Raw genomic sequence first — 288,358 nt, forward strand, 5'->3', positions numbered from 1 at the left:
GATCCGCACGCACATCAACCTGTACCACTTCATTCTGCAAAAGTGGCGGGGTCGTGCGGGATGACGGAATCGTTTATCGTAGCACCGTAATTTTTCAGGGAGATGCGTCCTGCGGGTCCTGTTACCTGTATCGCAACTGGCAAACTCTGTGAGGGTCTTGTGAGAATCTTTCGGGCACCAACGTCGCTGCAAACCTTCGACAGCGTGTAGGTGAGAGTATGATGATTTTCATGCTGAATCGCACGGCCAGTGAAGCGGATGCTTCAGAGGCATTTCGGAAATACTAGGATTACCAGCCGTCATTTCCCTACAGCCTGGCCGTCCACATCACTTCATCTTAATCCAGCTGTGGGGTTATGTGGAAGAATTTGCGTTCATTCGTGTAGTTACGAGAGTAGCTCAACTGAAGGCACCCACCCATTGCACAACGCTTTCTGCATGTGACTCCCCAAAGCACTGTGACCTGTTGTGGACTACGCTGTTTCTCGGCTTCAACTTGTGGCGGAAAATGGTGGACAGTATACTAAGCACGTTTTGCGCCAGTCTCACGACCATTAGAAATCGAAGTCGTTTCGCTTTTTATATGGTGTTTGTCCCTAGAACGATTAAAAAACGATGACTTTTTGTTTTCTATGCGTCTGTGGGCTCAGGCAATCAGAAAGCGATATTTCCCATCCGATGTGGTACAGACGTACCGTGGTAGCTGGGCTTAACTAACTAATTGTGCCACAAGTGTTGACTGCCGAACTTGTGGAGCCGTGTACACTGAACAGTACGGATGAGCAAGTCGAACCGTAGCCGCCGTATTGCGATTCATGTGACATTTGGCGACAGCGCCAGTTACGTTAAGACGCTTGGAGTGCCATCTATTAGTAAGACTTTCGTTAAGTTTTTATTTGTTCGATGACGGTTCCCTACGCGCCAATACATGCTGTTCAAATTTGACGTCATTCTGAGTAGTCGTTCTCTTTGTACAGCGTCCTGAAATTGGACTTGTAATTATGGCCAATCTGTATATAACGATGACTTGTATACACTTTCTTCAAAGTATCTTTGTTGTGGCTCTTAAGTAACACAAATAGGACTCTCACAAATTTTTTGTCTTTTTTGCTTGACACATCTGCTCATAGAGGGTTAATAAATGCTGTCAGATGGTGCCCTTGCGGGATGTCAAAACCAGAAGTTGTAACGTACCCTCTCTGTTATGTTATTGTTGTTTTGTGTTATTGTAGTTGTAGAGATATGAAATTATTGTAGCGGTTTGCTTAGTCAGCCGTACTTCGGAATTTTTTTGACATTAAATGGAGCCTGAAACTTGCGTAATAAATACTTCCCGTGAAGTGCGATTTGCGGCATAAACAAAAATTAATTGCGGAGATGTAATCCACTGAATATTAACAGAAAAACTGTAGAACAATGCGCACGTCTGGCTAGAGACAGTCAGAGGGTACGTACATTCGCGTGCGAGTGGTTGCGATCTGATGAGAAAGATCTATCTTAATTTATTTTTTTCGTAAAATAATTACGTCGTAACACACTCGGAGATTGCGAACACACAATCAGGGTAGAGGCACTTACCTTCTATCATTCCCCGTGGCCTGGGTAAAAGAATTGCAATTATTTAAATTTAAGAATATTTCTTTTTCTATCGGACTCCGATTTTTATACGAAAAGGAAGATTGCTGGTTCTGAATGGTTCAAATGGCTCTGAGCACTATGGGACTTAAGTGCTGTGGTCACCATATAAAATAAATAAAATAAATAAATAAAAATATTGTTATTTTAAATATGTTAATTATTCTATCTGTATGATGGTGATTGTGATTGCAATTGTATTTGCTTATCTGGAACGTGGACGTTTAATTATTCGGTATCAGACGCTTGACAATGGCTTTTTCGTAAAGGCAATGTTACTCGTAGTTGACCGTGAAATAAAACTGAATAATCGGACTTCGTAATTAAATCGTTTCCAAAGACTGCTGCGGTAGGTGCGGACTCATAATCTAAATCTCAATATTACAATAATTTGCCAGCCATGCCAATACGTCGTACAGAGGTGATTGTCTACTAAACATAAAAAAGTTACACAGTTAGTTAAATCAGATATATTCAATGAATAAGCCTACAGTTCATAATCCTACTTACTTTTATAAATATAAATTCCTTACAGAATCGAGTGCCTAGTGTGGTTGCAACTCGCAGTATTCTTCTATAACATGAAATATGGCGGTGTGCCAGACAATAAAATAAAATACGTGCTTCTCGCACCACTTCAACCAGAGCTCTCTTTTCTTAAACAAACATAAGAGTAACGTAATTGTGCTTTTGTTTTATCAGCGACACAGCGCTGCAGTTGTGTGCCATAGGCTTTATTTATTTGTCACTGATTATTTATTTAATTAATATTTCGCGTTTCCGAGGAAACTCATGCTCGGCATGCAAATGTGCCTTTATATTGCCCCCTGAATTGCGAGGCGAAAGGACACACCTGCAGGCGAGCAATTCACCTAAAGGCACAAGAAAATCTAAGTTATCTACAACTATTTACATGACTTACATTACACATTATATACAAAATTTGAATGACGCGGGTGCGCCGTAAAAGTTCTTATGTTGGCAGATAGAGTGCGCGCATGCGCAGAAGCGTCTGTGTAACTTCGGGACTGCCGTTATATCGTACAGTTAGATCACGCGGCACAGTATTGCAGTTCATATTGTTCGTGTGCGCGCGTTTTTCAGTCGTTGCACAAAGAAAATATTCAACCAAGATTACATATGAAGACTACATTCTATGACAGGTAACTTAGTTTTAAATTTACAATATTTGTTATAACACAATACAACTTAGATTGTTGAATGTTCTTAGTTACATAGTATTGTTTTGAAATACTTCAAAGAAAAATGTCCGTATTTTTCAGGTGCGTTGACCTATACACATCGTGTCGTTATTACAGTTCATATTCATCCGCTGCACAATAATTTTTTACAGGTTAGTATCGTCGTGGTAAAGTTTTTTGATCACAGTAACATCGTTGTATAACAACGTGATTAATACATAAGCGTGTCCATTTCTCATTTCCATTATAGTCGTAGTGATGCAGTTCGTTGTGACTAAAAGCATTGCTTATTACAGATCAGACGTGACCCGTCGAGTAATTGGTCCACGTGCAGTTCGTTTTTTACATTCCGTGGAAGCTTGTTTGCAGAACCTCGGACGGCACATAGCTGGCGTCGATCCTTGGACAGTCCAGGTAAGAGTGTCCGTCACATTTCGAGAACATTTCATTCCCTGAAGTTCCAACCAAAATTCTTCCACCCGTCGTGTTGTTTTCTGGACAGGCACTTTGTGTCCATTTAATCCAGTTAACATCTTGAAGTTGGGTACTGTAGTAATGTCACTAGACGATGCACGAATTATGCACTTCACATTTTCAGTTTTTTGCTGAATATAGCTCACCTAAATGTTCGTAGTTATTAATCAAGGAAATCGTTCATCGCGTTTACATTGATACGCTGCATAATGAATGGCATTAACAGTTTCTTTCACATAGGTTTCCGCGTAGTTGCAGAGTTAGTAATGTTCGTTAATGTCCGTGAACAGTGGTTCACTATGCAATGTCTTTTTGGCACTCGTTTTGTTCAAATTTTTACATAGTAACAGTTACACTATACATCAGTTAAAAAAATAAGTAATTATACATACACACGTCACATATTTTCTTAGCATAAACATAATATAGTTGCACATAAACATGTTTACATCATCATTACATCGCTATAGGTTATTACATTGTGTCACATTTGATTTCATGAATTGCAGATATTTACATCCTCTTTAGCGGTTTTGCTGGGATATTATCGATGTTTTTTGTGATGTCATCTGAAATTAAGATAGGTTAGACACAACATTCATTACATCAGTAGGCAAGACCAGGCGTTTTCACTACTCAATAAATATTCAAAATAGTAAGAGAGAGAAAATGTTCGATTCCTCGCGTTTTGTGCGTGTGTGTAGAGTGTCTGTGTGGCCTTGACTACTGATAGATGCTTTTCGTGTTGAGAGATGTGCGTCTAATCTATTTCTCAAAGTAAAAGATCGCTTCACAGATGACGTCTGTCAGTTCGTCAGGTGTCACACCAAGTCAGTGGTACCTTCAGTAACAAATGTTCCGTGAAAAATTAATATGTCATCCACTGCTACGTAATCATAAATTTTACTTTAATATTCCGTCTTTCAGGTGGAGGCGCGCGCTGAAAGAAGAGTTCTTCTGTCTTCAACTGCGTCACTGGAACCGCTGAAATGAAAATTTCTATACTACTTATTATCTGTGTTGTAACAACAGAGTTTTTCGAGTTGCTTAGCAATATTTTGATGGGTATGACTTTGACATTATTCAGCATGAAATGCTCTAAGATCTCGGTGTGCGTATAGCCCAATAATTTTGTTAGTTCTAGGATGTTGTAACAGATACTCACCAGGATGCGGTATGTTAACAATTATATAAGGTCCTTCATATAGCAGACGCCACTTAGTGTTGCGTCGTTTGAGTGCTACAGATTTATGATGAGTACGAAGTAGTACAAGCATTCCTACCTCGAATTTTTGTTTTCTTTTTATTATGTTTCTGTGATGTTTGTTTCGTATTTGTGCGTGATGTGTCAATGTAGTCAATACTTCTTTTATTTTCTGTTCAGGTGTGATTTCCTTGTCTGACAACTTAGGTAATGGTTCTATCCACTGATCGTTCTGTTTGCAATTGAACATGATCTCGTTAGGCGTGTAATTCGTATCGTAAATATTTAAGTTATTGTGTACGTCTTCGAAAAGACTTAGGTAGGACACCCAATTAGTATGTTTTGATGAAATATAGGTCCTCATGAATCGATTTAATTCTCGGAAAAGTCTCTCAGTCGCGTTACATTGTGGACTAAACCTCGAAATAAATATACTTTTGATGTTATTGTCCTTCAAGAAATTTCTCCATTTGTACCCAGAGTAGTATGCTGCATTATCTGATAGAATTGCTTTAGGTTTTCCCACGTGCGTCAGGTAATCACTTGAGAATCTTCGTATTATAGCATTTGCAGTGGCGGATTTTAAAGCATAAAGTTTTACATGTTTAGAAAATATATCGTAAAAAGCTAAGATATATTTGACGCCTCCAGAGCTTGCTGGATGCGGTCCACTGATGTCAGTACACAGAATTTCCAGGGGTTTACTGGGTAAAATAGAATGTAAATCTGTTTTTTGTGGATAAATTCTGAGGTTTTGATTTTTGACATATGACACATGTTTTTAGTTCCCTGTAAATTTTTCTTCTCATGTTGCTAAAATAACAGTATGTACTGAGCTTTGCCAAACACTTTTTCGTCCCATAATGACCCCAAACTAAGTGTGTGTGCCAAATTAGATTACGTTCAGACTCTTTGGGAATGCATACACACCAGTTAGTAGCATTTGGATGTCGGCGGTAAAATAACACATCATTGTGTAACTTGTAATACCTAGTCAAAGGATGATTGTGTTTTTCTACCAGTAATGTTATTATCTTATACCAGTGAGGATCAGATTTTTGTAATTCAGCCATGTTTCTGCACATATCAATATAATATTGGTGATACTGCTTGTCTTGAATTAAGAGAATCCTGTAGTCATTTATATTTTCTAAGTCACTGTTGGTATCATTCATACCTTGTGGAAGTCTAGACAAAGTGTCTGCAATGGTGTTGTCCTTACCTCTTATGTACTTAATTTCAAAAGAGTAGTTCTGAAGTGTAACTGCCCATCGTGATAGTCTAGGATGTACAAGTTTACAAGTTAACAAAAATGTCAGGGCCTGGTGATCGGTGTAAATTACCGTATGTTTTCCAAATAAATAATAATTGAATTTCTTGAATGCCCATACTATGGAAAGTGTTTCTAACTCAGTAGTGGAGTATGTACGCTCACATTCAGTTAGAGTGCGACTCGCAAACCCAATAATTCTTATCTGTTCCTCCTCTTTATTCCTTACAACTTGAAATAAGCAACAGCCCAAGCCAGTACGTGAAGCGTCACAAGTCATACAAAAATCTAAATTGAAATCTGGATGGCTCAATATGTTAGCATTCACTAAAGCATGTTTAATTGTATTAAAGTCATTCTGGCACTGTTCCGACCAGATCCAAACTTGATTCTTTCTGAGTAGATTTAGCAGATGTTTACTGTTCAAAAGTGGTTGTGGCAAAAAACGTCTGAAAAATGAACATAGCCCAAGGAATGATTTTAACTGCTTTTTAGTTCGAGGGCTAGGAAAGTTTCTGATAGCATCTAATTTACTGGGATCCGGACGTATGCCCTGTGAATTAATGATATGTCCTAAATACTTTATCTCACTGCAACCAAATTTTGATTTTCTTAGGTTGGCTGTGACTCCAGCTTGTGCAAATTTTTCTAAAATTCTTTGAAGAGTGTCAACGTGTTCATTCCAAGATTGTGTAGCTATCAGTATATCATCTACATAGTGTGTGACTGTCTCAACTAAATCGTCGCCAAGCACGGTATCCAGGGCTGTAATGAATACCCCAGAGCTGACATTCAGTCCGAAGGGTAGAACACAAAACTGATAGGTTCGCCCCCCGAAGATAAATGCAGTATATTTCCGAGAATCAGGAGTGATACCCACCTGCCAAAACGAATTAGCGAGATCTATTGTGGAAAAATATTTTGCATCTAGAAATTTCTGTAATTGCTCTTCTAAATTTTCAGGTTTTGTGTGAACCGGTAAAATTATTTCATTAATAGCTCGTGCGTCTAACACTAACCTAATGCTTCCATTTGATTTTTTGACAACAAGTAGAGGACTACAATAAGGTGAGGTGGATGGTTCAATGACCTTCCAGTCTAACATTTGTTTTAATTCTTGCCACACAGCAGGTCGTTGAGATAACGGTACGTTATATGTCTTATGGTAGAAGATCTTGTGAGGCTTAACTTCAATCTTGTACACATACGTGTTGATAACACCTAATCGTTTGGTAAAAACTTGTAAATATTTGGATAACACTTCCTGTAGTTTTATACGTTCATGTACACTGAGAGCTGTAGCTTCACTTATCTTATGATCAAGCAATGTTTTCAAGTCCATTAGCTCTGTGTCAGATGAGTGTGTTTGCATGTCTTGAATGTCATTGTCAAGTACTAACTGAACCTTGTACCCTGTACAGTGTTTGTCATGCTTTAGAGTTCTCCTGTCCAAATCAATAATAATTACACTGCCTTTATCATTTAAAATACATTTACCTTTGGAGAAGTCTATAATGCAGTCCTTCTCGCTCATAATATCTATTCCTAATATGCAATTTGTCACAAGGTTTTGTACAACCAGGAATGGCCATTGTACGGTTCCATTACCTATTTTAACGTTTACAAAAACTTGCTTCGTAACCCTACATGACTTATTACCTAGTGCAGTAGTTATTTTACAGTTTTGGGCAGGAAACTCAGGCACAGGTTCCAATTCACACATCTTTTTATAGAAATTAAAAGACAAAACGCTTACAGCTGCACCTGTATCTAGGATAATAGTAGTTGGAATCCCACCTACTACACCAGTAGTAGATGCTAAAACAATTTCATTTGTGTTTAAACGACATTGTGTACTGTCTTGTAAAAGTTCATCTGATATATTGTTATTGTGGTTGTATCTTATAAATAAAACAGGTAGTTTTTGTTTAGAATTACTCGGCATATCATTATTCTGTTGTTCAAGTGTGGTGTCAAATAACTGATTAACATTGAAGTCGCCCCCCAAGAATTCTTCAGCCACGACCTGGGGCAAAGTAGTGACTGTTTCTAGTTTGTTGGATTATCATTTGTACTAGGTACTGACACAGATTGAGGTTGTGCATCAGGTGTCATTTCTATTATATTCACATTCGGATATTGCCTATTATGATCTCCAAACTTTTGCGGTTGTTGTTGCTGTTGCGCATTATAACTTACCTGTCGGTCGTAAGGTATGCTCCAATTTTGTCCTGGTGGCTGCTGTGGTAAACCAGAGTTTGAATGAAAGTACTGATCGTTACGAGTCCAACCTTGATGCTGTCTTGGCTCGTAGTTATTATTATTTCTATTTCTGTTTGTGTTTTTGTTATTACCTTTGTATCCGTTGTTACCGTTGTACTTATTACCGCGGTGCCTTTTGTATGGATTGCCGCATGAAATGTTATTACTGTTGTAACTATTGTTTGTATTGGAATACGCGTGTTGATTTTGATTTCCGTACTGAGACGGCATGTGAGTTTGCTGTTTTTGTTGTACCGCGTATCCAACTGTGGGCGCGCCAGAATTGTGTTGGCAAGCCTGCATGTTTTGCATACCACTAGTGTAAACATTGTGGCTGCTGTTTTGCCGCGCGAAGCGCTGATCTTCAAGTAACATGTCAACCGAATCTAAAGCTGTTAAAAAATAATCTGAATCGTCATCCGGGATATGTAGAAGTTTTTCCTTAATGTTGAAAGGCAATTTGGCCTTCAACGCTCGGAGTATATCACGCGTTGCGACTGGTTCGTCTAAAAAATGTCCCATGTTCAAGTATTTTTCAAAATATCTGCGTAAGTTACCATTTTTACTGTTAAAAGTTTCAGGTTCTAAAATTTGTCTTCTGAGTCGCTCCTGGACGGATTGCGACCAGAATTTGTTCAGAAAAGCACGCTCAAACTCACTGTACGTGGTACATACGTCAGCTTGACTGTATGCCCAGACAGCTGCATCGCCTTGGATGTAACCGACAATATATGAAATCCTTTTCCGGTCACTCCAAGTGCGTGGAAATGCGTTACTAAAAGATTTAAGAAAAATCACCGGATGAATGGTTCGTTTTTCTGGGATAAAAATCTGAAATTGCCTGTGTTTCATTAAGCTTTCATCTTCCTTCGCATTGTGATATGGATTTATTCCACTGTAATTACTGGTATGTTCAGCTGGCGAGTAATTACGATAATGTTGCTGTGGTTTACCATGATAATAGCTTGTGTTTGTGTTTCCACATCGTGGTATGTGTTGTAGTCGTGGTATGTTTTGTTCTTGTGTATTTGTCGTGTGCGGAATGTGTGTATCATACTCGAATGTATATTGGTTTCTGAACTGTACATTTTGACTGATATTTTCGTTACATTCAGACTGTAGTTGATCGGTGAATTGTCTCATGGGTGCAGTGACGGATTGTACTGCGTCACTGATCAGCTGTTTGTTATTAGTAATGTATTGCGCTACGGAGTCGTGCACAATTGTTGGTAAATTTTCACGTAAGCATCTATCAAAATGTTTGTCTTTGTTCTCAACCCAATCATGAAATTCTTTATTAATATTTTGAAAATGAGCTGTGGCATCTGATTGTAAGATGTCAGTCAGGTGTTGTTCAACATTGTCAAATTTATTCTGTACGTCAGTAATTCGTTTTCCAAGGTTGTCATGTACTGAAGGATATGTTTGAATTTGTTCAGTAAGAACTTCACACGTGACATTAAGGTTTTTTACTTGTGTCTGTAAAAGTGCTACGTCAGTTGTAGTCTTTTCTTGTCTCGTATTGAGCTGGGAAAATTTAGTACTGAGTTCGGTCATCTGTTTGGTCAGTGTGGCGTCTATAAGTTCCACACGCTTACATAAAGTGTCATTACCTATCTTGATTGCTATGAGATCAGATTTGATTTCGTCATTTTGTGTTTTTAACTGTTCATTTTGTGTCTCTAATTGTGCCTTTAAGGTTGCCATGTTTTCGGGGTTTTGTTTCATTAGCATTTGTAACATGTCGGCAATGTTTACCGTTTGCAAGGTCTCTGCCCCCGCCGCGTCATTAGACGTGACGTCATGCATTAACATGGGCTCTGATTGAGATTTTGAAATTTTTGTAGTGGACGGCCTATCGTCAAAATTTTCGTCAACACTTGCGTCAATGTTTGATGAATCGTCACTACCGGTTGCTGTCGTAAAGTCATTTTCTAACACTTGTCTCACGTCCGAGTCGGATTGCGTCTGAATAGTACGTCCTTGCTGTTCCATTTTTGCGTATTGTTTTCTAGTTATTACCATGCCACACGTGATATATGTTTCAAGAAAATTTTTGACACTGATTTTAAAATAAAATGTAGTTGAGCATGAATCGCTCGTAGCAACAATGGCTGTCTGTTAATTTAAAAATATAAACTGAATTTGAGATTATTGGTAATGGCTGCTGGCCATGTTACATGATATCGTACAGAAGTCGGCCATATTGTACACTCGTGTATTGGTATTGTTGCATACGTTATTGTTTAGGGAAAAGTACTGAGAATGAAATTTATCACTGAAACTGTTATGCGGAAAAGAAACACTACAGAATTTACTGAAAAGCTAATACACTGAATTATACGTCTGGTCAAGCCTGCTAATGCAAAGATGCTGCGTCTTACCTTATTTTGCTGGAAGTTTCATTGCGTCTTCCCGCAAAATTTCAGAATTGGAAAATATCTTCAGATTTTGTTATCTCTCATACATTGACGTCCAGGTCCAGAAAGTTGATTTTTTACATGAAACAAAGAGAACAATGTAACAAATGACAAAATAACAAGTCCGACACGCAGTCGCCAATATAAAATAAATAAAAAAAATAAAAAAAAATATTGTTATTTTAAATATGTTAATTATTCTATCTGTGTGATGGTGATTGTGATTGCAATTGTATTTGCTTATCTGGAACGTGGACGTTTAATTATTCGGTATCAGACGCTTGACAATAGCTTTTTCGTAAAGGCAATGTTACTCGTAGTTGACCGTGAAATAAAACTGAATAATCGGACTTCGTAATTAAATAGTTTCCAAAGACTGCTGCGGTAGGTGCGGACTCATAATCTAAATCTCAATATTACAATAATTTGCCAGCCATGCCAATACGTCGTACAGAGGTGATTGTCTACTAAACATAAAAAAGTTACACAGTTAGTTAAATCAGATATATTCAACGAATAAGCCTACAGTTCATAATCCTACTTACTTTTATAAATATAAATTCTTTACAGAATCGAGTGCCTAGTGTGGTTGCAACTCGCAGTATTCTTCTATAACATGAAATATGGCGGTGTGCCAGACAATAAAATAAAATACGTGCTTCTCGCACCACTTCAACCAGAGCTCTCCTTTTCTTAAACAGACATAAGAGTAACGTAATTGTGCTTTTGTTTTATCAGCGACACAGCGCTGCAGTTGTGTGCCATAGGCTTTATTTATTTGTCACTGATTATTTATTTAATTAATATTTCGCGTTTCCGAGGAAACTCACGCTCGGCATGCAAATGTGCCTTTATAACCAGTCCCCTACAATTTAGGACTACTTAAACCTAACTAACCTAACGACATCACACACATCCATGCCCGAGGCAGGATTCGAACCTGCGACCGTAGCGGTCGCGCGGCTGCAGACTGAAGTGCCGAGAACCGCTCGGCCACATCGGCCGGCGCATCTCGGCAAAAACAAATCTGAATTAATCTTAGCGGCCACCAAAGGAAAGCAGTGAGCACAGTCACGTACCTCTATTGTGGAGCAGCGCCGTCGTAAAGATCGTCGTCTCCATCTAAAATTCGCCTTCTCGAATTAACAGAATAATTTGTACTCCATTGGTATGGGATTTAGGCTTGATCTTGACAGAAATTATAAAACACATTTTACAACATTTAACACACACATAGACATGAAATTATACAGTACTTCTTTACGCCAGCACATCAGAACAAAAAGGTAGTTAATACTAGAAGTAATAAAAGAATCTCGAAATTAGTCCTTTGTCTATCAAGGATAAATCAGTTTTTCAGAGTATTCCTCTGGTATGACAGTCGAACAAATTTTCTTCTTGTATCTTTGAGATTAAATTACAACATTTTTTTAGTTCCTTTTCAAAGTCCATGTCTCGGCGGAAGGGCATCTACCCTCCCTTTTCCGCTGCCTGGTGGCACCATACAAGCAATGGGCTTATGGTGTGAATATTGTCGCCCCCGTCCTAGCACTGGTGCGTCGAACAGAAATTCGTTTCAGTCGGACCGCCACAGCGGCAGCCGCAGCTGCATCTGCAGTCGCCGCCTGCGGTCCTCCCCCCCCCCCCCCCCCCCTTTTAAGCCTCGCCCTGACAGACGGACGAGCACGGCAGCCTCGTTACCCCTAACGCACTGTCCAAACTTGACAGCTGCAGAATTACCGTGACAGCCAGACCCAACAATTCGCAGTAGTTATCGAGTCCTGTCATTTGGAAATTTTTGATACATCATTTTCAAACGTAGCATTTTTGTGTAGCCTTTCAATATTTCGTATCATAATTATACCGTACGGTTTAGACTCAAAGCTTCAATCGGAGATACAATGATGTCACCGCCTCGTCTATCAGAAGGATTAAGTCGGCAGTGGCAACAGGACACAGCTAAACATATGGACGTGTGGTACAAAGATGTCCACGGACTTTTAACACGGCTGGGATCTTAGGTGGTACGTGTCAGAGGCAGACAGAACTTCGAAAGATTTTAAAGGTTATAGCGGCATTTCTTTCGAAGAACTACAGTTTTATTTAATTTCAGTCTATTATTACTTTTGCCTTCGTAATCATTACCTCTTTATTTCAAGTTCTGCACATCTTCAGATCTTTTCAAATGAATAAAAGACACGCAAAGCATTATATCACTTTTTTTCTCAAATTTTTGTACATGGCTGCACGTTCAGAGACCGTGAATAGTTACAATTGAAAGGAAAACAGCCCTCGGTGACCGAGGGCTGTTTTTCTTTCAATTGTCACTTTTTTCTCTAAGCCATCAGTCTTCTCAATGGTTTGACGCAGTCCGCCACGAATTCCTCTCCTGTGCCAACCTTTTCATCTCGAGCAGCATCTGCAACCTACGTCCTCGATTATTTTATGGATATACACAGGGTGACAATTAAACTGTCGCTACATGAGAGAGTTCCCATGACAAACAAATGGTCGTAGGACAACGAGACTTTGTGGAAACATTTCTAAGGACGTGCGGAAGTGACATACCGAATAAGCCATTGAAACAAACGCATTTAAGACTTCGATGAGAGGGTAGCACCTGTTAACTGCGAACCATATTTACGTTCCAGGTTACAGATATTGCCCAATGTGACGACCATCTCCATTAGCGGCTGCCTGGAAGTTTGTACAGATACCATTTCACAGCCGTTCGCAGCACTTTTCTAACGGTGGATCGCGGAATGTTGAGCTGTCCCGACGCATCTCGTGGACTGCTTGAAGATCGTCCATTCTGTCCGGCAGTCTGAACCACGGCAACAGAAATTTCATGATCGATTTTTGGTGCAAATGGCCGTCGGTATCTCCTTGGAGCAATTTCAAAATCGCCAGTTAATTCGAGCTTCCGAATCACGTCGTTCAGCCCCGGAATGGAAAGAGGACCCCTCCGCATTCCTTTAATGCGTTGATACTAGCGACGAGCAACAGAATTACTGCTGTTGTTTTGGTTAAACAGCTTTACGAGTGCAGCCGTGCTTGCATTGTCCAGATCCATGTTAACCGCCTGCAAATGCAGTGCACGCTGACGCTTGTGGTTCAGTCCTACGTCGTCGTACCAGTACTGGAGACTAACGCTACGTCACGAGACCAACACCACTAACAACTCAGGGCCTGCAGCGCAATATCTCAACACCATTCCTACAAAGCTGCCTACCCATTCAGTAAATAGTTTTCCATCTGTACTGGCTCAAGTAGCTCAAGTTTAATTATAACCGCCCAGTACTCCAATATCTGTCTTCCCCTACAGTTTTTATCCTCTCTATAGTACCATGAAAGTTATTCTCTTATACCTGAACACACCTCCTGCCATCGTGTCCCTTCTTCTTGTCAGTGTTTCCCGTATCTTCCTTTCTTCGCCGATTCGACGGAGAACCTCCTCGTTCCTTACCTCATCACTCCACGTAATTTTCAACATCATTCTGTAGCACTACGTCTGAAACACTTCGATTCTCTACTGTTCCGGCTATCCCATGGCCGCGAATTACTACCGTAAAATTCTGTACTACAAACGTACATCCTCAGAAATTACTTTCTCAAACTGATCGCTATGTTTGATACTGACAGATTTCTTCTGTCGAGTAATGCCCTCTTTGCCTGCGCTAATCTGCTTTTTATGTCCACCTTCTTCCTCCGTCATGTGTTATTTAGCTTCCACAACTTCGTCTACTTTCTACTGACCAATTCTGACGTAACTCTTCTCATTTCTGCTACTTCTAATTACCTTTGTCTTTCTTCAATTTACTCTCAATCCAATTTCTGCACTCATTCGACTCTTCACTCCATTCAGACGATCCTCTGATTTTCACTTTCACTCAGGATAGCAGTGTCGTCAGCCAATACTATCCTTTTGCCCTGAGTTGTAATCCCACTCTTGTAACTTTATTTTATTTCCATGATTTTGATATACAGATTCAACAATAGGGCTGAAACACTGCATCCCTCTCTTACAGCATTTTTGATCATACAGCTTTGTTCTTCCTCGTCCAATTTTATTGTTCCCTCTTTGATCTTGTACGCATTGTATATTACTCGTCCCTCCCTAAAGCTTTTTCCTATTTTTCACAGAATTTCGACAATCATGGACAATTTCGCAACGTCGAACGCATTTTCTAGCTCGACAAATCCTATGAGCATGTGTTGATTCTTCTTTACCCTTGCTTACATTATCAAGCGCAACGTCAGAAGTGCCTCTCTGCTAAGGCTTTCCTAAAGCCAAACTGATCGGCACATGACATTGCTCAATTTTCTTTTCCCTTCTTACTTGCATTATTCTTGTCAGCAACTAGGAGACGCGAAAATTCTAAAGCTGACTGTATGACAGTTCTTGCTATGTTCGGAATTGTGTGGATGACTCTTTTTTTTTTTTAACTCTGGCGATATATCGCCAATCTCATACTTTGTATGGACCAGTTTGCATAGTCGTTTCGCTTCCACTTTCTCTAATGATTTTAAAATTCCGTTTTAATGTCATTATCCCTTCTGCCTTGTTTAATCTCGTCTCCCAAAACTCATTTAAATTTTGATTCTGGGTTTCCCATTTTCACATATCGACTCCAGTTTCTACTTCTATCACGTCATGAGAGAATTAGTCTCCCCCATAGAGAGGCCTCCAGTGCACTCTTTCCACCTATTCGTTCTGTCCCCTGCGATCACCACTGGAATTTCCACTGCACTTCTTATGTTGCCGGTCGTGCATTTAATTTCACCGAAGGTTGTTTCGGCTTTTCTATATGGTGTGTCGGCCCGACGACCGTCATTTCTTTTTCGCTTTCTTCACATTTTTACTGCAGCCATTCGCCTTGGCTTCCCTCCATTTCCTATGCATACTGGTATCTAAAATTAAAGCAACAAATTGAGTGATATGAAAAAACGAATGAAACATGAAGTACTTTCTGAAGTTAACAGTAACATTACGGAGTTAGAACAGAAGGTAGATTCTTTTAACGACCATCATGGTCTAGTAGAGCAACAGATAAAGAAAGTCACAGACACGATCACAAACACTGAAGCCACACAACCAGCTGTGTTTGACAGTAAAAAAGGTAACCACTGTCGTTAGCAAGCTAAACAAAGACTATGAAGAAGTAGCTCTAGCTGCAGAAGAGCTTACTTCAAGGGTAGCAACATTAGAAGCTGACACAGCATGTGCTAAGTAGAGAGAGAGAAGATCAATGAAAATAAGTGATATCATTAGTCAAGCTGAAGCAGGTATGTTAGATAAGAGTAATGCCATTGCAGAGAAGTTAGTAACCGATTGTAAGTTATACGCAGATGTAATAGAAAAAGCTATTCATAGAAAAGAAAATGAAATAGTGACCAAGGTAAACATTAACCTACAAGCCGCGGATGGTTGGAACCGCAATTTTTTAGCAGAAAATATTACCCGATCTCCAAATATGCACGTAAATAATACACAGGCAACAGTGAACAAACCACAACCTGTCGGTATTTATCCACAAATTGTCGCGAGTCCTACAGCAGGTACCAGTGACTGTTGTAGAGCGCAAAATGTAAACACACCCACAACTCCAATACCTGAACAATTACCAATCGGAGTTACAGGTAACTACAATAACAAATAAATACGACAGAAAAAGACGCCATACGCAATTTTCCAGCTACAAGGAATAAAAAATAACTTAAAACTTATGTAGGACTAGCGTCCTTTTTTCGTAAATTCGTATCACAGCAACTGATGAACAGTGATGCATTACTCAACTTGCTACGAAAAAATAGACCTTGGTTATGGTATGATAAGTGTCAGGAGGACTTTAATAATATTTAGGAGGCATTAGTCAATGCAAACATTCTTAGCCACCCTGACATGTTCAAGGACTTCTGACTATGCATAGGGGCTGGAGGCATGCTTGTTCCAGCTGCGAGAAGAAGAAGAAGAAGGTAAAGAAGTAACCAAGGTCATCAGTTTTGCTAGTCGAATATTAACAGAAGCAGAAAGATCTTACTCCGTGTCAGAATTGGAAAGTTTAGCTGTAATACTGGCGTTTAAAAAGTTTGAATATTTTTTGTGGGGTATGAATACTGTCATTTCTTTTAACATGTAAACTATTGCACTGTAGATTAGATAGATGGTCTCTATATTTACAAGAATTCTATTTCGAGATCATTTGTACTAAAGGGAGTCAAAATGTTATTGCAGGATGCCTTGTCTAGATTATCACAAGGTTTAGATGAATTTAGTGAATTAACAGGGCAAGATACAGAAATCAAAACGCTATTGATGCAAGACACAACAGTCCGATTACCATACGTTTTGTAAGCAAATGCAAATAATACAGCAGCAAGACCGCAGATGAAGTAAAATCATGCAAAACATTAAGCGAGATGGAGGTGGAAAGGTAAGTAAATGGTATCAGGAGTACAAGGGCGATTTGTTTCATAGTAAACATGAAAAATCTGATCAATGGTGTTTATGTATTCCTGAGGATTATATCGATGAATTTATAAGACACACACATGAAATATGGGGACATTATGGAATAAGCAAATGTACCAAAACAATTGCAAAATTTTGTTATTTTCCAATTTTCAGAAGGCGAGTCCTACAGGTATTAAGAAAGTGTGCAATACGTTAAACATCAAGACAGTCCAATGTGTAAAAAAAAAAAACTGAGATGCACCCAACACCCACAAAAACTCTAAATGTAGTATCCCTGGACATAGCTGGTCCATATCCAAGAAGGAAAGGAGGAGTATGATACGTAGTAGCACTATACGATATTTTCTCGAAACATGTCAAAACGTATGCCATTAAAAATGCAACAGCCGCAAATATAAGGAAAAGATTTGAGGAAGACTATTTGAGAAGAATAGGTAAACCAAAGGTACTACTAACTGATAATGCTTCATATTTCGATGGGCAAAAGTGGAATCAATTTATGACCTCACAGGGCATAAAACATGTATCTGTAAGCTTTTTCACCCAGAAGCAAGTCCCTTAGAAAGCGTCTTTAAAGAATTTAACTGGGTTATTAGGACATACACCCCTCACAAACACAACCGATGAGTAGGATACGTAACTCCTTTCATGCAAGTCGTCAATAACCTCCCACATTCTTCGACAGGTTTCACACCTAATGAATTCATGTCCAGGACAAAACGAACGAATTAGTGGTAGTTGCCCATACCAAAAGTACCCACTATAAAAATGACACAAGACAAAATCATACTAGCTATGACTGCACTCGAACACAGAGCCCAGATGGAAAGAAAATTTATAGTAAGAAACTGAAACGTGACACAATTTTTTGAAGGGCAACGAGTCCTGTTACGGACGCACCCTAAACCGACAAAAATTGGTAAACTAAATAAGAAGTGGCAATTACTCTATTCAGGACCATATATAATTTCTAAAATACCTTACACTGGAACGTACAGATTAGTCTATGAGATATAGGGAGAGACAAGGGTCTCCACCCTCACAAACATATAAAAGTTTTTACACAATGATGAAGCATGGTAGCATTTTTCTTTATATCAAAATATACAATTTTCTTCTGGAGTGTATTTTAGAATAAATTAATGTGTATAGGTATAAGTAATTCTTTTGATTTGTACTCGTAAGGATGAAATCAACAGAAATGAGAAGTAAAGCGAAAGTACAAACACAATTGGCTCAGCTGTGCGCGCTCAACAATACACGCTGACGTTAGTAGTAGGAGAGGAGGCATTGATATGTGCGCATGCGCGACAGACTGGCAGAAGGCGCAACCAAATACGATATGTATAAGTACCTAACTTAAATACAAAGTAAACGGAAATAGTAAGGAGTTATATATACTGTCTAAGAACTTAGGAACCTGTTGATATATGTACACAGAGATTTAATAAATTGTTAAGCTATATTCAACATATTTACAAGCAAAAGGAAGCATTATGAAGAAATATGAGACGTGTAAGCTAAGAAGAAACGATAAAATACCGTAGGAAATGTCAAATAATTCTCTTTGCAGGATAAATGATCATAAAAGGTAACAGAGTAAACGAATGTCTATGAATTTAAACGAAGTATGGAAACATCTGCGGACGGATGTAAGGACCAAATGTATCAGTGGCCACGGAGCTACGTAATGCAATTACTTTTAAGTTAGTTTTAAGTTTTTTTATTTTAGCGATCAGTGCATCGTCATGGCGCAGAAGAAGAGAATTACGTCGAGAGTACCAGGTACCAAATGAAGAAACGGGCCGCACCACGAATAGACAATTTAGTTATAAGGATATTTATATAAAGGTCATAAGGCAAATGAAAAATGAAAATATGCATCGTCGCAGTATAGCTCCGTGACATTTAACAGTATCTATTAATTGCAAGGTACACTTCAACATTCAAGCGTGTGATTCTACAAAAACCAATTAATTTTTATCATGTCACATGAAAGCATGAATAATGACATTTCCTTGTATTCGCGAAAGATAAGTCTACGATGGTTGAAACTCCTTCATAATTAACTCTTAGCTACACGTGAACGGATGTAAACAGCACTAGCGCACGAAGAAACAACAAGATAGTACATGAATGATTGACCAGTACACATCACTTCCACGAAATAAGAGTTCCTTGGCAACTAGTCCATGATTGTACGAGTAACAGTTCCTCATAAATCCTTGAACCAGTAGATGAGTATATCCCTTCTTTCCTCCCAAACAAAGGAGGCGGCGCCAAGCGTAGTTAAGCCAGCAATGCGTAATATTGTAGTCCTATTTTGAATGTTTTTCTCCTTCCTCTACCTAAGGAAGTATGAGCTTCCATAAGTGATAAAAAGCATGTCTATAAAATGAAGTATAAGTGTATCACATGCGTGTATTTTACCATAATAATGTGTTATGTAATTAATTTTTAAATGTGATGTGAACGAGGATAAGTTAAAACTAACAAACAAACTATAGTAACAGAAACAAGTTAATTAAAAATTTATGACGTTTTAAAAGTTAAGAAATTTATGTTCGCAGTATAAGCGATGGATGGAATGTCAGCCATAGGTATAAGCTATCATGTTATATATTGTTGTAACTCAATACTTTTATGAATTTTCATTGAAAACCAAACTCTGAATTTATACAATGTTTTGGACGGCAATATGAGTCTTTCAACAAAGTGGATGGTAAGTGTCGTGACATTAACATACGTGTACAACGCAGTAATTTCTGAGTACTTTGTCTCACAACGCCTGATACATTAATAAGAGAACTGTAGTTGTTTGAGCCAGAACTTGCCTCGTCGATGGATGCTATTGGCCAGGGTTCTCTCCGATGGAAGTGCGAGTACGACAGGTAATAATGACCCCCGGGCCGTAAGAATGGAGATCTTCTGCCACAGCGTCGGATTTTGAACAACAAGCACACACACACTGCACCCAGAATGAAGACAACCGCCACGGCAATCCTTTAATATGTAATACTCAGGAGGTGAAAGTGTGGCACTCAGTGTCAAATTAACACTAAGAAACGACGGTATCAACAAGCGTGTTGACCGTTAACGGCCGGTGCTTAGCCGTCAAACATTCTAGTGCGCAGGCGCAAAACGCGGCAACGAAGCCGAAGCAAACTAATGATTATTGTCAGCGCGCTAAATTCAAATACGTAATGAACCATCATATTATGTATCTAAACTTTTAATTTCTTCTAGAACCCTAACATAGGATAAGCTGACATATCCATTCCATTAATTAAAAGAGAAGCCGACAAACAAAGGGCATCGACCCCTATCTGCAAAGGTAAATGTAAGTTATGTACATGTGAGAGCACTGTACGTCTCCATACCATGTCAACGTTCAGTGTGGGGGCAATTGTGTAGGTACATGGTGAAAGACTTCCCCCCCCCCCCCCCCCCCAATAGGGTAAAGTTAAAATTTATTTTAAAATGAAACAGCGATAACAATAGAATCAAAGCGACTACAAGCGTCGGCAAAGACATTAGTTATGAACGCGCAGTAAAGCGCAGACAAATGACCATACAACATCATTCAATTTTTGTATATGTTTTTTTTCACACTCTCGCATTTAGGAGTTTGGTTAAGATGTACAGCTCGGAGTATGACAAGCTACGTGTGTTTTGTATCACATGTGTGTCTGAATAAGAGAAGACATAATAACAGTATTAAGTACAGAACCAAGTTAAGAATTCCTTCACATTTCATATCATCTTGAGACGCACTTGTGTTCTCTGGAGTTGGCTGCCTGGATCTACAATTCAAATGGAGGAAAAGAAGTCCACGGTCATATTTTCGCAAAATTAACAGAAGCCTTCAGAAGATGGCAAATATAATAAAAATATATAGTGATTGACACAGAAAAAGAAACGACACGAGGTAAAGTGAATGAACAATAGCACAATAGCACAATTTCGTAATAATACGCTGTATTAATATTCTTTTTTCATTGCAAGCGAAAGGACAAATACCAATAGCCACGCGGGGTAGCCGCTCCCCTTCCCCCCCCCCCCCCCCTCCTAGGAGGTTCGAGTCCTTCCTCGGGCATCGGTGTGTGTGTGTGTGTGTGTGTGTGTGTGTGTGTGTGTGTGTGTGTGTGTTGTCCATAGTTAGTTTAAGTTAGATTAAGTAGTACGTAAGCTTAGGGACAGATGACCTAAGCAGTTTGGCCCCGTAAGATCTTAGCACACATTTGCAATTACCAATAAAATTTACTTTAATTCTTTCCTCTTAACTATTTTTATTATTATAATACATATGGTTACAGCAAATCATCAGCATCGGTGCAGCCCGAATGTGGGGAGCAGGATAACTGGCGACGGTTTTTGGGACCAGTCTTTTTTCCAGATCGCCCAACAGGCCGAAACTACTGGCGTTTCTTGCGGGTGACTTTGCTTCCTCTGCTGGAAGAAGTGCCGTTGATGATTCAAAGTTTATGTGGCTGCCACATGATGGTGCTCCAGCCCCCTTCGCCGTCAACATCCGGCCGCTTCTCAGTCGTGGCTTCCCTGGTCAATGGATCGGACGAAGGGGTCCAGCTACACGGTCTGCTCATTCACCAGATGTCAACCGTGTGATTTCTGGTTGTGGGGCCATCTCAAAAGTATCGAGTTTGCAGACCCCATTCCAGATGTGGAGACGCTGGAGCAGCGTATTCGTGCTGCCTTTGACACTGTTCAGCTGACTGATGTGAACGTGTGAGACAGAACATGCTACGGTGCCGTACACGCGTACATTGAGCACATGGAAACCATTTTCAGCACATAATGTATCTGTGGCTGAATGATGCAGCGTGTATTAGAGTGCAGTCTCTGTAATAATGTATTACTAAATAAATGGTTTCTAGCATGGAAACCATGCATTTCTGGACGTAAGTTCATTACACCTTTTTTGTTCTGTATCCTCTCATCGATCAGTTCCTAGAGTTTGAACATTGCGGAAAAATCACACACACACAGATATATAAACAGGGTGGTCCATTGATAGAGACAGGGCCAAACATCTCACGAAATAAGCATCAAACGAAAAAACTACAAAGAACGAAACTCGTCTAGCTTGAAGGGGGAAACCAGATGGCGCTACGGTTCGCCCGCTAGAGGGCGCTGCCATAGCTCAAACGGATATCAACTGCATTTTTTTAAAAAAGGAACCCCCATTTTTTATTACATGTTCTTGTAGTACGTAAAGAAATATGAATGTCTTAATTGGAACACTTTTTCCGCTTTGTGTCAGATGGCGCTGTAATAGTCACAAACGTATAAGTACGTAGTATCACGTAACATTCCGCCAGTGCGGACGGTATTTGGTTCGTGATACATTACACGTGTTAAAATGGACCGTTTACCAATTGTGGGAAAGGTCGATATCGTGTTGATGTATGCTGCTCGGTATCCTGGACGACATCATCCAAGTGTCCTGACCGTTCGCCGGATAGTTACGTTATTTAAGGAAACAGGAAGTGTTCAGCCACATGTGAAACGCCAACCACGACCTGCAAAAAATGATGATGCCCAAGTAGGTGTTTTACCTGGTGTCGAGGCTAATCCGCACATCAGTGGCAGACAAATTGCGCGAGGATCAGGAATCTCAGAAACGTCGGTGTTCAGAATGCTACATTAACATCGATTGCACCCGTACCATATTTCTATGCACCAGGAATTGCATGGCGACGACTTTGAACGTCGTGTACAGTTCTACCACTGGGCACAAGAGAAATCACAGGACGATGACAGACTTTTTGCACGCGTTCTATTTAGCGACGAAGCGTCATTCACCAACAGCGGTAACGTAATCCGGCAAAATATACACTATTGGGCAACGGAAAATCCACGATGGCTGCGACGAGTGGAACATCAGCGACCTTGGCGGGTTAATGTATGGTGCGGCGTTATGGGAGGAAGGATAATTGGACCCCATTTTATCGATGGCAATCTAACTGGTCCAATGTATGCTGATTTCCTACGTAATGTTCTACCGATGTTACTACAAGATGTTTCACTCCATGACAGAATGGCGATGAACTTCCAACATGATGGATGTCCGGCACATAGCTCGCGTGGGTTTGAAGCGGTATTGATTAGCATATTTCATGAAAGGTGGATTGGCGTCGAAGCACCATACCATGGCCCGCACGTTCACCGGATCTGACGTCCCCGGATTTCTTTCTGTGGGGAAAGTTGAAGGATATTTGCTATCGTGATCCATCGACAACGCCTGACAACACGCGTCAGCGCATTGTCAGTGCATGTGCGAACATTACCGAAGGCGAACTACTCGCTGTTGAGTGGAATGTCGTTACAAGTATTGCCAAATGCACTGAGGTTGACGGACATCATTTTGAGCATTTATTGCATTAATGTGGTATTTACAGGTAATCACGCTGTAACAGCATGCGTTCTCAGAAATGATAAGTTCACAAAGGTACGTGTATCACAATGGAACAACCGAGATAAAATGTTCAAACGTATGTACGTTCTGTATTTCAGTTTAAAAAACCTACCTGTTACCGACTGTTCGTCTAAAATTGTGAAGCATGTGTTTGTGACTATTACAGCGCCATCCATCACAAAGCGAAAAATGTGGTCCAACTAAAACATTCATATTTCTTTACGTACTACACGAATATTTAATAAAACATGGGGGTTCCTATTTTAAAAATCGCAGTTGATATCCGTTTGACCTATGGCAGCGCCATCTAGCGGGCCAACCATAGCGCCATCTGGTTTACCCCTTCTAGCTAGACAAGTTTCGTTCTTTGCAGTTTTTTCGTTTGACGCTTATTTCGTGAGATATTTGGCCCGGTCACGATCAATTGAGCACCCTGTACACAAGACATTCAGTTTACAACAACGTCATATAGGAGCACAGTCAATATGATGTGTTCATAATTTGTTCATGTGCGGTTGTGTAATACGACGATGTTATAGATGGTATGTCTTATACTGTTTCTACAATTGACGTTGTTGTACATCAGGGCAAATTCAGCTTTCATTATTTTATATTAACATTTCCATTTCGCACGTCATCAGAAGAGCTGCCGCCTAGCTTACGCTGTGGCTCCGCTAGTGGTATTTGACACTGTGGATGTAGTCAGCTATCGGTTGTGTCAATTTTTCGTAAACGACAGCAAGTGTTCTGCTAGACATCTGTACGGACATTATTCAAGGTTGTTCTCAATGCATGTAACGATCTCGGGTGATATGTACTTATTTCATTCAAAATTGTACACAAGTAATTTGGTTTAAGATTATGTAACCTTTTTCGATTGGTAAAGCTGTATTGTATGACATTATTATTTGCCCTTCTCTTTATTATACGCACATCACAAGAAGTTTTGCATCACCTCGGTTTCGAGAGTTCCGGAACCTGTACAGACAATTGGAATACGGATCAAAATAAACATCATTTCCGCCCTTTTTATTGCTCATGAAAACCACACATTGCATGTTGTGCCACCATACAGCGACACCTTCAGAGGTGGTGGTCCAGATTGCTGTACACACCGGTACCTCTAATACCCAGTAGCACGTCCTCTTACATTGATGCACGCCTTTATTCGTCGTGCCATGCCATCCACAAGTTCATCAAGGCACTGTTGGTCAAGATTGTCCCACTCCTCAACGGCGATTCGGCGTAGATCCCTCAGAGTGGTTTGTGGGTCACGTCGTCCATAAACAGCCCTTTTCAGTCTATCCCAAGCGTGTCCCATAGGGTTTATGTCTCGAGAACATGCTGGCTACCGTAGTCGAGCGATGTCGTTACCCTGAAGGAAGTCATTCACAAGATGTGCACGATGGGGTTCGCGAATTGTCGTCCATGAAGACGAATGCCTCTCCAATATGCTGCCGATATGCTTGCAGTATCGGTCGGAGGATGGCATTCACGTATCGTACAGCTGTGTACGTCAGCCCCACATAATGCCGTCCTAAAACAGCAGGAAAGCTCCACCTTGCTGCACTCGCTGGACAGTGTGTCTAAGGCGTTCAGCCTAACTGGGTTGCCTCCAAACATGTCTGCGACGATTGTTTGGTTGAAGGCATAAGCGACACTCATCGGAGAAGAGAACGTGACGAAAATCATGAGCGGTCCATTCGGCATGTTGTTGGGCCCATCTGTACCGCACTGCATGGTGTCGTTGTTGCAAAAGTGGATCTCGCCACGGATGTCGGTAATGAAGTTGCGCATCATGCAGCCAGTTTGTGTCGTAACACGACGTCCTGTGGCTGGAAGAAAAGCATTTTTGAACATGGTGGCGTTGCTGTCAGGGTTCCTCCGAGCCATAATCCGTAGGTAGCGGTCATCCACTGCAGTAGTAGCGCTTGAGCGGTCTGAGCGAGGCACGTCATCGACAGTTCACGGCCAGCCGGAGTGACCGTGCGGTTCTAGGCGCTACAGTCTGGAGCCGAGCGACCGCTACGGTCACAGGTTCGAATCCTGCCCCGAGCATGGATGTGTGTGACATCCTTAAGTTAGTTAGGTTTAATTAGTTCTAAGTTCTAGGCGACTGACGACCTCAAAAGTTCAGTCGCATAGTGCTCAGAGCGATTTGAACCATTTGACATTTCATGTCTCTCTGTATCTCCTCCATGTCCGAACAACATCTCTTTGGTTCACTCCGAGACGCCTGGACTCTTCCCTTGTTGAGAGGCCTTCCAGGTACAAAGTAACAATGCGGACGCAATCGGACCGAAGTATTGACCGTCTAGACGTGGTTGAACTACAGACGACACGAGCCGTGTACCTCCTTCCTGGTGGGTTGACTGGAACTGATCGGCTGTCGGACTCTCTCCGTCTAATAGACGTTGTCCATGTATGGTTATTTACATCTTTATCCGGGTTTAGTGACATTCCTAAAGAGTTAAAAGGACTGTGTTTTTTGAAACGTTATCCAAAGTTAACGTCTATCTTCAGGAGTTCTGGGAACAGGAGTGATGCAAAAATTTTTTTGTGTATATGTTAGCAGGTCATCTGACGATGGGCTATGTCCGAAACGCGTCACGAGCACAATGAAGGATTCAGTAGCATGTGTATCTGTATTACTTACGCGACTTAACCAGCATTTTAAATTCACTTTCGTAGTTACTGTTATTTCGATTGCACACCACTGCCAGGACTTGACGTACGATGTAGAATTTCTCGTAACGTCCGAAAAAACGTTGTAGTGGAAAAGTCGCTAGTTCCGGAGAGCCGTGGTAAAAATTGCTGTTTTGAAGAGCGCGCCGCGGCGTGTAGTGTGAAGCAGTCGCTCTCCGTTTCTGGCGGTGGCGACGGTGTGGCAATCGCAGCTTTGGTGCCTCCCTCTGGTGGGAAATGGGAATGGTTGGCTGTTCACGTGCACTTAAGGGGCGCTATGAGCTCGCCAAGGGGTCAGTCTGGGTCAGTCTCTCGTCCCCAGCTTGCTGGTCTGTCTCTCGTTCGCATTTGTTAGGCAGTTAGTGTCTGTCTGTCGTTCGGAGTGCTAGTATGTCTGTCGTTTGGATCAACCTTTAAAGCCGACCAAATGAGAGTCTTTCGACTCCGCCAGTAAGAGAACTCAGCGAGTGGTCGCTCGGTCGGGGCTTAGTTCCTGCATCTGAGTCTGCACGTTAGGCCGCCAGTCTGCTGCAGTTTGTTCAGGCAATGGTCATTGGTGGTTGGATCGATCGGTTGGTCGGTCGCGCACTGAGACACAAGATGACGTGTCCGTCTTGAGCGTCGGCGCATGTGAGGTCGCCACGTGAGTCCAGTGGGACGCGCCGTATAGGGAGGGGTAGTGACTTCGCGGTCGACACGAGAGCAACAGGAGTCAACCCACGACATCGGGCTGGCCGGTGCGAGCTGCGACGCCGTGAGACGGGAGATCGCCGCGCCTTCCTGCGTCCGTTGAAGCGGCTGGCAGCGGACGGTTCGGGAGAGCGTTGGGGGTGCTGCGCCAGGTCTTCGCCACAAATCGCAGTTTATTAGAAGTTAAGTGATTGGAGATATGTTGTTTCATTTACTTGTTAAATTCTACTTGTTTTCTTGGTGAGGTCACCAGCCGTTTTGTTTTGGTGTCTTCCCACCATTCTTCTCCGTTTGCCCATACGCAGTAAGATGGTTGTTTATAAATTGCGTGGTCCGTTTTTCCCTTGTGAAGTAGGGGCGGGTTAGAGCAACCTGCGATTCGGGTTGTTCGGTAATCTCCCTATCAATCTACTGTACGTTAGTGGCTGCCTCTGTCATGTTGGTCGGATTTGGTGTGTTAACGAATATATTGCTTGGAGTGTAACGGCCTAATACCTGAAATATGTTTTGATTTTGGGTAACTTTGATATTATTGCCTATGATCTTGAGAGGCGGTATCTGTGTACTGTAGAGCATCTTAACTATTATTTGGCCAACCTTGTAGAATTTTATATAAGATTGCATTTCATGGGCTTTTATTTAAACGATCATTTTAGTATATAAAGTTGCCACCCTTTCAAAAAATGTTCAGATGTGTGTGAAATCTTATGGGACTTAACTGCTAAGGTCATCAGTCCCTAAGCTTACACACTACTTAACCTAAATTATCCTAAGGACAAACACACACACACCCATTCCCGAAGGAAGACTCGAACCTCTGCCGGGACCAGCCGCACTGTCCATGACTGCAGCGCCCTGGACCGCTCGGCTAATCCCGCGCGGCGCCACCCTTTCACCATAAGACTTTTCTTAGAAGTTAAAATCAAGCTGCACCTTCGGTGGCAGGGTTAATATTTCAATTGTTAGTGTTTTGTCCTATTTCCATCCCTCCTACGGGGGGTGCATAGTTTGTGTGCTTGTGTAAGTTCTTAAAACTCTTAAAGTTATCTGGTGTGTTGGAGATTTGCATCAGTGTAGTCTTTCAGATGCTGTTGTGAGCGGTCGCAACTACGGCCATGTCAAAAGGGAGCGGCAAGGTTCTCTGCCCGAAAGCTCACACAGTCAAAACTTGTTTCTTTCTGCCGCTGAATAAGTTGTAGCTTTGATATTTAGAGGGTGCTTTCTGATTATAATTTTAAATCTGTTTCTTTTGAAAAATGCTTTTAGGCACTATTAAGATGAATAAAATTCCCATTTGTTGAAAGGAATTTGGTTGTGATTTCGTCAGTTACTCCCTGGCAACTACTTGCATGCTTACATAGTGTGATTAAATGTGTTAATGTTGCTGATGAATCGCTAGTAAATAAAATAAATTCTTCAGAATATTCTTTGAAAATAAATTACGGTTCATCCGGGATCTAGTGCGAGCTATACTCGAGGAACGGCCGGTGTAGGTGGCAAAATTTGAGCTGCCGTTGGCAGAGACAGGCGAGTGGGCGGCGGCGGGAATCGATAGGCGGACCGGGGCGGCAGTGCCTGCGTTTCGCTGGCGGTCCGGCAGGCGTGCGCCGCCACCCACACACACAGTCCCACGCACACGCGTGTCCTGCTCCTGGCGACGCAGCGCCAGCCCGACGCATTCTGTGTTCCAGGGTCCCGCAGCGCGGCCGGAAGTCGGGAGGCGGCGGCGCCCCGCTGACCCCTGACCTTAGCGCGCCGCCGACATTTGGCGGGGCGTCGGGCAGCGCCGCGGCGCCGCGGGACCCTGCGCGCGCCCTTTAGGGCTCCCCCTGCCCTCCCTGCCCTCCCACCGAGGGCGCGCCCTCCTCTTCCTGCCGGCGTCTTCTGCTGCGTCCGCGTCCGATAGACGACCTTGGCTTCTCTCTACACGCTTTCAGCTTTTCGAGGAGGCAGTGTGCAGAAAAGAAGTTCCCATGTCCTGTCCGGAGCTCGTGGTCGTGCGGTAGCGTTCTCGCTTCCCGCGCCCGGGTTCCCGGGTTCGATTCCCGGCGGGGTCAGGGATTTTCACTGCCTCGTGATGACTGGGTGCTGTGTGATGTCCTTAGGTTCGTTACGTTTAAGTAGTTCTAAGTTCTAGGGGGCTGATGACCATAGATGTTAAGTCCCATAGTGCTCACAGCCATTTCTGATGATCCCATGTCCCCCTGCTTCTGTTGTCTCCTTCTGTACCCCACTGTGTTAACGTGTCGCGCACTTGTACAGCTACACGTTCTCTGAAATAACACTCTTAAGTACAGCAACACGTTCTGTGAAATAGCACTCTTAAGTAGAGTCCGTAGCGACTTCCATTTTGCAGCGGAGTGCGCACTATTTAGAGACTTCCTGGCGCATTAAAACTCTATGTACAACGGCGAGTCCAGACTCAAACAAGAGTTTCCACCAAGTTCGGTTAAGTAGGGTCATCTAAATCTACATCTACATTTATACTCCGCAAGCCACCCAACGGTGCGTGGCGGAGGGCACTTTACGCGCCACTGTCATTACCTCCCTTTCCTGTTCCAGTCGCGTACAGTTCGTGGGAAGAACGACTGTCTGAAAGCCTCCGTGCGCGCTCGAATCTCTCTAATTTTACATTCGTGATCCCCTCGGGAGGTATAAGTAGGGGGAAGCAATACATTCGATACCTTATCCAGAAACGCACCCTCTCGAAACCTGGACAGCAACCTACACAGCGATGCAGACCGCCTCTCTTGCAGAATCTGCCACTTGAGTTTATTAAGCATCTCCGTAACGCTATCACGGTTACCAAATAACCCTGTGACGAAACGCGCCGCTCTTCTTTGGATCTTCTCTATCTCCTCTGTCAACCCGACCTGGTACGGATCCCACACTGATGAGCAATACTCAAGTATAGGTCGAACGAGTGTTTTGTAAGCCACCTCCTTTGTTGATGGACTACATTTTCTAAGGACTCTCCCAATGAATCTTAGCCTGGCACCCGCCTTACCAACAATTAATTTTACATCATCATTCCACTTCAAATCGTTCCGGACGCATACTCCCACGATAAATAGTTTGGACAAGAAGAGAATAGAAGCTTTCGAAATGTGGTGCTACAGAAGAATGCTGAAGATTAGATGGGTAGATCACGTAACTAATGAGGAAGTATTGAATACAATTGGGGACGGGTTTGTGGCACAACTTGACTAGAAGAAGGGATCGGTTGGTAGGACATGTTCTGAGGCATCAAGGGATCACGAATTTAGTATTGTAAGGCAGCGTGGAGGGTAAAAATCGTAGAGGGAGACCAAGAGATGAATACACTAAGCAGATTCAGAAGGATGTAGGCTGCAGTACGTATTGGGAGATGAAGAAGCTTGCACAGGATAGAGTAGCATGGAGAGCTGCATCAAACCAGTCTCAGGACTGAAGACCACAACAACAACAACTGCTACCAGTGTTTGTTCCGCTATCATATAATCATACAATAAACGATCCTTCTTTCTATGTATTCGCAATACATTACATTTGTCTATGTTAATGGTCAGTTGCCACTCCATGCACCAAGTGCCTATCCACTGCATATCTTCCTCGATTTCGCTGCGATTTTCTAATGCTGCAACATCTCTCTATACTCCAGCATCATCCGCGAAAAGCCGCATGGGACTTCCGACACTATCTACTAGGTCATTTATATATATTGCGAAAAGCAATGGTCCCATAACACTCCTCTGTGGCACGCCAGAGGTTACTTTAACGTCTGTAGACGTCTCTCCATTGTGAACAACATGCTGTGTTCTGTTTGCTAAAACATGAGTCCTGTGTGGGTAGCTCATGGAACGAGACATTGCGATAATCCTCTCGTAAAACCATGTACAAAATGCACTTAAAAGAAGACTGTTTCGAGGCTACAAAAGAGAATGCAATAGAGAAATATGTAATCTTTTGTGTAGCCCTGGATTATGAGGGCGAATAAGCTAGTCACAAGCGTTTCACGGATTAGCGTTATTTTCTTTAGAGTGAAGTTATCGAAAATTTGTACAAATCTCTTTCATGTGAAGCAAATTTAAACAAGTCACTCATGTTATCAACATAAATATCATACGTTTACTTTCTTCTATTTTACAAAATTTCTTGAACCTAAAAAAAAACTTGTATAAACTGCATATCTGACCGTCAGCTGCTTTTATTTTAAACCCAAATATCGACCGGTTCCAGTCACGAACCGTATTCACGGATTAGGGTTAAAATCGTTTGAGCCACAACATTACATTCGTCATTACGTTACTGCTCTGTGTACTCTTGTTATTAGCATGTTTGCTTCTGACAGTCCTGTGCCGTATATCGATGTCCATCACATGCTCTACACATTATTAAAGTAATGACAGATGTAATGTCGTCGGTTAAACCATCTCAATCCTATCCGTGAACATGGTTCATGGCTCGAAACGTTCGATATTTGTGGTTACAATAAAAGCATCTGATGGTTAAACATGCATTTTGTACATTACTTGACGGCTCTTGATAGCCGCCTTCCAAAAATGTTTGTATCACACATGTCTGACAAAAAAGCGAACCACCGAGAAGACACGGCTGGATGATGACGTCACTTCTTCCTTCACGTACACACCAACAGCGGCTATGTAAATGACCAGGGCTGCAGTTCTCTATAACAGGTCGCAAGGTCACCGGGACGCGTTAGCGATATTCATGTTGTAGGGAAGCAGCCTACTCACTCCTTACAAAATTCACATCAGTCTTTCCATTGTGTGCCAGCCAGTCCGCTGTAACTAGCTCTGACGTCATAAATGTTGCGCAATACTTTAAAAACCAAGTAAATAACCTGAAACGTTTCTAGCATGTCAGGAGCAATACTTAATCAATATGTGTTGAATATCAGTTCAATAACTTTAACCATTTTCGAAATTTGGATGTTTTGCTGTAAAAATCATTGGCATAACAGAAAAGAGCTAGAAACTTAAAAATTTATATTTAGATTCCTTTTGCGTAATAAATTAGTAGAAACAGTATTCTGGATCTCACAAATTAAAATTTTAGTCGAAATTCATGATTTTCTGGTTTTTATCTTAAAAATTAAGGAAGCAAGGTAGATTAAGTAGGCGAATAAATAAAGCTAGGATGTTTAAATTTAAGTAGAAGGGAGATCTGCTATAATCATAAAGATGTGAGAAGTTTCAACTGAATAATTATAAAACTATAGCGATAGCGTATCTCCAAAGGGCAAATTCAGAGCTCATCTACTGCGTGTAGTGTAATTAAATTAGTTATCTCGCCCAAAATTTTGACTTAGCCACGTCAGACTTTTATTATGTTTACTTACTTGTGTGCTGATTGCACAATTAAATTGAAAGCTTCATCGGCCATCAGCAAAGGAAGCAATGATTTATTCGATAACTTAAAGTGGTGCATTACTAGTCCAGCGGATAGTTGGGAGAGCAGATTTGATCAGGCGTTCCCTTAGCCGTCTGCACCGCGCCTTTATATGTGAGAACGATGCGCGAGAAAGAAGGCCACAGTTCTCTCCAGACGCTGATTAGCGCACCACCTGTGCCGGGAGTCGGGTCGCATCGGTATTGTTGATATAAACAGCCTCGGATGCAGTAATAAGTTACTCGGGATACGCGTAACCATGAAATCGTTTTCGAGTGAAGTGTTAATTTTGGGATGATGTTAATGATCTATCTTTAGTTTGCGTATGTCGTATTTTCACGTGCCGCCGCAGGACAGACATTCTACCATTATTTAGCGTGGCGTTTGATGAACATTATCATCAAATTATGGCGAGCATTCACTTAAACATTAAATTTGAACAGTTATAGTGGCATCAGCGCATTAGACTCTGAACTTCTCTGGTAGTTGGTTGTGTGGATTCTTTTTGGTCTGTGACTTTAAGAATATAGTGAACATTTTAGAGAGAATGGTTTTTGATTATGAATCACAGACAATCTCCTAATTCCTCAGAGCTATAAGCTGTATCTATAAATGTATTTCTCAGATGAAGTGGGCACTAGGAATTCTAATCACAGGCTTCACATTTTGCTAATCACTTTCTGGTTGCCAATATTGTAGTTAGAGAGCCAGTATTGAGAACGGCAAACAACAGCATTAAATAAATAATAGTAACATTAACAATTATTCCATCCGCCGCCCCACAGTGTTTACTGTTGTTACCACACCTGACAGGGTATATTACCCAGCAAAGCGAAGTGGTAAGACGGCCGTTACAGCAACTAACTTGATCGTGTGACTAGATACAGTCTCATTCCTATTAAAATAATGCAAGAACGAAAGATGAGAGCGAAAAGTGCCCTTGTGGACAGGTACACATCAAATTTGTTGACAATCAGAAGGAGAACGGATTTATCGTGCCGCCGGAGAAGCCGACGGAACGTGCAGCCAAAATTTTAATGTTGACCAACAGAATTGTTTGTACATTACGCAAGGAGGGACACGAAACCCAAGAGAATGAAATTCAAAATCCTACGCCAAAGAATGAGAAGCGAAATGCTCGCAATAAGTATTCCACCAACGATATAGGTAAATTTATTACCAAACAGCAAATTCTACGTTATAACGAACAGTATAAACAAATACCAACTTCGTGAAAACTACGCAGCTTTTGTCGATTTGGACTGAAGTTCAAGTCTAGCTAGGAAAAATTATCAGGCTATGGGACTTCATAAATTTAGACGACATTGTCCATAGAAAACAGCGACTGATGCTATATTTAGGTTAACATCAACAGCTGAGATCGCAATAATGTTCGTTTATTTACCGGTTTCGGCATGTGTTAAACCCATCTTCAGAGTTTTTGGCCCTGCACGGATAGGAACAGCAAAGTTATAAACAGTACTATTACATATGATGTTAAAATAAGATTTAGAAAAGCTGTAATAAAATTACAAAGAATGCTATCACATTGAGGATTGTTGTCGAATGAAGGTGCCGGTTGGAGTCTAATTATTGTCGATGCAGGCGGTCACATGGGTTTCCTCAAGCATTCACTTCTCATACATGACTCGAAATCCAAAACGTAGGAGTACTGCTTACAAATCGGTAACGAAGTCTTTCTTTATTTGAGGACAATCACAGAGTACCTTTTTGATGGAACAAGATAAGCAGTTGCTGAAATACTTTCTCATTAATTGGTGGAAACCGTACTACCCTTCCTAGAAGGCTAGTTTATAAACTGTTACACCCAGTTTTCTTACTGCTAAACGCTCTCGCCAGTAACGATTTTGCGAGTGGAAAAACATTCAGTAACTCACAGCTGGAGTCTGGTATCGACTTTTTGCGACCGTCTATAAGTACATGGGTATTTAAGAGAGTTAATACGACGATTAAAATGACGTGGCAACGGATTAGAAATAAAATAAGTACAATTAATTCAACAAAAATAATGAATAATGTCACTTTGACGAAGAATTAAAAATTAAAATTTCAAGGTACTTGCACTGATTCTCGCTTGCCACAAATAAGTCTTTATAACCTATACTATCCAAGACGCTACTGCAGGCGGGTGTAAAATATATGTGCTCAATGGAAAATCATGAACGCTAAAATGATGATTTGGCCCTGTATGACTATGCTCCTGAAGCAGATCTTACGATCTCTTAATGCTCTTTAACATATAAATTACAACCTAAAGATAAGGCAAATAATACTACTAAATGATAAACGTTGTTTCTTATTATACATTTATTGTAGATTAAAAACAACCGTTTGCTACAAATGTCCATATTTCCTAACTAAAATTCCTGATCAATTGTCCAACTCTGCCCCTTTTTATGGCAACGCGATCTAACATAAATAACGCGGAAAATGACAGACATCTCCTACGTACCAAACACTAGAAGACACTGCTTTCAAAGATGATCTACAGTGCTGTGGAACCTCAGTGGAAATAAACTAACGTCATCACAGCTGCTTAGCTTTATAGTCCTAATAGTAAAGTAAAGCACTCCGTCGACAGGCCACGAGTGGCCTACCGGGACCATCCGACCGCCGTGTCATCCTCACAGGAGGATGCGGATAGGAGGGGCGTGTGGTCAGCACACCGCTCTCCCGGTCGTTATGATGGTATTATTGATCGAAGCCGCTACTATTCGGTCGAGTAGCTCCTCAATTGGCATCAAGAGGCTGAGTGCACCCCGAAAATTGGCAACAGCGCATGGCGGCCAGGATGGTCACCCATCCAAGTGCCGACCACGCCCGTGATCTCACGGGAACCGGTGCATACACTGAGTCAAGGCCGTTGCCTTATAGCCCCAATAAGCCGAAGCAATTATCAATATCACCGTATGTACTGCGTCCAGTGCATCGGAGTGATGGTTCTCGTACTTGCCTGTGACGACAGAGAACAACCAGCCACAATATAAACTCTTTCAAACACTAGGATGGAAGAAGGCGGTCCTGTGACTAATATACTCTGATACTGTCTTCTCCTCCCCGTGTTCTACAGACGAGAAACGCGAACTCCTAGCCACAAGGACAGAGTCCAAATAACGTCCCAATGTAAGTATAGGCAGAAGAAGTGCTCTCAATCACTGAACGCTGCATACTCAACAACGACTTCCAACCTGAAGGCGAAGTCCAGACTCGTATAGGTTGGCAACAGTACAGTGCCTAACCGTTCTAACTATAAACTCTACGAAGGCCGGTGTGGCCGAGCGGTTCTAGGCGCTTCAGTCTGGAACCGCGCGACCGCCACACACGACCGTCACACAAGGGCGCTCAAGAACGGAAGACCACTTCTCTACACCTCTGGCCTCCCAGCTCAGCTCGGCTCCCCCTCCCTCGTAACTCAGGAAACGAATCATCTTCTCGAAACCAGGGAATACTGTCCCTCTCTATAGACTCTTCCTAACGCCGGCCAACCATAGTTTAGTCTGCTGTCGTCCAGCGCAGAAAGTTTGCGAGGAAATACCTATACTCATACATTGGTACGCTTCTGAGTAAAACTCCGAGGTAACAACTTAGACTGCGTTATTTCTGAGGTGACGCTTCCCGTTCCTCTCAACTGCATCCAAGATTTTCGTAGTTTCCGAAGTGTAATCCTTCTGGCCTAGCTACAACACCGGCCAGCCGCCACTGTATTGTGTTTCCGCATGCAGGTGTCCAGACTGTCCGTCTTGACACTTCCTGTGTCAAGCATGACCAAAACATCTGTGCGGGCTTTTTATCCACCCGGGACTTGAGTCCCGCCTGTCGTTTCATCTCCACTGGCGCTCCAACATCTACTAGTATAGGCAACCATGAAACGCCCCGCTTATCCGCAGGACAGGACAAGCAAATTGTGGAACGGGGCCAAAAGAAGGGGCTGTCAGTTACACTCGAACATAGAAATTTATTATTTGATCCAACATTACAAGAACCCAATAATTTTTTTTTTTTTTTTGAACACACAGCTTTAATCTTTGGGACTTGATTACCGGCTGAAAGACACTTTAATTTAAAAACGGTTGAAGGCCAATAACTTAAAACGCAAGCATAATCAGAAATTTAAAAGGGAATCCTTATCTTAAAATAGTTCTTTAGTTAGGCTGAAGTAAACAAATTAAATTCAAATCTGCTGAAGGCCTAACACTTAAAACTGCATAACATTAAATTTTTTAATACCATGAAACAGTACCTTAAACAAGGCTGAAGGCCTTAAGAGCAAAACAACTGTAATCGGCTAGAAGCCATACAAGCACAAACAACAAGAACAAATTACAAAAATAGGGCAGTACACCGAGGGGCGCTCAGAAGTTCCGAGGGTCGGCCTGGAATTCAAACACTAACGCTCGCTTAGGTGAGACAGGCAGTCGACCCAACCATTTTCAATGCGCCAGGAACTCAACCGACAGACAACCAACAGACCAATCACCAAGATCAGTTCCGGTCCACACTTGCACCAATTCAAATGATGCTAACAGCGGAGACTGTAGCAACAACCAGAACGGATCACAGACAACCCATAAGCGGTGGACGACCCAAATACACGTCATCTAATCAGACGACCGACCAAACGGTCGAGCAAGGTCGTTGCCACTCAAACGTGTGTGTCGACAATCGTCGGGCGAGTGGTGGCTATCCTGTCCTTCCACGCCACTCCACGCCAACCGACCAATTCAGAGCCAGTACGCCGACGACTTTTAAGTAACGTGTCAGTCAAAGCACATAAACTACACACAGTTTCACAAACACTTGCACGGAGAACTAGACAATGCTAACGGCAGTGACTGAGCAAAACAAGGACGAATCACGAGTTGGCAGACCCAGCCAGCCCTTAAGCGATCGCCGGCCAAATACACGTCGTCCGACAAGACGACCCATCGACGATCAACCAAAGTCGTCCCCACTCACACCGTGTGTGTCGGCGATCACCGGCGAGTGGTGGCTATCCGCGCCTCCCTGGCGCTGCATGCCCCACTGGAGCTGCGACGCCACTGCGCCAACCGACCAACAGCTACACATCAGCACGGAGACAGCACTAGAATAACTGGACAGTGAACATCGCAGGCTACGCACAGTTTCACAAACACTTGGGCGAGGAGCGCGACCAATGCTAACACCAATGTCTGTGCAATCACTCGGACGAACCACGAGTTGAGACCACACCGCCAACCCATAAGCAATCGGCGAGCAAATACACGTCGTCCGGTAAGAGACCAACTGACGATCAACCGAGACCGTCCCCAACCAAGTGTGCCGGCAACGGTCGGGCGAGTCATGGCTATCAGAACCTCACTGCCGCTCCAACCCGACCCAACTTCTGCCGCGTCCCATCTGTCCTGTCCGACTGCCAGGTACGAACTGTACTGCTGGCGCGTTCCAACTAACTGGACGACACACGACGACCAGGAAGTAATAGCAGTCCAAATGGTTCAAATGGCTCTGAACACTGTGGGACTTAACATCTGAGGTCATCAGTCCCCTAGAACTTAGAACTACGTAAACCTAACTAACCTAAGGACATCACATACATCCATGCCCGAGGCAGGATGCGAACCTGCGACCGTAGCGAACAGCAGTCCAGCAAAGATAATACAGCAGGGCCTATATCGATAGGCGCTGCTGCTGCCGCTCACGGGCAGGCAAGGCAGCAACTCAGTGACACCAGTAACTGAAAATTAACATAACGGTAAAAACACGGTGTTAAATAAGAGATGGCACAAATACGAGCCACGCATGGCTCATACCGTTTTTATAATAAAGACACTCCATCACTTTTCATGCACAAGCGTTAACAATTATTTATGAGGCGTACGTGACAATGACAGTATTCCTTAAATATTCATATATAAGATGTACGACCTACCAAATGATACTTAGTTGTGGTTGTTCAAATGGTTCAAATGGCTCTGGGCACTATGGGACTTAACTACTGTGGTCATCAGTTCCCTAGAACTTAGAACTACTTAAACCTAACTAACCTAAGGACATCACACACATCCATGCCCGAGGCAGGATTCGAACCTGCGACCGTAGCAGTCGCGCGGTTCCGGATTGCGCGCCTAGAACCGCTAGACCACCGCGGCCGGCAGTTGTGGTTGTAACTCACGGCCAAGCATGTGGATGAGTGCTTGTAAGATGCGAAATTATAGCCACCTTACAATACCCCCACCTAATGAAGTATTTTGCACTAGGATTGGGTAAGTCTTATAGTATTATATGCAGTACAAAATCATATAACTATCAATTGTCTGTACAAGCGAACTAGTAATGATATGAGGGCAGAGGAACACTTGCATCATATGTTCTTTTACAGTCATTCTGCGTTCCTTCATTGTCTTACTGCAATGCATTTACTTATTACGTGTTTATTATAATCTGTCTGCCCCTTATGTTTGGAACATTTTTTCTGAGACATGAAAATTACAACTACATCACTGCTTGGAAGAACACTAATAATGTTAATGCTCTAGAGCATCACGAAAATACTTTTTGTTGATTACTCGCAGTGTCTTTAAGCATTCTACGTATTTCTACCCATTGTAAGTGTCCAAAATCTTTGATTACAATAACGTTCAACCAGTGATCTCTTCTCAGTTATTTCGAATAACGCCCGTGATTTGGCGGCTGTAATGTCAAAACAGTCTCGCACCGATAAGAATTTTCAGCATCTCATTTTGAACAGCCTTCTCTCTCTCTCTCTCTCTCTCTCTCTCTCTCTCTCAGGGTTAGCTAAATTGAAACGGCAGATTCACATAATCCATTCGTGTAAGTGACACTCTTGTTGCACGAACTGTGTCTCTTGTAAACGTGGTGAGTGACAGGTGGTGTGTGACGGCGCTCTAATTGTAAGAACACTGTAGCGCACGTCAGTTTTGTTACGCCGACACTATATCGTGCCAGTTTTAAGTGGCGAGTGTTTTGAACTATGATTGCATAAGATACCGGTAGAGGTCGGGTCTGAACGACCAATGCCAACCTCAGCAAACAACTGCGCTGTAGCCGCTACCAAATGCTTTGTGTCTTCCAATTTACTTTGTGTTGTGGACTGCTTGTTTTGTTTTGTTTTTTATTGTTTTGAAATGAGTGGAGAGCCTAATTCTGGTGCATAAAGGGACTGGAATGAGACTCTCACAAGGAAACGATCAGCGATCCCCATTGATCGTTACGTCAGTTCTGGTTTCGTGGAGGAACAGAATGAGGACGTCGGATGGCAGCCCTGCGAGTGGGGGGCGGGGCTTACTCCACAGCACCGCCCCTCTCCCCTCGGACAGCCACAGTCCTCGTTTTTTTACGGTCGCGGCCGACTACCTCGATATATTGTTCAGAAAGTAACTGTGCAGTGCCATGCTATGATGTGCTAAGCAACGCCTCATATGAATGTCCATTATTACTACAACATTTTCCATTGTTCAGTATATTTGAACCATATTTAACAAGGTATTGCTATTTGTTCGCAGGTCCAGTTTCATTGAAGACGAACGTATTGTGTTACATCATTGTAACCCAGGTCATCATGTTGACGATTGAACAAAGACTGTTTCTTGCGGAGCACGTGTTCCGCAATGGAGACAAGTTTACCTCAGCAGTAGAGGCTGCATTTGCAGAAAAGTTCCCAGGAATGAAGATGCCTAACTGCAATGTCGTATGGAATCTCATCACCACGTTTCGAAAGACCAGAAACATTCATGATGCTCCAAATCAGGCAGGCCATCCACATCCGAAGACAAGGTGGCTGAGGTGCAAGACGTGATTCTGCAAAGTCCAAAGAAATCGGTTAAACGACCAACTCAGCAGGCCCACGTGCCCATAGGTTCCGCTCACAACATTCTCCGGATATCACTGTCCATGTATCCGTACAAAATGTCGGTCGTGCATGAACTGAGAGACACCGATCGCCTGGCGCGTGTGAACTTTTGCAACTGGTTTCTTTCCTTCCTGCAGGACAATGGTGAGGGGATTCTTGACGCAACGTTTTTCACGGATGAGGCAGTTTCTGCTCTCCAGTTACGTGAATAGCTAGAATAGTCGTAAGTGGACTACGGAAAATCCGCATGACTTTAAGGTGTCCCCACTGTATGACCAGAAGGTTGGTGTTTGGTGCGCCGTGACTCGTCAAATCATCACTGAGCCGATCTTCTTCCAGGACACCATAAGTGGAGAACGGTACTGCACCTGAGTTCCAGAGCCCTCCCTATGTGAACTGAATGAGGACGAAACTGAGAACGCCTGGTTCCAACAGGATGAGGAGACTACATATACCGCTCTCAAGGCGATGAACTTTTTAAAGGACATCTTCGGTGACCGCATCATCTCTCGAGGCCTCTGGTCTCCTCCTTGTCCCGGCTTGGTTTCACCAATTACTTTCTATGAAGGGGAAGGCCTGTAAAGGCAATCCGCACACCATACAAGAACTCGAAGCTGGACTGACACGTCACATTCGGAAAATCACTCCTGATGTTCCGCAAAACGTATTCGAGAACATTCAGAAACGTATGCAACTGTGTCTTGAAGTTCAAGGGGATTATTCCAGCATCTCGTAAAACCTCGATGACTTTAATACGACAAGTTATGAACTGCATAGTTACTATGTGATCGGAGGCTTTCCTGGCGTATGTGCCGTTTCCAGGGCTCTCGGGTGTCCAGCCGAATGCGATCGTTGAAGTCCCACATTATTTCGGCGAATAACCTTTCCGCCGACACCAGGTGGTTCTGATGGAATGGTCTGTCTCTTCTCTCCTTGCTCTGTCTGCCTCTCTCTCTCTCTCGCCTTTAACTTTACCCTCCTTGGGGAAATGTATGGAGGAGTTCGTAGCCTGTTGGCTTTTACTCCACAATGTGCGTTGTGTGTGTGTGATTATCTTTGATTGTTTTGGCTGTTTGTGTATTGTGGTGGTGTTCTGGCGATTTCTTGTACTTGCCTAAGGTTGGCGAGATGTTGGTTATTTTAAGGATTGAGGATTGGTATTAGTCGTCGAAGATCGTCATGGGGCATTTGTGCTTATCACGGGACTTGTCATACCGACCTAGGGAGTGGATGAGGTAATTTCCGGATCTGGAAGAGCAGTCGTACAAAGCCCTTGCCAGATCTTTGAATCTTTGTTGGAGGACTGGGATTTCGGCAGCGGCGTGCAGATCGTCTGTGGGGAATCCCATGGGTTGGTGCAGTGGCCTCCTGAGGGCGCGGTTCTGCAGCCTCTGGAGTTTTTCCAGCTGCTGCTTTGCCGCGTATCCCCCAGACAGGGCACGCATACTCGATTACTGGCCGTATCAGGGCCTGATAACATTCACTCCTACTGAGCAGGGAAGGGAGCTTGTTGAGGATTGGATATAAGATGGACATTCTGGCACAGACCTTCCTGTGGATCTCGTCTATGTGGGGTTTCCACGTTAGTCACGAGTCCAAGGTTACGCCGAGATACTTGGCGGATCTGCGCCAGGGGTCGGGATCCCTGTAGGTGCAGGTTAAGGGGGGAGGTGGCGTTGAGGGTATCCACGTCTCCCAAGTCTCCAGGTGATCAGCATAGTCCGTGTCTTTTCAGGATTGATGGTGATGCGCCAGTGATGGGCCCAGATTTCTGTGTATTCTAAAACCCTTTGTGGCCTACGAATGACCAGGTCCTCATTCGCATTAAAAGTGTAAAAGGTGGTGTCGTCAACATACCGTGCACCAGGGGAAGGGGGGGGGGGAGGGGGGAGTGGGAGTGTCCGCAGTGTACAGACTGTACAAAACGGGCCTCAGGACCGATCCTGTGGCACCCCAGAACGAATACGCCTTTTGGTGGAGGTGGCTGTTTCTGCCTTGACAGAGAAGGTTCTGTTCGTGAGATAGTCTCGAGTCGTGAGATGGCTTTGGATTAACCTATGCTCCTGAGGAACCCCTGTGTGTATAATAGACCCTTATGCCATACTGAGTCGAAGGTTTTGGCTACATCAAGTAGCACTATCCTGCAGTAGCCTCTGTGGTTGAAGCCCTCTGTGGCTACTTCCACCAGTCTCATGATCTGTTGTGGGGCGGAGCGCTTCTGTCGGAATCCGAATTGGAAATCGCTCGTTGGTGTTGTGGTCTCGTATGGGTATTAGCAGGAGGCGCTCATAGATCTTGCTGAGACTTGGCAAGAGGCTAATCGGCCTGTAGTCTGCTGGAATAAAGGATCTTTCCCTGACTTGTGTATCGCGACCACTTCCGTCTGTTTCCAGTATGCTGGGAACTCGTGGTTACGAATAATCTCGTTGAGAACGTTCGCGAGATGTTCGATAGCCGAGGGCGGGAGGTTTTTAACTAGCTGGTTGCTAACACTATCGTGTCCTGGTGCCTTTATTGTAGGGAGGGACCTAATTACTTTTGTCACGGCTTCGGAGACGAAAAGTGGGGGTTCGTCCTCTCAGCATTGAGGAAGACAGCCAGTTGACGACGGACAACCTCTTCATGCTCTTCAGGTTACCCTCCATTCAGAGGCTGCTGCACGCAGCGACAGTCATATTGACTTGTAAATAACAGATTTCAGCTATCAGTCGTCCTTTCGAAATTTTATTGGCAGATCTAGATTTCAGCTAGAAACTAGCCATTTTCAATGCACTATCATTTTTGATGAATGCATGTAATGCCTGTTGGTCGGGCTTCATCCACAGTTCCAATGAACATTATAGCTGAAATCTATTATTTACAAGTCTTCATGTTCTTCATCCTGGGGTTCTGCCGCTTGAAACTGCTTCTCAAAGGTGTCGACGAGGGCGTTGCCATTTTCAGCATGGCTGTAGGCCGTACCGTACCGTGGCGGCAACCTAGCTCGTCTTTTGGTAAATTGTCTGGTTGCTTGCCATAGTGTGTGATCGTCTGCTTTGAGGGCTGCGAGGCGGTTTTGCCATTGCTGGTTTCTGTGCTCATTGAGCGCCACCTTCAGCTGTGTCCGCAGGCGATTGAGCAGCCTCCTGGTGGCATGATTTTTGGTGATCTTGCACTCTTTGTCCACTCTGTCTGCTCATTGTCCGTCAGTCGGGCTTCGATTCCCTGCGCCGACGGTCCGACTGTGGCCGCCGACACAGGTCCGCGCCGTCCCCGGCGACACGCCTGGTGGTGGAAGATGCAGAATCCCGAAGAGTGTCCCCGGCGCCCGTCGTGCAAGGACCGTGAGTCCCCTTGAGGAGTGACTCCATGATGGAGCTAAGTAATGGTTTCCACGCCTTGCTAAAATCTATGTCTACGTTTATGAGATTGTCCGTTACTCGAATTTCAATGGCCTCCTTGAAGGTGCTGTCCCAGGAGAAGCTGGAAGGGGCAGAATCTTGGTGTCTTCGTATTTGGCGTTGTGTCCAGTTTCCAAGCAGTGTTCTGCCGGTGCCGATTTGTTGGGCTGGCCTAGGCGCGTGTGGCTTTGCCAAATGGCTCCTCAGGCAGGTGGAGGCCGAACGTCTACTTCCCGATGAGCAGTACGGTTTTCGCAAGGGTCACTCCACAGTGCATCAAAACTCATGCTATTTGTGGAGGACGCTATGCGAGTCCTGGAGACCGGGAATACCTGGATGTTTCTAGGGCATTTGACGCTGTGTGGCATGACGGCCTCGTGTATAAACTTTTTATGCACGGGGTCCCGACGTCACACGGGGTGCTATTTAAGTCCTACCTGGAAAACAGAAATTTCCACGTGCACCTGGACGACGGTCTGTGGACGCAACGACTGTTTCAAGCTGGGGTGCCACAGGGGTCCGTTCTAGGACCCCTGCTGTACTCCCTTTACACTGTGGATGCTCCGACGGTGGGGCGGGTGTTGTTGGCTCTTAGCATTACGGACGTGCGCCACGAAATGGCGGCTTAAATTTAATGCTGCCAAGAGCCAAGCAGTAATCTTTCACGATACGACTGCTACCACCAGATTTAGAGCCGGTCACGATCGCAGGAGGCCCCATCCCGAGGAGGACAACCGCTAAATACCTCGGGGTCACCGCGACCAGAGGCTAACGTGGTGTCCCCACATTCAGGAGGTAAAGGCTAAAGCTGCAGGGCGTCTTTGTGTCCTGAACCCTCTACTCAACGCTTCCCCCTCCCCATGACATCACCATGTACCTAGCACTGGTTCCTCCAGTGCTGGAGTATGCTGCCGTGGTGTTGGGGAATGCTGCCGACACACAAGTTGCTGAGCTCTAGAGGGTGCGGAACCGAGCACTTCGGCTCGCCATACGACTGCCACCGCGTTAACCGACTGTCCAGTTACACCAACAGACGGGTATCCCTCTTCTCAGGGACCGATCTCGTCAATCAGCGCGAAATTTGAATCAAGAGACGGAACGGTCGCAGAATAGACTCATTCAGGCACTGGGCCCTTCAGTCCACGGCTGATCAACGACGCGTTGCCCTGACCTGTTGCGAGCCTAAGAACTCGTAACGGTCAATGGATACAAAGCATCCGACAGGCCAGTCCAACCCAGTCAATTCTTTCTCACTCCCAAAACCACGATTCGCAGGAATAGCGCTTGCCGCTCACCCTGCCCACTCACGAGCTGTGGTTTGCTCGCAAGGAAACGTGTAGTGCAGTGTAGTGTAGCGTGTGGCGTTGGTGTTCCTTGCAGCGGTCTTCGGCTGTTCGGATTGTCTGACCGATGTGGGATTTTCCGCAACCACATGGGATATTATATACGCCCGATTTCTTGAGGCCACATCAGTTTTCCACTGTCCCCGGTAAGGCGCGTATCTTGGATGGTAGTCGGAAGACAGTGCCAATTTTGTGTTGATTTCGCAGTCTACCAATTTTTGACGCCTCGTTGCCTGTGTACGGTAGAAAGTCAAGACCTGGTTCTTCATCTTTAGAGTGTTCTTCATCTGGGTTTCTGCTGTGTTTTCCTCGTCTGAGGGCTGTCTAGATCTGTGGATTGCTGCACCCCTTCTTGCGGAACGCATTTTCTAGGTGTGTGAGTTCTTTGTGCAGATTTTGCTCGTCCGATATCGAGTATGCCCTGTGAACAAATGTGTAGAGCAGGGCTTAACAAGTGGCCGGTTTTGAGCGCGAGTACTCGCGTCTGCTCAGGCACGTGCTCGCGAGCATGTGCAAGGTCGCGAAGTAGGGACGGAGGGGAGGGAGGGGAAATGCGCGCGCACGTTTGAATGTGATCTCGCGTTCTTAGCAGATTTAACTAGCCATCTGAATGCTTTGAACATTTTACTCCAAGGTAAAGATCTGCTAATTACTCATTTCATAGATCGAATACGAGCTTTTAAAATGAAATTGACACTTTGGGTGAGTCAGCTGGAAACAGGAAACCTAGCTCATTTTCCTAAATTATCATCCATGCAAGATGTTCACAAAGACTGTGACCGTTATTCACATAGTTTAGTTGATCAGCGCTTTCGAGATCTGACAGCACTAGACAGTGATTTTGATCTATTCTCTCCGTATTCAGCGAATATTTAAGAGATTCGTCCTGAGCTGCAGCAAGATATTATTGACCTACAGTGTGACAGAATACAGAGACAAATTTCAGAACAAGAAAAACATTTTGGGATTCTACAGACACTTCCCTCAGGATAGAGTCCCTCGTTTGCACAAACTGGCGGCTACAATAATATCAATGTTCGGTTCCATGTATGTTTGTGAACAACTGTTCTCTGCAATGAAATGTAACAAGACGTGCCTGAGAAACGCATTGTCTGATCGAAATTTAAACTGCACGCTGCGCCTAAAATGCGGAAGAACAATTACTCCGAACATAAACGAAATTGTAAAGGGCAAAAAGTACAAGATAACAGAGAATCCCACACTTCAGTGACACCTTTTATTGTGTAACAGTTCACAAATTAATACGAATGTAGAGGCATACACTAAGCTAATAAAATTATGTGGCACGTGTACATTCTCCTTTATTTGTTTCATTTGTCACAGTAATAATTCGTGAGTGATATCCCTGCAGGTGGCCGCGGATTTACATTGACTGGCGGCAGCTGTTGTGTGCCCCACGTGACTCTCCCCACTCTCCGCTCTGGTCCAGTAGTGGGGGTAGCGTGCTCGCGCTGCTCCGTGCTCGCGCCTTGCTGCTCACAGCTCGCTCCGCGAGCACGTATGTTGTGAAGCCCTGGTGTAGAGCATCCCGTTGAGTTGTGCAGGATGGTGGCAACTCGAGGCGTGTAAATATGAGTCCGTATGTGTAGGCTTGCGGTACACGCTATGAACCAGTGTGCCATTTGGTCTCTGCTCTACAAGTACATCAAGGAAGGGTAATTTCCCTTCCGTCTCCATTTCTGTGGTGAACCGTAAGTTGTCGTGGACGGAATTTTGATGTTCTAAAAGTGTCTGTAGATGATCAGGTCCATGGGGCCAGATGACAAATGTGTCGTCCACGTATCGGAAAAAGCACACAGGTTTGGTTTCGGCCGCTTGTAGTGCCTCCTCTTCGAAACTCTCCGTAAATAAGCTGGCTACCACACGGGTCCCGCTACAAGATTCGATCCTCCTTATCAGCGAGAAATTTGGTCCCGAGTTGACAGAACTTTTCAGGCACGTACTTACACCCACATACTTCGTCTTCGACGGTCAACACTACGAACAGACCCACGGTGTGGCTACGGGGAGCCCTCTCTCGCCGATTTGCGGAGTGAAAGAAGGGACGTGAACGGCTTCACATGTTGAGTGACTACTGCGAAGTACACGGAAATGCTGCGCGGCCTTGCGAGACACCATTATCAGCAGCTGACAGAGTTCGAAAGGGATTTCCATGTCGAAAGCAGATCGAATCGTGGAGTATCTGAATTTGTGGAGCAGTCGGATGTAACAGTGCCCGATGTTGAAGTACGCAGAAGAATGAAGGCAGGCGTAATCGTTATCGAGGCTTCAGTCGGCCACGTATGATCAGCACAACAGAGGGTCGCCCGGACTGTGCACCGGCCACGTCCTCACCCCCTCGCGTCTGCGCACCCCAACCCAGAAGAAGTAACGACACCGTGTGTCATCCGGCAGCACGTCTCGAAGAGCAGCAGCAGCCGTTGTAGGGAACTGCGCTCCCAGGCGAAGGGTATCACTAACTTTACTTTACAGGACCGTCTTGATCACACAAACTCTTACACTTCACTGTTACCGGTTTCTGGTACTGCCGTCTTCAGACCATAAAATATTCTAATGTAGTATCAGTGTCAAAGTAAACATGTAGGTACATAGTAAGTGCTCTTAGTATGTACCTACGTGTTCAGTTTGACGTTGATGCTGCATTAGAATATTTTATAGTCTGAAGATGGCAGTATCCGAAACCGGTAATAGTGAAGTGTAAAGTTTTGTGTGATCAAGACGGTCCTGTGAAACAAGTGGAAAAATATGATCACGGACTCATTTTCAGATTTTATGCCTTCAGTTGGTAAGCAGTCGTTGACACCACAACACAAACGGCCGCGTCTCGAGTGGCACCGTGCCCAGGGAACGGGGACTGCTGACGAATGGACTGCTCAGGAATCTGAAAGCACAGTGGGACATCGCTGGTGAGCTACGTACTCACGTGGTACCTCTCATGCGCAGTACCCTGGTACCACTTTTCAACAGGGAACGCTCATCCACACGTGGCGTCTATGAGCAGTCTGCTCGGTACTGAGTTACAACCGCAGCGAGAAGGATACCCAGATCGGTACCCAGCAGAACACGAGTGGGGTCAGCCCGTGCACCAGCTCGCCTCACGAGAGGCAACGGCGGCTTCGCGACACTCTCCGCAACCGAATCAGTGCATCCAGCTAGGCCAGAGGGGTCCAATGTTATACTGATAACAGTCCCATACTGCCAAGACCTCTACAGTTTTAACTCGATTTCGTAAACAAAAAAAATAATCACATACCCTCTCAACCCATGAGATCCATTTTGTTTCCTCCTTGTCGTCTCAGCTCCCTCTACTACCAAGGAAGTTAGTTCCTGATGTGTTAACAGATGTCCTATCATCCGGTCCCTTCTCCTTCTCAGTGTTTCCCACATACTGCTTTCCTCTCCGATTCTGCGCAGAACCTCCTCATTCATTACCTTATCAGCCCACCTAATATTCAACATTCATCTGTAATGCCACATCTCAAATGCTTCGATTCTCTTCTGTTCCGGTTTTACACGCAGTCCATGTTTCACTACCATAAAACGCCGTGCTCATTGTTTACGTGATTCAGTATCAGTGTGTAATAAAATTCAGTAATATTCTGGCTTGTAAAGGGAGCGATCCAGTGGTTCTAGTCACGAATACATGACGTCACACAGTCCACGAGATAGTATCTGTTCCACTAGCCTCACAGTCCGTCTTCGTCGCTTGTGCGGGCCGCTTCTACCATTCCCAACACTGGGCTGTCCTGCCGTCACACCGCGTAAGAAAGTGCCACCTTACACGACTCCTCACAGTAATTGGCACTATACGCCAATTAATCGTATTAGTAGAGGCCACTTTTTCAATCATAGGATTTTTTCAGGCAATTTTCAGCAGTCGATGTATGTTTCAATAAACTCGTGACACTGAATTACATTAACTGGATTTTAGTGGCACTACCGGCTTTTGCCCTAGCCATCATCTTGTACCTAACAACACAATATTCCAACTTGTAGAAAAACATTGAGGCAACATAAATTGGCATCTAGCAATCGCATAATAATATACTTACGAAAATCGCTTAAAACATTTCATTTGTCATGAATATTGAAACACAAAGCATTGAATACTTTAGTCCACATGCATCCCGTAGTAAAAAACTCATTCGTAGCATTTACAAGTGCAATAATCGTGAGAGATGACAAAGACAAATACAATGTGACTTGGCATCACAGCCCAAAGATCGCGTTATGCTGAAGATATGCCTTTGGAGATATATCGATATGTACATGACTGAGTTACAGAATGTTACAAATAACTTAAAGAAAGCTAAATCTTATCTCCAGTACCATCGAGTAGCATTTTTTATTCCCAATCAGATTTTTCTTTAATTTTTAGCGACGACTCACCATAAAAGTTGATTTTTCTTTTAGATGAATATAAAGCAACAACATTCACTGAATGATATATATTGACTAGGGGCGATGGGTACATCTATAATTTTTTAACGTTGTGAGTGTATTTTAGATATCACCTTTATGAATTTAGTTATCCTTAGTGTTGAGACACTGTATATTACTACTTGTCACGAAGATTACAGCTGATGATGCGGCTTTAGGCCGCGAAACCAGTTATACATCTATAAAACAATAGTTCTTCTTTAGATCATGCTTTTCGACAGCACCGGGTGCCCAGAATATAAAATAGTTTGCAATATTACATGGATTTGGCTAGATGACTTTCGTCTTCTGGTGTGGAAATTTTCCCCCAATGCAGAAGATGTAAATCACGTGATCAAACGCAGGTAATAGGTTACTAGATCTTATTTCTGTCATTTCACTTACTGTATCTCATTAATCCCGCCTGAAGCATAGTTTCTCACGTTAAATCTCACAACTGTGTCGTTCTGTCACTATTAGGTAAGAAACTGAAGCAGATGTAAGGACCAGTATATGCAGGCAGTCCTCGAAAATAGTGGTGTAGCTCCGAAACGTGTTGGATCAGAAAATAAAAATTTTGTGACTAACGACGCAATATTATTAATTAGTAAACCCTAACCTAAAAGTTACTGGCACGGGCAATCCACGATGCAATATCTGTTAATAGCATTACCGCACAAAAAACCAAATTATGAGAACAAGGTTACAAACTACGCTGCAGCATGGGATCCCTGCATCTGACATATTACGACCAGTATTCTGAATCCTCTGCTTTTCAGTCTGTGTTTAATATTAATACCTTCACCCATTGTGTTACTTTTATTTCAAAAGCAACTTGCCCACTCGACGCAGGATAAATGTGGTAGAAAGAAAAAATGCCATATGGAGGAGAAGAATCTTATTACGTTAGCTAATGTTTTCCTCCCTCGGGACGAAACAGGAACGTCAGTTTCTATAAATATCGAAGTGATTGTATTTCTGCAGAATATCAGAATTCGTGCATTTACGAAGATTGATAAATTTCAGTTTCCGAGCCAAGGGGGACATGAGAGAAACAGAAGAAGGGAAATCGCACTTTAAAGATGAAGAAATGTAAGAAATGTATAGACGTCGAAATGAACGTTACTATGTTATTACTTATTCCGTTCTAAGAAATCTTAAATTTTCCTTATGATTTAATTTGCTGTTCAGAAGAAATTTAATTTAAATCAAAAAATTTAAAGAAGTTGTTCTCATCAAACGAAATAACTACGTCAGATAATTTCCTTATAGCCTAGGAGAATTATTATATTTTAAGGAACTAGATAAAAGGCATAGAGACCAGGCCGAGAAGGCAACTAAGGTGAGCGAATCGAAGGACTATAGTCGGAGGTAAGGAGGCCCAAACGAAAGAAGGAAAAAGAAGGGCCGGCCGCGGTGGTCTCGCGGTTCTAGGCGCTCAGTCCGGAACCGCGCGACTGCTACTATCGCAGGTTCGAATCCTGCCTCGGGCATGGATGTGTGTGATGTCCTTAGGTTAGTTAGGTTTAAGTAGTTCTAAGTTCTAGGGGTCTGATGACCTAAGATGTTAAGTCCCATAGTGCTCAGAGTCATTTGAACCATTTTTTTGAAAAAGAAGGTGTTGTGGCGTAGCAAGACAGCCAAGCCACGGAAGTAGCCGAAAGGCACCCGTTTAGTTCACGCAGGCAAGAGATAGGTCTGTAACAGGATACGTAATGAATGCTATAAAGAAAAGTACGTAGCTTCTGGAATACTTAACTTTAATCCATCCTTGTTGTATACATCGCTCTTGACGATACAAGTGAGACTCTTTAGATACAAGCTATGTAAGGCTAATGGCGCCTTGCTAGGTCGTAGCCATGGACTTAGCTGAAGGCTATTCTAACTATCTGCTCGGCAAAGGAGCGAGGCTTCGTCAGTGTAGTCGCTAGCTACGTCGTCCGTACAACTGGGGCGAGTGCTAGTCAGTCTCTCGAGACCTGCCTTGTGGTGGCACTCGGTCTGCGATCCCTGACAGTGGCGACACGCGGGTCCGACATGTACTAATGGACCGCGGCCGATTTAAAGCTACCACCTAGCAAGTGTGGTGTCTGGCGGTGACACCACATTCCTCCCCCGCAAATCGGCGTACGGTTGTGTTATAAAGCTTCCGCCCGCCGTGGGGAGGACCCCATGTTGACGTATGCGATGAGGTGGGGAGCCTAACAACAGGCGAGGCTATGCCACCCGCACCCGGCCATTCGGTCCGAGGGGAGCTAGGAAACGCCTGAAAACCTAGTCCAGGGTGCACGTCAACATGCGGTGTATGCGCCCGTAAAGAGACAGGAGGGGCTGAAGGGTCGACCTCCATTGCGTCGGGGTACCCGACGCGCGAAGACGCCATGTGGTCCGGAGCGGGCAAGAGTTCCATGGCGGAGGACAGCTGGTCACGGGAAGCGATCGGCGGCGCGTGACCCAGGGAGGCGCTTGGCGGCTGCAGAGAAGCGTCCACTGCGGGCGGCGCCGGCGGGAGAACAGGCGGCGGCGGCGCGTCGCCATGGGGCAAAATGGAAGGCATCGTCGGTAACACCTGGGGATGAGGCGAGCCAGTAGATGGGTCCCCAGGGCGCTGACCGACGGCACCATCGCTGAAAGCAGACGGGGAGCGGCAGAACCCGTGCGACGATAGAGGCGCAGCTGATTGAGATGCCGACGCACCTCACCAGAGGCCCCCAAAACCAAATACATCGCGCGGCCGAGGCTGCGAAGAATGCGCCCTGCGAGCCAACGCCGTGAACCTCGATAGTTGCGATAGAATACAACGTCGCCTGGAGCAAAAGCAGAAGTCTGCCGCTGCACAGGAACCTGATGCGGTGGGTGCAGCAAAGACATCAAGGTTCGATGAGGATGACCGTGGAGCAACTCAGCCGGCGAGCGACCATCTCGGGGCTGAGAGCGATACGATGACAAAAAGAGCAACAACGCGTCCTCCCGAGAATGCGACTCTTTCAACTTCAACATCTGTGACTTGAAAGCCCGGACCAATCGTTCAGCGGCCCCGTTTGACTGAGGCGAAAACGGCGCGGATGTCAGATGTTGAATACCATTGGCCTGACAGAATGACTGAAATTCTGCATACATGAATTGTGGGCCATTGTCGGAAACAATAGTCTGAGGAAGACCTTCAATGCAAAAGATAGCAGACGACGCTTGGATGGTGGCAGAGGACTTCGTGGAAGACATCCGGACAACAAAAGGAAAATTACTGAAGGCATCTACCAGAACCAACCATCGAGCATTCCAGAATGGACCAGCAAAATCGATGTGTAAGTGTTGCCAAGGGGAAGTGGCTTTTGGCCATGCAAAGACTTTCCGCGGCGGTGCGGATTGTTGTTCGGCACAGTCAGATTCACTGATAGGACCTGATTTACAATAGACAAGTTAAACAATTGAAATAAATCTAAACCAAACAAGTTCACTGCAGTAGAAGAACGAAGAACGTAAAATGACACAAGTTTTGTTTGTCCCTTATATGTTGCAAGAAGGCTGCACTGTCCTAACACAGGGATATTCTGTCCTGAATAACTATTTAACTTAACATTTGCGGCATGCAACAGAGGTTTGCCCAGTTGTTTGTACGTGTCGTGATTGATCAATGAAACAGCAGCTCCGGTATCGAGCTGGAATGCTATCACGTGGCCATGAATGTCCAAATCGACAAAAAGTTTATTGTCCGGCTGACGACAAGAGCGACTGTCTTGTGCAATTTGAACTGACACTGGTACAGAAGCACTTGCGACTTGACGCGATTTTCGGCGACGTCGACACACAGTATTTGTGGGACGAACACAGTCACTGTTAGAGACAGTGGCACTGGACGAAGTTTAATTAACTACATGAATGTCCATGGGCGAAGGTTCACGAGCCTGAGTATTCTTGGTTCGATTCTGGCGCAAAGCAAAGGGCCTGGAATGGTTGTCATTGTCTGATCTGAGCTTTTTCTGGCAAACATTTTGAGCATGTCCTTTCTTATTACAGAAAAAGCAAATAGCTTGTCGTGACGGGCAATTTTCACGCGAATGTCTAGTAGCACACCACGGGCATGATTTCACTGCATTTGTATGCTGGCGCAGCACACCTGGTTTAGAGCATGGCGGCAGCTGCATGGACGTGCGCAAGGGCAGTTTACCGGTCCATGCAGCATGCCCGGCGGGCCGGTTAATGTTACACACGGCTGGCGAAGTTGCAAATGATTCCTGAGCATAGCCAAGAGTGTCTTGTCTATCCAATATGTCTATCACTTGTTGAAGGGAGGGATTGACGAGTTTCAAAATCTGTTCCCGTATGCGAACGTCAGAAACGTTCTGTGCTATTGCATCACGTACCATAGTATCTGAACAAGGGAGTCCACATTCACACTCAAAAGCACAATCCCGAGTAAGGCCTTGCAAAGTTGCAACCCACTCCCTATTAGTCTGACAGGCCGTACGTTTTGTACGAAAGAACGTATACCTTTTTGCAACGACATTGACTGCTTCTTTGAAATAGGCGTCCAATGCCGACAAAATTTCTTCGTAGGACAGAGTTGCTACGTCGCGTCGGGGAAATAATTTCACTATCACACGGTACGTTTGCACCCCTACACACGCCAATAAATGAGGCTGCCGCTCGTTACCTTGAATTCTGTAGGCGGCGAGATGAAATCCAAACTGGCGTGACCACTCCGTCCATGTTTCCACGTCTGCTTGAAAATTACGGAAAGTGGGTGCAACTGCATGTTGTGGCTGCGGTAGCGATGAAGCGGCGGCGGCCGCATCGTTGTGCAGTGCACGTTGACCCTGGACGAGCTGTCCAAGGGCATCCAATAACGCCTGCGTCTGCTGATTCTGCAAGCGATAAAATTCGGACAGTACATCCGGCGAAGCCATGACACAAGTAAAAGTAAGCAATTAGAAAGAACAAGACCCTTTTTTGACTCGTCACCAACTGTTGTGGCGTAGCAAGACAGCCACGCCACGGAAGTAGCCGAAAGGCACCCGTTTAGTTCACGCAGGCAAGAGATAGGTCTGTAACAGGATACGTAATGAATGCTATAAAGAAAAGTACGTAGCTTCTGGAATACTTAACTTTAATCCATCCTTGTTGTATACATCGCTCTTGACGATACAAGTGAGACTCTTTAGATACAAGCTATGTAAGGCTAATGGCGCCTTGCTAGGTCGTAGCCATGGACTTAGCTGAAGGCTATTCTAACTATCTGCTCGGCAAAGGAGCGAGGCTTCGTCAGTGTAGTCGCTAGCTACGTCGTCCGTACAACTGGGGCGAGTGCTAGTCAGTCTCTCGAGACCTGCCTTGTGGTGGCGCTCGGTCTGCGATCCCTGACAGTGGCGACACGCGGGTCCGACATGTACTAATGGACCGCGGCCGATTTAAAGCTACCACCTAGCAAGTGTGGTGTCTGGCGGTGACACCACAGAAGGCAAACAACTGAAAGTGTTGCACCCGTCCGTTGGGTCACACGAAGTTATCGTCCTCGTGATTCCTGCATGAAACATAGACCAAGTGGAGGCAGCTGACAGGGCTTCGCGAGGTGAAGGCCGTCGTCTCCGAAAACCCCATTGAACGTGGATGAGCGTCTCTGTCTTGCGGGCTGTACCGAGCCTCTAAGTACGCCGCTAGCGGCACCTGTGTGCGCTTCTTCACCTTCACTGTCAAGCCTGTCTGTTAAAGACAACAGTGTTGTACTGCAGAATGTACTTCCTTAAAACAGCTGAGCTCGTCACGGCCCTCTCCCGGTATCCTCCTTAACGAGCGGGTGACGCAGCGTTAACACACTACTGGACTCGTGCCCGGGAGGTTAGCAGTAACAGTCTCCGTCCAGAAATTCCTAAGTAGGTTACAATTTTACCCAAATTATTTCTAAAAATTATTCAAGGCTGTCGCCGGGATGGTTCATTTGAAGCGATACGGCTGATTTCGTCCCCCATCCTTCTGCAGTGCGAGCTTGTGCTCGGTCCTTAATGATCTTGTCGTCGACGGTTCGCTATACGCTCACCTCCCAGCTTTCCATTCGCCCGCTCTACCACTGTGTTCACGAGTTCGATCCTTTTCGCACCACTTTGTAGTATTACCATTTGAAATAAACACTTATCATACGCTTAAGAAATTTCCACTAATCTTGTGTCATATGCTGTTGGGACCTTTCTGTTTATGGTCGTTATCAAAATTTAGACGGAGCTTTTTTAAAGGACGCCATAGTCGCAGTCGACTGTAGAAATTATTTATTTCGTAACTGCAATTTCTGCCCTTGGGCCTTTTTCGAGTGGCATTGCAAAAGATTTTGCTTCAGTACATGAGAGATTTTTAACGTCCTCTGTCATGCAAATACACAAAACAAACACCATCCCAAAAACCCTCGAGGCTCAAACGGCACCGACCGGCTGCCGTGTCATCCTCAGCCCTTATGCGTCACCAGACCCGGGTACAGAGGGGCATATGGTCACCACACCGCTCTCTCGGCCGTTGTGAGTTCTCGTGACCGCGACATGTATATATGTCATCCTCAAAAATACTTGTATACGTGTATATACGTCGGAGGATTTCAAGGTCTGATATGTGATGAAGCATAATCTTTTGCAATACCATCTGAAAATGGCCCAAATGCCGAAATTGCAATTCTGAAATAAATAATTTCTACAGTCAACAGCGAATATGATGTCCTTCAAAAACTTCTGTGTGACTATGAAACCTGGTCATAAGAAGCTGAAAAGAGCTGTTTCTCATAGCACCAAAGAACAATTCCCAAACTTGTGCGTTTCCTTAATGTCGTAAAATTACTGTACTTCATCTTGAAAATATTGTCAGTGAACAAGGTACTCTCTCATATTTTTTCTTTATGTAGATTGCTCTGTCAGTCAAAAGCTTTTTGAGTCTTTTTTTACAGTATTCATTTGACTACCACAATCATTTCAAAGTTTTCACCTGTTTCGACCAATCATTGTCCATCCTTCCATAACGAAATTTTCACTCTGCAGCTGAGTGTGCGCTGATATGGAACTTCCTGGCAGATACTGGAAGAAGTAAAGCTGTGAGGGCGGGCCGTGAGTCGTGCTTGCGTAGCTCAGATGGGCCGGCACGGTAGCTCAGCGTGCTCGGTCAGAGGGTTAACAGCCTTCTGTAATAAAAAAACTGAGTTTATCCATCAACAACGAACTTAAACGATTGTCTTACGACGTCCGCCCCGAGCAGATGCAACGAACGAAAGCGAACAAAAGAAATAAAAAAATAAATAAATAAAAAATAAAAAAAGATGGTAGGGCACTTGCCCGCGAAACGCAAAGGTCCCCAGTTCGAGTCTCGGACCGGCACACAGTTTTAATGTGCCACGAAGGTTCATTGTCTATCCTTATTTTATTTAGCTAGTCACTTATCTGAGAAGACACACCGTACGGGCACATTTAAAGAGCTAACATCGGTGATCAGCTTAACTGTATGGCACGTTGTCGAAATAACGTTGCTAATGTTTTTCTACGATGATGACCACTTACGTTTTAGGTGCTTGCTTTCATTCGACCCAAGTTCTGAAGCCACACTGGAAGAATGGAGGTACTTGCGTGTTAGACAGACATTATATCTCATGTTTAATTACTCGTGCTACATGATCTTTACAACTCGTTAAATGTTCTTTTCAAATTTTTAGTTTTATTACTTGACTGTCGCTTAATTTGTGACAGCACACTAGACATCAATTTTGATTGAATGCAATAAAGCAAGTTCGTGTAATGCACCTCACGGAGTTGTTGTTGTGGTCTTCAGTCCTGGGACTGGTTTGATGCAGCTCTCCATGCTACTCTATCCTGTGCAAGCTTCTTCATCTCCCAGTACCTACTGCAGCCTACATCCTTCTGAATCTGCTTAGTGTATTCATCTCTTGGTCTCCCTCTACGATTATTACCCTCCACGCTGCCCTCCAATACTAAATTGGTGATCCCCCGATGTCTCAGAACATGTCCTACCAACCGATCGCTTCTTCTAGTCAAGTTGTGCCACAAACTCCTCTTCTCCCCAATTCTATTCAATACCTCCTCATTAGTTATGTGATCAACCCATCTAATCTTCAGCATTCTTCTGTAGCACCACATTTCGAAAGCTTCTATTCTCTTCTTGTCTAAGCTATTTATCGTCCACGTTTCACTTCCATACATGGCTACACTCCATACAAATACTTTCAGAAACGACTTCCTGACACTTAAATCTATACTCGATGTTAATAAATTTCTCTTCTTCAGAAACGCTTTCCTTGCCATTGCCAGTCTACATTTTATATCTTCTCTACTTCGACCATCAGCAGTTATTTTGCTCCCCAAATAGCAAAACTCGTTTACTACTTTAAGTGTCTCATTTCCTAACCTAATTCTCTCAGCATCACCCGACTTAATTTGACTACATTCCCTTATCCTCGTTTTGCTTTTGTTGATGTTCATCTTATATCTTTCTTTCAAGACACTGTCCATTCCGTTCAACTGCTCTTCCAAATCCTTTGCTGTCTCTGACAGAATTACAATGTCATCGGCAAACCTCAAAGTTTTTATTTCTTCTCCATGGATTTTAATACCTAATACCTAATTTTTCTCTTGTTTCCTTTAATGCTTGCTCAGTATACAGATTGAATAACATCGTGGAGACGCTACAACCCTGTCTCACTCTCTTCCCAACCACAGCTTCCCTTTCATGTCCCTCGACTCTTATAACTGCCATCTGGTTTCACTACAAAGTGTAAATAGCCTTTCGCTTCCTGTATTTTACCCCTGCCACCTTTAGTATTTGAAAGAGAGTCAAAAGCTTTCTCTGAGTCTACAAATGCTAGGAACGTAGGTTTGCCTTTCCTTAATCTTGCTTCTAAGATACGTCGTAAGGTCAGTGTTCCAATATTTCTTCAGAATGCAAATTGATCTTCCCCAAGGTCGGCTTCTACCAGTTTTTCCATTCGTGTGTAAAGAATTCGAGTTGGTATTTTGCATCTGTGACTTATTAAATTGATAGTTCGGTAATTTTCACATCTGTCAACACCTCCATTCTTTGGGATTGGAATTATTATATTCTTCTTGAAGTCTGAGGGTATTTCGCCTGTCTCATACATCTTGCTCACCAGATGGTAGAGTTTTGTCAGGACTGGCTCTCCCAAGGCTGTCAGTAGTTCTAATGGAATGTTATCTACTCCCGGGGCCTTGCTTCGACTCAGGTCTTTCAGTGCTCTGTCAAACTCTTCACGCAGTATCGTATCTCCCATTCCATCTTCATCTACATCCTCTTCCATTTCCATAATATTGTCCTCAAGTACATCGCCCTTGTATAGACCCTCCATATACTCCTTCCACCTTTCTGCTTTCCCCTCTTTGCTTAGAACTGGGTTTCCATCTGAGCTCTTGATATTCATACAAGTGGTTCTCTTTTCTCCAAAGGTCTCTTTAATTTTCCTGTAGCCAGTATCTATCTTACTCCTAGTGAGATAAGCCTCTACATCTTTACATTTGTCCTCTAGCCATCCCTGCTTAGCCATTTTGCACTTCCTGTCGATCTCATTTTTGAGACGTTTGTATTGCTTTTTGCCTGCTTCATTTTCTGCATTTTTATATTTTCTCCTTTCATCAATTAAATTCAATATTTCTTCTGTTACCCAAGGATTTCTACTAGCCCTCGTCTTTCCTCTGCTGCCTTCACTACCTCACGAAGTATGAAAGTTTTAATCTTACTGCTGAAGAGCGAAATGCCCGTTAATAGCTAGGTAAGGCTGTAAATGCATCTCGACATTGCACTTACTCGTTCTGTAATAAGGTATAAAAAGTGACTTTCATTCAACAAGATTTTTCTATTTTATTAAATGTCATGAGTCGTAGATTGTGCTGCAAATTTCATGTTCAGTTGTGAAAATATTTCCTGCCGAAGTGAATGCTGCAGGGCAGTGACTTCTTCGGTGAATGTCACAGCTCGGTGTGGCACTGGAATTCTGCAGGTGCCACTCCAGGAATGCGTCCTGCGGAGCGGCGTTAATTACCGGGCCCGCACTAGGGCGGTCGTTAGAGCGTTAATTGGCTGATCGTGGTCCGAACTGCGGCGCGTCCCGCCCTCTGTGATAACGATCTTATTAACTGCGTAGGCGCGTGACTGCGGTCTACCGCTGAAGTTCACCTGCGGACGCCGACGGAAATACGTGACGTCTCCGCTCCTGAATACTAACTCGCAACAAAGACAAGACCCCGCTGACAGTTTTCCTGCTAACCACTGTGAATAATTTTTCTTTTATCGTCTGGTACTTTGTCATGTGGAGACTCAAGTACCACGTCTACCTTCACCGAAGAACGTTAACCGTATCTTTCAACAGCTTTACAATACTGCTGTTAATCCAATGAACCTATATGGTTCCAGAGACCTTTTCGAGTATTAAACATCTATTACGTGTATATGAAGACTGAACCAACCATTGAAAACTTGTACAATGGCCAGGATTCGGATCCGGGCAGATGCGCTAACCACCACGCCACCTTGCTCACTGGCCTTCCACACCTGCACAGACTACCGCAGTACGACTCGCTCCCTCCTCAATCTAAGTGGCCAATCACGCACGCCTCAGCACTCTTGATATTCCCTCTAGATTCGGAGAGCATTTCTGAGGCTCTCCAACTGTGTTGGAATAGCACCTGAGCATCGAACGAAATGTGGGATCCATCCCGGAGCCCAGACGTAGGTGCTTTAGTCAAATGAAACTATATGGTTCCAGGTACCTTTTCAGGTCTCAAACATCTATGATGTATATATGCAGACTGAAGCGACAAATGAAAATTTGAACCGAGCCCACGATTCTAACCGGTGTCTTCTGCTCATTAGGCAGATGCACTATTCTTATTCGCATCTCAGCCCACTTGGTTTTCCCATAAACTCCAACAGTAGTCGCCGCTTCAGTCATAATATTACTGTTGTTGTTGTTGTTGTGGTCTCCCTTTTACAGACATATGCAGCTCTCCACCTTAGTCTATCGTGTCCAAGTCTCTTCATATCTTCTTAACTACTACAGCTTCCGTGCATCTAAAACTGGTTACTGCAGACAAGCCTTGGTCTCCCTTCACAAATTTTATTGCCCACAGTTCCCTCCATTAAAATTTCACTGCCCACATAATAGAGTTTTTAAATAGTAAAATGTCACCAATAGCAATTTTCTGTGACTTATCCAAAACATTCGATTGTGTGAAACACGACACTATGTTACAGAAATTACAATTCTACGGTATAAATGGAACAGCACACGAGTGGTTCAAGTCATATCTATAGAACAGAAAGTAAAAGGTTTCTTTATATGGTTTAGCTGATTTAAGGAAGTTTCCCACTTCTCTAACTCGGATGCAGTTACATCAGGTGGTCCACAGTGTTCGATCATGGGTGCCCTTCTATTCTTGATATATGTTGATGACCTCCCTTCTTAACTGAAACAAGAAATTAAACTGACACTGTCTGCTGATGATACAAGCATCATTATTAATCCAGTAAAAGAAACTCCAATAGAAAATAATGCAAATAATGTCTTTGAAAAAGTTATTGATTGGTTTTCTGCTAATGGACTTGCTCTGAACTTTGAAAAAACACATTACATCAATTTTTCTTCCGCGTGGAGTACAGTTCCTTCAATAAATATAACACATCAAAAGAAGTCAGTAGCCAAGGTAGAGCATACTAAGTTTTTGGGTGTACATATAGACGAGAATCTTAATTGGAAAACATATATTTTGAATCTCCTAAATCAACTACGTTCAGCAACATTAGCAATCAGAATAATTGATGATTTTGAGGATACAGAAATTAGTAAGCTAACATACTTTGTATACTTTCACTCTCTGTCATACGGAATAATATTTTGGGGTAACTCAACACTTAGGGAAAGAATATTCACTGCTCAAAAGAAAGTGGCTAGGATAATGTGTGGGGTTCATAGTCACACATTCTGTAGGCATCTGTTTAAAAGGTTAGGAATTCTTACAAGAGCCTCACAGTACAATTACTCAGTAATGAAATTTGTTCTCAACAACATGTACCAGTTTAAAAACAACAGCGGCATTCATGATTATAATACCAGAAGAGGCAAAGACTTTGACTATCCTATACTTAACCTATCTTTGGCCCAGAAAGCGGTAAGATATACTGCTGTAAGACTTTTCGATAGATTAATACATGAAATAAAATGCCTGACAGACAGCAGTAATAGTTTCAAAAATAATTTGAAATCATATCTCCTTGACAACTCCTTCCATGCCATAGAAGATTTCTTGAATAGGAATAAATAAATCTGTAGGTATAATATATACATTTTCTGCCATTAAGGGAATGGGGTAGGTAATACAAATTTTGTTGCACGTCAGAACGGTTACCGTGAGATTCATCAATGGAACACGTAACTAACTTACTGAACTGGTGATTCCCGGATGCCTCAGGATGCAGTCTATCAATCCATCCCTTCCTTCGGTCAAATCGTTCCGTAAATTCCTTTTCACCCCAATTCATTTCATTATCTCTGAATTAGTCTTCCCATAATCTAATCTAAAGCATTATCCTGTAGTAGGATATTTCGAAAGATTCTGTTCTCTTCTTATCTGAGCTACAAGGGGCGTTCAGTAAGTAATGTGAAATATTTTTTTCTCGGCCAATTTTGGTTAAAAAGTTGCGGAATTTCTTCTGGGACATCGTGAGACATTGCCGCTTCAGTCCCAACAGTCCCATGAAGTTCCGATAGGTGGTGACGCTACACGCAGCCTTCAAAATGGCGCCTGTAACGGAGATGCCTTCCAAGTAGAGAGCTGATACTGAGTTTCCTATGGTGGAAAATCAGAGCATCCTAGAAACTCATGGGCGCTTGAAGAGTGTCTGCAGAGAGCTGGTAGTGAACAAAAGCAAGGTGAGTCGTCGGGCGAGGCTTCTCTCATCTTAGCAGCAAGGATGCACAAACCTTGAGAGGTGGCCCGCCACTCTCTCACTTTAACAACTTTGTAAGTCAGATTAACTTTCATATTTTAGGACATGATCTCAGTGTTCCCCACTACTACATTTGCTACGTGTGGTTAATGACTTTTTCTACATGAGGAAATTGTGGGCAGAATGTTCTTGCAAGTTTAGCCTGTTGAGAAGCTGTAATCGGAGGGGGTGGGGGGGGGGTTGGCGGAAGCATAGCGAAGGTGACCGAGAATAGTGGAAGAGACGAAATGGGGGCCATAAATGCTGAGCGCAGCAGCCTGGCTGTGCGAATGATTCTGGAAAACAGTGTTCAATGGTTCCTGCCTGCAAAGGGACTTCTGGCCAAAGCTCTCTCCTTCTGTCGTTAGGCTCTGGTAAAGGGCGCCAATTTGCAAAACATTTTACATGGAACAGGCAACAGTCCACGATGGAAGACGGCCAAATGGCTGAAAGTGGGAGGACAAAGCAATTTAAGAGTGACTGCTGTAAAGTGAGCTTTTGTGCAAACAGTGGGAAAGTCACAAAACTCTGTGTACTCTCATCTTAGAAGCCGTGACGATACGGACAGAGTGGCTGGTGTGTGCGTCTCTAGTGGAAGTAGGACTGTGTCGCCCTCCTCCGACGCCAGGAAGTCGCCATATCTCCTTAGAAGCCGTGACGATACGGACAGAGTGGCTGGTGTGTGCGTCTCTAGTGGAAGTAGGACTGTGTCGCCCTCCTCAACGCCAGGAAGTCGCCAGGTTCTTTTAGTGAGAGCAAAAACATATATTTATGGCCCCAACTGTCTGGGAAGCTTAACAGCCTTCTTTCAGAAATTGGAAATGGTCCGACTGGAAAGATTAAATCACTTCATAGATGGGGGACTGCAGACCCATCTCGGTAGATGTTTTTTTGCCAAAACGTGGCCATGCACACCGTGAGAACGACGCCTATCTAATGTAAAACCTTCTTTTTCAGACAAGAGAAATTCTGAGTCGCTAACTGGCTCTTCTCAGGATTTTGACACATTGAATGCATCACCTCCTCCCCTTCCTGTGTCCACCAGTTCCTCCCTCTGTCTGTGCATCACAGCCTTCCGTCTCTATCTGCCTCCTACTACCCATACTGTCTGTCTCCATATCTCCTCCTCCCTTTACCCATTTCCTCCATTTGTCAAATGGCTCTGAGCACTATCGGTCTTAACATCTGTGGTCAACAGTCCCCTAGAACTTACAACTACTTAAACCTAACGAACCTAAGGAGATCACACACATCCATGCCCGAGGAAGGATTCGAACCTGCGACCGTAGTGGTCAGGCAGTTCCAGACTGAAGCACCTAGAACCACTCGGCCCTCCATTTGTCCTTTATATCCCTATCCATATCTTTCTCTCCCTTCCACCTGGCCATATCCTCTCCCCCTCTCTCTTTCCATTTCCACCTCCCACTCTTCCTTCTGAACTTGCCCTCTACCTGTCTATACCTTCTGCCCTTCCTCCCCTGTGGCTGTCCATTTCCTCCTCCCTCTTACTCAATCCATCCCTTCCTCAATTCATCTCAACCTGTCCCCAGCTGTGTTCATCAGCACATGTAGCCACTGCAACACAGTTCAATAAAGAAGGCAGATACGACACCCTGCGCGCGCCTGTCACGAATGCCAGGCTACATGTTGGGGACTGGAAAACCTTTTTATGCCCCTGAAATGTAGGCTGCCCTGCAGACCAGGTTGATACGACAGGACGGTACTGTTCCCACATAACATGCCTATCGTGCAGAGGAGACTACACACAAGGGAGTAGAAAAAACACGTTTCTGCTCGTGTCTCCACTCCTGTAGGAGTTAGGAGGTTATGAACCCCACAGTGCTGATACTTGTGAGGCCCGCCTTTCTTCTGCCAAATTTTGCTGAAGTCGGGCCAGAGGTTTGGGAGGAGATCCCACAAGACCACACATACACTCTGCTTTATATATACAAAACAGACAGACGCATATATACTGTATAACAAAATGACATTGCACCGATTTTGGCCTGGATGCTAGTACTGTAATAAAGCGATTGTATCCTGGCCCACGAATAGTCCTCGACATCCTGGGCACTGGCACTTCGATGGATTTGACATCTGAGATAGTCCCACATGTGTACTTTTTTGAAAGAATACACCGCCATTTGTGTGTATATTACTGTATTTTTCTTTGGTACAACCTAGATTTCGGCTTTTACGCCATTATCAAATACAATGCTAAAAGTTCTTAGCCAATGACACATTATATCTGGTAAAGTCAGGTAGGTAAACAAGATTAGCACATGTGTCTAAGATGTAACTGTTGAAGTGACATTCCAAAAAAGCTGGCACAGTACACGTATGACATGTAATGTACGGGAATCGCGTGATCTCTGTGAATCCATGCCACGCAGAATCGCCGCTGTATTCCATTCCAAAGGTCGAACAACACACTGTAACGCAACAGATCTATCAGTACTCTCATATTGTTCGCCGCTGCAGAGGAATAGGTAACGAGAAATTACGGCCACCTCATCCCCCCCCCCCCAGAGTTATGACATCGTATAAGGGGCGTGCAGTGAGTAGTGTAACACTTTTTCTCGTCCGATTTCGGTTGAAAAAAATGCGGAATTTGTTGTGGCACATCGTGGAATATTCCCGCTTCAGCCCCTACAGGTCATGAAGATCCGAATGTGGCGGTGGTCTACATAGCCATCTAAATGGCGTCTGTAATGGAGACGCGTTCGAGGTAGTGAACTGCCACTGAGCTTCTTTTGGGAGAAAATCAGATCATCGCAGATGGCCATAAGCGCTTGGACGACGTCCACGGAGACACGACAGTGCAGAAGAGCACAGTGGGTAGTGGGTAGAGGCGCCTGTCTTCATCGCAACACTCATCCGATGAGCCGCGTGCTGGCCAGCTGCGCACAGTTGGCACTCCTGCAGTGCTGGACGTGCGGACACTCTCATTAGAGGTAGTCGTCGGATGGCAAACACCTCGCTGCATGACTAGGCGACTACGTCGGTGGTGCTGGCACATTCGTCCGCCAGTCACGGTATTCGGAGGTGTGTGGCCGCTCGGTTCCTCGCCGCCTAGTAGAAGACCGTAAAGACCAATGAAGGACCATCTGTGCGTTACCAGACTGGCGGTGGTAACGGGTCATGGAAGTCCGTGCACCAGAGAGGAGCTCATAAAAGTGCACTCGACTGTCCTTCCTCATTCACGCTGCAGCCCAAATCTCGCACCTTCCGACTTGCATCTGTTTGGCCCACTGAAGGATGCACTCCGCGGGAAGCGTGACGTGGATGGTGGGGGGTTACTGATGCAGGGAGACTCTGGCTCCGACGTCGACCTGTGAAGTGGTACCATGCGGGCGCACGAGCTCTCCCAGTAAGGGGGCGTAATGCCGTCGCATTGAACGGACATTATGTTGAAAAACTGGATTTTTTAGCAAAACGAATGAGGAATAATATGATTTTTTTTTTTTATTTACACGTCAAGTTCCGTAGGACCAAATTGAGGAGCAAATCTCCAAGGTCATGGAACTTGTCAGGGCATCAAATTACAACATAAAAGTAATAACAGATAAAAATAAATGTTCATGAACCTGAAAAAGTCAGTCTATAAATTTAAGTAAACGCTATCAGCAATACAATAACAATCAGCTTAGTTTTCCAAGGAACTCCTCGACAGAATAGAACGAGTGACCCATGAAGAAACTCTTCAGTTTCGATTTGAAAGCACGTGGATTACTGCTATGATTTTTTAATTCGAATGGTAGCTTATTGAAAATGAATGCAGCAGTATACTGCACACCTTTTTGAACAAGAGTTAAGGAAGTCCGATCCAAATGCAGGTTTGATTTCTGCCGGGTATTAACTGAGTGAAGGCTGCTTATTCTTGGGAATAAACTAATATTGGTAACAAGAAACGATAATAAGGAATATCCATACTGAGAGATCATAGATTAAGGGTCGACCTGCGACAGCGATCGCACAAGTTGCGTACGGCCCGCGAGGTGCCGCCGCGAGCGCAACCGTATGTGAGTGCCGACGGAGTTCGGCCAGCTCTCATCTTGTTGGCATCTCATTTTTGCCTATTCTCTTATTTGCTCAGTTGCTTAGCTCTTATTCGTTTATGGCTCATGTTATTGTGCTCTCTTTCAACCATTCTGATTGTTTTGATTTACTCCCAACTGAGAAGTGCTCATTTTGGTATTTCACTTTTACATATTTCTCATTTTGCTATTAATATGCTCCTTAGCTTTTTACAGTTACATTGATTAACATAGTCTCATGTACTGTTTGTTCATTTCAGCCTGTTCATCTTTTGACGTTCTTTAAATACTGTAATAATTATCGGAAGCATTTCTTCCCTTAAACTATTCTCGATGTAGGATTTGTTCTGTAACGCAGGTGTAAGGTTTTGAATATAAATTATATACGAAACTGTGCTTTAAAACGAATTTATTTTTTCAGTTTGCACTACATCAGACGACAATTTTGTGATATGAGGGAAAAATTTGAGGGGAGAACCCATGGAAATAGTCTTAAGTGGTCCCCTTCAAAAATAAAAAGTTGTGTGACACTGAAACACGTGACACTGTAGGCACCGAAAAATTATATACATAAAACTATACGTCACAGAGGCCAATGACAAAATACCCAGACTCGTGAACAGGTGTCGACAAGAGGTTCGTGAATTCAAACCACTTATCGCCCGAAGCGCCAGTTTCTGAGGTAAAAATATCCTTTTAGAAAGGGAAGAGTTACCCCAAAATATAATACCATACGACATAAGCGAATGAAAATAAACAAATTAGACTAATTTTCGTGTCGAACGATCACTCACCTCTAACACCGTTCGAATAGTAATAATGGCAGTATTAAGTCTTTGAACGAGGTCCTGAACGTGGGCTTTTCACGACAGCTTATTATCTATGGGAACACCTAGAAATTTGAGCTGTTCAGTTTCACTAATCATATGCCCGTTCTGTGAAATTAGGACGTCAGGTTTTGTTGAATTGTGTGTTAGAAACTGTAAAAACTGAGTCTCACTGTGATTTAGCATTAGTTTATTTTCTACAAGCCATGAATTTAAGTCATGTACTGCACTATTTGAAACCGAGTCAGTGTTGCACACAACATCCTTTACTACCAAGCTAGTGTCATCAGCAAACAGAAATGTTTTAGAGTTACCCCTAATACTAGAGGGCACATCATTTATATAAATAAGGAACAGGAGTGGCGCCAACACTGATCCCTGAGGCACCCCCCACTTGACAGTACCCCACTCAGACCCCACATCACAGCCGTTATCAACATTGTGAATAATGACCTTTTGCTGCCTGTTGCTAAAGTAAGAGATGAACCAATTGTGAACTACTCCCCGTATTCCGTCGTGGTCCAACATCTAGAGCAATATTTTGTGATCAACACAATCAAATGCCTTTTTTTTTTTTGGTCACCAGTCTACTGACTGGTTTGATACGGCCCGCCACAAATTCCTTTCCTGTGCTAACCTCTTCATCTCAGAGTAGCACTTGCAACCTACGTCCTCAATCATTTGCTTGACGTATTCCAATCTCTGTCTTCCTCTACAGTTTTTGCCCTCTACAGCTCCCTCTAGCACCGTGGAAGTCATTCCCTCGTGTCTTAGCAGATGTCCTATCATCCTGTCCCTTCTCCTTATCAGTGTTTTCCACATATTCCTTTCCTCTCTGATTCTGCGTAGAACCTCCTCATTCCTTACCTTATCAGTCCACCTAATTTTCAACATTCGTCTATAGCACCACATCTCAAATGCTTCGATTCTCTTCTGTTCCGGTTTTCCCACAGTCCATGTTTCACTACCATACAATGCTGTACTCCAGACGTACATCCTCAGAAATTTCTTCCTCAAATTAAGGCCAGTATTTGATATTAGTAGACTTCTCTTGGCCAGAAATGCCTTTTTTGCCATAGCGAGTCTGCTTTTGATGTCCTTCTAGCTCCGTCCGTCATTGGTTATTTTACTGCCTAGGTAGCAGAATTCCTTAACTTCATTTACTTCGTGACCATCAATCCTGATGTTAAGTTTCTCGCTGTTCTCATTTCTACTACTTCTCATTACCTTCGTCTTTCTCCGATTTACTCTCAAACCATACTGTGTACTCATTAGACTGTTCATTCCGTTCAGCAGATCATTTAATTCTTCATCACTTTCACTCAGGATAGCAATGTCATCAGCGAATCGTATCATTGATATCCTTTCACCTTGTATTTTAATTCCACTCGTGAACTTTTCTTTTATTTCCATCATTGCTTCCTCGATGTACAGATTGAAGAGTAGGGGCGAAAGGCTACAGCCTTGTCTTACACCCTTCTTAATACGAGCACTTCGTTCTTGATCGTCCACTCTTATTATTCCCTCTTGGTTGTTGTACATATTGTATATGATCCGTCTCTCCCTATAGCTTACCCCTACTTTTTTCAGAATCTCGAACAGCTTGCACCATTTTATATTGTCGAACGCTTTTTCCAGGTCAACAAATCCTATGAAAGTGTTCTGATTTTTCTTTAGCCTTGCTTCCATTCTTAGCCGTAACGTCAGAATTGCCTCTCTCGTCCCTTTACTTTTTCTAAAGCCAAACTGATCGTCACCTAGCGCATTCTCAATTTTCTTTTCCATTCTTCTGTATATTATTCTTGCAAACAGCTTCGATGCATGAGCTGTTAAGCTGATTGTCCGATTATTCTCGCACTTGTTCAGCTCTTGCCGTTTTCGGAATTGTGTGGATGATGCTTTTGCGAAAGTCAGATGGTATGTCACCAGACTCATATATTCTACATACCAACGTGAATAGTCGTTTTGTTGCCACTTCCCCCAATGATTTTAGAAATTCTGATGGAATGTTATCTATCCCTTCTGCCTTATTTGACCGTAAGTCCTCCAAAGCTCTTTTAAATTCCGATTCTAATACTGGATCCCCTATCTCTTCTAAATCGACTCCTATTTCTTCTTCTATCACATCAGACAAATCTTCACCCTCATAGAGGTTTTCAATGTATTGTTTCCACCTATCCGCTCTCTCCTCTGCATTTAACAGTGGAATTCCCGTTGCACTCTTAATGTTACCACCGTTGCTTTTAATGTCACCAAAGGTTGTTTTGACTTTCCTGTATGCTGAGTCTGTCCTTTCGACAATCATATCTTTTTGGATGTCTTCACATTTTTCCTGCAGCCATTTCGTCTTAGCTTCCCTGCACTTCCTATTTATTTCATTTCTCAGCGACTTGTATTTCTGTATTCCTGATTTTCCCGGAACATGTTTGTACTTCCTCCATTCATCAATCAACTGAAGTATTTCTTCTATTACCCATGGTTTCTTCGCAGCTACCTTCTTTGTACCTATGTTTTCCTTCCCAACTTCTGTGATGGCCCTTTTTAGAGATGTCCATTCCTCTTCAACCGTACTGCCTACTGCGCTATTCCTTATTGCTGTATCTATAGCGTTAGAGAACTTCAAACGTATCTCGTCATTCCTTAGTACTTCCGTAACCCACCTCTTTGCGTATTGATTCTTCCTGACTAATGTCTTGAACTTCAGTCTACTCTTCATCACTACTATATTGTGATCTGAGTCTATATCTGCTCCTGGGTACGCCTTACAATCCAGTATCTGATTTCGGAATCTCTGTCTGACCATGATGTAATCTAATTGAAATCTTCCCGTATCTCCCGGCCTTTTCCAAGTATACTTCCTCCTCTTGTGATCCTTGCACAGGGTATTCGCTATTACTAGCTGAAACTTGTTACAGAACTCAATTAGTCTTTCTCCTCTTTCATTCCTTGTCCCAGCCCATATTCTCCTGTAACCTTTTCTTCTACTCCTTCCCCTACAACTGCATTCCAGTCGCCCATGACTATTAGATTTTCGTCCCCCTTTACATGCTGCATTACCCTTTCAATATCCTCATACAGTTTCTCTATCTGTTCATCTTCAGCTTGCGACGTCGGCATGTATACATGAACTATCGTTGTCGGTGTTAGTCTGCTGTCGATTCTGATTAGAACAACCCGGTCACTGAACTGTTCACAGTAACACACCCTCTGCCCTACCTCCCTATTCATAACGAATCCTACACCTGTTATACCATTTTCTGTTCCTGTTGATATTACCCGATACTCATCTGACCAGAAATCCTTGTCTTCCTTCCACTTCACTTCACTGACCCCTACTGTTATCTAGATTGAGCCTTTGCATTTCCCTTTTCAGATTTTCTAGTTTCCCTACCACGTTCAAGCTTCTGACATTCCACACCCCGACTCGTAGAACGTTATCGTTTCGTAGATTATTCAATCTTTTTCTCATGGTAACCTCCCCCTTGGCAGTCCCCTCCCCTTCAATTACAGGCCACATGTCCTGCGGATACACGTTACGTGTCTTTAATGCAGTGGTTTCCATTGCCTTCTGCATCCTCATGTCGTTGATCATTGCTGATTCTTCAGCCTTTAGGGGCAATTTCCCACCCCTAGGACAAGAGAGTGACCTGAACCTCTATCCGCTCCTCCGCCCTCTTTGACAAGGCCGTTGGCAGAATGAGGCTGACTTCTTATGCCGGAAGTCTTCGGTCGCCAATGCTGATTATTTATCAAAATTTAGGCAGTGGCGGGGATCGAACTTGGGACCGAAGACGTTATGATTATGAATCGTGTGATATAAAATGATCAATTATCCTTACATACACAGCCTTTTCAATAACTTTTGCAAACACTGATGACATAGAAATAGGTCTAAAATTATGTGTATTGGAATTCTGAATAAAACCTACCTGCTATCAAAAACGTCTTGGATTACTTATAGATCGCCCATCGTATTTGAAAACAGACTGCCAGAGCGGAAGAAAGAGAAACGTCCCGGGACAGACAGTAGCAGGCCCCTGTGTCGCACACAAGATGTTGCGATATTCTTTATAACGCAGAGCATTAGATGAGAAATGAAACCAGAACAAAGTGCTAAAGCAAACGAGCTGATACTGTCGCAGGAATCATTACACCGCTACAGAATAAGCTGCACCATATGAAATGTGCGTCGAAATTCAGTTTCGAGACGTTCTACGACTGTATCTTAAAACTGTCCAAGATTGTCCGGTCTTCGGCAGTACAGTCAAAACGCGACGTAAGGATTTCCGGACTGTCTGGAACTTTCGTGCGGCATTTCAGTTGCTGAAACGCTGCGAATAGCGTCGTTCTCTAAATAGAAAATAAATGTACCCCAAAAGCCATCAGAGACCTCGTTTCAAAGCGACGGCCGTTTTAATTCCGAATAAGCACGCTTCAAACAACAAAGCCCCGAGAGAAATTCTCAACAAAAGCTTCGCGTTTCGCTTCGGCAAATTTATTTAGCTGTGATGAATGTGGCGCTCTCTCTGCGAGAAGACTCTGACTGCAAAAAGATACCCCCCTCTCTCCGAAGCGGGCATATGCCTTACGGATTTCGTCGTTACAGAGCGGAAAATCTATATCTACGCGAAGTGCATTAATGAAAAACAAACCCGAGGTGCTTACTTAGACTGATTCCCGCTGTTTAAAAACCATCTGTCCACAACAAACGTTCCTTACTTGGCGTCCTGTTCGTCTATAACATTTTCTTCAAAATTAGTAACTTTTTCTCAGCAACTGGCCCATTGCTGCTCCATTTAGGCGAAACAAAACATGCTCACTTCCGTACTGCACAGGGTTTCACCATACTGTTAAAAAAATGCATGAATGTAAATCTATAGATTGTTAGGGAGGTACTGATAAGAACCTGAACTGATAGTCACATGTTGCAGGTGTTCTCAAACTTTTAAAATCTGCTGCCAAGCCACCGTTTATCTTAAGTTACTGTCTCGACATTCACACGCAATCGCAGTCACTCGTAAGAGCCACCTACACTCCTGGAAATGGAAAAAAGAACACATTGACACCCGTGTGTCAGACCCACCATACTTGCTCCGGACACCGCGAGAGGGCTGTACAAGCAATGATCACACGCACGGCACAGCGGACACACCAGGAACCGCGGTGTTGGCCGTCGAATGGCGCTAGCTGCGCAGCATTTGTGCACCGCCGCCGTCAGTGTCAGCCAGTTTACCGTGGCATACGGAGCTCCATCGCAGTCTTTAACACTGGTAGCATGCCGCGACAGCGTGGACGTGAACCGTATGTGCAGTTGACGGACTTTGAGCGAGGGCGTATAGTGGGCATGCGGGAGGCCGGGTGGACGTACCGCCGAATTGCTCAACACGTGGGGCGTGAGGTCTCCACAGTACATCGATGTTGTCGCCAGTGGTCGGCGGAAGATGCACGTGCCCGTCGACCTGGGACCGGACCGCAGCGACGCACGGATGCACGCCAAGACCGTAGGATCCTAAGCAGTGCCGTAGGGGACCGCACCGCCACTTCCCAGCAAATTAGGGACACTGTTGCTCCTGGGGTATCGGCGAGGACCATTCGCAACCGTCTGCATGAAGCTGGGCTACGGTCCCGCACACCGTTAGGCCGTCTTCCGCTCACGCCCCAACATCGTGCAGCCCGCCTCCAGTGGTGTCGCGACAGGCGTGAATGGAGGGACGAATGGAGACGTGTTGTCTTCAGCGATGAGAGTCGCTTCTGCCTTGGTGCCAATGATGGTCAGGACTGCATACGACCGAGGCACACAGGGCCAACACCCGGCATCATGGTGTGGGGAGCGATCTCCTACACTGGCCGTACACCACTGGTGATCGTCGAGGGGACACTGAATAGTGCACGGTACATCCAAACCGTCATCGAACCCATCATTCTACCATTCCTAGACCGGCAAGGGAACTTGCTGTTCCAACAGGACAATGCACGTCCGCATGTATCCCGTGCCACCCAACGTGCTCTAGAAGGTGTAAGTCAACTACCCTGGCCAGCAAGATCTCCGGATCTGTCCCCCATTGAGCATGTTTGGGGCTGGATGAAGCGTCGTCTCACGCGGTCTGCACGTCCAGCACGAACGCTGGTCCAACTGAGGCGCCAGGTGGAAATGGCATGGCAAGCCGTTCCACAGGACTACATCCAGCATCTCTACGATCGTCTCCATGGGAGAACAGCAGCCTGCATTGCTGCGAAAGGTGGATATACACTGTACTAGTGCCGACATTGTGCATGCTCTGTTGCCTGTGTCTATGTGCCTGTGGTTCTGTCAGTGTGATCATGTGATGTATCTGACCCCAGGAATGTGTCAATAAAGTTTCCCCTTCCTGGGACAATGAATTCACGGTGTTCTTATTTCAATTTCCAGGAGTGTATTAGACGTAACCGAATCACTTACAAAACGGATTGCCTCGCTCGGATGTTACACAGACTGACTACTACGAGTGTTTAGTTCGCGGTCACGGCTTGTACAACACGCTATGCGGATTTTGGTTAACTCAAAAGTCACTCTTTACACGCAGAAATCAGACTTCCGCGCGCCTGTCTTTCTCGCTGCTTTGCGTTCACTTTGCGGCACTCCACAGTCAAGTTTAATTTATAATTCCACAAATTTATCACAGCTGTCCAGAGCTCCTTATAGACTCTGACTTTAGAAAGCAATTCTCTTACTTCAGAGAACACGTACGAGCATGCTTTCCTCTGTTTAGCTGCTATACATCATAGCCAATCCGATATCAGTATTAATCTGCGCAATCCCGCCTCTTTTACATTTGACCAATCACAAGTTAATAGCTTTTATGAACAATTTATTAAACGAACAAATTTAGAAAATGTACAAGTATTAAAACAAATCTGTCTTTAAGTAACAAAGTTATGATAAAATGCATCTTGGTTGCCTCTCCCATCAACTGGCTAGCTGCACTGTACGAATTTTCCCTGAGACTATGCATCATTTTCTGTACAGAGACGTTCTCACGGTAACGTATACTCAATTAATATACGTAACAGTATTCATTTATCACATTACTTTCCATTCACGCTAATAATTAAACTTATTAAATTAACAGTAATTAATAGAAGAAGTTGAACCGTGGTAAAAAATTGCAGTTTTGAAGAGCGCGCCGCAGCGCGTAGTGTGAAGCAGTTGCCCTCCGTTTCTAGCGGTGGCGCCGCTGTGGAAATCGCAGCTTTGGTGTCTCCCTCTGGTTGGAAAGGGGAAAGGTTGGCTGTTCACGTGCATATAAGGGGCGCTATGAGCTCGCCTGTGGGCCAGTCGGAGTGTGGCTAGGTCAGTCTCGCGTCACCAGTTGCTGGTCTGTCTCTCGTTTGCATTTGTGCGGCAGTTAGTGTCTGTCTGTCGTTGGGGTGTTAGTATGTCTGTCGTTTGGATCAGACCTTAAAGCCAGAAAATGAGAGTCTTGCCACTCCACCAGTAACAGAACTCAGCTAGTGGTCGCCCGGTCGGGGCTGAGTTCCTGCATCTGAGTCTGCACGTTAGGCCGCCAGTCTGCTCGAGTTGCTCAGGTAACGGCCATTGGCGGTTGAATCGATCGGTTGGTCGGTCGCGCACTGAGACTCGAGATGACTTGTCCGCCTTGAGCGTCGGCGCATGTGAGGTCCCCACGTGAGTCCACTGGGCAGCGCCCTACAGAAAGGGGTAGTGGCTTCGCGGTTCACAAGAGAGCAACAGGAGTCAACCCACGACGGCGGGCTGGCCGGCGCGAGCTGCGACGCCATGAGACGGGAGGTCAGCGCGCCTTCTTGTGTCCGTTGAAGCGGCTGGCAGCGGACGGTTTGGGAGAGCGTTGGGGGTGCTGCGCCAGGTCTTCGCCAGAAATCGCAGTTTATTAGAAGTTAAGCGATTGGAGATATGTTGTTTCATTTACTTGTTAAATGCTGCTTGTTTTCTTGGTGAGGTCACCAGCCGTTTTGTTTTGGGATTGTCCCACCATTCTTCTCCGTTTGCCTACCCGCGGGAATGTGGTTATTTCCCTTGTAGAATTGGGGAGGTTCGGGTTGTGTAGTAACCCCCCCCCCTGTCAATCTGCCATAAGTTAATAGCTGCCTCTGTCATGGTTGTCGGATTCGGTGTTGACGGATTTATTGCTTAAAGGCCGAATTCTTGAAATATGTTTCTATCTTGCTTATCATCTTGCGAGGTGGTATATGTGCAATGTACAGCATGTTGTACATTTTATGTAAGTCTGCATTTTATGGGTTTTACTTAAATAGTTATTTTAGGTTATAAGCTGGCCACCCTTCCACCATAAGAGTCCTTTAAAAAAAAATGCACTTTCGGTGGCAAATAATTTGAGGGTTGTACCATTTCCATTCCTCTTACGGGGTGCATAGTTTACGTGTTTGTGCGAGTTGTTATAAATTTTTTGTTTAAAGTAATCTGGTGTGTTGCAGATTTGCACTAGTGTACTCTATCAGAGGTTGTTGTGAGCGGTCATGACTACGGCTGTGTTGAAAGGGAGCAGGCAAGCTTCTCAGCCCGAAGGCTCCTACTGTTAATATTGTTCTTTGCCTCTAAATAAAACTGTAACTTGATATTTCGAGGGTACTTTTCTGCTTATAATTTTAAATCTGTTTTGAAAAAGCTTTTAGGAATAAATTCACATTTGTTAAATTTGCCATCAGTTACTTCCTGGCAACTTCTTCCACGCTCACCTAGTGTGATTAAATGTGTCAATGTTCTTGATGTAAATCCTAAAAAAAAAAAAAAAAAAAAAAAAAAAAACACCTCACAAGTACAGACGAAAAAAATTGCAGCATATAGCATAGCTTCCGGTAGAAAAGGAGTATAAATAGATTATCGATACGCAACAATAAAGAAACGTGATCTGCGCTCTCCGAATCGAAATAATTATGATCTTTGTCTATTTCTATAAAAAGAATGAGCGTTTTTTGTTTCACTGTCATTTCGATTCTGATGTTCTAGCTGACAGACGCTTATAGTTCACGGTCTGTAATTCATACAATTACCTGTAACAATATTTGAATTTGTTTGAATATATATGAAACTACTGGTTATAAAATGTGTGTTTGTCACTAGCGAGTGTCTTTCCTGAATATAAGTTAGTTACGTAATAATTAAATGTTCCCCTGGCCATTTTTGCATAGGCTGATTGTTGTAGCGACGCCATTAATGATAAAAATGATGTAAGCTCTTTTAATAGTCATTCCACGCTAAAAGTATTAAAAAGACTAATCTCAATAAATGGAAAACGGCGTCTGGTAATATTTTCCAATTCATATTAGGCCAGAGGTACAGTTTTTGTATTAACGGGAATTTCTATAAATGCTTACGCTGCCATTGCACATAGGCAGCTATCCTGGAGCATCAAGCCTCACAGAAAAAAAGTTAAGCATTGTGTTTAATGTATTATCGCGTAATATTAAACAAAGATATTTAATCCATCGTGAATAAGACGGATATCTTCACTTTGTGTTACGTACGATGTTTCTGGCGACAGCGCGCTGAGAATTCTACATCCGTGGCTTTTAACAAACATAAAAGAGTGTTTTCAAAACCATTTCATACAATAAGAATCACAGCACAGCTATCGTTGTATGAATTAACAGCATTTTCAAAAAGCTGTGCGATAAGCACCAAACTACAATTAATGTAAAATAATGATATTTTGGGACTGCATTTATCTACTAACATTTTATAGATCACAGGTTAATGTAAGCGCGAGATAAACCGTTACAAATGTGAAATTCTGGTACATTAATAACCGGTGTAACCGCCAGAATGTTGCAAACAAATACGCAAACGTGAATGCATTGTATGGTACAAGTGCCGGATGCAGGTTTGTAGGATCGAATTGCATGTTTGGTCATTCGTTACAGGGACGGTGTTCGTTGCTGTCTGTGGATGACGCTGGTGTTGTAGTCTGATGATGTCTCACACGAACTCAACTGGAGACAGGTCAGGTGTTTGAGCAGGCCGAGGCAACATGTCGACAATCTGCAGAGCATCGTGGGTTACAACAGTGATATGTGGACGAGCGTTATCCTGTTGGAAAACACCCGCTGGAGTGCTGTTCATGAATGTCAGCACAAGAGATCGAATCAGCAGATTGCAGTAAAAATTTGCAGCAAGGGTGTGTGGGATAACCATGAGAGCGCTCTTTCTGTCATACTAAATCACACCCCAGATCATAACTCAAGGTGTAGGTCCAATGTGTGTAGCACGCAGACAACCTGGGTGCAGGCCATCTACTGGCAGGCCTTCTAACCAACGCACGGCGTTCACTGGCATCGAAGGAGAACTGGCGTTTGCCGGCCGGGGTGGCCGAGCAGTTCTAGACGCTACAGTCTGGAACCGCGCGACCGCTACGGTCGCAGGTTGGAATCCTGCCTCGGGCATGGATGTGTGTGATGTCCTTAGGTTAGTTAGGTTTAAGTAGTTCTAAGTTCTAGGGGACTGATGACCTCAGAAGTCCCGCAGTGCTCAGAGCCACTTGAACCAGAACTGGCGTTTCAGAAAACAGAACAGACCTGCACCCTGTCCTCCAGTGAGCTGTCGCTTGACACCACTGAAATCGCAAATGGCGGTGGCTTGGGTACAGTGGAACGCGCGTTACACCGCTTGTGGCTCGGAGCTGTCCTTGAAGCAAACGATTTGTAGCAGTTTGTTGTGCCACTGTGGTGCCAGCTGCCACTCAGACTGCTGCTGCCGGTGCAGTGCGATGTGCCAGAGCCGCAACCAAACGCGACGACGTTCCCTGTCGGTAGAGCCATGTGGCCGTCCGGACCCCCCGGTTTTCTTCCTGCTGTAATTCTAGTGACCACCGCTGCCAGCAGCGATATACAGTGGCTACATCCAGCTCTATTACACGACCCCGTTCAAAGTACGCTACTAGCGCCTATTGAGAGTGACTGCGATTGAGTGTGAATGTCGAGACAGTGAAGTTTCCACCTACAAACTACCCATCGTTCAGTAGATCTGTTAACCCGAGACCAGAAAACTTTTTAATGCAGCCTGCCGCTGTGTGTTGAATAGACTTCTTTCTGATGCAGAAACACGCCTACCGACTTTCCTAAATGTCGCACAAATGCACAACTCCTTCCTGCTGTTTCAAATTGTCTGCTCGTTACTGTCCGTTTTACTTAGGAGCAATATAACGTACTACATCTCACGTGGACAGTTTACGAGGTGCCGGGGCTAGCAGTGTATTTAACAATAAATTCTAGAATCTACATATGTAAATGATGCTCTAAGCCCCCCCCCCCTATTCTAACTCCAACTTTTGCTGTTGCACAAGGATTAAAAAATATACGCGAACTGACTGTAATCAACCCTGCAAGTGGAGTAGAAAAGAGTTTGGCACCTGCAATAATTTAATTTGATAAATAAGTTAAATAAAGGAAGGTTTCATTAACGTAGTGAGAAACGATGGGTTGCTCTACTGATTAACAGAATGAAAGTTCTGTCCAAAATAACAATATGATTTATTAAGACTAAACACAAAATAATAAACAAAAACACATGAAACATTTATAATACATCAAATTGGCTCCAATTGGGTACACAAACAAACGCTGTGAAGGTGAAGTTGTCCCTAAACTAGATTGTGAGGTTTATGACGAGGTGGTATGTGGAGCCAATTCCTTGCCACTCAAATCTTAAGAGAGACACACAGCTAACCCAACATTAATTGCTGCTACTCAAGACAGAACAAAGTTAGAAAAAGACGAACAGGCGCACTCTGCTGAGCTCTGATTATCACCTAGGAAAATCCCTATCTGCCGGTGCTGTGGACATACATTACCAAACTGTCTTCTTAACTGCCAGAACACGATCTGGCGTACCGGAGGCGATGGCTGGTTGCTTCGACGTCCTCGACCGAAAGGCGAGAGCCGACTACCAGAGCACCTGTACAGGCCGAACACCGAACATTCCCGCCCCCACCACAGTGGCCGTGGTTAAACGTTCCAATCAGCAACTCGAAAACCGGCGGAAAATTCCACTCCATTGCCGGAGCACTACCATTCCACCAATGGAGATTCTTGGCGCCAATTTCTGTGCTGATTTTACTACGTCACGGAGCTATGCCCTGAGCAAGCCAATCACAGTTACTATTTTGCAGAAAGCGCGGTAATTTTCTCGCCACAACTGCCTGGGTACACAAGTCATTCCCACGCCTCGCTGGTAGCCCGCCAGAAAGTGTTTTCGCTAAGTTTCTGCGAAGTAACGGAACCTCTAGCCCAGCCGCTACTTCAGACCCCTCCGGGCGTGTCTTTTGACAATGTCGGCGTCTGCAAAGCATTCACTCTTCTTCCTCACACCCGTCGGCTTAACCCTTTCCAGATCAGGAGAGCCCGCCTGTCACCGGACCACCCGGGTGATGAGAGACGCTGCGTGGGAAGTCCGCGTGTGAAGGAATAGCAACTTTTCACCGCATGCAATTAGAGACGAAAATCGTAAGATAGAAATAGGAGAGGGGCTCATGCCACCTCTCATAGCCCCTACGCCATTTTTGATTGTAATTGGTGAGCGGTTGGCTCACTTAGGAGCAAGGTAGTGAGTCAATCGCTCAAGAACAATCTTACAAACTGACTCCACATGCCGCACTCTATAAAAAAAAATCACTGCAACTGAAAAATGCAGCTCATAGAGGGAGGATTATTTATGGTGTAGCCAACTTCACCTTCTTAATATGGAACACTAACACTCACATCACACATCCATACCCAGGGAGCCCCTTCCAAACACCGATTCACACAGACATTCACGCTCAAAATATGGCCCGGGCATGTGAGCCAAATATGGAGCAGTTTATTCTTTACAATCAGAGTTGGAGTCCTCCGCAATTAAATGCCCAAGATGTTACAACAATTTGAATCATTAAACTAACCTGAACTCACTCACACATGATACTATTTAAGTTAACAATCTCTTTTTGTGAGCTTTCAGAATCTAATTACAACCTCCGATTCATTCTGTCTCCCTGCACCAAGAATAACCTTTACAAAATGTTCCCTGAACTGATGGTCCATTCACAATGACAGTGGTGGTATCTGCTTCAGTTTATGGGGACTTCAGGCACACTGTTTGAATACACACAACAATAAATACAAAATACAAAAAAAACATGGTGTGGAGAACAATACAGTAATTTGTAATAAGAATTACAGTGTAAAACACAAACACATACAAGGTATAACATACATTACAAAAACAACACTAGAGAAAGAAATTTAAGAAAAAGAAACAAGGTTCATTGGGCATCAAGTTGTGTGTGCACATTGCACAAAGTTCACGACTGTGCTGAGAATGAGGCACTAAATCACATTGTTAGAAATATTCGAAGCACTTCACAAATTCCACAGTACTGACATCACATAGGGCTAAACGTCGGGTGTTGTTGCTACATTGTTGCAACGGCAATAGGGTGTGCTGGAGTATCTGCAGTACTCTGTTGAGATTGCACCAAGACCTACGCATATGATCACGGCAGTACGGTAGGAAGACACAGTGATAGGCTCTCCTCACGTCGATTAATTGTCTCTGAGGTCTACTTGTTGGGATACATCACTAGTGTAGGTCTCTGCTCTCGCTGGACAGTACTTTACGTTTCCCAATATTGCAGTTCGACGAGGGATGATGGCATGTGGAGTGACTCCACAAGTGTGTGAGATCATCCATACAGGATCGAACTAGGAGCGACGATTGCTACACCTGCTCTCTAATAGAGAGGAGAAATTAGAAATGAGACCATTCATTTGTTAGAGTGTGTGGCACGATACAGCTTTGTGTATGCAGATCGGCCAATGCTAGTGAGTTGTAAAAACCCGAACAGGGTAGTATATAGCGTCCCTTTCTGTCCTGAGGCACAGGTTCTGACACGATATGTGATCTTCTTCGTGTACTCACGACAACGTGGTCTGCTGCAGGGAATCCCTCCAAATGGCTGCCACGTCCGGAGAGCTAGCAGGCTGTCACGTATGGGTCGCATGTCAGTGTCAACGGCCAGCCCCACTTTCGCTTGTGGCCCGGCGAGGATTGTCTGCCGCCTAATCCCTCAGGTATACGGCCCGGTGACTGTCAGCTTGTAGGACCGGATGCTCTCGCGCCCTTCTCGTTAGGTGGCGCGCTGACGCTCCCCTTCTTGCAGGTAGCCGATGACCTCTTGTTTTTGCTCCGGCTGGCCTCTGCATTGCCACGATCCCCGTCATCTGCACAATTCTTACAAAAATCTTATACTTAACTTTTCCCCATGACCTTCTATGTTATAATAAATTTACATAATGATACATTGATGGTCTGTCATTTCAGACACTCTAATTTTAGTTTTATAGTTATTTATCTGTAGCTATCATAACAAAATCATGGAAATAATTTATCTTGATATTTGTGTAGAGACCGATCTCACTATTGTACATGGTGTGTGACGCTATATTGGATGAAGAAATAAATGTGCGGGCCCGCACTAATATTACCATTAATTATATAGATCGACAGTAGACATGCTCAAGAATTAACTACGATATGCCAACGATCTACATTCTATGTCTTCTGAATAAATTATGTTATTATGTAGGCTGAAGTTTTACTGAGCTATAAAGAACATGCACTATTCTACGTTCGCTCGCCGGTCGTCCCTCCATCTCGGATCTGTGATTTGATGACCTGAAAAATAACATCCCAACAGGCGCGCGCCAAACACTTGTGGTAGAAAACCCCCACAATATTAATCTAGTTATTGTTAAATCCTACAGTTTAACTTATCCTAGTATATCGTACCTTTTTCATTTTCTTTTTTTTTACGTTATACAATACTCTTACATAATTTCTGTTACGTTGAGATGTCTCGCTGCTCGCCACTATTGACGACGACAAAGATGTGCGCGTCGTACGACATGGCCTCCGAGTTCTCACCACGCCTCACTGAAACTCCAGAGACTGGGTTAGCCATGGCTATACAAGACAATAAATTTATAGTTGCAACTTCCTTCTCTATTTGATGCGGTTTTCGCGATGAAAGCACACCTTTCCAGAGGCAATGTAATATGACCAAGCCAGGACTGGTTCCTGTTGACGATTCAGTCGCCCACCACACGCCAGCTACACATTATGTCACGAATATCCAAGTATAAGTCCCTGGTTATTCATCTGTGACAGTCACGAGCAGCACGCTAAATCCCCAACCAGCGCATTGGCATGGTAGGCTTTATGCCCGCATTTCTATCGTCTAGGGCACCATTGGAGTCAAACGCTCACAGGTTCACCCCGACTTGCAAGACAACGATGCTGGCGCAGCTCTGCAAAAAACTATACTGCCCATATTCATCCTCGAAATCACGCAATATACCACAATCTTGCAGTGCACTGACGCGTGCCTGCAAGCATTGGTATGAACGTCTCACGAACTGGTTGTGGCTGCTATGGAGCGTATCACGACTTCTCAGAACGCTTCTAATAGCACGTTCTTGTATGCGCCCGTTTGTGCGACATCTCGTCACTCATCTTTATCCCGTAACATGGACACCAGATAGGAAAGGACAAAAACATTGCTCATGGAAAGGTAGTGCCTCTTATCGCAACGACAGACGAGATCACGAACATAGACAAAAAAAGTTAACAGCAGTAAATTCTTATGCGAGAAAACGCAGCGTGCTAGTACTTTAACAATCTTAATCTATTAATGCAACGATTATTGTTCCCCAAAGAAAGTTTCATATATTTGCCTATTCTACTATTTACATTACTTAAAGTACTATTATTCCATGAACTTCTTTGTGTGAGAGATGTGGTGGAGTCCTATGGACTAGCGCCAATCCCTTGTTGACTCCCCCTCCTCTGACGTGCATTAGGATTTGCAGGTCTAATTTCAGTCTCCTGGTTCTCCTGTTGTCCTTGATTTCGCTCCCTCCAATTACGGTCGCTTTGCCGTTCGTTATTCCTCCTGTCCCAGATTCCTTGTCTAGATTGACCCTGCTCCCTGACGTTCTGGTTTCCGTGTCTTTGGTTTCCATAACCTTGAATAGCGTAACCTTGGCTTCCGTGACCCTGGTTTCGTAACTGACCAGTGCGATTATGCGATCTGTAGTCGTCTTTCCTTCCTGGCCCGTGGTATTTGTTACTTTGCCCCTTCTTCCTGTTCTTTGCGTCTTGTTTATCAAAGACAACTTCAAGTTCGCGCAATAGACTCTTGAATGCTTCTATGTCAGATCGACACTTCCCGACAAGTGTCTGTTGGTACTTAACTGGCAATTTGGAAAAGCAAAATTTAATGATTTCTCCGTTGCTATATGGACTATCTAAAAACTGATTCTTCTTGAGTAAATCATAAAGAAATTTGGTTGCGCTCCTATGCCCGGACACTTCCAGTTCAGGACAAAATATTATTTCCTCTTTAATCCTGTCTTGCGTTTCCTTTGACCAGTATGTCCGCAGGAATGCACCAACAAATTCCTGGTAAGTCCGACACGTCGCTGCCACACCTCGCATCTTTTCCGCGGCTTGGCCTTCGATGTGTCCACACATGAATTCTAATTTTGCCTGGGTTGGCCATGATGCCGGTAATGAGTTTGTAAACTGCATCACCCAGCTCTTCGGATGCATCGACCCTCCATTTTCTTTGAACTTTTGGAATTTCAGTATCGACAGGAAGTGATTGTGATCAAAATCCTGTCTGATCCTCGCACTGGTGTTGTCACTCGTTTCCGATAGAATAGGCAAATATATGAAACTTTCTTTGGGGAACAATAATCGTTGCATTAATAGATTAAGATTGTTAAAGTACTAGCACGCTGCGTTTTCTCGCATAAGAATTTACTGCTGTTAACTTTTTTTGTCTATGTTCGTTATTGGAGCTATTACTCGCTGTTTCTGCGTGTGCATTGTTAGTACCACACTCTGTCACTGGGCTAGAGCACAGCGGGCTTTTCCTCGGAGACACAATTCTGTGTACTCCATCATTGGTATCCGAACGCGCAGTGCTCGTGTGCCCGTTTCGCTCTAGTTTTGCTATCCGACTCTCTACTTCTTTCATTCGTTTCGTGATGTTCGTAACCGCAATATTACCTTGAGTCTTTAAGAATGATAGGGATTCTGAGTGGGATTGTGTCGCACGTGGCAAGCGAACTGCGAGTTGAGAAGTTACTCTTGCGACTTTCATTGCCCCTGTTGCTGCCGCTTTGGCTAGGCCTGCTACTTTTTGTGCTACCAGTGACATTTGTTTTGCTTCTCCACATTCTTTCTTTATTGTTAATAGTTCCCCACGAATTTTCCCTATATGCGAAATTATTGCCTGAGTGTCCTTCTTACGCTGTTCGTCAGCTTCTTCCTTCTCCTTCTTACGTTGTTTCACATCTTCTTCCTTCTCCTTCTTATGTTGTTCATCAGTTTCTTCTTTCACTGATCGTAGGAAGCTCAGTATTGGGTTTACGTCATCTTTTTGATCCTGTTCAAACCTGGGAGATGTAACTCTGGACACCTGGGCGCTAGAGCTCTGACGTGGCCGAGCTAGCCCCTGTCTGCTCTCGTTCGTTTGATTATAAACTTCTGCTACCGTCTCGACCTGTGTCCCTGTCTCTGTTTCATCCTCTACTTCACTATCATAATCATGGCCACAACACTGCTCTGAGAATGCGTCCAAATCACCTTCCTCATCAATGACCCTGTCGTCCTGTCCTGCTAAAAATGTGCCCATCTCATCTCCGAACCTATTCCCATCAGTAAACTGCCCCTTCTCCATTATGCTATCCTCCTTTGTTTTAGCTTCGCTCGATAATAGTCGTGCCTTACTTCTCGTTATCATTCATGAAAAACAAATTTATCTAAAATGCACAATAAAACTAATCTACTCCACATATTTTTACACATAGACATAAAATTTCAACAACACCTCTCCAACGCTGTAATTATACGCACGATTTGTTGTGGTACAGAAACCACACACAAACCTGACAAAGTGTGATGTGATACGGACACACCATCAAAGGAACACAAAAACAATGAACAGAAGAATATATACACTGAAAACAAAAACTGTAATCATGTGCCGCTACTTAAAACTAAATGTGGAACTACTAGAAAAAAAACTTGGGTATTAATCAATAAAAAATTAAGCAAAAAAAATTCTGAGTGTCCGTACTACTAATAATACTTGCTTATCAGCGATTCACAGGAAAGATCCTGGCTGGGTCGCCATTTTATGCGAGGTGCAGGGGCTAGCAGTGTATTTAACACTAAATTCTAGAATCTACATATGTAAATGATGCTCTAAGCCCCCCCTATTCTAACTCCAACTTTTGCTGTTGCACAAGGATTAAAAAATATATGGGAACTGACTGTAATCAACCCTGCAAGTGGAGTAGAAAAGAGTTTGGCACCTGCAATAATTTAATTTGATAAATAAGTTAAATAAATGAAGGTTTCATTAACGTAGTGAGAAACGATGGGTTGCTCTACCGATTAACAGAATGAAAGTTCTGTCCAAAATAACAATATGATTTATTAAGACTAAACACAAAATAATAAACAAAAACACATGAAACATTTATAATACATCAAATTGGCTCCAATTGGATACACAAACAAACGCTGTGAAGGTGAAGTTGTCCCTAAACTAGATTGTGAGGTTTATGACGAAGTGGTATGTGGAGCCAATTACTTGCCACTCAAATCTTAAGATAGACACACAGCTAACCCAACATTAATTGCTGCTACTCAAGACAGAACAAAGTTAGAAAAAGACGAACAGGGGCGCTCTGCTGAGCTCTGATTATCACCTAGGAAAATCCCTATCTGCCGGTGCTGCGGACATACATTACCAAACTGTCTTCTTAACTGCCAGAACACGATCTGGCGTACCGGAGGCGATGGCTGGTTGCTTCGACGTCCTCGACCGAAAGACGAGAGCCGACTACCAGAGCACCCATACAGGCCGAACACCGAACATTCCCGCCCCCACCACAGTGGCCGTGGTTAAACGTTACAATCAGCAACTCGAAAACCGGCGGAAAATTCCACTCCATTGCCGGAGCACTACCATTCCACCAATGGAGATTCTTGGCGCCAATTTCTGCGCCGATCTTGCTACGTCACGGAGCTATGCCCTGAGCAAGCCAATCACAGTTACTATTTTGCAGAAAGCGCGGTAATTTTCCCGCCACAACTGCCTGGGTACACAAGTCATTCCCACGCCTCGCTGGTAGCCCGCCAGAAAGTGTTTTCGCTAAGATTCTGCGAAGTAACGGAACCTCTAGCCCAGCCGCTACTTCAGACCCCTCCGGGTGTGTCTTTTGACAATGTCGGCGTCTGCAAAGCATTCACTCTTCTTCCTCACACCCGTCGGCTTAACCCTCTCCAGATCAGCAGAGCCCGCCTGTCACCGGACCACCCGGGTGACGAGAGACGCTGCGTGGGAAGTCCGCGTGTGAAGGAATAGCAACTTTTCACCGCATGCAATTAGAGACGAAAATCGTAAGATAGAAATAGGAGAGGGGGCTCATGTCACCTCTCAAGTTCCTTAAACAGTTGGCATATAACATCATTACAATACACTTAATCTATTATTAGGTTTGTTGCCAAGTACGAATGACAGTTTCAGGATAACAGTGACGTTCACGAATAGGAAGCTGGAAAGGGAAATATTTTTACTCCATCTACCAAGCTGCAAACGGGCCTTCGCAACCGTCGAATAATCCGCACAGAAGCCACAGTCGCCATTCTGAAGCTGGAGAGTGTAATAACGCTGGCAGAAGCTGCAGTCATGCCGGGGGAAAACCAGTAATGCTGAGTTGTACCACTGGTAGTACGCGATACTGCTAAACCGTGCAGCATTTCCACAGCCGACTTTATGACGGGAGCTAGCCTCCTGGAATCCATACCCAGCCACAGCGAGTATACAAGGTGTTCAACAATCCATGTTACACGTTTCTAGAGGTTGTAGAGGGAACTTTGTAGATCAAGTTGTACATAGGAACTCATATCCGGAAACGGTTCGTTTCCATGTTACAGGGAAAACAAGATGCGGAGATCTCATTTCCATTTACTGTGATATTACAATACCTGTTCCAGATGACGACCACCATGTTCGTGGCACACAGTGTATATGCACAGTAAGTTTGCATAAACGCTGTCCAACAAGCACGGTCTATTGTTAATCACTTCTGCCGGTTAGGGGTCTCGTAAACAAGACTCTTCATTTGGCCCCACAAGGAAGAGTCCGAATGGTTTAAATCTGACCGACAGACTACATTCAGATGGTTTGGGGCCCGAACTCGAAATGTAGTGCCGCTTCATCACGCTGGAACCACGATTCGTGCCGAAGGTCCAGTGGCACGTCTTGCAAAAACTCGGCCAGCACCTGTTGCAGGAATATGGAGTACCCGGCAACCTTTACGGGGGTAGGAACGACGTACGGCCCATTCACGCTACCACCGTCCATACCTGCCCAGACACTGATGTCGAGGGTGTGCTGAAATCTTCGTGTACGAGTGGCCTTGTCTTGAGCCCAAATGTGGCTATTTCGAGCGTTCAGAACACCACCTATGTTGAAATGCGCTTCGTCGGTGAACAAAATTTTCCTTGGAGCTGAAGAAAATCCACACAGCGGTATAAAAAGCAGGTATAGAAATTGAGGTGTGGCACAAAGCGCGGCATGCGCCTCTCTGACGGTGGTGTGGGTGGAGTTTCTGCTCGTGCAGAACACGCCAGAAAGAAGAGTGAGACACGTCCAAGTCACGTGCAGTGCCTCGAGTACTCGTTGACCGGTTCTCTTCAGCAAGACGGAGAACTCCTTCTTCCAGCTCCACAGTTTTTGGAGCACCACAGTTTGCTGAATCAGTTGTGAATTTCCCACTTTCTCGGAGCCGTTGTTATACTCTGGCAAACGTGGGATGAGACGTAGTCACACGATTTGGAAAGCACTCGTGATACAGACGTTGAGCTTCTCTTCCATTACACAGAGCTTCAACCTAAATTAACAACGTATCGGGGTATTCTGTGAACGTGTACTAGTCACCGTAATGTCAACTGACGCAACGCCAGGAAGCATGAAAACGAGGCGTATGGAAACAGGAGACACATTGTGACATCGCGTCAACGTACCGTTCATGAATGTAGGTAGCCTACAGTAACAGGCGGACTGCGTAGGAAACATCTAGGGCGCTCTTTTCAGTCCGGAACCGCGAGGCTGCTACGGTCGCAGGTTCGAATCCTGCCTCGGGCATGGGTGTGTGTGATGTCCTTAGGTTAGTTAGGTTTAAGTAGTTCTAAGTCTAGGGGACTGATGACCTCAGATGTTAAGTCCCGTAGTGCTTAGAGCCATTTGAATGGCTCTTGTTTTCCTTGTAAGATGGAAACGAACTATTTCCGGGCACGGTTTCCTATGTAAAACTTGATCTACTTATTCCCCTCCACAACGTCTAGGAGTGTGTAACATGACTTGTTAAACACATTGTAAATACCGTGTGTAAGGACTGCGGACACAAGTAAACGAGAAATAAATACGGTTTTCCAGCCAGCCTTCAGTTGTCTGTACAGCTTCTCAACTCCAGGCCCCGCCAAGCAGCGGCGTCTCGCAGTAGTTCCTCTACACTCAGATGCTGACGGTTCCGGGATTAGAATAGGAGACGCCTGAGCGAGCAAGCTCTTTCAAACCATCGCCTGATACACTCCACCGCAGTGGTTCACAACCTTTCTGACGCTGTTAATCCTGAGTGCAGTCATAGAATAGCTAGTAGCCTCCCTCCCACCCCCCACCCCCCTCGCCCCCCACCAACATTAACGACATTTAGTTTTTGTGGGTGTTTCGTTAAACTAAGAACTGATTACTCAATTGGTACTGACTGTATCTACCAACTGGTGAAGCAATTCTCAGAGCATCGCTGGTTCTGCCGACAGTTCTTTCGCAGAATAGAAAGCTTTGTATCTACATTGAGGGTAGACCCTGTTACAATGCATGCTTTTTCTGAAACGCTCCTGTCTCTCGCGACTCTTACTTCTCCCGTGCCGCGCACTCCCATTTATAACCAACCCGGTTAAAGCGTGCGCATGTACTTGCAGTCCCACACACTTCGTGACATATTTTCACTTTCAGCTAGCAACGTTCGTGCTTCTCTGCATAATCGATGTATACGGATCAATGACTCATTACGACTGCGAGAGACAGATTACCTCTACGACTGCGAGAGAAAGATTATCTCTGGCTCGTGACATAAGAACTCTGTGGATATAATGTGGAACATTGCGTGTGCTATGGACTTACTTACGTCAGATTTAGCAATTGTGGAGAGTATGGTCACATCAGAACTGTAATTAGCAGCACTCTTGTAAGCTACCATTTTGAATACGTAATGTAATTTGATTAGTTATGATAGCATTTGATCTTATGCAAGAGGATGATGTATCCTGAAATATAGCTATGAAGATCATTTACTGAAAAATATAATTTTTTCAATGGAAAAGGTACGTTTAATTCTTTGGTTATTTTAACTTCTTCCTTATCTGTGGTTCAGAACATTATGTGGTGCATCGTAACTCGTAGGGAACTTTGTAACCTGGAAAATTAGTAAAGCCTGCACCACGACCGTTTATGCTATATTTTGAAAGACTAATCTCTGGGCTTTTATTGAAATTAATACACAACTTAGGCACTGATTCCCACGTTGCAGATTGAGTGTGTCATAGCACCCAAGACGGCTTCCCCACTGCGTACAGTTGTGCCTCTGACTGTTTTAAGAATTTTCAAAGTCAACGATGGCCGTAATTCTGCAGAGCCACAGAAGTTTTGTTCCATGCGTTGACTCCGACATCGAGAGGTAGACAGAATATAATTATGAACTGTAACTGTTTAATCATGTTGTTTTATAGACTTGAGAATTCAAAATCAGAACTAAATTTATATCCGGGAGTGTGGGAGATATTTCTGTTAAAATGTTGGGGAAGCGACTTCCCTCGTCCGAAAGCTTCCGTTCAAGTAACTAGACATTATTCAATCACAATAACACTTACTAGTGCTGTTTGCAAATCACTTCATTGCCGTACTCCTTCATCTCGACTGGGAGAAATGGATTACTTGTCTGTGAATGCTTTGTGTCTGATGAGTGCAATTAATAATAATAATATTGTGTGGAAGAGCTTGTAACCTCCCCCCAGTTTCGCACCAAACTATATTATTCGCATATGCTGTAGGTGAAGTTATATTTTAATATTTTAGCATAATATATATCTTTCCTCCATGACACTCTTTGTTGTCTACTTCCGTTATTGTGAAAACTACTAAATGATAACATCTCCTCTCTTAAATGCTAGACTTTACTAATTAAATCACTCAATTTATAAACATTTATGAACATCAAACACTGTGTGCCATTCTGCCACTCATCTCCGTCCTCGCTACCGAGCAGCCTCTCTCTCTAGCCTCTCACACCCAACTTCAACCCACGGACTCCAACACTCGACTACTGCTTACCCACCCGCACATTGTTGACTGCATTGCAGTCTTTGCTTAAACCATGTATGATCTCTGCACAGTGCATAATCGATACTACATAAGGGTACTGTACCCTTACAAGCTCTATACTAAGATGAGAGAATCTTGCACCTGATCAATAAAAGAAGGAGCTTGTTCTTCGGACACAACCTGCGAATGGATCAGGGGAGGTTAACAATAGAAAATTTGCAGTTTTTGCTGAACAAGAGAACCAAAGTACGCTGTATCCAAGAGGTAGAAAAGGGATCTGGAAGAAATGGAAATACAGGAACCAGACGTATACAATAGGTTGATTTTTAATTAAAAAGTTCAAGGTTTCACCGGTTTAGAGGGCAGAACTAAACTCAGAAAAGAATAACAGAATTGAAGCAGATAGTTCCTGTGAGTTAGTATGGGTAGAAGTTGTATTTGGCAACAGAATAAACTACTAATTGGTTCGATCTACAGACCCCCTGACTTAGATGATGTTGCTGATCAATTAAAAAAAGCTTGAGTCTTGTTTCAGTTTGATACCCCACTCACACAATCATAATTGGTGGTGACTTCAGTCCATCCTCGCCATGATGCCAAAATACGCGTTTACAGACGGCGGTAGGCATAAAACGTCTATTCTGATTGTTTTCTCAGAAAACTGTTTTGAACAGTTAGTCAAGAGGCCCCTCGAAGCGTAAATGGATGCAAAAACATACCTGACTACTTAGTAACAAATAATCCTGAGCAAATAGAAAGCTTGATGACGAATACAGGAATTAGTGTCCCTACATTTCAGTAGGATAATGCACGACCGCATCTTGCAGGTCCTGTACGGGCCTTTTTGGACACAGAAAATGTTCGAGTGCTGCCCTGGCCAGCACATTCTCCAGATCTGTCAACAACTGAAAACGTCTGGTCAATGGTGGCCGAGCAACTGGCTCGTCACAATACGCCAGTCACTACTCGTGATGGACTGTGGTATCTTGTTGAAGCTGCACGGGCAGCTGTACCTGCACACGCCATCCAAGCTCTGTTGGACACAATGCCCAGGCCTATCAAGGCCGTTATTACGGCCAGAGGTGGTTGTTCTTGGTACTGATTTCTCAGGATCTAACCACCCAAATTGCGTGAAAATGTAATCACATGTCCGTTTTAGTATAGTACATTTGTCCAATGAATACCCGTTTATCATCTGCATTTCATCTTGGTGTAGCATTTTTAATGGCCAGTAGTGTGTATTGGAAAAATTATTTTATAACAGTTCACATATTTTTGAGAGGAATCGGTATAGAAATTTCAGTACCTTTACCTACATACTTCAGCTTAAACAAAATATTTGAAAATTTCGTTCTGTGTGTTTGCTTCTTGCTTGTGAGAAATGTATGGGGCAAATATCAATACATTATATGTCAAATGGCTTGAGAAGAAGTACATGAGTGTCACTAAATGTGAATTTCGGCCCAATGCATCCAAAGGTTGAAACACATATGTATTCATTACCAGCGATGGCGAGGCATGACAGAATCTCTGACCAGAGAGTTATTTATCGCTGCTTGTCTGCGCTTGACCGCGCGAGACGACAGCAGTAGCATGTAGCGAGTCGGCAGGAACAGTTGTTGTGTGTAGCGAGTCGGCTGAGGGAGTAGTCACTCGACAGTAGTAGCGAGTGGACGGTTGTACTGAGCAGGCGTTGGCATGCGTCGACGGCGTGCTCTTCTTGCGACTCTGGTCAGGATTGTGGTAGACGATGAGTATTGTTGTAGAAGGTAATCAAGCAGCATTGCGCACAACTAGTAATGTATGTTAATTGTAATCAATTTGTTCAAAAAATGCCCCGATAATAATTTTTTATAAAGTAACTCTTTTAAAGAAAAACATTCATTTCAATTTAAACAATATTTCCTATGCATTTCCTCCAAGAATCAAAATTAAATATACACCAGCATTGCACGAAGCTGTGTCGATAAATAAGAGCAGATATAGATGCAGTTTTTTTATTGAGGTAAGAATTTTTGCTTTTTTTTATTCAGAATACAGGGCCGAAGGTCAGCGCTGCTGTCCTTATAAAATTTATCAGGTTTAATTATTTCACAGGGCCGAAGGTCAGCGCTGCTGCCCTTATAAAATTTACCAGATATTATTATTTCTGCTGAGAGGTTCCATTTCGGTCATGGTTCACTATTTAATTAATATTGTTGTTGGTTTATGGTCAATTTTCATTCCTTAATTTTTGTGAGGAGTTTACGCATGGCACCATTTTCTTATTTTTCGTTCATTATTTTTCGTGTGGGGAGGTTACACTTGGCGACATCCGGACCAGGATCGTATTTCTTTGTGAATCTTGTGATAAGTAGTTGCATATCTGCTCTTATTTATTTAAACGTAGTTTGCATCTGGCGCAACCCATTTACTAATTTGTCACTCTTTCTTCCACAGATCATCGGCAATTAGTTACTCTTTGTTGTATTTGTGTTTGTTGGATTTTGCATTGAATTTGTTTCATTTGTGAATAATTGTGATTTGTGTAAAAATGCCGCGAAAAACTGTTAATAGTACATCGCGAGGTATAATGAGTGAAATAACCGACTTAAATAACTTCACCGATAGTACTTGCGACACTCAGTGTCTTAATGACAGTCCTCTATTTACAGGCAATCAGTGTGTACCGACCACCAATATTGATTTTGATTCTAGTGATGAACAAATAAATTCGATTGTGTGCTCTGTTAATTTAACGACCATTGATGACGCGGGGCGTTCTGTTGCAATGAGTGCTGCCCAGCTTAATACAACCGGTTTGCAAAATTCACGTGACGAAGAGACAAATTTTTCTAATGAAAATGAACTGTGTACTAAAAGTACGACGGATTAGTGACTAACAGTGCTCATCCGATTGGCAAACATTTTCAAGAATTACAGAATAACCAAATGGTTACACAAAACGTGACAATTGCAGGTACGTCATCAAACAGCACAGAGAATAGAGTAGGTGATGTTACTGTGGATCAAGTTATCGCATTTTTACTACAATTCAGTGAAGAACTAAACAACAGATTCAAACAACTTAATGAAAGTTTAGACAACAATTTCAAACAGGCGAATGATATGCTAGATAACCATTTCAAACAACTTAATGAATCGTGCAAACAACTCAGTGAAAAATATGACAGGTCGATCGAAATAATTAATGAAAGTTGCAAACTGACGAACGAAAAACACGACAACCTTAACGAACAGAACAAACAAGTTAGTGAACAGATTACAGCTGTTTCCGTGCAACGTCACGACACGAAAGAACAATCATGTGAAGAAAGTAAGGCTCATGCCAGGAACATTAGTGAAGAAAATAGATCTGTTGCACAAGAATTAATTAATACACATGTAGCCACAACAGAATCACATAGCGATGAAATTAGTGCGGTCACTGAACAATGTTCAGAAAACGCAACACAGATACTCAACGTGTTTAATTTAAAGTCACCAGAACTTTCACACATTGTGGATACGGAAGTCGACAAGAAATGTGAACAACAGATCAGCCAAATTGACGAACGTATTAAAGTAACAGAAATGAAAATTGTTTCACTCACTAACACGTCACAGCACACGCCACGTTGCGAACATTTGTTTCAGTCACACAGCCAGTGTAACTTAGGTAATTTACAGAGACTGCGGGAGTTAAAATTCGAAAAGATACCGACAAACAGATTCTTATGCAATCGTGAATCTGTTCACACATTCAGTGGCGAGAACGTTGATTATAAGCAATTTGTATGTGTAAAAAAATTTAAGATATTTGAAAATGACAGAGCACAGGTATACGCTCTGAACTGGTTACGTCGATTTTGTTTTGTATTTTCACCGCCATTTCGTGTAATGCAGAAACTACAATTAGCATGGATACAGCAATTCATTTTTGAATTTTTACCGACATTGCGTGTAACGCAAAAACTGAAGTTTATCTGCAGCGCGTAATAGACCTCAGGGGATTCATTACGCTTTAATGAGTATGTGCCGTGGCGTGCACAGGGCCTCGAGCCGCAGTAGTGCTGTTTCATCTTTAGTTTTCTGCACTGCTGCCTTCTCTTCTACCATCCTTTATATCTATCAAAACCGCTCTTGAACTATTGCTCTATCTAGGATTAAGAATGAGTCAAGAAAACCCGATATGACAAATTTTACCGAAAGTGACAGTTCTCTTTAGACACTCCCGAAATGACAACTACCAGCGTAATTTTAATAACAGATAAAATTATAATCATCAGTATGTGTAAAATTATCAGCAACAGGAACCACATTTTTGGTAACGATAGAGGTTTTTCTCCGCAATAGCAACAAAACCAGCCGGTTAGCATACCTAACCAACAATGTAGTCTACAAGGTCAACCAAGCTTTAATGTTTCGCCGCGTGCACGTATAGTCTCAGCTCCAACAAATAGTAACGCACAGCAACGAGGGAATAAGTACGCACAGGCAACACACTACTTCAATTCCTATCGCAATGCGCCGTATAGAAATGACTATCACGACAGGCGTAAAAAAATAATGAGCACAATTTTCAGCGTACATTTAATAACAGTCGGTCTTATCAGCAGCAAGAACATCCGCCACAACAAATAATCATGAATGAACCAGACAGTAGGTATCATCCAGAACGTAATACGTCAGGAAGAAATAATAGAACAGTACAAATAGTTGAAATGCCACAGCATCCTCCTGAAAATAATAACACGCCAGATAGAATTTGATTAAATACAGTACAGGTTGTATATTCCAGTAACGCAAACAATACTTTTGACACGCAGAATTTTCTTCACGAGAATGTTATTTGAAACATGCTTTGTTGAATGCACCACTTTTATCGCACCCAGATCTTACCAGAAATTATTCCATTGCCACCGACAGTTCTAACACCGCTTTAGGCATACATATTTTTCAGGAAATCGAATAAGATGGTTGTACAGTAATTAAAAACATCGTTTTTGCAAGTCGCATTCTGTCAGCTGCTGAGCGCAATTATTCTGTTACTGAACTGGAAACATTATGTGTTGTATGGGCTTTTATGAGATTTCGGCATTTTCTTTATGGAAGACATACCACCGTTTACACAGACCATAGGGCTATACAGTTTTTACTTTCCGCTAAATTTACACACGACAGGTTAAGTAGATGGAAACTTTATCTACAGGATTTTAATTTTACAATTGTTCACATTCCCGGCACACAAAATGTTGTAGCAGACGCACTATCTCGTTCTCTTAGCAACAATCAGCAAGACATCGCCACCAACTTCTGCAAAGCAAATTTCAGCGTCATGTACATTCAACAAGTTGCATTTGAAAATTTCATTTCGTCGTCATTACAGTACATAGCACAAGAGCAGAATAAAGACAATGTGTGGAAAGAGATTAAACACCTTTGGCAAGATAGGAATAATGTTACGATTAGAAACCATTACACTGTACGCAATGACATTCTGTTTCGCCGCTCTCATCCTGACAGCAACAATTGGTTATTATGCATTCCTGACGAACTGGTTAACAAATTAATATGGTATACTCATTTAAGCTATGCACATTATGGAGCCAGAAAATGTTTTCTTATACTGAGACAGAACTGTTATTTTGCCAACATGGAAAAACGTATACGACGAGTTTTAGCGTCATGTAAAATTTGCCAGAAAGCTAAGTCAGACACAACTTCACATATTCCTCCATTATATCCCATTATACCTGTTAAATTAAGTCATATGGCCGCAGTAGACATTTTTGGTCCGATTCCCAGAACTAATAGAGGTTTTTGCTACATCTTTGTCGCTGTTGAACTCACTTCAAAATTTGTTACTTTCACTCCGTTACGCAAAGCTACTGCTAAAACTGTTTCGAAAGCATTTGTAAAACATTTTCTATTTCATGTAGGGCATGTGATGAGAGTAATTTCTGATAATGGATCACAATTTCGTTCTGCTATATGGACACGCATGTTACAAGCTAGAAACATTTCTCCGATCTATATATCCAAGTACCACGCTTCTTCGAACACTTGTGAACGATTAATGAAAGAAATTGGTAAACTGTGTAGAATATACTGCCACAAAAGACACATTAATTGGGATACACACATATTCTCATTCCAAGATGTAATTAATTCCATTCCAAATGAATCCACTATGCTATCTCCGTCTGTTATACTGAAAAACGTTGAACCACCAAACAACATTAAAGAATTAGTAAACTTCCCTACCTGTCGTCGACTAAGACACCGCGAAATAATTGACATTGCGCTGAACAACATCAAACGTGCCGCAGAGCGCCGGAGAAGACAGCAAAAACAGGTTTGTACACGCCGAGACTTTCACATTGGACAGAAGATATTAGTACGAACACACTATTTATCCAGCAAATTAAAAGGTAAGTGCAGTAAATTTGAACTTCTATACGCAGGTCCATATCGGATTCGCAGTATTTCTCACCCCAATGTAGTACACGTCGAAACTCTGAGAACCAGAAAATCGAAAGGAAACCACCACTTATCCAACGTAAAACCCTTTATTGAGTGAACATACTTTACGATTTATCACGCTGTAAGTTATTTGCTAATTTTTATGAACATTTATGCAATTATATTCACATGACTAATTATTGATGATTATCGTATTTTTTCTTGGCAAGTGCCCGGCCAGGTAAGGTTAGCAGGTCGCTTTTCTTGTCGTTACACATTAGACTGTGCATATTTTCCAGATGAACTTACGCATTTTATGAATAATTATGCAATTCTATGTAGTGACGTATTAATTTTATCAAATTCTCTCTTCATTAAAGTCTTTAATTGTCGCCTCTATTAACTACACTACATACAAGCTGAACACAACGAACGTCACATTTTGTCTTTTTTATGTATGTACGATTGTTTTCATAATTTGTTTGTATGCACTGTGAAATAGTTAAGGTATAACACACCAGTTGACTTTGACATTTTTTGCCCTGTGATATCTCAACATCGTGACTATTTTACATTTTTCTTTTTTTTCTGCTGCATTGTGATATTCTCTGCACATTTTTGCCTTTGAACACTGTCTATGCTTTTGATATATTACGTTTTCTGTCATGTTATGCTGTATGCTTAATTGTGTCACCATTAACCAGTCATTATTGAGTGGGTATATGATATAAATGCAAGGCATTAATCTTTGTTCATCAATTTCAGAAAGAAATGATACGTAAAGGAAATAAATTAAACAGAAATGGGAATTTCACGTACGGAATAAACGAAAGAAGATGCAAAAAACCTTATGAGGAAGAGTAAATGGATCAGAATTAACAAGCATTAACAAGAATATACTATGCACATCGTAGAATAGCAGTCTTAACTAATGTTTTCTTTCAGAGTACAAGGCGATTGATGCAGGCTGTCAGACAGAACTACACATCTTAGTTTTAGTGATGAAATATGCTAGAGATAAGGAATAGTTGTGTAATGAGTAATGAAGTGATTTTTTTGCAGATGATAATGAATGCTGATGAAGAGTAATGATGAAGAATATGCTACTATAGATAATGAAGTTTTTCTTTACAGGTGATGATAATAGTAAAGTTATGATAATGTGGATAATGAGGTTTTTTCTTTACAGATGAGGATGATGTTGAAGTTTATGTATTTATGCTATGTAGTTATTTAAGTATTTGTTGCAGTTTGTTTTGACAGTATGTTTTATATCGTATGGTATGATGACTGAAGGCTTTGGAAAGGACAGCTATGGAACACATTTTTATACACATTTCACTACCTGTTAATTCGAAGTTCACTACTTTTCAGCGTAGTCTGCGTTTCTTCTTTCAGCTCAATAATCCATTTTGTATTTTTTTTTTCTTTTCAGGAGAAGCTTTTCACGATACTTACTAAACCTGTTACTTATTATACCTGTTCTAGTACTTGCATTTTTATTTTTTACGCATTTGTGTCTATCATTTATAAATGTGATTACATATACTGCCTTGTTTCATAACCTTGCTACAGATGACTCATGACGAATGACGTTACACATTTTTCATTTACAGGAACAACCCAGAACCAAATTTTTTGTTTTTTTTTTCTTTTTCTCTTCTTGCTTTCCCTTATAATTACTCAAAGCAATGCATTGCTAGCACAAAAAAAAATGTATTACCAGTCCCAAATAATGCTACTAGTCTAAGAGAATTCTGAATAATACTGATCAGCTCTGAATAGTATGTCACTTCAGTAATGACTTCTTAATGATACAAAAAAAAATATATAAAATAATGCTTTGTAACTGGCTAATAACTGCCACTGTTTAGTGTAATGAGACTACTTACAATGCCCATGATTATTAATGCTATGACTGTAATTAACTGATTTTTAATCATGACTTCTTATGGTGTGTATCACCAGTTTCAAATAATGCTACTCATTTAAGAGAGTTCTGAATAATATTGAATGATGAACAATGTTTTATACTATACGATACTTGCTGGCACTGAGTGCCAATAATTAATATAACTAAATGAATCATGACTTTTCATGTTTTGGTAACTGGCCACTGAGTGCCAATAATTAATGTAACTAAATGAATTATGTTATTAATTATGCCATTAATTAGCTCCTGCTTTCAATGATGACTTTTCATGTTTTGGTAACTGGCCACTGAGTGCCAATAATTAATGTAACTAAACGAATTATGTTATTAATTATGCCATTAATTAGCTCCTGTTTTCAATGATGACTTTTGATGTTTTGGTAACTGGCCAATGAGTGTCAACAATTTGTATAACTCAATGAATTATGTTAATGCTATGCCATTAATTGACTCTCCTTTTCAATGATGACTTTTGATGAACATTATTCTGTCATACTAAATATGCTTAGTGACTGGCCAAGGACTGCCACTGTTTATTGTAATACGATTACCCATGATACCAATAATTTAATTTTATGAACATTATTCTGTAACACTAAATACATGGTACAGAAATGTTCAATAACTGGGCTATGAATGCCGCAAACTACTAACGTAATTCTCAATCAAGACTACTATGTGACTTAATGTCTTTCACCTTCTGAGCTGACTATCTGGAATTACTGTAATATCCATTTGTCCTGTGCATCCTCATGATCATGGAGCACTATATTTGGTTTTTGCACTAATTCTACGTTGGTGTGCCTTGTAAGAGCGTGGTGTTGACACGACATGCTGTCCACCACCGTGAGCGATGAAGACGTTATTATGGTCCCACTGTTTGGTGTACCTGATGCACTGCCAAAATGATAACAGGGAATATTACTACGACATTCAGTGTCTTGGCTACGCTGATAAATACTTCTGGGAAAAGAACTGCAAATTGTCTCACTTGGTGTTGTACTTATGTGGATGGATATGGACTTTCAGTGCAGCTGCGTGCAACCTAAGTGCTACAACCATGATGCAATCCTTCCTATTCCTTCCCTAATTCTTGTAAAATGAGAAAGTCATATACAGTGCGTGTGCACTTCCTTTCTTTTGTTAATAAGATCAGGTATCCTGAAATTACTAAAGACTTCTATAGTGCATGTGCACTTTATTACACTCCTTGATTTGTTTGTTTGTTGTAGAAAAATACTAGAGAGTACTACAGTCCATGTGCACTTTCGTCATTTGTCAATATGATTTGTACTCATTAGGTTTATTTGTCGTAAAAATATTAGAGAGTTTTTCAGTGTACGTGCACTTTATGCCATTTGTACTCATTACATATATATTTTGTGACTTTCAGATATGCTCTGTACTACAGTGCGTGTGTACTTTTGCCGTTTATTAATGTATTTTCTGATTTGCTGATATGTTCTGAACTGCAGTGCATGTGCACTCATGTCACTTGTCAACATGATTTTTTGCCATTCTGTTTATTTGTTCTGAAAATGCTAAAGAATTTTTTCAGTGTGTGTGCACTTTGTTATCTATCAAATAATTTGTATATACATTTTTCTGATTTGCTAATATGTTTTGTACTCATATTTTGTCTTTGTCTGAAATGTTTTGTACTCGGTGCATGTGCACCATATTTCCTTCACATTCTATATCTGTATATATGCTGTAATTGTAAAGTTAATTAGTTAAAAAAAATTTCTTGCGATGGCAAGTCCAAATGACTCACCATCGCTGCCAAATTTTTGCCCCCCCAGTGGAGGGTTATGAAACACGTATGTTATGTAGCAGCGATGGTGAGGCATGATAAAATCTTTGACCAGAGAGTTTCTAGTCTGCGCTTCACCGCGCGAGTGTTGAGTAGCGAGGCAATAGCGCGACAGTGCAGTGGCGGTCGAGTTGCAGTAGAGTTCAGTTGCATGTAGGGAGTTAGCTGTTGTGTGTGAGGAGTCGGCGGGGGTCGACATGGCACTCTGGTCAAGATTCAGGACGAGGTATATTTTTAATTAAGGTAATGAAGCAGCATTGCGCACATTTGATAATGTAATGTAAATTAACTGTAACTAATTTGTTCAAGAATTGCGCCAATAATATTTTTGTTTTCAAACCAAGCATTTTAACAAAACAAATATTTTATTGAAAGAAATATCTCCCTTGGCATTCCTTAAAGAAAAGTTTCCCTTAAATTCAAAATTTTTGCGATGCATTTCCTCCAAGCTATGGTGAAAAATAAGAGCAGATGCAGTTTTACTGAGGTAAGAATTTGAGTTTAATTATTGCACAGGGCCTAAGATCGACATTTCGGACTATTTGCGTTTCCATTGTCACTGAGATTTTCTTATCACTGAATTGACTTCCATTTTGTGGGGAGCTTACACTAGGGTCAGATTGCTATTATTTTTCATTTAATTGTCATTGTCTTTTTCGAAATTTTGTGGGGACGTTACACTTAACTCTATGTCTATTTTCATTTAAAATAAATTATATTATAAATTTCTGTGGCAAGCTTACAAGTGATGAAGTATGCTAGAAATAAGGAATAGTTGTGTAATGAATAATGAAGTGACTTTTTTTTGCAGATGATAATGAATGGTGATGAATAATGATGAAGAATATGCTACTATGGATAATGAAGTTTTTCTTTACAGGTGATGATAATAATGGAGTTATGGTGATATGAATAATGAAGTTTTTCTTTGTAGATGAAAATAATGATGAAGTTTATATATTTGCTGTTGGTTAAGAGATGCTATGTAGTTATTTAAGTATTTGTTGCAGTTCATTTTGACAGTATGTTTTATATCGTATGGTATGATGACTGAAGGTTTTGGAAAGGACAGCTAGGGAACACACTTTTTTTATACACATTTCACTACCTGTTAATTCGAAGTTCACTACTTTTCAGCATAAAATGCGTTTCTTCTTTCAGTTTAATAATCCATTTTTGTATTTTGCAGGAGAAATTATTTATGAAATTAATGTGCTATAAGCAGTTGTTCATTAAACCTATGTCATTTATGAATGTGATTACATATACTCTACTTGTTTCATAATCTTGCTAGAGCTGACTCATGACGAATGACATTACACATCTTCATTTGCAGCAGCAACTCAAAAGCAAATATTTTCATTCTTCAGCAATTACCCAACACAATGCATTGCTTAATATATATATATATATATATATATATATATATATATATATATATATATATATATATGTGTGTGTGTGTGTGTGTGTATGCAATGCTTTGTAACTGGCCAATGAATGCCGATGATTACTATAATCAGATTAATTATGTGCATTATTCTGTAATACTATGTCATTTATTACCTCCTGTTTTCAATGATGACTTCTGATGGTTTGTAATTAGGCAATGAGTGCCAATGTTCTCTGTAAAACGACTCATGAACATTATTCTGTAATACTATGCCACTTATTAGCTCCTGTTTTCAATGATGACCTCTGATGGTTTATAATTAGCCAATGAGTGCCAATGTTCTCTGTAAAACGATTTATGTACATTATTCTTAATACTATGTCATTTATTAGTTCTTGTTTTCAATGATGACCTCTGATGGTTTATAATTAGGCAATGAGTGCCAATTTTCTCTGTAAAACGACTCATGAACATTATTCTGTGATACTATGTCATTTATTAGCTCCTGTTTTCAATGATGACTTCTGATGGTTTATAATTAGGCCATGAGTGCAAATGTTCTCTGTAAAACAACTCATGAACATTATTCTGCAATACTACATACATGGTACAGAAATGTTCAATAACTGGGCAATGAGTGCCACCAACTATTAGTGTAATTCTCAATGAAGACTAGTATGTGACTTAATGTCCTTCACCTTCTGACCTAATTACCTGGAATTACTGCAATATCCGTTTGTCCTGTATATCCTCATGATCATGGAGCACCATATTTGGTTTTTGCACTAATTCTACGTTGGTGTTGACACAACCTGCTGTCCACCACCGTGAGCGATGGAGATGCTATTATGGTCCCACTGTTTGGTGTACCTAATGTACTACCAAAAAGATAACGTGGAATATTACTACGACATTTCAGTGTCTTGGCTACGCTGATTAATACTTCTGGGAAAAGAACTTCAGATTGTCTCACTTGATGTTGTGCTTCTGTAGAAAGATATGGACTTTCAGTGCAGCTGCGTGCAACCTAAAGTGCTACAACCATGATGCAATCCTTCCCTTTCCTATCCTAATTCTTGTAACATAGTGAAAATCATTTTTGCTAACATGATTTGTATTCATGACCTATACATTTTTGTGATTTGCTGATATGTTCTGAACTACAGTGCATGTGCACTTATGTCATTTGTTAATATGTTTTGTACTCATTATATATATACTTTGTCATTTTCTGATATGTTCTGTACTCGGTGCGTGTGCACTATATTTATTTCATGTTCTACACCTATATATATATCTGTATATTCTGTGATTGTAAAGTTAATTAATTATGAAAAATTTGTTGCTCATGGCAAGTCCAAATGACTCACCATCGCTGCCAAATTTTTGCCCCCCCAGTGGAGGGTTATGAAACACGTATGTATTCATTACCAGCGATGGCGAGGCATGACAGAATCTCTGACCAGAGAGTTATTTATCGTTGCTTGTCTGCGCTTGACCGCTGTGTCGATAAATAAGAGCAGATAGTGTAACCTCTCCGCACGAAAAATAATGAATGAAAAATAAGAACATGGTGCCATGCGTAAACTCCCCACAAATATTAAGGAATGAAAATTGACCATAAACCAACAACAATATTAATTAATTAGTGAACCATGACCCAAATGGAACCTCTCAGCAGAAATAATAATATCTGGTAAATTTTATAAGGGCAGCAGCGCTGACCTTCGGCCCTGTGAAATAATTAAACCTGATAAATTTTATAAGGACAGCAGCGCTGACCTTCGGCCCTGTATTCTGAATAAGAAAAAGCAAAAATTCTTACCTCAATAAAAAAACTGCATCTATATCTGCTCTTATTTATCGACACAGCTTCGTGCAATGCTGGTGTATATTTAATTTTGATTCTTGGAGGAAATGCATAGGAAATATTGTTTAAATTGAAATGAATGTTTTTCTTTAAAAGAGTTACTTTATAAAAAATTATTATTGGGGCATTTTTTGAACAAATTAATTACAATTAACATACATTACTAGTTGTGCGCAATGCTGCTTGATTACCTTCTACAACAATACTCATCGTCTACCACAATCCTGACCAGAGTCGCAAGAAGAGCACGCCGTCGACGCATGCCGACGCCTGCTGAGTACAACCGTCCACTCGCTACTACTGCCGACTGGCTACTCCCTCAGCCGACTCGCTACACACAACAACTGTTCCTGCCGACTCGCTACATGCTACTGCTGTCGTCTCGCGCGGTCAAGCGCAGACAAGCAACGATAAATAACTCTCTGGTCAGAGATTCTGTCATGCCTCGCCATCGCTGGTAATGGCGTGTTTCAAGATTAAACATATTTTCTTCAACTATAACTTCTAGAATGGTCCAGAATTCTATGCAGTATCTTCTTTGTCCTCAATACCAGTAATTTGTTCTCTTTTGCTCTGTAGACTTCCCTACTTCTGCTCCAACACTGCCATTCTCCGTATTTTTGGGTAATTAAAAACGATTACAGCAGCTTATGTTCCCAGTTTTACAAGTGTGTTGGAGCAAATTTTCCACATAACAGCATTCACAGACTGATTTGGATTTTTAATTTTGCGTTTCGCCCTGAGAACAATTCCTTAGTAGATCATGTCGTTCTCAGATGCCCAGAACACAAAGAAGTAGAAAAAATAATTTGTGTATCTTACAGTTTTGTAATAACCATCAGACAGTTGATGTTGTATTGCGCTGTCTATTTGTCTGCTTATTGTTGCGAAGTGAATAACGAAGTAATTTCTGCTCTATTTCGGAAACTACCTACAAGTAGCAGAAGGCATTTTCCTGAGATATTTAAGCATATGTGAGGTATATGTGTCAATTTTATCGTCGTACCCGGTGAAGAAGTATGAAACTGGAACTTGACTGCATTAACCCATTTACCCACTGTTCCGAGAGTTCCTGTTGATTTCGAGTATCATCTTCATCGAATAAGGACTGCAACTTTTTCGGTGGTTTCCCGCGTTCGTCGTTTCTCACGTCAAAATCGCCACTTTTGAATGTTTTGAACCACTATGTTTTCCTAAAAGCATGTTCGCCGAAACCTTCGCCAAGTATTCGATGCAATTTGGAGCAGTTTTCTTCAGATGATAAGAGAAAACGAATGCTGTCCGAAAATCGTAGTTCGTAGGCGCAAAACTCGACATGTTTACTGGTTGAAACAGACACCCGATGTATGGAACCTGGTTCACTGTGTGTTGACATTCGTCGTCAGCCGTTACAGGAAGCGGTTGGCGCTGCAGAAGCGGTCTCACGGGCCCTACACTGACGGCCAGCACCATCTATAGGCAAATTCCGGTTTCATACTTATACACCTGGTAGATGCAAAGCACGAAGTACAAAGTAAGTGTATAGTGCGTTGACTGTGTGAGTAGCATGCTCGTAGATTCGTAATACGCGCCATATAGTGTTAAGCGTTAGTATTTGAAAACTATGACAAGAAATACTCTTATCGATAATTTTTGTAATCGGTACTATAGACTAAACAGTGATAAAATAAATACACTCCTGGAAATGGAAAAAAGAACACATTGACACCGGTGTGTCAGACCCACCATACTTGCTCCGGACACTGCGAGAGGGCTGTACAAGCAATGATCACACGCACGGCACAGCGGACACACCAGGAACCGCGGTGTTGGCCGTCGAATGGCGCTAGCTGCGCAGCATTTGTGCACCGCCGCCGTCAGTGTCAGCCAGTTTGCCGTGGCATACGGAGCTCCATCGCAGTCTTTAACACTGGTAGCATGCCGCGACAGCGTGGACGTGAACCGTATGTGCAGTTGACGGACTTTGAGCGAGGGCGTATAGTGGGCATGCGGGAGGCCGGGTGGACGTACCGCCGAATTGCTCAACACGTGGGGCGTGAGATCTCCACAGTACATCGATGTTGTCGCCAGTGGTCGGCGGAAGATGCACGTGCCCGTCGACCTGGGACCGGACCGCAGCGACGCACGGATGCACGCCAAGACCGTAGGATCCTACGCAGTGCCACTTCCCAGCAAATTAGGGACACTGTTGCTCCTGGGGTATCGGCGAGGACCATTCGCAACCGTCTCCATGAAGCTGGGCTACGGTCCCGCACACCGTTAGGCCGTCTTCCTCTCACGCCCCAACATCGTGCAGCCCGCCTCCAGTGGTGTCGCGACAGGCGTGAATGGAGGGACGAATGGAGACGTGTCGTCTTCAGCGATGAGAGTCGCTTCTGCCTTGGTGCCAATGATGGTCGTATGCGTGTTTGGCGCCGTGCAGGTGAGCGCCACAATCAGGACTGCATACGACCGAGGCACGCAGGGCCAACACCCGGCATCATGGTGTGGGGAGCGATCTCCTACACTGGCCGTACACCACTGGTGATCGTCGAGGGGACACTGAATAGTGCACGGTACATCCAAACCGTCATCGAACCCATCGTTCTACCATTCCTAGACTGGCAAGGGAACTTGCTGTTCCAACAGGACAATGCACGTCCGCATGTATCCCGTGCCACCCAACGTGCTCTAGAAGGTGTAAGTCAACTACCCTGGCCAGCAAGATCTCCGGATCTGTTCTCCATTGAGCATGTTTGGGACTGGATGAAGCGTCGTCTCACGCGGTCTGCACGTCCAGCACGAACGCTGGTCCAACTGAGGCGCCAGGTGGAAATGGCATGGCAAGCCCTTCCACAGGACTACATCCAGCATCTCTACGATCGTCTCCATGGGAGAATAGCAGCCTGCATTGCTGCGAAAGGTGGATATACACTGTACTAGTGCCGACATTGTGCATGCTCTGTTCCCTGTGTCTATGTGCCTGTGGTTCTGTCAGTGTGATCATGTGATGTATCTGACCCCAGGAATGTGTCAATAAAGTTTTCCCTTCCTGGGACAATGAATTCACGGTGTTCTTATTTCAATTTCCAGGAGTGTATATTTTAACAATAATTTAGCTTTATGACGGTTGAACCCTATGGGTTTTATCCTCCAGAAAATTTTATTCCATTCCTCGATGGGTAATCACTCCCGGCTTGGTAACCACTGCGCTAGCCGGCCGCCGAGGGTCGGGAGACCCGCGTTCGGTTCCCGGCCGAGTCGAAAATATTCTCCGCTAGGGGACTGGGTGTTGCGTTGTCCTCATCAACATTTCGTCATCATCGACACGCAAATCGCCCAGTGCGGCGTCATCTGAAAAGACTTGCAACTCGGTGGCAGAACTTTACCCGGTGGCTATTAATGCAATACGAGCATCTGCACTCACCTGCTCAGCTGAGCTACCTCCGCACTTCGCCGCCGTATGTACTGCCCGAGAGATGCCGTCGCATCACGCCAGGGAGCAGTCTCTCCACGCGTCGTCTCATCGGTCAGTAAATAAGCACTCCGTCTGCAGGCCACGAGTGGCCTACCGGGACCATCCGACCGCCGTGTCATCCTCAAGGAGGATGCGGATAGGAGGGGCATGGGGTCAGTACACCGCTGTCCCGGCCGTTATGATGGTATTCTTGACCGAAGCCGCTACTATTCGGTCGAGTAGCTCCTCAATTGGCATCACGAGGCTGAGTGCACTCCGAAAAATGGCAACAGCGCATGGCGGCTGGATGGTCACCCATCCAAGTGCCGGCCACGCCCAACAGCGCTTAACTTCGGTGGCCTCACGGGAACCGGTGTATCCACTGCGGCAAGGCCGTTGCCGCATCGGTCAATAAATAAAGTACAAATGGCTCTTTCATTCCTGGCTCTACACCTTCTTAAGAGATGAAAAAAAAGCATCCTAGACGCAGCTCTTAAAGTCTGAAGTGGCCAATCCACAATACTTACAGTTACAGCGGAAGTGGAATGAAGAGCGCGCAAACTTTTTGCACACTTTCTGATCTGATCCACTTATTAGTGGACACGTGCCGTGCCTCTCTTCGCCTTCATGGCGCCTTGTGCTCAGCTGGTGACACTATCAATAAGGAGCCTCAATGTCTCCTGAGGAAAGGCACCCCATTCATCTGCATATACATCTACATGGATACTCTACAGATCACACTTGTCTAGCAGAGCGTTCATCGAACCATCTCCACAATAATTATGTGTTATTCCAATCTCCAATAACACTCAGAAAAAGCGAACTCTGATTTCCTTCATTTTATTATGATCGTCTTTTCTCCCTATGTTTCTTGGTGTCAACAAAATATTTTCGCATTAGGAGGAGAAATTTTGTGATTGAAATTTCGTGAGAAGAAGACTGTGCCGCAACGAAAAACGCCTTTGTTTTAATTATGTCTGGGCAGGCGAGTCCGTTTCGTCCTCAGACCACTGTCTCACAGGCATTGTCCGGCGGCAGTGCACGCTGTCAGAGCGATAATACAAACAGTCCCCATCTCCGAACTGTTCCTCTGTTGCACACAGTACGAAATGCTGTAATCTCGATCTTGGCCTGCCATGTACTCTAGATTCCATTTCAGCGGATGACCCACGAGCAGCTGCTCGCGTTCTTCGTTTTATCAACTTGACAAACCTCTCTAAGGACATTTGATTATGCTGTTTTTTTTAATCCTATGCCTGTCAGTCTTTTAACGTGTTTTCCCTTTTAGTTGCTGTTTTAAACTTGTGCCTCGCGGTGCATTCTTAACGTAGTCTGGGCGCTAATGACCATTGAAGTTGTGCACCCTAAAACCACAAAAAAAAAAAAAAAAAAAAAAAAAAAAATGCTGTAAGGTGTGTTCATATTCTCCTGCATTCAGCGTTTTCTTAAGCTCAGTTAGGGGGTCCCACAAAACCACGAAAAACTGTCCCATACCGTAAGATTTGAAGATAGGAAAGCTTATTCTTTGGATGTTAAGACGTTCATTGAATTTAAAACCAGCCTTGAGCACTTATTCACAGTATACAAAAAAACTTAGTGTTGTCATTTATGCCCATATTTCATTTTTTTTTTACCTTTCTCTTAGAATTTTTAATTGATCATGGTATTTCCGAAGTATACTTCGATTTGCAACTAACAGAGAACTCACTGGTCCTCACGAGTGTCTCTGTGTAGATACAGTAATTTGGAGCTACAGCATAGCGGCGCGCAAGACATTGAAGTACCTCAACGAGTTATCCAGGTTTGCCCACGATAGAGGTAACGACTAGATATTTTGATGTTTTTTTTTTATTCAGTCAGGGCCAACAGAGACAGATTATCTGTGTTTAATATCACTTTTACTTCTGGGATCGCCGGCCGCGGTGGTCTAGCGGTTCTAGGCGCGCAGTCCGGAACCACGTGACGGCTACGGTCGCAGGTTCGAATCCTATCTCGGGCATGGATGTGTGTGATGTCCTTAGGTTAGTTAAGTTTCAGTAGTTCTAAATTCTAGGGGACTGATGACCACAGATGTTAAGTCCCATAGTGCTCAGAGCCATTTGAACCATTTGAACTTCTGGGATCTGGGATCAGTTTTGCAAAACTAATTATCGCAGGTTTATGTCAAAGTTCGTTATTCAGGCACTTTATACTGTTCAAAATACTTCCAGTGAGATTGCTAACTGTTACAGTATGAAAAACTTCCCTTTATATTACGACAATTAATTATAATTACTGTGCAGCTTTTCCTTCACATTACGACGGTACAAGTTTCATTACGACAGTTCATTTACTATTTCACCTCAGATCTTATAATTAGAAACAGTACTTCAGTCATATTTTTATTCATTTAGGTAACTTTCAACCATCGTTGCGCGTTCTCTTGAACTCCACTGGCAGAGTCGCTGTGCTATCCGGATTTGTGATAGCACACTGAAGCTAAGAACTGATTCCTTCTGCTGATTTCAAACCGTTTTTATTATTATTATTATTTTCGATTATTCCCATTTAAGAGAGCGTTTGAACTTGAATTCCTTTATGATGATTGTTTGTGTTTTTTCTGAGCCCAAATTTTCTTCATGTGTTCACTGTGTTGTTTCTTTCGCTCCGCTGTCCATTTGCATCCTGGTCTCTTCTGTGTTGTGGTGTCAAATTTATGGTTTTTGATGATGTTCCTGAATTCAGCTCTGTTTTCTGCATCGTTTACTGTTATTTGTGCTTGTCTGAGGTCCTCTTCAACTTCTTTTATCCATTTTGTTTTTCCCCTGCCTGAGTTGATGACTTTAAGAATTCGCTTTGAAATTCTGTTTTCATTCATCCTGTGGATATGTCCGTAGAACTGCATTCTTCTTTTCCTTACTGTATCTGTAATCTTGTCTGTGTATTTATATAATTCTGATGTTGGTCTCTTCTTCCAGATTCCTTGCTCTTGTATCGGGCCAAAAATTTTCCTGAGAATTTTCCTTTCTTGTTTCTCTATTTCTTTGATTTTAGTTTGCCCACCTATTTGTGTTGTTTCAGATGCATACAGTGCCTCCGGAAGTACGACAGTGTTGTAGTGCCTCAATTTTGCGTTAGTGGATATGGACTTTTTGTTATAATAGTTCCACGTGAGTTTATATGCTTTCTGTAATTTTTTTATTCTTTCGTCATTGGCCTTTAGGTTGATCCCTGATGGCTGAATGATTTCTCCCAGGTATTTAAAATGTGGTACTTGTATGATTTTCCCATGGGTTGTCACAATAGGCAATTTGTCTTGTGGCACTCTTTCTATGTACTGGGTTTTCTCATATGAGATTTGCAGGCCAGTTCTTTGTGCAATTTCGTGTAACTTCTCTATGGCGTTAGTGGCTTCTTTTCTATTATTTGTGAGGATTGCAAGGTCATCTGCAAAAGCTAAACACTTCACATTGAATCTATTATCTTTTCTAATGCCAATTTGGATTCCTTTGACTTCTTTTTCCCATGTCCTGATGATTTTTTCAAGAATGATATTAAAGAGTAATGGTGAAAGTCCGTCACCCTGTCGCACTCCAGTTTGGATTACAAATGGTTCCTAGATAAATTTAACCTTGGAGACTGTGTCAGTTAATGTTTCCTGAATGATTGCTCTTGTCTTTCTGTCAATGCTGAATTCTTCCAGCGTCTTGCAGAGCACTACTCTGTCTATTGAGTCGTAGGCCTTTTTAAAATCTACAAAAGTAACCACTGTGTTTCGGGTGTTTCTCATCTGGAGAATCATTTTCAGATTCCAGATCTGCTCTATGCATGATCGTCCCTTGCGAAAACCAGCCTGGTATTCTCCTATTTGTGGGTCAGCTTGTTCTTCTAATCTATTCATGAGAACTTTTGATAGGATTTTATATGTGACCGGTACGAGTGAGATACCCTTGTAATTATTTGGTTCAGTTTTGTCCCCTTTTTTGTGGAGTGGATGGATGAGTGCGCATTTCCATTCAGAAGGGATCTGTTCTGTTTCCCAAATGTTTAATATGATTTTGTGAATTTTTCCTGTTAATCTTTCATCATTTAGTTTCCATAGTTCTGCAATAATTCCATCTTCTCCTGGGGCTCTATTGTTTTTCAGTGTCTTGATAATTTCTACAATTTCGTTGATGGTTGGCAGTTTAGCGTCAGGATTTGGTGTAGACGTCTCGTAGTGAATGTCCTCTGTAGGTCTTTCACAGTTGAGAAGTTTGTTGAAATAGTCTGCGAGGATTTGGCAGTTATTCTTCGTGTTAGTTTCTAGTGAACCATCCAGTTTCTTGAAGCAAAGATTGGGTGGCTGGTATCCTGCAATATGTTCTTTAAACGTCTTATAAAAATTCCTGGTGTTGTTCTTCTTAAAGTCTTGTTCTATCTCATCTAGTCGCCGTTTGTCATAATTTCTTTTTTCCCTCCGAATAGTTTTTATTTTTTATTTTTTTATTTTTACAATCATCCTACAAATCATAAACGTAGACAACATTGTCTAAGGAGTTCAGCGATCTGGTGGTATATTTAGGTTGAAATCAACAGCCGAGATCCCAATAATATTTGTTTCGGCTTATGTTAAAGCCATCTTCAGAATTTTTGCCCTCTATGGCTGGCGCCGGCGGCTCGACGACCGTGGTACCACGAGAAAACCGAGGAGCCACCAGCACCAATCATAGTGGGACAAAAATTCTGAAGATGGCTTCAACATAAGCCGAAACGGTTTCGTAAACAAAAATTATTGCGATCACGACTGTTGATTTTAACCTAAATCCTTCCAATTGTCTCGGAAAAAAACGCAGCGCTCATTCCAGTTTTCGAGACGGATCATAGGACAGATACACATAATTATAGCCCTACATCGTTGACGTCAACCTATTATACAATTACGCAACACGTTTTATGTACAAGAATCACTTCATTTCTGCAAAACGGAAATCTTTTCCATGAAGTCAAGATGGATTCTCCAAACAGACCTTGCGAAACTCAGTTCGCTCTGTTCCTCCATGACATCCATAGGGCTGCAGATAACGGTGCTCAGGTTGATCCCGTGCTCCTTGACTTTAGGAAGGGATTTGGCACCGTCCAGCAGTGCAGATTAGTAAAAAATATACAAATGACTGGATTCAAGACTTAACTACAGTTAGAACTCAACGCATGGCTCTCATCGGAACACAGTCGACACATATAAAGTTAATTTTAGAATTATCCTAAGAAGGTGTGACAGGACTGTTACTGTTTGCAATGTATGTAAATGATTTTGTTCGTAGCTATGGTTCAGCAGCTGCAAAATATTTCCACGAAGATAAGAAGTCAGTTGGCAGCTGCACAGAAAAGCCCTCATTTGGTTCACTTCACCGGTTTCGACAGTTTAAACTGTCATCTTCAGAAGTGAAACAGGCTCATATCATTGTTAAGCCACATGGCATGTGCAATAATAACAATTAACTGTCAAATCTCACTACGTACATATGTGGGACGAAAATCAATACTGCTCAATAACATTAACCTCTCTTGATTATTGTATGAAGTTTCAACTCATAGAAAAAGCGATGAAATAAAAGTTGTATATAATACAAAACTATTCTACAGAGAAGACATTTGAGGAATTCAAAAAAAATTCCGGACACAATTGTAAGCTAGGAGCCGGCCGGTGTGGTCGAGCGGTTCTAGGCGCTTCAGTGTGGAACCGCGCGACCGCTGCGGTCGCAGGTTCGAATCCTGCCTAAGTTCTAGGTGACTGATGACCTCAGAAGTTAAGTAACACAGTGCTCAGAGCCATCTTGTAAGCTAGGACTTCTGAACGCTGGAGTGCTGTAGGACAGTACAGTAGAAGAGCCGTCACTGTGGAAGACCTTACTCAGGAGAAAGACTGTACGTGATGTGCGGTACAATTATGGTGAAAGGCAGCTTGCTTGTTCAGAATGCATAAAATGTTAGGCCATGGATGAGACATTTCTATCCATTAACTCCGAGGTCACTTATCTGTGACCCATACGAGATGTGGTCTCAGTGCGCGACGTTGGCCTCCATGCTTACTTCACAGCCCGTTGAGACCGTACTCCAGTGCGTAACTTCCAACAGAGCAGCATAAGAATTAACATATAGCATAGTTTTTCGAAAATACGTATCTTGTTAACAATGGTGCCTGCAATTTTAGATATCTATGATGCTGAATAGCAACTGCATATCCCACGCGATAGTTCTTATTGATACAAGGGATCATGGAAAATCTGGGATCTGTTTTAGCCCCATCACTATTCAGTTTATACATTAATGATTTATCAACCGCAATATCAACTAAATTCATCTATGCTGATGACATCGCACTGGTAGCACAGAGCAGTAATTTCGAAGATGGTGAACGAATTCTTACGGAGGATCTGGAGAAGATGTCAACTTTCTTTAAGACCTGGAGATTGATTCCAAGCACATCAAAAACTGAAATCTCTTGTTTCCATCTAGCGAATCGTGCTGCGAACTACAAACCAAGAGTTCTGCTCAATGGACAAACGTTGAGGTACAATCCTTTCCCAAAATATCTCGGAATCACTCTAGGTAGAACCCTGAGCTACAAAGAGCACATCACCAAGCTTTCTCATAAAGTTGCTGCAAGGAACAACATAGTACGTAAGCTCAGTGGTACCATCTGGGGAACCTCTGCTGACTGCGTTTAGCTGGCATCAGCCTTGTGTACTCTGCTGCCGAGTAATGTGCACCTGTCTGGTTGGAAAGTGTACATGTGAAGAAGGTAGACACAGAACTTAACGACACAGTGCACTGCATTACTGGTTCCATCAAATCAACCCCATGCCACTGGTAACCTGTACTGAGTCACATCTCTCCACCTCACGTAAGGTGGAAACAAGCTCTACTGAGGGAGACCAAGAAAATCTCTGCATCACCCTCTCTACCACTGCACCAGGAATTCTGTCATCCGCCACAGCAACGATTGCGATCAAGAGGTCCATTAAGTGTTACTGCAGGGCAACTCATCACGGATGGTTTTGATCTAAATGAGAGGTGGAGGCATGAATGGACAACAAAAACATTGGGAACAAGAGCCCATCAACTTGATCCCACAAAGAAGCAAAAAGGTTTTGACCTACCGAGGAGCCCGCATCTCGTGGTCGTGCGGTAGCGTTCTCGCTTCCTACGCCCGGGTTCCCGGGTTCGATTCCCGGCGGGGTCAGGGATTTTCTCTGCCTCGTGATGGCTGGGTATTGTGTGATGTCCTTAGGTTAGTTAGGTTTAAGTAGTTCTAAGTTCTAGGGGACTGATGACCATAGATGTTAAGTCCCATAGTGCTCAGAGCCATTTGAACCATTTGAACCTACCGAGGAACCTCTGGTGCCGCCTCGACAGGTTAAGGACTGGACATGGTTGTTGTAGCCAGTTCAGGTACAAATAGGGCTGGATCAGTTCACCAATGTGTGAATGTAATCAAGAAGAGCAGACAACTGAACATTTAGTCCAACGCTGTCCTCTTCATTCATACCCTGGAATTCCCGACGACTTGTTCACTCTCACACCTAGCTTAATTAACTGGTTGAAAAACACGGACTTTAAGGTCTAATCTTGTCTTACATCATATGTATATTGTATAAAATCACTTGCCTTGTATCAACTGTTCAAATGGTTCAAATGGCTCTGAGCACTATGAGACTTAACATCTGAGGTCATCAGTCCCCTAGAACTTAGAACTACTCAAACTAACCTAAGGACATCACACACATCCATGCCCGAAGCAAGATTCGAACCTGCGACCGTAGCGGTCGCGCGGTTCCAGACTGACGCACCTAGAACCGCTCGGCCACACCGGCCGACTGTATCAACTGTATATTGTATAAAATCACAATACGATTAAGCGGGGTAGGACGTCAAACGGGCCGACTTGGAGCAGGAGAGGCATCACAGGACATTTTAATTTCCACTGTCTATACTTTTATAAATAATCTCATAAAACTTTGTCAGCATCACGAGGAAGGATTCAAGATTTACACTTATTGCAGTGGAAGATCGAAAACATAACAAAATAATTTTTTTACGTGTGAAATTACGTCATTCTTTCACTTACTAATGGCTGCATTTGTTGCTATAGGTACACTTTTCTTCATAAGCTAGGAAGATTCTTCGATGAATTTTGCACAGCAATCAAACCATACTTCCAGGTGTATAAAACTCTAGAATTTATTTAATTTATGAAAAAACGAATGAGCTGTTATATTTTAAACACAAATTTTCTAGTTAATTACCTCAATTTTTACACAAGTTTTTAATAGATTTGTAAAATTCTAGAGTTTCATACACCTTTGAGTATGGTTTGTATGCTGTGCAAAATTCATTGAAGAATCTCTCTTACTTACGAAGAATAGTGTACCTATAGCAACAAATGCTGCCGTTAGTAAGTGAAAAAAATGATGAAATTTCGCACTTAAAAAAGTTTATTTTGTTATGTTTTCGAACTTCGACTGCTGTGAGTGTAAATTCTGAATCCTTCCTGGCCATGCTGACAAAGTTTTACGAATTTATTTGTAAAAGTATAGACAGTGGAAATTAAAATGTCCTGTGATGCCTCTCCTGCTCCAAGTCGGCCGGTTTGACGTCCTACCCCCCTTAAATAAGCACATGGAAAATGGCAGCATTTACTAGAGATAATACTAAAATTTTAATAGTCGCTAAGAAAAAATAAACTTAGGTAATGATTTTGTTTGTTTGCACGCCTGGTTCACGCCCCACAGTACCGCAGAAGGCCGCTACAGCAGACAAAACAGCACGGCGCAGCTCAGTGATACGCTGGAGTATTGTGTGGCGGTCTGTTATCGGCAACAGCGGAAATGCTGCAGGTGTGTCAGGCCAATCCAGATGATTTCGCCAGCCGCACGAATTGGTCTGACAGAGCCGCAAAGTTTCCGCTGCTGCCGAAAATAGTCGGTCGCACAATACTCCACCGTATCGCTGACTGTCAGCTGCGCCGAGTTGTTTTGTCCGCTCTAGTGCTGTTAAGCGGTACTGTGGCTCGGGAATTTTAATGTGTACCAGGAGTGCTGACATTTAAACGCAGATAAATAAGTAAACTAATTTAATAAGTTTGTTTTTCCTAGATGCTAAAACGTAATAACTACCTCTCGTAATTCCGGTGCTACAAAGCAGAAATGCTGCAAGGGTAACGCCTCACCTGAGCAATTAATGGACAATATTCCTGCAAAACATCTACACTGTTGACGAATTTAACAATCTGCGTCTACATAACACTCCGCAAGCAGAGCGCACTTCTGGTACAATAAAATGCCCCCCCCCCTCCTCCCCCGGCTTCATTCCATGATTCAGTCGTGAATGGCGTGTGGGAAGAATTGTTGTCGGTAAGCCTCTGTATTGACTCTAATTTCTCGAAGTTTCAATAGTAGACCTCTCCGTGGTGCACAACGCCTCTCTTGCACCGTCTGCCAGTGGCGTTTGTTGAGCGCCTCTGTCACGCACTCTCACCGGCCAAACGGTCCTGTGACGAAACGCGCAGCTCTTCGTTGGATCTTCTCCACCTCTTACATAATTCCTACCTGGTAATGATCCCACATTGATGAACAGTACTCAAGAATCGGTCAAACAAGCGCCTTGTAAGCCACTTCCTTCGTGGAGGAGTTGCATTTGCTTAAGATTTATGAATCTGTCGGGCATTTCCTTTTCCTATTATTTGTTTTATGTGATCCGTCTACTAAAGGTCACTCTGGTCACTCTGCATATTTTTATAGCAATTTGTCATCTTTGTTTCACAGTGGTTGACTTTTTTCCCTATGTAGTGGGACGACTGATAGCCTTGGGAGAGCCAGCCATGACGGCGCTCTACCACCTGGTGTGAAAGATGTATGAGGCAGGCAAAATACAGACTTCGAGAAGAACATAATAATTCCAATCCCAAAGAAAGCAGGTGTTGACAGGTGTGAAAATTACCGAACTATCAGTTTAATAAGTCACGGTTGCAAAATACTAACACGAATTCTGTACAGACGAATGGAAAAACTGGTTGAAACCGACCTTTGGGAAGATTAGTTTGGATTCCGTAGAAATGATGGAACACGCGAGGCAATGCTGACCCCACGACTTATCTTAGGAGAGGCTACGTTTCTAACACTTGTAGAATTAGAGAAAGCTTTTGACAGTTGATGTGTTGGCAGAAGAGCCAACACCGTGCTGCTAGAGGAGGCCGAAATGCACGCGTTTAAGCTCGCGCAGACTGGCGTGAGGTCTGGAACAAGGTAAAGTAATTATAGTAGCCAAAAATAATACATAGCTTCTGGAATACTTAACTGTAATCCATAATTGGTGAACATCGCTCTTGACGGTACGTGTTTTACAATCTCAATATTAACTGGTAATGGCGCCTTGCTAGGTCGTAGCAAATGACGTAGCTGAAGCCCATGCTAACTATCGTCTCGGCAAATGAGAGCGTAATTTGTCAGTGAACCATTCCTAGCAACGTCGGCTGTACAACTGGGGCGAGTGCTAGGACGTCTCTCTAGACCTGCCGTGTGGCGGCGCTCGGTCTGCAATTACTGACAGTGGCGACACGCGGGTCCGACGTATACTACCGGACCGCGGCCGATTTAAAGGCTACCACCTAGCAAGTGTGGTGTCTGGCGGTGACACCACAACAGTGTTGATTGGAATACTCTCTTTCAAACTCTGAAGGAGGAAGGTGTAAAATACAGGGAGCGAAAGTCTATTTACAATTTGTACAGAAACCAGAGGGCAGTTACAAGAGCCGAGGGGCATGAAAGGGAAGCAGTGGTTGGGAAGAGAGTGAGACAGGGCTGTGGCCCATCCACGGTGATGCTGAGAGAATTGTATTAGGAAGTGAGACAGTTAAAGTAGTAGATGAGTTTTGCTATTTAGGGAGCAAAATAACTGATGATGGTGGAAGTAGAGAGGATATAAAATTTAGACTGGCTATGGCAAGAAAACGTTTCCGAAGAAGAGAAATCTTTCAACATCTAGTATAGATTTCAGCGCCAGGAAGTCTTTTCTGAAAGTATTTGTATGGAGCGTAGCCATGTATGGATGTGAAACACGGACGATAAACAGTTTAGACAAGGAGAGAATTGAAGCTTTTGAAATGTGGTGATACAGAAGAATGCTGTAGATTAGATGAGTAAATCACGTAACTAATGAGAAGATACTGAATAGACTTGGGGAGAAGAGGAATTTGTATCACAACTTGAGTAGACGAAGGGATCGGATGGTTGGATATGCTCTGAGCCATCAAGGGATCACCAGTCTAGTGCTGGAGGGAATCGTGGAGGGAGACTAAGGGATGAATACACAAAGCAGATTCAGAAGGATGTAAGTTGCAGTAGTCACTCGGGGACGAAGAGGCTTGCACAGGATAGAGTAGCATGGAGAGGTGCATTACAGCAGTCTCTGGATTGAATACCGTAACAACAACAACAACGCATATGTTAATTTATTCACGTTCAGGGTGAGCTGTCCGATCCTGCACCGTTTGTCAGTCCTCTGTGGGTCATTCTGAAACTTAGTACTGTCTTCTGTCCTTGCTACTTTCTTATAGTCAGTCGCGTTTACGAACGGTCTTGAAGAGGTTTCGACAGTTTCTCCTAGACCATTAATGTACATATTTATTTATTTATTTAACCTGGCAAGATTAGGGCCATCAGGCCCTCTTACATCTAACCAGGCATTCTACTTATTTTACATTCATACGTTTTAGTAGGCATGTTAAACTACATCTAGTACAAAAAGTGAAATAAACAATTAGAAAGGTACACCTGGAAAAATACATACATATGAAGTTTATATTCGTAGATCATAAGTACTGTTATAATTAGACATTTTTGAAGAGACAGATTTTAGATAGGAGTGCTGGCAGCAGGGAGTATGAGGGAGACTCATGGTGAAGGGAGGAGAAGAATAGAGAGACATGATGAAACATAATTAAGGAAATATAAAGGAAAAGAAGATTGCGTGGCTAATAGAGATAGATGGAGAGGAAGGCATCTCAGGAGCAAGGTAGGATACGCTAGCTTTGCTATTTGACAGATGAGAGGATTGGCCTGGTACATTAATTTTGTGGAGAATATTATGAGGATGATAGTAGGAAATGCTTCAACTTCTTCTTAAAAGCAGCAGGAGATTGAATTTTGCGCAAGGTAAGGGGCAATTTGTTCCAGAGGCGGACAGCGGCAACTGAGAAGGAGTTTGCAAAAGTTTTTGTTTTGTGAGTGGGCACAGTTAGGATATCAAATAAGAGTGACCTCGTGTTTCGATTATGATGGCATGACAGGTTTTTAATCTCTGAAGCAAGGTACTGGGGTGCTTGCGCGACGAGGAGTCGGTGAAGTAGACATAAGAGTGTGGTAGTCACGCAATTTGTCCGGCCGCAGCCACCCTAGCTCGGAGTATGAAGCACTAACATGATCATATCGGCGAATGTTGCAGGTGTAACGCACACAGGCATTCATGGTTAGCTCTAGCCATCTTTTGTTTTCACTACTCATGCCTTGTTGACTCACATCACAATAGTGGAGGTTCGGTAGAACGAGTGCTTGCACGAGCTGGCGTTTCGAGTCCTGTGGAAATATGTTCCGAAACTTTTTGAGAGCATAGAGACAATCAGACGTCTTTCGGCACACTGCGACTGTATTCTCCGCCCAGTTGAGATGCTCATCCAAAGTTACACCCAAGTTCTTCACTGTTTTCTTATATGGTATTGGAGTACCGTCGATCAGAATAGGAGGTAGCCGTTCGCGGAAATCTGAACTTATTAATTTCTGATGGGCTATTAAGATTACTTGCGTCTTTTTTGCATTTAGTTTAAGCCCCAGGCTTTTCGCCCATGTCACTACCGAAGACAGATCATCATTCATCTGAGCGATTGCAGTGTTTACGTCTTCAGGTCTGACGCTTAGGTAGAGCTGGAAGTCGTCGGCATAGAAATGATATTTACAGGAGGACAGAACCGACGAAATATCGTTGACATATAAAGAAAACAAAAGTGGTCCTAAGACTGATCCTTGTGGCACTCCCGAGGAAACATGTTTCCAGGAAGATTTTTCATTTACGCAGACAACACATTGCTGTCTGTCTTTTAAGTAGCTTTCAAACCATCTCATTGCACTATCAGAGAAATTAAGCTGTTGCATTTTTCTGAGCAATATGTCAAAGTTAACAGTGTCAAAAGCTTTGCTGAAGTCCAGTAGCGTCAATATTGTTGCCTTTCGATTGTCGATGGCACATTTCAGGTCATCTGTTACTTTAATTAGAGCAGTGTTTGTGCTGTGATGTTTACGGAAACCGGATTGAAATTTGTCATATAGGCTGAATTCATGCAAGTGTTCAGTGATTTGGTCATGAACAATATATTCGAGTGCTTTGGAAACAGCAGGCAGTATGCTAATTGGTCGGTAATCACTAGGCAGTTGCAGGTTTTCGATCTTAGGGATGGGTCGAATTATGCTGCTTTTCCATGCAGTGGGGTATATTCCGTTCACGAGGGAAAAATTAAATATGTCAGTTAAGACAGGTACTAAGATATCGGCAACATTCTTAATCATGGTTATACCGATACTGTCGTTGCCTATTGCATCAGAAGAGATTCTCATTATTGCTTTTCTTCCGTATTTGTTGTTACATGTTTTAGATGGAAGCTATCGTTGTTAGTTATCCTGTTTGGGGATTCTTGTGGACGGTAATTATCAGCCGTGCTGGTATTCAGAGGTCCAGAGAAGAATTCATTTAATTCGTTAGCTGACACATGAAAAGTAGTTTCCGATTTTGCCTTTCCGACCCCCAAGCTACGGAGATTCTTCCATAGAGTCGTGGGCGTCAGATCGCTGCATACAAGGGAGCGAGCGTGCCTGATTTTAGCATTGCGAATGCATTGTTTCACTCTGTTCCGTAGCTTTCTGTATTCTTCGAAACGCTCTGGTTTCGGATCTGCCTTGAAACGCCTGTGGGCAGCATCCCTATTAGTCATCATTTGACGTAATTCAGCTGTCAGCCATGGAGCAGGAGATTTTCTTACACGGATTGTGCGCACAGGTGCATGTTTGTCATAGAAGGCAGTGAGTTTATCACCAAGTTCATTAATTTTGCCGTCGATTGTAGGTTCTCTGATTATTTGATGCCATGAGATTTCTGAGCAATCGGCTGTTAGGGCGTCAAGGTCAATACGTTTCATGTTCCTACAAGTTATGTAACGCGATTTGATCCTTGGGGGCTGCACAGAGTAGGCCAGGAATATTACATCATGTGCTGAGAGGCCAGGGGCCGATGTACATAGTAAACAGTAACAGCCATAGCACACTTCCTTGGGGTACTTCGGAAATTAACTTCAATCTGTCTATTTTATTCCATTAAGACCCCGACGTGTTGAATTCTATGTGCGAGGACGTCTTTGATCCATTCGTAATGGCGAATCTCGTCCTTTGCTCGATAAGCCGGTTTTTTTTTTTTTTTAATGGTATTTCGGGGCAGTGTCGAATGCCTTTCTGAAGCGCCAGAGAGAGCTGAGTTTCGCTGGACCTCTATTTGTGGAATCCATGTTGGTTTCTTATAGATATTCGTCATAATTATTGAGCATAAAACATGTTCCATAATTCTGCAACAGATTGACGTCGACGATATAGGTCTATAATTGTGTGCGTCTGTCCTGCGGCCTTTCTTAAAAACGCGAACGACCTGCGCTTTTTCCAGTCGTTAGGTATCTTTCGTTGCCCAAGCGATCTACGATAAATTACTGCTAGAAGGCGAGAAATTTCTTTTGCGCAACCTTTGTAGAATCTTACATGTATCTCATCTGGTCACGGTATCTCTTGTAAAATGACATCCTCCTCCTCCAGCATTACTTTTGGTCAACGGTAGTACTCGATACCAGTAATAATTTTCGAATTTTGGACGGTTCAGTATTATTTCAGCTGTTTTTTTTCTTATAATTCTATACACAATATAACTTTCGAGCTATAATTTATGAAAAGGAATTACTTTATTTTCGTTGTTACGATCGATATGTACTAGCTCTGAATGTACAGTTAATTTTTTTTTCAGAAATATTTTAAATTACGAAGTATTTGGTACACTTAAATTTCTATTGTTAATTACGCAATCTAGTGCTGTTTGCTATGTTTATTTTGGGTTCATTTATAAAATAATATTCTAAACTAATAGAAATTCATTTGCAAATACACTTCTATGGTTTGCCGCCGGATCGTACCGTGCGAGTTACACAATACGATCCGGCGGCAAACCCGAGAAGTGTATCTGCAACAGGTCCGTCGGGAAAGCATGAAAAGTCACATCAGAAATTTATTTGTCAAGAAAAATTGTAAACCCTTTGGAATATCGTTATTACCAGAGGGTGAGGTAGCAATAAGCATGCGTCTGATGTTATCGGACGTATTTCTGTATTTTAAACGAACAATGTAATTTCGTCTTCGTTAATTTGGAAATTCGAAAGACAGTGTGAAATAGTAAAATGTGAGATATTAAATTATCGTGAAAACAAAAATTCTGCAAAGACATTCCTCAAAATTATTTAGATCTATTGAACCATGAGAACCTAAAATTTGAGAATATCAGCTTCAAGAATCAGTCCCACAGACACGAAGAACTGGAGCCAAATGTGCGAGAAAAGAGAATTCAAAAGTTTATTCTGAATCTTACTCCGCTCGAATCTTCTGAAATGACTTCACCGTCATGGACAATAACAACAACAAGAAAGCAAGAGGCAGATTACACTGTCCACTACTTAGGGACTGTAGCTGTTTTCTACATCGTGATCGGTTACCTGAATATCTGCTGTTTCGGAAAAATTTATAAATTTGTGGTAAGTTCTTATGTGACCAATGGTCCCAAACATTTTGGATACCCGTGATAAGCTGCTGGCATCTGTGACTGGACATTTACGTAGGATACAAATTGTTTGCCAAATGGTGCGCAGCCAATCAGGTGATAAAACACGAATAGCTACTAGAATGCTACGCCGTGTCTGCCGTCGGTTATCCATTGTTTTCCTTCTGATGGAAGCTTCAGTTGTACCAGCGGCTTCAAAGCGACTACCGCATTAGCTGAAACAGGCTGTAACCTCCGCATTCCTAATCAGCCTGCTGGATTGCGATGTAACTGACCGTGATCGTATATGCCTAATGAAATTTTACAGTGAATAAGGTTACCGTTACCGAAGGAAAATGACATCGGTTAGTTGGAGGAAAGTGCACAACAGACTCTTCTGAAGGAAGAATCTATTCAAAATTTAAGCTAAACACTGATGATAATTTTGAAATGGGTGAAATATAGTGCAATCGTAATATTTACTACAAAAATCACCGATAATACAAAGAAAACACTGATTAGCTACAAAGGGGATGATTAAACGGTCGCCAGCCTTCTAGGGCAATGAATCTCCAGAATCTTAAGATAGATAATAGCTAAGAAATTTGAGCAAATAATCACGTCATGGCAACAGAAGATTGTCATGCTTTTCCACGGCACAAAAGTTCACGAGAAAATAAGTGAATCAGAAAGCACTGAGTTTATAGTCACTTATTCTGAAATTCTAAATTTTGAATGCAACGTTAAATTAAATTACTGTTTAAATAAATGACTGGATTAACTCAAACTTTGATACGTAAAAAAATCGCTTTCAGTAACCTTAGTGTAATGTGATACAAAATTTGGAAGAATGCAAGCAATTTACTTGTGATTATTGAAAGATTGAACTGAATTTAATTTAATGGATTGAGTAATTTATTTTACTTTCAAATTAACATCAATAAAATAAATTTAGACTCAAGCTAGTTGTTAGAAGACACGCAAAACTGGCAGTAAATAGTTAATGAAATTTCATATTCTAACGACACTTGGTGATTGCATGGAAAGCAAAAGGGATCCCGCTTGGTAATAATGTCTGAGGACAAAGACAGCACAGGTGCCCTACAAGTTTTAACTACTGCACGTTATTATTCTGCTTTGCCATACTACGTGAAGGAAATATTGCTGGGTAATGCCTACATAAGTTTATATTCCTTCACTTAACGGAATTACGATGTTGTAGCTGTGCGAACGACGAAGAATGTAGCAGACGACAACGCTCCCTGTCCACTCCTACCAAGGTCTCAATTTTTTTTTTTTTTTTTTTTTTTCATCAGTCTTCTTACTGGTTTGATGCTGCCGGCCACGAATTCCTCTCCTGTGCTAACCTCTCCATCTCAGAGTAGCACTTGCTACCTACGTCCTCCATTTCCAATCTCTGTCTTCCTCTACAGTTTTTTTCCCTCTACAGCTCCCTCTAGTACCATGGAAGTCATTCCCTCACGTCTTAGCAGATGTCCTATCATCCTGTCCCTTCTCCTTATCAGTGTTTTCCACATATTCCTTTCCTCTCCGATTCTGCACAGACCCTCCTCATCCCTTACCTTATCAGTCTACCTGATTTTCAACATTCGTCTGTAGCACCACATCTCAAATGCTTCTATTCTCTTCTGTTCCGGTTTTCCCACAGTCCGTGTTTCACTACCATACAATGCTGTACTCCAGACGTACATCCTCAGAAATTTCTTCCTCAAATTAAGGCCGGTATTTGATATTTGTAGACTTCTCTTGGCCAGAAATGCCTTTTTTGCCATAGCGAGTCTGCTTTTGATGTCCTCCTTGCTCCGTCCGTCATTGGTTATTTTACTGCCTAGGTAGCAGAATTCCTTAACATCACTGACTTTGTGACCATCAATCCTGATGTTAAGTTTCTCGCTGTTCTCATTTCTACTACTTGTCATTACCGTCGTCTTTCTCCGATTTATTTTCAAACCATACTGTGTACTCATTAGACTGTTCATTCCGTTCAGCAGATCATTTAATTCTTCTTCACTTTCACTCAGGATAGCAATGTCATCAGCGAATCGTATCATTGATATCCTTTCAAATTTTATTTTAATTCCAGTCCTGAACCTTTCTTTTATTTCCATCATTGCTTCCTCGATGCACAGATTGAAGAGTAGGGGCGAAAGGCTACAGCCTTGTCTTACACCCTTCTTAATACCAGCACTTCGTTCTTGATCGTCCACTCTTATTATTCCCTCTTGGTTGTTGTACATATTGTATATGATCCGTCTCTCCCTATAGCTTACCCCTACTTTTTTAAGAATCTCGAACAGCTTGCACCATTTTATATTGTCGAACGCTTTTTCCAGGTCGACAAATCCTATGAAAGTGTCTTGATTTTTCTTTAGCCTTGCTTCCATTATTAGCCGTAACGTCAGAATTGCCTCTCTCGTCCCTTTACTTTTCCTAAAGGTTGTTTTGACTTTCCTGTATGCTGAGTATGTCCTTCCGACAATCATATCTTTTTCGATGTCTTCACATTTTTCCTGCAGCCATTTCGTCTTAGCTTCCCTACACTTCCTATTTATTTCATTCCTCAGCGACTTGTATTTCTGTATTCCTGATTTTCCCGGAACATGTTTGTACTTCCTCCTTTCATCAATCAACTGAAGTATTTCTTCTGTTACCCATGGTTTCTACATCTACATCTACATCTATACTCCGCGAGCCACCTTACGGTGTGTGGCGGAGGGTACTTATTGTACCACTATCTGATCCCCCCTTCCCTGTTCCATTCACGAATTGTGCGTGGAAAGAACGACTGCTTGTAAGTCTCCGTATTTGCTCTAATTTCTCGGATCTTTTCGTTGTGATCATTACGCGAGATATATGTGGGCGGTAGTAATATGTTGCCCATCTCTTCCCGGAATGTGCTCTCTCGTAATTTCGATAATAAACCTCTCCGTATTGCGGAACGCCTTTCTTGAAGTGTCCGCCACTGGAGCTTGTTCAGCATCTCCGTAACGCTCTCGCGCTGACTAAATGTCCCCATGACGAATCGCGCTGCTTTTCGCTGGATCATGTCTATCTCTTCTATTAATCCAACCTGGTAAGGGTCCCATACTGATGAGCAATACTCAAGAATCGGACGAACAAGCGTTTTGTAAGCTACTTCTTTCGTCGATGAGTCACATTTTCTTAGAATTCTTCCTATGAATCTCAACCTGGCGCCTGCTTTTCCCACTATTTGTTTTATGTGATCATTCCACTTCAGATCGCTTCGGATAGTAACTCCTAAGTATTTTACGGTCGTTACCGCTTCCAATGATTTACCACCTATGGCATAATCGTACTGGAATGGATTTCTGCCCCTATGTATGCGCATTATATTACATTCTTCGCAGCTACCTTCTTTGTACCTATGTTTTCCTTCCCAACTTCTGTGATGGCCCTTTTTATCGATGTCCATTCCTCTTCAACTTTACTGAATACTGAGCCGTTCCTTATTGGTGTATCTATAGCCTTATAGAACTTCAAGCGTATCTCGTCATTCCTTTGTAATTCCGCATCCCACTTCTTTGCGTATTGATTCTTCCTGTTAATGTCTTAAACTTCAGCCTACTCTTCAACACTACTATATTGTGATCTGGGTCTAAATATGCTCCTGTGTACGCCTTACAATCCAGTGTCTGATTTCGGAATCCCTGTCTGACCATGATGTAATCTAACTGAAATCTTCCCGTATCACCCGGCCTTCTCGAAGTATGCCTACTTCTCTTGCGATTCTTGAACAGCGTATTAGCTATTAAAAGCTGAAACTTGTTAGAACTGAATTAGTCATTCTCCCCTCTCATTTCTTGTCTCAAGCCCAAATTCCCCTGTAATCATTTCTTCTACTCCTTCCCCTACAACTCCATTCCAGTGTCCCTTGATTATTAGATTTTCGTCCCCCTTTACATACTGCATTACGCCTTCAATATCCTCATACACTTTTTCTATCTGTTCATTTTCAGCTTGCGACGTCGGTATGTATACCTGAACTATCGTTGTCGGTGTTGGTCTGCTGTCGATTCTGATTAGAACAACCCGGTCACTGAACTATTCACAGTAACACACCTTCTGCCCTACCTTCCTAATCATAACGAATCCTATACCTGATATACCATTTTCTGCTGGTGTTGATATTACCCGATACTCATCTGACCAGAAATCCTTGTCTTCCTTCCACTTCACTTCACTGACCCCTACTATATCTAGATTAAGCCTTTGCATTTCTCTTTTCTGATTTTCTAGTTTCCCTACCACGTTCAAGCTTCTGACATTCCACGCCCCGACTCGTAGAACGTTATCCTTTCGTTGATTATTCAATCTTTTTCTCATGGTAACCTCCCCCTTGGCAGTCGGCTCCCGTAGATCCGAATGGGGGACTATTCCGCAATCTTTTGCCAATGGAGAGATCATCATAACGCTTCTTCAGTTACAGGATACACGTTACGTGTCTTTAATGCTGTGGTTTCCATTGCCTTCTGCATCCTCATGCAGTTGGTCATTGCTGATTCTTGCGCTTTTAGGGGTAGTTCCACACACCTATGACAAGTTTCAAATGGCTCTGAGCACTATGCGACTTAACTTCTGAGGTCATCAGTCGCCTAGAACTTAGAACTACTTAAACCTAACTAACCTAAGGACGTCACACACATCCATGCCCGAGGCAGGATTCGAACCTGCGACCGTAGCGGTCGCTCGGCTCCAGATCGTAGCGCCTAGAACCGCACGGCCACTCCGGCCGGCCTTAGGACAAGGGAGTGCCCTGAAACTCTGTCCGCTCCTCCACCCTCTTTGACAAGGTCATTGGCAGAATGAGGGTGACTTCTTATGTCGGAAGTCATCGCCCGCCAATGCTGATTATTAATCACAATTCGAAAGCGGGACTGAAGACGTTTTGATTATGAATCAAAGACGCTACCGCGGGAGTCAGTGCCCGCACTACTTCCGGGTTATCGAATCAGGTGCGCCTACACTGGCGCCAGCATAGCTGCACACCGCGTCGGCGGGAGCGCCCAACAAACACTTCCGCCCTCTTTCATAACAAAAGCTGCTCCGCCTCCTCTCTGCTCGCAAAGATAAACAAAGGCAGAGCCACTGACATTTCGTCGTTGCTATCGATATATTTCAATCAAGTTCCCTTTTCTATACCCAGCAATTTATAATATTTTCATTATAATTACAATCAGTGGTCGGCGTCTGTTCACCAGAGGTGCGGCCGTAATACAAATTCTGGAACTAACCACTCCAGTCTTAACCACTGAGCTTTTCTGAGCTCAACCCTTTGATTCTAAGTACTATTATGGAGCGTTTTAGTAATTACAAAATTACCCCAGGTGGTAACAAATCCTCCGCCATCAGTGGCGCACAAGTAGTCTATCGGATTCTGGGGAGACTAGGCTGAAACGCTATATCCCAAACCAGAGGAAATCGAAGTCTTTTGACCGACTCATGCCCAAGGTCGAAACATTTTTTGGAACTATCAATATTAACTCTCTCTTGACACCAGGAAAACTCTATAAATTAGGAGACACACTAAAAGAACAAAATATCAAAATTTTAGCCCTGCAAGAAACAAGGTTGCCTGATGAGAATACCATGGATTTTGGAAACTACCGATTGTTTAAAAGTAAAACAGACAAAAGAATTCTTAAAAACACTCCGCATCTGGGTGTTGCATTCGCAATTTCGCAAGACATTCTTGGCTCCGTAATCGAAGTAAATCCAGTAAACAACAGACTAATGACAATTTCCATGAAATGTGCAAATAAAATGTACTGTTTAATTAACGCACACATGCCTATCAACCAGGAGAATAAAACAAATCCAGAAAAAGTAAATAAGTCATGGGAAGTGTTAGAGAATACAGTCTCCAAAATTCCTCAAAATTATGTAAAGATTTTAATGGGTGATTTTAATGCACAGTTAGGGAAAGAGAGAAAATTTAGAAAAACGGTCGGTGAATTCCCTGCACATAAATGGACCAATCAAAATGGAAAGAGGCTGGTAGAATTTTGCAGAAATTTCAATCTCAAAATTATGTCAAGTCATTTTAAGAAAAAACCTTCAAAACAAAAGACATGGCGATCACCTAACAAGGACATAGGTGAATTCCAAATTGACCATATTGCAATCTCGTATCCATGTCACAAAGAAATTTTAAATGTTCAAGTTCGTAAAGGCGCCAATATTGACTCAGACCATTACTTAACCCGTGTGAAACTAAAGCTAAAACCCCAAAATTTCAACAAAAGGACACCATTAATCCCCAAATTTGACACCAGTAAAATCCAACCATCATTATTAGCAGACGAATTTGACAAAACAAGTGCACAAAATTGGGAACAACTCATACACAAGATTATCAAAACAGCTCAAGATCAAATTCCTTTACGAAAACACAAGAAACATGCTTGGTGGAATGAAAACTGTGATCATGCAATCAAAGCTAGACAAGAGACATTTAAAGCATGGAATAGCAACAAGACAGAAGACACATATGATACATTCCTGACAACTAGAAAAGACACTTCAAAACTAATTAGACAAACAAAAAGACAATATGAGAATAGTCAACTCTTAGAAATTGAAGAAGATTTTCAGAAATACAATACCAGAAATTTTTATAAAACTTTTAAAACCAAAATAAAGGGGTACCAACCCCAGAATCGTTGCTTCAAGAAGGAAAATGGACAGTTGGCTCTTAACAACCAAGAAAATTGCAAAGAACTTTCTAAATATTTTAAGAATCTTCTAAATTGCCCCGAGCCCACAGAAAGATTTCCACCAAAAATTCCCCAACAATGCAATCCAGTTTCACTTGCACCAAATGAAGAGGAAATCATTAAAGAAATTCATAGGTTGAAAAACAACAAAGCATCTGGTGAAGATGGAATTGTTGCAGAACTTTTAAAGGCAGCTGGTCCAAAAACCGTTAAAGAAATTACTTCAATCATGCAAAACATTTGGCAAACTGAAAAAATTCCTGATGAATGGAAAACTGCCTTGATTCACCCACTTCATAAGAAGGGAGACAAAACTGATGTTAATAATTACAGAGGAATTTCTCTTCTTCCAGTCACATACAAAATCCTCTCTCAATGTCTTCTGAACCGAGCACAACAACAACTTGAATGGAAAATTGGCGAATATCAAGCAGGTTTCAGGCCAAATAGATCTTGCCCAGAACAGATTTTAGTCCTCAAACTAATTCTCAGACATCAAAAAATTTACAATAAAAAACTAGTTTGTACCTTTGTAGATTTTAGAAAGGCTTATGACTCAGTGGATCGTGAATCTCTTTTCCAAATTGTGAAAGAACAAGGCCTGGATCCTAAAACCACGGCAATTATCAGAGACACGCTAACTGGTACAAAATCAAAAGTTAAGTTCAGAGGAGAAATTTCAGAATCCTTTGAAATAAAAACAGGCGTGAGGCAAGGTGATGGACTCTCTCCGTTGCTATTTAACTGCGTTCTAGAAAAAGTAATACAAGAGTGGCGCGAACGAAAATTGGAGTTCAAAATTGACCAACCAGTGAAATTAGGACGAACAAATATTCGAATAGACTGTTTGGCCTTTGCAGACGACTTGGTTATTCTAACGCAGGAGATCCAAATTGCTCAGAAACAAATAGAAATTCTTAAAGAAACAGCAGAAAGAGTAGGTCTCCAAATCTCATTTGAAAAAACACAGTATATGACTAGCAACAAAGTGGCATCCAAACTTTTGGAAACTAAGTATGGAAAAATCAAAAGAGTTTCGCAATTCAAATATTTAGGTGAAACAAACTCAGAGTCTGGTCTAGAAAAAATTGGAAATGAAATTCGTTGTCAAAAGATGGAGACAGCTTTTAGACTTACAAAAGACATCTACAACAAAAAATGTCTCTCGAGGTACTCTAAATTGAGACATTACAACACGGTCGTAAAACCAGAGTGCCTTTATGGGGCTGAAACGCTAATTTTAAACAGAAAAAAGGACATTCAAGAAATCCAAAAAAGAGAAAGAAAAGTAATGAGAAAAATTCTAGGTCCAAAATATACTGAAGAAGGAACATACAGGCTAAGAGCAAATAGTGAAATTCAACAATACACCAGCATATATTCGGATATGAAAAAACGCAGATTAAAATTTTATGGGCATATTAAAAGAATGGATGCTACCAGACTAACTAAACAAGTAGTGGAATTCTACGAAAATCGAAGTAAAGCTAAATTTGAGACAATAAAATGGATTGCTGCTATAAAAGAGGACATGAAAGAGGCAGATATAAAACAAGATGAAATTCAAGACAGAAAATTATTTAGGCAAAAAATTCATGACTGGGTAGTTGGTCAAGCTGAAAAACCAAAGAAAACTGGAACCACATGGTCTGATGAAAGGAAAAGAGCTCATTCCGAGAGAATGAAAACAATTTGGGCAGAGAGAAAGTCTAAAAGAAAATAACTGAATGCCCCGTGATTGTACTTCGCGTGGTCCAGTAGGGCCCAGACGTGAATAATAATAATAATACAATCAGTTATATACAGTCAAAAATAAATACACTATTACATCTACTACGTATTATATATAGTTTCTATAACAAGACTTACAGATTCAGAATCAGAAATATAGTAGAAGCTATCAACAGATATTAAATGGCGAAAATTTTGGATGGTGCAGAAGGTGTTTTGTCTGCATTTTCGGTGCTGCAAGGCGTTGCTGCCGTACTGATGGCGAACGGCGTGTGTTCACGGCTGTCTGGGACAGGGTGGTCCCGTGTTGTCGGTGTTACGTCGCCGGACGCCAGTCACCCCTGGAGGCGGCCGCTTCTGTCATCGCGAGGCGGGTGGGGCGAATAACGGCAGCCTGGCGGTGCACGATAAAAAGTGACTGCAGGCCGCCGGCCGGAATCGGACTCCCGTCCCCCGCCGACGGCTTCCGCGCTCCGCCGCGTTCCGAGCAGCGAATGAGGGTGTGGCTCCCGTCTATTCTGCATCTACATCTACATACATACTCCGCAATCCACCATACGGTGCGTGGCGGAGGGTACCTCGTACCACAACTAGCATCTTCTCTCCCTGTTCCACTCCTAAACAGAACAAGGGAAAAACGACTGCCTATATGCCTCTGTACGAGCCCTAATTTATCTTTGTGATCTTTCCGCGAAATATAAGTTGGCGGCAGTAAAATTGTACTGCAGTCAGATGCTGGTTCTCTAAATTTCCTCAGTAGCGATTCACGAACGCCTCCTTTCCTCCAGAGACTCCTACCCGAGTTCCTGAAGCATTTCCGTAACACTCGCGTGATGATCAAACCTACCAGTAACAAATCTAGCTGCCCGCCTCTGAATTGCATCTGTGTCTTCCCTCAATCCGACCTGATAGGGATCCCAAACGATCGAGCAGTACTCAAGAATGGAGATAACGTCTTGGACCTACTGATAACAAACAGACCCGAACTTTTCGACTCTGTAAGTGCAGAACAGGGAATCAGTGATCATAAGGCCGTTGCAGCATCCCTGAATATGGAAGTTAATAGGAATATAAAAAAAGGGAGGAAGGTTTATCTCTTTAGCAAGAGTAATGGAAGGCAGATTTCAGACTACCTAACAGATCAAAACGAAAGTTTCTGTTCAGACACTGACAATGTTGAGTGTTTATGGAAAAAGTTCAAGGCAATCGTAAAATGCGTTTTAGACAGGTACGTGCCGAGTATAACTGTGAGGGACGGGAGAAACCCACCGTGGTTCAACAACAAAGTTAGGAAACTACTGCGAAAGCAAAGAGAGCTTCACTCCAAGTGTAAACGCAGACAAAACCTCTCAGACAAACAGAAGCTAACCGATGTCAAAGTTAGTGTAAGGAGGGCTATGCGTGAAGCGTTCAGTGAATTCGAAAGTAAAATTCTATGTACCGACTTGACAGAGAATCCTAGGAAGTTCTGGTCTTACGTTAAATTAGTAAGTGGCTCGAAATAGCATATCCAGACACTACGGGATGATGATGGCATTGAAACAGAGGATGACATGCGTAAAGCTGAAATACTAAACACCTTTTTCCAAAGCTGTTTCACAGAGGAAGACCGCACTGCTGTTCCTTCTCTAAATCGTCGCAGAAACGAAAAAATGGCTGACATCGAAATAAGTGTCCAAGGAATAGAAAAGCAACTGGAATCACTCAACAGAGAAAAGTCCGCTGGACCTGACGGGATACCAATTCGATTCTACACAGAGTACGCGAAAGAACTTGCCTCCCTTCTAACAGCGGTGTGCCGCAAGTCTCTAGAGGAACGGAAGGTTCCAAATGATTGGAAAAGAGCACAGGTAGTCCCAGTCATCAAGAAGGGTCGTCGAGCAGATGCGCAAAACTATAGACCTATGTCTCTGACGTCGATCCGTTGTAGAATTTTAGAACATGTTTTTTGCTCGAGTATCATGTCGTTTTTGGAAACCCAGAATCTACTCTGTAGGAATCAACATGGATTCCGGAAACAGCGATCGTGTGAGACCCAACTCGCTTTATTTGTTCATGAGACCCAGAAAATATTAGATACACGCTCCCAGATAGATGCTATTTTTCTTGACTTCCGGAAGGCGTTCGATACAGTTCCGCACTGTCGCCTGACAAACAAAGTAAGAGCCTACGGAATATCAGACCAGCTGTGTGGCTGGATTGAAGAGTTTTTAGCAAACAGAACACAGCATGTTGTTATCAATGGAGAGACGTCTACAGACGTTAAAGTAACCTCTGGCGTGTCACAGGGGAGTGTTATGGGACCATTGCTTTTCACAATATATATAAATGACGTAGTAGATAGTGTCGGAAGTTCCATGCGGCTTTTCGCGGATGATGCTGTAGTATATAGAGAAGTTGCAGCATTAGAAAATTGTAGCGAAATGCAGGAAGATCTGCAGTGGATAGGCACTTGGTGCAGGGAGTGGCAACTGACCCTTAACGTAGAGAAATGTAATGTATTGCGAATACATAGAAAGAAGGATCCTTTATTGTGTGATTATATGATAGCGGAACAAACACTGGTAGCAGTTACTTCTGTAAAATATCTGGGAGTATGCGTGCGGAACGATTTGAAGTGGAATGATCATGTAAAATTAATTGTTGGTAAGGAGGGTACCAGGTTGAGATTCATTGGGAGCGTCCTTAGAAAATGTAGTCCATCAACAAAGGAGGTGGCTTACAAAACACTCGTTCGACCTATACTTGAGTATTGCTCATCAGTGTGGGATCCGTACCAGATCGGGTTGACGGAGGAGATAGAGAAGATCCAAAGAAGAGCGGCGCGTTTCGTCACAGGGTTATTTGGTAACCGTGATAGCGTTACGGAGATGTTTAGCAAACTCAAGTGGCAGACTCTGCAAGAGAGGCGCTCTGCATCGCGGTGTAGCTTGCTGTCCAGGTTTCGAGAGCGTGCGTTTCTGGATGAGGTATCGAATATATTGCTTCCCCCTACTTATACCTCCCGAGGAGATCACGAATGTAAAATTAGAGAGATTCGAGCGCGCACTTTCAGACAGTCGTTCTTCCCGCGAACCATACGCGACTGGAACAGAAAAGGGAAGTAATGACAGTGGCACGCGAAGTGCCCTCCGCCACACACCGTTGGGTGGCTTGCGGAGTATAAATGTAGATGTAGATGTAGAATAGGTCGTATTAGTGTTTTATAAGCGGTCTCCGTTACAGATGAACCACATCTTTCCAAAATTCTACCAATGAACCGAAGACGACTATCCGCCTTCCCCACAACTGCCATTACATGCTTGTCCCACCTCATATCGCTCTGCAATGTTACGCCCAAATATTTAATCAACGTGACTGTGTCAAGCGCTACACTACTTCAAACATTAAGGGATTCTTTTTCCTATTCATCTGCATTAATTTACATTTATTTACATTTAGAGTTAGCTGCCATTCTTTACACCAATCACAAATCCTGTCCAAGTCATCTTGTATCCCCCTACAGCCACTCAACGACGACACCTTCCCGTACACCACAGCATCATCAGCAAACAGCCACACATTGCTATCCACCCTATCCAAAAGATCATTTATGTAGACAGAAAACAACAGCGGACCTACCACACTTCCCTGGGGCACTCCAGATGATACCCTCACCTCCGATGAACATTCACCATCGAGGACAACGTCCTGGGTTCTATTACTTAAGAAGATTCGTTTCTGCCGCTCCGACAAAACTCCGAAAGAGCCGGCAACAACCCAGCGACGTGTCAGCAGATCAGGACTGCCAAATTAGGAGTCGGCCGCAGGTGCGGCGCTTAGCCCACCAGCAAGCCCATTGTCGCTCCAGACCAAACGTGGGAAAGAGGACAAAAGGGAGGGCAGGAACTGGCAATTTATAACTGATGTTTTGTTGACGTGAATGTCGTTAGAGACGGATTACAAGGACGAGAACTGGCCTAAACGAAGTTGAGGCACAGAAAATAATTGCAGTTGATTTGAACACCACTTCTCTCAAATTGAAGTGCTGTGTCTCAACTACTCCACGACGCCTCTTGCTTCAAACAAAAGGGAAAACGTGACGATAAGATGGCTAGTGAAATTGAGCTGTTACAGATACATACAGAATTTGTTTATTCAAAAAATGGCTTTGAGCACTATGGGACTTAACATCTGTGTTCATCAGTCCCCTAGAACTTAGAACTACTTAAACCTAACTAACCTATGGACATCACACACATCCATGCCATGACCGAGGCAGGATTCGAACCTGCGACCGCAGCGGTCACGCGGTTCCAGACTGAAGCGCCTAGAACCGCAGGGCGACACCGGCCGGCATTTATTTATTACTGGTCTTTACACCTACTAAGTGTACTCAAACGATAGGTCATTTTTCCAACGTTTTATAATTTGTTGTAGGATACAATTCAGTACGAAGTGGTGCTTCAGCGTAGTAGTAAGAATAATAACAGTAATAAGAATAATAATTGAGTAATGATAAAAAGTATTATATGTTAGTAGCAATATTCATATGGTTCAAATGGCTCTGAGCACTATGGGACTTAACATCTGAGGTCATCAGTCCCCTAGAACTTAGAACTATTCAATCCTAACACTAACGTAAGGACAGCATACACATCCATACCCGAGGCAGGATTCGTACCTGCGACGGTAGCGGTCGCGCTGTTCCAGACTGAAGCGAGCGGTTCTAAGCAGAACCGCTCGGCCACAGCAGCCGTCAGTAGCGATATCAATTGGGAGAATATGTGTATGCAAGTACGTGCTGCCTAAAATTAAAGAATACAGTGTGCATCGCAACTAACATGCATGGGCTGTTTTACTTAGCTCGAGAAGCAACGGTATTCTATGGAGTGTGCTGTCATCTGATCCTTTGTGTCGGCAGATGCAAATCCTCAGGCGATCATACACTGAAGCACCAAAGAAACTGGTACAGGCATGCGTATTCAGCTACAGAGATACGTAATCAGGCAGATGTGGCACTGCGGTCACCAACGCCTGTATAAGGCAACAAGCGTCTGTCGCTGTTGTTAGATCGGTTACTGCTGCTACAATGTCACGTTATCGGGATTTAAGTGAGTTTCAGCGCGGTGTTATAGTCGGCGCACGAGCGATAGGAGGCAGCTTCTCCGAGGCAGTGATGGGGGGATTTTCCCTTAGGACCATTTCACGAGTGCACGTTTAATATCAGGAGCCCGGTAAAACATCAAATATCCGACATCGCTGCGGCCGGAAAAGGATCCTGCAAGAAAGGGATCAACGATGACTGAAGAGAGCCGTTCAATGCGACAGAAATGCAACCCTTCTGCAAACTGCTGCAGATTTCAATGCTGAGCCATCAAAAAGTGTCAGCGTCCGGGCCATTAACGAAACATCATGGATATGGGCTTTCGGAGCCGAAGAACCACTCCTGTAACCTTGATGACCGCGCGACACAAAGCTTTACGCCTCGCCTGGGCCCGTCGACACCGACATTGGACTGTTGACGACTGGAAACATGTTGCCTGGTCGGACGAGTATCGTTTCAAATTGTATCGTTTCAAATTGTATCGAGTGGATAGACACGCACGGTTATGGAGAAAATCTCATGAATCCATGGACCCTGCATGTCAGCAGGGGACTGTTCAAGCTGGTGGATGCTCTGTAATGGTGTGAGGTGTGTGCAGTTGGAGTGATATGGGACCCCTGATACGTCTCGATACGACTCTGACAGCTGACACGTACGTACGCTTTCTGTCTGATCACCTGCACCCATTCATGTCCATTGTGCATTCCGACGGACTTGGGCAATCCCAGCAGGACAATGCCACACTCCACACGTCCAGAATTACTACAGAGTGGCTCCAGGAACACTCTTGTCAGTTTAAACACTTCCGCTGGCCACTATACTCTCCAGGCAGGAGCATTATTGAGTATATCTGCGATGCCTTGCAAGGTGCTGTTCAGAAGAGATCTCCACCCCCTCGTACTTTTACGGTTTGTCGACAGCCCTCCAGCACTGCTTCAGACGTTAGTCGAGTCCATGCCACGTTGTGCTGCGGCACTTCTGTGTGGTCGCGAGGGCCCTACACGATATTTGGCAGGTGTGCCAGTTTCTTTGGCTCGTCAGCGTAAATAAAAGCGTCAGGATAGCTTGAATATCTATGTATGGCTGGCATTTTGAGTAATAGATTCAGGGGTCATGTAGACAAATTGACATACTCTCTTCATCACCGGTTTTTGGGATACAAGTTACTCACACGACAGTGAAACGTTACCCCTTCAGGAAAACGACAGACGAGGTTCATGTATGACGAGACTCCTTATCAAATTACCCAAGACAGACGCGCTTATTAATCTACGTTAAAATCAACAGTCGAGTTCGCAATAATATTTGTTTATTGACAATTTGTTTCGCAGTGTACGAACGTGTTATCACGAGATAACCGAGGAGTCGCCAGGACAGGCATAATGGGCCAAAAATTATGAAGATGGTTCTGACAAAGCCTAAACCGATAAATAAAAAAAATATTATTGCGATCTCGACTGTTGATTTTAACCTAAATACAGCACTAGATCGCTGCACTCCGTAGACAATTTTGTCTAAGTTTATGGACGTTTATTAATGCATGGCTTTGTCTAGAATTGTAATGGCAACAGACAGATGGCTGTGACTACGTAGGCTTTCCCGGTGTAATAAGTTCAAATGGTTCAAATGGCTCTGAGCACTATGGGACTCAACTGCTGAGGTCATTAGTCCCCTAGAACTTAGAACTAGTTAAACCTAACTAACCTAAGGACATCACACACATCCATGCCCGAGGCAGGATTCGAACCTGCGACCGTAGCGGTCTCGCGGTTCCAGACTGCAGCGCCAGAACCGCGCGGCCACTTCGGCCGGCCGCGTAATAAGTCTTGAAAGTCTTTTCGGATTTGCTGCCGGATCCTAAAATCAACTTGACTCGATATTTGGGCGATCCAACTGTTCGCCATCTCCAGGAAATGCTGCTTCTGCTGATGATTCCCGCTGAGAACTGACGCCAGGTTGCAAGTCGACGTCCTATATAGGCCACCGTTCAGTACCCGGCGCATGCGCCGCCCATCACGGTTTCTGCCTTCCAAGACAGGGAGGTGGCGCCGCCCTTAGTGAAACACTGCTGGCAACAATATATCGCAATCAAGGCCGCACCGAAGAACGTTCAGTTTTGATGCGAGATAATACAGGATTCAACGTTTTGCTAAGAGGAAACCCATTGTCCCTGTTGATTAAATTATCAGCCAACCTAATTTCGATCGCCTCTTTATACACACTATTCCAAAAACCAGAAATGTTGGCAATTACACCAGTTTCCTCAAATTTCATTTTGTGTCTCTCATTCAGGCAGTGTTCTGCTACGGCCGATTTTTCCGGCTGTTGTAGCCTCGTGTGACGGCGATGTTCCACACACCTGTCATTCACTGTGCGAATAGAACGGCCAACGTAAGCTTTCCCACATTGACACGGGATTCTGTACACCCCGGGTTTCCTAAGTCCCAAGTCATCCTTCACAGAGCCAAGCAGAGCCCTAATCTACTGAACGTTCTTCGGTGCGGCCTTGATTGCGATATATCGTTGCCAGCAGTGTTTCACTAAGGGTGGCGCCACCTCCCTGTTTTGGGAGTCAGAAACCGTGATGGGCGGCGCATGCGCCGTGTACTGAACGGTGGCCTATATAGGACGTCGAATTGCAATCTTGCGTCAGTTCTCAGCGGGACTCATCAGCAGAAGCAGCATTTCCTGAAGATGGCGAACAGTTGGATCGCCCAAATATCGAGTCAAGTTGATTTTAGGATCCGGCAGCAAACCCGAAAAGACTTTCAAGACAGATGGCTACGTGGATTAGACTGCACCATATCTCAACATGGCTTCGATTTCGGAAGCACTTTTGCCGGCCGGAGTGGCCGTGCGGTTAAAGGCGCTGCAGCCTGGAACCGCAAGACCGCTACGGTCGTAGGTTCGAATCCTGCCTCGGGCATGGATGTTTGTGATGTCCTTAGGTTAGTTAGGTTTAACTAGTTCTAAGTTCTAGGGGACTAATGACCTCAGCAGTTGAGTCCCATAGTGCTCAGAGCCATTTGAATCGGAAGCACTTTTAAAGGATTTATTTTATAGTTTCGACCAATACTATGTGCAGTAAGAATATTAGACGCTTTTTGTAAACAACCTCTACTATCTAAACAAGATGAAAGGTATCTCACCCCGTATTTACTACCTTTTAAAGGAAGAGTGTCTAAGCCTTTCACTGAGGAAATTGAGCCGTGCGTGGCTCGTGTTCCCGCCATCATGTATTTCACACCCTGTTTCTACCGTACTTCCACCTCACTATGTTAATTTAAATCACTGCTGCCACTGAGTTGCCGCTTTGCCTGACCGTGAGCGGCGCTAGCAGCGCGTATCGATATATCCCCTCTCGTAGTATCTTTGCTCGACTGCTGTGACTTCCCGGTCGTTGTCTGTCGTAAGCCAGTTCAGGTCGCGAGTTCGGTCTGCCAGTCAGTTGGAACGCGTCTGGAGCGCAGTCCGGACCTGCCAGTCGGGGAGTTCCAATGCGGTACTGGTGCAGTCGGATAGAGCAGCAGTGAGGTCTGCGTCCACATGGCTCGCCAGACCATTGCCGCCACGCACCACTTGAGCCGGGCCGCGGTCCTGGTGGATCGTCGGTCGTCGTCCTACCGGACGACGCGTTTTGGCTCGCTGACCGTTCATGAGTCGCCTGTGTGTGTGTGCATCGACTCTCGATTTGTCTTCGTGCGTGCTTAGTTACTGTTGGGTATCGTTCAGGTCTTCGTGCAAGTGTTTGTCAGGTTGTGTGTGTAGTTGGCGTTGTTTCCAGTTACGCCTATTTTAGATGTTGTCGGCATCCTGAGGTTAGTCGGTCGGTTGGTGCGGACCAGAGAGGATATCTCCGTGCAGTACAGTCGGCTGGGTGCGCTGCGAGTCCCTGCGCAGTGTCGGAGCGTGTGTGGAGCTGCCGGATCGCTACGAGCTTCGTGGTTCACCGACCCATGAGTCAAAGTTGAGTGCTGTGTTAAGTACCCAAGCCACGTCCGTTCATGTTGTGTCGCTCGTTTCGGTGGATCGCTGTTGGGCAGCTTTTCCTATGAGCAAGACAGGGTGTTTGTAGTGGTGAAATCGAGCCGCCATGTGGTGGAATTAACTATATTCGTTCACCACAATTCAGGTGCACCATCGGAATTTTCTGCCTTGTGGCCGTTAGTGTTCTGGTTACCTGCCCTGGCCACTAACGTAATTTCAGGCAGCGTCCTTTCCTCACCTCTTGTCGCTGTCCAACATGGTGTGTAGTTTTGACAGCTTAATACGTATTTCATTGTGCATAATCACGTCCGTAACAATTTGTTCTTTGACTTTTGATGTACCGATTCGTGGCAAGCAAGTCGTTTGGTCGGTCGGTCTGTGACTCTTTCTTGGTTGGCTTACCGACGGATCAAGTGTAGTCGGGCCCACCACCTTTCTCACCCCCGTCCCCCCTGGAGGCGTCCGAGTGCCGTTGTCTGTACTGTCCTTTTCATGGGTGTTTAATGGTCTCTTGGTAATCTATTATAGCCAATGCTTTAAAAGAAAAATTTTTATTGTGTTTTAAGTCAGTTTATGTAAATCCATTGTGGGCCTTCAGCCGCTTAAAACCTTATTTTGAAATTTAGTTATTGTCGTTGCGTTGCTTTTTCATTTAGTGTGCGTTCGGCCATTGAAAATTTAAAGGTTAAGGTATTTTTGAATTTTTGGAAAATCAACTGTGGGCCAGTGAAAGAATTGGATTTTGAAACTGGTAGTTGTAAAGGTTCGGCTATGTGCCGTTTAGGTTTAAAGGTGTTATTAAATTACAATAAATTACAATTTTGAAGTGAAACTGACCGCCACCTTATTTGGCCCTTTCCACAATCCTAATCACCTGTTCTGCCCAGCGGGTTTAGCGGGCGTCTCAGAAATATACGTCTCACTCAGGGAACCATTATTTGTTAAGGGACGCTATCCTTTTAACCCACAAAGTTTGTCCGTTTTTTACATTTTTCTCGAGTGGAAAATGTACAAATGCACAGTCTGACTATGATCAAACAGATAAATTAGACCGGGAAAATATAACAGATGTAGCTAACTCGTATCTTCATAGCACATGCTCCCAGAACATAGCAATCTCCAAGGCATTCGAGGTGGCGTGAATTATATCATTCTCTGTGTAGGACGTGGCGTACACAAAGTACTAAAGAACGTGGTTTGCTCCTGTCCGTATTCGCATTACGTGTCGTCAACATTAAAAGTCGCACCTCTTCGTACTGTCCTGGTATCCTCCCATTTCAGCGACGTACGTCCGTTGTCAGCCAGCTCTGACGAGCTGAGGTATTCTCTCCTAGCCTTGCACAGTTCCAGACTCGCTTACTCGGGAGGCACAGTATTCTTAGAATGACTTCCCGCAACTCTGCCCGTCGGTGAGCTCGTAAAACGCTCCGTAAATTCGATAAAATACTAACGTCAGACAGTACAATGATGCAGCCGATGAAAGCACTGTACACCAATTCCTTTCACGAGATTCGTTGTGCTTAGCTTGCAAGCTGTTTCTTCAGACGCGTTCACGTGGCCGAGCTGGATGAACTGCGCTGCCCACACACGCCACGTGTGGGGGACCGAGCCCCTGTAGGGAGAGCGATTTTAGCCGATAGTGAATATTCGGCACATAGTACTTCTCTACATTTAAGAGATCTGTTTAAATTAACATCAAGACTTGAACATGAGCAAATTGTAGTTTTTTATTTACCAGGTACCAGTGTCTGATTGCATATGTCACCCTATTAACTGATATGTACTTACGGTGGCTTTCTGTGCCATGAATTCTGATAGCAATTTTCTCGACAGACTGCTTATGTCACTGTACACACATTGTAAAGACATTGCTTTCCCCGAAAGTCGATAATTTTTTTTTTCTTTTGTGCATTACCTTGTCATAGTACGTATGTATCATTTATTTCAACTATTCTTTATTTGTTTATACGTCACATTGTTTCTTCATTCATTTTGCTACTGTTTTATATTTTATTTTGTACGAATATGAATGTTCTGATTTCACATGCTTTGTAAATCTTTGATTAGGCTAGGAGAAGTACTGTGTCAGACAGAGAGCGAACGACTATTGTTAGAGATCGTGCGAGTTGTTGTGGTATCGTGGCCGGTTCGCCGGTGGAGAAACGTTGCAAAGTTCGGCGTGAAAGACGGTGATACGCGGAGGAACAATTAATTACACAGTGCGTCCGCTGGTGTTAATAGGAGATTGTGCATTTTTAAATGAACAGTAAAACCTGAAAAATATGTCGAGTGTTTGGGGTGACGATTTTACATACTGTGCCAACTAGTGACAATTAGCCGAGAACCAGACACCATTGTCGTGAGGAGACACTAACTGTTAGAATTGCGTGAAAGTGGAACAAACCAAAAACGTTAAGTAAAAGAACAGTGCTGTGATTTGATCAAGAAACATTTATTATATCATCCAAACTGTCTTAAAGACGACGACGTAAATTGAATTCATGTTTAACGGACTGTTATAGTGATAAACAGATGTGGCTGTTTTCCTGTGGCAACACGGTGAAAGAACTGTGCGAAATATTGGCATTAACCGGCTATATATCGTAAATACTAAAGACATTGCATAATTCCGACCTACCCGCACCGCGTGATTAATAAACTTTTAATAATAAAACGTCGCGCGCGTAACGACAACGCACACACTGGAACTATTATGGCGCCAGTGCTGCCCGCTGATTCGACTACAACGGAGACGTGGACCACCGCCGTAACTGGAATATTAATGAAACAGGAGGATCCATCATTATCTTCACTCCACGACCCAGGATTCACTTCACACATCGTCCGCGCGGACCACCGCTGACGTCATCGCACTGCCGGCAGCAACAGTTAAGACATTAAAAGAAAATTATTACGCTTTCTGTCATTTCAAAATTAAACACAACTGCAGTTAAATTATCTATTCTAAAAATACTGTCACAATATCAAGGTTCAATTTTGTTTAGTTCCAATAAATATTCTTTCCATTATTTCGTCTTGTTGACAGTGTTGAAAACCCGCCAAATTAAAGTTCAGTTAATAGAGTTATTTCAAAATTCTTCTCAGACATTTTGCTGCTCATCATAATTTTATTTTAATGTTTGGGTGTAACGTCTTTTGGAGGAAGTACATATTTTATTTTTGTGCAGTAAAATTAGGTACCATAAAATTACGCATATTACCAGCTGATGCTGTCCGCCATTACTGCTTGAAAACTGACCAATAGTATTTTTGCACCTATTTTCTCATTGGCTGTCAGCTTCAAAACAAAATTACGTATTTGGTGGACATCTAGCAGATGCGCGATGTTTATGCAGGCCCCTACTCTAATTTTTTTTTTTTTTACTTTTGCAGGTTTACTGGAATTATATTGTGTTTAATTGTTCATTTGGTCCCCGTTAAAGTGATTTATCGCATCTATATAATAATTGTACTGAACTGCCTAATTTATTTTTTATCACGTAAACATTGGCATACCGTATTTAGATTAAAATTGGCGTCTTATTGGCCCCACATAAGATTCTGCAAGTTTTGACAAAGACTATGCCTTTTTTTTTTTTCTTCGTCCATGACTAACAGGGGTAGTCAGATACCTTGTATAGGTCATGTTTTATTATTTAAAAGGTTTTTTTTAGAAGTAGAGAACCAGTTTCTTTACAACATTAATTTAAGATCTTACCGCAAGGTCTATCTCTGAGGAGAATAGCAATGCGGCAAATGTCACAAAGTAAATAGTGTGTTTTAATCTTTCTTGTTTAAAGCCTCTACAAGAAAACGGAAGTAGGGACAAATTGAAATTTAAATAATGCCAAAACATCGAAAACGTTCCGAGAAAAATATTCTCATAAAGCTACTACTGCAAAAATTTCGTGTGATGTTGGTATCAATTTTTATGTATGCCAGCCTTTTCCGTTGTGATGCCTCACTTTACACGTAATGCTAACGATAGCGTTAACGCGCGAATATGTGATTTATCCGTAACATTCGGCATAATTTAACGGTTCACCAGCCATCCTGAGAGAAACGAGTAATCGAGGGTACTATCGACCGTACCTTTGCAGTAAACTGTGCATGATGAGAACCAATCACTGCACAACCGCTTCAAAGTGTTCGCCTGTGGCCGACGATGCAGCAAATTTCCGTTCGATTAGCTTATTTTAATCACCACGTGAACAGATGTTCGTATCTCAAACGGATTGGAGATTTGTGGGCTGAAAGCATTATATTCCCAGTGCCAAATAATCCTTTGAAAAAAACACACCGCAAATCCCGTGCTTAAGGGAAAACTCTCACCATAACAAATAAACAAAATGAATTATCTCTGTTACTAACCGAAGTTTGTCACACATCATTTGTTCCGGTTTGATCTGCTCTTCCGTAAACGGATTAAAAATTCAGCGTTTGGAGGCGAATATTTGTAGAATATTTGCTACGAACATTGGACTTCTATGAAAAATATTGCCCTTAATCGTAAGTATTCACTGTTTATGTATCCGATTAAGTAAACCGGTACTCCTGTAAGGAATTTAGTCACGTACCAATCACTTCGAAAGGATTGTGGTTTGTTATTTTTTTATTACTATTATTGACTCGTCAAGTTCCGTAGGACCAAATTGAGGAGCAAATCTCCAAGGTCATGGAACGTGTCAGTACATGAAATTACAACATAAACGTAATAACAGATAAAAATAAATGTTCATGAACCTTAAAAAAGACAGTTCATAAGTTTAAGTAAACGCTGTCAGCAATACAATAAAAATCAGCGTAATTTTTCAAAGAACTCCTCGACAGAATAGGAGGAGTGACCCATGGAGAAACTCTTCAGCTGCGCTTTGAAAGCGCGTAGATTACTGCTAAGATTTTTGAATTCAAGTGGCAGCTTATTGAAAATGGATGCAGCAGTATACTGCACACCTTTCTGCACAAGAGTTAACGAAGTCCGATCCAAATGCAGGTTTCATTTCTGCCGAGTATTAACCTAGTGAAAGCTGCTTGTTCTTGGGAATAAACTAATATTGGTAACAAACGACAATAAGGAATATACGTATTGAGAGACCAATGTCAAAATACCCAGACTCGTGAACAGAGGTCGACAAGACGTTCGTGAACTAACACCACTTATTGCCGGAACCGCACGTTTCTGAGCCAAAAATATCCTCTTAGAATGAGAAAATTTACCGCAAAATATAATACCATACGACAATTGTGAATGAAAATAAGCAAAGTAGACTAATTTTTGTGTCGAATGATCACTCACTTCCGATACCGTTCGAATAGTAAAAATGGCAGTATTAAGTCTTTGAACAAGATCCTGAAAATGGGCTTTCTACGACAGCTTACTATCTATCTGAACACCTCGAAATATGAACTGTTCAGTTTCATTAATCATATGCCCGTTCTGTTAAATTAAAACGTCAGGTTTTGTTGACTAGTGTGTTAGAAACTTTCTGATTCTTACTGTGATTAAGCGTTAGTTTATTTTCTACAAGTCATGAACTGAAATCATCTACTGCACTATTTGAAACCGTGCCAATGTTGCACACAACATCCTTTACTACCAAGCTAGTGTCATCAGCAAACAGAAATATTTTAGAGTTACCCCTAATACTAGAGGGCATATCATTTATATAAATAAGGAACAGGAGTGGCCCCAACACTGATCCCTGAGGCACCCCCCACTTGACAGTACCCCACTCAGACCCCACATTACAGCCGTTATCAACATTGTGAATAGTGACCTTTTGCTGCCTGTTGCTAACGTAAAAGGTGAACCAATTGTGAGCTACTCCCCGTATTCCGAAATGGTCCAACTTCTGGAGCAATATTTTGTGATCAACACAATCAACAATTTTGTAAATTGTTCAGTAGCTCTCACAGATTTCTTCACTCGTTGCAGATTTGACTTGGAGTGCAGCAAAACAGCGACAGGCCAGGAGAGGGCGCAACGCGTTACCTGGTTCCACAAACCCACTGAACACACGTGAACACAGCCACCATAGGCCTAAGCTTAATGTGGGAAATAGTAAAGGCCAAGGGGCGATAAAATAAAACAAAAGGATGGGGTAGGGGAGGAGGACAGAGCAGTATGTCAAATAACTTTTACTGAGGCTGTCAAAAGTTACCGAATATGCTATGGTGCCTTAATTCTGTTTGTTCATTTAGGGTATGATGGAGAAAGAGATTGATGATGGATCACATAATTTCGACCTCTTCTAAGACATTTAACATGTGACCTGAAACCTGGCATCTTCTAATTGAAAGGATGGTTGAAGGAACTGTGGGCTTCTCAGGTGGCTGCATTTCTGAAGTCAGCCTTCAGGTCATTCCTGTAAGGCTCCACACTAGTCCGTTGTCAAAGGAAGCCTTCGACAAAGAGTTCCAAATTGTAAAGTACGTCGCCTACAAAAATGGTTACGACAGTGAGTTCGTCAACGGTACCAGTTGGGGTCTCCTCAGAAAGACAAGAAAGAAAGCTTACCAATCGGCCATCACCCTTATCAGTGGCGATCGTCAGGGACGGCTGGTAACATGTATGATAAAACTCCCTATTTTGGCACTGTCGGAAGACAGCTACGCTCCGGAAACAATTAACCCGCTTTTTTCATGGCCGGTAACACTGGTATAAACTATAGGCAGAGGGAATGCGCCACTTTTTCTAAATACAATACAACTGAGGTCTATCGTATCACTTGCTTCATGTGGTACAATGCACAAACTTGAAGTGACATGTACATCTACATCTACATGGATACTCTGCAAATCAAATTTTTAAGTGCCTGCCAGAGGGTTCATCGAACCACCTTCACAATTATCTATTATTCCAATTTCGTACAGCCCGCGAAAAACGAACATCTATATCTTTCCGTACGAGCCCTGATTTTCCTTATTTTATCGTCGTGATCGTTCCTCCCTATGTAGGTCGGTGTCAACAAAATATTTTCGCATTCGGAGGAGAAAGTTGGTGACTGGAATTTCGTGAGAAGATGCTGTCGCAACGGAAAGCGCCTTTGTTTTAATCATGTCCAGCCTAAATCCTGTATCATTTCTGTGAAACTCTCTCCCAAATTTCGCGATAATACAAAACGTGCTGCCCTTCTGTGAACTTTTTCGATGTACTCCGTCAGTCCTATCTGGTAAGGAAGGATCCCACACCGCGCAGCAGTATTCTAAAAGAGTACGGACAAGCGTAGTGTAGGCAGTCTCTTTAGTGGATCTGTTACATTTTCTAAGTGCCCTGCCAATAAAACGCAGTCTTTGGTTAGCCTTCCCCACAACATTTTCTATGCGTTCTCTGGAATTTAAGTTCTTCGAAATTGTAATTCCTAGGTATTTAGTTGAATTTACGGTCTCTAGATTTGACTGATTTATCGTGTAACCGAAGTTTAACGGATTCCTTTTAGCACTTATGTGGATGACCTCGCACTTTTCGTTATTTAGGGTCAACGGCCACCATTCAGATATCTTTTCTCAATCGTTTTGCAATTTATTTTGAACTAATGATGACTTTATTAGTCACTAAATGACAGTGTCATCTGCAAAAAACCTAAGACGGCTGCTCAGATTGTCTCCCAAACCGTTTATATAGATAAGAAACAGCAAAGGGCCCATAACACTACCTTGAGGAGCGCCAGAAATCACTTTTGTTTTATTCGAGGACTTTCCGTCAATTATCCGAACTGTGATCTTTCACCGGCCGGGGTGGCGGAGCGGTTGTAGGCGCTACAGTCTGGAACCGCGCGACCGCTACGGTCGCAGGTTCGAATCATGCCTCGGGCATGGGTATGTGTGATGTCCTTGGGTTAGTTAGGTTTAAGTAGTTCTAAGTTCTAGGGGATTGATGACCTCAGAAGTTAAGTCCCATACTGCTCAGAGCCATTTGAACCATTTGTGATCTTTCTAACAGGAAATCACAGATCCAGTCATATAACTGAGATGAATTCCATAAGCACGCAATTTCACTACGAGCCGCTTGTGTGGTACAGTATCAAAAGCCTACCGGAAATCCAGGAATAAGGAACCAATCTGAGATCCCTTGTCAATAGCAATCAACACTTCATGCGAATAAAGAGCTATTTGTGTTTCGCAAGAACGATGTTTTCTAAATCCATGTTTTCTTCGAGGTATTTCATAATGTACGAACGCAATATATCTTCCAAAATCCTGATGCATATCGACGTTAATGATATGGGCCTGTAATTAAGTGGATTACTCCTACTACCGTTCTTGAATATTGGTGTGACCTGTGCAACTTTCCAGTCCTTGGGTACGGATCTTTCGTCGAGCGAACGGTTGTATATAATTGTTAAGTATGGAGCTAATACATCAGCATACTCCGAAAGGAACCTTATTAGTATACAGTCTGGACCAGAAGACTTGCTTTTATTATGTGATTTAAGTTGCTTCATTACTCCGAGGATATTTACTTGTACATTACTTATGTTTGCAGCTGTTTTTGGTTCGAATTCTGGAATATTTACTTCGTCTTCTTTTGTGAAGGCTTTTCGGAAGGCTGTGTTTAGTAACTCTGCTTTGGTAGCACTGTCTTCGATAGTATCTCCATCAATCGTGCAGAGAAGGGATTGATTCTTTCTTGCCGCTATCATACTTCACATACGACCAGAATAGCTTTGGATTTTCTGCCAGGTTTCGAGACAAAGTTTCGTTGTGGAAACTATTATAAGTATCTCGCATTGAAGACCGCGCTAAATTTCGAGCTTCTGTAAAGGAGTGCCAACTTGGGTATTTAGAGTCTGTTTAAAGATGGTTTGTTTTTCTCATTGTTTCTGCAACTGTGTTCTGGCCCGTTTTGTGTATCAAGGAGTATCAGCTCCGTCGTTTGTTAATTTATTTGGTACAAATCTCTCAATTGCTGCCGAAACTATTTTTCTGAACTCAACCCACATCTGGTCTACACTTATATCATTAATTTGGAATGAGTGGAGAATTTTTATCTGCTTTTTTGAATAGGTATGCTTTTCGTTTATTTTTGGAGGATTTTGGGGTTACAGTATTCAGTCTCACTACGACAACCCTGTGTTCACTAATCCCTGTATCCGTTGTGATGCTCGTTATTAACTTAGGATTATTTGTTGCTGAGAGGTCAAGTGTGTTTTCACAACAGTTTACTACTCACGTGAGCTCATGAACTAACTGCTCGAAATAATTTTCAGAGAATGCGTTTAGCACAATTTCAGATGATGTTTTATGCGTACCTCCGGAATTACATATGTATTTTCGCCAAAATATCTAGGGTAAATTAAAGTCACCACTAACTATAATCGTATGAGTCGGGTGCGTGTTTGAAATCAAACTCAAGTTTTCTTTGAACCTTTCTGCAACTGTTTCACCTGAATTGGGAGGTCAGTAAAAGGATCCAGTTATTATTTTATTCCGGCTGTCAACAATGACTTTTGCCCATATAACTCACAGGAATTATCTACTTCAATTCTGCGACAAGATAAACTACTTCTAACAGCAACAAACACGCCACCGCCAACCGTGTTTATCTTATCCTTTCGAACACCGTTAGATTCTTTGCAAAAATTTCTGCTAATCTTATCTCCGGCTTTAGCCAGCTTTCAGTGCCTATAACAATTTGAGCATCAGAGCTTTCTATTAGCGCTTGGAGCTCTGGTACTTTCCCAACACAGCTTCGAAAATTTACAACTGTTTTACCGATGGTTCCTGTATCTACGTTCTTCCTGTGTTCAGTCTGCACCCTTTGTGACTGAAGCCCTTCTTTTGTTTTCCCGAGACTCTCTAACCTAATAAACCACCCAGTCCACGCCACACAGCCCATGCTACCCGTGTAGCGGCCTCCTGCGTACAGTGGACACCTGACATATTCAGCAGAACACGAAACCCAACCACCCTTTAGCGGAAGTCGATGAATCTGCAGCCTACACTGTCGCAGAACCATCTGAGCTTCTGATTCAGACCCTCCACTCCGCTCTGTACCAGAGGCCCAACTATGCTGCAAATGGTCAATTCTGCTTTCATCTTGCAAGCAAGACTGGCAGCCTTTATCACTTTTGTTAGCTGCTCGAAAGCAGAGAGAATCTCTTCTGATCCAAAGTGACACACATCAGTGGTACCGACTTTAGCAACCACCTGCAGCTGGCTGCACCCTGTGCTCTCCATGGCACCCGGGAGGATCCGTTCCACGTCTGGAGTGACTCCACCCGGTATGCACACGGGGTGCACATTGGTTTTCTTTCCCTTCTTGGTAGCCATGTCCTAAAGTGGCCCCATAACGCGCCTAAGATTGGAGCTCCCAGCTATCAATAATCCCACCCTCTGTGATTGTCCGGATGTGGCAGGCTGAGTGGTTTCCTCTGAAACTGGGTAGGTGACAGCACCTCGCTCAGCGACAGTGTCAGCCGCAGACAGCACCTGGAACCTGTTTGTCAGACAAACTCGGGAGATCTCATGTGCGGCCTCCTGGGAAGTCTTTCGCCACCTGCTTCGCCCCGGGGCGACCTCCCACTCGACCACAGGTGAGGGGTCAGCCTCAGTGCGAGCAGTAACTGGGCTGGCCACCGGTGAGGGCCGATCAGAGGACTCTGACGTGCTGGACGTCCGATGGTTCCCTATAGCCGGCCCACAACAGTGGTGCCCATCCACTGCAGCCTCAAGCTGTGTAACCGAGGCCATCACAGCATGTAGCTGAGAGCGAAGTGTCACCAACTGGGTTCGCATCCGACCACAACAATTGCCGTCCCTTTCCATATTAATGACCGTGGAAAACTAAACTATGCACATAAACGGACTAACGGTACGTGCTGCGCAAGTCTGCTGTAGACACTGACGAAAGCGCAGGAACTGTGTCTAATAGATTAACACCCAGAGATTCAAAATCCTAAGTACCGAAGCAGTCAGGTGGAACTAAATAATTCGTCCCTGTAATACGCCACAAAATCGGTTTACTTGCCGACGCAAAAGAAAACGGGGGGGAACTGTGGCTATTAGATATTAAATTAACACGCAGTAACTCAAGAGAGTAAAGCACACGGATGATACTATAAAATTCGCTCCTGGTTAGGAACTCGTTAAAGTCACAAGCTCGGTTACTTCCCTTGTGCTGCGTGTGTCTTCGCCTGCTGCTGCTCCCTGACTTTGGTTCCAGATTCAAACAACACCTGACGATTTGCCGGCTCTAAATCTGCCTTGAGTACCCACTTCCGCACGCAGAGGCATTCCTAGTGACTTAAAAAAGTTTACAGCCTAAAAACAAAGGCAACACATTTAATATCCTAGAAGAGGTCAAAATTATGCGATCCATGAAGCGCCTTTCCCATCATACCCTAAACGGACAAATGGAATTAAGGCACCATAGGATCTTGGTGAATTTTTATTGTGTCTGCAAAATTTAGTTGACATAGTGCTCTGTATTTCCCCCCCCCCCTCCCTTTTTTTCATTCCTCCGCCCCCCTTCTCCCCTTGACCTTTCGCAGTCCCTCCAAGCCCACCCCGCTCCTTCACTTCCACCCGCCTTTTTTAGTTTACGCAGTTCTGTATGGTTACCGTGCACGTATCTAGTTGTCTACACAACACGCTTCCAAATACATTTTTAAAAAATTGTTAATAGTTATATATCCAAAGGTTGTTAGATCTTTCTGAAGTGTGAGAAGCGTAGGTTTTGAAAGTAATTTAATAATTTACATTTTAAATATTTATGATTTATTTGGTGGATAATGTAATTACTTTAAGCTGCACCTGTTCCCCTTACCGTGAGGTCTGTACCTGGTGGTCTTCATTTAAGTAATTAAATGACCTTACTTCACATTGTGTCTTTTAGGTTAACACCACTGTATTGGTACTATTAGTGATACATCTTAATACAGATAAAAAAAATGGCTCTAAGCACTATGGGACTTAACATCTGAGGTCATCAGTCCCCTAGAACTTAGAACTAGTTAAACCTAACTAACCTAAGGACAGCACACACATCCATGCCCGAGGCAGCATTCGAACCTGCGACCGTAGCGGTGAGCGGTTCCAGACTGAAGCGCCTAGAACCGCTCGGCCACTGCGGCCAGCAATACAGGTTAGCAGTCACTGTTAAATATTCCATACAAGTTTTAAGATACTGTATTCGGACACCCAACCATTCATTCCTTGTTATTATCTGATTATTCATGCATTCCCCAAAGGATAATCGATTCTTCGCTTGCGCAACGCCCCCGTGCGCTGGCTGTTTACTTTTGCAGTGTCAGTATTTCATAGTACGCAGCTGCGTCATGTGTTCCAGGGACGCACATGTGGTGGTATATGTTTGTTATTTATGCCACCTTTTCCATTGATAAACAACTTGCTTGGCACACATTGCCCAGTTTTGTTGGGCTACTGCGCCACTTGGTTGTATGCTCCCCCTCTGTTCTTTGAACTGGCCGCTCATCATGTCTATACATAGCTTTTTGTGTATCATCATGTTACCAGGGAATTGTCGTGCTGTAATTTGTTTAGACTCAACCGACCATTTCGGACCTAGATGATTTTGATTCGTTGCGGTTTATTAGCTCAGTTGGACAATGAATGTTTGGTTTCACGTCCTGGGCCACTTAGGTCTTCGACTTAATTGAGTACAGTTTTCTCTATAGCAAAAGTTTTCAGAAGTTCTTTAATATTTATCTCATATTAGTGTGCATTTAGGTCTGTTACTCTTTCACGTTTCACAGCTATGTAGATGTCAGCTGAGGATATGGTTTTTGGTGCCACGAAAGCGGTTGTGATCTGATAAAAAGGAACGTTAAATAAAACTGAAGCCGCTTCTTAGTCCCCAGGACGATTAGTCACACCTGTGGTTCCCCTGCCTACAATGATTTCTCTCAAGGTATTCAGATGAAATCACAGCCTTTAAATTTCTGTGATTTATCGTCTAAACGAAATTTGACGGGTTACTTTTCGTACTCTTGTGGACAACTTCACACTATTCCTTATCTGACGTCAATTTCCATTTTTTCGCTCTATACAGATATCTTATGTAAATCGTTTTGCAATTGCTTCCGATCTTCGATGATTTTACTGTGCGGTAAAAGCATCGTCTGCAAAGAATGTAGAAGAGCTGCTCAGATTGCTAAATCGTCTAGGAACAGCGAAGAGCCTATAACACGTCCTTGAGGGACGCCGGATATCACTTCTGTTCTCCATCACTTACCACGAACTGTGACATTCCTGAGGGGAAATCACGAATCCTTCTTTCCACGAACAATACGAGACTGGAATAGAAGGGAGAACCGATAGAGGTACTCAGGGTACCCTCCGCCACACCGTCGGGTGGCTTGCGGAGTGTGGATGTAGATGTAGATGTAGAATCCATTCTCACAACTGAAGTGATACGCCTTGGGCACCCAATTGGATTAGAAGTCCCTTCCAAGGAACAGCGTCAGGAGATATCTGCAAATATATAAATCTGGAATCAGTTTGAGGTCATCTGTCGTTAGTACCCATTACTTCGTGAGAATAAAGAGCTGGTTTTGTTTCACGAGAATGATGTGTTCTGAAACCGTTCCGACTAGGTGTCAGTAGATTGTTATCCTCGAGGTAATGCACAATTTTCGAGCTCAGTATACTTTCCGAAATCCTACTGCAGATCGATGTCGGCGATACGGTTTTGTAATTTATCGCGTTTCATTTCTTGATATTGGGTTGACCTATCTTTTGGCACGAATCTTCCGTCGAGTGAGCGGGTTTAGATGTTTGTTGAGTATGGGGCTACTTTACGAGCACACTCTGAAAGGAACCTAACTGGTACATTACCTGGACCGGAAGACTTGACTTTATTTACTTCTAAGTTCTTGATTCTGTCTTCAGAACATTTATTTCGATTCTTTGGTGAAATAATTTCGGAAAACCATGTTTAATAACTTTGCTTTAGTGACTCCTTCTTTGACAACATTACTGTTAGCCTCGTGCAGTGAAGGTCCTGATTGTGTCTTGCCAGTGTTGTACTTTACATACGACCAGAATCTCTTTGGAGTTTCTGGGGTGTCGATGTGGAAGCCATTAAAAGCATCTTTCACCGAAGTTCATTTTAAGTTTCGAGCTTCAGTAAAACATCGCCAATCTTCGAGATTTTGTGTTCTTTTAAATTTGGAATGCTCTTTTCCTTGCTTCGCAACAATGCTCTGAACTGTTTTGTGCACCATGAGATATCAGTACCATCTTTTATTAATGTATTTTCTCTGAATTTAAGCCACATCTGTTCTACACATAAATATTTATATATGGGAAGAAATGGAAGCCTTCTCTTCGGAAGGCGTCAAACGAATTTTATTTGCTTTTTCAAATCGATATATTTTTCGTATACTTTTAGCGGACTGGATGCTGCAGTAGTCTCTGTCTCATTAAACAACATTGTGGTCACTACGCCCTGTATCCATCATGGTGCCCCCAATTGCAAAGGATTATTTGCTACTAAGAGGTCAAGTTTGTTTTCGCAACCATTTACGCTTCTAGTGATCAGCTTAATTTTTGCTAAAAATAGGTTTCCGAAATAGCGTTTAGCACTATTTTTAGCCTACCTGCCACCAACTTTCAACATGTATTTTCGCCTACGTATAGAGGGTAGATTCAAATCACCACCAATTATAACTGTATGAGAGGATACCCAAGTTTTCTTTGAACTCTTCAACTACTGAATCATCTGACTCGGGCGTCGGTAATGGGAACCAATTATTAATTTATTCCAGCTGTCGAGTATAACGTCTACCCACACAAACTCACAGGAACTATCTGCTTCAATTTTGCTACAAGATAAACTGCTTCTAATAGGAATAAAAACACCGTCACCAAACTGTATTTAATTTTTCCTTTCTGAATATCGTTAGGTCCTCTGTAAATATTTCAGTTGAACTTATCTCTGGCATTAGCCAGCTTTCGTTAGTCTATAACGATTTGAGCTTTAATGCTTTCTATTAGCACTCACTCTGTTTGTTTTCCAACTATTTACAACTACAATACTGATTGTTGCAATGTCTACCATCAGCCTGTTTTAGTACTGCACGCTTTGAGACTGAAACCCTTTCTGTATTTTCCCGAAACCATCTAACCAAACGTGCGGTAGCGTTCTCGCTTCCCACGCCCGGGTTCCCGGGTTCGATTCCCGGCGGGGTCAGGGATTTTCTCTGCCTCGTGATGACTAGGTGTTGTGTGATGTCCTTAGGTTAGTTAGGTTTAAGTAGTTTTAAGTTCTAGGGGACTGATGACCATAGGTGTTAAGTCCAATAGTGCTGAGAGCCATCTAACCAAAAGTAGTCCAGTCCATCACACACAGCCTCCGCTACTCATACAGCTGCCTCCTGCCTTCTGACCTGTTACGTGGAACCCGGAACTTCACCATCCTATGGCGCAAGTCGAGGGATCTGCAGCCTACACTGTCGCAGAACCGCCTGAGCCTCTGATGCAGACCCTCCACTCTGCTCCGTACCAAAGGTCCGCTATCGATCCTGTCGACGATGCTACAGACGGTGAGCTCCGCCTTCATCTGGTAAGGAAGACTGTCAGTCTCTACAACTTTAACTAGCTGCCCAAAATCAGAGAGAATGTCTTCTGATCCAAAGTGACAGACATCATTACTACTAATACGAGCCACCACCTTCGGAGAATGCACAAGCTTACAAGATTTAAGCGACAGTGGATTGAGACACACAAAGCAGTAGCCTACAGCAAGATATGAGAGAAAACCGGAAGCTTCTCTATTGTCGCTATAACATACCAATACTCTGAGAAGATTTATTCCGAAAGTCAACGGAGAAGAGTATTTCGCAAGAGTTGAGCAACCTTGAGCAAATGAAGAACTACAATAGATAACTTTTACTTGAACATCACCGTGGAAGACGTTCACAAGAGGATGCAGACAACACGTAGAACAGCTTATAACCAGGGGCACCCACATCAAGGGAACGCAACTACACCAAGATTTCTTCAAGAAACATAATGAGTTTTGGACAAAATGGAGACTGTAGATTTTACCCATTACCTGCACCGAGTTTCGAGTAGAGACTGACAGTTATAATTTCGTGAGACGAACTCATAACCATTGCACAAGTGAGCTTAAATTGTGTAAGGGCAAAAGATGGAGGCATTTTGAGTGTAAATTAATAAACGAATGACCTGCCGCCATTTAGAGGCGTAGTTAAGCAGTCCTCATTGTTGAAAATGCAAAATATGTAAATTTAAAGTTTTACAGTGTGTGAATTCTACCCCAGAATTTTTTTATTAATTACACTGACGGAAAAAATTCCAACACCAAAAAAATAAATGTCGAGGAGTAAAATTTCAGGAACATATGTAGTGATTAATAAAAAAAGTGGTTCAAACGGCTTTGAGCACTACGGGACTCAACATCTGAAGTCATCAGTCCCCTAGAACTTAGAACTACTTAACCCTAACTAACGTAAGGACATCAAACACATCCATGCCCGAGGCAGGATTCGAACCTGGTACCGTAGCGGTGGGTCGGTCCCAGACTGAAGCGCCTAGAACCGCTCGGCCACAGCGGCCGGCAGTGATTAATATTCCAGGATCACAGTTTAACGTAAGCGCAATGTACGTGATTGCAAATGTGAAATGCTGGTGCATTAACGACCAGTGTAAACGCCAGAATGTTTAATGACGTCATGAAAACGTACTTGCATTGTGCTGCACAGGTCCCGGATGTCCGTTTGTGGCATAGAATTGTGCGCCTGTTGCATTTGGTCGGCCAATATAGCGACGCTTAATGCAGGTTGTTGATGATCCTGGAGTTGTCCTCCGATGGTGTCCCATATGTGCTCGATTGGAGACAGATGTGGTGATGGAGCTGGCCAAGGCAACATGCCGACAATGTGTAGAGCACGGTGGCTTACAACAGTGGTATGTGGGCGGGCGGTGCCCTCCTGCAAAGCACCCGCTGGAATGCTCTTCGCGAATGGCAGCACGATAGTTCGAGCCAGCAGACTGGCGTACAAATTTGTAGTCAGTGTGGGATAACGACGAGAGTGCTGCTGCTGTCACATGAAATCGCACTGCAGACAGCAGCTCCAGGTGTAGGTCCCGTGTGTCTAGCAGGCAGACAGGCTGGCTGCAGGCCCCCAACTGGCTTCCTTGTAACCAACACACGGCCATAACTGGCACCGAGGCGGAACCAGCTGTCACCAGAAATCGCAACAGACTTCCACCCTGCCCGCCAATGAGCGCTCGCTTGACACCACCGAAGTCGCAAATGGCGGTGGTCTGGGCTCAGTGTGCGACAGTCGCCGGAGTGGAATGGGGCTGCAAGTGCTTCTGCTCTCTGGCTCTCGTCGTCTAGCTCGGGGGATGAACTCCTACCCTCTCTACCGCCAGACACGTACGCTTAACTCCTTTTAAAGTGCGTAAATAAAACACACGCGATGCTGCTGAGCGACAAGTACAAATGTTAATCAGGGTACAGTCTAGGAGGCTGATGTCAAATGACGAATCTAATGCTCTGTTAAGTTCATTACAATTCACAAGTTTCTATTCATAACTAAAGAGATTTCGCTGGTGGTGCCTTCCAAACAGTTACGTGCCGTTTTGATTACTGCTCGAGCCTCCAACAGCGATACCGAGAATGCTATAAATTGTAATAAAAGTTGTTGACTGCTGAAGAACATAGAGTGATATTTAGCAAATCGATCAGTTCGCTAAAACACGGCCAAATCCCGACGATCTAAAGTTCAGCTGACACTAGAGCGAAATTCCAAGTGCCAGATGCTAAAAAATATTCAGAGCCCGAACTGGTTCAACCACAGTTAATGTCCAATGGCACTGTTTCAGAATCATTTTGCAGCAAAGTCCCATCTGCTTGCAAAAATAATCACCAAAAGAGACAAGGCGTGAAAAACACATCTCGCTACTATGTTCCACACTGAAAATATCCTAAGTCTGGATTCGTCGTGAAAAATTATATCTTCCGTTTGCGCGCGTACGCGAAATTCGACCAAGTTCGACACTTCTGGAACCGCAAAATCTATCACCAAAGTGTCGCCACGAGCAACACAGGTCCGGCGTTACCGAAGGCTCTGTCCTGGAGCTTTGCGTCAGTTCTGCTTAAATAACCTCGGTCAGCAATTCCCCGAGCTACGTCACGTAACTGCTCTCCATTGACTATCACTTCTATGCGTAACTTTTTGCATGGCACAGCAATACAAAGGCTACAGAAATATGGGCAAAACTATGCAAAAATTATTAATAAACAAAGTCAACATGTCATAATAATTACAAATACCACAAACTAATGATGTTGAAATCTGTATAACAACTCCCGCTATCGTACACTGCCTTACTGTTCGTATATCTGTCTTGTATTATTTGTTTTAATTAATGATTGCAACAAATTCATTAAATTGATGTTTTACCGGTGAAATACTAATGCTGCAAATTGTATGAGTACAGGGGATAGGCAAAATAATGTATACAGTGGTAGTAATGGAATGGTTGCGTTTGATGGTGAACAACGCAGGTAAGGCACGTGTCGCGCTGGACTGTGCGTGTTCAGTAAGGACTAGACGTTAGTGCAGGTTGCTTACGAGTAGTGCACACTTCGTACTTGCACTCAGAGGCTGAGGTCGTCGTCCAATGAAAGGCCCAAGAGAGTTGCAAAGAGGGCAGATTGTGGAGGCCCGATTAGCTGGAGCCTCAGTAACCGAGACAGCCAACGTTTCAAGAGCAACTGGACAGCCTACACAAAACATGGAAGGACATCACGTAGCAGTGGGTGCAAATCAAAACTAAATGACAGAGATCGTCGTACACTAAAAAATTGCGTCAAAACAGCACAAAACTAGGACAGCTAAAGTGACTTCAGAGCTCAATAGCCATCTTCTGGACCCTGTATCTATCAGCACCGTCCGACGAGAACTCCACGAAGCGAATATTCGTGGACGAGCTGCTGTACTGAAACCATTAGTGGCGACAACCAACGCAAAGAAGCGTAAAACATGGTGTCAGGAGCTTAAATCTTGGACGGCCGATCAGTGGAAACACGTCATACGGTCCGACGAGTCAACGTTTTTGTTATTTCCAACATCGGGCCGGGTTAACGTCTGGAGAATACCAAAAGAAGCCTACAATCCAGATTGCTTGATTCCAACGGTTAAGCATGGAGGTGGAAATGTCATGGTGTGAGCAGCCATATGATGGTATTCTGGTGGCCCCATCATTACTCTCAAAGGCCATGTTACAGCCAACGATTATGTGAATACTTTAGGTGGTGAGGTACACCCCGTGATTCAAATGTTGTTCCCAATAATGATGCCACGTTTGAGGATGACAATGCACCCACTCACACAGCCGGGACAGTACAATTGTGATAAGAAGAGCATGAAAATGAACTACAGCGTCTTCCCTGGCCATCACAGTCCCCGCACTTGAACATTATCGAGGCCTTGTGGGCACACTTCGGAGCAGATTTCCGCCTCCCTCGTCACTGCAGGAGTCAGAAGAGATTCTGATCGAAGAGTGGTATAACATTCCTCTGGAGACTATACAATCATTATACGCTAGTATTCCACGAAGAATCATAACTGTTACGGGCAAGTGTGAGTTCAACCCCTTATTAATAAAAGCATTCCCAGGTAAGTACAGGTGTTCATTATTTTGCGTGTCATCTGTATGTCACTTGTTGCGTTTCAACGAGATCTTTAAAATGAGCACTCGCTCTATTGTGTACCCGCATCGGTTCAAAAGTTATAAGTTCTTCAGGGAAATTGCACATATGGCAGATTTGTCCTTTTAATATCTTTAGTTATAAATTTCGTATAAATCTATCAGCATCTCGGATGATTCTTCTCAAGCTCTTCTTTCGTTTGCCGTATCCTACTTTGTCGGACTAATTTGCGATTACGTGTAATCACCGCAAACGTGGATAAAGCGTTTCCTTAAAGCAGTGCAATGGAACGGGGTAAACGTTCGTGACGTCACGTAACCGCAGGCCGTTTGGAACCGACAGGTCCACGTGGAACAGTCTGCTCCTGACCAACGGCGATCAAACTTCTCTCTCCAAATGACGACAAACGACTGTCGTGTCACAAGTGGAATGCACACAACAGGGCGTCAGGCTTTGGCTGTCTCTGAAGTAACTGATTTGTGACAGTTCTTTGCACCACTGCAGTGCCATCTGCGGCTCAGATTGTTGGTGCAGATGCGGTACGATGCGCCAGAGCCACACGCTGACCTCGATGGTCTTCCCTCGTCTGGAGCCAGGTCTTCTTCCGACCGCACATTCCCGCGACCACTGCTGCCAGCAGTCAGCCACGGCGGCTACCTTACTGCCAGGTTTTTCTACGGAATCACAGAGGAACATCCAGCTTCTCGCAGCCCCATTACTCGACATCGTTCAGATTCAGTGAGGTGTTAATGATGGCGTCTTTGTCACCTTAAAGGCGTTCTTGACTAAACTTGTAACCTCCCCCTTCCCAGTTGGCCTACTGGACTGCGATGAAACTGACCGTGATCGCATATGCCCGATGAAATTTATCGAAGGAGAATAACGCCGGATAGTTGGAGGAAAGTGTACAACAGACTCTTCTGATGGAAGAATCTATTCTAAATTCATGCTAAATACTGATGATATTTTTGAAATGGGTGGAATATAGTGCAATCGCACAGGGCGGCAAAAGGATATCATGTAATATTTACTACAAAAATCATTGATAACACAAAGAAAACACTGATTAGCTAAAAAGAAGGGATAATTAAACCGTCTACAGCCCACTAGGGCAATGAGTCTCCAGTACCTGGAGAAAGGTAGTGGCAAAGAAATATAGACAAATAATAACTGGCGTGGCAACAGAAGGTTGTCATTCTTTTCCACAGCACAAAAGTTCACGAGAAAATAAATGAATCAGAAAGCACGGAGTTTGCAGTTACTTTTTCTGAAATACTAAATTTTGAAAGTAAGGTTAAATGAAATTACTCGTTAGATAAATGACTGGCTTAACTTGAACTTTGTTATGTAAAAAAAAAATAACTTTCAATAACATTAGTGTAACGTGATGCAAGATTTAGAAAAAGGCGAGCAATTTACTCTTGATTATTGAAAGATTGAACTGAATTTACTTTAACCAAATGAGCAACTGAGTTCACTTTTAAAATAACAACAATAAAATAGATACCAAACCAGCAGAAGTCACTCGCCGAGTTAAATACAGAATAAATGAAGTTGCGTACTCTTCGTTTGTGCTGTACCTTTAGTTATTAGTTTTGGCAGTGAAATTTTACTTTACTTTAAGTAGCCTCTGTCATGTAATACAACAGTGAACGGTTACTGAGGCAGAAAATGTAGTCTGAAGCTGGTCATTAGGAAACACACAAGACTGGCAGTAAATAGATAATCACTTTTCATATTCTGAAGACACTCGGTGTTTACATGGAAACCAAAAGGGACCCTGCTCGGTAATAATGTCTGTGGACAATGATAACACAGGTGCGGTACGAGTTTTAACTAGTGCAGGATAGTATTCAGGTTAACAGTCTTACGATGTTGTAGCTGTGCGGACGACAAAGAATGTAGCCGACGACAATGCTGAGCTGCCGTTGTTGCTGCTGCTGCTGCTGTTCGAAGATCTCAGAGTCGTCTCCACAGCCACGGAGAATTACGGGACAGGCAACAGCTAGAACTGCAGCTTCGTCCGCCTGTCCACTCCTACCGAGGTCTCAGTACTCGCGGGTTAACCAATCAGGCGCGTCAATGGCGAGAATAGCTGCACACCGCGTCTGCGGCAGCGCCCAGCAAACACTTCCGTGCTTTCTCATCACTCAGGCTGCTCTGCCTCATCTCTGCTCACAGCGCGACAGAGACTCTCCATTAGCAAAGATAAACAATGGCACAGCTACTACCATTTCGTCGTTTGAAATCGATACGTTTCAGTAAAGTTCCCCTGGCTCTTTACCAGCAATTTACAATATTTTCATTATAATTACAATACATTATGTACAGACAGAAACAAATACACTATTACATCAATTAATTATTAAATATAGTTTCTGCAAAACAGCTTACAGCTTCAAAATCAGAAGTACAGTACAAGTTATCAACGGATATTATACGGCAAAATTTTTGGATAGTGCAGAAGGTATTTTATCAGCGGTTCCCTGTTACAAACTCATCACATCCACTCTCAAAGGTGGCTACCGCTCGCGACCGTTACAGCGTGTATTTAAAGCAAACACAACTTTCATCCTCATAGTGCCGCTACTGGCGCCAGTCTTACGCGCTTGCGCGAAATTTGAAGAGACGTCATCTTTCAAAGTCGAAACACGCCTACTAACTTTCATTTATGTCGAACAACTCCTTCTTGGTGTTGCGATATCTTTTTCCGTGAGTGTAATTTAGATCGACGAGACAGCAACCGCCATTTTCTCGCAGGTCAGCAACATCGGCGCTGCGTGTCTCAGTGTTAGCAACACCGCGTCCATTACTGTTCCGTGATGTGTGGAAACAGAATCTTAACGATCTGTTGCGTAAACGTGAACACAGTCAGGAGAATTTTGTTTGCACTCTTCAAGAAAAATAGTTAGCACAATCTCGTAAACTATCAATTACATATGCAGTATAGAAATTGTTCTCGCGTTTAGAACTTCCAGTCGTACGATGTACGTGGAACAGTGTAAACGCCAGAGCGTTCTCTTCCTTCTGCTTTTAACTCTCATTTGGTCATTACGGAAATAATTTTTGCTAGATACATTCGGGAGAGTTGTAAAAGGACCGGCAGTGATCTTACTTCAAGAGACGGCATTAAAGATAGGACCGTAAGGGACACGTAAAAGAATACGACGTTTATCTTAGCTTCAGGCGTCATTCAGAAGTACCTTTTGTCACTCACTATATAGCTAACTGTTGTGAATTGGCAGGAGCCAATTCACGGAGTTTGAAGGAAGCCGATAGGCACGCGTTTAAGCTCACGCAGACTGGCGTGAGGTCTGGAACAAGGTAAAGTAATTATAGTAGCCAAAAATAGTACATAGCTTCTGGAATACTTAACTGTAATCCATAATTGGTGAACATCGCTCTTGACGGTACATGCTTTTACAATCTCAATATTAACTGGTAATGGCGCCTTGCTAGGTCGTAGCAAATGACGTAGCTGAAGGCTATGCTAACTATCGTCTCGGCAAATGAGAGCGTAATTTGTCAGTGAACCATTCCTAGCAACGTCGGCTGTACAACTGGGGCGAGTGCAAGGAAGTCTCTCTAGACCTGCCGTGTGGCGGCGCTCGGTCTGCAATCACTGACAGTGGCGACACGCGGGTCCGACGTATACTAATGGACCGCGGCCGATTTAAAGGCTACCACCTAGCAAGTGTGGTGTCTGGCGGTGACACCACACTAACCCTACTTAAGCTTTACTCGTTCATATGCAACCGACATTTTAGTAGTCAGCATTCTGTCATTCTTTGGGTCTGAATATCCCAGACAAAACCAAGCAGCCAGTACCCGACAGCATGCACATTGGCTCACATGCTATCTACATCTACATCTACATTCATACTCCGCAAGCCACCAGACGGTGTGTGGTGGAGGGTACCTTGAGTACCTCTATTGGTTTTCCCTTCTATTCTAGTCTCGTATTGTCCGTGGAAAGAAAGATTGTCAGTATGCCTCCGTATGGGCTCAAATATCTCTGATTTTATCCTCATGGTCTCCTCGGAAGCTATACGTAGGAATATACTGCTTGACTCCTCGGTGAAGGTATGTTCCCGAAACTTTAACAAATGACCGTACAGAGCTACTGAGCGTCTATCTTGCAGAGTCTTCCACTGGAGTTTATCTATCATCTCCGTAACGCTTTCGCGATTACTAAATGATCCTGTAGCGAAGCGCGCTGCTCTCCGTTGGATCTTCTCTATCCCTTCTATCAACCCTATCTGGTACGGATCCCATATTGATGAACAATATTCAAGCAGTGGGCGAACAAGTATACTGTAACTTACTTCTTTTGTTTCCGGATTGCATTTCCTTAGGATTCTTCCAATGAATCTCAGTCTGGCATCTGCTTTACCGACGATCAACTTTATATCATCATTCCATTTTAAATCACTCCTAATGCCTACTCCCAGATAATTTATGGAATTAACTGCTTCCAGTTGCTGACCTGCTATATCGTAGGTAAATGATAAAGTATCTTTCTTTCTATGTATTCGCAACACATTGCACTTGTCTACATTGAGATTCAATTGCCATTCCCTGCACCATGCGTCAATTCGCTGCAGATCCTCCTGTATTTCAGTACAATTTTGCATTGTTACAACCTCTCGATATACCACAGCACCATCGGCAAAAAGCCTCAGTGAACTACGATGTCATCCACAAGGTCATTTATGTATATTGTGAATAGCAACGGTCCTACGACACTCCCCTGCGGCACACCTGAAATCACTCTTACTTCGGAAGACTTCTCTCCATTGAGAATGACATGCTGCGTTCTGTTATCTAAGAACTCTTCAATCCAATCACACAATTGGTCTGATTGTCCATATGCTCTTATTTTGTTCATTAGACGACTGTGGGGAACTGTATCAAACGCCTTGAGGAAGTCAAGAAACACGGCATCTACCTGGGAACCCGTGTCTATGGCCCTCTGAGTCTCGTGGACGAATAGCGCAAGCTGGGTTTCACACGATCGTCTTTTTCGAAACCCGTGCTAATGCTTACAGAGTTGATTTCTAGCCTCCAGAAAGTCATTATACTCGAACACAATAAATGTTCCAAAATTCTACAATTGATCGACGTTAGAGATACAGGTCTATAGTTCCGCACATCTGTTCGACGTCCCTTCTTGAAAACGAGGATCACCTGTGCCCTTTTCCAATCATTTGGAACGTTACGCTCTTCTAGAGACCTACGATACCCCGCTGCAAGAAGGGGGGCAATTACCTTCGCGTACTCTGTGTAAAATCGAACTGGTATCCCTTCAGATCGCCGGCAGGGGTGGCCGAGCGGTTCTAGGCGCTACAGTCTGGAACCGCGCGACCGCTGCCTCGGGTATGGATGTGTGTGATGTACTTAGGTTAGTTAGGTTTAAGTAGTTCTAAGTTCTACGTTACTGATGACCTCAGCAGTTACGTCCCATAGTGCTCAGAGCCATTTGAACCATTTGACCCCATCAGGTCCAGCGGCCTTTCCTCTTTTGAGCGATTCTAGTTGTTTTTCTATCCCTCTGTCATCTATTTCAATATCTACGATTTTGTCATCTGTGCTACAATCTAGAGAAGGAACTACAGTGCAGTCTTCCTCTGAGAAACAACTTTGGAAAAAGAAATTTAGTATCTTGGCCTTTAGTCTGTCATCCTCTCTTTCAGTACCATTTTGGTCACAGAATGTCTGTACATTTTGTTTTGATCCACCTACCGCTTTGACATAAGACCAAAATTGCTTAGGAGTTTCTGCCAAGTCAGTACATAGAACTTTACTTTCGAATTCATTGAACGCCTCTCGCATAGCCCTCCTCACACTACATTTCGCTTCGCGTAATTTTTGTTTGTCTGCAAGGCTTTGGCTATGTTTATGTTTGCTTCGAAGTTCCCTTTGCTTCCGCAGCAGTTTTCTAACTCGGTTGTTGTACCACGGTGGCTCTTTTCCATCTCTTACGATCTTGCTTGGCACATACTCATCTAATGCATATTGTACGATGGTTTGGAACTTTGTCCACTGATCCTCAACACTATCTGTACTTGAGGCGAAACTTTTGTGTTGAGCCGTCAGGTACTCTGACATCTGCTTATTGTCACTTTTTCTAAATAGGAAAATCTTCCTATTAAAAATAGTTCTATTTACGGCTGAAATCATAGATGCAGTAACCGCTTTATGATCGCTGATACCCTGTTATGCGTTAACTGTTTCAAATAGTTCGGGTCTGTTTGTCACCAGAAGTTATAATATGTTATTGCCACGAGTCGGTTCTCTGTTTAACTGCTTAAGGTAGTTTTCAGATAATGCACTGGATTCTTTGTCGCTGCCACCCGTTTATAAACGTTTGTGTCTCCCAGTCTATATCTGGCAAATTAAAATCTCCACCCAGAACTATAACATGGTCGGGAAACCTACTCGACATTTTTTCCAAATTTTCCTTCAGGTGCTCTGCCACAACATCTGCTGAGCCAGGGGGCCTATAGAGACTTCCAGTTATCATGTTTGTGCTTGCTTTAACCGTGACCTTCACCAAAATTATTTCACATTGCTGATCGCCGTCAATTTCCTTCGATACTATTGCACTTTTTATCGCTATAAACACGCCTCCCCCTTCACTGTCCAGCCTTTCTCTGCGGTATACATTCCAATCTGAGTTTAGGATTTCATTACTGTTTACGTCTGGTTTCAGCCAACTATCTGTCCCTAGTACTATATGGGCGTTGTGACCGTTTATTAATGAGAGCAGTTCTGGGACCTTTCTACAGACGCTCCTGCAGTTTACTATTAGCACATTAATATAGTTATTCCCTGTTGCATTTGGCTACTCCTACCTTGCCGCGTCTCAGGAGGCGTCTTTTCGGGCCTAGGGAGGGAATTCTCTAACCTAAAAAACCCACATGTGCACTCCGCACGTAATCCGCTACCCTCGTAGCCGCTTCCTGCGTGTAGTGCACTCCTGACCTATTCAGGGGGACCCTACATTTCTCCACCCGATAGCAGAGGTCGAGAAATTTGCACCCCAGATCTCCGCAGAATCGTCTGAGCCTCTGGTTTAAGCCTTCCACTCGGCTCCAAACCAGAGTACCGCGATCGGTTCTGGGAATGATACTACAAATAGTTAGCTCAGATTCCACCCCGCGAGCGAGGCTTTCCGCCTTCACCGACTCCGCCAACCGCCTGTACGAACTGAGGATGACCTCTGAACCCAGACGGCAGGAGTCATTGGTGCCGACATGAGCAACAATTTGAAGTCGGGTGCACCCAGTGCTCTCTATCGCCGCCGGCAGGGCCTCCTCCACATCCCGGATGAGACCCCCTGTAACCTCCCCACAAGAAATATTATTTAAATGAACCATGAACCAAATGTAGCCTCCCACGGAAATAATAATTAAATGAATTTGAAATATTGTAACCTCTGAACAAAATTGGTTCCCATTTACAATCTCTGTGCAGAAATGCATTCACATTTAATGTAACCACAAAATTCAATTCCTAAACCCGGAAATAATAAAAAAAATTCAGTAACCTGGTAAATTTTATGGCGACAGCAGCGCTGCGCTACGGCCCTGTACTCTGAATAAAAAAACCAAAATTCTTACCTCAATAAAAGCTGCGAATATATCTGCTCTTACCTAAAAAATTTTCGGCACAGCTCCGTGCAATGCTGGCCTATGCTTTGTGACTCGTGAAAGGAATTAATTATTCATTGGATAAAATCTTTAAATTGAAATGAATGCCTTTTTTTAAAAAAAGTACTTTATATTATAAAAATTATTATTGGGGCTTTTTTTGAAAGAAATTAAATGAGAGTTAACATACACTATTAGATATGCGCAAGGCTGCTTCTTTACCTTCTACAACAATACTCATCCTCCAGAGTCCCGACCAGAGTAGACTGCCGACACGCCCCGACACGCGCAGACAACCGCCGACTACTGTCGACTCACGCAGACTACTACTGAAGACTACTGTCGACTAGCGACAAGCAACAACTAACTACATACAGCTCTCTGGTCAGAGACTCTCCTAAGTCTTGCCTGTAGCAGGCAGCGCATACCTCTTACATAACCCTCCACTGGGGGGGGGGGGGGGGGGGGGGGCAAAAATTTGGCAGCGATGGTGAGTCAATTGGACTTGTCATGAGCAACAAATTTTTCTTAATTAACTAAGTTTACAATCACAGAATATATACACATATATAAGTGCAGAACATGGAATAAAATATAGTGCACATGCACTGAGTACAGAACATATCAAGCAATGACAAAATGTATACACAATGAGTACAAAACATATTAACAAATGGCAAAAGTGCACACGCACTGTAGTACAGAACATATCAGGAAATCACAAAATGTATAGGCAATGAGTACAAATCATATTAACAAATGACATAAAGTGCACACACACTGTAGTTTTTTTTTACCATTTTACAAGAACTAGGATAGGAAAGGGAAGAATTGCATCATGGTTGTAGCACATTAGGTTGCACGCAGCTGCACTGAAAGTCCATATCTTTCTACAGAAGCACAACACCAAGTGAGATAATCTGAAGTTCTTTTCCATGAAGTATTAATCAGTGTATCCAAGACACTGAAATGTCGTAGTCATATTCCATGTTATCATTTTGGTAGTACATTAGGTACACCAAACAGTGGGACCATAATAACATCTCCATCGCTCAAGGTGGTGGACAGCATGTCGTGTCAACACCACGTTCTTGTAAGGTACACCAACGTAGAATTAGTGCAAAAACCAAATATAGTGCTCCATGAGCATGAGGATAGACAGGACAAACGGATATTACAGTAATTTCTGGTAATTAGATCAGAAGGTGAAGGACATTAAGTCTTATGCCAGTCATCATTGAGAATTACACTAGTCTAACAACTGATTTGAGGAATTCGTGGCACTCATTGGCAGTTACTGAACATTTCTGTACCATGGATGAAGTATTACAGAATAAGGTTCATAAATAATCTGTTTACAGAGAACATTGGCACTCATTGACCAGTTACAAACCATCAGACGTCATCATTCAAAACAGGAGTTAATGAGTGTAGAGCATGCATGCATTATTACAAAATATTATTCACTATTACTCAGAACTCATCATTCAAGTGACATAAGACATAATTAAAATGTAACACTCTGTAACTATTACTCAAAGTCTGTGATTAGAAAACATCATTCAGTATTACTCATAACTCTTTTAGATTGCTAGCATTATTTGGGACTGGTAATACATTTTTTTTGTGCTAGCAATGCATTGCGTTGGGATCGATAATTAATTGCTGGGGCATAACAATATTTGCTTTTGACTTATTGCTGCAAATGAAGATGTGTAACGTCATTCGTCATGGGTCAGCTGTAGCAAGGTTATGAAACAAATAGAGTATATGTGATCACATTCATGAATGACGCAGGTTTAATGACCAACTGCTTATAATTTCTCTTGCAAAAAATACAAAATTGATTATTAAGCTGAAAGAAGAAACGCATATTATGTTGAAAAGTAGTGAACTTAGAATTAACAGGTAATGAAATGTGTATAAAATATATATGTTCTCTATCTGTCCTTTCCAAAATCTTCAGTCATCATACCATGCGACATAAGACATACTGTCAAAACGAACTGCAACAAATACTAAAATAACTACATAGCATTAATACATGAACTTCAACATTATCCTCATCTGCGAAGAAAAACTTCATTATCATTACTATCATCACCCGCAAAGATAACGTCAATATCCATATCTACATAATTCCATTATTACCATCAGCTGTAAAGAAAAACTTCATTATCCGTAGTAGGATATTCTTCATCACTATTCATCATCATTCATTATCATCTGCAAAAACGTCACTTCATTATACAACTATTCATAGTATAAAGTTCCTTATTTCTAGCATATTTCATCACTAAAACTAAGATGTGTAGTTCTGTCTGACTGCCTGCATCAATGGCCTCGTATCCTGAAAAAAAAAAATTAGTTAAGACTGCTATCATACGATGTGTATAGTAAATTCTTGTTAATGCTTGTTAATTCCGATCCATTTACTCTTCGTGACGAGGTATTGCATCTACTTTCGTTGATTGCGAAGGTGAAATTCCCATTTCTGTTTAATTTATTTCTTTTACACGTTATTTCTTTCTGAAAATGATGAACAATGATTAATGTCTTGCATTTAAATCATATACCCATTAAATAAAAGCGGCTTTCTAGTGATATAATTGAGCATGACAGAAAACGTAATATGTCAAAAAACATAGACAGTGCTCAGATGCAAAAATGTACACAGAGTATTACAATGTAGCAGCAAAAAAAAAAAAAAAAAAAAAAAAAAAAAAAAAATGTAAAAATAGTCACGATGTTGAGATATCATAAGGCAAAATGTCAAAGTCAACTGGTGTTTGTTATATCTTAAATATTTCATAGTGCATACAAACAAAACAGGAAAACAATCATACATACATAAAAAATGGAAAATGTGCACGGTCTGATGTGTAACAACAAGAAATGCCTCTCTTTGTTCAGCTTGGTTGTTGTGTAGTTGATAGAGGCGAGAGTTGAAGACTTTAATGGAGAAAGAATTTGATAAAATTAATATGTCACTAGATAGAATCGCGTAATTGGTCATAAAATATGTAAGTTTATCTGGAAAAATGTGCACGGTCTGATGTGTAACGACAAGAAAAGCGACCTGCTAACCTTACCTTGCCGGGCACTTGCCAAGAAAAAATACGATAATCATAAGTAAGTAGTCACATAAATGTAATTGCATAAGTGGACATAAAATGTGTAAGTTCATCTGGAAAAATGTGCACGGTCAGATGTGTAACGACAAGAAAAGCGACCTGCTAACCTTACCTTGCCGGGCACTTGCCAAGAAAAAATACGATAATCATCAGTAAGTGTTCATGTGAATATAATTACATAAGTGGTCATAAAAAAAATCAGGAAATGACATAGTGTGATAAATCATAAAGTATGTTCATTCAATAAAAGGTTTGATGTTGGAGACGTGGTGATTCCCTTTGGTTTTTCTGGTTCTCAAAGATTCGACGTGTACTACATTGGGGTGAGTAATGCTACGAATTCGATATGGACCTGCATATAGAAGCTCAAATTTACTACATCTACTTTTTCCTCTATTAGATAAATAATGTGTGCGTACTAATATCTTCTGTCCAATGTGAAAGTCATGGCGTGTACAAACCTGTTTTTGCTGTCTTCTCCGGCGCTCTGCGGCACGTTTGATGTTGTTCAACGCAATGTCAATTATTTCATGGTGTCGTAGTCGACGAGATGTAGGAAAGGTTACTAATTCTTTAATTTTGCTAGGTGGTTCAACATTTTTAGTATAACAGACGAAGATAGCATAGTAGATTCACTTGGTATGGAATTAATCACATCCTGGAATGAGAGTATGTGTGTGTCCCAATCAATATGTTTTTTATGGCAGTATATTCTACACAGTTTACCAATTTCTTTCATTAATCGTTCACAAGGGTTCGAAGAAGCATGGTACCTGGATATATAGATCGGAGATTTGTTTCTAGCTCGTAACATACGTGTCCATATAGCAGATCAAAACTGTGATCCATTATCGGAAATTATTTTCAATACATGCCCTACATGAAATATAAAATGTTTTACAAATGCTTTCGAAACAGTTTTAGCAGTAGCTTTGCGTAACGGAGTGAAGGTAACAAATTTTGAAGTGAGTTCAACAGCGACAAAGATGTAGCAAAAACCTTTATTAGTTCTGGGAATCGGACCAAAAATGTCTACAGCGGTCATGTGTCTTAATTTAACAGGTACAATGGGATGTAATGGAGGAATATGTGAAGTCGTATCTGACTTAGCTTTCTGGCTGATTTTAAATGACGCTAAGACTCGTCGAATACGTTTCTCCATGTTGGTAAAATAACAGTTCTGTCTCAGTATAAGAAAACATTTTCTGGCTCCGTGATGTGCGTAACTTAAATGAGTATACCAGATTAATTTGTTAACAAGTTCGTCAGGAATGCATAATAACCAATTGTTGCTGTCAGGGTGAGAGCGGCGAAACAGAATGTCATTGCGTACAGTGTAATGGTTTCTGATGGTAACATTATTCCTATCTTGCCAAAGGTGTTTAATTTCTTTCCATACGTTGTCTTTACTCTGCTCTTGTGCTATGTCTTGTAATGACGACGAAATGAAATTTTCAAATGCATCTTGTTGAATGTACATGACGCTGAAATTTGCTTTGCAGAAGTTGGTTGCGATGTCTTGCTGATTGTTGCTGAGAGAACGGGATAGTGCGTCTGCTACAATATTTTCTGTACCGGGAATGTGAACAACTGTAAAATTAAATTCCTGCAAATAAAGTTTCCATCTACTTAATCTGTCGTGTGTAAATTTAGCGGAAAGTAAAAACTGTATCGCTCTATGATCTGTGTAAACGGTCGTATGTCTTCCATAAAGAAAATGCCGAAATCTCGTAAATGCCCAAACAACACATAGTGTTTCAAGTTTTGTAACAGAATAATTGCGTTCAGCAGGTGACAGAATTCAACTCGCAAAGCCGATGTTTTTAATTACTGTAGTGCCATCTTCTTCAATTTCCTGAAAAATGTGTATGCCTAAAGCGGTGTTAGAACTGCCGGTGGCAATGGAAAAATTTCTTGTTAGATCTGGATGTGATAAAAGTGGTGCATTCAACAAAGCATGTTTCAAATAACATTTTCGTGAACAAGATTCTGTGTATCTGAAGTATTGCCTACGTTACTGGAAGATGCAACCTGTACTGTATCTAGTCAAATTCTATCTGACGTGCTATTATTTACGGGAGGATGCTGTGGCATTTCGACTATTTGAACTGTTCTGTTATTTCTTCCTGACGTATTTCGTTCGGAATGATACCTACTGTCTGGTTCATTCATGATAATCTGTTGTTGTGGATGATTCTGCTGCCGATAAGACCGACTGTTATTAAACGTACGCTGAAAATTGCGCTCATTACTTTTACGTCTGTCATGACAGTCTTTTCTATACGGTGCATTGCGATAGGAATTGAAATAGTGTGTTTTCTGTACGTACTGATTCCCTTGTTGCTGTGCGTTACTATTTGTTGGAGCTGACGCCATACGTGTAGGCGGCGAAACAGTAAAGCTTGGTTGACCTTGTACATTACATTGTTGGTTAGGTATGCTAATCGGTTGGCTTTCATGCTGTTGCGGTGAAAAACGTCTATTGTTACCAAAATATGGTTCCTGTTGCTGATAATTTAGATGATACTGATAATTAAAATTTTGTCTGTTATTAAAGTTCTGGTGGTTGTCGTTCCTGAAGCGTCTATTAGCTCTGCTATTGAAGTTGCGTGGCTGATCGTAATTGCTGTATGTTTGTTGACCTTGGTTATTATATGAAAAAGTTTTGTTTATAAAGGAATAATCCGATTGCTGCACTTCCAAAAGCTGTAACAGATCTCTGAATACCGAAATATTTTCTTTCTGCAGACCCGTTAAAAGTGACACTCTTCATGATCATGGTAATTTAGAAATACATAATTGAATAAGTGCAGATTCACTGTATGGTTCACTTAAGTACTGGTTTTGTTGGACCATGTGTTCAAAAAATTGCGTGACACTGGGAAAATTCGAGTTCTCATAATTCGGGAAAACTAATTAATTGATCCTTAATTCCGCGCTGTGTCGTCTTCGAACAATGCGCTGACAGAAAAGCATTCTGAAATTCTTCTATCGAGTAGCATTGTCTCGCGATCGGTCTCATACGAGTTGCCGGTTCGCCTTCCGTAAAACTGCAAATAAATTCAAGTTTATGTGTTGTGGGCCAAGCCGGTGGAAAAGCAAAGCTAAATTGTTGTATCCAATCCAATGGGTGAATCTGTGTTCTGTCATTTTTAAATACTTTAAATTTTCTCACTGACAGAAAATGTTTGTAATCAAAATTATCGTCTCTGTATGTCTGAACAGGTTCAGGATTGTATGAGAATCTATTTCTCTGTGATTGTTCGGAATCTAAGTCATGTACTCTCTGTAAATTACCTAAATTATACTGGCTGTGTGAGTGTGACAAATGTTCGGAATGTGCCGTATGCTGTGACGTGTTATTGACTGAAACATTTTTCATCTCTGTCACTTCTTGCTGTAAAGTTGACAATTTTCTACGTAATGTATTATTGGACGAATCTATCTCACTGATCGTCTGCTGTAAATTTTGGAATTCAGATGTTTGATTAAACGAAATCGGTGAAGTATCGTCTGATTTGCTGTCATTATTACTTTCAATAACGTCAATACGACAGGCCAATTCATCATACTTTTCAGTCAGTATTTTTACCTGATCATCGTTTTTAGTGTCACAAGCATTAATTTGTTTTTGTATTTTACGTGTGGTTTCGTTCAATTTTTTAACGTCTGCTTTGATGACATCGGAATCCTGTGTTAGTTCTAATTGTTCAAGTCTATCGGTCACTGTCTGAAAGTCTACTGTGTGTGTATCTGTTTTCGATTTAAGATCGGAAATTTCATCACGCAATTCGGTGTTCAACTGTTTGATAGTATTAATTTCGTCTGATACTGTAGCAATATTGTTGTCTACGTATGTTTTTGCTTTCGTAAACAATTTACGTTTATCTTCCTGTCTCTGTGCAGTAATTGTTTCCATGACTTGTCGTTTTACTTTATTTTGTTCCTGTATGAATTTACGGTAATGCGTTTCACTGTTTTGTAGGTGGTGATTAAAACGTTCGTCAATTTGGCTGTTCTGTTGGTCGAATTTCGCGTCTACTTTTGCATCCAGTGTGCGCGAAAGTTCTGCTGACATTAATTTAAACTCGTCGCGTAACTGTGTTGCATTTTCAGAGCATTGTTTACCGACTGCACTAATTTCGTCTCTAAGTGATTCTGTTGTAGCTGCTTGCGTATTCCTTAATTCTTGAGCAACAGATCTAATTTCTTCACTACTTTTCCTAGCACAAACCTTAATTTCCTCACGTAATTGTTCTTTAGTATCATGACATTGCGCGACAACGGCTGTAATCTGTTCACTAAGCTGTTTGGAATTGTTATCTAGTTTTTCATTAAGATGTTTGTTCTGTTAACTAAGTTGTTTGAAATTTTCATTAAGGTTGTCTTGTTTTTCATTAAGTTGTTTCAAATTTTCATTAAGGTTGTCTTGTTTTTCATTAAGGTTGTCTTGTTTTTCATTAAGTTGTTTGAAACTGTTGTCTTGTTTTTTATTATGTTCATTAATTTGTAGCAACAATGACATAATTTGATCCGAGCCAAAATTAGCAACTCTATTCTCTGTGCTGTGTGTTGGTGTATCTGCATTTGTCACGTTTTCTGTAACGATTTGGTCACTCTGTAATTCTTGAAAAGGTTTGCAATCGGATATGCTCTGTTGGACACAAAATCGGAATCAAATAAATCTGCCGTACTTTGAGTACACTGTTCATTTTCGTTAGAAAAATTTATCTGTTCACAATTCAAATTTTTAAATCGGGTGTGTTAAACTGTGTAACGTTCATTGTAACAGAACGTCCCGCGTCTTCAATTGTCGTTAAATTAACAGAGGACACAATTGAATTTGTTTGCTCATCATTAGCGTTAAAATCATTACTAGTGGTCGGTAGGCACTGATTGTCTGTAAATGGAGGATTGTCATCATTACACTGAGTGTCGCAAGTATTATCGGTCAAATTATTAGAGTCGGTTATTTCACTCATTGCACATCGCGATGTACTGTTAACAGTTTTTCGCGGCATTTTAACACAAATCAAAATTAAGCACAAAAATGAAACAAGGACAATTCAAAATGCAACAAACACAATTACAACAAAGAGCAACAAATTGCCGATGATCTGTAAAAGAAAGAGTGACAAATTAGTAAATGCGTTGCGCCAGATGCGAACTACATTTAAGTAAATAAGAGCAGATATATGACTACTTATCAGAAGATTCACAAAGAAATACGATCCTGGCCGGATGTCATCAAGTGTAACCTCCCCACAAGAAATATTATTTAAATGAACCATGAACCAAATGTAACCTCCCACGGAAATAATAATTAAATGAATTTTAAATATTGTAACCTCTGAACAAAATTGGTTCCCATTTACAATCTCTGTGCAGAAATGCATTCACATTTAATGTAACCACAAAATTCAGTTCCTAAACCCGGAAATAATAAAAAAAATTCAGTAACCTGGTAAATTTTATGAAGACAGCAGCGCTGCGCCACGGCCCTGTACTCTGAATAAAAAAAGCTAAATTCTTACCTCAATAAAAGCTGCGAATATATCTGCTCTTACCTAAAAAATTTTCGGCACAGCTCCGTGCAATGCTGGCCTATGCTTTGTGACTCGTGAAAGGAATTAATTATTCATTGGATAAAATCTTTAAATTGAAATGAATACTTTTTTAAAAAAAAATTACTTCATATTATAAAAAATATTATTGGGGCTTTTTTTGTGAAAGAAATTAAATGACAGTTAACATACATTATTAGATATGCGCAAGGCTGCTTCTTTACCTCCTACAATAATACTCATCGTCCAGAGTCCCGACCAGAGCAGACCGCAGACACGCCCCGACACGCGCAGACAACCGCCGACTACTGTCGACTCACGCAGACTACTACTGAAGACTACTGTCGACTAGCGACAAGCAACAACTAACTACATACAGCTCTCTGGTCAGAGACTCTACTAAGTCTTGCCTGTTGCAGGCAGCGCATACATCGCATACCTGTTAGACCCCGGCAAGCAGACACTGGCCTTCTTTCCCGACCTTTCCGCTATTTCCCTAAGGGGCTCCATCACCCGCCTAACGTTGGAGCCCCCAGTCACTAATAAACCCCTCCCCCCGTGTGCCTGCTCGGACCTTGCTGAAGGAGCGGCCACATGTCCACTCACAGGCAGAGCGGGCGATGCCACACGGCCAGCCTCCACATCTACCCTCCGCCTCGTGCGCCGCGAACGCCGCTGAACCCGCCACTCCCCTTGGGGAGAGGTTGGCCCAACCGCGCCCGGTACCCGCGAAGATGTCTCGACAGCAGGGACAATGGGTGAAGCATGTAAGACCTGGGGTGTACCATGCGATGCACCAGACTCCTCACTGCCGCTACACTCCGAGGTAGCAGCCAGAAGACGGGTGACCGCTATTTGCTCGTTTTCAACAACAAGCAGTTAACTTTTCAGTAATTACCACTGCAGCAGTCTTTCTGCAATATATAGGGTAAATAATAACTCCATCGACCAAGTTTCAAATCAAAACAAGAACAAATTCAAGTAAATCTGGCCTCCGCATACCTTAACAGCTATGAGCAGTTGTTGATCTTCGCTACTGTCAGACACATCTGCTGTACTCCAAGCTCTTTGCTTTCCATATTTTAGGTGAAGGAAGTGCAGAACAACACAAGAAAACAATGTACAGTAAACTTGGGCTCTGAAACGCGCACCTTAAGACCTGTGAGCACCTGTTCAGAAGAAGGAATGTGGTTCACAGCAGCGAATATGAACAAGTGCTCGTAGAGCTTAATACATGCATGGTACAGTCATGTTTGTTTTCTAGATGTTTTTCCTTGTTTTGGGCGCCTCAGGGTTTGTCGGTGGAGTTCTTGTTCACCCTATATAATAGGAGGGTTGGAACTTAAATGGTGGCAACTATTTATTCACAACCGATACAATAGAGTTACATGTTTGTACCTGTTACTGTCCTTCAATGTAGTCACGAACGTTGGGTAGAACCCATTGCCAGCGATATGGAGGGCGTAGTGTACCGTTAGCAGAGCCTGTTCTGTTGATGGTGCGATTGGAGCGGTCTACTGCCTGTCGAATCTCTGGAACAGTTCTGAAGCGAATGCCACAAAGTGGTTCCTTCATCTTCGGAATCAAATCAGAGTCACAAGGAATTAAGTCCGGGGAGTATGCTGGATGGTACAGTACTTCCCAGTCCCATCGGCCGAACAGAGCAGCCACAGTTTGCGCTGTATGCGCCCGCGCATTGACGCGCAAAATGGTGGGTGGGTTGCGCAGAAAGCGTCGCCGCTTCCTTCGCAAAGGCGGTCGCAGATGATGCCCCAAAAACGAACAGTAATACTGTGCATTGACGGTCTGCCGTGGAGGATAACACCATCACAGTCGTACACCAGAATCACCACAACTTTAGACCGCTCCGTTCGCACCATCAACAGAACACGCTCTGCTAACGGTATACTACGCCTTCCACATCGCTGGCGACAGGTTCTGCACAACGCCAGTGACTACTTTGAAGGACAGTAACAGGTGCAAACATGTAACTCTTTTGTATCGGTTGTGAATAAATAGTTGCCACTATTTAAGTTTCAACCTACGTTGCATGGGGGCTTTATTATTTATAAAGAATGCAAATACTTTTAATTTTTTAGTCGCTGTATGTTCGATTACGAAGTGTCGTAAATGGTTGGCCCTGACTAGTATTTGTACGCAGTCCGACTGCATAGAACAACAACAAAGAATGAAATGAAATTTCCGTTAACACATTCAATTAATTAAGTCCCCAGCAACTATAAAACCTACGAAACCAAGGCACAAGTATAACTGTTCTGTGTGTGGAAGTATGACTCAACGTACACATCTGGCACGGTTCTTCTTCAATAAGACAAGAAATTTCAAATACCATTTATACTGAAGTGATAAAAAAAAATTAGAAATACTATAATTGCGCAAGAAAACCAGAATTACACTCTAATACAAGAACACAAGCCAGATGCTTTGTTGACTGAACCTGTAATGACGGATTATTCAGGACATTTTAATAATGAGAAAAAAAAGAAAAGGAGTTTTGTTATCTACATTTATACTGATGAAAAGCACTCTAATCATTACAGTATCTCCACACCGACTCGCTACTACCACATCTCAACAAGAACTCTCCACCACCACTTCTCGACAAGAACTTTTCACTACGACATCTCAGCAAGCATTGACTACTACGAGTTCTCAACAAGCACTGCACTCCGCTACTTCTCAATAATCACTGCCAGTGGAGGCGGCCGAACAAAACTCTCTGGCGCGATCTCTGGCGTTGTGGCTCAGTGTAGCCACCTTTCAACGTCTTTATACCTACGTATGTTTGTATTCGTTATTTGTAAGAGTTCGTGTGAGTGTGTTGCCTTTCTCCTCCCAAACCGGCGTAAGACCAGATCTAGCCACAAGACAATTTCGTGGAAATATTCACTGTGATCTGAAGTATTGTGTGTTAAGCTGAATCTGTCAAAAGGAGCGTATGCACAACGAGGAGAGAGTATCGTTTCGGCTGTTCTGACCAGTTACGGTACAATGGTTTGTGGCTTATGTCACCGATTTTCCAACTTAAATAAAAATTTCTGGAACAGTCCTATCTAACACAGTTGTAACAGACAGCTGCCAGGGAACCTGTGATGAAAAGGCTTCATAAGTACATCTAAAGTGTGAAGATCCATCGCCGCTGACTTGACGCGGTATACCCGCGCAGCGTTATTGTAGCAACAACATACGCTGTAGCTTTAGGTAAACAGTTTTAACAAAGCAATCATGAAAACTAGTCATAGACGAAGTTGTAAATCGAAGACGAAAGAATACAGTTTCCCCGTGACAACTACAGAATGAAAATTAGTTTCAAACTGATGTTGTAAAACACGTTACATCAAAGTAATGTGCTGATTTTTATCATAAGGTTAGTTTCTTTCAATTTGTGTCACTAGTGTAAACCCGGAAGACAAAAACGGTTTAACGAAACTGAGAAGACCTGTCCAAGTTTCATATTTTAAATGACTCTGAAGTATACCAAATGCCAGCACTACACAGCAGGAAGCGACTTTCCTGAAGCGGGAGGTGAAACTTGTGTAAAAGGAGTCTGATGTTTGAAAAAGAGGATACGTCAAACCTTCTGTGGGAAGAGGGTGAGTTTCATCAGACGCTAACCACAGCTCGTCAGATAGCAAAGCAGTGACCACACATATCGGGGATTACGAGTAAGTCCCTCACTAAAAAATACCCTATCCGCCGTAGGTCCAACAGCAGACTGAATGAAAATGGGAAACACGTAGGCAACCTCAGCAGGGATGGCCCCAAGTCTACAGTAGCACTTCAAGGAATTCAGCTTGCATATAACACGCTCTCGCAACTTTGTCCAGCAGACACAGAGAAAATATCTGATTGTTATAAGGAATGAGAAAGGGGACGTCACGGTTAACAGAGCTAATGAGGACATTGTGGTATTCGACAGTGATGGATATCGTGCTAAAATGTCCCCCTCATCCCGCGTTTTCAAACAGTTAGAGCCACAGTATGTTCCGAGTGGAAGATAAAAGTATGTTCGCTGTACTCACACTACATAAACACAGACGTATGAATTATCACTCCGCAAAAAACTACCCTCGGTGCTAGTAATGAACTTGTTACCTCGTGATCTTGTCATGAAATAGCAATCACCAACAGTCTCCTCCGAATACCGAAATATTTTGTCGACGGACACATGCTTAGGGAGAAATGATCGTCATAATAAAATAAGAGAAATAACAGCTCACACCCAGAGATGTAAGTGTTTGTTTTTTCTGCGCGTTGTTCGAGAGTGAAATGGGAGAGAAATAGCTTGAACCTCCTCCTGAAAAGTGCTGTCTCGACATTTCAATAGTAACTCTCTCCGTGATGCACAACGCCTCTCTTGTAACGTCTGCCAGTGGAGTTTGTTCAGCATCTCCGTAACGCTCTCTCGCCAGCTAAACGATCCCGTGACGAAACTCGCCGTTCTTCGTTGGATCTTCTCTATCTCCTCTACTAGTCCTACCTGATAGGAATCCCAGATCGGGCGAATCGGGCGAACTAGCACCTTAGAAGCCACTTCTCTCGTGGTTGCGTTACATTTCCTTAAGATTCTTCCGATAAATCTGAGTCTGGTGTCTACTTTTCGCACTATCTGTTTTCTTTTATTAACCGCTGAGACTCCACTGGCAGACGTTACAAGAGAGGCATTTCAGACAACATTGCGAACTGCAAAAAAGTACTCTCTTACAAGACTCAGTCAACATCCTGCTTTCTGGTAACATATTGATGACGAGACTATTAAGCTGAAATTGGAGATACCAGAGCTCACTTCTAGACTCAGCAGTAGCTCTTCCCGTGCGCACTGTGGCTGGAACAGGAAGAGGTCGGAGTGACAAGTAGTGGCACGCAAGGTGCCCTGCGAGGTACAGGTGTCGATGTAGACTGGTAAGCTCTGGGGAAGCGAACGCTGCCTCAGACGGGAACTGGGGCGCGGCCAGCGACCGCGTCGTGACGCAGCCAGCCTCTGCCCTCTGCCCTCTGCCCGCTGCCGGCTGCCGGCTGCGCCCCGCCACACTCGGGGGCAGCAGTCGAGTGGCGGGAAGCCGCGCGGGGTCGCCGCAGTGCCGCCAACCTGGCCCGCGCAAACACACAGCCCGCTGCCGCGACACGGCGAACCGACACATCGCCAAGAGGAAGCAACGATACCAGCGTGAGCACGCGGCGTTTCCTGGGTATGCATTTGTTCCAGTCGTCTATTCCTCCTCTCTCTGTCCCTCCTCACCTCCCTCTGTCCACCTCCTCAACCCCCCCCCCCTGTCCACCTCATCCTGTCTCTCTCTGTGTTCAGCTTCTCTTACTCCCTCTGTCAGTCTGCTTCTCCCCCTCTGCCACGTGCTAATTCCCCTTTTTTATCTCCTCCAACTCCTCTAATTCCATCTCCTCCTTCCCCTCTCTTTCCCAATCTCCTCTTCTCCCTCTCTCTATCCATCTCCTGCTCCCTTATCTCTCTCTCTCTCTCTCTCTCTTTCTGCTCCTTTTTCCTTTCTGTGTCCATCTCCTCCCCTTTCCTTTCTGTTTCGATCTCCTCCTCTCCGTCTCTCTGCCCATTTCTTCCTCCCCATCTGTCTGTTCATCTCCTTCTCCCCCATCTCTCTCTCTCTTCCTCCCCATCTCTCTATGCATCTCTTCTTCCTCCTGTCTCTACCTATGTCGTCCTTCCCCTCACTGTCTGTCCATCTCCTCGTCCCCCCTTCTCTCTCCACGTTATCGGACACACACCAATAAGAGGCTGGTGGTTCTTACCATTGCAATATTTATTTCCAGACTGTAGCTAATGTATGTACCAAATTTGACTAAAATCGTTGTAGGGGTTTCGGAAGAGCTTTTAACCCTTGACTTCGCTCGCATACGCTCATTTAAGATATATTCCACACACATTTAACGCATTTCACTCCTATTTGTACACATATTTGAACTGTATATCCATCGAATTTCGCCCTGCTGTTTAATTTTCACTCAGTTCAATGTTTATGACGTCGTATCTCCGGAACTATTGTAACTAACCTGATTCTACGGGCTATTACGTTGAAAATCGGGTCGCTACCGACTCTAACCGTACAACTAACAAAGGTTTGGCTGAGTCGGAAAATAAATTAATTTGATCACAGACCAAAACTCATAAAAATGTATACGTCGTGATGTCGCTCATAGGGGATGCGATGTAGTTAATAGTATTGCCCGTGGACTGTTCTCGAGAATCAAACATTTAAAATAAAATAGAAAATGCAGGAACACTGTGCGTAAGATCAGCTCCCAGTAATAGATCTGAAAATAAGACTTAATGTAAAGCATTTGTTTTAAAATAAAAGGGGAAACCAATCACTGGACCTGTGCGTAAGGAAACGCTGTGGATGTGCTAATGGGAAAGCTACGAGGTGAGTGGTTTAGGTGCAAAAACGTAACCTCGGAGTACAAGAGAAAATTGTGCATAAAATCATTTATTCCTAAGATATGGATGTGAGGCATGTACACAATTCCTGATAACATTAATTCCTAAAACATTAAAGAAAAGCATCGATACATTCACCGTTATAATCTACACCTAAAAGCACGGGTGTGAATCATTCATACAACTGCTGTTGCCTCATAACTGATCGCAATAACTCGTGAAACGGTACACGTTTCGCAGTACACCTGCGTGCCCACGTGGTTTGTGGAGACGCAATATCTAGGTATCGTGGCCAAGTTGGAACAATATCACATCACACAATCATGAACAGTTAACATTCTTTAAAACAAACATGAGACCGGACAGTTTGTGATGACGGTAGCGCAACAAACTCTAATGTTCATCCTCGTGGTTGGCTCCCCACGGACGAAAGATAAAGAAAGCAAGGAAAATTTATGAGAAGGCAAAGCTATCAATATTTAGAAAAATGAAAGCTTATACAGGCACAGTTGAAGGCAAACAGACATTCATACAGAAGCGAGTGCTCACTTCTTATCGACACCTTTGTGTGGCGCTCTTCCGCTGGATCCAAGTCTGCTACAAAAATTTACTAAAAGAAAAATGTGCCAAAGTTTTGCATTCCTTGCTGCGACAAGGCTAAGCAATCTTTCAGAGCTGAAAAGCGAGACCAAAAGCTAACAGCTCTCCTCTCGCCAAGTAACAACGCGCCACACGGTCAGCCTAACCCACCCTTCTTCGACTGGAGCACAGCTGTGGACGCTTCCCGCGCCGGCGGCAGACTGCCTCCCTTTTTCTTCTCCAGCCTCTTCCACGCTCCGCGTGGCCCGGAAAACCCAAAGATGCCATTTCCGCCACCAACCAAACGCAGGTGGATTTCTCACAAGTAGCGCAAACCTCTTTGCCTACTTGACCACTACTAGAGTTGGCTATTCTGTACAACTGCTGCTGAATCTGTACGACTATCGCAGACTTTCTGCAGCAGACTACGCCACCGTCTAGCGGCGTGACACACAACCACATTCATTCAATCATACCACTGTGAGAGCTATGAGAAAAGAGAAACAAGGAAAAGAAAAAGAAATGCTAGTGAAAATGGGCTACCGGACTAATGATAGGTGGCTACAGGACCCTTTCACTATGTGCTGCATAATGCTATAATGTTGCAAGTACATACAGTCGTATGTGTGCCTACTCTCTGCGAAATGTGTTGCGAATACAGTTAGTACTAATAAAGTGATAAATTATAGCTATGTGTCGAACAATGCTGTATTTCTCTAGGTACATTCAGCGGCATATGCAGATCTGTGTGCGAAAAGTGTTGCAAATATAGTTAGCAGCAACGAAGTAATAAATTTAAACGTCTTGAATGCTGTGGCAGTTTTCAACACATCTCAGTAACTGACGTTATATCTCCTGAACTATATGTCGTACAATGATAGATAGGTACATTCAGCAATGATGATAGGTGCATTCAGCAATAAATGTGGATAATGTCTGCGGAAAGTGCTGCGAATAGACTTAAAAGGGGCTAAGCAATAAGTTTAAAAGTCTTCCACGATGCGGTAGTTTTTCACGCATCCAATGTTTATGACGTCATATCTTCGCAACTAAGTATTTTACGAAGATGTAATTTTCCTGCTACACACAGTGGTACATGTGAGTACGGTCAGCGAAATGTGTTGTGGATAGAGTTGGTAGTAAACAAGTAATTAATTAAAATGTCATGTTTCATGTCGCAGTTTTACTGCATGAACATCGAAAATGTAGTAAGCCATAATTTTTTTCCTTACATTATATTGTGTGGGTCGCCAGTGAGAAGAAGTTTCGTGAAGGTTTGAAATTCCGTGCAAAGTTTGTTGCAGGTCTCTGGGTGCTCACATTCTCAAGTACTGGATGACTGAACTACGCGTACCCTCGGTCGAGAGCTACACTGCTTTTTCATCCCCACCTACACCCCTTTGATAAGTGGGCGTTTATACTCCAACCGTGATTCTTCCCAATGAGTAATTTATATGTGTACCAAGTCTGGTTGAAATAGGTGCAGTGATATAGGAGAATATGTGCAACACAGGTGCATACATATGTACACATACATACATTTTTATAATTTGTATGGATTGAGCTAGCCTTTTTCGTTCTGTGATTGTGTCCTGTTCCCATCTTCTTGATTCGATACTAGCCATAATTCCTCCTCTTAATCTCTTCACTTGCGTCTTGCAGGATACTGTGTTGCGTCTGAAGTTGAGTCTTATTTACGTTTCTCTTGTTCTGATTGTGTCTCAACGATTGGAGACCTTCTCACGTATTTTTGGTAGCTTTCTTCCCAGCCTTGGCGATGCGGCCCACCTCGATTTGTCTCCCGTGTCAACATCTTTGTCGGAAAGTAGGAGTTACAACCAAATGTCCACATTTATTTTTCGGATGTATTCCAATCTTTGTCTTTCTATACAAGTTCTGCAAGCTGGGTATCATGCAACATACTCGCTGTTCTCTTGATACGTGACCTACCACACAACCACTTCACATACTTCCTTTTTCCCACTTATTTTGCCCGGCTATCCTGTGGAGAGCATCCTCATTTCTTATACTATCAGGATCTTGGAGTTTTTCTTCTTTTTAGTTTCCCAACCGTCCACGATTCCCTTAAGTTCAGTTCTGTGCTGTAAACGTGCATTCTCAGAACTTTCTTCCTCATGGTCGATGTATCAAATTAGTACACTACTTCGGCCCAGAAATGCCCCCTTTGCGTACACTAGTCTGGTCTTAATGTCCTCCTTCCTTCGTCTCTTATATCTTAGTTTGATTTCCAGGTGGCGGAATTCCTTCATTTCGTCTACTGTTGGCGTGAGACACTGTTCCTATGGGTTATATTGAGAAAGTACGCATACGTTTGTATAGCTGTGTAACGATACGAGTAATTTTTTAAAAAAGGGTATTTGCATGGTTTACTAAAAATTGACTGTGGGATAAAACGCCTTGGGGGTTAGGGGTTGGCCGGCCGGAGTGGCCGTGTGGCTCTAGGCGCTACAGTCTGGAGCAGAGCGGCCGCTACAGTCGCAGGTTAGAAACCTGCCTCGGGCATGGATGTGTGTGATGTCCTTAGGTTAGTTAGGTTTAATTAGTTCTAAGTTCTAGGCGACTGATGACCTGAGAAGTTAAGTCGCTTAGTGCTCAGAGCCATTTGAACCATTTGGTTAGGGGTTACTGGAGGAAGAGTTTAAATGTGAAGTATGTCATGTAACTCTTGCAGCCATTCCGAGCAACTAAATAAGTATATAGAAACTTATGAAACAAAACACAGTAAGAAAAATTTGTAATCTGCATAGACACGAACACTGAATATAGATTGATACCATGACAATACGGGCCGCAAATGGGAAAGTACACCAACCAGAGAGACTTTGACACAGGGCAGGTTGTTATGATCAGCCGCCTTGCAATGGGAGGCTGTTCGCTTGCTCCTGCCGCGAGCCTCTGTAGAAAGTCGTTGGCGGACGGTGAAACCACGTGTGTGCGACAGGGTGTGGGACGCTCGCGCATCGTCACAGAACGTCGAGTAGGCAGGCTTGCCCGATCTGTAGGCTGGCCGCGATCTGTGGCAGATATGGAGACTGTACGCAAGGGCTGCAGACACAAGTGTTTTGGAGCTCCGTTCTGCTCATATTATTTAACACCGAGTTTGGCAGCAAACATGAGACGCCCGCTAAAGCTGCAGGGCAGAACAGGTGATTAGGATTGTGCAAAGGGCCAAATAATTTAATAACACGTTTAAGCCAAAACGGCACATAGCCGAACCTTTAGAACTACGAGTTTCAAAAAGGCAATTATTTCAGTGCTGAAGGCCTCCAAACAAGAAATCTTAAAATCAACAGAATAAAAATGCACTTAAAATAGCAAGTAACATAAAAAATATATACATGGTATTATTAAGTCGGGTGATGCTGAGTGAATTAGATTAGGAAATGAGACACTTAAAGTAGCAAAGGAGTTTTGCTATTTGGGGAGCAAAATAACTGATGATGGTCGAAGTAGAGAGGATATAAAATGTAGACTGGCAATGGCAAGGAAAGCGTTTCTGAAGAAGAAAAATTTGTTAACATCCAGTATAGATTTAAATGTCAGGAAGTCGTTTCTGAAATTATTTGTATGGAGTGTAGCCATGTTTGGAAGTGAAACGTGGTCGATAAATAGTTTAGACCAGAAGAGAATAGAAGCTTTCGAAATGTGGTGCTACAGAAGTATGCTGAAGATTAGATGGGTAGACCACATAACTAATGAGGAGGTATTGAATAGAATTCGGGAGAAGAGGAGCTTGTGGCACAACTTAGCTATAAGAAGGGATCGGTTGGTAGGACATGTTCTGAGACATTGAGTGATCACAAATTTAGTATTGGAGGGCAGCGTGGCGGGTAAAAATCGTAGAGGGAGACCATGAGATGAATACACTAAGCAGATTTAGAAGGATGTAGGTTGTAGTAAGTACTGGGAGATGAAGAAGCTTGCACAGGATAGAGTAGCATGGAGAGCTGCATCAAACCAGTCTCAGGACTGAAGACCACAACAACAACATGGTATCACCGCTAAGCTGGAAAGTCTCAAGGAAAAAGTAGATAGAACAAACACACGCAAGGTGCAATACAAGCAGCTGAGGGCCACAATTAAATCTGAAAATTTTAAAATATATTACCATAATCTTTTAACGCAGAAGGCCGCAATGTTTTTGCTTAAAGGGTAATTTCAAGAGTAAGGTTTTAAGCGGCTTAAGGCCCACAATTGATTTTCCAAAATTCAAAACTACATAAAGTCCAGTTACAAGAAGAAATTTTTAAATCATTGGCTATGACGGATTATAAACAGACAATTCAACACCGGTGAGAAGGACAATAAAGAACACGGCACTCAGACGCCTCAAGGGAGGTCTGTCTGCCCTCGTTCACTTAGGTGAGACAGGTGGTGAGCCCAACTACACTTGATCCGTCGCAACCCAACCTGGGGACAGCCACGGACCGGCCGACAAATCGCCTTGCTTGCCACCAATCAGTACATGAGAACTCAAACACAAAAGTTACGAACGTGATTATCCACAATGAAATATGTATTAGCTGTCAGAAGTACACACCATGTTTGGCAGAGACAACAGGTGAGGAAAGGACGCTGCCCGAAATTACGTTAGTGGCCAGGGCAGGTAACCAGAACACTAACGGCCACAAGGCAGAAAATTCCGCTTGTACACTCGCATTGTAGTCAACCAGTATAGTTAATTGCAACGCAGGACGGCTAAATTTCAGCAATGGAAACACTCGGTGTTGCTCATAGGAAAGCTCGCCAACAGCGAACCACCGAAACGAACCATATAACATGAATGCACGTGTCTTGGGTACTTGAAACCACTACTAAATTTTGACGTCCTGGGTCGGTGAACCACGAAGCTCGTAGTGATCGGACAGCTCCACACACGCTCCGACACTGCGCAGGGACCACCAGCGGACCCAGCCGACTGCAGCACGCGGAGATAAGTTCCCTGGTCCGCAGCAACCGACCGACTCGCTCTCAGAATGCTGAGAACATCTAAAATAGTCGTCAGTGGAAACAACGCCAACTACACACACAAGCTGACAAACTCTTGCACGAAGACCTGAACGATACTCAACAGTAACTAAGCACACACGAAGACAAATCGAGAGTCGATGCACACACACATAGCCGACTCGTGAACGGTCAGCGAGCCAAAACGCGTCGTCCGGTAGGACGACCGACCGCCGATCCACCAGGACCGCGGCCCGGCTCAAGTGATGCGTGGCGGCAATGATAGGGCGAGCCATGTCGACGCAGACCTCACTGCTGCTCCAACCCGACTGCACCAGTGCCGCAGTGCAACTTCCTGACTGGCAGGTCCGGACTGCGCTCCAGACGCGTTCCAACTGACTGGCAGACCGAACTCGAAACCCGAACTGGCTTACGACAGACAACGACCGGGAAGTAAAAGCAGTCGAACAAAGATACTACGAGAGGGGATATATTGATACGCGCTGCTAGCGCCGCTCACGGTCAGGCAAAGCGGCAACTCAGTGACAGTAGTAATTTAAATTAACGTAGTGAGGTCGAAGTACGTTAGAAACAGGGTGTGAAATACATAATTGGCGGGAACATGAGCCACACACGGCTCAAAACAAATGCTACGTTTTGCCTTGTGACCTGACTATAAAGTCAGTTGAGATTGCAGTGTGTAAGAGATTATCGAGAGTGGACCGTGGATCAACAAAAATGTGCCGCTGGTTGGATGAATGGCGCTACTTGTTAGACTGAGTTGGTTCAAATGGCTCTGAGCACTATGGGACTCAACTTCTGAGGTCATCAGTCCCCTAGAACTTAGAACTACTTCAACCTAACTAACCTAACGACATCACACACATCCATGCCCGAGGCAGGATTCGAACCTGCGACCGTAGCGGTCGCGCGGTTACAGACTGTAGCGCCTAGAACCGCTCGGCCACCCCGGCCGGCAGACCGAGTTGACGCTCGTTTCCGGAAACACCGTCATCCAGGCGAGTGACTGCTCCAGATATGCAACCCGCCAAAACACAGACCCTGTCGGGGCAGTATTTTGTTGTGTGGGACATTCAGTTCGGCCTCCATGGGACCTGTGGCGGAAATCTGCAGCACCGTGGTGGCGGTGCTGGTAAGTTCCTGTGGTACCAAACCGTTGAGGTCACTGGTCCCTAGGCTTAACCACTGTTTAATCTAACTTTCGCTAAGGACAACACATACAACCATGTCCGAGGGAGGACACGAACCTCCGGCAGGGAAAGCCGCGCGAACCGTGGCAAGGCGCCCTACACCACGCGGCTGTCCCGCGCGGCTCTAAGGCAACATGGCAGCCACAGACCACGGGTAATTGTTGGCCCAAGTGCACCCCCTTCATGCTTGATTTCTTCCCCAGTGGCATTTTTATGCACCAAGATACTACGGTAATGGGAGAGTCCAAGGAATTGCTCATACACATTAAAGTATCGACACGAGCCATCCGTTAGGAGCAAACATTTGGGCACAGTCTGTCAGTCACCAGGAATGCGACATCAACACTTCGCTGTGTGAGTGCGAGCGAGAGCGGCGAAAACATGTAAGACTAGTGCAGACCAACCTGCCTCTGTTACTCTTGTCACATCATGTAAGAAGCACTAAGTAGAACGCAGCAACATATGTCAGGGATTTGGTAAAACATTTATGATACTGAAACAAATTGATTAAGTGAATACAGAAAAACTGAAGACCGCTGACGACTCGTAATAAGCGAGACCAGTTCGGGCACTACAAGTAACATCTTACGGCAAAGCCTCTCCTCGATGCCATAAATACTCCACCTCACTGTCCTAGAGTCAGTAGACCTATAGCGTCAGTGGCATTCCAGTCGTTCACAATAGGTTCTCTGATCGTTAATCTGTAACATACTGTGTGAGATCGTTCCAGTATTTGTCATTCTCTTGGTGCCCGCCGATCTGTAGCCACCGTCAACCACTACTGAAGCAGCCACCAATTGGTACTCCAAGAGTTTACCAGTACCGTTTCAGTACAATGCATCATCTGCTTTGAAACGTTAGCGTCGTTTGGGTCAGACAGCCTATCGAACGTGTGGGCTAATATCAGCATTCAACACGACATCATGCCATTATTATTTTTTTATTTGTTTATTGCCAAATTACAGACCCCTTACCTGATGTTTAAAACAGTTCGTACATCTTACAATTTTCGTTTTTCATCTTTTTACAGGTTTTTTTCTTTTGATTTATCTACAACGTTTACAAGGAAGGATACTTTTCAAAATAACAATAATTTAAGGTTGAAATATAAATAAAATTTTGTTGTTTTCTTAGAAGATTATAAAAAGATGATAGGACAGAGTAGAGATTTGTTAGTACCATCACCGAATGTGACTGACGGTGAATACCTTGGAATGGTTTCTTCGAACAGTTGACCGCCAATCACACACACACACACACACACACACACACACACACACAAATGGTTATTAGTAGAGAAATAATATTACTTATCCTATTTATTACTAATCCTACGTATTAACTACTTTAGGTGCCCATCCATGTACAGCATTTCGTGATTTCTTGGCTCAAATGGCTCTGAGCACTATGCGCCTTAACTTCTGAGGTCATCAGTCGCCTAGAACTTAGAACTAATTGAACCTAACTAACCGAAGGACATCACGCACATCCATGCCCGAGGCAGGATTCGAACCTGCGACCGTAGCGGTCGCTCGGTTCCAGACTGTAGCGCTTAGAACCGCACGGCCACTCCGGCCGGCGGTGTTTTCTTGGCTAGATTGCCAGCAATTTGCTTATTTACTGTCACATCTCAGTTTCCTCTTCCTGTTCCTCCTCATTGTCGCTATTTTCGCTGTCACTGTGGGTATCGCTGTCCACCCTCTGGAGATTGTTGTTACGCTGCACATAGGCATGTCTGTGATGTCGTGTCAGCAAGTACTCTTCATGTGTTGTTTTTGAAATACGGTTTGTCAGTGCGTTTAATTGTGCCCATTGTTCTTCGTCTCTTATTGCTGTGTATATATCTATGTCTGTATCTGTGTAGTCTAAGTATAGTGTATGTCTATTGTTCGCGTATTGCCCGCAGAAAAAGACAGTGTGTTCTGGGGAACCTTCTTCCCCGCATGTGCATGTAGGTGTCTGCCTCAGACTCACGCGGTTTAAGTGCGTGGGATAAGGTCCGTGCCAGGTTAAGAAATGTACCATACCGCGGCTGGGATCGATATGTCTCATTCTCAACCGCTCCCTTATGTCAGGGAGGAAGTTGTGCAGTCTACGTCCCTTATCACTTACATCCCACTCACCTTGCCATGTATCCAAACGCCAACTTTTAAGGTGACGTATCGTCTCTATGGGCACACCGGTTATTGTGTGTACCTTATCTAGTCTCCCCACCTTTAACCAGTACCTTGCAGCTCTGTATTTGATCGTGATATCTATGGGGCATATTCCGAGCACCACACACAGTGCATCCGCTGAGGTGGTACCGAAGGCTCCAGATAGCCTAAGCAGGACACTTCTCTGCCCTCGTCTGACGGATGCTTTGTTGGTGGCCGCGTTCAGTGTATGCGCCACGTGCTAGCTGCAAAGCTCAGTACTGATTCGAAGAGCGCACAGTGGTATGTACGTATGACTGGTAGAGGTAGTCTGTACTGCTTTGAATTTAGCCTCACCAGTTTGTGGAGTATTTTTTCTGCTTTGTCTGTTGTTAGCCTGATGTGTTAGTGGAAATTCAATTTTTCATCTATGTGTACCCCAAGATAGCGCGTAACGTATGCTCGTTTGATGTTTGTGTCCCCAATTTTAGCCAAAGGATTCCTTTGGAGTGATCCTATCAGTAAAGTGTGAAACGTCCCCTTTTGAACTATTATACACGACTGTGCTTAAACTGACACACAATATTTTTAGCGCAACGCAATCTGACTTTCATTAATCCCTACAAAAGAATGGCCCTCACTAACATTAACCTATACCTTTCACAAATCACTTACCTCACAAAAATCTTCGTTACTCGAACTATTGCAATACAGCGAGCGCCACTACTGGCAGCTAAATAAAAGATTCAAACTACTGAAGGCACTAACTACTGATAGGCATACTTAGCAAATGAAAGATTTTAATAGAGAACAAACAATGTATTTACCTTAATAGTGTTGAAAACTCATAATATACATAGCAGTTGATGACATCCAGTCTTACAAATTTCAAAACTCCGCCATCTCTCTCCCCACATCCACCACTGCTGGCGGCTCACCTCCAACTGCGCAACGCTACGCGCTGTTAACATCCAGCTGCCCAACACGACAATGGCGAGTATTACAACAATGCCAACCAGCCACAGACTGCACACAGCACAGCCAGTGATTTTCATACATAGCGCTACGTAACATTGCCAATAAGAAAACATAAACAGCCTGCTTACAAGTGTATGTTGTTTTGTTTTCGGCTATCCTGAGTTTGTTGTTGTGACACCACTGAGTAATTGTTGTAGTATTCCACTGGCTTTCTCTTCTAACTGGGCTCTGTTGTTTGCAGTGACTACAACTAATAGGTCACCTGCATAGGGGACAATTCCGTCTGACCTATCATCCCCATCCAGAAGTTGTAGGAGGGGTTCGATTGTTATGTCCCAGAAGGTAGGGCCGCAGATCGACGCTTGAGGACAGCCTTTGGTAATTCTTTTAATTACTTTCCGGCTGTCCATCTGCCATTCGACTACTCGGTCTTTGCAGTAGTCTAGAAAACTGTTGTACAGTGACTGCGGTACCTCCAGATGTCTAAGAGACTAAGTCCCTTAAACAGTGCGGGCCACCAGAGATTATCAAATGCTCCGGCAACGTCAGTCATTATTGACATGGCGTATTTGTGTCTTGTGGTGTTAACTATGTGCAGGGCCTGGTTGATGGCATCATCTATTGATCTGCCAGTTCTGAAGCCGAACTGGTGTTGGCTCGAACCCCTGAGAGCTCTGTGTGTTTGCAGGTGCTTACACAGTAGCTTCTCCTGAATCTTTACTAGGGTGTTTATTGGGCATCCGACATTATGGTTCATTTTATCTACATCTACATATGTACTGCGCTAGACACCAAGGGGTGCGTGGCGAAGGGCACAATTCGCGCCAAAGTCGTATTCCCCCCCCCTCTCCCCCCCCCCCCCCTCTGTTCCATTCGCGGATCTTGCGAGGGAAAAACGACTGATCGCCTCAGTACGAGCTCTAAGTTCCCTTATCTTTGAATGGTGATCATTGTGCGATTTGAAAGTTGGTGGTAATAATATGTGCTCTACAGCCTCAGTGAAGATCAGATTTCGGAATTTAGTGAGCAGCCCCTTTCGTTTAGCGCGCCGTCTATCTGCAAGTGTGTCCCACTTCAAACTTTCTAAGAGATTTGTAACGCTCTCGCGATGGCTAAATGTACCAGTCACGAATCTCGCCGCTCTTCTTTGGACCTTCTCAATCTCTTGAACCAGACCCAACTGATAAGGGTCCCATACAGACGAACAATACTCTAAGACTGGACGAACTAACGTATTGTAAGCAATTTCCTTTGTTGAAGGACTGCATCGCTTCAAGATTCTACCAATAAACCGCAATCTAGAGTTCTCCTTACCCGTTACTTGTGTAATCTGATCATTCCATTTGAGATCACTTCGAATAGCCACACCCACATACTTGACGGATGTTACCGCTTCCAAAGACTGGGAATTTATTTTGTACTCGTACATTAATGGGGATTTTCGCCTTGTTATACGCAGTAGGTTTCACTCACAAATATTGAGAGATAACTGCCAGTCATTACACCACGCATTTATTTTCTGCAAATCCTTATTGATTTGTTGACAACTTTCGTGTGATACTACTTTCCTGTAGGCTACAGCATCATCGGCAAACAGTCTAAGGCCGCTGTCAATAGCATCAACCAGATCGTTTATGTAAATCGTAAAGCTGTGGACCTATTACGCTGCCCTGCGGCACACCTGAAGTTACACTTGCTTCTGTTGAAGTCTCCCCGTTCAGGACGACATACTGCTCCCTGTCTGTTAGAAAACTTTCTATCCAGCCGCATATGTCATCGGATAGACCGTGGGACTCAGGCCACGACCTGTGAGGGACAGAGTACTCTCAGGACGGCGTGTGGGCCAAACACACGCGCGCCGCAGTCACGACCTCTTCTGCAGCAGACTGGGAAGCGCTTACCGGACCAACGGGCGGCTGACTTCCACACTCGCGGCTGATGCATGGGTGTGCCGCAGCCCAGAGTCTGCCTCTAGATTCAGCAGATTACACTGCGGCTTACGAAGCCACCAGTCGCTGTGGAAGACACAGCGGCAAAATGCATTCTGACCAATAAAATAAGCAATAGCTACTGTTGTTTTATTGCCTCTGACGATGCCACACGGGTTCCTCAGCCTCCATGCTGAAGAAACAGTAGGGGTTTCCGGTCTGGGAGTGGGTGACCCCTTCAGCATCTTCCAGAAGCGTAACTGCCCGAGCCGCAAGGGCAGCATCGCACTACAGTTATTTGAGTAGCACGGACAGTGAGCCCACCTCGATGTCTTGCCCACTAAACTGTCCTGATCTGAACGTGATGGATGACATCTTGGGCATTATTGGGCGGTATCGTCACATCTCGAAACCACTGGGCCTTGATTAATGGGAACTCAGTAGACATCTGGTGCCAGATGCCTCGCTCCAAAGGTGGAGCAACTCACTGTTAAGCAAATTATCATAATGTTTTAGTCATAAAATTGAAATTAAGGCATAAATAACAGCATTTAACATTATTAGAAGGCAGTCACATTCATAATTTATTTTGGTATAGATGATATCTGAACCCAGGACTCCCTTCATGAGAAGTAAACACTCTGCCTTTTCTGTTTCTGTTTTCGTCGTCTCATCTTATACAGAACAAATTACTTGTAGATCTACATCTACATCTACATTTATACTCCGCAAGCCACCCAACGGTGTGTGCCACGGTCATTACCTCCCTTTTCTGTTCCAGTCGCGTACGGTTCGTGGGAAGAACGACTGTCTGAAAGCCTCCGTGCGCGCTCGAATCTCTCTAATTTTACATTCGTGATCTCCTCGGGAGGTATAAGTAGGAAGAAGCAATATTTTCGATACCTCATCCAGAAACGCACCCTCTCGAAACCCGGAGAGCGAGCTACACCGCGATGCAGAGTGCCTCTCTTGCAGAGTCTGCCACTTGAGTTTGCAAAACATCTCCGTAACGCTATCACGGTTACCAAATAACCCTGTGACGAAACACGCCGCTCTTCTTTGAATCTTCTCTATCTCCTCTGTCAACCCGACCTGGTACGGATCCCACACTGATGAGCAATATTCAAGTATAGGTCGAACGAGTGTTTTGTAAGCCACGTCATTTCTTGATGGACTACATTTTCTAAGGACTCGCCCAATGAATCTCAACCTGGCACCCGCCTAACAAACAATTAATTTTATATGATCATTCCACTTCAAATCGTTCCGCACGCATACTCCCAGATATTTTACAGAAGTAACCGCTACCAGTGTGTGTTCTGCTATCATATAATCATACAATAAAGGATCCTTCTTTCTATGTATTCGCAATACATTACATTTGTCTATGTTAAGGGTCAGTTGCCAGTCCCTGCACCAAGTGCCTATCCGCTGCAGATCTTCCTGCATCTCGCTACAATTTTCTAATGCTGCAACTTCTCTGTATACTACAGCATCATCCGCGAAAAGCCGCATGGAACTTCCGACACTATCTACTAGGTCATTTATATATATTGTGAAAAGCAATGGTCCTATAACACTCCCCTGTGGCACGCCAGAGGTTACTTTAACGTCTGTAGACGTCTCTCCATTGATAACAACATGCTGTGTTCTGTTTGCTAAAAACTCTTCAATCCAGCCACACAGCTGGTCTGATATTCCGTAGGCTCTTACTTTGTTTATCAGGCGATAGTGCGGAACTGTATCGAACGCCTTCCGGAAGTCAAGGAAAATAGCATCTACCTGGGAGCCTGTATGTAATAATTTTTTTTTAAATTGGGAACACCTACATATTGTTCTCGATTCTCCTTCGGTGTTGTAAGCATTTCTTTTCTAATTATCAGATGTACCACAAGTGCTATTAGCCAATTTATTCTTCATTTTTGGTGCTGGGATCAAACGTTTGTTCTGGTTTTAGCATCACCTATGTCTGAAAAATGGGTTTGCACATTGCTTTACAGCTAACGCATTTAGAACTCTAGTTTTCTCCACAGACCAACTTGTGAGCCAGGCTAACATTACCGAGTTCGTCTTTGCTTACTAGGCACCAACTTACTTTATTCAGCTTTTCCTTTCATTGATAACCTTGGACCACGACGTTTTTACGTCACTGGTGAAGAGTTACGGAAAGCAGAATTTCCAGCGAGCGTCGTGATTGGGAATCAGTGCATTCTTCTCCATGAGAGTGCACAATGAACTCTAAGTACGGAACTGAACAGAACTGATCTGCATTGGAGAGCAGCAAAATTTATATTTCAGCTTTAGTTAAGATTTTTGTGATTTTTCTGAATGAGTTTATTTATGAATTTACGGTGGCTGAAATGGAAAGTGTTACAGCATCAAGCACCAATTTCTATCTGACTTTGCAGAAATGTTCTTCACTTAACGGGTATTTGATGATTAAAATTTCATACTGCTCAGAACAGATGTCCAGGATCAACATCGATACGACTTATGGCACCAACGGGCATAAATACAATCTCGTATTCCTCGTGGAAGCAAGCAGCTTCCAAATGTCATCCCGAGCAGTTTCGTGGCATACCTGAAACGTGTGGCGCGTAAGGAGTACTTGCTGCAGGCTTCTCGTCACATACCAGACATCCACGTAGGGTGGCAGGTCAGGGGCTGGGTAGTCACTGTACATTCGTCCAGGCGTTTGTGGTGTGAACTGCGGTGTGCCGCCCTGCTTTATCCAACTGGAATCTACCATTTGGTACCCTGGTCGTTGAGAATATGACCACAGCATTTACCATTTATCTCACGTTCTGTAGAGCACTTTCAGTTACGACGTCTATCCGAGAGCTCACAATCATGTTTTCAGGAGTTGCCAAGGTATGGGTCTGGAGAACCATAGCTTAGTGTGACCTGTCAGCAGGTGATGTACAGACAAGCTGGCGACGCTGAGCCCGCCACAGATGGAAGCGAGATTCGCGCTCAGCGCCACACAGTGCCCCGGTCTACTGGAGCTCCACTCCACACCGTGGCGCACTCTGTTGACCGTGACTGGACTCAGCAGGAAACGACGCGTGACAGCTCCAGACTGGAGCTCACCTTCCAGTAAGCCGTCTCCGACGATCCGCGTTGCCTGTAACCTCTGCCCACACCTTAGCTATTGTCGTCTGTATGTTCGACGGAAACAGTAGAGAATACCCACGGTCTTCTCACGGTGTGGTTCTTCTGGCAGGCTACTCTTACGCCCACCTTGCAGCCCTGCGACTGTCTCGTCGACATTCGTTCTGCACTCACCGTACTGCACCGGCTTTTTGCGTCGCTACGGAGGTCCGTCGCTCCTCATGCGTCTGATTCGACCTCTGTCAGAGTCCAGAAGGTGGCAGGCAGTAAGCTGCACACTTACACCCTTCGGGCGTGCTACGTTGCAGTCTCCACCCGGAAAGTTGCGATGACGTTAGGCAAACCCAACAGCCGTCACGAACTCGTACTTTTCTCATCTGTATCAATGACTTATTTCAGTTCTGAAAGTGTTGGAAGTAAGCTCGCATAGTCAAATTTCAACCAGCATGTCCGAGAGGTACGGAAATATTGGGTATCACATCAGTTCTGCAGCACTTGGTTAAAGTATTCATCTAAACATCCGTCAGTGCAATTGTGCAGGGCTATCTACAGCTGATTGCTATCCTTGTCCGGACTTAAATGTTTAATATCCCAACCGACGGCCGACATCGACCGCAGCTCACACGCGGTACAGACCGCTGCGTGCACCAGCAGGGATGTGCTCGGCGTGCCGCAGGGGCCAGCCGTAGGGCGAGGCAGCCAGCCGTGGCTCACACACAGACCACGCGGCAATCAGGTTTTCGTAGTTTTTGTGGTGCATGAAATTCAGAACTCAAATATCAGTCGACAAAAGCAGTTCCGCGGTGGTCTCGCGGTTCTAGGCGCTCAGTCCGGAGCCGCGCAACTGCTACGGTCGCAGGTTCGAATCCTGCCTCGGGCATGGATGTGTGTGATGTCTTTAGGTTAGTTAGGTTTAAGTAGTTCTAAGTTCTAGGGGACTGATGACCACAGATGTTAAGTCCCATAGTGCTCAGAGCCATTTGAACCCATTTTTTTGAAAGCAGTTCGATGCAACTCTCAAAAATTAACGGAAAAGTCAACTTCAAAGTTTTTCGACAATCTTTAGTAGTCTAAAGTAAGGGCGATTCTTCAGCAGGCAGCGGTGCTGCTAGAGTATTTGCTTGCAGTGTGATTAGTCTTAGTTCGATTCTCAACTGATACAAACTTTTAGAAAAAAGATACATGTTCTACGAGCGTTTTCTTGAAGAATAAAATATATAAACATGAAAAAATTAATATTAATGCTGTTTTAATGTAAATGGTATTTATTAACAATCTTTTTTATAAAGGATCCGTAATTAAAATTTGTACTTGCAATGAGAGCTGGTGTTTTGTGTGCAATATCTAATTAGAAATAAGGAGACATCTATTTTTCATAAAAATAACAATAACATACGTTGTAATCCCTGACACAGTAGTCTTTAAAGCCCGTGCTATGGTAAGTGAGCGGCATTCACCTTATGAGAGAGGATTTTCGCATAGATATCGGCCGCGTGTACCTGAATGGTGGCAAATCAGACTTACATCCACTCTGTAATAACGATGATACGTCAAGCAAGTCCGAAATGCAACTGCACGTCAGTACCGACAAAACAGCAACACAGAAGATCCTATCAGTTGTTAATAATACGGTCGCCAGCCTAATTAGGCATTAACTGAGTTTCTTACCTGTACAAGTTGGCAGATATTCGTACAAAGCAACACGTAGTAACACTGCATAATATAGTAGAATTTTAGAACCAGAAAATATATTGAACTGATAGTTTCACATTCTATACTGATATGGAAAATCATGAATACATAACACTACACTATAATGTTTACTACAAAACTTTATACTGTCTATTAAACTGATTAAAATCGGGCATAGGTTACCCGAGAAATTTTACTTTCATGCCACACACAAAATGTCAATTTCGATAAAGACAAATCACTGATAAATTTTGACTTTTTTATATTGACTTTAACTTTTGCTGCTCAAACCAATTTAGAACACTTCAGAATTCAAAGGAATGAGGATGGAGGGGGAAGGGGGGAGAGCCGGAAACTGTTATGATCGCTGTATTTAAAAAAAATTATTACTGAATTTATTATTCATTCAAGATTTCCAGTTTATAAGATACTACTGTTTTCATCTAATTTAGTGCTCATTTAAAAGCCTTTAAATCTGTCTCGAAATAATAAACTTTATTACTATATCATGTAACCTCCCCGGAGAATTTTGAAAGTCAATATTTAAATGTTAACGAGAATAGAACCTAGTGTAACCTCCCAGCAAATAATGTAAATGAAAATTATTCTAATGTTAATGGACAAGTGTAACCTCCCCGCAAAATTTCGAAAGACAATTCAATGATAATGAAATCTCAATGACAATGAAAACGCAAATAGACCGAAATGTCGGTCTTAGGCCCTAATTAAACTCAAATTCTTACCTCAGTAAAACTGCATCTGCTCTTATTTTTGCCATAGCTTGGAGGAAATGCATCGCAAAAATTCTTTGAACTTAAGTAAATTTTTTTTAAGGAAATGCATGGGAAATTTTCTTTCAATAAAATGTTTGTTTTGTTAAAATGCTTGGTTTGAAAACAAAATTATTATTGAGGCGATTCTTGAACAAATTAATTACACTTAAGATGCATTACATTATCAGATGAGCGCAATGCTGCTTCATTACCTTATTTAAAAAATATACCTCGTCCTGAATCTTGACCAGAGGCCCATGTCGACGCCCGCCGACTCCTCACACACGACTGCGACTGTCTCTCGCGCGCTACTACATGTTCTCGCGACTCGCTACGTACAACTGAACTCCCTCGCAACTCGACCGCAACCGCAACTGCCGACTCTCTACATGAAACTGAACTCTCGCGCGGTCAAGCGCAGACTAGCAACGATAAATAACTCTCTGGTCAGAGATTCTGTCATGCCTCGCCATCGCTGTACTAAATACATACGCGTTTCAATCAATACTAAAGTTATCTTTCGACTTCGTTAGACCTTCGCTATTCATATGCTGGTTCATTAACAAAATATTTCTTTAAACACCATTCTGATATAGCTAGTTCTGCAAATAATTATTATTAACACAATTTTCAATTTCCATTTCGGGACACCGGGATTGCACAACGTTTGGAAAGGACCCTGTCTAGGTTAGTTGTAAGGATAATTAAATGATGGGAAAGTTCTGGTAAAATTTAGGTTATTATTGAACAGTTCACTCTCTGATCCATACGAATACAGTACTAAAAGTTTCAACCTGCTAGTATCGATGCGGCGGTTGGCGGGCGGCAAGATGGCGAGGCACAGAGCACACATACAAGCACAGCTATGGCTGTTGATGTATCGGCACTTTAATTGTTCTTAGCGTCGCAATACTTTTCCATTTAGTGCCTATGGAATTTTGCCATACTGTGTGGGCGTTGGAACGGCATACCCGAGGCTCAGTGAGACTATGTCTTCCAGGAGAGCCTCCTCGCTCCAGAAGGTGTTGCTCAAACCAGTGCCAAACTCCAACTACTACTGCTGAGCCCGTTGTGCCGTGCAGTGCCCGTGTGCATTTTCCTGCGCTCGCCTGCCATCCACCTTTTACCGCTCCCTGACAGACCGGGTATTCATCCGAGGTTTTGCATTCTACATATCAAAACACATTGCCTACGTATGGATCAGACGCACAGTTACAATTTCAAACATCTTACAACAGTTTCAACATTTGTTACATTTCAAGTCTATTACAATATTACTTGACATTTGACATAAACATTAATATTCACATTGAAACTTATTTGCACTTTTCTTAAGATAATGGCATGAAACAAAAAGAAATGAAATCAGAACATCAATTACACAAGTTTATCGTAAAATCAGATGAAAAGAATTACTTATATGTACAATAGTACAGAGTCGTTGTTGTTACAATGTGTTAATTAGCACACGTTTTACGAGTTTTATATTTAAGTGACGAAAGTATTCCAACCGAACAACGGAAAAAAACGAAAAAAAGAATGACTAGAAAGCGATTCGAACCAGTGATTATTGGTCTCGAGTGCTACCAGTTGTTTTTCATCGTATATTATGCTTCATGGAAACGATCGTAGAACACGCACCGTTCAGAAATTTTCGGCAGACGGTTATAGAACCCAGGCCATCCGCAGGCAGCCGAGCACCCTACCACACAGCCACACTGCACGCTGCTGTCAAAATTCTGACCTTACATCGTAGTACTGAACACTATCACAAGACTTCAAAGTTCATTTTCTCGAGAATTTTTAAGAGTTGCTTCGAGCTGCTTTCGGGGATTGATATTTGAGTTCCGAACTTCACGTACCACGAATATAACAAATGACAAAAGTCCGTTTCCCGTGTGGTGTACTTATAAGTCTAGCACAGCCTGTTGCTTGACCTACCATCAGTCGTACTGTTCTGCGCATCGCACGGCGACCCTGCATTCTACCTGCACTTCCTTCGTCTCCTACTTCGGTTTCCTTCAGTTTTCTGCTCTCACCGAAGTTGGTTCTAAACAAATGAATGTGGTTCCAGAGACCTTTTCGAGTCTCGAACATTTTTGATGTACTCATGCAGAGTGAACAGAAGAAAGGAAACTTTGCGCCGAGGCCAGGACTGAAACGCAGGTCTTCCGCTCACTGAACTCCGCTCATCGTGAGAACAGAGCTGATGTAAACAAACACAAACGCGACGATTGGTCAGCAACCGTAGCTCTCGTACACTGGTGTTGTTCCGCTCTTGGAAGTAGGTCCAACTTACGTATTAGACGTCGTATTGCTATGTCAGTGTAAACGGAACTTTTAGACGTTCTGATGTATTAACAGCGTTTTACTTAATCATACATCAGCTACGTAATTTTTATTTGAAAAATCGCGTACAGTGAGAGTCTCTGTAAGCGGTCTGGTTAAGTCACTGTTCATATGAACCGCGAAAATGGATGACACTGCTTCCTGATTCGTAGTGAAATACGCCCGCGGAATACCGTTAATGACTGGAAACAAGTTGTTATTAACGTTTTTCACAACATTCCAGAGAAAAATCAGGTTTGACGTTTCCTGAGAAACGTGATGTAATAAAGATAAGTAATGCAATCGTAATCGTAATCGACGTAATCGGTAGCGTCGTTCATTGATAATCGAGCGGGCTGCTGGGAGGTGGTTCGATATCCGTTGAGATCAGCAACTTTCGTTCCGTTTGAATCCCGAGCGAGGTGGCGCAGTGGTAAGCACACTGGACTCGCATTCGGGAGGACGACGGTTCAATCCCGTCTCCGGCCATCCTGATTTAGGTTTTCCGTGATTTCCCTAAATCGCTTCAGGCAAATGGCGGGATGGTTCCTTTGAATGGGCACGGCCGATTTCCTTCCCCATCCTTCCCTAACCCCCGAGTTTGCGCTCCGTCTCTAATGACCTCGTTGTCAAAAAAATGGCTCTGAGCACTATGGGACTCAACTGCTGTGGTTATCAGTCCCCTAGAACTTAGAACTACTTAAACCTAACTAACCTAAGGACATCACACACATCCATGCCCGAGGCAGGATTCGAACCTGCGACCGTAGCGGTCCCACCGCTCCGGACTGCGCGCCTAGAACCGCGAGACCACCGCAGCCGGCGCCTCGTTATCGACGGGACGTTAGACACTAATCTCCTCCTCCTCCTAAATCATTTAAATATGAAATTTATCAATATGTGGTAATTGACACATACTTAACCATCATATTTTCAAGAAAAATGCACGTTCAAATGGTTCGAATGGCTCTGAGCACTATGGGACTTAACATCTGTGGTCATCAGTCCCCTAGAACTTTGAACTACTTAAACCTAACTAACCTAAGGACATCACACACATCCATGCCCGAGGCAGGATTCGAACCAGCGACCGTAGCGGTCACGCGGTTCCAGACTGAAGCGCCTAGAACCGCACAGCCACACCGGCCGGCAAAAATGCACGTCTTCTGGTTTCTAATTACATATCACACGCAGAATTCTGGTTTTCATTATCGATGTATTATAAAAGATTGTTACATATTTTGAAGTTAAGAAAACATTATAGGATTACTTTTTTTGGAAAAAATGAATAATCAAATACGCTGCCCACTGATTCATAGGACAGATGTGGTCTGATAGAAGCAAGACTGATAGGCGCCGTAGAAACATGGGGAAAAAAAAAAACAATTCTCGCGGCGTCGAGCACACCGTTCCAAACGCTGCATTTTTACAGTTGTCACCGGACCGCTGCTATCTGAAAATAGAATTGATTCGGAGCCAAGTTAAGGGATTTGTCGGGAGAAATAACAGGACATTTAAGCTGCCGAACTTACTGGAGGTAATGCACGAAGCTTTGTGACACGTCGCTGCCGAATGATGGCGAAATGCAGAAGAGTACGTCATGAAAGAGGAGGAGGAGGAAACGCGGACTTCTTGGTGGCTTGGGATTCTGTTGTCGATCGCTTCGTTATCGATGTGGTAGAACTGAAATGTACCGCTTCGTCGGAGTCCGACATGGAAGAAGTCCAGAGATTAGCAGATCATCATCATCATCTTGGACAGTTTCCAGCCACTGGCTGGGTCTGTCGGGAACACAAGCCTCTCCACCGTGTTCTGTCTTTCCACCATTCCCCCTCTTCCACCTTCGTCCAGTTCTCTCCTCTTCTCATCACACATTCCTTCACTCCCTTCACCCATCTATCTCTTGGTCTTCCTCTGGGCCTCTTCCCCTCCAGTTGCAGATCAAACATCCTCTTTGGAATTCTTCCCTCATCCATTCTCTTCATGTGTCCATACCACTGCAGTCTTGATTTTTCTATCCTGTCCTGTACTGGTTCCTCCTTTAGTCTTTCCCTCACATACAAATTTCGCAATCTGTCTCGTCTTGTTACACCCAACCTGCTCCTCTGGAACTTCATTTCACTAGCCTGTATTCTACTTTTGTCGCTTTTGTGCATTACCCATGTCTCACTTCCGTATGTCAATATGGGGACAAAGTAGGTTCGGTATATAATTCCCTTGGATTTCTGTGGCACCTCCTTGCTCCAAATAAGCCCCCTAATGCATTTGTAGAACTGCCCTGCTTTTCTGCATCTTTCATTTATTTCCATTGCGTTTCCCCCCTTACTTTCAATCACGCTTCCCAGGTACTTGAAGTTCTCTACCACTTGTAGTTTTTCCCCTCCACAAGTTATATCCACATTTGGCCTATTCTTCTTCCTTGTTGTGACGATTATTTCACTTTTCTTTGCAGAGAAATGCATTCCATATTGTGCTGCCGTTGCCTCCCATGCATCTAACTGCTCTTGCACCTCCTTCACGCAATTTCCCCATAACATCAGGTCATCGGCAAAAAGCACTGCTTTCATTTTATGATCTCCAATTGCATCTGATACTTGCTGTAGGATTTCATCCATAACAATAATAAACAATAAAGGCGAAAGTGCACTTCCCTGTCGCAGCCCATTTTCCAGCTTGAACCATTCAGTACGTTCCCTCCCCACTTTCACACAACTCTCACTTCCCTCATACATTTTTCTGACTTTTCGTGTAATCTCTTCATCTATCCCTTTTGCGTTCAGCACATCCCAGAGCTTGTCCCTACAGATACTGTCATACGCCTTCTCAATATCCAAAAAGGCCATGATTAAGTCCTTCCCGTACTCATAGTGCCTTTCCTGCAGTTGCCTTACCGCAAATATGAGGTCCGTTGTTGATCTTCCCGGTCTGAAACCGTACTGCTCCTCTTGCAGTCTACTTTCAATACTGCTTCTTATTCTCTTCTCCAGCATCTTTTCATAGATTTTTCCACAGTGGCATAGCAGGGTGATTCCTCTGTAGTTCTCACATCTCCTTTTATCCCCTTTCTTGAAGATCGGGACTATAATTCCTTTCTTCCAATCCTCAGGAATTCTGTTCTCCTTCCACACCACCCTCAGCACTCTGTATAGCCACTGGGTTCCTACTTCTCCTGCTGCTCGTATCATATCCACTGTTACTTCGTCCCAACCTGGTGCCTTGCCCCCTTTCATCCTCTTTATGGCTTCTTCCACTTCATTCCAAGTTAGATCATCAATTTCCCCACTATTATAATCGTCTGCTGCCTTAGGCTCTCCATCGCTGTTAGTTACCTGCTTGGCAGCATTCAACAGATCTTCAAAGTACTCCTTCCAAATCTTTTTGAGCTCATGCATTTCCTCCACAACTCTTCCATTATTATCCATGATCCTCAGGCACTCGCTTCTGTCATTCCTCTTATTTCTTACCATGGTGTAAAGTACTTTTTTGTTCCCTTCACTGTCCTCTTCTAACATTCTTGTCCATTTTTCCATCCACTTCTTCTTCTCCGCCCTTACTATGGTCTGTGCCGCTTTCTTGCTTTCCTTATATTTTACCCTAGCTTCCTCTGTTCGGGTCTGGAACCATTCTCTGAAGGCTTTGTTCTTTCGAAGTACTGCCTCTTTACATATGTTGTTCCACCATGGGGTTTCCCTACTTCTCCTCTTTGTGCTAGTTCTTCCGCACACAGTCTCAGCTGCCTCAACTAGAGCCCTCTTAAAATCGCCCCATTCTTCTTCCACTGTTCTCTGATCTTCCTTTGGCAGCTTCTTCCTGATCAGTGTCTGGTACTGGGTCCTCCGTTCATCCTCTTTCAGCATCCATGTCTTCAACCTTTTCTCCTGTATATCTGTTGCCCTCCTATCTTTTTTCTCTCTTAGGGTGGCTACCAACAGCCGATGGTCGCTGTCTAAGGCCTCAGATGGTATGACCTTAACATCTGTGAGGCTGCTCATCATCTGCCTATCCACTAGTACATAGTCTACTACTGAAGTTTGGGACCAGTCCCCACTGTACCAAGTTATTTTGTGACTACTCCTCTTCTTGTACCACGAATTTGCGATCGCCAGCCCATTCCTCTTGCAGAATTCCAGCAACAATTTTCCTTCTCTATTTCGGTTCCCCCAGCCCTCTGGTCCCATTATCTCCTCGAATCCTTTCCTGTCTGTGCCAACATGTGCATTGAGGTCCCCTATTATAATCTGATTTCCTCCATTTAGCTGCTTTTGCATGTCATCTTCAAATTCCTCCTTCTCCTTTTTTGTACACCCCACCTGTGGGGCATATGCTTGGATGATTTCAATGCTTTTTCCTTTCACCCGTACTCTGGCTTTTATCATTCGATCATTGATACCTTCCACCTCCTCCTGCAGACCCTCTCTGACCACTATTGCCACTCCATTTCTTCCCCTCTCATTCCCTATCCAGTACAGTTTACATCCTTTACTTAGTGGTTTTTCACCAACTCCTCTCCACCTAGTCTCAGCAAGTCCCAAGATGTCCAATTTCCTCCTTTCCATCATTTCTACAATTTCTTCTAACTTCCCAGTTAGAGTCCTTACGTTTAAGGTGCCCAGCCGTAAACCATCTCGTAATCCTTTTCCATTGCTTGGTCCGTTTCCTTTAAATCCGTTCCGTGATCCGAGGCATGTTCCCTTTTTGAAAGCAGTTGATTTATCCACTACTGGCTTGCTAGGCCTATCGCAGCTTCACCAGAGCCCCGTTAGCCGTCACGTTTCAGGGTTCCCATAGGGCCTTCTCAGCTACCGTAGCGGTCCTGGGGCACACGAAGTCCCCGCTGTACATCGCCCCTAAAGGCAATCCCCTACTTTGTGCCGTTGCCCATCTCCCACGACTTGGACGAGGGGTTGGGCTTATGGGAGACAGATTAGCAGATGACTGACTGTAATATCTTCAGTGGCTTTAATATTTAACTACATGATGAAATCCCTCCAGACGCTTTTACGCCGCACATAGCTCATGCAGAAAAGTTACCCTTGCTTAAGTCAGGAATCTTCATCAGTCCCGTTTTAAACTACAGTACTAAGTTAGCTAAGTTCCAGAGCACGTTATATTTTCGATCAGATCGCCTAAGAAGTGTATCGCCTGAGTTTTACGATTATATCCTTCCGTTCAAAAATTAAATGACATTCAAGGCTATTTTTTTCTCTGCTCATCTCTTGTTTGCGTCTCTACTACAACTGTTCACATGACTGCAGGTTAGTTGGAGCAGGTGGCCGGCCAGTGCTTTCCAAGTTAGGTGCGTCAGTAGACCTGTCGCCCCGTATTATCGACGAGTCGCTGCACGCGTAACGCGCTGCACGAAACCCATCCTCACCATCGTACTTGACTGCAGCCTAGAGATGATAGCTTCTGCTCCATGTTAAATGAAGTCCAGTGAGGTATCAGCAGACTACCGGGTGATCGAAAAGTGAGTATAAACTTGAAAACTTAATAAACCACGGAATAATGGAGATAAAGAGGTAAAAATTGACACACATGCTTGGAATGACATGGGGTTTTATTAGAACCAAAAAAACAACACCCCATATTGCTAGACGTGTGAAAGATCTCTTGTGCGCGTCGTTTGGTGATGATCGTGTGCCCAGCCGCCACTTTCGTCATGATTGGCCTCCCAGGTCCCCAGACTTCAGTCCGTGCGATTATTGGCTTTGGGGTTACCTGAAGTCGCAAGTGTATCGTGATCGACCGACATCTCTAGGGATGCTGAAAGACAACATCCGACGCCAGTGCCTCACCATAACTCCGGACACGCTTTACAGTGCTGTTCACAACATTATTCTTCGACTACAGCTACTGTTGGGGAATGATGGTGGACATATTGAGCATTTCCTGTAAAGAACATCATCTTTGCTTTGTCTTACTTTGTTATGCTAATTATTGCTATTCTCATCAGATGAAGCGCCATCTATCGGACATTTTTTGAAAGTTTGTATTTTTTTGGCTCTAATAAAACCCCATGTCATTCCAAGCACGTGTGTCAATTTTTACCTCTCTATCTACATTATTCCGTGATTTATTCAGTTTTCAAATTTGTACTGACTTTTTGATCACCCGGTACATAGAATACGTAGTGTACTGTTTACATGAGACTTCCAGCAAACGCGGAAGAATTCATAGCGCAATGTTTACATGAGGTTTATTGTTATGACGGACGGAGTATAGGCAGATGCGCCGACTACTGTGCCATCCTGCCATAGTGGCTTAGCACAGCTGTACGGAGTACCCTAGCACGCCTCCCTCCTCAGTCCAAATTCCCATTCGCGCCTCAGGTTACGCGGATGTATTGGAGGGGGGGGGGGGGGAGGCGAGAAAAAGGAGTGAGGTAACTCTGGTAGTGCGGTGGGCGGCTCGTCCACACCCGCCTACCGCGCCGGTGTTTCGCGCCCCTGCTTTTGTTCGCGCGGCGGAGCGGACTAGCCTAGCGTGGGATGAGGTGGCGGCCGGCCTTGATTGATTAGACCGGCGAGACGGATGGCGCAGCTGCGGCGGGCCGCAGGGGGGAGGGGCGGCGCGAGTGCGTCGTCCATCTCCGCCGTTTCTGCTGCCACTGTAGACAGCATCCTCAGGAACGCCGCTCCGCTGCCCGTAGGTCTCTGTCTGTCGCTCTGAGGCCGCTGAGCTCAACTGCTGTCTGTGATCGCCACTGGTTCTAAAACAGAAACACTTCCTGCAGAAGTTACTGATCCCTCGGAGGAGCCTTCTCTGACAACAGAATCTGCACACTGTCCAGCTACCGTTTATAGCATGCTGTGTGAAGAGGCTGGCATTCGAGTACTAGCGTACTCGCTCCAAAGGTTTACTACGGTCTACATCATCGTAGAGTGCGAGATTTGGGATTTAAAATTTAAAGATCATTTTAGTAGAAGAACATAGCATTTGGTTTCTCATGGCCACTTCTCGAATTTGGTAGTGGTAATGAGAAAAAGACTGAAAATCCAACAAAAGGTAAAATTGTACTATAGTTCAATTATTTTATCTTGGCGGTTCGCGCATGCCCGCCCAGACGTGGGAGATTGCTGCGTTGCCAGTTGTACGCGTCAAGAGAAGCGGCGCCATAGTATAGTTCGCGAACTTACGTTTAGGGAGGAGCGCGCAGTTTATGAAGTAAAGCCACCACGGCCGCATTAACCCTTTCGCTGCTACAGAGACGTGCTCCCCACATTCTGCGATGTGCGCCATTTTGTCATCATTGCACTGCTCGCCTGTGCAGACACATGGTGTTTCGACTGCTTTGACATACTTCATCATTCGATTTCACAAAAACTATTTGGCCCAAAAATTTGATTTTTACACTTCTTCTTGACTGATACCTTCCCCCCATAAATGACTTAATTTTGTTTCGATGTTCAACGCAGTTATTGTGCAGCATTAGATGTAGTAAACCACTACACGAAATTTTGAAGAGTTTGCAGAGGTAAAAGTCCATAGCGCATACTTTCCGTATGGTCGATTTTAGTTGCCACTAGAAATTTCAAAAAATTATATTCAAACGAATAAAATTGATGAAGTAAGACGCTTCGATATAGTTTTCAAATACAGAAAATATTAAGCGCCGAACAAGGTTTGAACCCAGAACCTTCCACTTGGTATGACTATGAATTATACACGTTTCGTCGAAGTACAATAGGAAATAAACAATTATCGCTGTTCCTAATTGCGAAAAAGCGCTTCGTGAGAATGATACAAACACCTTTCCTTGCTATCGCCTGAATTTGGAAGCTTATTCCTTGTTTGGTTTAATTAATTAATAGAATACGAAGCAGTTGGTATAAAGAATGCTTTTTCCAAACTTTCTATAAAAGAAAGTTTGCTATCAAGACATTGCTTTTGTTCAATTACTTTATTTATGACTGAACGTTTCTAAAACTGAAGACACTCGTCCGTCCAGTCGAGCTCTGGCAACGTCGTTCTCTGTTCATTGGCTGACTGTGTTTTGTGACGTTAGATGCGCAGAACGAACCTAAACTCGGCCGCCGCCATAAACGACGCGCACTTTAGTCGGATCGTAGGATAACTGATGTCTCATTGTGGAAGGGAAGCTAGTTAATATGAAAATGGAAGTACAAAGGACGAGTCCAAATATCACTGTCACTCCGTCTTCAGGCCACAAGTGGCCCATCGGGACAATCTGACCGCCGTGTCATCCTCAGATGAGGATGGGGATAGGAGGGGCGTATGGTCAGCACACCGCTCTCCCAGTCGTTATGATGGTTTTCTTTGACCGGAGCCGCTACTATTCGGTCGAGTAGCTTCTCAGTTGACATCACGAGGTTGAGTGCACCCCGAAAAATGGCAACAGCGCATTTCGCCCTGGATGGTCACCCATCCAAGCGCCGGCCACACCCGACAGCTCTTCGGTGATCTCACGGGAACCGGTGTATCCACTGCGGCAAGGCCGTTGCCAGTCCAAGTGCAGATAGTCGTAAATAGTTGAGTTGCAGCAAAAAATGGGACAAAGACAGGAAGCTGTACTGGTGTGTGTTTCTGGAGGCTCTACAAAGCAAAAGCATTTCATGTTCACGATACGGCAAATCGCCTCTTCTTCCTCGGAAATTCAAATTCCTTGATCACATTACTACCCTGTGAAACGTATCTGGTTGAAATAATAAAGATTATACTGTAGACATGGTCTTTCACAGTTCCTCTTAGAGTCTTCCAAGAGTTGCAGAGCGGACTTCGTAGATAATATTTCAATAAGGAACCCATTCCAGAAATTTACTCTACATATGTAAAATAAGTTTGAAGATCGGATCACTTTCAAATCTCCCACTTCACAGTACACACACAAACTGAGAAGAGGGCCCTGTCATCACTCGCCATTGTGATTATGACGTCACACACCATTTTCGTTCGACTACTCCAACAGCTACGAAAAAATAGTGGGTTTGGCACCCGCAGGTTTCAGTGTTGCGCTGCACGAACGCGCAGCACTCTCAGGTTTGAAGAGGGGGCCGTTCGTCAATAGGAGAGAACGCGACTAGGAGCAGAGTCCACGAAGGATACCGTGGCCGAAGCGCCGTCTCCAGTTTTCGTCCGAAGTTGATCCGTTTGTTCGGAACGGGAGGCCGGTACTGTCGGCCACCTTTCGGCCGGTCGGCGATGGCAGAATCGACGCGTACGTCCTGTGGTGTTTCTCAAACGATTTTACAGAAACTATTAGCTAAAAACTATTCATTTTTGCTTCTCTTGTAGCTGTATATATCAGGTTCCTAATGAAGCGCGTATCATTTCGTTTATGGGGAAAGTTATTGTGCTATTAACGCGGAAGTAACATACCGCGTGAAATTTGAAAAAGTTTGCAATGAAAAATAGGCGTCGCTGTGGTTCTGCGTCTGGTGCATATTACATAATATGTTGCTGCTTATGAAATTTAGCTAACGTATAGAATTTTTCTTTAGACTTGTTTGGAGATCTCTATCTGTCACCAGTTTCGAGAAAATCGATCTGATGTAGAGCACTTGTTTGCTGTCGTGCCACGCCAATGAGAAAGCCACAGTGAAATATCCACAACATTATTCATATTTCATAATCGGTTTGAGATATCGAAATGGGATTTTGGCAAATGACAGCATGCAAAGACGAGAGTATTTTTCCATATTTCTATTGTGTAAAACTTCATTTTCTACCGCATTATTCCGCTAACTGCAGACTGTTCCGATGAGAGAACGTAATTTTTAAGGACGATTGATAGCTGCTGAAATAAGAAATGCTATGGGTTTCGGAACAACATACGGGTGCAGACATTACACGTTTATTTTGTACCAAAGATGAGCTTTTTCATATAATACTGACCTCACTTTTCTCAGTTTCTCATTTATTTATTTATTTATTTATTTTATTATTGTCTCACTTAATAAACTTAACAAACTACCGATTCAGAATTATCTCGCAGTTGTGTCTGCACGACATGTTAGTTAAATGAGACTGGGTAAATTCTCCTGTGTTCTGATTGTTGTTGTTGTGATCTTCAGACTGGATTGATGCAGCTCTCAATGGTACTCTGCAAACCTCTTCATCTCCCAGTACGTACTGCATCCTACATCCTTCCGGATCTGTTTAGTGTATTCATCTCTTGGTGTCCCTCTACGATTTTTACCCTCCACACTGCCCTCTAATACTGAATTGGTGATCCCTTGATGCCTCAGAATGTGTTCCACCAACGGATCCCTTCTTGTAATCAAATAGTGCCACAAATTTCTCTGCTCTCCAATTCTATTCAATACCTCCTCATTAGTTACGTGGCAAAGGAATAAAATTTTAACATGGCAACCAGAGAGATGTGTAGGTGTTTCTCAAAATTTGCTTCGTTTGACACTTCTCTGAAAGTTACAAATGAATAACAAGCCAGACGAAAATAAATCGCTGCATTTCCGCGGTAATGGTTTTATATACTAACCAAAGCAGAGGTGACAGAGCTTTTCGAATGGTCACCACGCAAGTGTCGGTGTAGAGAGGCCCTGCTTAATATTTCCAGAAAGTGTGAGTGTGGGCTTCAAGTCAGAACGCCACTTCCCCTCCAACACTCGGCATTTCCCCTACAGCGCCTGCCCACAGCCCCCACCACCACCACCCACCCCATGCGTGCACTGCCTGCCGCCAGCGCATCTGCTCGCCACTGTACTCCGTGCAGACTCTATTCGAAACACTGACCCTTCTGACAGTGCGATTGTCTCCTGTTGCAGAGCGCGCGTGTCAGAACCCACTGCCTCCACAGTGTGCGTACTGTCAAGTGGGAGGTGTGAAAGTTATGCAATCTTCAAACTCACTTTAAATCCAAACTGTTCTTTATCAAAACATTATTATGTACTTTTTCCCCAGTACAACACCTAAAAGCCTGTAATAAGGAATGTGAAACTCCCCGTATAACTGTATATAAAATGCTTGTGGTACTGATGCTGCGTCACATTTGCGTAGACACTCAAGGTTTAGAAAACTTGTAACGTCTCCATTGTAAGGAAAAGATGATCCTGATGATGAGGACGTATGCAAACCTTCGGAACCTCGAGTCTCTACTTAATGTCATGTAGCTTGAATACAAAGACTTTTGTTCTGTGCCGGCTGGAGTGGCCGTGCGGTTATAGGTGCTACAGTCTGGAACCGCGTGACCGCTACGGTCGCAGGTTCGAATCCTGCCTCGGGCATGGATGTGTGTGATGTCCTTACGTTAGTTAGGTTTAAGTAGTTCTAAGTTCTAGGGGACTGATGACCTCAGAAATTAAGTCCCATAGTGCTCAGAGCCATTTGAACCATTTTTTTGTTCTGTACAATGACGCCGTTGCAGACAGATAAGAGGCTAAGAACAAACTGTTTTTTGCTCAAGGCAACGTTGTAAAACTCATTTAAATCTATTTTATTTGTTTTTCTTTTTTGTATACAAATTAAATCCAGAATTTGGAACCAGGCAGATGAATAGTGCCAAATTATAAATTTCTAGCAGCAAAGCAACTACTATTAATCGTGTATTAATGTTCATGAGATCGTTAAAGATCTCGTGCATTGGGAATTCTGCATGTCGCTAAATAACGCCATAGTAGCTGTCAATCCTCTGACAGTATTAAGCTTCATGGTGGGAGTCACAAGACACGTACCACGCAGATCGTGCCAGTTTGAGATGATCTTTTGTAGTTTCATAGATTATTACGCGAACAGCTAGAGATGTCTGATGAATAAATGTAGAGCCCGCCAAATCGCACTTATTGAAACCATTCGGACTGGACGTGTTGATCTAGTCACACGAAATGCTGAAGATGTGATGACCAGTGCAGATATGACCTCAGCCAATGTCTCACTATTAGTTCGCTGTGGAATATCACTGAAAACTGTAATCAACACAATTTTGTTATTGAGACGATGTGATCAAACACAAACAGTTTCATTTCGAAATCTATTAATCCACGCTGATACTAGACAACTATCATTGCAGCATAAGATCTATTTTAGTAACACCAGGTATCCTTATATCGTTGTGTTTATTTGAAATACTGTGTTACATGACCAAGTACAATGCAAGTGCCATTAAATTTACAGTTACACATAGATGAGTTCGAAAACTGTCTTGCTAATCACCCGATAGAGTAAAAAAAATGTGATTGGTGCTGTTCACTGTTAAGTACGCATCTTCTGCAATAACAGCTTCTCGAGTATTTTATCACGTCAGTTCGCAGTGTGTCCACGCGTTACGAATTGTTGCGGCAAGAAACCTGAGAAAATGTTTCTCATTGGCACGTCGTGAAAATCTTCATTTGAATATCTGTTCTGATTTTTCAGTACGATGCGGTAGTCATAAAGTTTTAATTATCACTGCAGAAAAAAGAAAGTTCCTTAAATAATTTTTTGTTTGTCTGTACATTCGTGTCTGCAGTCGAGTGCTCACTGAAATTCTCAGGAGTTCCGTAGCACGCCGCTAGCAGGGAGAAAACAAAATGACGCGGACCACTGATGAAGCTGAGTGCGCACTATGGGTGGTAGCCGAGTACTGCACTAATGTGGCGCTGGGATTCCAAACTGCACCGCCACTGCAGGCACCTGCCTGCAAACAAACAAACGTGCAATCGCGCAGCTTTATTTCACGGACGTGACGGTTAAGACCTAATGACGCCCCTTCGTATTGCTACTATTTTGTACTCTACATTCTTTCTTGTCTGTATTAGTAGTACTATAATTTTTCTGGATGTGAGTGACAGTCGCAGTTTTGATAACCGCGGGAGAGGTAGCCGTGTTCTTGGTGCGCAATCATTTCTTTATAGAAAAGATGTTGATATTCTCGTTGAGGATCCAACAGCTTATTTTGATTGGGGAAAAGCATATTTCCGCCATCAGTTGTACAATTATATGTTTATTCTCTACCGATTTCGATTGTTACAATCATCTTCAAGGAGAAAAATTTTCCACGTCAATGGATCGACCACACATTTCCGTTATCTACAAGGCATAAAAATGTAGAACGTATATGATTGTCATAATAGTCTGTCTTAATGAAGTTGATACAAGCACGTTGTGCAGAATAGAGCACATTCGTTGTGCACCTGCCATTGGATGATGACCAACGTGCACTACTAAAAATAAATAAATATCGTGTGACTAGGGCCTTCCGTCGCGTAGACCGTTCGCCGGGTGCAAGTCTTTCGACTTGACGCCACTTCTGCGAGTTGCGCGTCGATGGGGATGAAATGATGATGATTAGGACAACACAAAGCCCAGTCCCTGAGCGGAGAAAATCTCCGACCCAGCCGGGAATCGAACCCGGGCCCTTAGGATTGACATTCTGTCGCGCTGACCACTTTTTTTTTTCATTTTGTTCGATATTGTTCGTTGCGTTTGGTCTGGGCGGACGGCACAAGACATCCGTTCAAGTTGATCGTTGCCTCTTTGACTCAGTTTTTTTATCACAGAGAGCACGCAGCACTCTGACCGAACACGCTGAGCTACCGTGCCGCAGCGTCCACCCAGCTACCGGGGGCGGACAGGTGTGTGGTACTGTAATTGTGCCACGGCACAGCGTGTTCATATGGACTATATTAAGCCAGTCTATTGTGACAATAGTGTATGGTCTACTTTTGTATGTCTCGTACATGACCAAAGTGTGCGGTCGATCCGTTGACGTACAATGTTTTTCTCCTTGAAGATGATTGGGAAACCGGTAGAGAAACATAAAGTTGTGCAGCTGATGGCACAAGTGTGCTTTTCCCAAATTTAACAGCTGTAGATAAACATCTCCGAAAAGATCATCTGTGCATCTTCCCCGGATTTAGGTCTCGCATCTAGCCATTTTTGCATGTACGTCATTACTCTACAAGCCATCATATGGTTTGGGGCGGAGGTTATTTTGTGTACCACCGTTACTCCCCAACTTCCCTGTTCCAATCGCGGGCAGTCTGCTGGAAAAATCGCTGCTGATATCCCTCCGCGTGTGATCTGCAGTCTCTCTAACTTTACCTTGGCGACCTTTTCGCGTCACGTACGTGCGAGGAAGCAGTGCGCTGGTTGATTAAGTACCCTATCGGAATTTTCCACTGTTGATTACACAGTGATACGGTAAGCATCTCCTGTAGCGCTTGCCATGAGAGATAGATGAGCATCTACGTGACTCTTTTCCGCTTACTGTGCTGAGTATCATCAAACCAGTCCACTATATGAACGATAAAGTGACAATTCCCATAAATATTTCCAACTTTAAAATGGTCGTCCCTGATTAAGGCGATATGTTATGCCACCACTCTCCCCCAAGAAAGCACGTGTTCGTACTATGGTTGTTGTCTTGCAAACGTCCCCATCTGTTGACTCAGGGATGGAGACGTGCTGCACGATCCGTTACAGCCATGCGGATAAGATGCCTGTCATCTCGACTGGTGGTGATACGAGGCCGTTGGGATCCAGCACGGCGTTCCGTATTACTCTCCTGAACTCACCGATTCCATATTCTGCTGTCATTGGATCTCGACCAACGCGAGCAGCAATGCCGCCATACGATAAACCGCAATCGCGATAGGCTACAATCTGACCTTTATCAAAGTCGGAAACTTGGAAGTACGCATTTCTCCTCGTTACACGAGGCATCACAACATTTCAGCAGGCAACGCTGGTCAGTTGTTGTTTGTGTATGAGAAATCGGTTGGAAACGTTCAAAATGGTTCAAATGGCTCTGAGCACTACGGAACCTAACATCTGAGGTCATCAGTCCCCTAGACTTAGAACTACTTAAACCTAACTAATCGTCCGCATCTCGTGGTCGTGCCGTAGCGTTCTCGCTTCCCGCACCCGGGTTCGATTCCCGGCGGGGTGAGGGATTTTCTCTGCCTCGTGATCACTGGGTGTTGTGTGATGTCCTTAGGTTAGTTAGGTTTAAGTAGTTCTAAGTTCTAGGGGACTGATGACCACAGATGTTAAGTCCCATTGTGCTCAGAGCCATTTGAACCTAACTAACCTAAGGACATCGCACACATCCATGTCCGAGGCAGGATTCGAACCTGCGACCGTAGCAGCAGCGCGGTTCCGAACTCGTACTGCTGTCCGCCCACAAAAACAGTTTGGTGTTCGCTCAGATTTAACCCTATGGCCTCGTCTTCTAATGAGTTACAGTTAACAGGAGCAGACGAAGAGTAATTTCTGTCACAGTTATCGCCCGACTTGTTTTGGAGCTGCTGAAAGAGCGCAGCCTCCGCTGGAGAGCGTAATTCGCCGGCGCCCTTTGTCCCGGGGCTGCGCCACGTGGCGGGGTCCGGCGTCGAACTGTGATTTCGAGTGGCGCCCGGCCGCTGTCTCCCCCACACTGCCTGGGACAATGGCCGCGGGCCCGGATCGTTTTTAACGCCGGCCCTTTCGGGAAAGTTTGCCACTCACTAACGTTTGAAAGCCGCAGGGCGCGCCCTCAGGGTGGAGGGCGTCGAGTGCAGTTTAGCCGCGCCGCCACAATGTGGCCATTGTCCCGAGCCACAGGGGGCGCCGCAAGTAGCGGCGGGGGCGGCGGCGGAGGCGGAGGCGACGGGCGCCGCCTCACGTGGCGTCAGCGGACACACAGCACGCCGCGAACCGCATGCTCCACGGTAAAGTCTGCGCCACCTAAACTCGGCATTCATTCTTGAGGATATTTTTGTTCTCTCGTTGCAACTACAAACACGCGTGATTTTTTTCTCCAGACGCGTTACGCTTTATTGACCTAAAGCATCGTCAGTGGTGTGTAGTTAAGTTATTTACATTTTTATTTACTTTTAGATCGAAAAACAGTTCGTTCAGAGTATGTTGATTTGTACTTACGGCGATTTTCGTTTGACTTCTCCCTTACATTGCGAAATGCCGTCTGCTAGCACATCGTTGTTTTTCTGCGTTAGACACTGATAATTTTGGTCTAATTTTTAGTTGTTCTGTAGCACTATGCATTTCTTATGTTTTTGCATACCACTGTATTCTGTTCGTTTTTGTACTTCTAAGTATGTGTTGTGGTTTGTGTTTTGTAGTGTTATCAACTTAACCTTTCCACTACTTTGTCTTTCACCTACAACCTTTTTTTATTATTAGATTATTGTTTGTAAGTAGTTCCATTTAATTATCTTTCTGTGTATTTATACACTGTGTAAGAGTAGGGAAGGAATAGCGATGAAGGGATTTTCTTCCTCGGTGTATGGGAGGGAAAAACTGAAGTGTACAGCAGTGTGATGGAGTGTTAGTTAGAGGAGGAGGTGAGGAGCAAGAAGTGAAATGAAGTTGTGAGGGCAGGGAGTCGTGCAAGAGTGTGTGGGGGTGAAGGATGGAAAAGGCTCTTTTCTTTTTCATGTAATTGCATCAATTATTTTATGTAAAGTCTAGTTTCCAGTATTTATTTCGTCGTTGTGCAATTGCTTATTTTATGTTAATGCTTTTTGTATAAGGAAATTTTCTTGCAAAGGAAGGAGGTGTCTCTCTTTACTGATTTTTGTGGTATTCACATCTTCTCCCTTTCCTAGAAAATTTCCTTATACAAAAACCATTAACACAAAATAAACAGTTGCTTAACGACCAAATAAATGTTGGAAACCAGACTCTATATAAATTAATTGATGAAGTTACATGAAACAGAAAAGAGCCTTTTTCATCCTTCACTCCCTCCCCTCTCCATCAACCCCCCCCCCCTCACATTTTCATTTCACTTCTTACTCCTCACCTTCTCCTCTAACTCACAGTCCATCACGCTGGTATAGACTTTTGTTCAGTCATAAATCCCTCCATCACTATTCCTTCCATACTCTCACACAGTATCTAAATACACAGAAAAATTATTAAATAGAAATACCCACATACAATGATCTAACAACAACAAAATGTTGTAGGTCAAAGACAAAGTAGTGGAAAGCTTATCTTGGCAACACTTCAAAACACAAACCACAACACAGACTGGAAATGGAAATGAGTGTTTGACGTCACTGACCGGGAGGCCCCTTGCGTAGCAGGTCCGGCAGCCTTGGTGCAGGTCTTACTACAGTCGACGCCACATTGGGCGACCTGCGCGCCGGATGGGGATGAAACGATGATGAAGAGAGCACAACACCCAGTCCCTGAGCGGAGAAAATCCCCGACCCAGCCGGAAGTCGAACCCGGGCTCGTAGGATGGCAAACCATCACGATGACCACTCAGCTATCGGGGTGGACAACACGTACTTAGAAGTACAAAAAAAAAAAAAAAAAAAAAAAAAAACAGAATGCAGTGGTGTGCATAAAAGTGTATTGTGAAAAACATAAGAAATGCATATTGCTGCAGGACAACTAAAAATTAGACCAAAATTATCAGTGTTTAATACAGAAAAAAAGCAACGATGTGCTAGCAGACGGCTTTTCCCTATGTAAGCGAGAAATCAAGCGAAAATCACCACAAGTACAAATCAACATACTCTGAACGAACTGTTTTTCGTTCTAAAAGCAAATCAAAATGTAAATAACTTAATTACAGACTACTGGTCATGCTTTACCTCAATAAAGCGAAACGCGTCTGATGAAAAATAACCACGCATTTTTGTAGCTGCAACGAAAGAACAAAAATACGCTCAAGAATTGTAAAGCAACTACGGACACTATGGCCACGCAAATGAAGAACAGAGTCAGCATTTATTAATTGAATATTTTGCCACAGAGCTGGATGTAATGATACTCACACGCCTTTATTCTACATGAATTGTAGTTGACATTGGTTGTTGAATCGCGCAACACTGCGGTTTTGCATTTGAGATGTTTCTCAGAAAACAGGTCTGAAATGTTTGTCTCTCTTTCCGTACTTGTATTTTGTGCGAATCGATAGGAGTTCAGCAGCAGTTTGTGAAGGCTGCCTGCCATACTCGTGGGCTCAACAGACAAATGACCAAATAAGCGATTCTATGGTGTCGTAGAATTCACTATAATCGCAAAACTGCTAAACTAATAATTATTCACACAGATAAATGCTAATGCGGTTGAAACTTCATTACCCAGAAAATAAAATTTAATTTAATTCGTATAACTAAAAAGCAGCCAACTAACTTTCCAGATTAAAAGAAAAGAATATGTTTCTAATTACGGCACCTGTATCATTCTGGAAACATCGATACGGTGAGACTGCAATTCAGTGAGCTACGATCCTCTGACGATATTTATTTTTAATGACAAGGACCATCTCGTAACATATGGTGGGAGGACATGAAGAAGTGAGGAAAATTTGTCTTTAAAATAGTGATTTATGTGCTCCCAATCAACATTGTTTAAGTTCAAGTTGGGTTGCTTTCCAATTACTTTTATAAAAAAAAGTAAAAAGCCTTAGCATACAATGATGAGATTTTTCTGATTAACGCCGGTCGGGGTGGCCGAGCGGTTCTGGGCGGCTGTCCGAATTTCAATACACTGCGCATTGATCTTGGGCTGCCACGTACTCTGGATGATATTTTAGCGGATGACCCAGGAGCAGCTGCTCGCGTTCTTCGTTTTATCCACTTGACAGACCTGTCTAAGGACATTTGATTATGCTGTTTTCTTTTAATCTCTTGCCTGTTAATGTGCCTTTTATAGTGTTGTCCTTTTTAGTTGCTGTTTTAACCTTGTGCCTCCCAGTGCATTCATAACTTAGTCCGGGCGCTAATGACCGATGTAGTTGTGCGCCGTAAAACCACAAAAAAAAGACGCTACAAGCGACCGCTACGGTCGCAGGTTCGAATCCTGCCTCGGGCATGGATGTGTGTGATGTCCTTAGGTTAGTTAGGTTTAAGCAGTTCTAAGTTCTAGGGGACTGATGACCTCAGATCTTAAGTCCCATAGTGCTCAGAGCCATTTTCTTTTTCTGTTTCACCTGCGTGATAATATTCAGGTTTATAAATACTGCATCTGTGCAGAAGGTCACTGAATGCTGTCTGGAAGAAAGGAAACTAATATGCAAATCACTTTATAAAGTCTGGGAAACTCACAAAAGGGACATGTACTGGATAGCATCGACTTCCGACCCCAGTATGATAGAGATCTAACGACAAAATTCGGTTACAAGTTGCAAAACAGAGTCATAAATTATGAGCAATTGTGAACGTACAAACTGTGGCAGGAGATTAGAGCGGCAGTTTCCCGGCAATAGATCATGTGGCTGACGGTTGCTTCGGGGCCGTGGGGAGCGGCTAGCGTGTACGCGGCGTTGGGAAAACCCGAGTGGACGTTCAGCAGGGGCACGTATGGCCGCGATTGCGCTCTTGGAGAAATTTATATGGCACAGAAAAATTGATAAAAATAGAACTAGGAGTGACACGCAGGTGCGAGGTGGCACTCACGGAGAGAAAAATATGTAAAGCTAAATGTTGTGTACATAGTTCCGCATAGTCAGCGCGTACACAACTTTCCCACTAGAGCGCGCCCCGCTAAGCACAACAGCGCAGGCGCAGCGCTCGTCTGTCTCCGCACTACGAGATGGCGATGCCATAGAGATGGACCAAATTCTGCTTCCGCCAATCCGCGTATTAATATGTAACGCAGCCAATGAGATTGCTGCTAACGTAGAACCTTTTCTCCTCGCGGATCACACTCGCGCAGTGATACATGAATGCTCGAGGTATTATAACGAGTGTACAGACCTCCGATTAGTCGGTCTGTACCAATCTGCATTTGTCTGTACCAGTCTATAGTCAAGTTTCAGTCTGCGCCCGATAAGATTATCATATTCCTGTACATAGCCATGAAGATAAATGTATAGACACTTTGTCAAGTATCAGAGATATGTGAGAATAAGACTAACGTACCAAGACCAAATGAACTTCAGATTGTCAATTGTAAATAGTATCCAGAATCAAGTTGAATAATTTTATGCTTGTTACTACTTTAACAAATGTGTGTGAAAATTAATCAAGTTCTGTTTAAAGTCGGTCACCGTCAATGTGCTACTCTAAGCGTGCAAGTGGCTTTTCTATCGTCTGACCTAACGGCAGAAGATAAACACGCCACGATAAGCCCACGAGACATATTGCTGACACTCGCCTACTTCGTTAGAGCGACAAGACAAATAATCTGATGGTGTGTGTACCGAAGGTCTTACAGTACGCACACCACACTAAATTATCTACACGCGCCACAAAAATATGTAATATTGTCTAAAAATTGTAAATTTATGAAAGTTCTAAAGCTAATATCTCGGAAATGCTTTGGCCGATTAATGTGAACAAAGTGTCTACGGATGCGGCTAGTAAAGCTGCATCGAGCAATCATAGCCGATTTAGCATAATCTGTACCATTTTCGAATGAGAGGTCGGAATGTGGGATTCGACTGAGAGAAACTGTGTTCTTGGTAATAAATAAATTTGAAGAGACGAAACTAGCGGCAGCATTCTAAAGTTTAAAGCAGTAGATGAACAATAAAGTATGTATTATTGTTTGTTTATGTTAAGTATCAAAAATCCGGGAAATGCAATATCACGCCGCAAGAACATTGTTTGTGGAAAAACGGTGGCAGATAGAGAAAACTGGACCTTAAATTGTTATTGCCCAGAAAATTTCCATATTTTTCAGTATATCATATACGTTTTGATTCGTAATTTTTGTCAAACATTGTGTTGAGGTAGGCAGTCGTTCGAGGGTGCATAGGACGGCCATCTTTAATGACTGGACAGTTGGTTCTGAGCGACGCTAAGAGCCGGACTTGCTGCGTATCTGGGTGTGGTAGTGGGTTGGTAGCCACGTTCGAAAGCGATCGTGTGGAGCGCAGTATAGTGGTTTAGGGAAGCAGACAAGAGTGTATTCTGTGAATTGTGAATAGATTGGAAAGTGCCGTGATCGCGACATATGAATTTTGTAGTGAAGTGTTGTAGCATCAGTTGTTAAAGGCCGCCCGTACGTAAAAGCAGCTCAGACTGCATTTAATGAACATAGTGAATAAAAATAAACCACTTGTTCAAATTATAAATCAACGTGAGTGACTCAATATTTTAAATTTCACGGCGATACCTGCCTGTATTGTTTTTTTTTTTTTTTTTTTTAATTTTATTTCATCTTAAAAACTGAGTTTACAACAGGTTTGAGCTGGCACCCTAGGACGAGAAACGTAGCCAAACATTGAGACCAGCCACATCTCTGTGCCGCTGGGGGCTCGAGCCAAACTATTCAAACTTCAATCTGTAGTGCCCAGTACAGTCGTACTATGCAGTGCAAAGGCAACGTAAACGCTAAATATAACACTCGCTCCAAAACGGTTACATCTACATGGATACTCTGCAAATCACATTTAAGTGAGTGGCATAGGGTTCATCCAGCCACCTTCACAATTCTCTTTTATTCCAATCTCGTACAGCGCGAGGAAACAACGAATACCTATACCTTCTACATCTACATCTACATCTACATCCATACTCCGCAAGCCACCTGAAGGTGTGTGGCGGAGGGTACCTTGAGTACCCCTATCGGTTCTCCCTTCTATTCCAGTCTCGTATTGTTCGTGGAAAGAAGGATTGTCGGTATGCCTCTGTGTGGGCTCTAATCTCTCTGATTTCATCCTCATGGTCTCCTCGCGAGATATACGTAGGAGGGATCAATATACTGCTTGACTCCTCGGTGAATGTATGTTCTCGAAACTTAAACAAAAGCCCGTACCGAGCTACTGAGCATCTCTCCTGCAGAGTCTTCCACTAGAGTTTATCTATCATCTCCGTAACGCTTTCGCGATTACTAAACGATCCTGTAACGAAGCGCGCTGCTCTCCGTTGGATTTTCTCTATCTCTTGTATCAACCCTGCTGAGCAGTATTCAAGCAGTGGGCGAACAAGCGTACTGTAACCTACTTCCTTTGTTTTCGGATTGCATTTCCTTAGGATTCTTCCAATGAATCTCAGTCTGGCATCTGCTTTACCGACGATCTACTTTATATGATAATTCCATTTTAAATCACTCCTAATGCGTACTCCCAGATAATTTATGGAATTAACTGCTTCCAGTTGCTGACCTGCTATATTGTAGCTAAACGATAAATGATCTTTCTTTCTATGTATTCGCAGCACATTACACTTGTCTACATTGAGATTCAATTGCCATTCCCTGCACCATGCGTCAATTCGTTGCAGATCCTTCTGCATTTCAGTATAATTTTCCATTGTTACAACCTCTCGATATACTACAGCATCATCCGCAAAAAGCCTCAGTGAACTTCTGATGTTATCCGCAAGGTCATTTAAATATTGTGAATAGCAACTGTCCTACGACACTCCCTTGCGGCACACCCGAAATCACTCTCACTTCGGAAGACTTCTCTTCATTGAGAATGACATGCTGTTTTCTGCTATCTACGAACTCTTCAATCCAATCTCACAATTGGTCTGATAGTCCATATGCTCTTACTTTGTTCCTTAAACGACTATGGGGAACTGTATCAAACGCCTTGCGGAAGTCAAGAAACACGGCATGTAACTGGGAGCCCGTGTCTATGGCCCTCTGAGTCTCGTGGACGAATAGCGCGAGCTGGGTTTCACACGATCATCTTTTTCGAAACCCATGCTGGTTCTTACAGAGTAGATTTGTAGTCTCCAGAAAAGTCATTATACTCGAATATAATACATGTTCCAAAATTCTACAACTGATCGATGTTAGAGATATAGGTCTATAGTTCTGCACATCTGTTCGACGTCCCTTCTTGAAAACGGGGATGACATGTGCCCTTTTCCATTCCTTTGGAACGCTACGGTCTTCTAGAGACCTACGGTACACCGCTGCCAGAAGGGGGGCAATGTCCTTCGCGTACTCTGTGTAAAATCGAACTGGTATCCCATCAGGTCCAGCGGCCTTTCCTCTTTTGAGCAATTTTAATTGTTTTTCTATCCCTCTGTCGTCTATTTCGGTATCTACCATTTGGTCATCTGTGCGACAATCTAGAGAAGGAACTACAGCGCAGCCTTCCTCTGTGAAACAGCATTTTTCTATCGCACGTGACTCTGTTTCGCTCTAAGGAATTCAAACGTGTACATTTTGTAACGGAAGCCATCAAACCTGTATTCCGGACAGTGGAAATCAAAATGTCCTGTGGTGCCTCTCCTGGTTCCTGTCGGCCGGTCTGAGATCCTAACCTCCTTAAAAAAAATATGCAATACCGGGCGGGATTATTTCTATCTGGGAGAATAAGAACTCTTCAGAAAATTTGCTCTCTTTATCGCCCATTAGCTAATAGCTGTCTCGTGTGTGGGACGTAAACCAGTAAAGACAAGAGACAAGCAAGACAGTTCACAGTTCTTAAATCCTTAGGTCCGAGCATTTTTTTCTCTCCAATCTTGCTACGGCTTTACACTGAATGTCTTCCTTTCTGCGACCGAATCTATTACCTCTCGGAAGTTCGTCAAACGTTTTACTACTCAATACGAATACTACCCAAGATTGGTGGGGTTTCTCGATTTGATTAAGTTTGTTTTATCACTGTCTGCCATATAAAACGAAATAGGGCTTTCTAATATTACAGCAGTTGTAATGCACGCCAAATAAGCGAGACCTTTTCTTGGCACAAATGACGCACAATGTGAAGGTTGCTGAGTGTGGACAGGTTACTCCTGTAACCGAAATTTGCAGATCTGAAGATGGTTCTAGAGGAACCGAAAGCAGGCATGTGAGTAAATATTTTGCAATCAAGACGGATTATAAGTAACTTTACAGTCAAGGCATTAGCCACAAGGAATTTCTAAATGAGGGACCCTGAGGGTACGACCCAGCACGCAAAACATGGTTCACGACAACGCTCGCTCACACACAGTCAATATTGTCAAACAGTTCCTGGCAAAACAGGGGGTGGTGCAGCTTGAATACCCGTCATCCTCGCCAGATCTCAATCCTTCAGACTTCTTCCTATTCCGTCGACTCAAACTCGCTTTGAAAGAAAAGACATTTAACGATACTCCGGACGTCCAACGGAACGTGACGCGGCTTTTGAACACCATCCCAAAGGAAGACTTCGTGCAAAGTTTCCAGGACATGTATCGCAGAGCTCAGCGGAGCATAGTTATGGGAGGCGACTGTTTCGAAGGGCAGTAAGGTAACTGTAGTTCACAGTTCATATACAGTAACGTTGCAGGACTATTCACCGAACATAATTGTCAGAGATGGATAGTGAGTATTGATATTAAATTTTGTTGCAGTACCGTTAATAAGTTGTTTGTTGTTGTTGTTGTGGTCTTCAGTCCTGAACCTGCAGCTCTCCATGCTACTCTATCCTGTGCAAGCTTCTTCATTTCCCAGTACCTACTGCAACCTACATCATTTTGAATCTGCTTAGTGTATTCATCTCTTGGCCTCCCTCTACGATTTTTGTCCTCCACACTGCCCTCCAATACCAAATTGGTGATCCCTTGATGCTTCAGAACATGTCCTGCCAACCGATCCCTTCTTCTAGTCGAGTTGCGCCACAAACTTCTCTTCTCCCCAATCCTATTCAATACCTCCTCATTAGTTATGTGATCTACCCATCTAATCTTCAGTATTCTTCTGTAGCACCACATTCCGAAAGCTTCTATTCTCTTCCTGTCCAAACTATTTATCGTCCACGTTTCACTTCCATACATGGTTACACTCCATACAAATACTTTCAGAAACGACTTCCTGACACTTAAATCTATACTGGATGTTAACAAATTTTTCTCCTTGAGAAACGCTTTCCTTGCCATTGCCAGTCTACATTTTATATCCTCTCTACTTCGACCATCATCAGTTATTTTGCTCCCCAAATAGCAAAGCTCCTTTACTACTTTAAGTGTCTCATTTTCTAATCTAATTCCCTCAGCATCACCGTAGTTAATTCGACTACATTCCATTATCCTCGTTTCGCTTTTGTTGATGTTCATCTCATATCCTTCTTTCAAGACACTGTCCATTCCGTTCAGCTGCTCTTCCTGGTCCTTTGCTGTCTCTGACAGAATTACAATGTCATCGGTGAGCCTCAAAGTTTTTATTTCTTCTCCATGGATTTTAATACGTACTCCGAATTTTTCTTTTGTTTCCTTTACTGCTTGCTCAATATACAGATTGAATAACATCGGCGAGAGGCTACAACCCTGTCTCACTCCCTTCTCAACCACTGCTTCCCTTTCTTGCCCCTCGACTCTTATAACTGCCATCTGATTTTGCACAAATTGCAAATAGCCCTTCGCTCCTTTTATTTTACCCCTGCCACCTTCAGAATTTGAAAGAGAGTATTCCAGACAACATTGTGAAACGCTTTCTCTAAGTCTCTCTTCTAAGGTAAGTCGAAGTAAGACTTCATAATAGCAGATTCCAATAGAAGATGCAGTTCTCGTTAGTACGTACACGCCCAGCTGCGAGTTAACAGGTTCAGCAACGTGTTTTGTCTGCTGAGCTGAGAGACGGTGCGAGTTGAGGCCGACTTGCGTCACGTACGCGCCGCGGCCCCTCTTCCTCGTGGGCCTCGCCGTGGATGGGAGTGGCAAGACTCAAGTTGCAGTCTCCCCTCCACAACGGGCACAGGCCGGTCACGTGATTCCACCTCCACACGGACAGGAGGCGGGGCGTGACTGCCACCGCTTAGACCTACTGCAAACAGATGTTATTTGCTTACAACATGATTTTACCTGGGCTTTAATAACCGAAATTAAAACTGTCAAAGTCTACAATTTTTGAACATGTTGCTTAGAAGGCATTTTCAATGTCTTTAGATAAACAAAGGGTGTACTAGGAACATACCTTCTGTGCAATGTTATTCAAAAGAACAAGTTTCCGAATGTAATAACACACACATATTTTGGATATGCAATAGGTAATTCATAATAATGGGAACAGAGTTTGTCACGGCAGCAAATATATGTTGTTATTGTACGAAGCTTTAAAACAATTCAGCAGCTTGCTGAGGACGACTGTATCGAAAATATTGGCAGTTCAATAATGATTGTATCCTATCTGAGCAACACATGGACAAAATGTTGGAAACTCATTCTTCAGCCGACTGTAAAACTCTGAAAAGTCATATCCTATGTATTGCCATACTATGCATTAAATGTTATATCAGCCTAAGACACGGATATATTATGAACATAATGCTTCAAGTATGCGGAATAAAATCTCACAAGAACACCAGCAGACAGCAACTTTAATAAAGAAACGAAACGAACAATGAACTGTTTGCATCTGCCAAATGTTTATGTACAAAGAAATAGCCAACTCGTTACAACACGTTAAAATGGAAATTTCACGAACTTAAGCATATTTAATTGCCGTACACGAAATTAAAGCCAACTCCTCCGGCAATTTTGTCACAGACATTTTATTTTGAGCAATAAAAACATTATAGCAGATACTCATGTTCGCTACACATGGAAGTTAATAAGAAAAATATTTCTTTCGAGAAACAAAACGGAAAAAAGAGTGCAAACTTTTGTTAAGTCACTTAATCTTCTAGGCTCTTTTTGGGCTGTACGTTTTTAAACAACTCGTAGTAAAAACCTGAATCTGTGCAATCTGGCTGTAGTGCACTTTGCTAGTTTTGCTTACAGACACAAAGCAGGCGAGAGTGAGTGTGTTTTCTGACGGGAAAGGCAACATAGTAGAATGAAGTAAAACCAGGAGCGCTGGCAGTCACGGCCCGCCTCCTGTCCGTGTGGAGGTGGAATCACGTGACCAGCCTTTGGCCGCTGTGGGGGGGGGGGGGGGGGGGAGACTGCAAATTCCGTGTGAAACTTGTCTTGCGATGGGAGTGTAGCAGGACTGGGGAGGCGCGGCTGCCGGACGATCGCGCTCAGGTCCGGCCGCTACGTCGCCCTCTCCTCGCTGATTCATCACAAGTTAATGAAACTGCCAGCGCAAAAATAATTATCCTTTTTTTCCATATTCGGCGGCGGCCGCGGCAGATACCCGCTGATTTATATGCGGCCCTCCCCAGGATAGCACGGGACTCTGCTCTTCGCCGTCCTCCGCTGCAGCCCATTGTCGCAGCGGCGCGCCAGCCACCAGCCTCCAGCCACCGCTGATAAACAACGCCCCGCTCCACTTCCGTATCAGCTCCACCGTGCTCCGCTGTGCTCGCGGAAAGAGCGCAGGGCTGTCCCCCTGTCCCCCTGGCCGCCGCTCCCTGCTTTCCGCCCGGCTGGCCAGAGATGCCGCGGCAGGTCGCACTTTTTGCGTCGCCGGGCGCGATACGGAAATTGGCTGTTGGCTAATGGACGATGGCCGTTACGGGCGCCCGGCCCGGCGGGGGAGCGCGCGCCGCCGCCGCTAGGGGGCGAGGGGGGCCTGCTTCGTTTTCTGCTGCAGCTCTCGCCGGTTCCCGCTAGGACAGGATCAACAGCTTTCACGCGGGCAGATCGCCGCCCGCTCCCATTTACCGGTTATCTCAGAGTCGCTTTACTCTAGTATTTACAGAGTATCTGTGAAAGTGTCGAGCGAAATTGTAGAGCTTGAACGCGAACTCTGCAGATAAAAATTCCGAGAATTTCTTTCAATCTTTTGGATGCAGAGTCGCTTAGAATTTTTTCGAATGACACCAACTTGCTCCCACGTGTTAATTATTGCCTTATTATCGGGCCGCTCTGCAGTTCCGGCTCACGTCATTCTCCGGGCACGTTGCGCTTCTCGGCTGTTGCCACGGAGGCGAGGTGAGCCTGTCGGAGTCCTGTGCAGAGAACAACCTGCTGTCACCGACGATGGACGAGGCCAGCCTACGAGGTACTCGGTCAGGAAGGGGAAAAAGACGTGCGCCAGCACTGTTCCCTCGTGGTCTCTCACCATCAGGTGAACTAGATAGACAATTCTATATGTGGTACAAACGCTTTCTGTAACATTAACGTGACCTCATGTTTTAAGCAGACAAAAGCATATTTCTAAAACTCTTGCACCAGAAATCGGCCCGTCACATAGTTTACACCGTAGCTGTAATACACTGAAGAGCCAAAGGAACTGCTACACCTGCCTAACATCTTGCAGGGCCCCCCGCGAACACGCAGAAGTGCAGCAGCACAGCGTGACATGGACTCGACTAATGTCTGAAGTAAAGCTGCAGGGAACTGACACCAGGAATCCGTAAGAGTACGAGGGGGTGGAGATCTCTTCTGAGCACGATGATCCAAGGCATCCCTGATATGCTCAATACTGATCTTTCATGGGGAGTATGGTGGCCAGTGGAAGTGTTTAAACTGAGAAGAGTGTTCCTGGAGCCACTCTGTAGTAATTCTGGACACTTGGGGTGTCGCATTGTCCTGCTGGAATTGCCCAAGTCTCTCGGAAGGCACAATGGACATTAATGGATACAGCTGATCAGACAGGACGCTTTCGTACGTGTCACCTTGAGAGGTGGCATGAGCCCCCTCTCATATTTCTATCTTACGATTTTCCTCTCTAATTGCATGCTGTGAAAAGTTGCTATTCCTTCACGCGCGGACTTCCCACGCACCGTCTCTCGTCACCCAGGTGGTCCGGTGACAGGCGGGCTCTGCCGATCTTGAAAGGGTAAGCCGACGGGTGTGAGGGAGTCGAGTGAATGCTTTCCAGACGCCGACATTGTCAAAAGACACGCCCGGAGGGGCCTGAAGTAGCAGCTGGGTTAGAGGTTCCGTTACTTCGCAGAAACTTAGCGAAAACACTTTCTGGTGGGCTACCAGCGAGGCGTGGGAATGACTTGTGTTCCCAAGCAGCCTTGGCGCGCAAATTCCCTCGTTTTCTGCCGTATAGTAACTGTGATTGGCTTGCTCAGGGCATAGCTCCGTGACGTAGCAAAATCAGCGCAGAAACTGGCGCCAAGAATCTCCATTGGTGGAATGCTAGTGCTCCGGCAATAGAGTGGAATTTTCCGCCGGTTTTCGAGTTGCTGATTGGAACGTTCCACCACAGCCACTGTCGTGGGGGCGGGAATGTTCTGTGTTCGGTTTGTACGGGTGCTCTTGTGAGTAGTCGGCTCTCGCCTTTCGGTCGGAGTAGGTTACAAGACTGAGCTCTCGCTGCTCTGGACAGCCTGCCTTCCGTTGCTGTCTAATATACTTTTATTTAATTGTAACTGTTTGACGAAGTTGCTGAAGTTTCGACTTCAACGTAACTTTCCGAGTACAGTTGGAAATCGAGCGTTCTGCGTACAAGCAGCCTATGTTGTCTGTCTTGAGCAGTTTTGGCTAAAGTTGACTGCATCGGAGTTACAGTGTGACTTTGCTTGTTAAAATCAATCACTGTACCGTCAGTGATTGTGTGGCGAGCCTTCTTCGTCTCCCTCAGAGGTGCATTTGTATTGCTAGGAAGTCTTTAGTCTGGAACAACCAAACCAGGATAATTCGTTTCGGGCTATACTCGCAACATTATCATCACCACGACAGGACGTCGAAGCAACCAGCCATCGCCTCCGGTACGCCAGATCATGTTCTGGAAGTTAAGAAGACAGTTTGGTAATGTATGCCCGCAGCACCGGGAGATAGGGATTTTCCTAGGTGATGATCAGAGCTCAGCAGAGCACGCCTGTTCGTCTTTTTCTAACTTTGTTCTGTCTTGGGTAGCAGCAATTAAGGTTGGGTTGGCTGTGTGTTTTCTCTTAAGATTTGAGTTGCAAGGAATTGGCTCCACATACCACTTCGCCATAAATGTCACAATCTAGATTAGGGACAACTTCACCTTCACAGCATTTATTTGAGTATCCAATTTGAGCCAATTTGATGTATTGTAAATGTTTCATGTGTTTTGTTTATTATTTTGAGTTTAGTCATAATAAATCATATTGTTATTTTGGACAGAACTTTCATTCTGTTAATCGGTAGAGCAACCCTTTCATTTCTCACTACGCTACTGAAACTTTCCTTTATTTAATTAATGTCTATCAAATTAAATTATTGCAGGTGCCAAACTCTTTTCTACTCCACTTGCAGGGTCTATTACGGTCAGTTTGCGTTTCTTTTTAATCCATGCGCAACAGCAAAAGTCGGAGTTATAATAGGGGGGGCTTGGAGCATCATTTATATATGAAGATTCTCGAAGAATTTAGTGTTAAATACACTGCTAGCCTCGGCACCTTGCAACCTGTCACAGTCGTATCTCGACGTATCACTCCAACTGCACACACCCCACACCATTACAGAGCCTCCACCAGATTTTATAGTCCCCTGCTGACATGAAGGGTCCATGGGTTCATGAGGTTGTCCCCATACCTGTACACGTCCATCCGCTCGATACAATTTGAAACGAGACCCGTCCGACCAGGCAACATGTTTCCACTCATCAACAGTCCAAGGTCGGTTCAAATGGCTCTGACCACTATGGGACTTCACTGCTGAGGTCATCAGTCCCGTACAACTTAGAACCACTTGAACCTAACTAACCTAAGGACATCACATACACCCATGTCCGAGGCAGGACTCGAATCTGCGACCGTAGCGGTCGCGCGGTTCCAGACTGGAGCGCCTAGAACCGCTCGGCCACCGCGGCCGGCCCAACGTTGGTGTTGAAGGGTCCAGGCGAGGCGCCAGGCGTTGTGTCTTGCAGTCATCAAGAATACGCGAGTGGGCCTTCAGCTCCGAAAGCCCATGTCAATAATGTTTCGTTAATGGTTCGCACGCTGACACTTGTTGATGGCCCAACATTGAAATCTGCAGCAATTTGCCCAAGTGTTGCACTTACGTCAAGTTGAACGATTCTCATCAGTGGTCATCGGTCCCGTTCTTGCAGGATCCTTTTCCGGCCGCACTGATGTCGGAGATTTGATGTTTTACCAGATTCCTGATACTCACGGTTCACTCGTGAAATGGTCGTACGGGAAAATCCTCACTTCATCGCTACCTCGCAGATTCTGAGTCCAGTCGCTCGTGCGCCGACCATAAAACCAAACTCACTTAAATCTTGGTGACCTGCCATTGTAGTAGCAGTGACGAAACTAAACTAACAACTGCGCCAGACACTCGTTGTCTTATATAGTCATTGCCAACCGCAGCGCCGTATTCTGCCTGTTTGCATATCTCTGTTTTTGAATACGCATGCTTATACCATTTTGTTTGGCACTTCAGTGTAGTACGCAACTGTGACCTTGTCGATGTAAGGTACTGATTTTAAACGTCCGCGTGCACGGGTCGTTTGCCACTCGCTCCGGCCCACTGCAACCGCCTGATGCCCGGGCATGCAGCACTGCACGCAGGAGTGACAACCTGAGCTTTCCTATTAGTGGGAACTTGATAGGCCAAAAGCAGGGGGACGGCGGCACATCTGACGTGCGTCTTTTGAAATCTTGTTCGAGAATACATTTTACCTGAAAATCCTAAGTAGAATGTCAGCTTCAAACACATATGTGTTCAACATTATTTTATCAATATATTCAGGGTCTTACTCGTAAGACACATCGGCTGCATTTTGTCCGGTGTTTGCGCAGATGTCTACAATTTTGTTTTTGCCTTGTGTAGCTGGAGTCAGCGCAGAAAAATGTTTCTAATCGCGTCGTTCATGAGAGACTCTGGTGTCAATGAAAAAGATTCGTTTTTTTACCTGCGACAAATCGAAATTATGCGAGGCAGTTTTACGCGTCCACTCGATAGAGTGGCATGAAATGAGTCTAGCGTCATATCCCCCTTATCGATATGTATCGACAGAGACAGAAAACCTCGGAGAGTAGCCGCTACTCCAGCAGCGACTGATCAGCGCCTGTGCCTGGCAGCAGCAGCCACCATGGGGCAGGGCAGCGACGTCCCTGCTGGAGTAGCGGCTACTCACCGAGGTTTTCTGTCTTTGTCGATACATATCGATAAGGGGGATATGACGCTAGACTCATTTCATGCCATTCTATCGAGTGGACACGAAAAATTCCGCTTTAAAAATAATCTTGTTGGTAACGGCAAACAGACCGGCGCTTTCCATCGACGCTGCGCCTCGCGTGAAAGACGTGACGGGTCGAGTTTGTTTGGGCTGACTACAGCTACACAACGCAAATAGAAAAACTGCAGACATCTGCCGAAACACAGGGGAAAATGATTCTGACGACTCTTAGCAAGGACAGCCTGCATACATGAGGCCTAAAACCAAAACGAATAAACTGTGCAACTGAAGAATTGTTATGAAATTAAGATAATGATTTCGCTTTAGAATCTAATCTCGAAAATCACGTTGAACAACACACAACTCTTCCAAGTGAATTTCGTACTAATTGCGTCACCTTTTAATAATTAAATATCACTACACTACTTCCTTAATGATACAGTCATTCATTTCATTCATTTACACCACATTCGTGAACCACAGCATAAAAATGTTTGAAGCAGATCTCTGGCACCAGTTACGCGTTGGAAACCGTGCACTTCGACACGATGAACAAAGCAACGTACAGTGCTTTGTGACTGCATTGGAGCGGAGCAAGTGGCAAACAACCTAGACACGGGCATGTTTAAAAGCTCTACTTTCAGATCATAGCTCTGTACTTCTGAATCGTCATCCAACTGTCAACTATTAGAGCTCATATCTTGTTTCCTTCTCCTTACAATGTAAAGTCAATGTGCTGATGGTCCTCTGTAAGAGATGACTTGACCACAGTACTGAGGGCTGGACGTGCGGACGGGAGAAGCGTGGCGCAACTAAACGTCTCTCTCGCCTTCAGTGTCGACTCAGGGTACCGCAGCCACTTCACCCAGAACAAGGTGCTGTTCAGGTGGATTCAGAAAGGACAACATCTCCCTTACAAACTAGTACTAAATGTTTCCAGAACTACTTTTTCGCTTTCAGTCGTGTGCGCATACATAACAAACTTCCTGCTGGATAGTTGCGGCTCTGAAATCGAACCTGGGACTCTGACTTTCGCAGGCGAGTACTCTACCAACTGAGCTGCCCAAGAACTACTCACGACCCGTCCTCACAGCTTTACTTCTGCCGTAACCTCACCCCCGAGTTTCCCAACTCGTGTTTCTTTCTTCGCAACAATGTATTTGCTGACTACCGCGATTTCGGTCCAGTAAGCCATTTAGAAGACAGCTGTAACAACATAAACTGCCTGAAGACCATTTCAACTTTGCGATATTGCAGTGTCTGTGTTATTGCCAATTACGATGCAACGTTCCTTCGAACACGGATGCATGTCCGAAACAAGTTTGTATCGTAATTCGCCATAACACACGTACTGCAATATCGTATTTATCCGCCAGCGCCGGGCGAACGACTTTCCAGTGAAATGTCTGCCCTGTACAAGAATACACGTAATGGATCTGCGAGTACAGGTTGTAAACAAGGCTCAAATTGGTCTGAGTACTATGGGACTTAACATCTGAGGTCATCAGTCCCCTAGAACTTAGAACTACTTAAACCTAACTAACCTAAGGACATCACACACATCCATGCCCGAGGCAGCATTCGAACCTGCGACGGTAGCGGTCGCGCGGTTCGAGACTGAAGCGCCTAGAACCGCTCTGTCACAACGTCCGGCTACAGGTTGTAGACACATGGTTGACGAATATGGAAGTTTCTGGCGGGCTGTGAGTCATGACCGAGTAGCCAAACGGTGAGGCGACCTCTAGCGATAACCGGCAAATCCTGGTTCAAGTCCCGTCCAGCACAAATATTCGTTGTCGTCATTCCATTCTACAACTGATGGTTGTCCACACTCGCAACTGCGAATACATTTAATGTATTTCAACTTTAAGAACACAAAGTGTTGTCAAAGCCTTTCAAAACAGTTGTTGTGGTCTTCAGTCCAAAAGTTGGTTTGATGCACTTCCCCATGCTACTCCATCCTGTGCAAGGCAATTCATCTCCCAGTAACTACTGCAGCCTACATCCTTCTGAATCTGCTTAGTGTATTCATCTCTTGGTCTCCCTCTACTATTTTTACCATGCACGCTTCCCTCCAGTACTAAATTAGTGATCTCTTGATTCCTCAGAACGTGTCCTACCAACTGATCCCATCTCCTGGTCAAGTTGTGCCACAAATACTTCTCCTCTCCAGTTCTACTCAGTACCTCCTCATTAGTAACGTGATCCACCCGTCTAATCTTCAGCATTCTTCTGTAACACCACATTTCAAAAGCTTCCACTCTCTTCTTGTCTAAACTGTTTATTGTCCATGTTTCACATCCATACATGGCTAAACTCCATACAAATACTTTCAGAAACGACTTCCTGACACTTAAATCTATAATAGATGTTAACAAATTTCTCTTCTTCAGAAACGCTTTCCTTGCCATTGCCAGTCTACATTTTATATCCTCTCTACTTCGACCATCATCAGTTATTTTGCGCCCCAAATAACAAAACTCGTCTGCTACTCATTTCCTAATCGAATTCGCTCAGAACCGCCGGATTTAATTCGACTACATTCCATTACCCTCGTTTCTCTATTATCGATGTTCATCTTATAGCCGCCATTCAGGACATGTCCATTCCCTTCAACTGTTCTTCCAAGTCCTTTACTTTCTCCGACAGAATTACAATGTCATCGGCAAACCTCGAAGTTTTTGTATCTTCCCCCTGGATTTTAGTACCTACTCCGAAATTTTCTTTTGTTTCCTTTACTGCTTGTTCAGTGTACGGATTGATTAACACCAGGGAGAGGCTACAACCCTGTCTCACTCCGTTCTCAACTACTGCGTCCCTTTCACGCCCCTCGAATCTTATAACTATCTTCTGGCTTCTGTACAAATTATAATTAGCCTTTCGTTCCCTGTATTTTACCCCTCACACCTTCAAAACAGTTATTAGCATTAAAGATGTATATCTCTTCCTATCTCACTATGAAGCGTGTCACTGCATAATCGTTTTTTTTAAGCGGTACTCGGGACAACTGTGGTTACATAGGAAATTTGTGGTAAGGACTATGGACCAAACTACTGAGGTCATCAGTCCCTGGGCTTACACACTACTTAATCTAACTTTAACTAACTTACGCTAAGGACAACACACACACCTATGTCCGAGGGAGGACTCGAACCTCCGACGGGGACAGCCGCGCGAACCGGGGCAAGGCGCCTGAGACCACACGGCTACCCCGCGCGGCCGTGGTTACATATTTTGTTTGCATACTAAGGTGGATGTTTACAATATAGATTCATTCTGCAGTTGCACATGCCTTATTTGAAAATTCCTGGCAGATTAAAACTGCGTGCCGGATCGGTACTCCAAACAGACCTTTTGCCTTTTTCTGGCAACTGCTCTACCGATTGCTTTATGCGGGACAAGACCCTCGAGCACTCCGTCCCCTCCTCACCACTTCACTTCCACCGCTAACTGTGGAAACAGTGCCAGCCTGCACCTAAGCCACGTCTCCACAATACGTGTGGTTTTCTGGAGGAATGTCAGTCATCCGTGATGTTTGGAAGGTGCGAGAGGAGGTGGTGGCGGAAGTACACGTGTGAGTGCGTGTCGCGGTCGGGTAGCGCAGTCGGAGGACGGCCGCGGTGGCTCAGCGTGTCTGAGAGTGCTCACTAACTACGCACAGCCTTTCTTTCTACTCTGAATCGCCAAAGAAACTGGTACAGGCGCGCGTATTCAAATACAGATACATGTAAACAGGCAGAATACGGTGCTGCGGTCGGGAACGCCTACATAAGATAACAAATGTCTGGCGCAGTTGTTAGATCGGTTACTGCTGCTGCAGTGGCAGGTTATCAAGACGTAAGCGAGTCTGAACGTGGTGTTACAGTCGGCGCACGAGCGATGGCTCACAGCATCTCCGAGGTAGCGATGACGTGCGGATTTTCCCGTACGACCATTTCACGAGTGTACCGTGAGTAGCAGGAATCCGGTGAAACATTACGTCTATGAAATCGCTGCGGTCGAAAAAAGATCCTGCAAGAACGGGACCAATGTCGACTGAAGATAATCATTAAACGTGACAGAAGAGCAACCCTTCCGCAAACTCCTGCAGATTTCAGTACTGGGCCATCAGCAAGTGTCAGCGTGCGAACCATTCAAACGAAACACCATCGTTACGGGCTTTCGGAGCCGAAGACTCACTCGTTTACCATTGATGACTGCACGATACTAAGCTTTACGCGTCGTCTGGGCCCATCAACACAGACATTTGACTGTTGATGACTGGAAACATGTTACCTTGTTGGACGAGTCTCGTTTCAAAAGGCATCGAGTGGTAGGACGTGTACGGGTATGGAGACAACCTCACGAATCCATGGACCCTGGGCGTCAGCAGGGGACTGTTCAAGCTGCTGGAGGCTCTGACGTGGTGCGGGTCAAATGCAGTTGGAGTGATATGGGACCCCTGATACGTCTAGATACACCTATCACAGGTGACACATACGTAAGCATCCTGTCTGGTCACCTGCATTCCTTCATATTCATTGTGCATTCCGACGGACTTGGGCAATTCCAGCAGGACAGTGCGACACGCCACACGTCCAGAATTGCTACAGAGTGGCACCAGGAACACTTTTCGGACTATAAACATTTCCGCTGGCTACATTATTGAGCATATGTGGGATGCCTTGCAACGTGCTGTTCAGAAGAGATCTCCACCCCCTCGTACTCTTACGAATTTGTGGACAGCCCTGCAGGATTCACGGTGTCAGTTCCCTCCAGCACTGCTCCAGACATTAGTCGAGCCCATGCCACGTCGTGTTGCGGCACTTCTGCGTGCTCGCGGGGGCTCTACACGATGTTAGGCAGGTGTACAGGTTTCTCTGGCTCTTCAGTGTAACAGGAGTGCAGTGCAAAGTGGTGCCGCTATTGTCCACCCTCGTGTTGAACAAGCGTCCGTTTGTCTCGGATAGAACAGCTCAGCGCCGGTTACGCCGGCAGTGGGGCCCTCCTTCCGTTCCCGCAGCAGGTAAGGCGAGTACACCCGTTCGTTAGTGAATTGTTTTTGCGTTCTCTAAACAGGAGCGACTAATTTCAGTTAACTGTGCGCTTACTGTCTTGAATGTATTTCCGCGGATGGGTAGGAACTGTGATTCCTCTGTTCAGATGAGAGCTGAGTTGCTGACTTTCAGTCACAACTCCAAGCAGTGTTAGCTAGGTCACAGAGCTTCAGGCTGTTGCCAGTTCCTCTTGTGATTCTGGTGTCTTTTTGGTTCTAGAAGACTGAGAAATTTTGTGTTGGAGCACAGTGAATTTAGGGTCATTTTGAAATGTCTAAGCATCTGGTACTTCCCCTTGTGCTGATTTGCATTATAATTCTCTTTTTTCCTTTAAAACGTGGTTCGTTCGCTTTTGCCATATCTCGTGACTACTGATGGCCTCGGGAGAGCCAGTCATGACAAAACTCTACCATCTGGTGAGCACGATGTATGAGACAGGCGAAATACCCTCAGACTTCAAGAAGAATATAATAATTCCAATCCCAAAGAAAGCAGGTGTTGACAGATGTGAAAATTACCGAACTATCAGTTTAATAAGTCACAGCTGCAAAATACTAACGCGAATTCTTTATAGACGAATGGAAAAACTAGTAGAAGCCTACCTTGGGGAAGATCAGTTTGGATTCCGTAGAAATGTTGGAACACGTGAGGCAATACTGACTTTACGACTTATCTTAGAAGAAAGATTAAGAAAAGGCAAACCTACGTTTCTAGCATTTTTAGACTTAGAGAAAGCTTTTGACAATGTTGATTGGAATACTCTCTTTCAAATTCTGAAGGTGGCAGGGGTAAAATACAGGGAGCGAAAGGCTATTTACAATTTGTACAGAAACCAGATGGCAGTTATAAGACTCCAGGGCCATGAAACGGAAGCAGTGGGTGGGAAGGGAGTGAGACAGGGTTGTAGCCTCTCCCCGATGTTATTCAATCTGTATATTGAGAAAGCAGTAAAGGAAACAAAAGAAAAATTCGGAGTAGGTATTAAAATTTATGGAGAAGAAGTAAAAACTTTGAGGTTCACCGATGACATTGTAATTCTGTCAGAGACAGCAAAGGACTTGGAAGAGCAGTTGAACGGAATGGACAGTGTCTTGAAAGGAGGATATAAGATGAACATCAACAAAAGCAAAACGAGGATAATGGAATGTAGTCAAATTAAGTCGGGTGATGCTGAGGGAATAAGATTACGAAATGAGACACTTAAAGTAGTAAAGGAGTTTTGCTATTTAGGGAGTAAAATAACTGATGATGGTCGAAGTAGAGAGGATATAAAATGTAGACTGGCAATGGCAGGGAAAGCGTTTCTCAAGAAGAGAAATTTGTTAACATCGACTATAGATTTAAGTGTCAGGAAGTCGTTTCTGAAAGTATTTGTATGGAGTGTAGCCATGTATGGAAGTGAAACATGGAGGGTAAATAGTTTCGACAAGAAGAGAATAGAAGCTTTCGAAATGTGGTGCTACAGAAGAACGCTGAAGATAAGGTGGGTAGATGACGTAACTAATGAGGAGGTATTGAATAGGATTGGAGAGAAGAGAAGTTTGTGGCACAACTTGACTAGAAGAAGGGATCGGTTGGTAGGGCATGTTCTGAGGCATCAAGGGATCACAAATTTAGCATTGGAGGGCAGCATGGGGGGTAAAAATCGTAGGGGGAGACCAAGAGATGAATACACTAAGCATATTGAGAAGGATGTAGGCTGCAGTACGTACTGGGAGATGAAGCAGCTTGCACAGGATAGAGTAGCATGGAGAGCTGCATCAAACCAGTCTCAGGACTGAAGACCACAACAACAAACAACAACAACGTGACTCCGTTTTGCCCCGAATGCAAAAATAAACAAACCAGGACGTTGGCAAGTTAGCATCCACATTGTTTGCATCATACTAAGTCTGAAATACGCTGAAAAACATATTTAATTCAAATAATTATTTACCTGTTTCTTATCAGGTGATGTTTCTATTCAGTCTACTGCTCCTAATGATGCCAACGTCGGAGAAAATTTCAGCAAAAACTTTGAAATGTTCTATAAGGGAAAAGGAGCAGCGTCCACTAATTACGATTTCTACAACTCGCCTCTAGCAGTTCCAAGCGTTATGACAACAGTGTCACTGGTCGCAGAGAACTGAGGCACCCACTTCGATCCGCATATCCGGTTTTACCCTACCCTCTGTTACACCGTGTCATTTTGTAAAATGAATAACGAACCTTTCAGCCACTGTCACAGGCGACTTTCAACGGGGCGTGTAGGATACCTTCGCATCCTCGCGAAGGCTGCCTGTAATTTTTCTTGAAACTTTGGCTGTCACTTCTACAGTGCGGCACGGTTTACAGCGCACTTGCACAATGTAAGAGTCGTCAGGGGCGTTTTCTCTGATGCTTCGCCGGCCTCTCGGCACATACTTACAAGCAAGCTTTTACAGTGTGTAACGAGAGTCGACCAAAACAAATGCTGCTCGTAACGACTTTAACGCGGCATCCAGGGTCGACGGAAAGCTCCGGTCTGTTTCCTGTTGGAAACGAAGTGATTTTTAATTCGGGAATTTTACGTGCGCATTCAAAGGAGCGGTCCCAAATGGGCCTAGTGCGACGTCTTCTTTTATCGGTATACACCATGTTATCAAAAGTATACGGACACCTGGCTGAAAATGTCTTACAAATTCGTGACGCCCTCCATCGATAGTGCTGGAATTCAGTACGGTGTTGGCCCACCCTTAGCCCTGATGGCAGCTTCAATTCTTGCAAACATACGTTCAATCAGGTGCTCCAAGGTTTTTTGGGGAATGGCAGCCCATTCTTCACGGAATGCTGCACTGAGGAGAGGTATCGATGGCGGTCGGTGAGGCCTGGCACGAAGTCAGCCAGTTCTATATGATTCAGGTCTGGCCTCTATGCACGCCAGTTCATTACAGGGATGTTACTGACGTGTACCCACTCCACCACAGGTGCTCTATTGTGTTGAAAGATGCAGTCGCCATCCCCGAATTGCTATTGAACAGTGGGAAGCAAGAAGGTACTTAAAACATCATTGTAGCCCTGTGTGCTGTGATAGTGCCACGCAAAACAATCAGGGGTGCATACCCCCTCCATTATAAACGTGACCACACAATAACGAAAACTGGTTCAATTGGCTCTGAGCACTATGGGACTTAACATCTTAGGTCATCAGTCCCCTAGAACTTAGAACTACTTAAACCGAACTAACCTAAGGACATCACACACATCCATGCCTGAGGCAGGATTCGAACCTGCGACCGTAGCAGTCCCGCGGTTCCGGACTGTAGCGCCCAGAACCGCACGGCCACCGTGGCCGGCACACAATAACACCAGCGTTTCCGAATTATACTGTTGGCACTACACACGCTGGCAGATGACGTTCACTGGGCATTCGCCATATCCACACCCTGCCATCGAATCGCCACACTTTCTAGTACCATGATTCGTCACTCCACACAACGTTTTTCCACTGTTCAGTCGCCCAGTGTTTACGCTCCTTGCACCAAACGAAGTGTCGTTTGGCGTTTACCGGCGTGATATATGGCTTATGAGCAGCCGCTTGACCATGAAATCCAAGTGTTCTCACCTCCCGCCTAACTGTCATAGTACTTGCAGTGGATCCTGATCCAGTTTGGAATTCCTGTGTGATGGTCTGGATAGATGTCTGCCTATTACACATTACGAGGCTCTTCAACTGTCGGCGGTCTCTGTCAGACAACAGACGAGGTCGGCCTGTACGCTTTTGTGCTGTACGTGTCCCTTCACGTTTCCACTTCACTATCACATCGGAAACAGTGGACCTAGGGATGTTTAGGAGTGTGGAACTCTCGCGTACAGACGTATGACACAAGTGACACCCAATCACCTGACCACGTTCGAAGTCCGTGAGTTCTGCGGAGCGCCCCATTCTGCTCTCTCACGATGTCTAATGACTACTGAGGCCTCTGATATGGAGTACCTGGCAGTAGGTGGCAGCGCAATGCACCTAATATGAAAAACGTACGTTTTTGGGGTGTCCGGATACATAGTGTATATTAAACTAAACTCCGCCCGAATAGGCCTTGGAAGGCCCAACGGTACCGATCGGCCGCCATGTCATCCTGAGCCTACAGGCGTCACTGGATGCGGATATGGAGGGTCACGTGGTCAGCAAACCGCTCTGCCGGCCGTATGTCGGTTTACGAGACCGGAGCCGCTCTTCTCAGTCAAGTAGCTCCTCAGTTTGTCTCACAAGGGCTGAGTGCATCCCGCTTGCCAAAAGCGCTCGGCAGACCGTCCACCGTACCTTCCTTCGTCGTCGGCGTTGTCATCGTTGCCGTGAGGCACCGTTATACCGAGTGGAAAGGCGCGTCGATCTTAGAGCACGAGATATGATGACCTTAAGTCATTGACGACACACAACGGTCACGGTAGCACCTGATTCCAGAATAGCTGCAGTAGTTAGGATCTACGAGCTACCCCGTCTTGACCAAGTTCCCAAAACTTAACTCTTAACGAAATCCCTTCGAAGGAAATTGTCATAAAGATCATCTATAAAGGCTTCGTACTACGATAAGAAATGTTACAGTTTATAGAATAATAACAGATATGACCAAATTGTCTTGTTTCGTCTGTTTTATTTAACGTAACTTTGTTCACAGTTTTATTTCGCATTCACCACTCATTCGCACCCTGATGTGGAGTATGTGCGAGCGCCTGAACCCTAACTCCCGAGTTCCATCGAAACCCTTTGATGAACAGTTTTGGTTGCTCGACACCAACAGTCAATGATAATGATACCGTATTTTGTTATTGACTCTTCTAGTTTAGCCACCGCCCTCAACGAATGTTTGTTAGGCGTAAGACAATTACACACTTTTCTCTCCGGTCCGCTATTATTAAGAGTTCGCGTAAAAGTTAACGTTTTTCTCCTTTTCATAAATTGGAGCCCGCTCTCCGCGATATAATTAAAAAAAAAAAAAACGTCTCAATACCGCGTCCCTCGTGAGATGCGTATGGATTTTTACCGGAATTGACCGCCCTGTAGGTGTACTCAATTTAATGACCACACTTCGCTATCCGCGATTTCGTGTAACTAATTGTCCTTTTGTTACTCTGATCGTATACCGTAATTATTTAAAACTCGCCCCTATATTTTTTCACAACACACAATTAGCACTTCTTTACTTGTTTATTTGTAAGACTAAACGAAAAAATGACGCCGTATCATCGGCTTCGTCGATATAAAGCAAAACACGTCAATATGCCCAATTTTACCTCTTCTTATGGGATCGGCTACCTAACTCATTAATTTACTACATATTATTTCCAATAACACTAAACAGGTATTGTCATTATATTTTAATTGTATTCAAAAGGATGTTATTATGACCGACTAAATTGTAACAAATCGCGCGGCGTGCGTTTTTAACGGTAGCCTTACACTCGCCCAGCCTTTATTCATGCAATATTATATATAAATATACAGACATGACCGAAAGATCGATCTCTCTACCGTAATCAATAGAGGCAAATACGCTATTCAAGTTCCGTTACATCTATCTCGACTCGTACTGTTACAACCGGATGGTCAACCATCCAAGTGCTGGCCCAGCCGGACAGCGCTTCACTTTGGGACCGGTGTTAGCACTGCGGTAAGGCCGTTGGCGTCGTGTATGTTATCAGGGACAGTAAGACAGGAAGAATGAGCGGAACTCTAGCAGCAATTAGTGGGCAGCGCTGGATGCATGGGGGCAGTAGTCAGTGGGGGCCGGGCTGGCGGCCTGTCGCTGATGGAGTACCGGTTATTCTTGGTGTTTTAATGCCCCTGTTAATACATATCGATAAAACAAATACCGCACTGGACTCATTTGGGACCGCTCTATGGAGTGTAACGTAAAAGTGCGCTTTAAAAATCTCTTCGTTTGTTCAAGTAAGTCCTGTTGAAATGGCTTTTTTTTGCACGGCCTCTGCAGTTCCTAAACTCCAAACCTTGCCTTCTTCCTCGACGTCATAATGGCCACGTTTTCTGTGGTATTATTTTAGCACCCATACATCTCATGCGCCCATACCGTTCTAGTTGGTTCCCAGGCTGTGCCGTAAGACTTTCTGGCACATGAAGACTCACCGAGAAGGGTCCACTGTAAAATCTAAGAGAAAAGTCCTGAATCGAGATAGTAACTAAATGGTTTGTGTTCGGTGAAGTAGTAGAGTTGCAAGCAGCATAGATAGCTAATTACAGAGTGGAGGATACGACAATCTTTCTGACTCCGCTACTTGTTGTATTGTCCCAAAAATAAGCCGCACTTTCTATCCAAATTTCCCCTTGTAAAAGTTAGGTTGCTGCTTATATCCGCTACCTTGTCTTTTTACATATATTTGCTGTAAAAATTATGCTCATTTGCTACAATACAACTAGAGTCTGAAACCAAAACTGGTGGCAGGTCATTTTATTACGCAACAACGCAAACTTTTGCCTGCATTTTATTGGCGTTAACATTGTGTAGGTGTGCCAATATTGTTTCGTTAGCTTGTAATTCAGTTTCAGTTGGATAGCGGTAAGAAAGCTTGAATTGTGCCGATATGAAAGTGTATTTGGAGCGAAAGTCATCGCCAAGCGAAGGAATTCGGCGCGGTTAGGAAGCGAGCTTCATACTTAACAGCTGGAGGTTATGGCGAAACCACAGTCGAGAGGGAGGGCGATAGAAAGTACGAACTGGACGAATCTGATGTGTGAAGTTGGGTTGCTTCAGAAGAAAATGGAAGAAAGCACTTTCAACGAGAAAATCATTCAACGAACCGAAATGTGACAAGTATCCGAGACTTGAAATTAAGATTTTTCCCTACATGCAAAATGAGAGGAAAGATGGGATGCCTATTCCGATAGAAATAATCGAGCTGAAGGTCTCTGAAATTGCAAGAGTTTTAAACACGCCACAGGGAGAATTCCGCGTGTGTATCATTTGGTGTAGTCCGTTTAAACGGAGAAACGACTTTGCCCTCCTACAAAACACTACACTGGCACAGAGAATGCCAGCTGGTTTGGACGATAAGCCGGGTAACTTCCAGCGCTACAACATGCAGTTGCGAAAGTACCATTTCGATCAATTTGCCAATGCTGACGAAAAGTCGGTACTTTTTGATGTGCCGAGCAGTACGACAGTAGACACAAAAGGGGCAGAAAGTAACTCATTAAGAGGAACCGGGAATTAAAAAAAAATAGAATTACGGTGATGTAAGCTGTTACCGCCGATGAGGGACACTTAACTCCTGAGGAATTCTGGAGAGAAAAACTATATCCAAAGAAAGCGTTCCTAAAGGCTTAGTCGTTTGCGGCCAAGAAACGGGCTTGATGACAACACATTTGATTATTGACTGGTTGACTCGCTTTATAATGTTTCCAATCACATACGTGAGGCACTGCTCCCTACGAGAGCTGTGCTAGTTTTGGATGTTGTTTAGGGACATCTAACTGCTGAAGTAAAATATAAACTTGCTGCACAAAAGACAGACCTTGCATAGAACCCAGAGGGTTGGCTTAAAAGGTTCTAGATGTGGTAATAAACAAACTGCTCAAAGACAATCTCCGAGAATTATACACTACTGGCCATTAAAATTGCTACACCACGAAGATGACGTGCTACAGACGCGAAATTTAACCGACAGGTGGCGATACCTACAACGTCCTGACATGAGGAAAGTTTCCAACCGATTTCTCATACACAAACAGCAGTTCACCGGCAGTTCCTGGTGAAACGTTGTTGTAATGCCTCGTGTAAGGAGGAGAAATGCGTACCATCACGTTTCCGACTTTGATAATGGTCGGATTGTAGCCTATCGCGATTGCGGTTTATCGTATCGCGACATTATCCAATGACTGCCAGCAGAATATGGAATCGGTGGGCTCCGGAGGGTAATAAAGAACGCCGTGCTGCATCCCAACAGCCTCGTATCACTAGCAGTCGAGACGAGGCATCTTATCCGCATGGCTGTAACGGATCGTGCAGCCACGTCTCGATCCCTGAGTCAGCAGATGGGGGCGTTTGCAAGACAACAACCATCTGCACGAACAGATCGACGACGTTTGCAGCAGAATGGAGTATCAGCTCGGAGATCATGGCTGCGGTTACCCTTGACGCTGCATCACAGACAGGAGCGCCTGCGATGGTGCACTCAACGACGAACCTGGGTGCACGAATGGCAAAACGTCATTTTTTCGGATGAATCCAGGTTCTGTTTACAGCATCATGATGGTCGCATCCGTGTATGGCGACATAACGGTGAACGCACATTGGAAGCGTGTATTCGTCATCGCCGTACTGGCATATCACCCGGCGTTATGGTATGCGGTGCCATTGGTTACACGTCTCGGTCACCCCTTGTTCGCATTGACGGCACTTTGAACAGTGGGCGTTACATTTCAGATGTGTTCCTACCCGTGGCTCTATCCTTCATTCGATTCCTGCGATACGTTACACTTCAGCAGGATAATGCACGACCGCATGTTGCAGGTCCTGTACGGGCCTTTCTGGATACAGAAAATGTCCGACTGCTGCCCTGGCCAGCACATTCTCCAGATCTCTTACCAATTGAAAACGTCTTGTCAATGGTGGGCGAGCAACTGGTTCGTCACAATACTCCAGTCACTACTCTTGATGACCTGTGGTATCGTGTTGGAGCTGCACGGGCAGCTGTACCTGTACACGCCATCCATGCTCTGTTTGACTCAATGTCCAGGCGTATCGAGGCTGTTATTACGGCCAGAGGTGGTTGTTCTGGGTACTGATTTCTCAGGATCTATGCACACAAATTGCGTGAAAATGTAATCACATGTCAGTTATAGTATAATATATTTGTCCAATGAATACCCGTTTATCATGTGCATTTCTTCTTGGTGGAGCAATTTTAATGGTCAGTAGTGTATTCAGATTGGCCCTTACAGCGTCTGGTAAGATGATGACGCCGTCAGTCACCCTTCTGTGCGAGTGGATTCTTGCTTCATGGTCCTCCATATCATCAGAGTTGACCACCAGTGGCTTCAACGAATGCTGAATATCGAATGCGCTGTATGGCAGCGAGGATGTAATGCTGTGGAAAGAGAAGGAAGAAAATGGTTGGAGTGCGGATGATGAAGTGAATAACGGTAGTGATAGTGACGAGGGGAATAAAACGAAATACGGGATCTACATGTTGGCGACAGTGTGTTGTTTCACACGTTAGAACAAATGCTTACATGTAAGTACAAGTAAACTTGCGGTAATTTTTCTTCTGCAATCAGTGTGTGACTTTTTCCCGCAAAATATTATTTTTATTTGTTCCTCGAAATGTAGGGATGCGGCTTATGTGTGGTGACGGCTTACTATCGGGACAATATGGCACATCGAAAGGTGGTAAGCATGCAGTGTTTCTTACTTGCTAGGGACATCTCTTGTTCTGCTGTATGAAAAAAAGACTAAGACAAAAATTTCTCTCCGGATGTGGAATCCAAATTCTAGTAATCGCGTGCAGTCCCTTACCAGTTGAGCTATCCGAGCACTCCTCCCTGGTCCACTTGAGACTTGTGCTTGTACGTCTCTACCTCTCAGGTCGTCTTATGATGTGTGGCAGAGGGTACGTGTGGCAGCAGTACACGTTCCAATCCGCGAATGGTGCGCGGCGTGGAAAACTGTCGACAGAGCACAGTGTGCCTCGATTAGCGGCACTGGGCACTTCGCGAGGTCTGCTGTGGAGAGCAGGGGAAGATAATATGCTGCCTTGTTTTATCTCGGTCTCACCAACAGACAGGTCATCGTAAACCTAGGAGGGAAGCGAAGCCGATGGCGTATCCAGAAAAATGCACTACCGCAAGGCAGTGTCCTCGCACCCACTCTTTTCAACATATATGTGAATGATCAACCAGTTGCACCAGGGACTAGGAGCTTTGCTTACGCGGACGATCTTGCATTAGCAGTGCAGGGTCGGAACTTTAACGACATAGAAATTAGCGTTACGAATGCCCTCAACGGTCCAACGCCATACTACGAAGCCAACTGCCTACGCCCGAACGAAGCAAAAACATTATCCTGCCTATTCCAACTTCGAAACCGAGACACCAAACATACCCTAAACATCACGTGAAACAACCAACAGATCGCGTTCAGAAGCACCTCCTTGTTATTTAGGCGTCACCCTTGATCGCACACTTACTTACAGACATCATGTAGACAAGGTCAGGGGAAAACTATCAACAAGAAACAACCTCCTGAGTAAGCTCACCTCCACAAAATGGGGTGCCTGTGACGCCGGAAATGCATATCCTCCTATTTCCATCTATTGTACCATAATTTTTTCCTTATTTTGTTACCTGAATATATAACATTTCTGTGTCTTTGTATATTGTAATTGTTTTACAATTTGTATATATATGCATTTAGTCGATGTATAATTGGTTTGTTTTGTGAATATTATTTGTATTTATACGCTGGGTCTGGCCTAGGGAAAACTATACTATCGAACGAATACATCGATAGGTCGTGTGGAGAACGAAAGTGTTTAGGATCTTTGGTAGTGTTAACTCTGCCGCGTGGAGCGCGGGCAGAGCAGTGGGAGTCTGGCTGGAGTAGCGAGTGGAGCAGGTGTGTTGTGAGACGCTCCCGCGAGTTGCCGCGCTTTCGGGGTTTGGCAGCATGTAATTGCGCTCGACTGGCTATAATAGTTTCTAGCACGGTGTCGCGGACGGGAAGCATTAGCGGGCACACATCAAGAGCCCGTTTCGCCTGGTGACCGTGTCGAGAAGAAGGCGCGCCAGCATCCAGCTTCTGCAACAGCGACGGCCGACAATGAGTGACTGTCGCCACCTCCTCGATCGACGGCTTCAAACCTTCAATCAACCAACAAGGAAGACTAAAAGCACGTAAAGTTTCAGAACTGTATGGCAGACCTCAGCTTTTCAAATTGTTCCATTTGCCTCGCAAAAATTACAGCAGCTTAGCATGAACCTTTGTTGCTCATTGTCCTAATTGCATTACCAAGCAGGGTCCCTTCCTTTTCCGAAATGAACCCGAGTGTTGTTGAAATTCAAACGCCAGCATTAAAATTCGATTTCACTGCTTTAATTTCAAAGTTCAGTTAAGGTATTCATAGCTGTCTACAATATTTAGATTACACAAGCACAAATTAAGAGTGCGAGTTTTGTTACCGTATTTTAGCTTACCTGTGACTGCAGCTCAGCTTGGTACGTACTAAATTTTACTATTGTTAATTGTTCAGAATCATTTAATTCAAGTTCAAAGTTAAATCTCTTATTTCTAAATTGCGTAGATTCAAGTTGCTTTTGAAATGATTGTTGAGGTAGTCCAAGGCTAACCGTATTTTACAGAATTTCGATGTGCTTCAGAAAGAAAGCTCACTATTAACTTCAGTCACTAAATTAACTTTCGATTTTCCGGTTTTGTTAATTCTTTTGCTAAATTAAGTCAGAGTGTAGCGAAATTTATTACTTCTGACAAACTTTCAGTTTTCACACAACACGTGTCAACCTTCAGTTGCCACGCTTCTAGTGCTGATTATATGTGTAATAACCTTTCTTTTTCAGTTACTATAGTAGTTGTCCGGCGACCGTAATTTCCCCCAGATCTCAAATATCTAATTACCGCTAGTTAATTGTTAACGTAACGGCCGCACATTTACTTTATTAACTTTACCCCTTTTCAAAATTAATTTGCACCAGTTTCATTGGCATTTTTCCTTTCATTTAGATGTAACCCTTTCCTCCCTCTTTACCGACAGATTAACTTCGGTGACGATTGCTTTTTTCCAAATTTCCATCAATCTCATCAACTGCACTTTTAATGCTGTGCAGATAATTCCTGAAAATGGCGAACGCATGCGGCGCGCTGCAGACCAGCCGTTCGCAGCGCGCCTGGCGGTGGCGGCTGCAATGTTGCAAGTCAGACGCGCGCGATTAATCAAAACGGCACCGCGGCGCGGCGCCACCGGCGCTGCCAGCTCTCGCGCCATTGTTTCCGTTAATTTGATCTCCATTAACGATACAACACCGCGCTTATCACACCCACAACGACTGGCCGTACACGGACTCCTTTTTTAGGATCGTCATGTGGGGAATTAGATTTTAATTAGTGTGCTGTCGTACCATTTCCCCGGCAAAAAACTGACATTCGTAGTAAATTCAGCAATAATGGCCAATGGGCGAGAAATTTGATTTATCGCTCGGGTAAATATCAATTAATGCCTTCCGAAAAAACGGACGTTCGTGTCGTTTAGCACAATAGAATTCCATCTATGGTAATAATGGAGAAGCATTATACGTTACTACGCACTGAACGAGTCATCATCTGCGTGGTCTTTGGCAAGAGAAATTATTTTAGACGTACCGGTATTAGGCCTGACAGAAATAATGAGCGAAGAAAATAAAGAAACGATACATGTCATGAGAAAAGCGCATCGCTGCCATGTCTTTCAACGCTGGTAAGAGCATTCGACTTTAAAATCGGTAAAAATTTCACCGTAATAAGATACCAATAACAAGAATCTACCTATCCCGCTTTGAGCAAGAGCTCCCGTATGATAGCTTGTACAGCGGCACGGGGGGGGGGGGGGGTCGGGGGGGGGGGGGGGCGGGGTGTGTCGGGGGGGGGGGGGGGCAGGGCAAGACCGACGAGTGTGGAATATTTTTAATATCTTTGGAAGACGAATGCGGCTTGTAAGTAAAAGCTGCAGTTCGGACCCTGTTAAAAAGCTGGGTAATATGGACTTTCCAATCAATTTCTTGAAGTAAAAACACCCCACTACACTATATTTTTTCATTCCCTGAGAGCTGGGGAGAGGGAGGGAGCGACTCCCTGTGTCCCTGGGTTCTGGTGCTCTGGGCTTTGAGCTCTGATAGTGGCAAATGGTGGCAACGCGGAGGTACTACCTGACGCGTCTGCTCACGAAAGATTACTGAAATGTGTGATAAACTGACTTTAAATACAAATTGAAATTAATCGCTGGAAATAAAACTATTAAACTTAACTGGAGGAGACGGCCATTTTTGATTGTGGATGCATCTTTGTTAGTGGCCAAACTGACTTCTTGAAAATGTCATAAAATTTAGAAATGCCATCAAGAGTTTTGCGGGACCGCTATCTGTTATCTAGGGACGAAACAGAATCATAGCTTGGAGACTGTGGCCGGATCATTAAGGTTCCGCGCTTGCATTTAAGTTTGCCAAACTCTTTGATCGGCAATTAATCTCAGGGAGGCTGAACCAAGTTTCAAATGAATAAATGACACAATACTAATTTATTTCGCCATTGAGTCTCCACGATTAAGCTTGTATTGGTCGTTAGCTGTAACAACAGAGTATTAAAAGATTTCATGTATCGTATATCTATTAGGCCCCCCCTTGAACCATGGACCTTGCCGTTGGTGGGGAGGCTTGCGTGCCTCAGCGATACAGATAGCCGTACCGTAGGTGCAACCACAACGGAGGGGTATCTGTTGAGAGGCCAGACAAACGTGTGGTTCCTGAAGAGGGGCAGCAGCCTTTTCAGTAGTTGCAAGGGCAACAGTCTGGATGATTGACTGATCTGGCCTTGTAACACTAACCAAAACGGCCTTGCTGTGCTGGTACTGCGAACGGCTGAAAGCAAGGGGAAACTACAGCCGTAATTTTTCCCGAGGGCATGCAGCTTTACTGTATGATTACATGATGATGGCGTCCTCTTGGGTAAAATATTCCGGAGGTAAAATAGTCCCCCATTCGGATCTCCGGGCGGGGACTACTCAAGAGGATGTCGTTATCAGGAGAAAGAAAACTGGCGTTCTACGGATCGGAGCGTGGAATGTCAGATCCCTTAATCGGGCAGGTAGGTTAGAAAATTTAAAAAGGGAAATGGATAGGTTGAAGTTAGATATAGTGGGAATTAGTGAAGTTCGGTGGCAGGAGGAACAAGACTTCTGGTCAGGTGACTACAGGGTTATAAACACAAAATCAAATAGGGGTAATGCAGGAGTAGGTTTAATAATGAATAGGAAAATAGGAATGCGGGTAAGCTACTACAAACAGCATAGTGAACGCATTATTGTGGCCAAGATAGATACGAAGCCCACACCTACTACAGTAGTACAAGTTTATATGCCAACTAGCTCTGCAGATGACGAAGAAATTGAAGAAATGTATGATGAAATAAAAGAAATTATTCAGATTGTGAAGGGAGACGAAAATTTAATAGTCATGGGTGACTGGAATTCGAGTGTAGGAAAAGGGAGAGAAGGAAACATAGTAGGTGAATATGGATTGGGGGACAGAAATGAAAGAGGAAGCCGCCTGGTAGAATTTTGCACAGAGCACAACATAATCATAACTAACACTTGGTTTAAGAATCATGAAAGAAGGTTGTATACATGGAAGAACCCTGGAGATACTAAAAGGTATCAGATAGATTATATAATGGTAAGACAGAGATTTAGGAACCAGGTTTTAAATTGTAAGACATTTCCAGGGGCAGATGTGGACTCTGACCACAATCTATTGGTTATGACCTGTAGATTAAAACTGAAGAAACTGCAAAAAGGTGGGAATTTAAGGAGATGGGACCTGGATAAACTAAAAGAACCAGAGGTTGTACAGAGATTCAGGGAGAGCATAAGGGAGCAATTGACAGGAATGGGGGAAATAAATACAGTAGAAGAAGAATGGGTAGCTTTGAGGGATGAAGTAGTGAAGGCAGCAGAGGATCAAGTAGGTAAAAAGACGAGGGCTAGTAGAAATCCTTGGGTAACAGAAGAAATATTGAATTTAATTGATGAAAGGAGAAAATATAAAAATGCAGTAAGTGAAACAGGCAAAAAGGAATACAAACGTCTCAAAAATGAGATCGACAGGAAGTGCAAAATGGCTAAGCAGGGATGGCTAGAGGACAAATGTAAGGATGTAGAGGCCTATATCACTAGGGGTAAGATAGATACCGCCTACAGGAAAATTAAAGAGACCTTTGGAGATAAGAGAACGACTTGTATGAATATCAAGAGCTCAGATGGAAACCCAGTTCTAATCAAAGAAGGGAAAGCAGAAAGGTGGAAGGAGTATATAGAGGGTCTATACAAGGGCGATGTACTTGAGGACAATATTATGGAAATGGAAGAGGATGTAGATGAAGATGAAATGGGAGATACGATACTGCGTGAAGAGTTTGACAGAGCACTGAAAGACCTGAGTCGAAACAAGGCCCCCGGAGTAGACAATATTCCATTGGAATTACTGACGGCCGTGGGAGAGCCAGTCCTGACAAAACTCTACCATCTGGTGAGCAAGATGTATGAAACAGGCGAAATACCCTCAGACTTCAAGAAGAATATAATAATTCCAATCCCATAGAAAGCAGGTGTTGACAGATGTGAAAATTACCGAACTATCAGCTTAATAAGTCACAGCTGCAAAATGCTAACACGAATTCTTTACAGACGAATGGAAAAACTAGTAGAAGCCAACCTCGGGGAAGATCAGTTTGGATTCCGTAGAAACACTGGAACACGTGAGGCAATACTGACCTTACGACTTATCTTAGAAGAAAGATTAAGGAAAGGCAAACCTACGTTTCTAGCATTTGTAGACTTAGAGAAAGCTTTTGACAATGTTGACTGGAATACTCTCTTTCAAATTCTAAAGGTGGCAGGGGTAAAATACAGGGAGCGAAAGGCTATTTACAATTTGTACAGAAACCAGATGGCAGTTATAAGAGTCGAGGGACATGAAAGGGAAGCAGTGGTTGGGAAGGGAGTAAGACAGGGTTGTAGCCTCTCCCCGATGTTGTTCAATCTGTATATTGAGCAAGCAGTAAAGGAAACAAAAGAAAAATTCGGAGTAGGTATTAAAATTCATGGAGAAGAAATAAAAACTTTGAGGTTCGCCGATGACATTGTAATTCTGTCAGAGACAGCAAAGGACTTGGAAGAGCAGTTGAATGGAACGGACAGTGTCTTGAAAGGAGGATATAAGATGAACATCAACAAAAGCAAAACAAGGATAATGGAATGTAGTCTAATTAAGTCGGGTGATGCTGAGGGAATTAGATTAGGAAATGAGGCACTTAAAGTAGTAAAGGAGTTTTGCTATTTGGGGAGCAAAATAACTGATGATGGTCGAAGTAGAGAGGATATAAAATGTAGACTGGCAATGGCAAGGAAAGCGTTTCTGAAGAAGAGAAATTTGTTAACATCCAGTATTGATTTAAGTGTCAGGAAGTCATTTCTGAAAGTATTCGTATGGAGTGTAGCCATGTATGGAAGTGAAACATGGACGATAAATAGTTTAGACAAGAAGAGAATAGAAGCTTTCGAAATGTGGTGCTACAGAAGAATGCTGAAGATTAGATGGGTAGATCATGTAACTAATGAGGAAGTATTGAATAGGATTGGGGAGAAGAGAAGTTTGTGGTACAACTTGACCAGAAGAAGGGATCGGTTGGTAGGGCATGTTCTGAGGCATCAAGGGATCACCAATTTAGTATTGGAGGGCAGCGTGGAGGGTAAAAATCGTAGAGGGAGACCACGAGATGAATACACTAAGCAGATTCAGAAGGATGTAGGTTGCAGTAGGTACTGGGAGATGAAAAAGCTTGCACAGGATAGAGTAGCATGGAGAGCTGCATCAAACCAGTCTCAGGACTGAAGACCACAACAACAACAACATATCTATTAGGAGAGCAGTTAAAGTAAGAACTCATGAGAGTTAACTAACTTAATTGTAAATGTTTCTAAAGGTAAAATGACACATCGCATTTGTTCATAAATGGCTCAAATGGTTCTGAGCACGATGGGACTTAACATCTGAGGTCACCAGTCCCTTAGAACTTAGAACTACTTAAACCTAACTAACCTAAGGTCATCACACACATCCATGCCCGAGGCAGGATTCGAAACTGCGACCGCAGAAGTCGTGCGGTTCCGGACTGCAGCGCCTAGAACCGCTCGGCCACCGAGGCCGGCTCATCGCATTTGTCTACACAAAAGAAAGATTAATTAAAGATACGCAAAGAAAGAAACGATAGTGCGTCCTTTCAGTATAAAGACAAACAGACAAAAGATAGAGATCCGAGCCGGAAGGATCTTCACTTACTTTCTGAAGCAAAAAAACCTCTTACAATCGATCGTAATCATCCACAGTCTGATTGCCCCCTATATCTTTAAAATATTATTTGTTTGTTTTTGTGGTCTTTAGTCTAAAGACTGGTTTGATGCAGCTCTCCATGGTACTCTATCACGTGCAAGCCTCTTCATCTCCGAGCAGCTACTGCAACCTACATCCTTCTGAATCTGCTTACTGTATTCGTCTCTTAGTCCCGCTGTACGATTTTTACCCCCCCCCCCCCCCCACGCTTCCCTTTGTCACCAAATTGGTGATCCCTTGATGCCACAGACTGTGTCCTATCAACCGATCCCTTCTTCTTGTCAGGTTGTTTCTCTTCTCCCCTGTTCTGTTCAGTACCTGCGCATTAGTTGCGTGATCTACCCAACTAATCTTCAGCATTCTTCTGTAACACCACATATCAAAAGCTGCTACTCTCTTCTTGTCTAAACTGTTTATCGTCCATGTTTCACTTCCATTCGTGGTTACACCCCATACAAATACTTTCAGTAAGGACTTCCTGACACTGAAATCTATACTCGATGTTAACAATTTTTTCTTCTTCAGAAACGTTTTTCTTACCGTTGCCAGGCTACATTTTATATCCTCCCTGATTCGACCATCATGAGTTATGGACTCATTATTTATGGAATAATAATTACATTTCACAAAATTAATTTACACAAGTTATTTAGATTTGAAGTTATTTATGGTAAATAAATAGATAAGTGTATATTTTTGTGCTTTCTGTAGCTTTTGTGACGTAACGTTTACATGAAATTACGTGGGTCTGTTCATGTAATGCTTCATACCGATATGGCGTTCAACATTTTGCTACCACGTCACGTCTTTTGTGAATGTACCCGTTTGTCCGATATCCCGGATAACAGCATTTGTTAGCGACGTCCTGTAGTCTTGGTGGTATAAATTATGGCAGACAAGCCGTAGCTGTAATAATGGAAATATGTGTCAGGGCTGGAAAGCGGAAGCAACATCCAGAGCGGCTATAAGAAGGAAACTACGGCAATATGATGGAAAGTGAGGAGGAGGTGGGAGATCTGATACTACGAGATAAACTTGAAAGAGCCCTGAGTGAAAACATCTCATAATCGACCTATCAAGATCTAGCAAAACAGGAAAGAATAATTTTCAACATTTCATTCAAAACGATTTCTAACTAGTTGCAGAAATTAATTCATTGCTTTTTTTAGGTTCTTGGCCTTGGCATAACGATACCTCCTTACTTCAGGAGGAGGACGAGAAGACTGGTGATATATTTCAGATTCCACCCTGAACAACTAGGTGTGACTCTCGATAAAGAATGTTTTCAGCTGTGGAAAACATTGTTAAGGAAATTGTCGGACAGCATAATTTCCGTTAGTTCCATGTCATTTGAGGTTAATTAGACGAACAGTATTCTTAAATTTCAGTCAGTCATTTGTGCATTACCAGTTTCTGTTGGCACGCTTTACGAATTGCTTTAAGTATACCCAGTATCTGCACAATAAGCAGAGCAACGGCCGTAGATATGTCTAACTAAAACAAGTAATTACTGTGAAGTGCTTGAACGCATTAATTTTTGTTTCGTCAGGTATGCCTGATGTAGGAAAAACTTTTGTTCTGATCATCGAAATGAAAATTTGCTTTGTTGTCACGACTATGGGGAATAAATAAGGGACTCATTGTTACTAAGATATACGTTATTCAAAAAGTATCATAAGAACTGTGCTACAGATACTGTTATAAAATGATGTATGTGTAAGAAATATTTCATTTCGATAAATTAAAGTCACGATTGATGGAAGTCGTCTGTAATGTAACATAAAACACTGCCTTGATTTAGTCTCCTCCGCTAGTCACCTTAGTACGAATTACATATGCAGCAATTTAGCTGTTTATACGAACTGCCTCTTATTAAAAACATTAGTGATACGTTACGTTTTCGTACGGTTTACGTGCTTCAAGCTCGCCTTTGTCACTCTGGATATGTACACTACGGAGCGTAACGCTCTCTTGTTACGGACGCTTGCGCTCTAGGCTGCAAGGGCTGTACAAACCGCTGTCATAACGCCGCGTCCTACGTAATCGACAGAAGCAACCGACAGCGCGCAGCAGCTTATGACGACGAAACACCACAGGTATGGTTAACGCGCCAGCAGTTATGAAGTACTTATCACCCGGTTTCAAGAAAACTATTCAATGCAAAATTTGATCCTTCCGCATGTTAAGACTGATATATTTGCTTTATAAAGGTCTCTATTTTCGTTACTCGTCATAGTTAATGTGCTGCACGAAACTAAGTACATGGCTACACGAAATTTTTAAGAGTTTGCAGAGGTAAAATTACAATGCGTAGATTTTCCGTATAGTTCATTTTAGGCCATACATTACTGCGTATGAAATGTAACCGATACATCTAAGCTATATTTAAAGTTCAGAGGGAAATGTTATCTCTTTTCGTTCTTGAGATATTGGTTGTTACGTCTGGGGACGGGTCGCTCGCGGCGCCACCGAATCCTTTCCTGTGCATCGGCAATCAAGTGGTCGTAAAAATCGTCATATGTCATAAAAGGCTGAAGATATCGAAACGTGGTTTTTTGAAAATGACAGCACGCAGAAAAAACTATTTTAACATATGATTAACACTCAATACGTTTTTGTCAAACGTGTGAGCAGATCTAAAACAAGACTCCCTATAAGTTACACAATGAAGTTCTCATAGCCACACAAAGAGAGAGAAATAGGCATACGGCGCATTAAAGTGACTAACGTGGGTCTAGTATTGCAAGAAATATTTAATTGTTTGAAAGTGGTCAGAGTAATTAAGGAAAACTTGATTACTGATTTGAGGAAAAATTGAAATATTTCACGAAAAGCTGCTGTAAGTGTAAATGAAGTGTAAAAAAGTTCATCTGTCCCAGGCTTCGTTCGAATCAAGAACCAAAGTTAGGATTCGTGAAAAGAAGACGTTAGGAAGGCAAATGAGGTGTCAATAAGGATAAAATTTGACAATAAAAAATGAAAGAAATCGGTCAGATATTTTGTGAAATGATTTCTGTATTAGACATAAATACATCAGAGAACCATTCGATGTGCGTTTGAATGATGCTGGAAGCCACGAACAGAATATTAGGTGCGTCAAATGTTTCTCTAATATTTTTATTTGATACTTTTAGGAAGATTATTTCACAAGACGTTTGACTTCCTTTTCAAAAAATTTGTATGCTTTACCTATACGGACTATGTAGATTACATTGACTGCTGATTCGCAACAATCAAATAGCAGTAAAATTTCATGGTTGTTCATTGTATTTTATTAGGAATTTAATGTGTGTGACATGCTGAGGTAGGTGTGTGTACACTTAAAGATCAAGTGCTTTGGCAAAACTGTAAAAATACACATAGCGATGCAGTGTGAACAGAATAAATAAAATTTAGTATACAGAAGTGTTGCTGAGTAGTTAATAATATAAGAATTAGCCGGGATGGAACTCATGTCCTTTCAAATGATCGCAAATTCAAACCGAACACACTATTGTTGCACCACAACAGGCTGGTTTGTGCATTGTTCAATTTTTCTATTTACTAAAGTCAGACATTCTTCAGCATTTATCGGTTGTTAAAGGTTCGTGATCATGTAAAAAAAAATCTTCAATTTATTGATGAGATAGTTGAATGTAAAACAACTAACTGGTAGCCAAGATCGCAGGAATTATTTTCATTCCGTGATTACCGGTTTCGGCGAATCTAAAGCCGCCATCATCGATTCTAGGGAGGACAGAAAACACTATAAAAGTGGCCTTGGATTCCACTTATATAACATGTATACATATAAATTTAGTTACATACCTTAGGACACATACAGGTTACACCATCAAGGCAGACAATGGTGATATTAATAGTTGCCTATAACACGCAGGCCTTACAAAATTGTCATACGTAGCACATAGGCGTCCAAGAGAGATGACATTATAAATGTTAAGTGTCTCCATTACATACAAGCACAAAGCAAATTTGAAAGAGAAAACTATATACTATAAGAGATATCTTGACGATGTCATTGCCCTGATCCGAGGCGACCTCAATCTACATCTACATCTACATGACTACTCTGCAATTCACATTTAAGTGCTTGGCAGAGGGTTCATCGAACCACAATCATACTATATCTCTACCATTCCACTCCCGAACAGCGCGCGGGAAAAACGAACACCTAAACCTTTCTGTTCGAGCTCTGATTTCTCTTATTTTATTTTGATGATCATTCCTACCTATGTAGGTTGGGCTCAACAAAATATTTTCGCATTCGGAAGAGAAAGTTGGTGACAGAAATTTCGTAAATAGATCTCGCCGCGACGAAAAACGTCTTTGCTTTAATGACTTCCATCCCACTAGCGTATCATATCTGCCACACTCTCTCCCCTATTACGCGATGATACAAAACGAGCTGCCCTTTTTTGCACCCTTTCGATGTCCTCCATCAATTCCACCTGGTAAGGATCCCACACCGCGCAGCAAGATTCTAACAGAGGACGAACGAGTGTAGTGTAAGCTGTCTCTTTAGTGGACTTGTTGCATCTTCTGAGTCTCCTGCCAATGAAACGCAATCTTTGGCTCGCCTTCCCCACAATATTATCTATGTGGTCTTTCCAACTGAAGTTGTTCATGATTTTAACACCCGGGTACTTAGTTGAATTGACAGCCTTGAGAATTGTACTATTTATCGAGTAATCGAATTCCAACGGATTTCTTTTGGAACTCATGTGGATCACCTCACACTTTTCGTTATTTAGCGTCAATTGCCACCTGCCACACCATGTAGCAATCTTTTCTAAATCGCTTTGCAACTGATACTGGTCTTCGGATGACCTTACTAGACGGTAAATTACAGCATCATCTGCGAACAACCTAAGAGAACTGCTCAGATTGTCACCCAGGTCATTTATATAGATCAGGAACAGCAGAGGTCGCAGGACGATTCCCTGGGGAACACCTGATATCACTTCAGTTTTACTCGATGATTTGCCGTCTATTACTACGAACTGCGACCTTCCTGACAGGAAATCACGAATCCAGTCGCACAACTGAGACGATACCCCATAGGCCCGCAGCTTGATTAGAAGTCGCTTGTGAGGAACGGTGTCAAATGCTCTCCGGAAATCCAGAAATACGGAATCAACCTGAGATCCCCTGTCGATAGCGGCCATTATTTCGTGCGAATAAAGAGCTAGCTGCGTTGCACAAGAACGATGTTTTCTGAAACCATGCTGATTACGTATCAATAGATCGTTCCCTTCGAGGTTATTCATAATGTTTGAATACAGTATATGCTCCAAAACCCTACTGCAAACCGACGTCAATGATATAGGTCTGTAGTTCGATGGATTACCCCTACTACCCTTCTTAAACACTGGTGCTACCTGCGCAATTTTCCAATCTGTAGGTACAGATCTATCGGTGAGCGAGCGGTTGTATATGATTGCTAAGTAGGGAGCTATTGTATCAGCGTAATCTGAAAGGAACCTAATCGGTATACAATCTGGACCTGAAGGCTGGCCCATATCAAGCGATTTTAGTTGCTTCGCAACCCCTAAGGGTTTAGTGGACTTGTTGCATCTTCTAAGTGTCCTGCCAATGAAACACAACCTTTGGCTAGCCTTCCCCACAATATTATCTATGTGGTCTTTCCAACTGAAGTTGTACGTAATTTTTACACCCAGGTACTTAGTTGAAACTAAGAAACTCATGCTAGCAGCTGTTCGTGTTTCAAATTCTGGAATATTCCATTCTTCTTCCCTGGTGAAGGAATTTCTGAAAACTGCGTTCAATAACTCCGCTTTAGCGGCACAGTCGTCGGTAACAGTACCATCGGCACTGCGCAGCGAAGGTATTGACTGCGTCTTGCCGCTTGTGTACTTGACATACGACCAGAATTTCTTCGGATTTTCTACCAAATTTCGAGACAATGTTTCGTTGCGGAACCTATTAAAGGCATCTCGCATTCAAGTCCGTGCCAAATTTCGCTCGTCTGTAAATTTTAGCCAATCTTTGGGATTTCGTGTTCTTCTGAACTTTGCATGCTTTTTCCGTTGCCTATGCAACAGCGTTCGGACCTGTTTTGTGTAGCATGGGGGATCAATTCCATCTCTTACCAATTTATGAGGTATGAATCTCTCAGTTGCTGTTGCTACTATATCTTTGAATTTGAGCCACATCTCGTCTACATTTGCATAGTTAGTTCGGAAGGAATGGAGATTGTCTCTTAGGAAGGCTTCTAGTGACACTTTATCCGCTTTTTTAAATAAAATTATTTTGCGTTTGTTTCTGGTGGGTTTGGAAGAAACGGTATCGAGCCTAGCTACAACGACCTTGTGATCACTAATCCCTGTATCAGTCATGATGCTCCCTATTAGCCCTGGATTGTTTGTGGCTAAGAGGTCAACTGTGTTTTCGCAACCATTTACAATTCGCGTGGGTTCGTGGACTAATTGCTCGAAATAATTTTCGGAGAAAGCATTTACGACAATCACTGAAGATGTTTTTTGCCTACCACCGGTTTTGAACAAGTATTTTTGCCAACATATCGAGGGAAGGTTGAAGTCCCCACCAACTATAACCGTATGAGTGGGGTATTTATTTGTTACGAGACTCAAATTTTCTCTGAACTGTTCAGCAACTATATCATCGGAGTCTGGGGGTCGGTAGAAGTAGCCAATTATTAACTTAGTTCGGCTGTTAAGTATAACCTCCACCCATACCAATTCGCATTGAGTATCTACTTCGACTTCACTACAAGATAATCCCCTACTGACCGACGCAAACACTCCACCACCAATTCTGCCTAATCTATCTTTCCTGAACACCGTCTGAGACTTCGTAAAAATTTCTGCAGAACTTATTTCAGGCTTTAGCCAGCTTTCTGGACCTATAACGATATCAGCTTCCGTGCTTTCTATTAGCGCTTGTAGCTCAGGGACTTTCCCAGCACAACTACAACAATTTACAACTACAATTCCGACTGTTCCTTGATCCAAGCACGTCCTGTATTTGCCATGCACCCTTGGAGATTGCAGCCCACCCCGTACATTCCCGAGGCCTTCTAACCTAAAAAACCGCCCTGCCCACGCCACACAGTCTCCGCTATCCGTGTAGCCGCCAGCTGAGTGTAGTGGACTCCTGACCTATTCAGCGGAACCCGAAACCCCACCACCCTACGACGCAAGTCAAGGAATCTGCAGCCAACACGGTCGCAAAACCGTCTGAGCCTCTGATTCAGACCCTCTACCCGGCTCTGCATCAAAGGTCCGCAGTCGGTTCTGTCAACGATGCTGCAGATGGTGAGCTCTGCCTTCATCTCGTAAGCAAGACCGGCAGCCTTCACCAAATCAGATAGCCGCTGGAATCCAGAGAGAATTTCCTCAGATCCAAAGCGACACACGTCATTAGTGCCGACATGTGCCACCACCTGGAGCTGGCTGCACCCTGTGCTCTTCACGGCATCCGGAAGGACCCTTTCCACATCAGGAATGACTCCACCCGGAATGCACACGGAGTGCACACTGGATTTCTTCCCCTCCTTAGCCGCCATATCCCCAAGGGGCCCCATTACGCGTCTAACATTGGAGCTCCCAACTACCAATAAGCCCACCCTCTGCGATTGCCCGGACCTTGAAGGCTGAGAATGATCCTCTGAAACAGGGCAGGCAGCTGTATCTGGCTCAACGAGAGACAGTGCCTGAAACCTGTTTGACAGACGCACCGGGGAGGCTTTCTGATCAGCCTCCGGGGACGTCTTTCGCTGCCTGCCACGCCTTGGAACGACCTCCCAATCAACCACAGGCGAGGGCTCAGCCCCACTGCGGGCAGCAACCGGGGCAGCCACAGCGGCAGACCGGTCTGGGGACAGACGGGACGAGGTTGACATCCCCGTGATACCCAAGTCCGGCTCCCCACAGTGGTGCCCATTGGCAACAGCCTCAAGCTGCGCGATCGAAGTCAGCGCCGCTTGCAGCTGTGAGCGAAGGGATGCCAACTCAGCCGTCATCCGAACACACCAATCACAGTCCCTGCCCATTCTAATCGATGTTGAACAACAGTTACTGAAACACGAGTCCGTGCCTACATAACACAAGGGAAACAAGCAAAGAATGTATTAACTAACCTGTATAAATGCCTAACGACTGTGCTACAATCTGCCTGAATTTACGATTACGGTAACTAAAACTCGAAATTACACCTCTGATACGAAACTCACACGCAATTTAAGTTAGAATCTACGAAGTAAACACTAAAGCGCGATGCTACAACTCTCAAATACTATAATACGCCAGAAATTTATGAATTAAACAATGCAAGTACCCAAAAACAAGCAAAGAAATTAAGAATTAAACTATGTAACAAATGAGTGAGCTAGGAGTATACGACTTGCTGCTGGCAGCTGCTTATCCAACGGCGGCAGGTAGCACACTGGCTGTGTGACTTTAACATATACCTTGCAGCCGTTAATGCGATGCATAATCAGATTATTTGTACTCTTGAACTTGAGAGCAATTGCAGCGTTAATTATTTAGATTTGTCGATTACGAAAGTTAACGGCCTCCGTAAGTTCAGCATTTATAGGAAACCGTCCTCTACAGACCTTATTATTAACGCCCAGTCATGTCACCCTCCCAAATATAAAAAGGCCAACTGCTATTCGATGGTTCATAGACTTATAAAACTCCCCCTGGAATAAGACAGTATAAAGCACAAAATAGCAACACTGAAATACATAGCACATTATAATGGATACGATCCGTCTATAGTCGACGTTATTTATAAGAATGTAAAAGGAAATAAAAATAAGAACAAGTTATCTAGTAAGACCAATCCGAAAAGATATGTCCCTATGACCTATAACCGTCCGATATCAGATAAAATTGAACGACAATTGCGTAAGTCGAACGTGGTGCTCGCGTTCAATACAAAAAATAACCTACGGTCGAAACTTAGACATGCTGTAGAAAGGCAAGCAGATAAATACAGAAGCACAGGGGTTTGTAAACTACGATGCGGTGAGTGTGAAGGGTTCTATGTCGGGCAGACAGGAAGGTCGTTTTTTACACGTTTTCGAGAACACACAAATGCACATAACATGACTGCATTTGGTGACCATATGCGGGCGTCTAAGCATAAAGTGTTAGATATACGCCGAGACATGGAGATTTTGGATAGGGCCCCGAAAGGAAAAAAGCTTGATATTCTAGAAAACATTCAAATTTATAGAAATAAAGAAAGATACCCTAACTTATTGCTTAATAATCAACTCTAATCTGCAGACCACAATTTCTTTAGTATTTTTGACGAGGTCCTATGGAACCCTTTGAAGCAACAGTGAACCATGGGAGCACAGTCAACTCTTTTGGGAGGATGTCCTATTTTAGTGCGATAGGCACCGCCCCCCCCCCCCCCCCCCCCTCACCCGTTTTACGTTTACTCGGTTTTGGTCCGGTGACCGCCGCGTACACCACAGAACAGGGTCTTTTACGACTACGTAAGTATATCGTCGACGTAAGGTGGCACAACTTTTTGATATCGATATTGTTAGAGGACTGTGGTTCATTTACATGAGGCTGACACATACTTGTACTTCTTAAATTAAGTGGTTCTGTTAAGACCAAAACCCATAGCCTCATGCGCAAGGTGTATTTTATTGGTATGTTTTTAAATATAAGACCAGACGGATATGCAGTTGTGTTACGCTGCAGCGTTTTTAAATTTATATGTGACTTTTGGTAGGTTTTATATATGACCAGACAGATGTGTACTTGTGCAACTCGGCAGTCTCAGAATTATGTACAAGCCCTAATGACGTAGTGTTACCACACACGCAGAGCCTGTTATGACACGAGCTGTGACAGCCATTGGCGCCTCTTCTGCTAGCGCCATCTCGCGGCCCAGTTGTAGTGTAAGAACAGACCTGAAATTGCGGTAGTACCTAGCTTGCGCTTGTATGTGATGGAGACGCTTAACATTTATAATGTCATCTCTCTTGAACTCCTATGTGCTGCGTTTGACAATTTTGTAAGGCCTGCGTATTATAGGCAACTGTTAATATCACCATTGTCTGCCCTGATGTTGTAACCTGTATGTGTCCTAAGGTATGTACCTAAATTTATATGTATACATGTTATATAAGTGGAATCCAAGGCCACTTTTATAGTGTTTTCTGTCCTCCCTAGAATCGATGACGGCGGCTTTAGATTCGCCGAAACCGGTAATCACGGAATAAAAATAATTCCTGCGATCTTGGCTACCAGTTTGTTGTTTTACATTCAACTATCTCATCAATAAATGGAAGATTTTTTTTTTACATGATCACGAACTTTTAACAACCGATAAATGCTGAAGAATGACTGACTTTAGTTGTACAAGCATCTAGATCGCTCCCACATGAGCGCAATGTGCTCGCTACGAAGTAGTCGAATGTTCCTCTGCTCATTCATGTGTGTTCGAAGAATTTGTCTGGTGATCTTCGTAGTTGCTGATACAAATTATGAAATTCTCAATGAAGATCCCTTTGTAAATTTCATGCAGAGCACTCCTTCTCGCTTTATTTTCCTAAGTAAAGCTAATTTTGTAGCGTTAGTCTGCAGCTGCAATATTCTACAGTTTAGGGGCGCCATTTTATAGAAACAGCTGGTTGGCTTTAAGCAGCCATCTTGTAGCACGACGTGGTCGCTCGCACGCTGGATACCCAAGCTTTCCGCCCGATGTTGCTGCTTGTCGCTGGAGTGTCGCGTATCCAGAAGTCGGGCGCTGTCGGTAGCTTCTGACGCTTATGTAGGACACGTCCTAAAGGGGTCTTCGTGTGACAAAAACGAGTAACCGACAATTTTTAAAAGCACTTGCAGTGCACATTAGCAGCTAAAATTTTGACACTGTTTTTCCTTTGTTGTATCCTTCCTGCATAAAAAATTTCAGGATGGGTTTCGACGAGTCGGTACACCTAAGTCTGGATGGCCGGAAGAGGAACTGAACAGCAGTCCTCCGGAATGTGAACATCAGCCATCCGGGCAACCATTTATGTAATTAAAATCAGAGGGACCTCAATTCAACACGCAGTTTTTCCTGCATGCTGGGTCAGGCGGGAGGTGCCAGTCGTGCCTCGAAGTAGCTATCGTCGGCTTGTCGCGCTGTCCACGGAGGGCTCAGGAACGACACACCACAAGCGGAAGATAATTAAAACTTTTTTTTTTGAGTCATCGATCTTCTGACTGGTTTGATGCGGCCCGCCACGAATTCATCTCCTGTGCCAACTTCTTCATCTCAGAGCAGCACTTGCAACCTACGTCCTCAATTATCTGCTGGGTGTATTCCAGTCTCTGTCTTCCTCTACAGTTTTTGCCCTCTACAGCTCTCTCTAGTACCATGGAAGTCATTCCCTGAAGTCTTAGCACATGTCCTATCATCCTGTCCCTTCTCCTTATCAGTGTTTTCCACATATTCCTTTCTTGTCCGATTCTGTGCAGAACCTCCTCATTCCTTACCTTATCAGTCCACTTAATTTACAACATTCGTCTGTAACACCACATCTCAAATGCTTCGATTTTCTTTTGCTCTGGTTTTCCCACAGTCCATGTTTCACTACCATACAATGCTGTGCTCCAAACGTTCATTCTCAGAATTTTCTTCCTCAAATTAAGGTCTATGTTTGATACTAGTAGACTTCTCTGGCCAGGAATGCCCTTTTTGCCATTGCTAATCTGCTTTTGATTCCCTCCTTGCTCCGTCCGTCATTGGTTATTTTACCGCTTAGGTAGTAGAAATCCTTAACTTCATCTACTTCGTGATCATCAATCCTGGTGTTAAGTTTCTCGTTCCTGCTACTTCTCATTACTTTCGTTTTTCTCAATCCATATTCAGTATCCATTAGACTCTTCGTTCCATTGAGCACATCATGTAATTCCTCTTCACTTTCACTTAGGATAACACTGTCATCAATTAATTGTATGATTGATATCCTTTCACCTTGAATTTTAATTCCACTCCGAACCTCCTTTTATTTCCACCATTGCTTCTTCAATGTACAGACTGAACAGTAAGGGCGAACGACTACATCCCTATCTTAGCCCCTTTTTAATCCGAGCACTTAGTTCTTGGTTGTCCTCTCTTATTATTCTATCTTGGCTTTTGTACATAATGTATATTACCCGTCTCTTCCTACAGCTAACCCCTATTTTTTTCAGAATTTCGAACATCGTCCACCATTTTACGTTGTTGAACACTTTTTCCAGGTCGGCAAATCCTATGAACATACCTCGATTTTTCTTTAGTCGTGCTTCCATTATCAGCCGCAACAGCAGAATTGTCTGTCTGGTACCTTTCCTAAAGCCAAACTGGCCGTCATACACCACATCCTCAATTTTCTTTTCCCTTCTTTTGTATATTATTCTTGAGAGCAACTTGGATGTATGAGTTGTTTAGCTGATAGTGCGATATTTCTCGCACATGTCAGCTCTTGCAGTCTTCGCAACTGTGTGGATAATATTTTTCTGAAAGTCAGCTGGCATGTCGCCAGACTTATACATTCAAAACTCCAACGTGAATAGTCGTTTTGTTGCCACTTCCCCCAATTATTTTAGAAATTCTAATGTAATGTTATCTATCCCTCCTGCCTTATTTGATCTTATAATCTCCATAGCTCTAGCAAATCCTGATTCTAATGCTGCATCCCTTATCTCTTCTAAATCGATTCCTGTCCCTTCTTCTACAAGATCAGACAAATATTTCGCCTATAGAGGCCCTCAATGTACTCTTTCCACCTATCCACCCTCTCCTCTGCATTTAACATTGGAACTCCTGCTGCACTCTTAATGTTGCCACCGTTAGAGCTATACGCAGACAGTTAAAATTAAAGTATGTAAGGGAAAAATAGCAGCGTAAGTGGAGACACTAGCTAGCAAGCGGCAGTTGATGAGGAAATATATCAGACAGGAAATGAGAGAGGTATCAGACAAGGGTGTTGTCTCTCTCCGACACTTCTGAATATTTACGCAGAGAAACTAGCGAAGCACTAGAAGAAGCAAGGTGTGGAACTGTAGAAAGAAAGAAAGATAAAGACAGTAAAGTATGCAGATCACCTAGCAGTTTTGGCTGAATCACAGCAAGAAATACAATTTATGATGGATAGGATCTTGAAACTCAGAATGAGGCTAAAAGTACGAAACTGGGAAGTGATGAAGATCAACAAAAATGAAGCTTCGGTCAAAGTATCACTGACTGGAAAGTCATTCTTCTTGTTCTTCTTCAGCGTTTATGCCACAGTGTAGTGGCGTCTGTCCCTCTCGCTCTGTCTCCTCTTGTGCTTGGATAGAGTAGCGACCCACTGTCTTGAGGTTTACACGAAGTCTACTTGAAGGATATCCACCAAACGTTGCTTTGGTCCCCCGATAAGTTGCTTACGGTAGACTTTCAACGAAAACACGCATTTCGCCATCCTATCTTGATCTGCTCCTAGTACCAGGTGATCAAAAAGTCAGTATAAATTTGAAAACTGAATAAATCACTGAATAATGTATATAGAGAGGTACAAATTGACACACATGCTTGGAATGACATGGGTTTTCTTAGAAACAAACAATACAAAACTTCAAAAAATGTCCGACAGATGGCGCTTCATCTGATGGGAATAGCAATAATTAGCATAACAAAGTAAGACAAACCAAAGATGATGTTCTTTACAGGAAATGCTCAATATGTCCACCATAATTCTTCAACAATAGCTGTAGTAGAGGAATAATGTTGTGAACAGCACTGTAAAGCATGTCCGGAGCTATGGTGAGGCATTGGCGTCGGATGTTGTCTTTCAGCATCCCTAGAGATGTCGGTCGATCACGATACAGTTGCGACTTCAGGTAACCCCAAAGCCAATAATCGCACGGACTGAGGTCTGGGGACCTGGGAGGCCAAGCATGACGAAAGTGGCGGCTGAGCACACGATTATCACCAAACGACACGGGCAAAAGATCTTTCACGCGTCTAGCAATATGGGGTGGGGCGCCATCATGCATTTTAGTTCTAATAAAACCCCATGTCATTCCAAGCATGTGTGTCAATTTTTACCTCTCTATCTACATTATTCCGTGCTTTATTAAGTTTTCAAATTTATACTGACTTTTTAATCACCCGGTATGTGCCCACACCATTGCAGAGGGAATTCCCTCTTGTTCTCAAAGATAGGAGCCACTCTGTGCCACGTGCGTGTATCGCCATTGGTCACATGGTCGTGATGTGTCAGGCCAGATGCCCATCGAAGCAGTTGTGTTCCCCTCACAGCAAATCGTTCGTCTGCTTCTTCTTTTTCAGGCCAATGTCCTGCACAGGGCCGGATTGCACAGATATATAACTTCATCTTGAGTCAGTGAGCGAAACACACCAGCCTTTTCTGCCATTTGAGCAATGCACTGTGTGAAGAGAATGACTCGGTAGTGTGACGATATTAAACCATAACATTCTGTGTTACCTAGTCTTGTCACAAACTGAGCCATATGTGAAAAAAACGGTTCTCAGAGATCTACTTAGAGCATTTTGACCGTGAATTTAGATTATTTAAACTCAAAAGAACCCATTCTACTTCCAAACTTAACGAAAGTAACCATGTCACAGTTTGGCAACAAACATCAAAAGAACTTAAAACACAAAAAGTCCAGTGAATAAATTTGTAAATAATTAATAAAACAACTATAATTTTGTTCAGTTAAAACCGAAAGACCCAAATAAATTTGCGCTTGGTCATGAGTATGTAGTAATTTGACGTCTTACTTAACGTAAACAAAGTTTACATAGCAGACAGCTGTCAGATTCAAAATTCTCACTTATAAGCTTGCTCTGGACCATCAGTGGACAAGCCACCTAACTGTGACTGGTCGGCGCTCAGAATTTAATGGAGGACGCCGCAACTTACGCGGGCGTACGCACACAACTAACCGTGCAAATGCGCTCGACATGCATGAAAACACACCTCACCAAAACAGTAACAAGACACATGCAATAACAATTAGAATAAAATAAAGGTTATTGTTGTGGTCTTCAGTCCAGAGATGCAGCTCTCCATGCTACTCTATCCTGTGCAAGCTCCTTCGTCTCCCAGTACCTAACGCAACCTACATCCTTCTGACTCTGCTTAGTGTATTCATCTCTTGGTCTCCCTCTACGATTTTTACCCTCCACGCTGCCCTCCAATACTAAATTGGTGATCGCTTGATGCCTCAGAATATTCCCTACCAACCGATCCCTTCTTCTAGTCAAGTTGTGCCACAAATTTCTCTTCTCTCCAATTCAATACCTCCTCATTAGTTATGTGATCTATCCATCTAATCTTCAGCAATCTTCTGTAGCACCACATTTCTAAACCTTCTACTCTCTTCTTGTCTAAACTATTTATCGTCCACTTTTCACTTCCATACATGGCTACACACCATACAAATACTTTCAGAAAGGACTTCTTGACACTTAAATCTATACTCGATGTTAACAAATTTCTCTTCTTCAGAAACGCTTTCCTTGCCATTGCCAGTCTACATTCTATATCTCTCTACCTCGACCTTCATCAGTTATTTTGCTCTGTAAATAGCAAAACTCATTTACTACTTTAAGCGTCTCATTTCCTAATCTAATTCCCGAGCATCACCTGATTTAATTCGACTACATTCCATTATCCCCGTTTTGCTTTTGTTGATGTTCATCTCATATCCTCCTTTCAAGACACTATCCATTCCGTTCAACTGCTCTTCCAAGTCCTTTGCTGTCTCTGACACAATTACAATGTCATTGGCGAACCTCAAGGTTTTTATTTCTTGTCCATGTATTTTAATACCTACTCCGAACTTTTCTTTTGTTTCCATTACTGCTTGCTCAGTATACAGATTGAAGAACATCGGGGAGAGGCTACAACCCTGCCTCACTCCCTTCCCAACCACTGCTTCCCTTTCATGCCCCTCTTCTCTTATAACTGCCATCTGCTTTCTGCACAAATTGTAAATAGCCTTTCGCTCCCTGTATTTTACCCCTGCCACCCTCAGAATTTGAAAGAGAGTTTTCCAATCAACATTGTCAAAAGCTTTCTCTAAGTCTACAAATGCTAGACACGTAGGTTTGCCTTTCCTTAATCTATTTTCTAAGATAAGTCGTAGGGTCAGTATTGCCTCACGTGTTCCAACATTTCTACGGAATCCAAACTGATCTTCCCCGAGGTCGACTTCCGCCAGTTTTTCCATTCGTGTTAGTATTTTGCAGCCTTGGCTTATTAAACTGATAGTTCGGTAATTTTCACATTTGTCAACATCTGCTTTCTTTGGGATTGGAATTATTATATTCTTCTTGAAGTCTGAGGTTATTTCGCCTGTCTCATACATCTTGCTCGCCAAATGGTAGAGTTTTGTCAGGGTTGGCTCTTCCAAGGCTATCAGTAGTTCTAATGCAATGTTGTCTACTCCCGGGGCCTTGTTTCGACTTAGGTCTTTCAGTGCTCTGTCAAACTCTTCATGCAGTATCATATCTCCTATTACATATTCACCTACATTCTCTTCCATCTCTATAATATTGTCCTCAAGAACATCGCCCGTGTATAGACCCTCTATATACTCCTTCCACCTTTCTGCTTTGCCTTCTTTGCTTAGAAATGGGTTTCCATCTCAGTTCTTGATATTCATACAAGTGGTTCTCTTTTCTCCAAAAGTCTCTTTAATTTTCCTGTGGGCAGTATCTATCTTACCCCTAGTGAGATAAACCTCTACATCCTTACATTTGTCCTCTAGCCATCGCTGCTTAGCCATTTTGCACTTCCTGTCGAACTCCTTTTTGAGACGTTTGTATTCCTTTTTGCCTGCTTCATTTACTGCATTTTTATATTTTATCCTATCATCAGTTAAATTCAGTATCTCTTCTGTTACCTACTTGATCCTCTGCTACAGTCACTATTTCTTCTCTCAAAGCGACCCATTCTTTCACCCATTCCTGTCAATCGTTCCCTAATGCTCTTCCTGAAACTCTCTACAACATCTGGTTCTTTGTTTATCCAGGTCCCACCGCCTTAAATTCCCACGTTTTTGCAGTTTCTTCAGTTTTAATCTGCAGTTCATAACCAACAGATTGTGGTCAGAGTCCATTGCTGTCTGTATCGCTGTGGCAAGCAAGCCTCCTAACCAACGGCAAGGTCCACGGTTCATGGGATGGGGAGGGGGGGACGAATAAGAAAGAGAAAGTAAATAGTAATAACTGTCATTACTGATAGACTCAACAATATCAACACTGATAATAAACACTCTACGCTGAAATTACATTTATTTCTATGCAAAGCAAATATTGAGAAAAGTATATCACAAAAGAGAAAGAAATTGAAACTGAAACAACATGAAATGTTTTTTAAGCCTTTACAGGGGGAGCGTTTGGCAATGCAGCTTATCTTTGCGTGGTCTGTGCGTTGTGACTTGAAATTACAACTGATACGTACTCTTGCTTAGTAGAAGTACTATCTTCCGTTGCATTCTTTCAGTCACAGGCTAATCGGACGTAATCGTTTTTGTGTAGGTCCAGTTTCGTATTTGCATGATTACAACGTTCCACACACACACACGTTTCTGAGTTTAACGTCCCGTACACAGTTCTAAAACAGTGTGCAACGCACCTTTAATCGCCGATCACCTAGTTACAGTCCTTCCGATATTATTTTCTTTTTTTTCAGTCACGTCCACGAAATTACAATTCTGGTGAAAAGCAGTACCACAAATGATAAACCATGGAAGTAAACTCAAGTATGTACATCGCTGCCCGGAGGCCAGAATCATATCGCAGCACCGAGTGATGTGGACACTCTGGTTGTGGCAGACGGTGTTTGTCTTGTTGACACGTGGGACGGTCTTTGTAACCTGTACGTTAATGTGCAATAAAGTGGCATGCGTACTTTTCACTCAGTGCAGTTTATGTTCCATATACCTCTCCGTTACCGTGGAACTACAACTTTAAAAGTCTCCTCGGCGACAGTTAACGTTTTAACGCGCGCAGCAGCTCATTAAGCTGCACACAAGGCAATAAATTCAAAGTACATTAGTTTGTGCAAGCCAGTTACGTGCAAAATAGCTCCGTTCTAAGCAGTGCATTCGTGTTAGCACTGACACTGCTGCTTTTCAATTATATTCACAATCTGACATTTTGTTTCATAACGTCCACATCGAAATTTAGTTTATACAGTGATCGAATAATAAGAACGGGGTAAGAAATTTTCGTGTGTTTCTGTCTAACACGATTACAAATGCACGTGCTCACATCGCGACGCTGCACACCCGCTGAATGCCACTGTTCGACTGCCGGCTATCGATATCGCTCTCGCATCACAATGCTACATATTATATTTGGTTTCACACAGCGTGTTTCACAAATGCGTGACAAAGAATATGAAACATACATTGACTCTTTTGCATACTCAATTAAAAGAGATCCATGTAGCGATATAAATAAAGAAAAAAAAAATTTACGTTTCGTACTATAAGTAATTAATACCCTACACCATTGAAGACTGTGTATAGAGTAAATGAAGCAGAAGAAAAGAAGGAAGAAAAAAAATTATATATCATAATCAACGATATCTTCACAACTGTTAACGCAGTTTCGGATTTCGCGAACGGGTGAGCCATCGTCAACAATTATTGAGCCGAGGTACTTGTCTCTGTCTTTGGCAGATGTATACCACACTGTTCTACAAAGAGAACTTTTTTCTATTTCTGAAAAATACATTGTGAAATTCAAACCTGTTTTTAGTTTTCTTCTGTCAGGGATAGTTTATGAGTAATCGAAATTTTATTTCTCTTTTCTGTTTCTGATATAGTGCAGCAAACATGAGGTGAAATTCGATAACAAATTCACGTTTTTGTGATAAGTTCATCACATTAATGTAGGGTGAGATCTAACATATAAGACAGTAATCTTTGTGTTTACGCTTTATAGCATTTATTTGACATGAGAAATTACAGAAAATTGACGAAAAAAATGAGCCACTGTATTGTAATGCACATAACTTTTTTCTCTTGTATTGTGAATCTTTCTTCTCTCGAACGATATTCCAGCAACAATCTGCTACCATAGAAGGTATCCACTTCCCTTCATAACGCCTTCCTATGGTAGAAATGTCTTTATGGAATCTTTCGCCATGTTCATCCGATACGTTACTACAACTCTCTGTGAAGTAATCCAGATGAGAGTCGATCATATGTACCTTCAAAGACATACTACACACCAGATCTTGATATGCTTTTATCATGTCATTCACCATTGCCTTGTAGTTAGTTGCTTTTCTTCTTCCGAGCAAGTTTTCCATCTTGAAACAGTCCCATGCTGTCTTTTCTTTGTCAGTTAAACGTGCTTCAAAATTTGCATCTTTCTGCAGCTCCTTGATTTATGGGCTCACAAATACACCTTCCTGAAAGACGGAGGAATCTGATAGCTAGATATGCAAATCAACTGCCTATAAAATCCATGGCCTTTACGAAATCTTTCATTAGACCAAGTTTGATGTGAAGCGCTGGAAGTAGTATACGTCCAGCAGCTACCTGACCTTCATGCTGTACATTCTTATCGCCCACTTTCCACCTCCGACTAGACCATTTCTTTTTCACGTAGTGAGAATTTCTGTCTCGACTATCCCACTCGCAAAGAAAACAGGCATACTTGGTGTAGTCTTGTTACATTCCCAGTACCATGACAATTAGTCTGAAACCTGCACATATTTTCCATTTCTGTTCATTGTATTGTAATGAATTTAGCATCCTTCGTACGATTTCGTAATTCACCTTGGTGAAGCTGGCGTAAGCTACTGGAACAGAGGGTATTTTATTTCCCTTGAGACTTGTTTTCGACGCATCTATGAAAAGTCTCCACTCCTGTGAAATGTAGATGAAATTCAGCACTTTCATTAGTCCAGCAACGTCATTGCAAAATGTCAGTGCTCCGTCAGTTGCAAAATAGGAAATAAAGGCATGTTCGATTTTAGCACTTTGGTGGAGTAGATTATACTCTCGTAATCTTGAACCAAACAGCTGCGCCTTTTGTTTATTTAGTCCTAGATCACGCACTAAATCGTTTAAATCTCCTTGTGTTAACAAATGTGGCGATGACTCACTTGTGCAGTGATATAAAGGATCATCAACTGTGATTTCTCCAGTACTGCGTACTTCGCTGTCACTCCGAATTTGACCTGGAGCTCTGGAAGGTACTGGAAGGCTGTCAGAATGCTGCACTGGCATTCTCGCTGAACACAGATCTGCCTCTTCAATCTTTTGTTTGTAATACCCTGAGTTTTTGTTAGACAGAAACAACAATCAGTAACGAAGTCCTTGGGTTCTCTGCACACCATGGGCACCGCGAACAACGCCACATCCTCTTTAACTTTCCACCTCTGAATTAGTATGCAGTAACGTGTAGGACAACAGAAATGTGGTGCCCACTCTTTACCTTGGTCTCCTACCTCTGCTCCAAAGTAATGTTTCTATGCTTTCTTTATGACTGTAGAAATTTTCTTCCTATTTCTGACAATGATGAACTTCCCACAGATATAGCAGAAGTTGTCTGGCTTATATCGACATCCACGACGACGTGGCATTTCTGAAAATTTAAAAATACCTCTTCAGTAATACACCTGTACTACATTAATGCTAGAGAACTGGAGAAACGCTGATGTGTAAAAACAAGCAGTCAATTTACTTTCAGGACCAGGCTAAATCAGTTTAAACAGAGAAACTTATAAGTTCAACTGTGCTCGGAAATATGACAGAGACTGTCACTTGTCAGCCAAAACACCCACTCGTTAAGACTGACACAAATTGCGGCTGACACCACTGTTGTGAACTCGGTGCTCCTGCCTCTGAGGAGCGTCAAGGTTTACTGCCGAGGCAGCGGCCCGCTGTCGCCGTTCCAGTTAATCAGCTATTGCAGGTGGTATTAAAGACATAAGGTAGCGGGGGATAACCCAATGACGTCTGATTCTTCCCAACTGCTGTTGAACAAGATCTGGGTGCGATAACATAGCCGTATTTCTCTATAACGTCCCTGTGTTTGCCATGAATTGTGGATATATATAACATAAAAAGTGTCCCTGACAACGATATTTTGTTAACATATTTGAATTTCCCATGGTAAATTGGTTAAGAAAAAAAAAAATGGAAATCTGTGATAAGTTCTATGGGACCAGATTTGTGAGGTCATCAGTCCCTAGCCTTACCCACTACTTAACCTAACTTAAACTAACTTAGGCTAAGGACAACACACGCACACACGCACGCACGCACACACACACACACACACACACACACACACACACACACACATATACATGCCCAAGGGTGTACTCGAACCTCCGACGGGGGAAACTGGTTTAGGAGCACACACTTTAATATCAAAAATAGGACGCTTGTCGAACAGTGCCATGGATCTTAATGGTGTCCTTATTACCGCATCTACATCTACATCCATACTCCACAGTCCTCCTTTGTATACCACTGTCGCTTCCCCCTTTCCTGGTCCAGTCGCGCATAGTTCGCAGGAAGAACGACTGCCGGTAAGCCTCAGTGTGGACTAATTTTATCTTCATGTTCCTTTTCGCTAAAGAACAATATATTTGTTGACTCTTCTAGGACCGTACGCTCTTGAAACTTTTAACAGTAAACCACAACGGGATTCGGAACGCATTTCTTGCAGCGTCTGCTGCTGGAATTCGTTGATCATCCCTGTGATGCTTTCGCGCCTACTAAATGAACCTGTAACGAAACGCACTGCAGTTCTTTGAGTCTTCTCTATTTCTTCCATCAATCCTATCTGGTAAGGATGCTGGACTGACGATCGATAATAGAATATTGGTTGAATGAATGTTTTGTCAACTAATTTCTTTGTTGGTGCACTACAGTTTCTCAGGATTTTTCAACGAATTTCCATCTAGCATCTGCTTTAACTCGCAGTTAATTTTTTGTGATCGTTTCACTCCAGATAGCTCTGTACAATACTTGGATATTTTATGGAAGTAGCTGTTTCCAGTAATTGCAACCATACAGTCATACAATTGAAGATCTTTGTGTCTGTGTGTTCGTATTACGTTAAGTTTATTTATGTTCAAGGTCAGTTTCCACTCCCTGCAACAGGCGTCGATCCTCTACAGATCTTCCTGCATTTCGCTACAGTTTTCTACTGTCGCTACTTCTCCGTATCCAACAGCATCATCGTGGAACTCCCGTCTTTACCTTCTAGGTCATCTATATAATGTTGCGAGAAGTTACGGTCCTGTAACGCACCCCTGGGGCACGCCTGAAGTTACTTTTATGTCAGCAGATTTCTGTTCAGAATGACAGGCGACACTCCTGTTTGCTAAAATCTCTTCAATCCAATCACATAGTTGGTCTGACAGTCCGTACACCCGTATTTTTTGATTAGATGGCAGTGCGAAACTCTATCCAGTGCCCTCCGGAAGTCAAGGAACGTGGCACGTAGTTCTCTTTGGGTCTGTTGCACGAACAGAGCAAGATGGATTTCAACACGATAGTTTTTTTCGTGACGAGTGTTGATTCCTACAGAGGAGGCTTTCGGTCTCCTGAAATGTAATGCGCGAGCATAAAACATGCTCCAGACTTCTATTACTGGCCGACCTCACAGATACAGGCCTACAGTTTTGTGCCTCTCTTCGCCAACCCTTCTTGAAAAATGAAATGACCTGTACTTTTTCTCAATCGTCAGGAACGCTTCACTCCTGCAAAGATCTACGGTATACAGCTGCTCGAAGAGGAGCAAGTTGTTCCGCATACTCTGTGCACAATGGTATTGTTAGTATCGTCAGGTGCACCGGCCTGCACTGACCTTCCATCTGACGAGCTGTTTCAATTGTTTTCCTATCCCATCGTCACTTATTTCGATATCAGCCATTTTGCTGCTAGTATAACAAATTGAAGGAGGTGGAACAGTGCGATCTTCTTCTGTGAAACAGTTTTGGAAAAAGATGTTTAGTATTTCGGCCTTTCCTGTGTCGTCCTCCATTCCGGTGTCACTATCGTTACAAGGTGTCTGGACAGATGGCTTCCATCCGTTTGTTGAGTTAACTTGAGACCAAAACTTCTTACGATTTTCTGTCAGTTTTCCAGAATTTTACCTACGAATTCGTAAAACGCTTGACAGTGGCTCTCGTTACGTTAATTTTAGTTTCGTTTACTTTTTGTTTGTATGTAGGGTTTGGATAAGTTTAAATCCGCAGTGAAGTTGTATTCGCTCTCGTAACAGCCTTTTGACACGGCTGTCGAACCACACCGGGTCTTTTCCGTGCCTCACAGCTTTGCTCGGCACATACCTATCTAACATACATGTCTGAAGCATATCAGCGTATTCTACTCTGCTTTTGAACTTTTTCCACTGATGCTAGAAATGAAATTTTCGCATCGTTCTGGTAGTCTAAAATCTGCTTCTTGTCGCTCTTGCTAGGCAGAAAGATCTTCCTGTTCTGATCGTCACCATCCTCTTGTTGAGCAGAGTCGATTCATTAATGTTTGAAGTAAGTCACTAATTTGGGCGGCTGGTCACATTTTCACGACACTTGCCACCCTGAGACAGTGACACAATGCAGCGAGAGATAGCGACGGTCCAATTTAAATAACGAATTTTATTAATAATAGTCATCTTTATTGTTGCTCTTCTTTGTTGTGAGTTGATGGCCCGATATCCATTTCTTTTCTTTGGTTCAACTTTTTATGTTCGTCTAGAGGATGAATGGGTTGCTTCAACGACATTATGTCGACTTTCTGGTGAATAAGACGTATATGTTTAGTCATTTCACTTCAAAATACAAATCAACATAACACACAAAACTTGTACTCCACCCTCGCACTATAAACTCGTACAACAAACCAAATAAAAAAGCATAGATTTACCTCTAACAAAATGTAGCAAAGAAATTATTATCATATATCTATCTAATTGTGCAAAATCGTCTTTGGAACATAGTTTCATAAATTAAGTGTAAACAATAGTTTATCGTTTTTGAGAAATCCATAATCATGTTCGGATTTCATTAAGTGTTTACAAAAGTTTACATTTAAACATTTTCGCATATCTATGTAGTACTGAATATTTGGTTTTCAAGTTTTCAATATTGTATCAGTTGTTTCATATGATCCAACATAGATTAGAACATTTGTCTCACCATAACCAGTTTTATTACACCGTCTTTCTTTGTATTCTTATGTACAGTTGTATTCTGCAGTGCTTTAATCGCCTTATGATCACTGCTTCCCTGTTCCACACGGAGTCGAAAGGTTCAGATCTGTTTGTCACCAATAGTTCTAAGATGTTACATTCACCTGTTGTTACCCTAATAGCTCAAGGCAGTTTTCGGATTAAGCTCTTAGAACAATTTCATAAGACTACTCGTCCCAATAATATGAATCTCCCAGTCTGTAGCTAGTTCGTTAAAATCTCCACGTCAGACTGTAACTTGACTAGAAAATATTCACGAAATATTCTCCAAGTCTCCCTTCAATTGTTCCGCCACTATTGCTGCTAAGGCACGGGTTCTAAAATGCATCCGATGACCATCTTTGATTTAGCTTTAACGCTTGTCTTCATCCATGCTATTTCGCATTCGGGATTTTTGCTGATCTCACGAGATATTATCGTAATTTTTATGTCCTTAAACAGCGTTTGAGCTATCATCGTGATACACATTCCACCCGAATTTAGAATTTCATTGCTGTTAACATATGGTTTCAGCCTGCAGGGGCACTATTACCGTTAATAAGCGAGATTAGTTCTGGCATCTTTTCGTAGATGCTCCTGCAGTTAACTAACATAACACCATTAACATTTTCTTTCTCAGATCTGCTTTGACGAATGTAGTCTGTCTGGACTCAGAACGCATCCAACCGGATCTGAGGAGGGACTTGCTTATCCTAAAAAACCCACACGTGCGAGCCACATGTTCTCCGCTATCCTAGTAGCCGCTTCCTGTGTGCCTACACCTCCAACTCTACACTAAATACCACAGGTCAAGAAATATGCATCCGATATCGTCGCAGGATCGTCTGAGCCTCTGGTTTAGACCTTCCATTCTACTCCAAACCGGGGAACAACGATCGGATCTGGGAGCGATGCAGCAAAACGAGAGCTCGGCTTCCACCCTGCGACAGAGGCCAGCTGTCTTCACCAAATCAGCCAGCCGCCTGTAGGAACCGAGGATGGCCTCTGGGCCCAAACACCAGGTGTCATTTGGGCCTATATGAGCCACGATATGCATCCGGACGCGCCCAGTGTACTTACTCGCTGTAAGCAAAGCCTCCTCCACGTCTTGGAAGTGACACCCGTGGCAGACAGAGTGCACACTGTCCTCCGTCCCCGACCACCTGCTATTTCCCTGAGGGAGATGTAGTCTGAATTTTGTGAGGCAGACCTTCTCTGCCTGCACTTGTAGCTAAGGGCTGGTCTTGTCCTCACCAGCTAGAAGAACATCGTAAGCATACAGCAGCGTCAAGGGAGCCAATTTCTCAAGATCTCCGCTGATGGTATCCTTTAGTGTGATGAAGAGAATGGGAGGAACAGCAGATCCCTAATGGTCACCCTCATAAACAGGAAACTGGCTTGATATCCCACCATTAAAAACTAGGCTTACTCGACTTTTTGGATTGTGGTATATCAGATGGACCCATTCACTTGGTTCTTCAGTTATTTCCCGATGTCGGAGGACAAATCATATGGGATCCGGTGGCACTCGGTAAAAAGCCTTTTCCGGGTCCGGGAAAGCAAAGTGGAGATGTTAAAATTTCTCACAATGTTTCCTGATAATTAAGGGCGCATGGACAGCGTCGGTTGTCCCATAATCTTTCAAGAAAGGCCGTTAGTTGATGGTAATATTCACAGCCTTGCGTATGCTGCTCTCTGTTATGTACTCTAAGATCTTCACTGTTTGTGGTAGGAGGCGTACAGTATGATACTTGGAACATTCAGCCAGGCTCCTCTTCCGTTTCCTAATTGGGACTGTGCTGCTCAATGTCGACCTGGTTGGTTCATTCTTGCTTCCAGCGATTTTTATTTATTTTGTTTACACGTCAAGTTCCGTAGGACCAGATTGAGGAGCAATTCTCCAAGGTCATGGAATGTGTCAGTACATGAAATTACAACATAAAAGTAATAACAGATAAAAATAAAATGTTTATAAACAAAAAAATAGTCAATCCATAAGTTTAAGTAAATGCAATCAACAATACAACAAGAATCACCAAAATTTTTCAAGAAACTCCTCGACAGAATAGAAGGAGTGACCCATGAAGAAACTCTTCAGTTTCGATTTGAAAGCGTGTGGATTACTGGTAAGATTTTTTAATTCGAGTGGCAGCTTATTGAAAATGGATGCAGCAGTATACTGCACACCTTTTTGCACAAGAGTTAAGGAAGTCCGATCCAAATGCACATTTGATTTCTCCCGAGTATTAACTGAGTGAAAGTTGCTTGTTCTTGGGAATAAGCTAATATTGTTAACAAGAAATGACAGTAAGGTATATGTATACTGAGAGGCCAATGTGAAAAAACCCAGACTCGTGGACAGAGGTGAACTTACATCACTTATTGCCTGAACCGCCGGTTTCTGAGCCAAAAATATCCTTTTCGAATGGGAAGAGTTACCCCAAAATATAACACCACACGACATAAGATAGTGAAAATAAGCAAAGTAGACTAATTTTCGTGTCGAACAATTATTCACTTCAGATACTGTTCGAATAGTAAAAAGGGCAGCATTAAGTCTTTGAACAAGATACTGAACGTGGGCTTTCCACAACAGTTTACTATCCATTTTAACACCTAGAAATTTGAACTGTTCAGTTTCACTAATCATATGCTCATTCTGTGAAATTAAAACGGCAGGTTTTGTTGAATTGTTGTTAGAAACTGTAAAAGCTGAGACTTACAGTGATTTGGCGTTAGTTTATTTTCTACCAGCCATTAACTTAGGTCATGAACTGCACTATTTGAAACCGAACCAATGTCGCACACAACGTCCTATACTACCAAGCTAGCGTCATCAATAAACAGAAATAATTTAGCGTTACCGTAATAGAGGGCATATCATTTATATAAATAAGGAACAGGAGTGGCCCCAACACTGATCCCTGGGGAACCACCCTCTTGACCGTACTCCACTTAGACACCACATCGCCGTGCGGGATTAGCCGAGCGGTGTAAGGCGCTGCAGTCATAGACTGTGCGGCTGGTCCCGGCGGAGGTTCGAGTCCTCCCTCGGGCATGGGTGTGTGTGTTTGTCCTTAGGATAATTTAGGTTAAGTAGTGTGTAAGCTTAGGGACTGATGACCTTAGCAGTTAAGTCCCAAAAGATTTCACACACATTTGAACATTTCTTGACTCCACATCACAACCATTCTCAACATTGTGAATAATGACCTTTTGCTGTCTGTTGCTAAAGTAAGAGGTGAACCAATTGTGAGTTACTCCCCGTATTCCATAATGGTCCAACTTCTGGAACAATATTTTGTGATCAACACAACCAAACGCCTTAGTCAAATCAAAAAACGTGCCTAACTTTCGAAACCTTTTGTTTAACCCATTCAGTACCTCACCGCAAAAAGAGAATATAGCATTTTCAGTTGATAAACGACTTGTAAAGCCAAACTGTACATTTGATAAATGATCAATTATCCTTACATGCACAGCCTTTTCAACAACTTTAGCAAACACTGATGGCCTAGAAACAGGTCTAAAATTGTCTACATTATAACTTTCTCCCTTTTTATAAAGCCGCTTTACTACTGAGTACTTTAATCGTTCTGGAAACTGACCACTACTAAAGGAAAAATTACAAATATGACTTAATACAGGGCTAACATGTGCAGCACAGTTAAAGAAACCTGTCAGCCATTCTACTTCATCTCCACAGTGTCTTCATCTCCACAGTTCCGCTGGTAGCTCATCGGGCATAGTGCCTCTTCCTATTCCCTAGGGCTTGTCGGACTTCACGCTTGGTGATCGACGTGATGGGTATTTGAAGAGATGCCAACTGTTCAGACAGAAAGAGGAAGTGTAGTTGGATAGTTGGTTTTAAAATGTGGAGAAAAATGCTTCTAAGAAAATCAGAGAAAAGAAAAATAGTGAAAAATTACCAGGATAAGGAAAACTTCTTGGCTCCAACACACACACACACACACACACACACACACACACACACACACACACACAGGCATACACTGAGCAGCCATAACATGACAACTGTCCAGCTCAAGACTGAATACCACTTGGCGGCGTTGCGTGACGCGGTAAGGAGAATATACACTCTCAGTAAAAAAAAAATGTGGTATATGTGATGCACATGTGCAGATAGACAAATGATTAATATTTCACGAAAAATGGATGACTTCATATTCATAAGAAAAAGCTTCACAAATTTAGCAAATCAGCAACGTGTTTGTCTGCCTCTGGCCTTTATGCGAACTGTTTTCGGCTTGGCATTGATTGCTAGAGGAATATCGTACCACATTCTGTCCAGTTGGTGCGTTAGATGTTCAAAATCCCGAATTGCTCCTAACCTCACTTGGGAGAGACCTGTCGACCTAGCTGACCAAGGGAGGGTTTGGCAAGCACAAAGACAAACAGTAGACACTTTCATCGCGTGTGGGTGGACGTTATCTTGCTGAAATGTTGAAATGTCAGCGCAGGATGGCTTGCCACGAAGGGCTGCCATGTGGTGAAAAGCAGGAATGTTGGTACTCAACCAATGTCCAAAGTATCTCCAGAGACGTCCTCACTGGTCATCAGGACCAATTCGTAGCTGGACTCATCGCTGAAGACAATTTTACTCCAGTCGGTGAGACGTGTCTGAAGACGTTCCTGTCAGCGGTGGGAGAGCAGTGTGACTGTTGCTCATCGCGTCGATGATAGTCTGGGACGCTATTTATTTGCATAGTAGGACCCCTTTGGTTGTCATCCGCGCCACCCTTACAACCCAGCGGTATGTCGCCGATATTTTACGCCCCATTTTGTTGCCCTTCATGGAAAGCCTCCCTGGCCTTACATTTCAGCAAAATAATGGCCGCCCGCACACAGCGAAAATTCCCACTGCTTATTTTCGTGCTTTTCAAACCCTACCATTGCCAGAAATGTGGATGGATCTCTCCACAGATGAAGTTTGGAGCATTATGTGTCAGGTCCGCAAGCAGCTCGGGGTTTTGACTGTCCACCGCACCAGCTGGACAGAATATGGCGCTGACGAGTAGGTGACAACAAGCTGGACGTCCTCTCCTCAGCACCCAGAGTGGACGTTGGAGACTTGCCGGCTCTATAAACCAGCACAGTTATTCTGTAGCAGATGTGACGACAGAGTATAATGTTGATGCAGGCACGGTTGTTTCAGAACTTAATCAGGGAGCACCACAGCAGACGATCCCAACCTTTCTCCATCTTGGCATCTTCAGCTATGATGACAGGTAGCATACGATCATTGGCTTGGCACTGTCTATCAATGGAAAAGTGTCGAATGGTCTTGTGAATCACGTTTCGTGCTACCCCAGGTCGAGGGTCATGTCCAGATACGCAGTCATCCAGGCGAACGCTTGCTTGAAACATGCACCACATCAAAGTCGCAGCCAGATGAGAAGAATATTATCACGCTACTGGGAATATTCACGCGGGGTTTCCACGGGGCCTACGGTAGCAATCGAAGGAACCCTGACAGCTCACAGTTATGTCAACATTATTGAAGACCACCGGCATCCCTTTAAGATGGATATTTTCCCTGAAGTCGGTGGACTCGTACAGCAGGGCAGCTGCCCGTATCTCGAGGCGAGCGGTATGAGGAATGGTAGTCGTAGGGAGGCAGCCTACTCACGCCATATAGAATTCATGTGCTTTCCATTGTGTGACAGCCGAGTCTGCTCTAACTAGCTCTGACGTCACGAATGTTGCGCAATACCTTAAAAGTAAAGTAAATGATCTGAAAAATTAATAGAATGTCAGGAGTGATGCTAAAATAACAATGTGTTAAGTTTCAGTTTAGTAACTTTAACAGTTGTCGAAATTGGGACGTTTTACATAAAAATCATCGGCGCAAGAAGAAGGAGCTAGAAACTTCAAAATTTATGTTCGGATTCCTTTATCATTGTATTTTAATGGAAACAGTATGCTGGATCTCACAAAGTAATATTTTGGTTGAAATTCATGATTTTCTGTTTTTGTGTCCTAAAAGTATGGAAGCAAAATATATTAAGTAAGTGATTAGATAAAGCTAGGATGTTTAGATTTAGGTAGAATGGAGATACGCCATAATAACAAAGATGTGAGAAGTTTCCAAAAGGTGGCTATAAAACTATAGCTGTAGCGTCTCGCCAAAGGGCAAGTTCAGAGCTCATTTATTGTGTACAGTGCAACTAAAATAATTCTCTCTCCAAAAGTATTTAACCTAGCCACATCAGAATTGTATTACAGACACTTACCTGTGTGCTGATATCACAATTAAATTGAGAACTTCATTGACCTTCAGTGAATGAAGCAATTAATTATTTAGTAACTTGAAGTGGTGTTCTGTTAGCCTTAGCTGCTAGTCAGGAGGGCAAATGTCGTCGGCTACGCCTTCAGCGGTCCGCACCGCGGCTATAGAAATATGAGCGCCGCGACCTAGAGTATAAGGCCCCAGTTCTCTTCTAGATTGGTATCAGCGCGCACTCCGTGTCGGAAGCCACATCGCGTCTGTGCAGTTGCAAGGAACAGCCTTGGATGCCGTATTATGTACCTCGGTATGTACATAACAATGAGTTTGCATTGTGGTAAAGTGTTAATTGTGCAACGACCTCAGTGATTTATTCTCAGTTTGCGTATGTCGTATTTTCACGTGCCGCCGCGGGACAGACCTTCTACCATTACTAGCGTGGCGTTTGATGAATATTAACATCAAATTTTGGCGAGCTTTCACTTTGAACATTTACGTCGATAACGATTATTGAACAGTTTCGTTATCTAGGGATAATAGGATCCACACAATAGACTCTGAACAGCTCTGATAATACAATAGCTGATAGTAGCATTGTTTGGGTGAACACTTGTCTGGAACTTTACACTTTATCGTTTTCAGAATATAATGAACATTGTTGTAGTAAACTACATTTTCTATAAATCCCAGACATCATCCTAAATTCTCAGAGTAATGAACTTCAGTGATCAATAACTTTATGTCTCCATCAGAGTGGGCACAGTCAAATTTAATTACAGGCATCACGTTTTTGTTAATCACTTTCTGGTTGCCAACATTGTAGTTGGAGATCCTGTGCTGAGAACGGCAACAACAATAGAAAAATTGTCCAAGCGCCACCCCACATAGTGGATTCTCGTTGATGTCTTGTCCACCAAATTCACCTGATCTAAACCTGGCACGGCACATTTGGGACGCTATCAGGAAACACGCTTCCGTAATTTATCGAAATTGCTTCACCTATGCGCAGACATCCACTACCAGATACCTCTAGACACCTACTGAGGACTTGTTAAATCCGTGCCACTCAGAATCGATGCTTTATTGAGTTCCTAAGGTGGACCAACACTCTATGAAGCATGTGGTCA

This window comes from Schistocerca americana, chromosome 4, assembly GCF_021461395.2.
Source record: "Schistocerca americana isolate TAMUIC-IGC-003095 chromosome 4, iqSchAmer2.1, whole genome shotgun sequence".
Classification (NCBI taxonomy): domain Eukaryota; kingdom Metazoa; phylum Arthropoda; class Insecta; order Orthoptera; family Acrididae; genus Schistocerca; species Schistocerca americana.